The 288,358-nt window shown below is 40.6% G+C and overlaps 3 protein-coding genes across 8 annotated transcripts in view; all 3 read right to left on the reverse strand.

The window, feature by feature from the left end:
- Positions 1-4,224: 4,224 nt before the first annotated feature.
- tmem260 (transmembrane protein 260) lies at positions 4,225-135,261 on the reverse strand. Of its 3 annotated transcripts, none has more exons than XM_057858894.1 (16): positions 134,908-135,261; positions 115,252-115,283; positions 105,817-105,968; positions 67,467-67,644; positions 67,283-67,396; positions 67,038-67,217; positions 66,923-66,963; positions 58,749-58,835; positions 53,748-53,856; positions 53,478-53,650; positions 45,109-45,280; positions 44,554-44,693; positions 43,921-44,097; positions 39,810-39,863; positions 35,054-35,138; positions 4,225-4,919 (listed from the first exon to the last, which is right to left on the reverse strand). In XM_057858894.1, the coding sequence occupies exons 1-16, from the start codon at positions 135,014-135,016 to the stop codon at positions 4,875-4,877; spliced, it is 1,848 nt and encodes a 615-aa protein (XP_057714877.1). In that variant the 5' UTR covers positions 135,017-135,261; the 3' UTR covers positions 4,225-4,874. The 3 variants fall into 3 exon arrangements, with proteins under 3 accessions (XP_057714877.1, XP_057714875.1, XP_057714876.1); XM_057858892.1 differs by lacking the exon at positions 4,225-4,919 and adding an exon at positions 26,422-34,899; XM_057858893.1 differs by lacking the exons at positions 4,225-4,919; positions 58,749-58,835 and adding an exon at positions 26,422-34,899.
- Positions 135,262-189,746: 54,485 nt separating this feature from the next.
- On the reverse strand, positions 189,747-237,449 carry peli2 (pellino E3 ubiquitin protein ligase family member 2). 2 transcript variants are annotated; one of them, XM_057859093.1, is made up of 6 exons: positions 237,144-237,445; positions 216,142-216,271; positions 208,435-208,536; positions 204,981-205,178; positions 204,668-204,856; positions 189,747-198,714 (listed from the first exon to the last, which is right to left on the reverse strand). In XM_057859093.1, the coding sequence occupies exons 1-6, from the start codon at positions 237,218-237,220 to the stop codon at positions 198,136-198,138; spliced, it is 1,275 nt and encodes a 424-aa protein (XP_057715076.1). In that variant the 5' UTR covers positions 237,221-237,445; the 3' UTR covers positions 189,747-198,135. The 2 variants fall into 2 exon arrangements, with proteins under 2 accessions (XP_057715076.1, XP_057715077.1); XM_057859094.1 differs by lacking the exon at positions 208,435-208,536 and having other exon boundaries at positions 237,144-237,449.
- Positions 237,450-246,901: 9,452 nt separating this feature from the next.
- Positions 246,902-288,358, reverse strand: part of ktn1 (kinectin 1) — a 57,661-nt gene continuing 16,204 nt past the window's right edge. Inside the window, exons 10-36 of one of the 3 annotated variants that reach the window (XM_057858927.1) lie at positions 287,440-287,536; positions 287,175-287,359; positions 285,507-285,596; positions 283,658-283,695; positions 283,470-283,560; positions 282,882-282,950; positions 282,765-282,802; positions 280,944-281,034; positions 280,792-280,860; positions 279,128-279,165; positions 278,879-278,969; positions 275,499-275,608; positions 275,336-275,408; positions 269,906-269,946; positions 269,725-269,815; positions 265,828-265,914; positions 258,874-258,963; positions 258,715-258,801; positions 256,941-257,030; positions 256,775-256,867; positions 255,240-255,308; positions 255,090-255,173; positions 254,727-254,810; positions 252,258-252,341; positions 252,093-252,188; positions 250,573-250,677; positions 246,902-247,566 (exon numbers count right to left, since the gene is read on the reverse strand). In XM_057858927.1, coding sequence (XP_057714910.1) covers positions 247,537-247,566; positions 250,573-250,677; positions 252,093-252,188; positions 252,258-252,341; positions 254,727-254,810; positions 255,090-255,173; positions 255,240-255,308; positions 256,775-256,867; positions 256,941-257,030; positions 258,715-258,801; positions 258,874-258,963; positions 265,828-265,914; positions 269,725-269,815; positions 269,906-269,946; positions 275,336-275,408; positions 275,499-275,608; positions 278,879-278,969; positions 279,128-279,165; positions 280,792-280,860; positions 280,944-281,034; positions 282,765-282,802; positions 282,882-282,950; positions 283,470-283,560; positions 283,658-283,695; positions 285,507-285,596; positions 287,175-287,359; positions 287,440-287,536 — 2,211 coding nt within the window. In that variant the 3' untranslated portion in view covers positions 246,902-247,536. The remainder of the gene's footprint in view (positions 247,567-250,572; positions 250,678-252,092; positions 252,189-252,257; positions 252,342-254,726; positions 254,811-255,089; positions 255,174-255,239; positions 255,309-256,774; positions 256,868-256,940; positions 257,031-258,714; positions 258,802-258,873; positions 258,964-265,827; positions 265,915-269,724; positions 269,816-269,905; positions 269,947-275,335; positions 275,409-275,498; positions 275,609-278,878; positions 278,970-279,127; positions 279,166-280,791; positions 280,861-280,943; positions 281,035-282,764; positions 282,803-282,881; positions 282,951-283,469; positions 283,561-283,657; positions 283,696-285,506; positions 285,597-287,174; positions 287,360-287,439; positions 287,537-288,358) is intronic. The other 2 variants (XM_057858929.1, XM_057858928.1) reach the window with 2 other exon arrangements.

Here is a 288,358-nt window from a genome sequence, read left to right on the forward strand (position 1 = left end):
GTTACTTTTATCAGCAATTTTTAAGGGACTATACAGGATTTTTAGAGTTAATCTATATCTATACTTATATATAAATGGGACTTTGTCTCTCTGTGTGGTATCTGTGCATGTTGGTTCCCTATGCACTCCAAAACAGCTGACCGGATTTTGAGAACATTTTACACAGTTGAACTTAATGTTTCTGGGAGTGTTCTTAGATGGGTTTGATCTATGTGGGCGTCCATTTAGTGCGGAAAATGAATTCGAAAATCCAAAAATGAGCATTGAAAATCCCAGATTGTGGAGGCGACAGCGCCATTTTTTGGCCAAAGGACGCGTCTCTTGTGATTGCGATTTTTCGTTTGGCTTTCAAACGATATCATGTACAAATTTAAATGTGCTGTGATGATGCGTTGTGGCTTTGAGTGCTCCTCAATGAGACGCTGGATTTAAAAAAAAAAAAAAAAGACTCCGGAATATTACTAAGGGATTCATTTCAGCTAGGTATTTCAGTAGCGGTTGTTATTTATTATGTGTTACCCCCGCATTGGTTCATGGGTAGTTGTGGTGACCATAGCTGAGAGTGGTGGTTGCCGTTGTGGGGTCGTGAGGTGTATGGGGCACAAAAGCAGCAAGTGTGAAACATAAAAACGGTTTCTCTTTCTTCTCCAGGTCGCTCACTGCAATACTGTATGCAGTGATGGAAAAGCAATTGCGCATGAACCCCTTTATGGTGTCCTTTTACTGTTACTACATTATATCTGCATCTCTAAAGTATGTTTTATCCGCCATTCGGAGGCATTGCATCTGAGCAGCGCCACGCCATACTGCTAGTTTAATTTAAAATAGTTTTCTACTCCATGCATGCATCACTAATGCTCTGATACACAGAGCTGTAACATATTAACTGAGACTGCCCACTTGGAATGAATTAGGTGATTTGTTATTGTGCTTGGTTATACAAAAAATATCAGCCACTCTAGAACAAATTCATTTTGTATCTTGAGGTATTTATTTATATGTATTATGAATGAGAACTGGGATGGTGGGATTTAATAAATAAAGTTTGTCCCACTCACTTTCAGGCATTTAGTTTTTGTTTTGATATTTGTAATGTAAACCAACTGAACACTGAATGCAATTGCCTGAAATTATTATCTTTTTTTTTTTTTATTAAAGTAGCGGTTTCACCGAGCCTCAGCCCAGTCTCCGCTTGGCAAAAACACTTTTCTAATCCACTTAAGACTTGTTACTAATCGATTTTGCATTTCTAGTGCTGATTCGATGAGTCATAAGCTTGTTTCATGTTTGTGCTCATACAAGCATGCGCGCCATGCACGAGCTGCAGTTGCGCTTTGCGGTAGTCGTGAGTAAAAAAGTGACTAACTCCATATAGTCCCTTTAAGGTATTCTTGTATCAACAAGGGACACAAATAATTTGTCAAATAAATCAATGTAGTGTTGTTGCAGTAGCCGAAAATCACACAGCATAACCACTAAATTGCATTTAAAGTGCCTATGACAGCAAAAAGCATATTTATTTCATATTTCACACGGTATTTTGTGCTCCCGAATGAAATGGATCGCTTGGATGTGTGTGGAAGCGATCGTTTTATTTATTCAATTTTTTTAATCCCGCGCCATGAAAATGAATAACTTCCAGTTTTGAGGAGGAATGCGAATGTGACGTCACCTGGGTCAGCATCTCACAATACGGAATTGCTTTATAGCATGCAGATGGACTGCGGATTTAGCTGATTTTGCGGATTAATTCGTTTATTTTTCGTACCATGCCAGCCAAATGTGCTGAGGGATTTGTTGCTGCACCTGCGAGAGGGGTGTGAGCCTTTTTGGGTTTCAAAAAGTTCCAGTTTGCCCTCTGAGAATGGCTGAAACAAGTCCGACAACTGTGGCACCATTGGACTTACAAGGAAATGAGTAAACATCGTATTTTGTATTATGTCAAATAATGGGATCATGGCACACGTTTTAATACGGAGGTGGCTTGAATTTTGTCGCTGACAATGATCCTTGTCCACCGAGAATGCCACTCGGCCGACGACTGGCAGCTTGTCGCACACCCCCCTCGGTCCTTCGCGTGCCTGCCGGGAGAGCGCGCGCCGGGAGAGCGCTATACTCGGCTGTGCCCAGAGTTCTGTCAAATTTTCCACCCCATCAGAAATTGCAACCTTGTGTTAAAAATGGCCACCAATACAGCGATTAGAATGTAAACACTACAAACTTTCTTTCAATAAAGGACAATTTACTTACGTTTGATCATGGATGGACACGTACAAAAGTTCTCCTCAGAACCATCCTGCCATGTTAGCTGCACAACAACTGCACGCCGCTCTCTCACTGTTTACGTCTTCGCCGTGTAGTTAAGCATTAATTGACGCCATTTTCGTGTTGACCATATGGCAGCTATGCGCACCTCCGACATCGGCCGGTTTGTCCGGCGGTCATTCTCCAGCTGCTTCCCGGGCAAACAAGCTCTCCTGCCCGCAGCAGGGGAACGCCGCCGCCGACATATCCGGGGTAGTTTTGTGCGATTTTTGGCTTTGAACACTTTGAAACATCATTCGGTTCGGGTTAGCATGTCGGCTAGCTGTCACGCCTCCTGGTTTGTTTACGCTCTCCGAAGCCAGGGCAGGGAAATGACAAAAGCCAGACTAACTCTGGTGGCATAAACTATCGTTCGGGAAAGTGCAAGAAGTAGACAGTTTTGACCATTATGGAGTAATTTTGCCATGTCGTACTGAATAAATGCATTTTTAATATTTCATATTCCATTTAGCACAAGCACTTTTATTTGTCATGAGCATACCATTTATTTAGCAATTGGGGAAAAATACTGAAATAAAAAGAATATCCTGTAAAAATATTGGAGTCGAGAGATTGAATCAATGACATTTTGCGGCTCCCTTCGTAGTATTTTCCTCGTTCTGAATAATTCCCCCTCAATGGGCTGAATTCTAAATCAGATGAAACCATGACCCTGCCGACATAATCCTCCTGTTGGGGACGCTAGAGCGCTATAATGACAGGCAGGGGCTAAACGGCAGATTAGAAGACTAATTTCTCGTCATCTGTAGTTTGCCAAATTGTTGTATATAGTCGAATTGTCTCAAAATATGATTCTAATTCACATGATAATGCTATTTAAGACTTTTTTTATCCTGCCATAGGCACTTTAAATTGGACTGCAGTAAATTGTGCATAATGGAAATTCATTATCCTGTGTATGAATACTATCAAATGTAATAATGCCAAATAGCATAGTTGGGGGGGCTTCAACAAAAAAGTAGCCCGGTTGCCTCTTTTTAACCTTTACAGCAGGGTTCACTAAATCTGGACCTCGATGCCATCAATCTTATCGTGTTTTCTACGTCTCTGTCCCCTAACACACCTGAATCAAATGATTGTCATCAGCAACCTCTCCAGAAGCCTGATAATGATCCTGATTATTTGATTCAGGTGTGTTGGAGGAGGGAGGCATGGAAAACAAGACAGGAAAAGTGGCTCCACGGTCCGGATTTAGTGAACCCTGCTTTACAGATTACCCCATTGCAGGGCCGGCACCGTGCATAGGCGAGCTAGGCGGTTGCCTAGAGCGCCATATGAGAGCACCAAATTGCTTTTAGGAAAAAAAAAAAGTGCTACACTCCCCGAACGCTTTCTAACATATCAAATACATTTCAATGTACCACATATAAAAATGATGTATTTATTTATTTATTTATTAATTATTCGGATTAGCGGCTTGCTATTTTGTGGCACTCGTAAGGCAGGGAGGAACAATTTTTCACAAACAATGACAAAAATTGGCATGTGATTAAATCAAAGGTCATTCAAACTCAGTTTCAGAATGAATCTAAAATCACTTAACAAACTAAATAGTATGACTAGGAATTAATTAAACAACTGGCACAGTAACTGAAGCAATAATTACCACAGAACAAAAACAACATTATTTACAGTGCCGCTTTGCATGCTAGGAGGCATGAGTGGGACGACAACAGTGTTGAGCAGCTGGCAGCAGAAGTTGTCGCTCTCTCCCCAGGGAAGTGAGAGATTACACTGAGCAGCGATGGCCAAGAGAAGCTTCTTGAAGCAATGAAGCTTTGCAGCCAATTGATTCAAATTTTTATGGTGTTTCATTTAATTTTATTATCATTAAGGGGCTCCCAGCTACACTCTCGCCTAGGGCATTTAGATTCCAACCAGGCTGGCCCTGCCCCATTGACTGAGAATCTACAGGGGTTGGACAAAATAATGGAAACACCTAACATTTTGGCATCATAATCATTGAACAGTATTGTTAAAGCATGGCATGAAGAACATTCTTGAGCATCTCGTATGGCCGGCACAATATCTAGACTTCAACATTATTGAGCATTTATGGTCAGTTTTAGAGATTCAAAGAAAACGTCAATCTCCACCGCCATCGAGTTAGAGGGAATTCTATCTGACGAATAGTTTGAAATTCCTTTGGAAACAATTCACAAGTTTTACGAATCAATACATCGGAGAATTGAGGCTGTAATTGCCGCAAAAGGCTGACCTAAACCATATTGAATGAGTTTTATTGATTTTTAAGGTGTTTCCATTATTTTGTCCAACCCCTGTACGCTGAGGTTTTAAAAGCTAATTTTTCAAGTACAGCAGCTTTTTTTTATTCATATCGTGAAAGGTAATTATGTTATTAGGCAAACAATATGGTAAATTTGTTCTTCAAAGAGAAGACCTCATGTGATAACTGATGTGTCCCCTCAGAATGGAGTAAAACATGAATGAATACACACAAACACATGAATAATTTCAGTGTTGCTCGTGTGCATTACAAAACAGCCATACATTTACTTTACAATGAGCTCCAATATGCTCACTGACGCTTAGAGGTCCACAGTCTCTCCAGCCAACTTCCTTCCCATGTGGCCCTGTCAAGATATAACATTAGAAACATACTGTACATTTTAATCAAATGACTTTACTAGTTTGACTTCACATAGGATTTTAGTGCCACTGAGTGACCTCCACATCAGTTCAGGAATTGGGATTACAGTCACCTCATTTCCTAGGAGGGCATTGGGGGCAGCGGGCAAGCGCAGTCGGTCCAAAGGATGCTGGCGCTGATGTGCGATGTTGGGGATGTGCTGTGCCCATCTGGCGGGTGAGGGCTTATCACTAAGCTCAGAGGCCCCCAGCAGGGGTCCCACAGACTGTTGATCAGTAGACCCCCTGCTGGCCCCTCCAATTACTTGACCTCCTCAGCACATAAACACACAAACGCCAGCCAAAAGAAACTATGTTCGCATATGAACCTCTGACTTGTACCCTGACACTCACAATCAGTAGTTTTTGTTGTTGTACAGAACTATGGTTTAGGTAAAACAGCTCTGGAAAACAAAGTGACAACTACAAAACCACAAACCAGTTGTTCTATGTTCCTAATAAACCGAGAATAAAAATTCTGAAACTTTGCCCAGTATTATTTCCAAAACCTGAATAAAAAAAATAAAATAATAAAACTTCTTTCACATTGTGTGAGGATGTTCTGATAAATTATTCACTGAGAAATTAATTGAAAATAACAGAGGAATGGGCCTTCAAACGATACCTCTATACACATTTCCAAATCCAGAACAGTTAGCAGCAAGTCTTAAATGGGTTAAAAAAGTGTTTTTGCCATGCGGAGACTAGGTGGAGGCTCAGTGAAACAGCAGTGCTGCCGCCGGGACGTGCACAGTCGCTGTTCGACGCGTCGTCTCTTTACTGAAGGTAATAAAAAGGGACGGTTTCAGTTCAAATGGTCTCCGAGCTACCTCTCCACAATTTATTAGCAATGTGACAATACTGTATATTGAAAGTGCAATATGTCGCTATACTTTGTAGCCCAATGGGTTAGCAATATGGTCTCGCCAAGAAACGATATATCATTATAAAGTTTAAAAAAGGAACCACCAGGTTGCTACCAAAATCTTCCATTAGAATACTGTCTACGTTAGCTCACTGGCTGATGGCGCTAAACTTCAGTGTTGTTTTTGGTAGCCCTTCTAATTTCCGTCTTAGTCTTTTAGACGATAATACTTATTAGTCTTAAATCATATTTCAGTCATTTTAAAATGTGTTTCTCTTTGTCTAGTTTTAGTCGACGTTTACTTAAAATGTTTTAATCTGTAAAATTAAAAAGCTTTACTCCAAAAATAAAGATTTCCGACTATTTCGAATGAACTTTGACAGACAAGCACATATTGTAGTGTCTACAAGGACAACACCTGATAATACACACTCATCAGGAAAACTGTACATTATTTTTAATTAATTATACCCACCTGGATACCACGAACTATGTAAAAAAAAAAACGCGAGTTCAAGAGCCGCTAGCATTAGCCTAATGCTAACGTGAATGCTATGCTAATGCTACGAGTTACATTTAGTGTGTGATGATCACTCAGCACAGACCTTAAAGGCTAAAGCAACATTGCATATTCTCTCTTGCCAAGATGAGGAAACAAATCTTAAATTGCGTTTTGAAACAAGCAAGTCTGGAGACTTAAAAGGACACTTGGGGGGGGGTGCAGCATGTCACACGAGTGACACAACCAGACACTGCTACGATGCAGGCTAACTAAACATAATATGTCACACATTGTGAACATGAAAGAAATTATGACACATTTTCGTCTCGTTCTCGTCTTGTCAGACGAAAACGGGCATTCGTCTCAATATATTCTAGTCTCCCAAAACATTTTTTAGCTAGTTATGATAAAATTGTTCATTGACGAAAAATTTTCAAAATAGTCATCGTTGACTAAAACAACACTGCTAGAAATCAAATTCATTTGGACTGGATTGGACATCTAGCGCCGTCAATGGAACTGAAACCAGAGCATTCACAGTTTTGTGGGCATTTACATGTCACTTCCCCTTTATTTATTGAGGGACGTTTTTGAGTCACTTCCTTTTCAGTAACCCAAAATCAACAGAAAGTGACCTGAAAATGCCCCCAAATTGTTATTAAGTGACCCGTAAATGCCCGAAAAGGAAGGAACCAAAAATAAACAGGAAATGACGTGAAATGACCTAAAATGAACTCGTTGTCTGGCATTGGCTGCCACTATTGGCTGTATAGACATCCAATCCGTTGGAAGCGGAGCCCTCCCAGTTCCATCGAATTGGGCGTCTACTCATGATAAACTCATTCCAATTCACATCAGAAGGATTAAAACAGCTTGTTTTACTGTTTATTAGTTGTCTCGTAAAATATCTTGGAAAAATTTCCTGACCCGTGTCTCGGTAATTGTTGTATCGCCATAGATCATCATTATCTTGAGCCTTGTATCGCAATTCGTATCGTATCGTGAACTACCCAGAGGTTCCCACCCCTACTATGAATGGCAGAAATCAGATAGTTTTTGTTTAATCCTGCTCACAAACAACAGCAATAAAACATAACATTCCAAGTGGAGGTTAAAAGTAAACACATAGGAACAAAAGTGCAACACAATCACGCAGCATTCACAAGGAATAACACATTACCAAGCACACGTGCGAGCAAATAAATATACAGACGCATAATTACAAAAATATAGATGGCTAGGCAAACACACAGAAGCCGCCATACATGCCACACACACCTAACCGCTGGTAATCCCCCAGACACACACTCACGCGGGGCATCGTATTGTTTATCACCGTGAACCAGCCCGGTGACACCCATCACTCTAATTCCATTTGTCTGTTTAGATTCGTTTTGCTTTAATCCTCGCTTGTTTGTGCACATCTGCAAGCAACACCACGCCGCATCCGTCGCGAGGCCGGCAGAATGAGAGGTAGGAAAATACAGAAAGAGTGAAAGAGTAGAAATAGACTGGATGAAAGTGACAGTGGGAGAGAAAAGTGGGAGAGACAGACAGACATAAATAAAAGGCACCTTTTCATTTTAATTTTTGACTCAAAGAGGGTGATAGCAAGCGGGGTTGCCATATGGGAAGGCGGCCAATCACAGCATAAAACCCGCCCAGTTCAGTTAAAAAAAACAGCCCAAATGACAACCTCCCATTCAAAATAAGATGTATACAGGGGTGAAAGTGGCTAAAATGTCTTGACTCCTTGATATAAAGGTCACAACGGAGCCTAAATATTTTTTTCAAATATAAAAAATGAAAACACATGAACAAAAATAAGTACAAAGGACTTACATATGTGAATATATTTTCAAAGATAACACAAACAGTGACTTTTTATATTATAAGGAGATAAATAAGTAGCCTACCATAGGTAAATGAACAAAAATAAGTCCAAAGTGCCATATAGCCAAATGCATCACATTTGAGACAAGCATTTCTGAACTTCATTGCAAAAAAAAGTTTAAAACCTTATTGTGTTCAATCTCACTTAAGTTATATTTGTTTTACCATGAGAACTGCATGTAATGCTTTGTGTGTCATTTATGATGCAAATTAGAGAACATACACTAGAAAAAAAAAACTAAATTGTTTAAATGTTATATTATGTTTAAGTAGCACAGAAAGCTTTCAAATATATATATATATATATATTTTTTTTTTATCTGAATTTTCTGTCCTGTAGAGCTGCTTAAGACACTGAGAATAGCAATCTTGAGTGTCCTTATTGTCTGAACAGTTTTAACGTGCGAGTTCGACATACCCCCATTGTGGTTGTTCATTATGTTTCATTTATTAACTATTTATTAAATTACTCATGGCCATGGCACAACTGGACCTTACACAGGCCAAAGCAGGACTCTTCCTATGATTAAAGCAGGACTCTCACATATAACATAATACACAACTTATGAACAATGAGATTTTTGTCTTTCTAATTTTAAGTGGGCCAAATCAATTACATTAAAAGTAAACAAATGAAAATTGATTCTTTCAATAAGCCATGTAACTTGCTGATCAAAGGTTTTGAACAGACGTGACACTGCTGTATCACATTTGATGTTGCTTACAGTGATCCTCAGTGTGCTCAGGGAGCTTGTGTGTCTGCTTAGACACATGAAAAATTAGAGAGAACATTGATCCAAAGTAACCGAAACAAAGGATTTTGTGTGTTATCATTTTAGCTTAAACAGAATGGGTCGGGGTTGCTTGGGTTTGTGTAACGTGAACGCCATACAGTACAACCAAGTGAACCCACCCAATCTGGCAACAGTTAGATGAAAGAGAGACAGACAAGAGGCATCAAGACAAAGAGGCAAAAAAAGGGTAAACACAAAGGGGCCGGAGATGACAAACCAAAAATAATAGACCAAGACGTCGATAGAAAATCAAGTCCCCTAGCGTGCAACTGTTCCTTGGAGCTCCAGCAGTAGGGTCTCTATCTCCTCGCCCAGGGAGGAGCGCCCCATGCAGCCACAGTGCTGCCGTGGGCCCCCGTAATCACAGCAAACAGTCAAACATGCAGCCACATGGGCTCTTACACCAACACAACGTTAAAGGCTTTTACACAGTATTACAGCACATCTTATTATCCCATTCAAGTCCCTCTATTAGCTCAATTGGATGGTGGGATTTTCATTTGTAAATTGGGGGATTTTAGATTAGCTTGTCTGTCAGCAATGAAATGCCCCCTGAGACTGTGAATTATGCGACCAATCACATAGGAATCGCTGCCGCTGCATGCTGGAGAGCATGAATGGATGGTACAGTTAGGAGATTTAACCTACTTTATGTCGCAAAATCTATACGGCATCCAAGATTTTATCAGTGTGAGCAAAACAATTGTAGTACTATGGATGTAGTCCATTGACAGAGATATATGTCCAATCGTGTGGCATTAAAACTAGTGCATTAAAAGTACATCAAGTACATTAAAACTATTTAAATAATCACTAAGGCTACGTTCATACTACAGGTCTTAATGCACGAATCCGATTTTTTGTCATATCCGTTTTTTTGGCGTGCCCGTTCAGACTGCCTTTATCCATTGAGACCGTTCAAGTATTACGCATGCGCACTAATTCGCAGTCCGACACCCGCTAAGCAAGAAGACCCGCATGCGCAGAACCATCAAAACAAATAACAGACGTCATCCGTCATTCCAGGGATATCATATTTTGCTTTTCAAAAGGTGGACACAAATAACAGACATAAATAATCCCCGTTTAGGCAAATATTCAAAGTTTATATGGATCGATAGCATGCACGCACTGTCCGTGCACGTCACACACACATACGGGCAGTTTGTCCCGACTCTCGGCCGTGGAGGCAATGTTGAAATATTGCTCACTTGGAACAGAGAGAAAACTGAGCATCCTCAGGCTTATCCTCAACCCATTTTTATATTTTATGACTGTTGTCAAGCTCAGCTCTTCCTCAAAAGCCGTGTTCACTGCAAGCTAGGCGCTAATAACGCACAGGTGCATCGCTACGGTAACGACTCTCTCGCTATTTGATGACGTAATTGCTGCATTAAATCCGATTTGCGGGACTGGACAGTACAGACCGCCGCGACAGTCTGGAAAAATGTGGCCCAGATCGGATTTAGACCACATACGAAAGTGACCCAGATCGGATTTGAAATGGTCCCGTTCTATGCGACTTGTCACGTTCAGACCGTCAAGTTAATGCCTCACTCGAGTCGGAAAAACACGAAAAAATCGGATTCGTGCATTAAGAACTGTAGTATGAACGTAGCCTAATAGTCATCAAAATCCATTTGAAGTGAGAGGGTTGGCCACCTCTCCCAACTTCAACTGCTGTCAATGGCATCCAATGTGTTCACAAGGAAAATGCAAAATCATACTCCACTCCAGGGCTCCAGACTTACTTTTTTTTTTCTAGGAACACAGTGGCCCATAATTTAAATTTTACGGGCGCAAGCAGAAAATTCAGGGGCGCACAATGCCAATCGGAATGCAAAGTTTTCTCTAATTTTCACTGTTCAACCGATAAATACTTTCATAATAAATGCAGAAAACTACAAACGTATGAATCTATATTTTATTCTCTATCAGTTTTGACATCAACCAGTATAGGAAAGTTTGAGGTACTTGCACATTTCTGTTGGTGACTTCTATTTTACACATTCTCTAACCAAAACAACAATGGAGCTGGAGTGGCATTACTAATCAAAATTAGGAAGACAATTTGGAAATACTGCATGCATTTGCCATCATCGTGACACCGGAAGACGACATGAAGAAATGGCTAAGACTCGCCACAACCAAAATATTTTTGTATTGTATTGTATTATTGATTTAATGGCAGTGGATGGAAACGCAATCAGGGCATCCAGTGCCTACACATCAACAAAGTTGAATGTGTCCTAATACATGAATATGGGAATTTTGTGCTCATAAGGACAGACCAAGACAACCAAGACAGTGCCATCCCAAAGCAATAACAGGTACAATTATGTACAATTTAACTACAATTCTGTGTGTTGCATGACAGCTGAGACGTCATTAGCTTTGCTGAATATAGCTACACATGATAAAGAATTGAAAAACAAACACTCCTCTACTACAAGTCATACACGGGCTTTTTACCCTAAATGTACAAACAAGTTTCCTGAGCGAAATATGGGCGGCGCCTTCTTTGATATTTTCTGCTAAGTACTTCCGGTTTAGACAGAACAATATGAAGTGCGGTTGAAGTAAGCAGTGTGTAGACAAAGTTAAAACTGCAAAATCAAACAGAGGAACCCATGGAATCTCCAAAAATATTGATGGTCCACGGGCCCTGCTTGCGGATCTCAACGGCCTTCCTTATCCAGCGCTGATGTTTGTTTTCTTCGATGCGGATGACTCTGGCCTTTTCCCAGTCCATAAACGTGGTTTTCCCTTTTGCAGTGATCGGTGATGGCTGACTAGTGATGTTGCTGTTGTGCTTGTTCTTTTAATGCCCTTATATGTCTTATTGTTGTCTCTTTCACACTTCTTCTTGTTTTCTTTTATTTTCTTGTAATGAAGCTCCTCCCTGTCTTACCGACAGGGGCGGACTGGTAATCTGTGGGTTCTGGAGGATCACAGAACGGCCAGTGCCCCGGACGGCCGGCGGCCGCCATTTATTATACATCACGGTTTTTATCCATCCTATCCTCTGATTATCTACAGTTCGCATCCAATGCGACAGGTGGCAGCAATGCGCCTGGCTTTTCACCGCCAATCTGATAGAAGAACGAAGAAAGCACAGAGTAGCCTACATTGGTACCTTGTGGAAGCAAAATAGCGACGAGCGTGAATGCACGATATGGATGGTGGTGTCAAAAAAAATAAAAGAGAAGGGTAGCGCGGAGAAGGTTAGGGAGAAAAAATTAAAGAAACTGGAGAGCGAAGCATTAAAATGTCATAAGTTGACAAATATTTTCGCAAGCAGCAGTCTGGCTGCAACGGCCACGTCGGGTAAGAACAGCCCAGCTCCCGGTGATGGTGAGAGTGGGAGTGGAAGCTGCTCTGACGTGCAGCCGGTGCAGGGAGAGAGAAAAGAAGAGGGAGGAGGTAATGATAAGCTGGTGGAAGTTCCCCAGATAAGTGCAGGGCAAGTAAAAAGGGATGAAGAGGGTCACTTGCTCTGTATACTGGCAATTGTTATCCACCAGGTAGCTACATTTTAAATGAAATAAATGACAATTAAAGGGTTAGTGCCAGCTAGTCGATATACCCGTTTGCAATCGTGTCAAGTTACAGTATGCTAGTCCTACTATCACTCCTAAGAAAAAACATTTTAGCTGTAAAACAACGTATGCACACGCAGCAGCAATATTAATTCAGAAGAAATATAACATAATATTGATAAAATGAATGCCATCCATCCATCCATTATCTTCCGCTTGTTCCGGGGTCGGGTCGCGGGGGCAGCAGCTTTAACAGGGAAGCCCAGACTTCCCTCTCTCCAGCCACTTCAACCAGCTCCTCCGGCGGGATCCCAAGGCGTTCCCAGGCCAGCCGAGAGACATAGTCTCTCCAGCGTGTCCTGGGTCGTCCCCGGGGCCTACCGCCGGTGGGACATGCCCGGAACACCTCTCCAGGGAGGCGTCCGGGAGGCATCCGAACCAGATGCCCGAGCCACCTCAGCTGGCTCCTCTCTACGCGGAGGAGTAGTGGCTCGACGCCGAGTCCCTCCCGGATGACCGAGCTTCTCACCCTATCTCTAAGGGAGAGCCCAGACACCCTGCGGAGGAAACTCATTTCGGCCGCTTGTATCCGGGATCTTGTTCTTTCGGTCACGACCCAAAGCTCGTGACCATAGGTGAGGGTAGGAACGTAGATCGACTGGTAAATCGAGAGCTTTGCCTTTTGGCTCAGCTCCTTCTTCACCACTACGGACCGGTGCAGAGTCCGCATTACTGCAAACGCCGCACCGATTCGCCTGTCGATCTCCCGCTCCCTCCTACCGTCACTCGTGAACAAGACCCCAAGATACTTGAACTCCTCCACTTGGGGCAGGATCTCATCCCCGACCCGGAGAGGGCACTCCACCCTTTTCCGACTGAGGACCATGGTCTCGGATTTGGAGGTGCTGATTTTCATCCCAACCGCTTCACACTCAGCTGCGAACTGCTCCAGTGAGAGTTGGAGGTCACGGCTTGATGAAGCCAACAGCACTAAATCATCTGCAAAAAGCAGAGATTCAATGCTGAGGTCACCAAACCGGACCCCCTCAACGCTTCGGCTGCGCCTAGAAATTCTGTCCATAAAAATTATGAACAAAATCGGTGACAAAGGGCAGCCTTGGCGGAGTCCAACCCTCACTGGGAACGAATTCGACTTACTGCCGGCAATGCGGACCAAACTCTGACACCGGTCGTACAGGGACCGAACAGCCCTTACCAAGGGGCTCGGTACCCCGTACTCCCGGAGCACCCCCCGCAGGACTCCCCGCCGAGGCACACGGTCGAACGCCTTCTCCAGATCCACAAAACACATGTAGACTGATCGGGCGAACTTTCATGCACCCTCGAGGACCCTGCCGAGGGTGTAGAGCTGGTCCACTGTTCCACGGCCGGGACGAAAACCACACTGCTCCTCCTGAATCCGAGATTCGACTTCTCGGCGGACTCTCCTCTCCAGCACCCCTGAATAGACTTTACCAGGGAGGCTGAGGAGTGTGATCCCTTTATAATTGGAACACACCCTCCGGTCCCCCTTCTTAAAAAGGGGGACCACCACCCCGGTCTGCCAATCCAGAGGCACTGTCCCCGATGTCCACGCGATGTTGTAGAGACGTGTCAGCCACGACACCCCTACAACATCCAGAGCCTTCAGGAACTCCGGGCGGATCTCATCTACCCCCGGGGCCTTGCCACCGAGGAGCTTTCCAACCGCCTCAGTGACTTCAACACCAGAGATCGAAGAGCCCACCACGGAGTCCCCAGACTCTGCTTCCTCAAAGGAAGGCGTGTCGGTGGAATTGAGGAGGGCCTCGAAGTATTCTCCCCACCGGCTCACGACGTCCCGAGTCGAGGTCAGCAGTACACCATCTTCACTATACACAGTGTTAATGGTGCACTGCTTTCCCCTCCTCAGGCGCCAGATGGTGGACCAGAATTTCCTCGAAGCCGTCCGGAAGTCGTTTTCCATGGCCTCGCCGAACTCCTCCCATGTCCGGGTTTTTGCCTCTGCGACCGCCGAAGCCGCAGTCTGCTTGGCCAGCCGGTACCTGTCAGCTGCCTCCGGAGTCCCACAGGCCAAAAAGGCCCGATAGGCTTCCTTCTTCAGCTTGACGGCATCCCTTACCGCTGGTGTCCACCAGCGGGTTCGGGGATTGCCGCCACGACAGGCACCAACCACCTTACGGCCACAGCTCCGATCGGCCGCCTCAACAATGGAGGTGCGGAACATAGCCCACTCGGACTCAATGTCCCCCACCTCCCCCGGGACAAGGGAGAAGTTCTGCCGGAGGTGGATGTTGAAACTCTTTCTGACAGGGGATTCTGCCAGACGTTCCCAGCAGACCCTCACAATACGTCTGGGCCTGCCAGGTCTGGCCAGCATCTTCCCCCGCCATCGGAGCCAACACACCACCAGGTGGTGATCAGTTGACAGCTCCGCCCCTCTCTTCACCCGAGTGTCCAAAACATGCGGCCGCAAGTCCGATGACACGATTACGAAGTCGATCATCGAACTGCGGCCTAGGGTGTCCTGGTGCCAAGTGCACATATGGACACCCCTATGTTTGAACATGGTGTTCGTTATAGACAAACCGTGACGAGCACAGAAGTCCAATAACAGAACACCACTCGGGTTCTGATCGGGGGGGCCGTTCCTCCCAATCACGCCCCTCCAGGTCTCACTGTCATTGCCCACGTGAGCGCTGAAGTCCCCCAGTAGAACGAGGGAGTCCCCAGAGGTGGCGCTCTCTAGCACACCCTCCAAGGACTCCAAAAAGGGTGGGTATTCTGAACTGCTGTTCGGTGCATAAGCGCAAACAACAGTTAGAACCCGTCCCCCCACCCGAAGGCGGAGGGAGGCTACCCTCTCGTCCACCGGGGTAAACCCCAACGTACAGGCGCCAAGCCGGGGGGCAATAAGTATGCCCACACCTGCCCGGCGCCTCTCACCATGGGCAACTCCAGAGTGGAAGAGAGTCCAACCCCTCTCGAGAGGATTGGTACCAGAACCCAAGCTGTGTGTGGAGGAGAGTCCGACTATATCTAGTCGGAACTTCTCCGCCTCACACACCAGCTCAGGCTCCTTCCCTGCCAGAGAGGTGACATTCCATGTTCCAAGAGTTAGCTTCAGCAGCTGGGGGTCGGACCGCCAAGGCCCCCGCCTTTGGCTGCCGCCCAACTCCCTACGCACCCGACCCCTTTGGCCCCTCCCACAGGTGGTGAGCCCATGGGAAGGATAAAATGAATAGTTTTACTTTAAAGCTTAGGTAGTTAAATTGATATGATATATATTTTTAATCATGATTAAAAATATATCGTTTTGTTTTCTGGTTAATACTTTCCAATGAAGGTTATGCATACAAGATTTGTCTTGAAATGTTTATTGTATTTTCATTGAAATTTCTTATTTGTATGGCAAGATTAATTATGGCAGGGGTCTCCAAACCGGTCCTCAAGGGCCGCCGTAGGACCTGGTTTTCGTTTCAACCGATCGAGTACCGACAGTTTAACCAATGAAGTTTCTGCTAAAACAAGCAGCACCTGACTGCAATCAACTGATTACACTTGTAGGACACCAGATTGGTGAATAGGTGTTGTCTTGTTTTGTTGGAATGAAATCCTGCGCCCGCTGCGGCCCTATGTGGAATAGTTTGGAGACCACTGAATTATGGCATAAACAATGAAGTCATTTTATAGACATAGATATATAGAGATATATTATAATCAATTGGATACATAAAACTTGCTTTGAAAAATATTCATTTTTTTATTCAGGTTGATCATAGAGCTAGTACAGAAAATGAATCCAACTCCAGTTCAGCATTGCAGTACTTTGAGCGCCCCAAGTCAGACAGTCACAGTCTAGATACATTTTCTTCATTTTTCTCTCAAAGTGCACGAAATTGATGCATTTTAGAATAAAATGTAGGGAAAAAAAAAAAAAAAATCTCCCCAGGGGGGCATGCCCCCGGACCCCCCTCGGGGGTCTATGTTTCCCTTCGTATACAATTCTTGTGGGCTGGGGTAAGTCAAAGTCCAGGGCTGCTTTTTAGTCCCAGTCCGCCCCCTGCTCACCGATGTAGGATTTCTTGCATGATTTGTATGGAATTTCATATATGGAGTTACATTTGTTTTCTGGGTGGATTTTGTCCTTCGGATGGACCAATATCTGGCAGGGTGTTGTGTGTGGTTTGACCAGTACGTTTATGTTGTATTTATACATGACTCTTTGGATACCTTCCGAGACTCCTCTCACGTACGGCAACGTCATTATATCACTCTGTTGTTGTTTTGTTTGCTTTTTCTTTCCCCCCTGTGTTGTGTTGTACTTGTTTTTAACCTGTCCTGCACCTTTTGCTATTGCCCACTGTGGATACTGACACCTTTTTAGTGCATGTTGTATATGTTTTTCCTCCTGTGTTCTGTCATCCGCATCCGTGATCATTGTCATACCTTCATGTAATGTTCTGACTACTGACAGTTTGTGGATAGTGGGGTGTTCAGATGTCCATAGGAGGTATTCGTCAGTGTGTGTGGATTGCCTGTGTACTTTTATTTTGACGTCGCTGTTGTCTGTTTGATATATTTTTATGTCCTGGAAGGCTATGAAATGATCTGTTTCCACTTCATAAGTGAATTTGACGCTGCCAGTGGTGTCTCTGGTGTTGAGGTGGTCCGTGAGTTGTTGTCTATGTCCTGTTTTTACTTTTTCCAGAAAGCATAAAACAGTCTGAAGACGAATAAATATTTCTGTCCAAAAGACTAAGATGAAAATAAAAAGGGCTGCCAAAAAAAAAAACTTTGACAACCTTAGGATGCAGAACAAATAAGTGCATAGAGTGGGATAACGTACATGCCAAATACAAAGAAAACCACGTATTCATAGTAAAATAGACCAATGTTACAGTGTATCACAAAAGTGAGTACACCCCTCTCATTTCTGCAGATATTTATCTTTTCATGGGACAACACTGACAAAATGACACTTTGACACAATGCTAAGTAGTCTGTGTGCAGCTTATATAATAGAGTTCATTTATTTTCCCCTCAAAATAACTCAAAATACAGCCATTAAAATCTAAACCCCTGGCAACAAAAGTGAGCACACCCCTTAGAAACTACGTACAACCCTAAATGTCCAAATTGAGTGCTACTTGTCATTTTACCTCCAAAATGTCATGTGACTCGTTCCAGGAGTGCTGTCAGCATTGCTGCAGAGATTGTAGAGGTGGGGGGGTCAGACTGTTAGAGCTCAGACCATACGCCGCACTCTACATCAAATTTGTGTGCATGGCTGTCACCCCAGGAGGAAGCTTCTTCTGAAGACGGTACACAAGAAAGCCCGCCCGTTCCATCAGACCATTGGACATGGTTCCAATAGTCCATGCGCTTTGTTGACATGTCTTCAGCAAACTGTTTGCGGGCTTTAAAAAAATTAACTTTATTATATAAGCTGCACACAGACTACTTTTCATTGTGTGAAAGTGTCATTTCGTCAGTGTTGTCCCATGAAAAGATATACTTAAATATCTGCACAAATGCGAGGGGTGTACTCACTTTTGTGATAAACTGTAGCTTTGATACAGAATAGAATATTCAGGCCTAATAGAGCACCATTAAAGAGATAAATATTTGCTACTCTACACACCTAAGAGCAAAATTATGCAGAAGAGTTGGTTGAAAGGAGGGGAATCATTTACCCTTTTCTCCTCAGGCCTTCCATTCAGACATAGAGTGAGAGCGTAAGAGGGGGTTGAAGGGGGAAGAAGAAGGCACCCCGAGCTAGTGGAGAGACCCGGCAAATTATGAAAATGCTTCTCTATGTCCTAAATGGAGGCCGAGCTCTTTAATGTGGCACAAAATTAGAACCTGGGGGAGGAAGTGTGGCCCACTTGATTGGCGAAACACCTCCTGGCCCACTACCGTCCTCTTCCTCATGCGCACAAACACACACATGCAGACGCCTCTCGAAGCGTACAGATATTATCCTGTGCCTAGTGGCTGTGTCTTGAATTGGTGAGAAGTAAAGGACCCCAGAGAGAGCCCGGGGGCATCTATAAAGGTGCCTAATTTGTCAGTTTACTCCTCAATTATTTAAATAGATCCAAGACGGCGGCAGAGAACAGGGCTATTTTTCCGCTTCTGTGCAAGTCAAGCATAAAGAGACCTTTCGCCACGGTAACCGTTTTCAATTATGCTCTGTACCGCCGTCTTTGATATACGCATGCGGTGCGGTGAAGAGGCGCCACATCAAATAAACAAATGTGTGTACACAAGATAAAAAACTGCAACTTGGGGATAATATTCTCACAAGAACTGAAAAGTTACCCCGTGCGGACAGATTAGAACTCGATGAAAATGTGCGCAAAGTAGATGGACAAACATTGCATGTGAAGTGCTATCACGCGCGCAAATAAAAACATTCACGGTATATTGCTGAGGATTACAGACAGGTTTGGATATGGAAAACAAGCATATAAGTCCTCTGTTGACATACAACAACAGTACAGTCAAATATTCCATTGAAGATATAGTATGTCTGACGATCCTGAAAATTGGAGATGACCTCTGACCTCAAATCCACCTGAAATGACTACAGATGTGTCCCTGATGCTTTCACGTGATCGGAAATTGTACTCGATCACGTCCTTTTAAACCTCAGAATTTTGGACATTAGGTTTAATCTTCGAGTTGTGGGTTTAATTAGTCGGTGGAGTTGATTTCAACAAATTTAGTGCAAGTGGTAAGTTATTTGTTAGTTTCAGGGCTCTGGAGTGGCTAAGCTAGCATGAGTCAATGGTCTTATCTTAGCATGCAACTAAAAAAAGATCTGCACGCATGAGAATCACCGATGACCCATGCAATCAATAGAGTTGGTTTTCAGGATAAAGTTATTTAAACTTATCATTGCACGTCAAATAATTGTAATAAGAACAGCGAGATTTGTAATTTTGCAGCTCTGCAGGGTGATATTTTTTCAACCGGTGTGTTTATGTCATAGACAGCAGCAATTTACCACAGTTTAGATTGTTCCTTCTTCCTTGTTCGTCATAATTTGTGGAAACTTTCATTTCTTCTGTGTTTCCACAGCCTCTAAATTCACATTTCACCATGTTGCCTTTCTTCAGTCAAGACTCAGTAGACTGATTTTCCTCCACTATTTGATCGCTTACGAGAAGGCAGGTTTGCTGGAGGTCAAAATATCTTTTGATGGCCTTAAAAAAAAAAAAATTGTCGCGATCAGCCATCTTGCTGTTTACATTCGCTCGGAACGCTTTGAGGTCGCAACTGGTACCATCCAAGTGGGATAGGTCAGACTTCCCACCTTCCTCAAAAGGCAGCATGAGCGGCCGAAGCACTCCTTTCTATTGTGGTCGCATTACGCATCTTAAGAAAAAAACAAAAACAAAACAAAAAAAGCAGTCTTGCAGAATAAAATTAATTATGGATGGCAGTTTTGGCCGCATGGATACAGGGAACAGTGATCTGCATTTTGAATTAATTTGAATATGTTAGATCTATTAATATAGTTTTTTTTTTTTTTTTTTTACTGACATGTTAAAATGGGACCATTGTCTCACGTTATCTTAGCCACTCCGGAGCCCTGAAACTCACAAATAACCGACAAACTGCACGGAATTTGTTGAAATCAACTCCACCGACTAATTAAAACTCCACTAACTCGAAGATTAATGTAAAAAAAAAAAAAAAATCTGAAATTCGGCTTTAAGAATATCGGAATAGTGTGAAAAAGATCTGGTTTTAAAATGTATTTTCATTTTGAAGTATTAACTTACTGGCTGATCAAACGATCGCTGCCAGCCTTTCCCAGTTCAAATAAATTTAACATCTGTCGCAGTCAATGACATTGAATGATTTAAAAACAACCAAATAATCCAGAGGTATAAGGATTAGGGACGACCCCGATTTGATCACGTGATTGGAAATCGGGCCCAAGCACGTCATTTTTAGATCAGAATCGAGTGAAAAAGATCGTTGTTTCAAGATTTTTTTTAACGCCTGCAAAGCAACAAACTCAAGATGGGCAAGGATACAGTGCTACCTCTACATAAGAAGTTAATTTGTTCCATGACCTTGTTTGTAAGTCGAAATGGTCGTATGTCGAACAGGATTTTCCCATAAGAATACATTATAATTCCATTTATTCGTTCCACAGCCCAAAAACCTACAATAAATCCTTAATAAATACGGCTGTTACTATTGCAAATAGCAATTACAAAGAGCAAAACAAAATAAATTATGAATAAAAATCTGAATAATTTGTTTATAATAATAGCAATAATAATACCTGTAATAATATAATGAATCGGGTTCTAATGTGGCGGACTTTTTTGCTACCTGAACGCACCGCGGGGCTGAAGTGACGGTGAGCAGGTTTTACTTTCCGTTTTGATGCTGGCATCAAAAGCAGCGGACACTATGCCTGTTGTGTTGCACAAGTTGATGGAATAAATTATGAGAAACCTGACGAAGCTGGCATTACCACAAAAAGAATCGTCACCTTAATTTATAAAGACTGGCGGACGGAGGGGGACCGCCGGCCGAGATCAGATGGATGCACACACCATGCTTGTATTTTGATATCATTTACATTTTCATTTCAATGGTAGGCATCAACTTTTCTTTTTTTTCTCCACCCGCACTAACCTTCTGGCAAGAAAATCAGCCTTGCGTCCGTCTTCCGGCAAAACAAAGAAACTGCGGCGCTGTCAAAAATGGTCGTATTTCGAGCATGTCGTCGGATGTAGAAAAGTAAAATTTTACGTCAGATGTTGGAGTCAAAGCGATCGTATGTCGAGGTACCACTGTATTATCAAAGGACACACACAAAAGAAGTATTTTGTTTTTCACCAAGGATGAGAGGTTAGTAAGTTGAGAGCTCTTTAGTGCAACACCTCACCAGCACTAAGAGGCATGCAGTTTAGGTGGGTCCTTGATAAAATAGCAAAAACACTTAACAGAATGGGTGCCACCCAAACACAAACAAAATAGAGGGCTCTACTAACACCTGAACAAACAAGCCCATTAGGCTGGCAAACATACTGTACCTGTCCTGTGGACAGACAGTAACTACCACACACTGAGAAGCGCACACATTAAGGCTGATAGTAAACAAACTCCTGATAATCGACAATGGCATGTCAACACAGACCTTAATGGGGATAATTCCACCCAATACACATGGATAGAGCGATATAGGAAACCGTTAAAGCAGGGATCTCTAAACCAGTCATCAAGGGCTGCTGTAGGTCCTGGTTTTTGTTCCAACCGAGCACAGACAGTTTAACCAAGTGGTCTCCAAAACCAAGGTAGGGACTAGGGATGGGAATCGAAATCGAGAGGAAACACACAACAACAACACAAAAGATGATACATACAGGCGTTGCCTCTGTAGATATTTTAAAAACATTAACAAAGAACGTAGGCTTGTAGCAGTGTTTCCCTCTCTCGCTCACTCGCTTGGATGCTTCGTAGCTGCACTTCTTCGCGTGCAAGCACACTGTTCTTCATGAAAGGAAGCGCAAGGGTGCCTCCACTTGAGCGTGAAAGCACACTAAAAACTAAAAGGCAGAACAACGACCTATATGCCAATATATACCTTTTTTTTATTATTTCTATTAGAAAAAAGGTTCAGTAAAATGTTACACATTCTTGTGTATTTTCCACTTAGGCTAGGTTCATACTACAGGTCTAATGCACGAATTTTAGTTTTTTTGTGTTTTTCCGACTTGAGTCACGCATTAACTTGACAGTCTGAACAGGACAAGTCGCATAGAAGTGGACCATTTCAAATCTGATCTAGGTCGCTTTGGTATGTGATTCAAATCCGATCTGGGCCACATTTTTCAGAACGTGACCGGCAGTCTGAACTGTCAAGACTCCCAAATCGGATTTCATGCTGCAATTATGCCCGCAAAGAGCAAGAGGCACGGAGGACGGCAGCCATGTAGGCATTAGCGCCTAGCTTGAACTCTGCTTTTAAGCACGAAGTCGACTTGACCACAGTCATAAAAAACATAAAATGAAGAAAAGAATAAACCTTACAATTTTCGATTTTCATAATGTGCGCCGAATGAGCAATATTTCATTATTGCACGCATGGCCGAGTCGAGGCAAACTGACGCACCCACGTCATTTCACGCACACACGTCAAGGCTCATGTGTGTGCGTGTATGCGTTCTATCAGTCCATATAAACTTTGAATATGAGACTAAACGGGGATTATTAATGTCTGTTATTTGTGTCCTCTTTTTGGAAATCAAAATATGATCACTCTGGAATGACATACCGCTAGCATGTGTAATTTGTTTTGATGCTTCTGCGCATGCGGGTCTCTTTACTGAGCACATCACCGACTGTGAATTAGTGCGCATGCGTGATACTTGAACGGTCTCAATGGACAAAGGCAGTCTGAACGGGCACGCCAAAAAAAAAAAAAAAACAGATATGGCAAAAAATTGGATTTGTGCATTAAGACCTATAGTATGAACCTAGCCTTATTTCCACAGTTAACATTGAGACTTTGGGCCTCTTTTGACCTTGTTGTGAGTTTGTAAGGTTGTGACTTCTGATCAAACAAACTCGATGCCAATCAAAACGTTTGTTCTTCTTTTTCCCCAAATTAGAATCGATAAGAGAATCGATAGGGAATCGTTAAGAAATATCGATAATGGAATCGGAATCGTAAAAATCGTATGAATTCCCATCCCTAGTAAGGACAGTATAACAGTATAACCTGCATGTACACTTTTTTGCTGGGGACGGGACATTAATATGACCAAAACAGATTGGGTGAACGGGGGCCAGGGCTACATTTCTCGAATATGAACCTAATAAATTGACTAATTAATGATTGTTTGAGACAGGCTTGTCATGGTTAGATGACTTTGTTGCAGCAGAAATTGAGAGCTAACCTCAGAGCCAATAAACATCCAACATTTGTAAAGTTTTCCCAGAGGAGCGGAGGCTGTCTAAGTTTAGACTGCTTTCCATTTCGTAGGTGTCACCTTACTTAAGTTGCAGTCTTTCCATATAGTTTGTTTCAAACCCCTGGATATCAACAAAGAATGCACGCGGAAGTTTGGAGGCAGCAGTTGGCAACGTGCATAGTTGGGTGGTGCCTGGTAAGCACCCTTGAAACAGGTTTCTTCTGCTTAAAAATGGGATCTGCACGGAAAGTTTTTCCAGAGTGCAAGATTCTGCGAAAACTGCGGCCAGCTCTGTATATCGTGGCTCTCACACCCTCTATTCTCTTCCCAAACACAAGCAGACACATCCCGAGCCGCCGCCACCTCCCTTCGCTCTGGTTTCCGTGCAGCCAGAGAGGAGAGGAGATAGGCCCAGTTGCTAAAGCTGTCTTTTCAGCCCCTGCTCCCCGCGCCGTCTATCTGAGATACACAGCAAGCGGAGGTGTCGCTTTTCTGCTGGCATTTCGGACAGTATCTACTTATAGACGGGAGGAAAAGAGAAAAGAAAAACAGAGAGGGTATTATCAGGGAGGGATGAGAGCAGCAAAGACATTTTGTCTTTTTATTCCCCTCCTAAGCCATGGGCTTTGCTCCCAATCCGATTGGTCGATACGGCCAGGGATGTAAATGAAATGCAAAGAGGAATAAGGCTGGCTTCCCATCTCCGGAGTGTGCCCCCCCCCCCCAAAGTCTCCCTCCCTTCTCTCCAACTGTTTATGCTGTTGTCTTTCTGTCTCTCCATTCATAGACCTGCTGCTCTCCCTGTTCCCGTCTCACCCTCACTGCCTCACAACCCCCCCCCCCCCCCATCCCCATCCTTGCCCCATCACTCGACGCTCCCTGGCTGGGCTCGCGCAACTCTTATCGCCTCAGACGCCCCACATTCCAGCGTTGTGGTGGCTCCCTGCCTACATCCTCGGTCACGGCGATTCCACGGGTTCCCGCAATCCTCGGCAGCTTGCTGATTTAGGGTGGGCAACCGACTCTCAGAGAAAAAGGCGGAGAGGGAAGCAGAAAGGGTCGCGGAGGATGGGATGAGGGCAGAAAGAGGAGTAAAAAACCTAAAATGGGCCTTAAACACCAGACTTTGCAAATAACAATGACAGGAAGTTTTTCTGTTCCCTATTTATTTATTCAACCAATAAAACAACATCGGACACAGAAAGGTTAAAAAAAAAAAAAAAAACATCAGACAAACAGAGCTTTCAACGTACAATGAACCTGAGAATATAGGTCTACGTTAGCTCACTGGATACCATCGATGGCGTTTGATATCCAATTCATTTTGACTGAATCGGACGACTAGCGCCATCAATGGCAATGAAACAAGTGCCAGTCTTTTGTGGGCATTTACAGGTCACTTCCTGTTCATTTCAGGACATTTACAGTTTTTTTCCTGTTGATTTTTGGGTCAAATCAACAGAAAGTGACCTGTACAGTGGTATGAAAAAGTATCTGAACCTTTTGGAATTTCTCACATTTCTGCATAAAATCCCCATCAAATGTGATCTTTGTCAAAATCATACAGATGTAAAAGCAGTGTCTGGTTAACTTAAACCACCCAAACATTTCTAGGTTTTCATATTTTAATGAGGATAATATGCAAACAATGACAGAAGGGGGTAAAATAAGTAAGTGAACCCTCTGCCTGAGGAGACGTAAAGAGCAATTCAAACACATTTTTACCAAACAATTTAAGTCAGGTGTGTGCCCAATCACTGATGAGTGGTTTAAAGCTGCCCTACCCACTATAAAACACACACCTGGTGAGAATTGTCTTGATGAGAAGCATTGTCTGATAATCATGGCCCGGTCAAAAGAGCTCTCTGAAGACCTGCGATCAAGGATTGTTGATTTGTATAAAGCTGGGAAAGGATACAAAACCATCTCTAAATGTTCATCAATCGACAGTCAGAGAAGTTGTATAGAAATGGAGAGTTTAGTACTGTTGCTTCTCTCCCAAGGAGTGGCCATCCACCAAAGATAACACCAAGAGTTCAGTGCATAATACTCAGAGAGGTAAAAACGAATCCTAGAATGTCTGCTAAAAACTTAGAGAAATCACTGCCACAGTCCAATATCTCTGTGCACATATCAACTATATGTAAAACAATGGCCAAGAATGGTGTTTATGGGAGGACACCATGGAGGAAGCCACTACTGTCTAAAAAAACATTGTTGCTCGTTTAATGTTCGCATAAAGACAATTGGACACTCAAAAGAAGTTTTGGCCAAATATTTTGTGGACTGATGAAACTAAAGTTGAATTGTTTGGGAGTAACACACAACGTCAAGTGTGGAGGAAAAATGGAACAGCTCACCAACATCAACACCTCATCCCCACCGTGAAGCATGGTGGAGGGAGCATCATGATTTGGAAGCGTTTTGCTTCCTCACGGCCTGGACAACTTGCAATCATTAATGGAAGAATGAATTCAAAAGTTTATCAAGATGTTTTGCAGGAAAACCTTAGGCCATCTGTCAGATAATGTTGATAATTGTTGTATCGCCATATCATGATATCATCGTTATCTAGAGCCTTGTATCGTAAATCGTATTGTGAGGTACCCAGCGGTTCCCACCCCTACTTACTACTAACGTTGTTTTAATTTCTGGTGCTGATTTTCATTCTCCGCTTGGCAAAAACACTTTTCTAAGACACTTAAGTCTTGCTACTAAATGTAAACAATCAATTTACTGTTTTTACATTTTTGGTGGTGATTTAAAGGGCCAAACGCTCATTGCTTTATTTTTTTGCTCGTACATCATTAAGTGACACTCAAAAACTGTAGTTTTACGCTTTAGGCCAGGGGTGTGAAACTCAAATTTACAGTGGGCCAAAATTTCAAATTGAACAAAGCCGCGGGCCAAGATTGAACAAATGAACCTTTTAATATGGAACCAAACAAGTTTTGATTTAACAATGAATATTGAACAAGCAAAGCTTATATAACTTTGAAGTACAGGCGTGCAAAATTGAGTTACTAATAATACTACTACTAATAACAATAGTAGTAATAATAATAATAAAAACATATCAATGGCAATAAATACAATTTGAATGCCTCCTTTCTGTTTGTAGCCTTCTGAAACAAATGTCAAAATTAGCTTCTTACACAGGCTAGGGCTGGGCGATATGGCCTTAAGTACGTATCACGATAAATTGAGCAGATTTACCTCGATAACGATAAATGACGATAAATTCGCCAAGCAAACTGTTATATAATTTGAAAATTTGAATCAATGCATGGAATACAAATTAACAGTTTCTCGTTAAATTTATTTACCAGCTTTCAATTTAACAATTGCACATGCAGTCTAAACATTAAGTATTAAAAAAATCTTGTAAACAATAAGAATTCTTGTGTGAACATTTATAACAGCTTGTATGACTTGAAAAATATCTCTTGAATTTCATTAAATTCATTCCGCATTGTTATACACTAGATAGTGGCATACGTTTAGATATTTAGAATAGATACAAATACGACACATCCACCCGCCCCCCAGAAATTATACTTAATTAAAAAATAAAATGTTTCACAAACCTTTCCTTTCTTTTATTCAGCTCAATTATTTACATCTTATGATTTTGGAAATCCTTACAGTATGCAATAAATAATATTCCTGTTCCCAAGCACTGTGCTTACTGTACTGTAATTTTTACAAAAAATAAACAATACATAGTTACTCCCTGTCATCTAGGACGAGCCACTTACAAGACTAGCACTGTCGTGTATTACAAATACTGCTTTGAACACATCTTCACAGACAAAAGCAATGACACAGGCTTAAAGAGGTCAACTTTAATTGTGTAAATCACACTTAATGACGACACGATCTCCTGGTTGAAATAGACGACATCCACTTACCGGTAATTCTATTGAAGATATGTAATGCTGAGGCAATTTGTCAACTTTACTTTTAAAAAGAAACGTGCACTGTTTATCCAGTAGATGTGGCTCTTGCAGTGTGTCAAACAGTGATTCAATTTAGGGCAATTGTATTAAAAGTGGTTCATTGTTTCAGAAAGCCTCGGTTTTCCATCCCTATCTGGAACCTGTCAAGAGTTTACTTAATGTCGGGTGAAAGTTTGGCGAAGCTAACTTAAGCCCGACTTCATCCCGTTTACTTGTAGCGTTAGCAGCTAGCGTTAGCAGCTAGCGTTAGCCTACCGGGCTTCTGTTTGATTGGCTTCCTGAAAACCATGTGACTCCCAATGTAAGCACACTGTCTGGTTTCTTAAAGGGGAATGAACATAGCCGAACAACACAGAGTCAAAGTGGGATGAAAAGACTATATGTATTTTCTTCTTTTATTAAATTACCGAATTTACCGACATGGTCAAAATTACGTCGGTCATCGTGAAGAATTTCGGTAACGGTAAATTTTCGGTTTACCGCCCTGCTCTAACACAGGCTAATGAATTTGAAAATAAAAAAACATAACTATGAATAAATCAACCATTCAGGCCTTGAAGTAGCAAGAAAAAGTCCATAGAAAATGTCTTTAGAGCTCATTTTGCGACACACTGATCTACTCTGATGTGCCCAAGCCAGACACCTGGGATCTTTTCTTGGATTTATCAATGTCAGGGGCTCAGGGTTTGAGCTGAGGAAACCTTCATTATCGATCAAAAGCGTTCGCCAGTCAGACGTCTACTGTCAGACATTTTTGTCATCTTCATTGAGGAAAAAAGTTGCTCTTTTCATTTCCTTTACTCTCTGGCTCCTTTCAGTCATGTCCATGTCCTTATATTTGTCCTGGTGTTTTGTTTCATAGTGTCGTCTAACATTGTACTCCTTTGTTACTGACACGTTGGCTCCACAAACTTGACAAAAAGGTCTTTTCCATATGTAAACTGATATTTCGTCTCTCACCTGTCCAAAAAAAGTTTTATTTTCTGCCTTTCTTTTCACCATTTCTTGGTAAGGTAACACAGTGACAGCTGTAGTTTTAAAGCTGTAGTTTGAGGTCGCAGTGTGGTCCAGCAGAGAGGAACGGGGATACGGAGTCCGCCGGGGGTTTTAACTGTAGGAATGTGCACGAAGACGGATCACTACCTTCTTAATACATCCATAACCGCTACCATAGACGCTACTGACACAGAGGGGGGGCGTGTTTGCCTCTATCGCGTTGTTTTGACGTGCCAAAACAACAGCAGAGCATCATAGGGTTTGTAGTATAAGTGGTGAATGTGTCATTACAGCGCCGCCGTCGTATAATACCGGCGGGCCAGCTCCAATATTAATTTGAAATTCCCACGCGGGCCAAATATAGTTACACTGTGGGCCAAATTTGGGCCGCTGGCCTGAGTTTGACACCTATGCTTTAGGCCCTTAAGTGCCAGTCGTGAGTAAAAAAAAAGTGACAAACAAATCCATTTACTCTTTTTAGTCTAGCCTTGTTGAAACGTTCACATTAGGGGCACATCGCAGAATGTGTTTGTGGTTAAAATCTATGCATATTCAAACACATGCCCATTTAAAAACGTGTGCGCACGCACACTTTAAAAGGGTCTCTGGCATTGTGACATTTTACATTTCATTTAAATCCACAAGGGATTACAGGCCTCCCGTTAGGACGGAAGAGTGAGGGAGGGGAAAAAAAACTAATCGAATCCATTAGTTTCCAACATTTAAAAGACCATCTAAGATAGACTGATGGATGGACGGTAACTGCCGGGAACGGGTGGAGTAGTGCAAGTCTGTCCTAGATTAGACAGTTGCTCTAATCCCCCATGGCTGCCCCCAAATTGGGTTTCCCTCAATCTCGTCGTCCTAATGTGGAGAAAAGAGAAGCGGCGCATCGGCCGAGGCAAAAATAATCAGTACATTAAAAGCTGCGCAAGTAGAACAGATGATGGAATGATAAAGCAATCAAGTGAAAGGTCTACGGGGGCACACTTGATTGGGGTCATTCGAGGCTTCCTCGAGTTCAGCTCGGTATGTAAGTGAACCGAACTGAAAATGCAAAACCGAAACGGTTCAGTACAGCCAGGGGAGAAAGTGGGCGGAACGGCGCGGAACGCCATTCTGGTATAAAATTCGGGGGCAGAACGGTGCTTTGATGCTTTCAGACCTCCATGTTTCCAAAAAAAAAAAAAAAAAAAAAAAAACTGCCAGGCTGCCACACATGCATCTCCCAAGAAGAAAACAATCTACTGACATCAGATTTACATACACAAGTGTTAACAACAAGCCTAATAAAGTGCTTGTGTAGCGTAAACTGTTTCCACCGATATTTATTATCTATTTATTCTGTCAGCGTGCGTATCGGAGTCCGACGAGACAGTCGACTCGCGTTGATGTGCGCATGCGCGCAGCAACGCTCTGCCTGGACTGCAGTTGTCTGTTCAATTGACTGACGTACTGACATGTGATCAGCATGGGTAGTTAGCTCTGATCAGTTCAAATGCACATGTTTCTGGGACAAAAACAAAACAACATGTTTGTTGAAATAATGTGATTAAAAAAGGGCAATGCAACATAAAATTGATCAGATCTTGAAGAGAAAGGAAAGAGTTGAAGAGGCTTATTTTGTTTTATATGCTCTGATGGGGAGGTTCAATACATCTTCCAAGTTAACCAATAATGCCTGACCCCAGAAATAATGAACAGAAAATTGTTTTTTTTTTTTTTTTTCAACTTGACAGCTTTATGTGGTCCTTAAATATAATTTTAAAACATGTTATTTTTAAAAATTTATATATATGCTCTCTATTTTTTTATCGTAAATGATACATTAAGCATTACATGCAGTTTTCGTGGTAAAACGAAAATTAGTGAAATTGAGCACAATAACATTTTAAACAAATTTTTTTTACTGCAGAAATGCTTGTCTCAAATGTGATACATTTGGCAATATAGTTAATGTGCACTTTGGACTGATTTTTGTTCATTTACAGATGTATGGCTACTTATTTATTTCCTCATAATATAAAAAAGTCAATGTTTGCGTTAACTATTCAAAATATATTCCATTTCACTTTGCATAATGTTATTTGCCCTTATTTTTATTTATGTATGTTACTTTTTTATTTTGTTTTTAATAATAAATGTTTACATTATCTTCAATTTTATTGTACTGAACATCATATGTTCTTAAGTAGTTAAAATTGAGGTTTTGCATTTTGATGTGAGGACATGAGGGAAAATAAAAATTAGAAGATGGAGGTTGGGGTTATTGCAGTTTTTGTTGTTTTGTTTTGTTTACTGATATTTTGCACATCATTGAAAAAACATAATTTTGAATGAAAATCAGTTTCCCTTGTATACCTTGTCACAGTAAGTGTAATGCAGCAGCCTAATGCATGTGTAAAACCTGTTGTGTTTTATTGTGTGTTATAGATACAACTGCCAAAAGCAGTTTTCTTTGCATTTCTGTGGTTTTATGAGATTTGACACTCCCACCCCCAGAAAAACAAAAACCCAAAACAATTTTGGCTCCGTGGCTACCTTTATGCCAGGGAGTTCCAGCAAGATATTCTAGCCACTTTCACCCCTGAGTACATCCATGTGAAACGTTACACCCTTAGTGATCAGTGTATGTACTGGTATACCCTCACCGGCCACTTTATTAGGTACACCTGTCCAACTGCTCGTTAACACTTAATTTCTAATGAGCCAATCACATGGCGGCAACTCAGTGCATTTAGGCATGTAGACATGGTTTAAGACAATCTCCTGCAGTTCAAACTGAGCATCAGTATGGGGAAGAAAGGTGATTTGAGTGGCTTTGAACGTGGCATGGTTGTTGGTGACAGAAGGGCTGGTCTGAGTATTTCAGAAACTGCTGATCAACTGGGATTTTCACGCACAACCATCTCTAGGGTTTACAGAGAATGGTCCGAAAAAGAAAAAATATCCAGTGAGCGGAAGTTCTGTGGGCGGAAATGCCTTGTTGATGCCAGAGGTCAGAGGAGAATGGCCAGACTGGTTCGAGCTGACAGAAAGGCAACTGTGACTCAAATAACCACCCATTACAAACAAGGTAGGCAGAAGAGCACAGTAAGTCAAACTTTGAGGCAGATGGGCTACAGCAGCAGAAGACCACGCCGGGTGCCACTCCTTTCAGCTAAGAACAGGAAAATGAGGCTACAATTTGCACAAGCTCATCGAAATTGGACAATAGAAGATTGGAAAAACGTTGCCTGGTCTGATGAGTCTCAATTTCTGCTGCGACATTCGGATGGTAAGGTCAGAATTTGGCGTCAACAACATGAAACCATGGATCCATCCTGCCTTGTATCAACGGTTCAGACTGGTGGTGGTGGTGTAATGGTGAGGGGAATATTTTCTTGGCACTCTTTGGGCCCCTTGGTACCAATTGAGAATCATTGGAACGCCACAGCCTACCCGAGTATTGTTGCTGACCATGTCCATCCCTTTATGACCACAATGTACCCAACTTCTGATGGCTACAGGCAGCAGGATAATGCGTCGTGTCATAAAGCTGGAATCATCTCAGACTGGTTTCTTGAACATGACAATGAGTTCACTGTACTCAAATGGCCTCCACAGTCACCAGATCTCAATCCAATAGAGCATCTTTGGGATGTGGTGGAACGGGAGATTGGCATCATGGATGTGCAGCCGAAAAATCTGCACCAACTGTGTGATGCCATCAAGTCAATATGGACCAGACTCTCTGAGGAATGCTTCCAGCACCTTGTTGAATCTATGCCACGAAGAATTCTGAGGTAAAAGGGGGTCCAACCCGTTACTAGCACGGTGTAGCTCATAAAGTGGCCGGTGAGTGTATGATATAATATAATATAATACAACTGCCTCCCGCCACCAATGTCACACCGGCCAGTAAACAATGTTTGACCACGCTGATGAATTGGCCGATTGTCTTTGGAACTTGGCAATGTGGCAGCTTTTCTTCAATTAGTGTGAAAAATATTTAACAGAGGGTGACATGTTATTTCTACATACGCTATATAGTCATCAAATAACCAAAAGTCAGACAATTGCACGAGTCACTATGATAAGAGTCACAAATAAGTCTCGGGTCCAACCTGTTATGGGCAATTCAAGTTGAGTCGAGTCACGAGGTTATGTCGAGTCCAGTCGAGTTTTGAGGTCATGTCGAGTCGAGCTGAGTCACAACGTTATAAAGACGAATCGTGTCGAGTCAAAGGTTATAAAGACAAGTCGTGTCAAGTCAAAAGGTTGTCGAGACGAGTCAAGTTGAGTCACAGCTTGATCTGTGAGGACGTGGTGAGAGCGGCCAAGGTTTTTTTTTCGTCAACGATGACTATTACGAAAATATTTCGTCATCGAACTTTTTTTTTTCATGATGATGATGAGCTAAAAACAGGTTTTGGGAGAACAAAGCATAACGAGACGAACGCCAGTTTTCGTCTGACGAGACAAAAATGCGCAATAGTTTCTGTCACATGTTCACTATGTGGGACACTTTATGTGTAATCTGCATCGTAGCAGTGTCGGGTTGTGTCTTTTTCTACTTGCAACTGTCCTTAGAATGGAATACTGGTTGTGTTTTATTTCCTGACAGTCACTCATGTGAAATGCTGCTGCTCTCCAGTCTCGCACAAACACACAAACACACACGATAATATTTGTTTTCTTATGTTGGCCAGCGAGAATAGGCAATGTTGCTTTAGTTTTTAATAGTCTGTGCTAAGTGATCATCACACACTAAATGTAACTCGTAGCATTAGCATAGCACTGGCGTTAGCATTAGGGTAATGCTAAAGGCAAACGTCCTCTTAAACTCTCGGACAACTTTTTTTTTTTTTTTAGATACAGTTCGTGGCGTCCAGGTGGGTATCATTATTTTTTTATTTTTTTTTAAATGTACTGTTTTCCTGCTAAGTGTATTATCACCAAGTTGCCGTTGTCCTTGTAGACGCAACAATATGTGCTCGTCTGTCAATGTTCATTCGAAATAGTTGGAAACCTTTATTTGATTAGTTTTGGGGTACATTTTTCAAATTTTACAGACGAAAACAGTTTCAGTAAACGTTGACTAAAACTAGATTAAATTAGTCATGAGCTCTTCGAGTCTCAGACCCTTCCAGCTCAAGCGACTCACGTCCGAGTCTGCGTTGTTTTTCTTTCAAGTCCAAGTCCAGTTGCGAGTCATCAAATTTGCGACTCGAGTCAACTCGAGTCAGAGTCCCGGTGACTAGTATGTCTGCAGAAATTGTGATTTTCAGAAGGCAAAGTATTTCCCCTTTAAAAAGATGTGTCAGCAAATTAGTTATCAAAATAAAAACAGCAACAAACATTGGTTTCTGGTCAGTATGAGATCCAGTATGTCCCACCGCCATGTGTAATAAGGCAGTCTGGTTTACTGAATTTTCCACTGGGATAAAAAAATGTTTTTATTTCAAGTTCTGGTGCATCGGACATTGAGTCCAGTATTAGCTTAGCCTCAGAGCAACTGACAGGTAAAGAACAGTTGATGTCAGAACTGTTGATGTCAACAGAGAAGGAAATATTGATAGAGCTTGACATGGCTTTATTGATAAGGTGCAGGGATTTGGATCTGTAAGTGGCTCCTAGAAGGGGTTAGGTCACATATTTACAGCACTTTATTTTGGCTATTTTAAGTGTCATGATGAAAAATGAAGTTTTGTGTAAAGATGTTTCAATCTTATTTAAGTTAGTGTGATCTTTAGCTTTATTTGATCATCAGTATGTTTGAAAAATGAAAATTGGAATGGTGACCTATATTTGCCATTGTGGGGTGAAGACAATTTATGTTTTGCTTCAAAATATTTGGTGGGTCACCACCTCCACAGCTGAGTGCTGGTTTGACAATGTCCATATAACATTTGGTTGTATATTGTAGTGACTATTATGCTTGTATTGAAGTGCAAAATTGTTTTTAATGAGCTAATAATATATAATGTGTTTGTGAATATGTATGTGTATGTGTGCTGCACGCGCAAGTATGCATGCGTGTGGGCAATGCAGGGGTGGCTTGGTTAAATGTCTGATCTCTGGCCTGAAAAAAATCTCCCTCGTCAATCCCTTTGTAAAACATTATTGTGCTTCCGTCTGGAGGGCTTACAGCTCAGTTTCACACCTTCTGGTTGTCAGGTAAAAACCTGTCAGGTAGTTTGCCCGAGTTCCTGATGGTGCCGGTGTCTTTCTTTCAGCAGGTGGGCGACAGCTGAACGTATGGCAGACGCTTGCGAGTCTGCCGGTTCTCTGTCCAAATAAAGGGTAAAGTGCTGGATGCTGCAGGTCAGCAGGCCGTCCGGACTGTGTCCTGGGTGACCTGAGCGGAGCAGGCGCTCGCAGGCCAGTGCCAGGTTCTTGTCCCAGTTTGTGGGGTAATTAGAGTGGGACTCCACAAGCGCTTTATACAGCTGCAGGCAAACACAGTAGGACTATTATGGGAGCAGACGCTTTTTAAAATGCAAAAGATTTTGAACTATTTCCAGGAATCTGCACTTAAAACGGTCCGCTTTTACAATTAAAATAAAAGTATTATCGATGTAGCTTTGTTGACGTCATACTCACAGTGTAAGACAGCTCAAAGAGGTCAGATTTGCCCTCGCCCTGCATCCGCTCTGCCAGGTCAAACAGAAAGAAAGCTGTCTTCATCCTGAAACAAAGCGCGAGAGCTCAGGGCTAAGTGCTGGATGGCTGGATGACAAACCACTTCAAGAGAGTGATTTATGGAGATGCCGTTACAGAAGAGCATGCATACACAGTACATAGGCCTGTGTTGAAAACAAATTTTATGGGCGATATATTGTCTCATAAATTATTGCCCATATGCGATATTATTGCCATTTTTTTCAACCAATTCAACCACAAATGTAGTGACAATTCATTCTAATAAATCACCCATTCAACAGCAATAAATTGTTATTTCTTTATTAAAACACATCTATAATAAAATAATATTTCGATTAAAAAAAAAAAAGCTACGTAAGTGCAGAATATAAAAAAATAGGTGAGAAACACAACAACATTTTTGTTTTCTGCCAATTAGAACCCATCAAAAGTGTTGATTTGATCTAAAATTACTGTCATCTTGTCCTGTAAAAAGTGCGTATGTTAGCAAATTTGAAGCCAAATTATTTATTGCGAATGAGATTTTTCATAATGGGTGTCATTTTAAAGCTATTCTTAGTGTAGAATGTGAAGTATGTGAGATTAACTACAGAAATCATTATTCACATGTTGAACATGAGATGCTTTTCTTTTGAAATGTTCCTCGGAAGTATGTTCGCTAACTGTATGCTTTACTTACTCAGTAAATATAATAGTGCACTTGTTTCTAGTTTCGTCATGCATGTGCTGTCAGTAATATATTACTTGTATTTTACGCATCGTTTGCAAATGCTGTAAACCGTCGAGTTTTCATGTTTCACAACTTTGGTGATGATGCTGGAACATTTGTTTGGTGCTGTTCCAGTGAGATTTACAAAGATGACTGCCTGAAGAAAACATATAAGTTCCCTCAGTCCTTGATGATATGGGGCTGCGTGTCAGGCAAAGGCACTGGAGAGATGGCTGTGGTTAAATCGTCAATAAATGTACATGTTTACATTGAAATTTTAGACAGCTTTCTTATCCCTTCAATTGAAAATATCTTTATCATTTTCCAAGATGACAATGCATCATGCCACAGAGCTAAAACTGTGAAAGCATTCCTTGGAGAAAGACTCATCCAGTCAATGTCATGGCCTGCAAATAGCCCAGATCTCAACTCTATTGATAACCTGTGGTGGAAATTGAAAAAAATGGTCCACAGCAAGGCTCCGACCTGCAAGGATGATCTGGCAACTGCAACCAAAGAGAGTTGGCACCAAATTGATGAAAAATACTCATCAAGTCCATGCCTCAGAGACTGCAAGCTGTCATAAAAACCAGAGGTGGTGCTACTAAATACTAGAGATGTGTTTTGATTGTTATTTCTTTGTTTGTTTCTTATGATTCCATATTTTTTTCCTCAAAATGGAGTGATTCCTTATACAGTATATTTCCCTGCACTTGCTCTATAAATTTACCATTTACTGACCACCACAATGTTTTTTATTCATTTCTCTTTTAGTGTTTCTGAATGCTAAATAGTTGCACTTTTGAACTAATTCATTATTCATAATTCATTTTCAAGCTTTTTATCCAAGCTTGTTCTACATGATAAAAATTTCTGAGTGAGTGTTCGTCCCAGACTGGTGATTCCATACTTTTTGCTAGGGGTTGTATAAGGACACTCATGTCAAGAAGACAGAGTTGTATTCCCCGCGGATGGCAATACGTCAGTACCTGTGAATTATCATAAATATTAGTTCTGTATCAAATTTTATCTGGGCAATTCATTATTTATTTTTTTATCCGTCTTCACCTTATAATTTGTAGACAGATTTGTTGTTTAAATACATTTAATGTACTTTAAGTTTAGCTGATATTAGTTTTAGTTTCAGTTCCTCCCAACGCCATTTTATTGACAGACCATACCCTTCGTTAAAACCAAAATAGAAAAGGTAAACAAAATAGATAAGTCAATGACAAAAATTGTCATTGTTATTTCCTTTTGTTATTTTCAGTGACAAAAGTGAAAGCCAATAACAAAATATACTTATATATTTTTCATTTTTTCATGTATTTTGGCACTCCTGTGATTCCATACATTCTGCTATAACTGTCACAGACAGCCTAATTTTCTTTTTTTTAACAACAGTGATGAATTTTACAATTCGAAAGGCATTTTGGTATGACCACAGAGCCCACAAAGGGTCGATCTCACCAAGTTCACTTCAGCTCTTTAGAGAAACGGAACAGCCCATAAAATGGCGGCATGGATTCCCCCCAGGGAAAGTGAGCGAGGGCGAATAAAACTGTGATTGAAACGAAGCCCTTATGTTGGTCTTAAGAGGGAGCAGCTCAGTTAAGCCATGTTAAATGAGTGATTTCATATTAACCGTTGCCACTAGAGGGCAGGGTATCCACCCAAATCAATAAAACTAAAAGCAAAACTTTCAAAACAAACCATTACAATGCCTCTCTAATCAAACAAATCCTCAAAGCAGCAATATTTCGTTCGAAGCTTTTATTAAATCGAATAATTCGAGTTAATCGATTAATAGTTTCCTCACTAGTTCAATCCAAATTCATTCTGTGATTGGTGAGAATGTGTTTACATCATTAGAATTAGAAATGCCAGTAAGGGGGTACTTATACATCTTTGAATAACCAAGGTTGTATTTTGCTAGGTTTTCAAAGCTGTCATTGCTGAAATGTTTGTACCATAGAACAGATCTCGCAGCCGGTGTGAAGTTCTTCCACTTGACTCTCACGATGTCCAAAAGATTATTTTGGGGCCACTGATAAAGTCTTGATCCTTCATGTGCGCAATTCATCGCTAGACACTGACATGAAATAAGGTGAGGATAGTGTGATGCTGTCCTTCGGTAAATGGAGTGCTGGCACGACATTCTGTAAATGACGTCATCAGGCAGAGGCTAGCAGTGAGGAGTGTCCCTGTTGCTAAGGTGTTGCTATAGCAGTAACTCAATAACTACTTGGTCAATTCCATTTCTTTTGTTATGAGTTTTCAGACAGCAAATGATGCATTCAATGAAATTTCATCCAGTAATATGTTCTAGAGTTGAACTCTTCATTAGCCCTTTAAAGTTCAGTTCAGTTTAGGTTTATTGTCCCCTAAGAAGGCGGGAAACTTGTCTTACAGCAGGTAGGCATCCAGATAACAACAATAACTCATACACATACAATAAATAACACAGACTACTATCTAAAAATGCTATAAACAGCTTTGCATTAAAGTGCAAGAATTGTGCAAATTTAGCAACCTAATCGCACTTGGTAAGGAGTTCTTTGTCCTGTTGGACTTAAAACAAGGGACTCTGAATCTTCTGCCTGAATGGAGGACCTCAAACGAACAATGAAGGGGATGATTTACACAATCCAGTATGTCATTTGCCTGCCTCATAACCTGCCTCTCATAAATATCTGTTAAGGAGACCTGTGGAAAGGGTAAAGGGTACCACGAATAGAAATACATGTAGTTCTTAAAAGAAAAATGTTAGTAGAAGTTATAATAATTTGATATTAAAACCCCTCTTAATGTTTTCGTTTTGATAAAATTTGTAAAATTTTAAATCAAAAAATAAACTAGTAACTCGCCATTGTTGTTGACATCGCAAGGCGGTGACATCAATGGCCGCGCTGCCGTACTTCACAGTGTCACTCTTTACAATGTAAGGTAGTGATTTAGATACACCAGAAGGTGTCAATTGCGAGTTTTGAATTAAAAAGAGATAGCCAAAGAGTGTGTTTTGTCCCTCGACTGACGCCGTAGTTTCCTGTTTAGTGCAGGTCCATTGTGATTTACCTTTATTTGAGTGTTGTCTTCACAACAAAGACTCCTTATAATGGCTCGCAGCCTCAAAGTTTGTATGTTGTGACTAAATATTGCCATCCAGTGTATTTGTTGAGCTAACCGAGTTGTTAAAATGTTTAGAGTTTGACCAAAGTCTGAGTAAGTTGTATGTGTATTTTGCATTTTTATTTTGATTGTGAATTTGTGAATGCCAGTTCTCTTTGCATTGTTGTTTAACTGTGTGAGAATAGGGCCTCATTAATACAGATTGAAGCACTTTTCTTTTTGTGATTATTATTTTTTTTAGAGATATTATTTTTGTGTTATTTTCACTATATGATACTAATGTTTGTTGTGAAGGAGTTGCCGAAGCTTAGCCAATAAACGGCGCTATCCGAGCTTCGAATCTGAACACCTGTGTCCACTCTCCTTTCTCTCTGCTTTACACCTCACTGTGGATTAAAGGAAAGCTACGGTGTCGGTCAAGAGACAAAACACACTCATTGGCTTGATCCCTAATTAATTTAAAACTCGCCATTGACACCTTGTGGTGTATTTAAATCACTACCTTACATAATTAAAGAGTGACACGTGGAATTCCGGCAGCGTGGCCATGTGACGTCACCGCCCTGCGACATCAACAACAATGGCGACCTACTAGTTCTATATTTAATAATTTAAAAAATTTTATTGAAAGGAAAACATTAAGTGGAGTTTTAATATCAAATTAGTATAACTCGTACTAAGATTTATCTTTTAAGAACTACATGTCCTTCCATCCGTTGTTCCCTTTAAGCATTTTTCAAACCTTGAAAACACAACAGTAAAATCCAAGCATTTCAAGGACCCGTACGAACCCTGTAGTTGTTACACAGAGTTTCTTCAAAGTGTAACAGAATCTAAAATAAGACAGTTTGATCGTACCTGGCTTGCCACATCTCTTCGTTTGCCACACGCTCCCAGGATGCAGAGTGAAAACTGTTCATAAATGAAGGAGGGGGGGAAAAAAACATTAATCTAAAAAGCTTTAGGCAGTAACTCTAAATGAATACAAATGTGAGCATATTGTTCCAGTAGACTTGTGCATGTTGTAGAGATCTAAACATAAATGTTTACTGCATAAACTTTAAATGACTGTGCAACAATGCCAGCTTGCACATTAGACATGGAGTAGAACCATATTTTTTCCCCCTTACTTGAATATGGTAACCACTTGACCTCTTCTTCAAAAGAATATTTTAGCAAGGCCCCGGTGCTAATATTTGGCTGGTGGGCATCAGCGGACACGCTTGTCGTGAGAGTGCGGGAAATAATGTCACAGTATTCAGCTGTGGATATCGGAGTGAATGAGGGGCTGCTGGCAACCGCCACAGAATATGTAGCTCTGACTAATTCCACTTTTGACACAGTTATTGACAAAACGGAATATGAAACTCATTATTTCCCATCTTCGCTCTCATTTCAAATGGCTGAGAGCCTAATGTCTATGCTCTGCTTGAATTCACAAAGAAAGCGGATCATAGCTCGGAGAACAGAGCGCAGCCAAGCTCCGTGAGGACGACTGAGACAAGAAGCAAACAGATCTGCATCCTCTGATTAAATGCATCATGTTTACTGGAGTCTCTAAATGAAAAACAGAATGATAAATATCAGAATAATATGGAAATTACTCCCATTCCTCCAAGTCTTTCCCGTCACAATGAATACGTTTTCGTCCGATCATATATATGAACATTTACGGAAAAAGCTGTTATTATGACTTCCCCCAGAGGATAAATAAAGTTTATTAATCACTACAGCTATCTAAATAAGATTAGACCGTAATGTAGTGGCAGAATTGCTGATATGGAATATTTTGGGATGTTTGTGCAGATGTAATATCAGAGCCAGTTGAAAGAATGCAAGGTTTAAAATAGGCGTGTGACAAAATATTGAAATGGTAATATATCATGATATTTTGTATACAGTTAGGTTATCGATATGCTCCTGCCGAGAATCAATAATTCGTTTCAAAAAGGTGTCACAGTTTCTTCCGCTGGGAGGGGCGAATTAACGTTCGTTCATTTAAAACAAAGCATTGGCTGCCACATGGATTAAAGTAAAAAAAAAACTGACTGAACCTTTGTTATTTTATTTATTTTTTTTTTTTTTAAACATTCCCAAGGACAGTATTGTCTAGGTGGTGTTCGAGGTACTTTATTCAGTTCAGGTAAATCAAACTATTGTTGTTAATTGCACATTTTATAATGAAGTTTTCAGTGTTAATGTATTTCAATAACTAATGAAAAAAAAAACTGCTGCAGATCAATTGTATCTCTCGAAAGCTCTCCTTTAGCCTCAAAATTGAAAGTTATCATCACGTTTTCTCTGTTACCCGACTTCTTGAGGTGGACCGGCATTTTCCTTCATGACTCTCAACCCACGTTTTCTTAAAAAAGGGCTATTACAACCAATGTTCCCTCTAAGCTGCGAGCATACGCAATCGGGCACTGCTTGCACATACTCGGCGCACAAGACAATCTATGCAGCGCACAAAATAAAATTCAACAGATATGAATGTATTGTAGGGACTAGAGCTGGGAATCTTTGGGCACCTAACGATTCGATTACGATTACGATTCAGATGGTCCGATTCAATTCTAAAACGATTATTGATGCACCCCCCCCCCTTTTTTTTTTTTTTTTTTTTTTAAATATTTTGTACATTTGTTCCAAAATTGTTCAAAAATACTCTCAGGCTAAACCAAACTACTATTTCAGTATCAAGTTAACATATAGCAGTAAACAAATATACAAAAATAACAGTAAATAAAAAACTCCAGTCCCCATTCTGTATCAGCAGCTTTAAACTACATTCAATTAATTTAATGTTGTGAATCAACCGTTAAAGTTGTTAAAATTGCTCCCGTTAATCCATAATTTCCCTTTAGTCAACTTTCGACATGTGAAAGTTTTAAAACTATTTTAAAGATAGATTCAAGTCAATATTTTACCGATTTAGGAGTATTTTAGATAAAAAGTTAATTAGGTTTGCTTGGAAGGTTCGCTACAACAGCCTTGCAGAGAAGTGTACTGCTTTAAGATGGCGGCCGTTTACTACGTCTGCATCTAGCTCTTGTAGATGTGCTGCAAACGCTACCGCTACCGTAGTGCATCTAGTCTTATATAAATGATATCTACCGTAACATTATGTGGATGACGTACTTTTGTAGCAGCTTCAGGTATGTTGTTGTGTTTTTTTATCTCGTGGCATGAGTTGAGCTAGAGCCGTGAGTTGAGCATTGGCATTACCCGAGGGGCAGGGTAATGAGAAGCATGATGTTTAGCTACTCTCGCTCCGTTGCTCATTGACCGCGCGGCGCGCTGAGTGTGCTGTACTTCCGCTTTACTTGGCATATTTCAATAATCGGAATTTGGATGTTTGTGAATCGTTCTCGAATCTTCCATGGCCGAATCGCGAATAATCTAAGAATCGGAAATTTTGCACACCTCTAGTAGGGACACTGTCAGCACCGCAGTGATGTGTCAGCGCAACACTTTTATTGGTGCGTTCGATACGGCAACGCGACACTCCTATTGGTGCGTTCAATATGGCATCTGACTATTACAACTGTCGTCGGCACTCTTATGTGTTAGCGCGACACTCCTATTGTTGAGTTCAATACGACAATGCGATACTCCTATCGTTGTGTTCAATACGCCAACGCGACGTTCCCATTGGTGTTGAAAAGTGAGCTTGACTCCTGTGCTGATTTACTGAAGCAACATTCCGTTGCCAATCTTCTCAAGCGCTATGGTATTAATATCCAATTTTAGAACTGATATAATCCAGTTAATTAGACCAACAAAATTGTTTTTTGCACCATTATACAATGTAACTCAATGAACAACTGGTGTCTAGCCAATAATACGAGACAGTTCACTTCACTGACGCTGTGCACCCAGTCATAGCATTGAAGTGAAGTGGAGTGAAAGTTAGCTAGCTAACAACAGTGCAGCTGAGTTAATACACGCAAATGCTAACCCCTTATCATGGTGAAAAGAACGGGCAGTGATATTACACTAATCAAGCCAAAGTAAAAAAAGAAATGTGGTTCTTTTAAGATGGAATGGCTGTCGGAGTATGTGCAAATAGAAGAACACACGGTGAAACTAAGTGAGACTCCCCCCCCCCCCCTTTTATTTTATTTTTTCAATATTAATATTTGTTGTTTATTAAGTCCATACATCTAAACATTGGTGATTTTTCGCCTACATCAAGATAAATCTGTTTTCAAATAATGTTTTGAGCAATATCTATTCTTGAATTAAGAACCTTTCTGACAAACAAGCTTTTTTTTGCTTATAAATATACTAGCAAAAGAAATAATAATGACTGAATTTTTTTTTTAATTGAAAAAAATCTGTGCTGGACTGAGGGCGCAAAATTTGAAGCGCGATGTAGCGAGGGATCACTGTAGTTTGTTACCATGAAACTTTGTTCTGACATTAAAAATTGATTAACGCAGCATCTGGTTTTGTCAACTTTCACTCAGGGTAAAAATCCGACTTCAAATTTCGGGGGGAAAAAAAGAAAACGTGATCGTTATCGATATCGACTGATAAGAAAATTTGTATTTAACTTTAATTTTTGTCATATCGCCCAGGCCAAATAGGAAGTGTCTGAAAAGTAATAGGAAACGACTAAAAACCAACAGCAAATGCCCTTAAATTAAACTCATTGGTTGCCATTGATAGCCATAGCGAAGCGAATGAACATTGTTTATCCGCTGCCATCCCTCCCACTTCTAACGGATTGGACATCTACTCGTCAATTCAATTGACAGCAGAAGGATAAAAAGAGCTTGCTCTTTTGTTATTACTTGTATTGTAAAATATTGTAGAATGATTTCCTGACCCATGCATCAACAACTGTTATATCGCCATCTTGTGATATCATCATAATCGTGAGCCTTGTGTCATATTGTATCGGGAGGTTCCCACCACTAGTTTATGATGGAATGAACCAAAGGGACACACTCTTTTGGTTGCTTACCGGTTGTGTGGTTCACTCCAGTTATAAAGGCTGTGTGTGCGATTCGCCCACTCTTTAGGGCGAAATTGCCTCCGAGCGGGTACCAAAAAGTCACAGACACCAAAAGGCCAGCGAGAAAAGCTGCGTCCCCAGCTTGGGTCACCGTCATTCAGCCCAATACAGGCAAACACGTCCCTCCTGCAGAAAAATAAGTGTCAAAAACTCAAAACCGGTTTCTTCCTAATCAGGCAATACATGTAGGCTAATTAATTCATATACATGTTCTTCTTGCCGAGCATACAATGTGCCTCTCACAAATTTTTTTTAAAAAAAATCAAGCCCTAAGGGTTAAAATCCCAGTTGAGTGTTACCCCATTGAGTGATTAGCATTTTTTTTGCCTAGCAAACACTGCCACCTAGTGGCATTGGTATTATCAGGTCAGTTCCAGTAAAGAGGCAAGAGACTATTTAACAAAATCAAGCAGATTAGTGACTAGTGATTCATCAAAGCCCTTTTTAAGGCCTCAACATACGTAAGTGCTTATCTTCACCCTGTGCTTAGCGCTGGGTCAACCATTCTATTGCCTAATGAGATCACCCACTGTTCTGTAGGACCATTTCAGTGGATAATTATAGCATCGGTTTGGAACTCACTGGGAGTTGTGGATCAGAAACTGCTCCAGATTGAAGGTGTTGTTCTCCTTTAAGTGGACTGGGTCCCATTGGTGGCCGGGAAAGTTCACACCAGGGAGGTGAGCCCCCAGCTTTTCCACATACCAACTGTATGTCATCATCTGCACAATTAAAACGACGGGAAAAAAAAGGTTTAGTTTTTGCTCCGACAGTCAATCCTGCTTTTTATCTTACATACAGTAGATACCATTACAAACTACAATTCTTAACAATTTGGTTTGCCAAACTATTTAAAAATGTTTATTTTTCTGGTTATAATTATTCTTGTTATGGAAGTAGGGAAAACAATCAATGGTGTTGACTTAAATGTACTACACGGAATTTTTAGTCTTAATGTAAAATACTTTTCTACTCTATGCAGGCTCCCTCTACCAATCCCTTGATGGGTGCCCTGGGTGCCTTGAGTTCTATAGTTTTATTATTTTTATAAATATGTATGCCCATTTAGTTGGTTAACTGAAAATCATATAAGATTCAAGACCTAAACGTCATCAGACTGAGTGAGGAAGCTCTGACCTCCTGGTCGACTAGGCGCACATCAGGTCGTACATCGAGACAGTAGTGCAGGTAGCGTAGGGAGTTTCCCGGCAGGTCTCCTCTGGTCAGAATGATGGAATCTTTTGGAAAGGAAGCTAAAAGCTCCCTGCCAAATCGCTCCACCACACTGTTGCTGCTCTGGTCACATTCCCTAAAACCACCCACCAATATGAAAACAGTAGGTTTATTTACTTGCATTGAAGGAGGGTGAAGGGTACATCATTACTAGGGGTGGGAACCTCTGGCTAGCTCACGATACTATACGCGATACACGGCTCAAGATAACAATGATCTCACGATATGGCGATATAACAATTATCGATATGTGGGTCAGGAAATCAGTCTAGGATGTTGTGCAAAACAACTAATAAACAGAAAAACAAGCTACCTTCATTTTTTAACTATAAGGTGCACCTGACTATAAGCCACCACCCACCAAATTTGACATGAAAACGGAATTTATTCATCATCATAAGCCGCACTGGACTATAAGCCACAGCTGTCCTAACTGTATTATGGGCTATTTACACCAAAAGATATTAACTAGTAACACTTTGACAGCGACATCTTAAGACTGTCATAAGACCAAATGAATGACCATGAATTCATTGCTTGAAGACGCTTCATTTGGCCATCACTGCACCCTTTGCTAAGACAGTCAATCTCTGCTGCCACCTGCTGTCAACACTGTTGAAGTCCAGCATGCCTCCTAACATGCATTGCAGCTCTACAGATGTAAATAACAATCAAAATTATTGTTATGTGCTAATTATTTCTTCAGTTACTGTTCCAGTTGTTTCATGATTTGATAGTTATGGTATGTGGTAACATTTTGTGTCATCCGGCAAATTATCTCACTACTGAATGGATGTAAAGATCCGAGCTTAACATAAATGGAGTTAATGACATTATTCAAAATGTCAGCAATGCCCATGATAGTGTCATGTCATAATTATGATGGTTTTATGGACGCTACTGTCAAAGAAAGTGTTACCAAATTAACCCGAACTAATCAACAAATAAGCCGCACTGGACTAGGAACCACAGGATTCAAAATGAGTGGAAAAAAAGTAGTTGCTTATAGTCTGAAAATTATGGTATTTTCATCCTTCTGTGAATTGCAATGAATTTATCACTAGTAGACATCCAATCCATTTGAACTGGGTGGGCAGCCAATGGCCATCACTTCCACTTCAAATAGATTGGACTAGTGCTGCAACAATTAATTGATTTACTTGAGTAATTCAAATTGAATAAAAGTTCAAATCAAATTCTGCTGTTTCCAAGATTTGTTTAATTAAGAGTTGTAATGGTTTGTTTTGAAATTGTTTGCATTTAGTTTTCTTGGTTTAGATGGATACACTGCCCTCTAGTGGCAACAGTGAACATGACATCACTCATCTAACATGGCTGGATCCAGCTGCTTCCTGTTAAGACCAACAGAAGGTAAGTTTTTGTTTGAGCTAATATGAATGCTTATGCATTCATAATTTAGTTCAGAGGTATATTTAGCCATTTTGGGGGGAAATGTGCGTTTGAATGATTTCTTAAGAGCGTTGTAAAAAAAAAATGTTAGCATTTTATAGCATCTAAGCTAGCGGACTTTTGCCATGCAAGTTAGCCAATTGTTCTTTTGTTGTACTTCGATCTCTATTTCATATTTTTGACAGCTTTTGATGTAGGGATGTTCCGATCTGATCACGTGATCAGAAATCGTGTCGATCACACAATTTCTTAAGGATCGGAATGGGTTGAAAAGGATCAGGTTTTGAATTTCAAAAAATATATCTGTTTTTCTGCTTCATGCTCGTACAGCCTCTCACGCTCCCTCCTGCTGCTTTTCTTAGTCAGCAGTGCACTGGAGTTAGCGAGTTGAAGTTAATGATGATTGACAGGTTTGTAGCTTTGATCTAGCCAGAGAAGCTTGGCAGCTCTAGAATCAAAGGTGCATATCTGTCAGTCATCGTTTTGCTTGGTACACACAAGCGGTAGTGTGCTGTGGCAACTCATTGTGTAGGTGAGAGGCTGTTCTCAGCAGCGTTAGCGGATTTGAGTGGACTCACTCAATCAGGCATTTGATAAAGACAAGCATTTTAATAATAATAATAGTAATAGTTTAATAATAATAATATTATAATTATTTATAACGCACTTTACATTTGAAAAACAAATCTCGAAGTGCACATTTTACTACGTTATTCTTGTTTAAAAATAGTTCACATTATGATGGTGGCACGGTGGGACAGTAACATATTTAAAACTTTAAACGTGAAGAAAAAAAAAATTTCGGTATCGGATCGGGACTGTATTGGCACATTCTCAAAATCAGGTGACGTGGACTCAGGTGCAAAACTATGTGATCGGGACATCCCTAGTTTGAGGCTAAGCGCTGGTATTTTCATTTATTTTTTAAAATGCATTTACTGTTCTAAATGAGAGTGCAATTCTGCATAGTTCAAAAAACATTTGGGTGTTTTATTTTGTATTCGCATTTTAAAGTCTTTTGAAAGTGCAATCTTAGCAAGCCTTTTTTTTTTTACATCTCCTAAAATGTATTTTGCAACATATGACATGTTCCTAATCCGATTATTCGATTGTTCAAACTAACTAATTGATAGAGTAATCAATTAGTTAAATAATTGATAGCTGAAACCCTAGATTGGACGTTTATGGCCGTCAGTGGCAGGCCAAAAGCAGGCAATGAGTTAATTTTGGGGCATTACGTGCCATTTCCTGTTGGTTTTTGGTCACTTTCCTTTTGGGGCATTTACGGGTAACTTCCCGTTGCGTTTGGGGTATTTACAGGTTATTTCCTGTTGATTTTGGGGCATTTACAGGTCATTTCCTATAGATGTTGGGTTACGGAAAAGGAGTTGATTCAAGAATGTCCCCAAATTAGGGCTGCAGCTATCGAATATTTTAGTAACCGAGCAATCGACTGAAAATTCTATCGATTAATCGAGTAATCGGATAAAACATTTTTTTTAGGTAAAGAGCAATTATAAATATAGATGAGAAAACAAGACATTTCATCTAATATTGAACCATTTTCAGTCAATCAATGTCTTATTTTCGATGTACATTGTTGAAAACAGCTAACAATTGCATCTCAAATGTGACAAAAAAAAAAGGACTAACTCACTGCTTTCACTCAAAAAACTTTTAGAGCTTATAAAAAAATGTATATATTTCTTACCTAAAAACGTCATTATGCTTGATAACACACATCACTTAAAAGTTAGGTGTTTTTCCCCACGTGTTTCAATTGAATTTCCATTTGTGTCAAGCTATAAGTTCAAGTTAAGTTTTAAGTTAGTCTAAACTGTAAGTCCTGTTAGGATTTTGAGTTTTTGCAGTGTTCAAAATAAATGCTGTGCTGTATTGGAGCACATTAGGTACCAGTGCTTCTTGGTGTTTTATCCAGCAATGACTAGTGAGCTAAAATTGACAGTTAGCATTATTAAGTTTTTATTTTACACCCTAATCACTCTACAGTGCTGTTTTCACAGATTAAATAAAGCCGGTATTTAAGAGCTAGCCACGCACCGACAGTGGTCATAATGAATAGAAACCTAGCCCTCTACAGGGATAACGTTACGTGAGCGAGTGACAGTAACGTTAATCTTATTTATGAGCGCTGAGAAGTGTACTGCTTTAAAATGGTGGCTGTTTTATTAACGCCGCTGAGTCGGTCATTTCGCATCTAGTTCCACGTGCATGTGATATCTATGACACGCATAAGACGCTACCTGCTACCACAGTAGCAACATGCGGGAGTAGTTTTTAGCAACGTTGGCGCAGTTTGTAACGGCTGTCGGCTGCAGTAAGGTATTTTTTTTATTGCTACTTCTACGTACGAGAAGTCAGTGCGTTGTCCCACATTAAATGAAGTCCGGGCAAAACGTGATGCTTAAAGCTGGCAAAATTAAACGATTCTCGAGGTGAATAAAATTACTCGGATCAGTTTTTAAACTCGAGTTACTCGAGTATTCGTTTCAGCTCTATCCCAAATACATAGGAAGTGACTCAAAATCAAAAGGAAGTTGTTATAAATGCACAAAAGTGAACAGGAAGTGACCTGTGAGTGCCAACAAAAGACTGGCTCTGAATGCTCTGTTTACAGCGCCATTCACGGCTTTAGATGTCTAATCCAGTCATAATGAATTGGATGTCTAGCGCCGCCAATAGCAGCCAGTGAGCTAACGTAGACAGTTACATTTTCAGTTTATCTGTAGATTGTTTGTCTGATTTTTTTTTTACCTTTGTGTATCCAATGTTGTTTTTACTGGTTGAATGGGGAACAAAAAGACTTCCTGTCATTGTTATTCGCGAACTTAATACCGTCAATGGCAGCCAGTGAGCTAACATACACACTATTGTATAGGAAGATTTTGGTAGCAACCTGATGTTTTTTTAAAAACCGTGACCTTTTTAAAGCGATATACCGATTCTTGGATGGAGCATATTGATAACCTTTAGGGATACAAAGTATCATGATATATCACCCTTTTAATATATTGTCACACCCCTAATCTTCACCTTTGTTTTCAGTGTGATACTGTATAACAGAGTCGGCGTGTTTGCTTGCGAGCGCACTTACAAGGTGCTCTGAGGGTATGTTGTCAGTGCCCCCGCCCCTTAGTATGCCTATCTAATCGTGAGCAGACAGGTGTGATGGGTATGACAGCGCAGGCCATGCTCTCGTCTTGATCAAAGCCGCTCAGTAATGGCTGTCTGGCACTCCTCTGCACCTTGCTTGTGTAATCTGCCTCCTCGGACAGCTAACATCTCAGGCTGAGCTCAGCGAGTGGAATCTATGTGCTAACCGTGCCTCACTTAGCCCTTACCACGGGGTGAGCGGAGCGAAACCTGACATGTTCATACTGCACAGAGTAGAAATAAATCAGGTTGACTCAGGAAAAACTTATGCACAGGGATTTTAAAAAGGTACAGTATTGCGAGAGGACTTTTTCTTTTCCCTTTTCTTTTCGTCTTGAACTTTTTCTCTGCTCAAGTAACTTGGAACGCTGGAAAAGTGGGAGTTCAAACAATTCGAAGTTACTTAATCCCTCGAGAGCGTTTAGAAGCGCTATGAGAGAGTGCTGCCTTTTTATGCCAATTAAAACTAAAAACAAAAGGAATATTTGGACAAAAGAAGGATTCGCCTATTGCTGTGGAACTGCAAAAATCAGGAGAACACAAAACAAATGTTGGCCAACGTATTTTCAGACATAATGCCGTGCCTTTTCCTCACAGATATATAGGGCTGTGACAATTAGGAGTGGGAACCTCTTGGGACCTCACGATACGAGCCAATTTGCGATACAAAGCTCATGATAACGATGATCTGACGATATGGCGATACAACGATTATCGATACATTGGTCAGGAAACCATTCTAGGATATTCTACAAACAACTAATAAACAGAAAAACAAGCTTCTGCTGTGAATTGGAATACGTTTATCACTCGTAAACGTCCAATCCATTTGAACTTCAAACGGATTGAACGTCTATGGCCGTCTTTGGCAGCCAATGCCAGGCAATGAGGTAATTTTGGGCCATCATTTACCTGTTGCTGTTCAGTTACTTACTGTTGATTTTGGGGTATTTTATGGGTCACTTCCTGTTTATTTTGCGTTACAGAACAGGAAGTGACCTGGGAATCACCCAAATGAATAGACAGTGACTCAAACCCAACAGGAAATGACCTGCAAATGCCCTAAAATGAACCGCGAGTGACCTGTAAATGCCCAGAAAATCGGACAGAATGACTGTGAATGCTCTGGTTTACTGGACATCACTTTTTCATGAATGGGAATGGTGGTCGTATAAACTGCATTTTTTTTTTTTATCCAGGGCTTTGGTTCTCGGGTCATTTAGGTAAAAAAAAAAAAAAAAAACGTGTAAAAAAAAAAAAAAAAAAAACGTGTCTCGTCTCGGCGGCAGCTACGTTCGTACCGGATAATCCGCCCGCCCCAGCCGGTTCGCCGCGGCGTATTCAGGTCCTGGCTCTGTTCGCACGCCGTGGGGGAACGCTCAAGAAACCGGGGTGTTCGCCGGAGGTCCCGAAGCCGGGGAACCGGGCTCGGCCCGCCCCGCCTATGGCGAGCCGGCGGCGGCCTGCCGGACCGGCCAGAGCGGCGGGCTCCGTCGGAAGACGGCTACTTGCCGACTATCGGTCTCCAGTCGTGCCGGTGTTTAGCCTTAGATGCGAATTTACCACCCGCCTTGGGCTGCATTCCCAAACAGCCCGACTCTGTATCGTCACAAGCCCTGTAATTTAACTTAGTGTTTACAGTAGCTTTAGCATTCCCGCTAGCAGCAGCCTCGTATTCGTTCCAAAAAGCTTTGTGATGCAGTTTTAAATGGCTGCTGGGTTAGTGGTTTTGAATGAGGACGCTTTCTTTCTGCCTCGTGGAACTTCTACGGTACATGTTTCGCAGATGGCGAGAGCGTCGTTTTTTTAGTAACAGCCGCCATAATATTCAACTACTTCTGGTTGTGTAACTCCGCCTCCTCAACCCCTCCTCCCTCAGGGGCTTCAGAGAGGGGAGGGGTTGAGGAGGTGGCGTGCTGAATTCTTCGGTTGCGCACATTTGGAGGCTAAATCAAGTATATACGGTAATTATCGGATTGCATTATCGGTTGAATTTTTTTATTATCTGGATTATCTGTGTGACGTCATAATTGCCATTATCGGCCGATAATTATCGGTGACCGATATTATCGTGTATCTTTACTTACAGCAGTAAAAAAGTAATCACGGGACTGGTATAAAGTGGACCAACCAACTGAGGAGCAGTGGATGTGCACAGTGGAAGAGCTATGTGAAAGGGAGAGAATTACGTTTAGATTAAGACTACAGGAAAGACTATTCGAAGATAAAAGAAAGAAATGGAGAGAGTTCAGATGAAAAAAACACCAATTTCAAATGATAAACAAGAACTTTGACATGTGGACCAGATGATTGAGGGGAAATTGAAGGCCTGCCTTGATACTGTAAATTTCTGTTATTTTTTTTCTTTCTCTTTTTTCCTTTTTTTCCCCTTTTTTTCCTTTTTTTGATTTGTTGGTGTCCCCTGCCTTGGTTTGTTGTTTGTCATTTCAAGACACTGGGTGCAAGTGTGTTTGGTTTTGAAAAACGGAATAAAAAACAAGTGGAAAAAAGCAAAAGGTTATCGACAGAGGTGGGTAAAGTTAGCCTGAAACGCCAGATTCTCCACTGTTCAAGCTATAGAGTCTGGCGACTGTTACACAGATCAAATTCTCAGTGTGGAGCAAGCCACGGCAAACACACAGATGAGTGGACCAATCAGCAACGGGCAGACGTGACGTTGGTAAAGCGACAAGAACCTCTAGCGCGAGGACGTAAACATACGAGGAGAGTGGAGAACGGAGAAGTTTATTCAACAAGGCTAGCGCGAGACAGACTTTTGGTTTTAGCGACTCAATGTGTTTTTGGTAATTTAAAACTGACTTTACCGCGCATAGAAACATATTCTCGGCTTTCCCGTTCGACAACTTCCGACGTGCAAGAGTGACGTTGCTCGTTAAGAACACGTCACGCAAATGAACAACTCTGATTGCATGGCAGATTTCGTTCGGGCTCGAGAGGCCGATCAGGAGCTGGTTCCTAGACTCTATAGCTGGAACAGCGGTTAGTCTGGAGTTCCAGGCTAGGGTAAAGTAGTCAAAAGTTTTACTCAAGTAAGAGTAGCGCTATTTCTAAATAATATTACTGAAGTAAAAATAGTCATCCTAAAATTTAAAGTAAAAAATTATTCGTTAAAAATAATACTTAAGTAATGAGTAACACTGTGAGTAACTGCTTACAATGTCTGATTTTTTAAATACTTTTTTTTTCTTAGCACAACTTCATCTATATGAACTATAATTATTATACTCTACTATAACCAATTACATGACCATACTAGGCAAAAAAGATGACACAGAAATCATCAATATCTATACTAGGCACAAAAAATGACACAGAAATCATCAAATTCAGACCAGAACATTAACTGCTACTGACGCCGCTAGATGTCCAATCCATTTTGACTGGGAGGGTCAAAGATAGATTTGACGTCTAGCGCTGTCAATGGTAATGGCAATTACAGGTCACTTCTTGTTCAATTTAGGGCTTTTGCAGGTTACTTACTGTTGATTTTGAGGCACTTTCAATTTGGGGACACTCCCCGTCAATCACCCAAAATCAACAGGAAGTGATCTATTGTTGTGTCACCATATCGAGAGGTAATCGTTATCGTGAGCTACCCAGATGTGCCCACCTCTACATATATACAGTAAAATTTTAAACCAAGCATTCTGATTAAATGCCGCACTCACCTGTGGTTAATGTGCACCATGTGTGCTAGTAGAACCGTGGTAAGGATCCAGGCTGCGGTCTTCCAAAACCCCCCATGGCCTAGCATCCGCTCCAGCACATTGAAGGCCAGGCCGAAGCCGAGGCCAGCCAGCAAACACACTATAGCGTCACTCTGGATCCAAAAACGCTCCACCTGCGGCAAAGTGATTACTTCATTTAGACTTATACAAATTTAGTTATTCGGCAATACTGCAGAAATGTTTCATTAATAAGAAAAATATCTGTCTTACCACTCCAAGCAGTAAAGGTCTACTGATGTCCAAGTTTGCCCTCCAGGCAAAAAACATTGAGTATATGAGCAACATAGAAGTCAACAGCCAGGACATGGAGCGACATGTTCTGAAACAAGAAACGTTCAATCATTGGATGAGAAAAACTGATTTTTCATTTAAATATGAAATATGAGTCCACAAAAAGACAAACCTTTCTAAACCTGCCGTAGGTATTCTGATTTCGTGCCAAACTCAGAATAGGATATTGTTTTCAGTTTTGCTGTGAAATGTACGACAAAAAAAACTATCGAGAAAAGATGTAACCCAATTTTAAATGGTCACATTTAACAAAAAACTGTTTATGAACAATACAGTATTCTAAATTACATTTAATACTAGCAAATGCCATTTTTTCGTCAACGTTGACTATAATGAAAATATTTTGTCAACGAACAATTTTTCAATACACTATAATATTGACAATAACGAAAATGCGACATACTTTCCGTCATATGTACACAATGTGTGACATTTTATGTGTAGTTAGCCTGCATCGTTGCAGCGTTTGGGTCACGTCACTCATGTGCGATGTGCTGCGCCTCTCCCTCCTCACCGGAATTTAGCATGTATCTCAAGCTAGGCTGCATTCCATCTTGCTTGTTTGGAAACCCGGTAAAATTTGTTTTCTAATCTTGGCAAGAGAGACTGTGCAATGTTGCTTTAGCTTTTAAAGGTCTGTGCTGAGTGATCATCAGATGCTAAATGTAACTCCTAGGGTTAGCGTAGCATCTGCATTAGCTTCAGAATGGTGAGCGTCCTCTTAAAACACTGGCCAGTCTAAAGCAGAGCCACTTAGCTTTTTTGGTCAGTCAGTCCAGAGGATGTGAAATGCTCAGTCTTTTTTTTATTTTTTTTTTTTACATACAGTTCGTGGCTTCTAAGTAGTTTTAATTGAAAATAATGTCCTGCTTTTTGTGTGTGCGATCACCACAAAGTTGACGTTGTCCTTGTGAACGCTACTACAATGCCTTGCAAAAGTATTCGGCCCCCTTGAATCTTGCAACCTTTCGCCACATTTCAGGCTTCAAACATAAAGATATGAAATTTAATTTTTTTGTCAAGAATCAACAACAAGTGGGACACAATCGTGAAGTGGAACAACATTTATTGGATAATTTAAACTTTTTTAACAAATAAAAAAATTGAAAAGTGGGGCGTGCAATATTATTCGGCCCCTTTACTTTCAGTGCAGCAAACTCACTCCAGAAGTTCAGTGAGGATCTCTGAATGATCCAATGTTGTCCTAAATGACCGATGATGATAAATAGAATCCACCTGTGTGTAATCAAGTCTCCGTATAAATGCACCTGCTCTGTGATAGTCTCAGGGTTCTGTTTAAAGTGCAGAGAGCATTATGAAAACCAAGGAACACACCAGGCAGGTCCGAGATACTGTTGTGGAGAGGTTTAAAGCCGGATTTGGATACAAAAAGATTTCCCAAGCTTTAAACATCTCAAGGAGCACTGTGCAAGCCATCATATTGAAATGGAAGGAGCATCAGACCACTGCAAATCTACCATGACCCGGCCGTCCTTCCAAACTTTCTTCTCAAACAAGGAGAAAACTGATCAGAGATGCAGCCAAGAGGCCCATGATCACTCTGGATGAACTGCAGAGATCTACAGCTGAGGTGGGAGAGTCTGTCCATAGGACAACAATCAGTCATACACTGCACAAATCTGGCCTTTATGGAAGAGTGGCAAGAAGAAAGCCATTTCTCAAAGATATCCATAAAAAGTCTCGTTTAAAGTTTGCCACAAGCCACCTGGGAGACACACCAAACATGTGGAAGAAGGTGCTCTGGTCAGATGAAACCAAAATTGAACTTTTTGGCCACAATGCAAAACGATATGTTTGGTGTAAAAGCAACACAGCTCATCACCCTGAACACACCATCCCCACTGTCAAACATGGTGGTGGCAGCATCATGGTTTGGGCCTGCTTTTCTTCAGCAGGGACAGGGAAGATGGTTAAAATTGACGGGAAGATGCATGCAGCCAAATACAGGAACATTCTGGAAGAAAACCTGTTGGTATCTGAACAAGACCTGAGACTGGGACGGAGATTTATCTTCCAACAGGACAATGATCCAAAACATAAAGCCAAATCTACAATGGAATGGTTAAAAAATAAATGTATCCAGGTTTTAGAATGGCCAAGTCAAAGTCCAGACCTGAATCCAATCGAGAATCTGTGGAAAGAGCTGAAGACTGCTGTTCACAAACACTCTCCATCCAACCTCACTGAGCTCGAGCTGTTTTGCAAGGAAGAATGGGCAAGAATGTCAGTCTCTCGAGGTGCAAAACTGATAGAAACATACCCCAAGCGACTTGCAGCTGTAATTGGAGCAAAAGGTGGCGCTACAAAGTATTAACGCAAGGGGGCCGAATAATACTGCACGCTCCACTTTTCAGTTTTTTATTTGTTAAAAAAGTTTAAATTATCCAAGAAATTTTGTTCCACTTGTTGTTGATTCTTGACAAAAAATTAAATTTCATATCTTTATGTTTGAAGCCTGAAATGTGGCGAAAGGTTGCAAGGTTCAAGGGGGCCGAATACTTTTGCAAGGCACTGTATATGTGCTTATACGTCTATATTCATTGAAAATTGTTGGAAACCTTTTTAAATTTTACAAACTAATACATTTTGGGTAACTGTCGACTAAAACTAGACGAAATTTGTATGAGATTTCGTCGACTAAAATTAGACGAAGATGAAAACATTTTGAAATGACTAAAATATGACTAACACTAATAAGTATTTTCGTCCAAAACACTAAGACTAAGGCAAAAATTAAAACGGCTGCCAAAAACAACACTGCTCGTAACGTTAGCGTAGCATTCGGCGTAGCACTAGCTTTAGGCAAATACTAACGGCGAGCGTCCTCTTAAACACTCGGACATTTTTTTTTTTTTTTTAAACATACAGTTCGTGGCGTCCAGATGGGTATAATTAATTAAAAATAATTTACTGTTTTCCTGCTTAGTGTGTATTAACATGCGTTGTCCTTGTAGACACTACAATATGTGCTCATCTGTCAGATGTTCATTCGAAATCGAAACCTTTATTTTTGGTGTATAACGAAAGCATTTTAGATGTTAGAACTGGATGAAATTACTCTGAAAACTAGATGAAGACAAACACATTTTGAAATGACTAAAATATTACGACTTCCAAGTATTATGGTCAAAAAGACTAAGATGAAAATTAAAAGGGCTGCCAGCATAAGTGGATTTTATGGAGGGGCCAGGGGGGCCAGGTCGCTTCCTGGTGGCAGAAAAGTGTCATTACATGTAGTTGACTTTCCTATACATGATTTTAGAATTAAGAATTTTCCGGTAAAATATACTCTATAAAAGTTTTAAAGCAATAAAACAAACAACAAGAATGAAATGAACAAAAATTATAATGGGTCAAAATTATTTTTCGAACAGATCATGTGACTATTGTAATGACATGAGCAAATCATAGCTGCATGTTTGATTAGTAATGTTTGCTCGTCACAGCACACGGAAGTCAGAGATACACAGCGAGCTCGAGACAGCTGCCCGCAAGTGAACAGTTAATGTTGATGATGCCTCTCTTCTGTTCTGTAACTAAAGATCTGTCAGTCAACCCTTTCAGTAAGTTGTCTTATTCAAGATACCGACAAAGTAACACAACTAGAACCTTAGACGGTTATTCGCTTTGTTCAGCCAAAACGACCAGAGGAATGAAGAGGCAAGATGGACATATGTAATTTTGTCAAACCTAAGCTTTAAAAAGCGACAACTACTGGGCAAGAACCAAGGATTGAAAATGTGGACCATGAAAAGCCAGAGAGCACCGCCAAAATGGTGAGTGGAGTTTCAATTTGCCCCACGAAAGATGCTAATTGTACAACCATTTTTTCACTCTTATAATATTTTGCTCCCAAAGCTGTTGTGGCGGTGAATAAGCACTCTTTTACATTCTATTGGATTCTCGATGTTATCCACAGGTGCTAAATAAACAAGTAACATCGTAAACATACATGTTCCACATGAATATGGCGTAAATTAATGCTTAACACGGCGAAGACATAAACAGGGATAGAGCGGCGTGCAGCTGTTGTGTGCAGCTAACATGGCAGAATGTGTCTGAGGAGAACTTTTCTACATATCCGTCCATGATCAAACATAAGTAAATATTCCTTTATTTAAAGAAAGTTTGTAGTGTTGACTTTGTAACCGCTGTATTCGCGGCCGTTTTTCAAACAAAGTTCCAATTTTCTGATTTGACAGAACACCTGTCAACAGCGGTGGGCGTACCATACACAATGGATGGCGATCTTGGTAAAAAAGTATAGCTGTCCTAAGCAGCCAGTTATAGAATTCCCATCAAAAATGACGGGAAACAAAAAAATGCTTATTTAAAACTTACTATTATAATTATTCTTGGAAGTTAATTTTATTGCTTAAACAGCACTTCGGGTTCATCAACAAGTTGTGCCTCCCCTGCCCCAAAAGTCAACACTGTGAGAAATTGTGATCGTAGCTTTGCTGTGATGGTTGGCATAACGGTCACTTCCTGTTGATTTTGAGGCAAAAAAAAAGTCAACTTCTGGGTCACGACACATCGGAAATGTTACAAACCAAAAACAAAGACGGCAAAAACAACTACGATAATTTCATTTCAAAACAAAATCAAAAAAGCAGGCCGTTTTTTGTTTACGATTTATTTGAAAACGAGAAATGAAATACGTCGTTATCCTTTTTTCAAATTTTGCATTCCAGAACAGATATAGAATGAACGAATGATAAACTGACACTACAGCAAAACATTTCGTTCATATTGCAAAGTATTACATTATTTTCCCAGCTCTGTCATGTTCTGCCCAAACGTTCGGTGTGTGTGCTAGGTTTCAACTGCTTTGTTTCTTGAACTGAGAGCTGTTCAATTTTCCCTTCAAGTAGTTGAAGACTTGCTTCTTCATCCTACCTATCCGTTGAAGAAAGAAGGAGGCCTAATCCTGCCAGAGATACAACAGGAAGAGAGAGATCTGCCAGGCAGTGGTCCAACTGGGCCCTACAAATACACAAGCAAACACAAACTAAAGACACAAAAACTCAGATGCTCGTCCCGAGACAGAATTCAAGGACGGTAATTATGAAATCCTCGCCGTCCCCTATCAAAACAAACTCCTTGGACTGTGCGCTCTTCCTTTCAAACGGATTGACAGATTCAAATGACAGTGTCGCGCACCCCCCCGCTGCCCCGTCCTCTCTTCTCAGAGCTTGTCAGTCACAGAGTGCTTTTTCACAGCAGACTGATAGTTTCCTGCCTCTTGCTTAATACCCATCTCTATTTGACAGCTTATTGAGTCTCTATATCTCTCGATGTACGCTACGAGTGTGTGCTTGCGAGTGGTTGTGTCAGCTTCTCCAGTGGGTTTACGTCTCAGAGCGACATGGCTGTCATGTTCGCCTCTCTTCCCCATTTTGAAGGTGCGCTTGTCCATCAAGCGGCGGGGGTGATGAGTGGTGGTGGGTGCCTGGCAAAAGGATGTGGGGGGGTTGCAGCGACAGTAGGGGGCCTGACGATGCAGAGGCACCCCCATTCCATCAGCTGGAGAAAGATACCAAGAGTGAAATGACTGCAGCAATGGTAGTGAAGAGCAGGCGGATGAAATCAGGTGGAAATGTGTGTATGTGTGTGCGTGGGGGGGGGGGGGGGGGCTGTGGGGGTACAGTGAAGTTTTTTTTTTTCCCCTAGCACTGTTGCAGCGTCTGTCATCACAGCTCGTCACGCTTTATACACCAGCGCTGAGTGATGATTTCAAACTGCTGGTGAAACAAAACAGCGATTTGGCCCTCTAAGAAGGTTCAGATGTGCTTTGATGGGAGAGAGTAGAAGAACAAGAAATTTTAAAAGACAGGGAGCGAGACAGATGGGTTTTGGTAAATGGAGAGCTCTGTGGAAAAATAAATTGGTGTGGTTAAAACATTTGTGCGTGAGAAAACAGACCAATAGGTAGCAGGGTTCCACACTTCCCTGACCGTACCGCTGTTCAAACTTTTGCTACACTGCAATGTTTTCAGCAACGATGACGATAACAACAGTATTTCGTTGATGAACAATTTTTGGGGGGTTTTCATCTGATGAGACAAGACGAAAATGTGCCATAGTTTCTGTCATTTGTTCACAACATCCGACATTTTCTTATTGTATGTGTAGTTAGCCTGCGTCATAGCAATGTTTGGTTGTGATGTAATTCATATGTGGACGTAATGTGCACCCACGCACACTAAAACACATGAACACACTACTCTTGTTTGTTTTGAAACACATAGTTTTCTCATCACAGAAAGAGAGAATATGCCATGCTGCGTTGGCCTTTAAAGGTCTGTAATGAGTGATCATCACAAACTAAATGTAACCCGTAGCATCAGCGTAGCATTTGCGTTAGCATTAGCATTTAGCGTGGCAAGGGTCATCTTGAACTCTTAGGCAACTTTTTTTACTTACAGTTCGCAGCGTCCAAGTGGGTATAATTAATCGAAAATGATGTACTGTTTTCCTGCTGGGTGTGAATCATCATCATGAAGTTGGTGTCCTTGTAGATGCTATAATATGTGCTCGTCTTTTATTGTTTATTCGAAATAGTTGGAAACCTTGATTTATTTCTGGACATAAACTTTGAGTTTTCATCAATGAAAATTAGACGAATACGAACCCATTTTGACCAATATATGACTAAGACTAATTAGTATTTTCGTCCAAAAGACAGACGGAATTTCAACAACACTGATACACTGAAAAGCAAACCATACCGTGAGGAAAATAAGTATTTGAACACTCCTGCGATTTTGCAATTTCTACCACTTAGAACTGATGAGCGGGTTTGAAATTTTAATGGTAGGTGCTTGTCCAACAAATAGTTTTAAAAAATCATACACTGTGATTTTGTGATTTTAGTTTTTTTTTTTATAGATTGTCTCTCACAGTGGACAAACACCTACCATGCATTTCAAACCTTACCATCATTTCTAAGTGGGAGAACTTGCAAAATCACAGGAGTGTTCAAATACTTATTTTCTTCATTGTATATGCGTAATAAAAAAAAAGAATTCTAAACACAGGTAGCGCCCAATGTAGAAATGGGTTCTGTTCCTATGCTGGCGATGGAACCCGAATTTACGTGTAAGAGGAGACCAGTGAAGACCAGTGTTATTTTTGGCAGCCCTTTTAATTTTTGTTTTAGTCTTAGTCTTTTGGATGAAAATACTTATTAGTCATAGTTATAATTTAGTCATTTCAAAATGTGCTCGTTTTTGTCTAGTTTTAGTCTGCGAAATCTCATGCGAATTTCGTCTAGTTTTAGTCGTCAGTTACTCAAAATGTTTTCGTCTGTAAAAATAAGTTTTACTCCAAAAATAAAGGTTTTCAACAATTTTGAATGAACATAGACACACACTTATTGTAGCGTCTACAAGGACAACGCCAACTTGGTGATGATAATACACACGCAGCAGGAAAACAGTCATCATTCAATTAAACCCACCTGGAAGCCACGAACTGTATGTAAAAAAAAATGTCCGAGCATTTAACACTGGGAAGTCTGGGATTTTTTTTGTTGTTGTTGCTATTCTTAGAATCTAACCAGAAGATGCAAGCAATCAGTATTTCCCCGTAATTGCTCATTTACCAAAACCGGTGAAGTGCGCCAATAGACGGTAATGGTGTTAAACTTGTACAGCGCTTTTCCACCTTTCAAGGTGCTCAATAAATGCCATTTCGCCAACTAGCTCTCCTCTAGGCTTACTGACCAGAAAAGCCAAGTAGCTCTGCATTAGACCGGCGTGTTTTAAGAGGACGTTCGCCATTCTGAAGATAATGCTAACACGAAGGCAAATGCTACGCTAATGCTAGGAGTTACATATAGCATCTGATGATCACTCAGCACAGACCTTTAAAAGCTAAAGCAGCATTGCATATTCTCTCTTCCAAAGATAAATAAATCTTACCGTTATTCGAAAAAAGCAAGATGGAGCGCAGCCTAGCTTTAGACACATCCTAAATTCTGTTGAGAAGAGCCAGGGAGAGGCGCAGCATATCACATATCAGTGACACGATCCAAACACTGCTACAATGCATGCTTATGTACTCCACGTACAATATGGAAATGTCACACATTGCGAACATATGACAGAAACTATGTTGCATTTTCCTCTCGTCAAACGAAAACTGGCATTTGTTTTGTTAAGGTCTAGTCTCCCATGCCACGTTTTTAGCTTGTCATCATGACATCGTCATGAAAAAATTGTTCGTCGACGAAATATTTTAGTTATCATCATTGTTGACGAAAACAACACTGCTGGAGACAAAATGGCGGACAAAACCCCGGCGTCGTAAAGTCGAAATCACGTAAGTCGGACGAAACTGAGGTTATTGTTATAAAAAGAAGACAACAAACTTATTCAAGTAAGCAGTCATATCAGACGGTGTGACAAAATCCACACCTTCAAAATGACTTAAATATAAGATCTTTAGCTGGCAAATCTTTCTTAATTAATGATTTTATCAGCAAACATAACCTTGACATGATGTTCCTAACAGAAACTTGGTTAGATAAAGATAAGAGCTCGACAGTTCTGATTGAGGCAACCCCCACAAACTTCAATTTTTTTAATGCGCCAAGAACCCATAAGAAAGGAGGTGGGGTTGCCAGTCTGATCAGGGACAGTTTCCAATGCACAAATATTTCATGTGGTCAGTTTGATTCCTTTGAATATATTGTCATTCAGCTAAAAAGCCCTTGCAGAGCTGCCTTGGTAACACTTTACAGACCACCAAAGTATAACACAATGTTTTTTGATGAGTTTACCAAAATTCTGTCTTCTGTCTGCATGGACTTTGATTGTGTTGTTCTAGTGGGTGACTTTAACATTCATGTTGATAATCCTGAAGAAGGATGTGCTATAGAGCTTTTAAATATTTTGGATACATTTGGTTTATCTCAGCATGTCACAGTTCCAACACATAACAGAGGGCACATACTGGATTTAATAATATCCAAAGGTCTTAACATCTCTGAGGTCACAGTGAATGATGTTGCTCTGTCTGATCATTACTGCATTATGTTTAAAATGACCACCCCTGTCCATCCTCTGAAAAGGGAAACAGAGGTTATTAGGAAGCGTTACATAAGTGATAACACTTGTGCGTTATTCACACAGGCCTATGCCTCACCATTAACCCCTACAATAGCTCCAGTGGAAGAACTTGTAAATAGTTTCAGTTCCAGTGTGATGACTGTAATTGACACTATTGCCCCAATTAAGACAAAATCTTTGTCAAGAAAGAAGAGGTCACCCTGGAGAAATGCCATACTAGCTATAAAACAAAAGCAAGTTTGTAGACGAGCAGAACGCAGATGGCGAAAAAACAAACTCCTAGTTTTTTATGATATCTACAAAGACAGTCTTCGCAAATACAACCAGGAACTGAAAAATGCTAGACAGTCATATTTTTCAGAGATCATTAGTAGAAACACTAACAATACCCGCACACTATTTTCTGTTGTTGACAAACTGACAAACCCACAAGCATCAATACCTCAGGAATTGGCATCTGAGGTGTCCTGTAATAATTTCGCAGCATTTTTTACACACAAAGTACTAAAGATTAGACAGACTGTGTGCAACTCCAGATTAACAAATGTTACACTAAATGCCTCCCAAAATGTCCCCCACGTCAATCTTAGACAGTTTAGCCTCTTGGACTATGCCACTTTAACAGAAATTGTGTCGAAATTAAAGCCCACAACATGCTGCCTTGACATCCTTCCTTCAAACTTTTTCAAAACTGTTTTTCATTGCATAGCCCCAGACATACTTCAGATTATAAATACTTCTCTCCAAACAGGAGAGTTTCCTCAGACTTTAAAAACTGCAGTAATAAAACCTCTCCTAAAAAAACCTAATCTGGATGCCTCAACCATTAGTAATTACAGGCCAATATCAAATCTGACATTCCTGGGGGAAATTATCGAAAGGGTTGTGTTCGAACAGATCCAGAATTATATGATGCAAAACAATCTTTTTAACTCATTTCAGTCTGGATTTCGACCACAACACAGCACCGAGACTGTGCTTATCAAAGTCCTAAATGATATTCGTCGGAATACCGATGCAGGCAAATCATCTGTTCTGCTACTATTGGATCTCAGCGCCGCATTTGACACGGTTGATCACAACATACTACTCAGCAGATTGGAACAGTGGGTAGGGCTTACTGACACTATTCTTCAGTGGTTCACATCCTATCTACATGATAGGGATTTCTTTGTGTCAATCGGAAACCATCAGTCAGAACGAACCAAATTCACGTGTGGAGTCCCTCAAGGGTCAATTCTTGGACCACTCTTATTTAACATCTATATGCTTCCGTTAGCTCAGATAATGGAACAGTATGACATCTCCTATCACGCCTATGCAGATGACACACAACTGTACATTTCTGTGTCCCCACATGATTATAGTCCCTTAGTCACCCTGAGCAAATGCATTCATCAAATCAATGAATGGATGTGCCAGAATTTTCTCCAGTTAAATGTGCAGAAGACAGAGGTGATCATTTTTGGGCCAAAAAAGGAAAGGTCAAAGATAAGCAGCCAACTTAGCACAATGTCACTTACAGCTACAAATCAAGTCAGAAACCTTGGCGTAATTATTGACTCAGACCTAAAATTTGATAGCCATTTAAAGTCCGTCACTAAATCCGCTTATTACCACCTAAAAAATATAACCAGAATTAAGGGGCTTCTGACTCAACAAGACATGGAAAAACTTATGCATGCATTCATTTTCAGCAGATTGGACTATTGCAACGGTATATTTACAGGTCTTGATAAAAAATCAGTCAGGAAGTTGCAGCTGGTACAGAATGCTGCAGCCAGAGTCCTCACAAATACAAGGAAGCTGGACCACATTACACCAGTTTTGAAATCGCTACACTGGCTTCCAGTAAGTCAAAGGATAGACTATAAAATACTACTGCTCGTCTACAAAACACTTAATGGCCTTGGACCAAAATACATGCTTGACTTGTTAGAGTCCTATGAGACATCTAGACCCCTAAGGTCGTCTGGAACCGGTCTTCTGCATGTTCCAAGAACAAGAACCAAGCAGGGTGAGGCAGCATTTAGTTATTGTGCTCCTCACCTCTGGAACAAGTTACCCGAACGTCTGAAGTATGCTCAAACTGTTAGCTCTTTTAAATCAGGGCTAAAAACGCTTTTGTTTAGCACTGCATATCTATAACTGTCTATATATTTCAATCTACCTGCTTTCTATTCCTCTTGTTTTTATCTCCATTGCTGATTTCAATTATTATTATTTGTAGTAGTTTTTGTTTTATTTTTATTTTATTTGTTTTTATTCTGTGATTAAATGCGATCTTTTGTCTTCGTTTCTACGTTGTGTTGATTTAAATGTGATTTTTATGATCTTCATGTGATGTAAAGCACTTTGAATTGCCTTGTGTTGAATTGTGCTATATAAATAAATTTGCCTTGCCTTAAATGGTGGGTGAAAACAAGCTAGACCTTCAATAAGACCTTCTCCCATTATTGATCTTAATGTAGGTGTACAGTGTAAACATAGTTATACTTTCTTTTGTACATCTCTATGTATTCAGTGTTGCTGATGTATGGCTATAATGTCTGTATGTTGTGTTATATTGTTTATTTTCTGGTTTAAGAATACCTGCCTTAAGGACAACAGATGAAATTTTGCTACTATGCCAACTCCAGCATGTTTATATCATACCCAGAGATTGAGGGGCGGCAATGGGCAGTGCCTCCCCCTGGTGGCCAAAAAATGTCACTGAGTGTAATTAATTTTCCGATACAGTATATTAATTTAAAGGTGCACTATGTAGGATTTATGGCCAAAAATGGTACAGGAAACAGATCAAAATATTGACAACCACAAAATGCCCTGCGATTTGTATTAGCAGAATACCACTTCACATTGGAGACCTTCAGGAAAAGAACGTTAAGTAGCAAGCGACAAGTCCTCTGCAGAAGGTATATCTTATTTTTTAATTTTAATGTAATATGTTTTCAATGTAATATAGTCAACATTTAGTAATGACGATTAAAGGAGCCGTGATACGAGGTCCAAGTTAGTTTATGTCACCGTGACCAAAGTGATGGAGCGGTAATGCATTAACAGCATCCACAAAGACCATTTAATTGCTCCATCCGTTTTAATTTCAACTACTGATTGACTTTATCTTTGCCCCGGTAAATGGATCCACATGCTTAATAGCGTAGCATCGGTCATTTGATCCACATGCTAAATAACGTAGCACAACCATACCAAAAGAATGTATATTCTTGTTTTGCTTCTCGTTGTCTTGAATCCTTTGAGAGTCGTAACGACGTTTTCTTGCTTGAGAGGAAAGACATAATTTAGACCGTCTGTCAAAGTTGGCGCAGCGTCAGTTTACGGGGCATACAGAGCTGTGGCAACCCGGGCGAAGACTGAAATTAGTCTCATGATTGGCTGATGATGAACACTGATGATGATGAAATCTTTGCTTAATTATTGAGATCCGTTTTAAAAGTATTTTCAAAAAACGTATTTCTTTAACGTCTATTGAAATATTATTGCCATTTCATGAATAATTGAAGTGGAAATCTTACATTGTGCACCTTTAAAATAAAGACATAGCCGGTAAAATGTTGTCTATAAAAGTCGTAAAGCAATAAAGCAAACAACAAAAACGAATTAAATGAACAAGAATCCTACGAACTATTTCATAATGGATCAAAATTATTTTTTGAACAGATCATCACAGATCGCCTTAGAGATGCTTCTTTGCTTTGCTTAGCCAAAACTACACCTGAGGAGGCTAGATAGATATTTGGAATTTCTTTAAACCTAAGCTACCAAAAGCTTCAATTACAACTGAGTGTGAACATGAACAGTGTCAAGATATCTTGCATGTTAATTTTATTGCTGAGATTGCATTTCAGGGTCACCAACATGTTTTGCCCCCCTCCCCAAAAGTCAAATTAAGCCTTTGGTTTATGTTGATGTTTTATTACTGATGCATTGATTAATGTGTATTGTCCTAACCAAATAAATGAATGAAAAAGAACTCACTTGAGTAATAAGGTCATGTTAACAGAGCTCTCTGTCTTTGCCTAGAAACATAATTGGAAGATAATTTAGTTTCTAAAAGTACAAAAAATGGTCAAATAGGACTAGCGGCTCTTACCAGACTGAAAGTCCCATATTCAATCCTGAGCAGGTGGGTTAGCAAACCTGACACGGTGGTCTGGTCCCCCCAGCTCCAACGGGCTGAGTTTGCATAGGAGGATAAAGGAAGGAAGATGTAAGGCATTAAGCCTAGTAGGAAACACAGTCCCATTGACATGAGGCTACGCAGAGACAGCTCCTGTCGAGACGGAAAACAGATTTACAATCACAGATGATTTTGCAAGGGAAGAACCTCAGGCTTACCCTGTTTGAGTGGAGTCTATGGAAGACCCATGGGATGACTACAATTACATACAGCGCCAGGGTATGCTGGTTGCATAGCCCCAGCCCACAGCAGAGCGCCCCCCTCTGTGAACGCTAACAATGACAAGTGTTCAAGTACAGCATTGTAATAAAATCTTACTAAGAACTGAAGAAATCTAAATACCTTTCGCCTCTCTGATGCATTCTTAGCCAAGTGAAAGCTAGCAGCAGACAGGAAGAGCAACCCAGTAAAAAGGTTGTTGAGGGTGAAAACCTCTGCGACCATTGACCACTGCCAATTCAGCCTAGAAACGGCAAATACTCCTCCAGCCAGTACTGCTCCAGGACCAGGACCTATCAACCTGAGAGAAACGACAAAAGCAGCTGCTTAGCATAAATGAATCTTATTTATTTGCCAAGCAAAATGTTTGCAATTTTGGTGATGACTCATCTGTGTCTTTTGATCTAAAAACATGCTTTGCTTTGCCATTGGCGTGTACCCATGTCACTGTAATTTAGTTGGGGGGACCGACACACCAAAAACGGTGTCCGGTAAGAGGCTACCATTTCCGCCACCAATACTCAAAACATGTTTGGATAGACTGGCTAAGTCATCCGTATGCCTTACTCTCACCTCATAAAACATGTTCTTTATTCACAGCTTGTTAAAGGGAAACGGGTCATCGGGGCCGAAAGAAAAGGAACAAGGACAACCTCAAAATCAACCGTAAGAAGTGCCACATAGACCTAAAGACCTGGGAACAGACGGCAAAAGACTGAGTCGCCTGGATAAACCCTGTCCATGAGGATGCTGTACAACCTAATACTGACCTCCGCCATGCTGCAAAAGATAGGCGCAGACTCAGAGAGGAGGATGGCACCGTTATCTTGACTTCAAAAACATGCAAACATGTATTTTACTTACTATATTGTATATTCATTCCCACGCTCATATACTGTATGTGTGTACGGTGCAAGGGTACATGCATAGAGTACATACTGTAGATGTAAATAAAGTGTACTGTCCATGTTTTAAAACTCTTTAATCTTTTCATTCTTCTCACAAGATTGAAAAATCTGCCATACACTGAGGGCGCGAATGTTGGGCAGCTAACAGAGGCGGGGCTAGTGGATACGCAAGCTAGGTAGTTGCTTGGGGACTCGGCCACTAAAGGGGCCCCCGACAGCTGCCAAAATGTACTCCACACAGAAAGGGCAAGAATTAGCAATTTGAAAGGACACCCCAGTAGCAAACCTGGCCCGGGTGCAATGAGCATAAATGGGACCCCCTGAATGGACCATCTGACAGGGGGTGGGGGGGTATCTAGAGGACAATTATTCACTAGCCCCTCAAGACAATCGACCGATATGTGAGTGTGCCGGTGCTCGTGGAAATCTTTTTGCTGGCAGATACATTTTAAAACTTAAACACTATATTTGAGCTCCATGCATCATCTTACCTTTCTGTTTGACACTCCCCTCGCTCAAGCACGCCCACTTTACGTCCGAAAAACCCAAACCCTTAGATACACTGGTCCAGGTGCGGTCAAACCCCCAACACCCCCTAAATTCTGCCCCTGACTTGACGCTGTCATTGGACCCAACGTATTTCGTGAATAGTGGGACTTGAAATTACAAGTCTAAATAAATAACGGCAACAAAAATTAATTATGAAATGTTTTTCTATTAAATTTTGAATCTATCTATAATATATATATATATATTAGGGCTGTCAAATGATTAAAATTTTTAATCGAGTTAATTACAGCTTAAAAATTAATTAATCGTAATTAATCGCAATTAATCGCAATTCAAACCATCTATAAAATATGCCATATTTTTCTGTAAATTATTGTTGGAATGGAAAGATAAGACAAGATGGATATATACATTCAACATACGGTACATAAGGACTGTATTTGTTTATTATAACAATAAATCAACAAGATGGCATTAACATTATTAACATTCTGTTAAAGTGATCCATGGATAGAAAGACTTGTAGTTCTTAAAAGATTAATATTAGTACAAGTTATAGAAATGTTATATTAAAACGCCTCTTAATTAGAGCTGTCCCGACTAGTCGACATAGTCGACGTAATCGATGACGTAAATCCGTCGACGAGCACAACATCCCGTCGACGGTTAATGAAGGGTTAAAAAAATATATGCGTGGAAAGTTAGAATGTCGGATGCTCTGTTTGCAAGCGGGGAAAGCGGCACAAAGCCAAAAAAAGCGCACCAGAGTGTCCAAAACATTGCCTTATTTCAAAGAAACAAAGGAGAGTACACTCTTCTGTCCTGTCTCTTCAGTGCCAAGCTTGGCTGCACGTCGGCCGTGAATAAACACCTCAAGCGCCTTCACGCAGTTTGTAATTTTTTAAATTTTAAAATTTTTTGTACACCAGAGGGTGCTGTCGCCTTACTAAATAATAATGTTACATTGACAATGGGCCTATAAGTGCTATTAGTATTGTTCTTAATGCTAATTGAAAGCTTTATTTCATGTTATGGTTTATTTTATGGTATAGAAAATTATATAAGGTTAAAAGGTCATAAATATATACAGTATATACAGTGATTGCACTCAAGGGAGAGATTGTCAATGATAAGGTAAAGGCAATTCATAGAGGCAATTCATTGATATATAAATAAGGTTTAAAAGTAAAAAGGTGAAAAGTTTTTGTTAATTTCTAATTGTGTTGCTTTATTTGTGTGCACCGTAGCCTTTACGGTGTGTTTACATCAAGGATGGAATAAAAGCCATCAGTTTAAGAGACCATCTTTTCAATCGGGATGCTACACTAGTTAATTCTATCAGCATTTGAACTCATTGTTTATTTGTGATTTATTATTGTTATTTACGTGTTTATTTGTACTTTAATAAATGATTTGAGTGTTCCAATATGTTTTTTGTGAATTGATAAGCGTCAACAAAAATTTCATTGCTAAATTAGTAAAAAAAAAAAAAAAAAATTAATTATTAGATTAGTCGACTAATCGTAAAAATAGTCGGCTGACTAATCGGGAGAAAATTAGTCGTTTGGGACAGCCCTACTCTTAATGTTTTCGTTTTAATAAAATTTGTAAAATTTTCAATCAAAAAATAAACTAGTAGCCCTATTCTGTCCTCAATGTGTGTGAGTACACAAATTGACAGATAGCGAACATAAGTTCCAAAAAGAAATCAGACGGTGTGGCAAAGTTGCATGGGCTTTACTGAAGTAATCTCTTTTTGACAGGAGCACGTTTCTTGTATTTTTGTAAAACTGAAAATAACAAGGCAATGTGTCAATAACTTGCATAAATCACAAAACAACATAAAATGTACACACGTGTCCATTCGAGCAGTAGCACTAGCCAATTAGCTCACAAGCATCTAACAATGTAACTGCATTTCACCATATATGTGAACAAATTCAAATACACATCATCAATAACGATCTAATGCTCATGAATATAAACAAAGGAGGAATATAGCTCCCAAGCGATGCACGTATTAGACACAAACAGTGCGATGGGGCTATGAGAACTGCCACTGAATACTGGATGCGGACGTTAGCTGGTCTGAATAGCACTGTCTATTAGTGTGAGTTCGCGTCGACATATAATCACGTCAGAAAAGCGCGCCGAAACCCAAATAATCAGCTGCACTGAATCGCCAGCAGAGGGCGACATTACGCCACATAAAATATGAAAGTCACACCCAAGCGCCAGCAGAGGGCGGAAAAACTCCATAAAACACAATTAACAAGTTGGCCTTTAACTGTACTGACATTTAAATCTGAGCGGGCCTAGTGCGTTAATTGCGTCAAATATTTTAACGTGATTAATTTAAAAAATTAATTAACGCCCGTTAACGCGATAATTTTGACAGCCCTAATATATATGTGTATATATATATATATATATATATATATATATATATATATATATACACAGGGTGACCCAAAAAAAAGTTTACACTCAGTTGACTGCTTGTTTAAAAGCCATTGAAACATATCTAAATAGGTTGTCATGCTTAAGTGATTCATTAAGGTCACTCAATGCAGCTGGTAATCTCTCGTCTCTACAAGTCCTGTGCTTCTGCTGAAAATGAAGAAAACTTTAGCTGTACCTGAATTGCTGCGTGCCGGTCTGACACCTACTGAGATTGCAGCAAATCTGAGAATATCCAGATGTGCAGTCTACAAAGTTAAAAAGAAGCTGAAAGATACTGGAACAGCCCCACGAAAACCTGGGTCTGGAAGTGCCGATCTGTGCGGACCAAAAAGTTGATTGACAAGGTGATATGTGGCCACCCCAGACTCCAGATCTCAATCCCCTGGATTATAGCATATGGGCAACTGTGGAGGACAGTGCCTGTAAGAAGCCACAAACTTCTGTGGCAGCCTTGGAGAGGTCCATTGTTAGATCTTGGGCAAAGATGACAGCATCCTACATAAAGAAGACCTGTCAAGCGTTCCGCAGGCGCCTGGAGGCTGTTGTGACACTTAAGGGAGGACACATTGAAAAATAGAGTGTACTGTACATGTTCTTTACAATAATGTATAATTTGTGATTCAATTCTAATTCTAAGATGAATAAACATGGCATTTAAGTTGTATTATGGCAGTGTAAACTTTTTTGGGTCACCCTGTGCATATATATATATATATATATATATATATACAGTGGTACCTCTACATACGATCGCTTCGACACACGAACTTTTCGACATCCGACGTAAAATTTGACTCGCCATTTGTTTCTACATCCGACGACATGCTCGAAATACGACGACAATGGCAGCACCGCAGACGAATGCACGGCGGATTTTCTTGTGTGACAAATCAACACAGGTTTCAGAAAAGGTTGGTACAGGTGGTGAAACAAGGAAAAAGTTGACGCTTACCTTCTAAATGAAGATGCAAATGACAGAAAAATATGAGCGTAGGGTGGGCATCCGTGAAATGGCTCAACAATACATCTCCACGGTCCTCCTCCGACCATCGTTCGCCAGTCTTTATAAGTTAAGCTGACAATTCTTATTGTGGTAACATCTCCAGAGAAATCGCCAGCTTCGCCACGTTTTCATCATTTCTTTCACAACTTATTCAACACAAAACGCCTGCTGTCTGCCGCAATTGACGATGTTCTCAAGAAAGCATTGAAAGCGAAAGTAAACTTTCACCCGCTCCCCTCCCTCTTTGTCACGTCAGCGCCGCGGTGCCTTCAGGTACAGAAAAAAACGTCCGCCTTATTAGAACCCGTTTCGTTACACTATTACAGGAATTATTATTATTATTACATTATTAATCCGATTTTTATTTATTATTTATTTGTTTTGCTATATGTAATTGCCATTTGTAATAGTACCAGCAGTATTTTTTAAGGATTTAGTGCAGGTTTTTGGGCTGTGGAACGAATTAATGGAATTATAATGTATTCCTATGGGAAAATCCTGCTCGACATACGACCATTTCGACTTACAAACAAGCTCCTGGAACGGATTAACTTCGTATGTAGAGGTACCACTGTATATGGATAGATATAGATATATCAATATCAGAGGTTGCGCTAGACCAGTGCTTCTCAATTATTTTCTGCTACGCCCCCCCAAGCAAGACGTAAATGTTTCGCGCCCCCCCAAACTCTCTGCCGCCACTGTAAATAGTATTATTTGTCTATAAAATTACTATTATAAATACGCATCTGCCTAATATTGTGTCCTTTTTTTCTAATAAAGAAAAAAAGTAACATAGATCAACTTATAATAAAGTATAACTTTATTAACATTGTTTTGTTTGTAACAGAGAAGACTTGACGTGCATCAATTTGCCTGAATTAAAAAAAAAAAAAAAAAAGTCACATTCAAACTGTAAAAATACACTCAAGGTACATTTTTGACCATTTGATACAGAAAAATAAAATGTAATAAAATCAGTAAATAATAACAAATTCAAATTGATTAGAAACATTCACTCATGAGGACAATATGCCAAAAAATTTGACCGAAAAAACAAAAATGAATAAAGGAAAAAAAGAGTGTCCTTGGACAGAAGGACAGTTTTTATTTTTGCTGCTCACACTCAGTATTACCTCCTTTGCAATGGTGTGGAGTCATTTTGCAATGAACATGCTAACAATGCTCACTGGTTTACTGATATAACACTGACAAAGCAGGACAATTGTTGGCAATATTCGGCACGTTTTCGCTGAAAAACAATCAAGCGGCTTATCAATGAGATTGGGGTCGAATGTCTTTAAGTGGCGTCTTAATTGATTTGGCTTCTGGCGGTCCGCTATAATTATTTTTAGACACAGTAAACAGTCTTTCCTCATCACCCACAGTATTAAAAGTCAAAGCTAAAAGGCAAACGGCACGAACAAAGCGCATTCTCGGCGGCCGAGGTAGAACCGTAGGTGAGGGCGGTCGTCGTGACGATCCCAAGCCGAAAATGGCACTTATCGGGCGGCGGCGTGAGAACCGGACAAGACAGTGGGTCGCTGCGTGAGTGAGTCCGGTCGGAAAACGGGTTTCGAAAATGGCGGCGGCGCACTGCTCTTCATATTTGTTTTCTGTGTGATGAGTGCTCTTCCTTAGTTCAAAAATACTGCACGCACTCTGAAAATAAGAGCGCCACTGCCACCCACTGAGTGGATGCGCAAGTACACTTTATTCCAGTACGGCAGAAAAAAAAAAAAAAAGCATGTTCCCCGAGGTCACACGCGCCCCCCCTGGCATCGCTCTGCGCCCCCCCAGGGGGGCGCGCCCCACTATTTGAGAAGTACTGCGCTAGACATTTTCGTTGTCTGTCATTTTGACTGACAGGGTCATAAAAATCCGGTCATAATCTATTTTTACCCATCACTTAAATTTTTAAAATGATAATGATGACATATTCAATAGTATTTAGTTTTCATTCATTTTTAATTAATATTGTAACGCTTGCTTGGCGGCAAAAAATTAGACACGGAAGTCGTGGTATTTTTCTCCCTCTTTTTACTCTGCTTACCGCCAACACCACCAACAAAACAACAACTCCGCCCCCAAAGAAAAAGAGGCAACTATATAGACCCCAATCACCAACGTCACACAATGATCTTAACTGTGGTTGTCAGCCCAAAATCTTCTAAATATATATTAAATGCATCTTACCAGATATAAAATGACTACTACATAGTCTGTGGTGATCGTTTGGTGCCCAGATTTCTTGTCGAATTACAGCAGTCCATCTCGCTCTCCTCTTCGGGTCTCTCAGAATACGGTAGAACTTCAAGTCTCTCCATCTATCTTCTCTGTTACTGCAACCAACCGCCACACACGCCTTCACCATTTTGATTATTAATGTTAACGAGCAGAAAAACACGCCGTAATAGGAGGCATGTACGTAGCGGTAATGTGTAAACACGACAAGCTGACACACAATATAGCGGCTCCAGTCAGGGGGGCGGAGTTGTGACGTCATGTGATTGGAGTCTATACACAGGCGGCAAGCTAGTCCACCAATTGGATGACGCGCTGGCACACCAGGTGCACCAATAAGAACCTCGCGTTGATGTGTCAATCACGGTGCCGCCGCCAGACCCTGGTGACGCTACAATATTCTGACAGAATAGCCAACGACGTAATGCATTAAGAGAGACAATAGCAAATTAATATACTCACTCGCCACCCTGAGGTCTGGGGTGTGAATTGCAACCTGTCAAAATGACGGACGGACTTCAGTTTTTTCCATCACCGTTTTAAAAAACCGGTCAACGACGGAAAATATTCGGTTAACGCGACCCCTGATATATATATATATACACTTATATATATATACACAGTATATACACTAGAATATATGGCCACTCCGGCTGAACGGCGGCAAATGGTGGTGGAGGGAGGAAGTGCGCAACCAGGAGGAAGCAGCCAGGTGTGCCACAGCAGTTTTCCAAGCTCACCAAGGCTGCTGGATGAAGTGGGAGGGCGTGGAGAGAGGGAAAATTACTTGGAGGGATCTGTGGAACATGGAGTCTAATAGACTAAGCTTCTTCATTAGAGCCACATATGATGTCCTGCCCTCTCCAACCAACCTACATGTCTGGTATGGAGAAGACCCAGCCTGTCTCCAGTGTGCAGCCCTGGCAATCCTCAAACACAAATTCGGGTGGAAGATACACCTGGCGCCACAACCAAGTGTTGAAGTGCCTGGCTGCCAAACTCGAGAGCAGGAGGGTAACCACTAATGCCATGCCTCTAAATCCCCAACCTACCTTCCCACAAAAAACATCTTCCATCCAGGAAGGGGAGAAAAGAGGGACCAAGTCATCTGCTCTTGATCCAGGCGCACTGAACGTAGCCCGGGATTGGGAAATGCGGGTGGACCTCAGCCAGAGGTTTACCCTCCCAACTGAAATTGCAGCAACCAACCGGCACCCGGACCGAGTCCTCTGGTCCAAATCTTGCCGGCTAGTCTTCATCGTTGAACTGACCGTCGCAAGGGAAGATCCCATCCATGAGCCATTTGAACAGAAGAGATTGCGATATGCCGATCTAGCAGATGAAGCAGAAAGGAGGGGCTGGAATGTGAAGGTGTGTCCATTGGAGGTCGGTTGTATAGGCTTTGTAGCCAGGTCCACCACAAGGCTTCTGAAGGAAGTAGAGATCAGAGGGCAGACCCAACGGAAGGCAATTAAAAAACTTGCCACTACAGCCGAACTGGTTGTGCCTGAAACATAAAGATGCAACATGGGCTGCCAAATGACGGCGTGGTGCCACCGCACACCACACACCCGGGGGTCTGATCATCCTGTGGTGGGTCATCCTAGGCAGAAGGTATCTTGTTGCAAGTGGCTGAAACAACCAATGATGTCTGAGGCAAGCAACTGATGATGTGGTGCGCTGGTGGCACCACATGATCATTGCCAAATTCCACCCCACCCAAGAGGACATCTCCAATGTTCGATTAATGTGCTGAATATAAGGGATGTTTAACAGCTAGTCCTATTAAAAAGTATTGTCTGCCAACTTTATACAGCAGTGCCTCTACTTATGACATTAATTGGTTCATTTGAATCATTCCATATACCTAACCTAACCTAACCGTTAATGCCTGCAATGAAGTAGATAATAGAACAAAATGCAAAGAAAAATAAAATATATCATACCTTGCGGGTGAGGCAATGTCTTCTTTCACAAGATCGATGGTGCCTATTGCCTATCTCACTCTTCATGACACAAAAACGCGGAGACCTAGCTACTAAGGTAATGAACCATCTGTGGGCTTAAAAAAACGTTGCGAGAAAAAAAACACGAGGAGCCTTGTGCTCTTTGGGCTCAGACGTCTGCCCGCTGCGGCTATATCAACAACACTGTCTCGCTTGTGTACGTTATCATGCTGCGACACCCAAATTGAAACGTCATCAACAAAAGGAGAGCGGAATTCCATTACTAAGCATGATGCAAAATATTATAACCAAAGGGCAGCAGGTTCTTATGGCGCGACATTTAAAAGCAAAAAGCCTGAAGTACATATGTATGTTTTACAGTATTGTATGGCATTTTGCCTCTCGTAACCTGAAATTTCTCAACAATAGTCAATATTTTCTCATTTAAATGTGTCAACCTAAAATTAACGTTTGTAGAGACGTTCATATGTTGAGGTACCACTGTATTTCTTTTTATGTGGCCTTATACATTGTTTAAGTATTTATTCTGCATTTTTAGGGGCAACAAACAATTTTTTGTGGTGTGCACGGGTGGGGTAGGGGCCCCAGGTATGTTTTGCTTGGAGCCACAAGAGATCCCAGCAACGCCACTGGCTGAGAAGTTGCAAGGGATCACTGTAGCTATCTGCAGTTTTCACTTTAAAATTATGCAGTCAATAACCTTACCATTTCCCAAAACACTTTGCATCATACTTTTCCATCACAGACAAGACGGGGAAAACCAACAAAACATTTTGTGAACTGGCCCAAATGAAGAATTATAATATTCCACGGCGCCTCCTTGGAGAAGCGAGCCGCTCTTGAAAAAACCTACATTGTAAAAGAAAAAAAATGTAGCCGTATTATCCTCAGCTTCTTAAATAAAATGTGTGCACAAAAAGTTTTCCCCTTCCTCCTCTCCTGTAATGTCTCCATCCCCTTTGCTGTAATTGAAGCAAACTTGGCCTAATCTGTCATATGCTAAGACCCACCACTTACTAAAAATGAGAGACAGAGGGAAGAGAGAGAGGTGACAAATGACGGGAGGGAGGAGGGGACGCAAAATAGTGCAGTCAAATGTATGTTAAAGGGTTGAGACAGTGTGCCGAATGAAGGAGGAACTAAAGCAGGAAAAAAAGTTCAAACAGAAAGAGAGGGGGCAAAAGAGAAATGCGGGGGGTGAGGGGGCAACCCGGTCCCCTGCACGCCGGCTCGGAAATACGAGCAGGCTCGACAATTAGGGAAGTCAGGCAGTATGGCCCTTTCCGCCATTGTGTGGAGTGGCTTAGAGTCCTCATCAGCCTATCAGCTAACTGACAGGCAGAGAGCTGCTCTATTCAGTGCGGCAGATACAAGCTGCAGGCCAAACGGCTGCCAGGTCCCTTATGACCCCACAATCCCTTGCCGGTGACAGCTTCAAGCTCCATAGCAAATTAGGCGCTCTCACATTACAATCGCAGAAGACAGATTCCATTAACGGTATCTGAAATTGAGTAGAGAGCAGGCCCGTTATCAGACCTGACTCATAAGCACCGCCATTAATCAGAAGGCATGATACCATTTATACATTTCCAGCTCTCTGCCTGCCGCTGTGATAGTCAGCCACAAAAGGCCTGATGAGACTTAGGCGAGGGGAACAATGGAGCTTTCTGAGGAAAGCGCGCTAAATCAGGGGGGGGAATAAGAGCGGGTAAGGGAGGAAAAACTCTTGCTTGCTGACTACTTCCCCTTTTTTCTTGGGCTTTCTTCTCCTTCACTATTTTTGTTCACTGTAAGGCAAGCTCGTGAGCATGTGCGCAAAAGAGCGTGTTGATGGGGTGTCTAGGCGCAAGTCTTAAGGAAAGATAGCGGTGTCTTCACTCACTGCCCCGCTCCAGGAATTAGTTGTAACTTGGAGCTGGGAGGAAGGCGAGGAAGGCAGCGGGGGCGAACGGGGAGCACTGCACACACAAGTTTACTGCGCTGCTTGACAATTAACCCAAAGCTCACACACCTAGCAGGGGGGCGATTTTTTTTGTGGGTGCAGAACAGTCAGGGGGGTCCCTGGACACAGTTATTACAACAAGTCGGTTCTGGCTTCTTAAGCCCCACCTGATAGATATGCAGCACTTGTCACATATTCAGACAAGCACCTTTTTCATCTTCTACTACTTTATTCTCACTGGGTGGCTGACAAATCTCTCTGTTAGAACTTGACAGTCTATTGGAGCCCACTGATGTGTGTACAGTACAGCTGTAAATGATCTATCTGTCTGCACGGGACCACCTGGATCCACGTCAGGCTCTCTACAGCTTATTTTCCAGCCCAGATGCTCCCAGGGCATACAGATGAAACAGGGCACACTCTTGACACCAGAGTGGACGCATTATCGCAGCTCTCTGTAGTGCAGGATGCTGCTGTGTAGAAATGCTATGTTCAGGGACAAAGGCCTGGCTGGAATGGTGGTAGAAGAACAATCCAGCACACAATAAGACTCTTCTACCCTGAAGCCAAAACATTCATGGCATCAAATGGCAGATGAACCTCTTTGAAAATACATAAGACTACAATGCGGCACTTATGGTCAAACAAAAAATTATACCAGTTACTCGAGGTTGGGTATGATCCGACATTGGTGGAAGTAGTACTTTTTTTTTTTAATTTATTTTTTTTAACTTAAGTACTGCTACAGGGGCAAAACAATACTTAAGGCAACACTAGGTAACTTTTCAATCTTTATCAAATATTTTCATAACATTTGTGATAAAATGTCGACTGACAACTGGTTTAATGACGCCTCTTTTATATCTTGAGGGGGTCTGTATCACTTTCATCAGCACTAATTAACTTGGAGGAGGGTGGCAGGAACCCTGCCACACAAAAAAAACTACTAATGTGCTGACTGCTTTAAGGCATATGTCACTTCCCCGTTTCCCCATTCATTATAAGGACTGAATACGATGCGAATGAATGTTGCAAAGATGGCTGAGCAACAACAGACAAAAAGGTTTGTCTGAGGAGGAAAAAAATAGGCTACCAGGATATACAGAACAAACATTAGCCTGGTGGTCACTTGCTGGCGTGACCCCCCCCCCCCCCAACCTAACTTGTCAGGGGGTTAAGCCACACGGTCGCTAACCGTCATATGCTATTGTTTAGCAACAACTGGATTCATTACCACCTTTCTACTATTCGTCCTTCACACAGCCGCTGGAAACAGAAATGTTGTTTAATCCATCTGCAGGCGACCGGGAGACTGATTTTTTATGCATTGATGATTTTACGACATTCGGGTGTGCGCTGGTCCTCATGGGAAACGCAGCACCGGTCTTCATGGGAAAGGCAAAACACTATCGGTTTTGTCCGCCGGCGTCGCTAAAATCGACCAAACTGACTTAGAATTCACTTTACAAGTAAAAAGTAAAAGTATTTTCTCCTAATGCGAAATATATACAGTATATATGTATACAGTGGTACCTCTACTTACGACACGGTTCTGGAATGTGGTGACCGAGAGGTGTCAGTAGAAATGCAAAGTCCAAACACTTTGCAAATAGAAAAAAAAAAAGCACGAACCCCAATTGCAAACGCTTTGCAAAAGAAAAAAGACACGAATGCAAACTGCCACAACACGGTCCCAATTCCTAAAGCGCGATTGCAGATTGGCAAAAGCACGACCCCCAATTGCCACAACACGAATGCAAATGGCTCGCAACACAACTGCAAGTGGTTCGCAAGAAGAATGCAAAAAGCCACAGCACGACGGCAAGAGAACAACCCTGAACTAACCTCTCATAACCTGAAATTTCTTTCTTATCAAGAGGAACATTCTTCTGTTTAAACATGTCGTAACCTGAAAATAACATTTGTAGAGACATTGTAAGTAGATGTCCGACGAGAGAGAGAGAGAGCGAGGGAGAGAGACAGAGAGACAGAGACGGAGAGAGACACAGAAAATACCCAGAAAAAGGGACTGCTCAATTTTATTTAAAACTGTGCAGAATGGGGAAAAAACAAGCAATACAATTCACTGCACTGTAAACACAAGGTTAACAAGATCCATAAAAAACTCCATAACTTAGCTTAATGGCAGATTGCAAGCAACTATCAGGTGCATACACCAACCTACTGGACAGCAGTGCAGCAACGATCTGAGGGTTTACTGCTCTCTGTTGGTTTCTGTTGGGCAATATCTTTTTCACCTGCCCAATCTTGCTTGTACTTGTGTTGCTACCTGTTGTGCTCAGTTACGGTATAGTTGGACAGAGCTTATTAATTGCACCAGAGGCATGAAAACGAAACAATCAATTCACAATGAGAGAAACAACTAAATCTGATCATATTGAGTCACTTCCAGTTGATTTTGATTTTAGGGTCACTTTCTGTTGATTTTGAGGTATTCCAGGGTCACTTCCTGTAGACATCAGGTCACTTCCTGTGGATTTTGGGGCATTTTAGGTTCACTTCCTGTTGATTTCCGGGCATTTCGGGGTTGATATCGGGTCACTTGGGTGAAGTGAATGAAGTTTCTGTGCTATTGAAATGAATGGCAAAGAGGGCCATTGGATATTAATAGGAAATTCTGTTAAAGATGAAAGTATAAGTAAATAAGAAATGACAATAGTGCAAGAGTGTGCAGTGTCCCCTTCAAGGACTCACAAAAGCCAGTAAAACCACTTTGAAAACAGGAGCTGCCTTATTTACCACCGAGCTCTCTCTACACAGTGTCGACTCGAGATATGCCAGCAACAGCAGTCTTTGTTAAATAACTGCACACAAAAGCATACACCAGTCCTGTGTATGGAACGGCACTTCACAATGGAGCTTGTAAGGGCAGCCAGCAACACACAGCACCTCGGGGACCAGACAATAAAATACCACAAGTGCGCCGTCGCAGATCAGCAACCACAATATTCTCCACCAAGTGGTTTTGGGGGGAGTGCTGGAAAGGAATCACACATTCCTGAAGAGGGAAGGGAACCCGTAGAGAAGGCTGCGACGGATGCTTCCAGCTGGCCCTCGACGGCGCCCTCGGGCTCTCCTCTGGCCAGCACTCTAGGCTGGGTATTTAGTAGGTATTATATTAGAGCGTATTGCATTGCTTTGAACTTTAAAGCCGAACTGCAATTGATATGTTCATGTATGAATTTAACTGTGATGGTAAACCTGTTTCTTTGAAAAATCGAGGCCTTTGATAGATGTATAGCATGTGCCTGCACTATTCTATTCAATAAAATTATGGTATTTAACAAAATTTGAAAACACTTTAAGCATGATACCCCAAACTTTTGAAGGGCATGATTACATTACATTGCATTGCAATTCATATACACTGGACAGTGCTAAATTGAACTACTAGACTGACTGCCACTGAGGCTGCGTTTCGACTGCAGGCATATCTGATTACAATCGGATTCTTCCTCAAATTTGTTTTTCAGAGCTGACTGTTCATTATTATTCACTATTTTTAGCAAGTGTCCAAATCAGATCTGGGTCGATTCGGACTGGGTCGCATGATTGACACATCTGACAGGTTCCTGTGGCAACAAAGATATCATCCAGTGTAGAGGGTTGTCACGGACAATTAGATCCCATCTGAGCTGTTCAGACTAGGCATGTGCCAATATGAGATTTTGACGGTAAGATAACCTTGGGGAAAAATACCGCGGTTTCACGGTATCACAGTATTGCAATTATAGCTCCAAAATGTGTTATTTTGAGATGTATGGGTTAAAAAAAAAACAAAAAAAACTTTTTTTCCGGGTTTTTTTTTTTTTTCTTTCTTAGAACATACGTATTTGCAAATTGGAACATGAATATAATATTAAAATAAATAAACAGAAAAATATAAATTATCTAAAATAAAATTAAAATCAATAGAACTTCTAGACTACCCCACAGTAGGAGTGGGAACCTCTTGGTACCTCATGATACGATACGGTTTGCGATACAAAGCTCACGATAACAATGATCTGACGATACGGCTATACAACAATTATCGATACATTGGTCAAGAAATCATTGTAGGATATTCTACAAACAACTAATAATAAACAGGAAAAACAAGCTTCTGCTGTGAATTGGAATGAGTTTATAACTAGTAGACGTCCAATCAGTTTGAACGGGAGGGTGGCATTGAACATTCGTTCATTCGCTGCAATCCCTCCCACTTCAAACGGATTGAACGTCTATGGCCGTCAGTAGCAGCCAATGCCAGGCAATGAGGTAATTTAGGGCCTTTTAAGGTCATTTACCTGTTGATTTTCAGTTACTTCCTGTTGATTTTGGGGTATTTTATGGGTCACTTCCTATTCATTTTGTGTTACATAACAGGAAGTGACCTGGGAATCACCCAAATGAATAGGCAGTGACTCAAATTCAATAGGAAATGACCCAAAAATGCCCTAAAATGAACAGCAAGTGACCTATAAATGCCCTGAAAAACTGAAAGAACGACCGTGAATGCTCTTGTTTCAAATAAACGAAAGTTCCCAGTCTAAATGGATTGGGTGTCGAGCACCGTCAAGGCAGCCTCAGAGTTAACTGAGACACTATTATGGTGGAAGATTTTTGTAGCAATTTGTTGGTTCCTTTTTTTTAGACACTGACACCTTTTTAAAATTATATCTCGATTCTTGCAGGAGCATATCGATAACCTTTTGGGATACATAGTATCACAATATATCACCATTTCGATGTTTTGTCACACCCCTAACCCACAGCCACAGCTCAGGTTGCTCAAGATTAGAGCAAGGACAAAAATAATTGCTATAAAAAAGTAAAAACACTTCTAAATAAAATTAAATTATATCTAATGTACTTTTTTATGAGGTGGCAAAAAGCTCAAGTGAAGTTTTGCCATTTTCAGCCACTGTGTCAACTCTAATCTACATGTCATGCCTTTGTGTTAAAAAGACAAAGAATTCATAAGTTATTAAGTTCAAAATGTATAAGTTAGTTAAAATGTAAATATTGTTGTATAAAGGTTTCATCTAAAAAAAAAAAAAACATTGGGAGTGACACCTCTCCTTGTTCAGCGACGTGCATTTGTGCTTAGAGCAACATCATCTGTCGCAATTTGATGTTACCCCTTTTCCTTAATTCAAGCTTGTTTCTCGGTGGCCGTGAGATTTATAACCTCGACGAAGTTGCTCTAGTAGCTAAGACTAGGCTAACATTCGTCTTTTTATGTTTTTAGTTAGTTTGTATTTTGAATTTGAAAGGAAAATGTGTGTTTTGTTTTTGGCGAATTTTTCATGGTGTTCATGGATATGACTTCCTCACATTCTGCTGTGTTTGTGCTAATGAAGCTACGCACTTGTGCAAAAATACTATTGTACAACGTTTTAAATGTATTCGCTTTGTTTATTTAAGTTACCATGATTTGAGACGCCCATAAATTCAAGAAAAGTACGCCTTGTGTTTGGAGTGTTTTTTTTGGGGGGGGGTTCGCTGGCTGTATAGCGGAATAGCGTCACTGAGGGACGAGTGAGCGCTGCCGCTCCAGACACTTCTAGCTGCATTTTTGGGAAATGTATAATAGCGAATACCGTACTACGGTATGACGGAAAATTTTAGTGGTTTTGAAACCGTGACATTTTCATACCACGGTAAACCTTGAAACCGGTAACCGGCACATGCCTAGTTCAGACTACGGCCTTGTTCAGACTGGGAAGCAAAATCTGATTTTTAGCCTATCCAGATTCACACTTGATGGTTCTTTTGTAGTCAAAACAGTCACAAAGCACAGAAATCTGATCGCGTGGGATTGATTGAAACCACATTCTGGGTGTAGTTTCACATCAGATTTGGACATGATACTTCTCAGTCTGAACAGCTCAAATACGATTTGACTGTCCGTGACATCACTATATGCTGGATGCCACAACAACCAGTCAGGTTTGTCAATAATGTGGCCCAGTCCGAACAGGCCCAGATCTGATTTGGACACTTGCTAAAACTAGTGTGAACAGTCAGCCCTAAAAATCAGATTTTAGGGGAAATCCAATTGGAATCAGATATGCCTGCAGTCTGAACGCAGCCTAAGAAGCACCTTGTCTATATCTGATATGAAAGTACCACCCGAATGTAGTTTCAATCAGTCTCCCAAAAATCTGTTTTCGGTGAATTGTAACTGTTCAGACTACAAAAGCCATCCAGTTTCAATCTGAATGGGCTAAAAAAAAAAGATTTTGGCTGCCAGTTTGAACAAGGCCTGAGAGATCCAGCATCCACCATGATACATTGCTTCAAAAAGTGGACTGCATGATTGGTTCCTGGTGCGAGATTGACACATGACAAAACCAATGAGCATCATCATCTATTATGATCGACAGGACGTGACCGCCAGTTAGAGTGGCATTATTCCGTGAGCTGATTGACTGCACACCACCAGGGCCTTCCCTATGGTGACTGACAAACGTGACTGCTAATAAGAATGGCATTCCGTGAGCTGATTGGCTGCGCATATCGCAGCCTTGCCCAGCCTCTTACCTTGCTTTATTTTGTCTTACACATAACATGAGGATTTCAACAATAAGACTTCGGGGCTCATTTTTAGCAGGACTTTTCGGCATTTTTATATGCTTTGAGCACCCTCAACCTACGACAAAACCTCCGGAGAAATTTTAACCTTTTTTAACCCAAACATGTGGCACCATCTTGCCAAATACCTCAAGGACCTCCAAAGGACTGTTTTTACCCGCTTTTATAGCACTGCCAAACACCTCCACAACATCCGAGGGGATACTCGCCGATACTTTTCACTAATTCTACCAACATTAACAACACGCAAAGGCAACTACAAATCACGATCATTCTTGGGGTAATTTTTTTTTTACCCGCAAATGAGGCGCCACATTCCTTCTACATTCTCGTGATTGGACTTTCACGACATTCATCCTCCATGCATCATATACAGGGTGACCCAAAAAAAAGTTTACACTGCCATAATACAACTTAAATGCCATGTTTATTCAGCTTAGAATTAGAATTTAATCACAAATTATACATTATTGTAAAGAACATGTACAGTACACTCTATTTTTCAATGTGTCCTCCCTTAAGTGTCACAACAGCCTCCAGGCGCCTGCGGAACGCTTGACAGGTCTTCTTTATGTAGGATGCTGTCATCTTTTCCCAAGATCTAACAATGGACCTCTCCAAGGCTGCCACAGAAGTTTGTGGCTTCTTACAGGCACTGTCCTCCACAGTTGCCCATATGCTATAATCCAGGGGATTGAGATCTGGACTCTGGGGTGGCCACATATCACCTTGTCAATCAACTTTTTGGTCCGCACAGATCGGCACTTCCAGACCCAGGTTTTCGTGAGGCTGTTCCAGTATCTTTCAGCTTATTTTTAATTTTGTAGACTGCACATCTGGATATTCTCAGATTTGCTGCAATCTCAGTAGGTGTCAGACCGGCACGCAGCAATTCAGGTACAGCTAAAGTTTTCTTCATTTGCAGCAGAAGCACAGGAATTGTAGAGACGAGAGATTACCAGCTGCATTGAGTGACCTTAATGAATCACTTAAGCATGACAACCTATTTAGATATGTTTCAATGGCTTTTAAACAAGCAGTCAACTGAATGTAAACTTTTTTTTGGGTCACCCTGTAGTGACTGTATAAAGAAAGTAATTACTGTAGATTTAAATACCATACTTTACACTACATGTGAAGTATACAATATTTAAACAATGTAAATAACTGTTTAATGTTTTTTTTTTGAGGGGCAAATCCTTCACGGTTTTTCCACTTTTCGCAGGGGCTTCTGGTCCCCATTAACCGTAAAAAACAAGCGATTACAGTAAACACATCAAGCTCCTAAGCCCGATTTTTAGTTTTTTGTCTCATGTCTGATGCATTGCAGACTTATTTCCTGTAGGTTCAGAGTTTACCAGAAAAGGGCATGCCTGCTCTTAGGATATGCAAATCATGTCCCTGGGCTGATAGCCGACTTTTAGGGAGTCATACTGTACTGTACTCTAATTAAAGGCATTTGGAAATTCACGGTTAATTCACGTCATTTATACCCAATTTGTGGTTATTTTTCTATTCACTGTGGCCTTGTATCCTATACCACCATCAGCATGACCAATGGTTCCCTGGGGATTCATTCTCTAATACAGTTAAACAGATGTCTAATGAAGATGTTATTTCCTCATTACTGGCTATGGGATGGGGATAGAGAGGAGGAGGGCGAATAGACAGCAGAATGCAGTAGCAGTTTAATATTCCTTTTCGCCTTTGGGCCTGAGATTGTGTCTGTCTCGGACGTCAATATTACATTCCTCAACCACAGGCAGTCTTAATATGGCACCCAGCATGGAGACGGATCAGACTCGGCAATTACAGTTCAGCCAGAATGACTTAATGGAATCTACACAGCAACATTTATGTATCACTTTTGTGTGCTTAATGACTTTAGTAGAAACACATCTAGAAAAATGCTTGTGAATTGTTACATGTTACACGCTTCCCCCCCTTCCTTCTGTAATTTTGTGTGTTGGGCTGAGATTATGACGGCATTGCGGGAGAAATTGTCATGTCAGTGGCAGTATTGTTTGGGAAGAATTGTGGTGATTAATTTTATACGCACTAGGAGCACTGAAGCGCTTCCTGGAGGAGAGGTTGCTGAGTGGTGGAGACGGGGTCCCTCATTTATCTTCCTCGCTTGTGGAGCAGACTGCATCCTTGTTAAACACGAAAGATGCGGGATGGGTAGTATGTTTCAGTAATTGCTCTTAAATTGGGTTGTGGAGTCCACATTTAACTGCACTTGACTTTTTTTAAAAACCATCAGTTGAAAAACAGGCAATAATGAGAAGACACGATTGTTCATTCATCGATTAATTGATGGAAGCTTTGCATGTAATGCAAAAGCCAACTGTTGGACTTGTGATTAAAGGTTATATAAATAAATGACTTCACAAGATTTTCAGACAATGGACCTATTGCATAGCCCCACTCTCTTGACTCGCGACTCGACCTCAAGACTCGATCATAATGACTCGTGCAATTGTCTGGCAATTTTAATTAGTATCCACACGAAAAAAAAGAACAAAGTGAATGAGATCTTGAGCCTTCTCTCCGAGCGGTCTAAAAAGGTAGTGTGGATGGCTGTGAAAAAAATGTGGCCCGTAATACATCTTTTGGAAAACAACATGCCTGAGACAGCAAGGCTAGGTGCTACATGTGGTATGAACTGGGCCAATTCGTAGCACGTGAGTGAGCCTCTTATCCAAGGAGTAGAGATGGATAGACACAATGTATCACAAAAGTGAGTACACCCCTCACATTTCTGCAGATATTTAAGTATCTCTTTTCATGGGACAACACTGACAAAATGACACTTTGACGCAATGAACAGTAGTCTGTGTGTAGCTTATATAATGGAGTGAATTTATATCCCCCTCAAAATAACTCAAAATATAGCCATTAATACCTGAACCCCTGGCAACAAAAGTGAGTACACCCCATAGAAACTACGTACATCCCAAAATCTCCAAATTGAGTGTTGCTTGTCATTTTCCCTCCAAAATGTCATGTGACTCATTACAGGAGTGCTGTCAGCTTTGCTGCAGAGATTGAGGAGGTGGGGGGGTCAGCCTGTTAGTGCTCAGACCATACGCCGCACTCTATATCAAATTGGTGTGCATGGCTGTCACCCCAGGAGGAAGCCTCTTCTGAAGACAGTACACAAGAAAGCCTGCCCGTCTCATCAGACCATAGGACATGGTTCCAGTAATCCATGTGTTTTGTTGACATGTCTTCAGCAAACTGTTTGCGGGCTTTCAAAGTGTCATTTTGTCAGTGTTGTCCCATGAAAAGATATACTTAAACATCTGCAAAAATGCGAGGGGTGTGCTGACTTTTGTGATACACTGTATTTGTTGCTCTTATTATGTAATCGTGATCGAACTAAAAATGCTGATGTCAGAGCGTTCCAGAGTTGTTTTTCCCACTCAGAAGGCTGTCAGCATGCTAACGTCTCTGCTCCTGGTTCCTCAGGATAAGCTGGGAAATGGTGAGATATCCCTCTAAGGTAGCAGAGATACGGAGAGGCTTCAGCAGATAAACTGTGAAACGAGAGTGAGCGTAGAATACAGAGCTGTCTGGATTATCCTGTTATGAAGGGTGCATTCCTCTGGAGTCTCACGAATGAGACCTGTAACATTCTAAGGACCAAGTGTTTTTTTGTCAGCAAACCTATGAACGCAGTGTATAGTAATTATCATTATGTAAACTATCCTCAAAGGCTTGTCAGGCCGAGGTGTGAAAACATACCAAGACGTGCAGTTTTGCCATCAAAATGCATGATCAAGGCAAAAGAGGGAAGTGGAATTGACAAATCAAAGGGAAGTGTTACATTTCTACATTTGCCCAAGCAATGTGCTTTCCAAACCTATGAACGCACATTAAACGCCACAATTCAGCCGGCTAATTTAATTTGATACTTCAAAGGTTTGGATACATTTCAGATCAATTTGCCAGTCTAACCATTTACTCATTGAAACAAAATACCGTCATATTATTAATGTATAGACAATTTTTATGTGAAGGCACAAAACGAGCGCCGGTATTGGTTTGTGTGGGTTTGCAGGAATAAATTGAGCAGCACAGATGGTTTCAACTTTAAATCTATAATCCACATTGGTATACAGGTCAGAAAAGAATTCTTGGATATTCTACAAAACAACCACTAAACAGAAAAAAAGCTTTTTTTCATCCTTCTGCTGTGAAGTGGAATGAGTTTATCAGTTGTAGACGTCCAATCCATTTGAAGGAGGGCCCTCCCACTTCAAACGTATTTAACGTCTATGGCCGACACTGGAAGCCATTGCCAGGTAATGAGTTAATTTAGGGGCATTTCATGTCATTTGTCATGTCATGTCATGTCATGTCGTGTGTCATGTCATGTCTTGTGTCATGTCATGTCGTGTGTCATGTCGTGTGTCATGTCATGTCATGTGTCATGTCATGTCATGTGTCATGCCTCCTCCTACCTCCAGCCTCCTCTCTACAAGTCGAGTTCAAGCTAGGCACTAACACTAATGCACAGCTCCATTTCTGACGTTTTCATCGCCTCTCTCGCTATTTGCTGACATAATTGCTGCATGAATTCCATTTTGGAAGACTTGACAGTTCAGACCGCAGCCACATTCTGGAAAAATGTGGCCCAGATCGGAAAACACAAAAAAATCGGATTTGTGCATTAAGATATACACTGTGAACCTAGCCAAAATGAACAGGAAGTAGCCTGTAAATGCCCTAAAATAAACAGGAAGTGATGTGTAAATGCCCACAAAAGACAGGCTATGAGTAATCTGGTTTCAATGTCATTGACAGCGCTAGACGGCCAATCCAGTCAAAATTACATGGGTGTCTTTTGCAGTCAGCGGCAGCCAATGCCAGGCAATAAGTTAATTTTGAGGCAATTATGTCATTTCCTGTTGATTTTTCGTCACTTCCTTTTCGGGCATTTACAGGTCACATCCTGTAGACTTTGGCTTACTGAAAAGGAACTGACTGAAGAATGTCCCCATATTTATTGGAAGTGACTCAAAATCACCAGCAAGTAGCCTATAAATGCACACAAATGAATGCTCTGGTTCTTAGTGCAGTTGACGGAGCAAGACGTCCAATCCAGTCCAAATTAACTGGAGTTCTTGTGCCAATAGCAGCCAGTGGGCTAACGTGGACACCATTCTATGGAAGATTTTGGTAGCAACCTGTTGGTTGCTTTTTTTTTTTTCCTAAACCTTGACACCTTTTTAAAATGATATCGATTCTTGGCAGGAGCATATCGATAACCTATTGAGCTACAAAATATTACCATATATCACCTTTACGATATATTGTCACACCCCTAATTCAATATTAGGCCCCACGTCACTATGCTTTAAGATCTAAAAACTGACTAGGGCCTGAAAAGCTAACAAAAACCTTTCATTTTTTTTTCTTTTTTATAAACCATAGATTACATTATGTTCACACTTAACAGCTTATGTGATTCGACTGTTTGCTTTGGCTGAAGCCCTTGCTACCCATCAAGCACTAGTTGAGGGAGAGTGGTGTGGGATGTTTTTATAATGACTTTTTACTTTGACATAATCCTAAATTGAATCTAAATCCCCAGAGATTACAAACAGGGCTATAGTTAACATGCACGCTGTGAGCCAAAATGCTCCCAGACAGCATGGGTATTTCTGGCCTGGAAGTACCGCCTCTCAGTGTCTGGCCAAGAGCTACTTCCAGTCCTCCAACTGAATAGTAACTCATCAATGGCATTAAGGCTATGGGGTCAATGGAAAAACACAGGCCTAAGCAGCTCATCTGGAGAACCGAGTCTGCTCTAAAAGCCTGCATCCTCATCGGCTTCTGTACTTGTATAGAGACCTTGACTCTTTAGTTTAGTCAGACAAAATAACTAAAAATAAATGCTGCTTATGAGGACAAGGCACCAACGCAAGTATGGGGGGGAGGGAGCACAAATCATTTTATGTTGCTTTTAGGGATGCAACGATACAGTTAAGTCACGGTTCGGTACGATTATGATACGGGAGACACGATTTTCGATTCGATTAAATACATTTAATGGTCTGGGAGGAAAAAAAATAACACTTGTATATTTTTGTTTCGATGTTTTTTTTAATTTTTCTAACACGCAAAAATAACATTGCCATCATATAAACATGCATTTGAGTGCATAATATTTATGTGCTTACTTCTTACTGATCTAAAGAAATTTTGTATAAAAGTGCTGAGAACAATCTTTACTGTTTGTAATGTGAGGCGGGGCACACTGTTGATTGCTACAGCTCTCTTAGCAGCTAGGTTTATTACATGCGCAAAACATCGTATTTGTGGTCCGAGTCCATCTATGTCACGTACTGAATTAACAATATTTGTAGCATTATCTATAGTCACTGGTATGGATTGATTTGGCCTGCTAAACTTCCATTCAGTCATGGCGATTTATAATTCATCGATGTAGTATATGGACTACGTGTCCCATGATCACTCTAGGCTCACGTATGGGATCTAACGTAGCACATCTAGTTTGCTATTTGATGATATCTAGATATCTATCTATGATATCTAGTGTGTGCGCGCAAGTGTTGTCAGAGCGAGCATTAAAAAGTTAACAAACGCCACAGAAGTCACGTCTGCTCATTACTGCACAACACCAGCATATGACAATCGACTCCATAAACAGGACGAGTTTGAAGTACAGCGCTCTTAATTTGCCACTCATTGTTCATCATGTCCACCGAGCTGTCTGTTGTCAAAGCGAGGTTGTTCGTAACAGCCAAGTCGGTAACAATGTTTTGGCGGACTTCGTTGTAAATATCCGGGAAGACAGTCTTTGTGAAATATGTACGAGAGGGGATAGCGTTTCAGCAAACCCGAAATGCTGCCACACAGCGGATCTGTACGACGCTGAAGCCGCCTCCTCAAACTTCTGTCTTTCCTCACTAGCCATGATTGTCGTGTCCGTTACCTCAGCCATAAGCAAATACAGCGTGCTTCACTCCGCCCTCCACGCAGTTTGGGGGAGGAGAGAAGGACGGCTGCTCACGGGGAGTTTTTCAAGGCATAGCCCTCAGTTTTCGATGCACCCCGGGCATATTAGCGAGCGCACGCAAGAAAAAACTGGGAAAATAAATTTTGGGAACTTTTCATTTGCTTCGAATACTTTTTCCGTATTGAATCGAAGAAGGCGTAGCAAATGGTTCAATATAAAACCGAGTATTGTTGCATCCTTAGTTGCTTTTGAAACTTTTAGCAAAAATAAAGAGAAGGATCAATCAACTCTCAAATATCCAGTAACAACAGAGACTAAAATTAAATCTTACCTGCCTGCCATCATATGAGAAATTCTGCACTTTAGACATCAACCTATCGATCTAAACAAAATATTTCTTCTGTTTGAGAGAAAAATATCTCTAGATGCTGTCATAGCAGTTTCATCGTGCAACATAACCCCGGACTATTTTTAATTTATCTGTTTTACCTCTGAGACCCACATTTACGGACACATCGCAACTGCTTTTGTTTCAACCCAGCCATAAAAACAAGGTAAATAATTACATTTATTAATTTAATTTTCTATCATTTTTATCTTAGAATCATAAATTGATGTCTATTATTTAGTTTAAAAAAGGAATTTGACTTTATAAAGTTATTCACTCACTTGTTTTTAAAGGGCAGCTGAAGAGCTTTTCGGATTTTGGTGGAATTTTATTAATATAAACTTTGGACGAGTTCGTCAAAACAACCATGTCATTGTTAACGCGTAATTGCAAGGATAATTTGCGTTTTTAGTTTTTTTGCACTCAGTTAATGGTCCCTTCCCAAACCCAGAAGTGTGACGTAAATTCCTCGACTTAACAGAAGACTATCCACAGCGTGCATAGCAGCAACAACGATATCAGTGATATTTCCACCAAAGGTAACCATTCAGGATCGCTCTTCCGTGACGCTATCGATTGCAAAGACTCCCAGGAAAGATTATCTACAATTAATCCCTACATGTTTGAACCTGAGGCGTCAGATGACGACGATTTACTTGACACAGCAGACGTCGTGATGACGCCAATTGACAGCTCGACACTTCATGAACGGGAGAGTGGTAAGCCTATGTCCAGCATCGTGATTTTTCTAATAGAGAGAATGCTATTACACGGTTGTAATCATTTTCCATGCTGTCCCCATTGCTCAAACTGGATATTAGGTTATGGGACAGCTCCTACCCATCTAAATATGGTAAAGCTAGCCCAAATGTGGCTAAATAAATATTTATGATATTGATTTTATTTTTCAAAATAAATGACAAAACAATTTTATTTTCCAGGTATAGCTGTAAACTTTCAAGTAATTACCCTTGCAAGAGAATGCCTGTGTCGTCAGGAGATCCCAGACGTGTGAGCCAAACTTGAGGAGGCTGACAGGGGCATGAATTACATTAAAAAAATTAAACCATAAATTGTGAACAACATTGACATATTTTGTTGACTGTTTAATGTATTCTATTGGTATATTACATTCTGAAACAATATTCAATAGGCCACAACAATAACAGATTTATCTTGAATCAGAGTCAGCTTTCACTGTCAGATTGTGACAAAACATAGAAAGCTAATCTATACCAATGGCACACATCAAAGAACATAAATTTAGTAAGCAGCAAAAAGTTAGGATAGCAACGGACTAGCGCAACATTGAAAAATGATAATGGCAAAAGACTGAAGCGGTTTAGAGTGGAAAAAATGTATTTACTCTTTTCTGTAGCACCAAGTGTATTCTCAGTACAAATCATTATAATTATTAAAATATGAAGGTAGTTAACTAGATTTTTCTTTTAAAAATGTGTACTGTACATATGACTATGATTTGACCAAAGCACACGGTCCCAGGCTTCAACTGGGACCGTGTACTTTGGTCAGATGAGACCAAGATTGAGCTTTTTGGAACCAAACACTAAGTGGGTCTGGCGTGCCACGAAAGATGTGCACGCTGAAAAGCACCTCATACCCACTGTGAAGTATGGGGGTGGGTCAGTGATGCTGTGGAGCTGTTTCGCTTCCAAAGGCCCTGGGAACCTTGTTAGAGTGCATGGCATCATGAATGCTTTGAAATACCAGGACATTTTAAATCAAAATCTGTTGCCCTCTGCCCGAAAGCTGAAGATGGGTCGTCACTGGGTCTTTCAGCAAGACAATGACCCTAAACATATGGCCAAATCTACACAGAAATGGTTCACCAGACACAAAATCAAGCTCCTCCCATGGCCATCTCAGTCCCCAGACCTTGTTTTGTTGGCAAAAGGGGGTTGTACAAAGGATTAACACCAGGGGTGGTAAAAATTGTGACACACATTAAATGATGTCAAATAATTATTTCTTTATGTGGGATTTTTCCCCACTGAATAAATGCACTTGGATTGAAGGTTGGATTTTTCTCTTTTTTTCCATTAAGGTCCCATATTATTTGAATAAAAAAATATTAGAAGCTAGAAAACACATCTTAACCAGGGGTGCCAGTAATTATGGAGGGCACTGTATGTTTTTACACTCGGTGATACATGATACACAGAGTTTTTGGATCGAAACAAGTACACGATAATATTTAGTTAGAATCAGTTTGTCTTTAATTCTGCTCGTGCTTAATCGCGCAACACATTACAGGAAATATAGCGCCAGCCAGATAAAAGACCTACGTTGCAGTGCGGACATAGCAGGCTAACTGACTAACGTCTTATCCATTTTCTTTTTGACCTGTGTTGCCATTTGTATTGCTTATTATGGGATGATATTGATATACTGTGGTACCTCTACTTACGAACGTCTCTACAAACGATGTTTTCAGGTTACGACACACCTAAATGGGGAATAAAATACCTCGTTACGAATAGAGCTGGGAATCTTTGGGCACCTAACGATTCGATTACGATTACGATTCAGAGGCTCCGATTCAATTATAAAACGATTATTGATGTACCCCCCCTCCTTTTTTTTTTTTTTTAATTAAATGTTTTGTACATTAGTTCCAAAATTGTTCAAAAATCCTCTCAGGCTAAACCCAACTACTATTTCAGTATCAAGTTAACATATAGCAGTAAAAAAATATACAAAAATAACGGTAAATAAAAAACTCCAGTCCCCATTCTGTAACAGCAGCTTTAAACTACATTCAATTAATTTAATGTTGTGAATCAACTGTTAAAGTTGTTAAAATTGCTCCCGTTATTCCATAATTTCCCTTTTGTCTACTTTTGACATGTGAAAGTTTTTAAACTATTTTAAAGATAGATTCAAGTCAATATTTTACTGATTTAGGAGTATTTTAGATAAAAAGTTAATTAGGTTTGCTTGGAAGGTTCGTTACAACAGCCTTGCAGGGAAGTGTACTGCTTTAAGATGGCGGCCGTTTACTAACGGTCGCATCTAGCTTTTTGTAGATGTGCTGCTCACGCTACCGAATCAATGGTGCATCTAGTCCTATATAAATGATATCTACCATTACATTATGTGGATGACGTACTTTGTAGCAGCTTTTCGGCAGCAGTCAGGTATGTTGTTGTGTTTTTTTTATCTCGTGGCATGAGTTGAGCTAGAGCCGTGAGTTGAGCATTGGCATTACCCGAGGGGCCGGGTAATGAGAAGCATGATGTTTAGCTACTCTCGCTGCGTTCTTCCTCGTTGCGCCCCGAAGACCGCGCGGCGCGCTGAGTGTGTTGTAGTTCCGCTTTACTTGGCATATTTCAATAATCGGAATTTGGATGTTTGTGAATCGTTCTCGAATCTTCCACGGCCGAATCGCGAATAATCTAAGAATCGGAAATTTTGCACACCTCTAGTTACGCAAGGCAAAAATACAGCACAGTATGTGGAGCTGTGTGTATGGGCAGCTACTCTCAGCTCCTAGAGTTTATTGAACGTAACATACTCATAGCTAGTCTGCCATTAACTATTCTCGAGGATCTTCCTGGCATCCAATTGGCTAACACTGTACAATACAGTATGTGTGTATGTGGTGTCCTCTTCATTAGCACTTCCGGATGTAAGGTGTCTCTGCGGATCTCGTGAGCGTACGTTTTAACTTTTATTCACTACGGCCCCCAAGAAAGTGATGGTGAATAGGGGAACAGGAAAAAAGAAAAGAGTAATTTTGTCAATACAAACAAAGCAAGAAATAATAGAAAACTATGAAAAAGGGGTGCGTTTGGTTGATCTGGCGAAAGAATATGACCATAACACATCAACAATGGTGCCAAACGTCAGCGCAAGAACAACACGGGGAGTTTAAGGCATCTAATGGATGGTTCATCAAGTTCAAAAAGACAACCGGAATTCACACTGTTGTTCGGCATGGTGAGGTAAGTAGCGCCGACCACAAAACGGCCGATGAATTTGTGCAAATATTCAAACAATTGGTGATTGATGAGGACAAAAAGAAATGAGGACTGCAGTTAAAAAGGTAAATGACCATCATTTTTCTTTTTTTTTTGTTTTTTAACATAATGCACAACTCAACACATGTATTTATTACATGTTTTGATGCATTTTTATGCATTACACAAGATTTGTGTCTGAATTTTGAGGGGCTTGGAATGGATTAGGGCATTTATATGGAAAACGTGTTTCTACTTACCGAATTTCCAGGTAAAGAAACTACTTGCAGAACCAGTTAATTTCGTACGAAGTTACCACTGTATTAGATACATTGGATGCTTACATTATAAAGCCTAGGTCCCAGGCCTCGAGGATAAACACAATAGATAGATCAATCTTTTTATTGGGAATTCTCCATTCACGTTCACATTATTGCCTGCATTACTTTTCAGAAGTCATCATACCACATAAATCTACACAGTGAAGTAGAGAAATGAGGCACAATGATCCGGATAAATATGAGATGTTGAGGGATGGTATTATAGATGTGAAAACATGTTTAGATAAAAAAACATGCAAAATACCTTTTAGGTAAGAAATGGTGGCCACAGAACAGAGATAACCATCTTTCAACTAAAAATGTATTTAGAAAAATGTAAAGTATTTCAGGTAGGCCTGTCAAACGATTAAAATTTTTAGTCGAGTTAATCACAGCTTAAAAACTAATTAATCGTAATTAATCGCAATTCAGACCATCTCTAAAATATTCCATATTTTTCTGTAAATTATTGTTGGAATGGAAAGACAAGACGGATATATACTGTACATTCAACATACTGTACATAAGTACTGTATTTGTTTATTATAACAATAAATCTACAAGATGGCATTAACATTATTAACATTCTTTCTGTGAAAGGGATCCACGGATAGAAAGACTTAAGAATTCTTAAAAGATAAATGTGAGTTTGTATATTGTGACTAAATATTGCCATCTAGTGTATTTGTTGAGCTACACGAAATGTTTGAATAGAGTTTGACCAAAGTCTGAGTATTATTTTGCATAGCTATTTTGATTGGGAATGCCAGTTCTCTTTGCATTGAGCACTTTTCTTTTTGTGAACATTATTTTTTTGGAGGGGAATAATATTTTTGTTGTGCTTTCAGTAAATGATACTGTAGCGACTTATTTGTTCTGCCCAAATGCATGATGGGAAGTTGGGCAACCATGACTGTCAGTGGTGGCTGCAAATGGTATATCTTCTCTGCGTTGTGTTCAATACAGGGTGTCAAGAAAAAGATAATTTCCTGTCATTCTACCCCACGTCGCTCACCACAACCGAAGAAATGCCAAAGCTTTTGCCAATAAATAGCGCGGCCCCAATGAATGCCTGTGTCCACTCCACTCGCTTGTCTCTGCCTCTTAACTCTCAATATACAGTACATAAAACGGCGTCATTGTAATCTGTTTGAGGCAGTGCGTGACTGGGTCGTTCTGCGCATGTGTTAAATGCATTAAATATTTTAAAGTGATTAATGTAAAAAAATAATTACTGCCCATTAACGTGATAAATTTGACTGCCCTAATTTCAGGTATTCATGTCTATATCCCTAAAATCTTCAAAGTTTAGGTTAGCATCATGAGAATCCCCCAACTGTTTTTCAACTGTAAAAGTCAATACAACTACTTGGGCAGTGATAGTACTTCCACCTATCACTGGTGGAACTCGTACCACACTTTGAGAATCCCTGCCTAACATGATTAGGTCAACTTATGAGACCAAAAACTGTCATCATTTGCAGGAGAGGCTGCTTGTGAGAGAGGGGAGGACAGCGTTTGTGATCATGTTCCTTTTTAGACCCAGGAGGCAAGAAACGGCAGATTAGAAATCGTGCCATGTCAGGATTGGGCACATGCTGGGCAACACGGGGGGCGCAGGAATACGGAGATGTGGTAGTGTGCGGGTTGGAGGGCGTGATAATTGTGATATACATACACACACATACGCACACTAACTCACAACGGGTGGCTGATGGGTAAACAGGCTGGGCAGGGGGAGGGCAGCGTGAGCTGTGCTCCTGAATGATGAACAGAGGATTAGGGACACCACCACCAAGCTGTCAGGACCCCAAAACGCTAGTCCTCACACGACATCCAGATATAAAATGTCACTGGAAGAATGTTGATTCTTGTCCCCCCTCAAAAAGGTTTTCTTTTAGACATTTTCTGTTTGAGTATTTATTCAAAAATGAGCTTTTTTGACTGAGAGTAGTTTGGTCAAAAAAGTAAATCACTACACAGTTGGAGGGTGAGAACCTCCAGGTACCTAACGATACGATACAAGGCTCACGATAACGATTATCTCACAATATGAATGAACAGAAAAACAAGGTCTTTTCATCTGCTGTGAATTGAGTTTATTACTAGTAGACATCCAATTCATTTGAAGTGGGAGGGTGGCAGCGAATGGAAAGTCGTTCATTCGCTGCCATCCCTCTCACTTCAAACCGATTGGACGTCTATGGTGGTCAATGGCAAACAATGGCTTTAATTTCAACAACACTAGGGATGTCACGATCACATATTTAATTTTGCACCCGAGTCCAAGTCACCTGATTTGGGAGTTTCGGGATTTCGGGAGTTGTTGTGGAATATAAAACATATATAATGAAAAAATCTGATCATATATACAACTGAGAAGTTATATGTACTAGTATGTTATAATTTCAAGAATTTAGACAAGTTCAAGATGAAAAAGGGCCTAAACGATTAATTGTTTATCAAAATAGTTGTCATTTAATTTGCTAATTGAATAGTTGTTGATTAATCGAAAAATTTCTGCACCTCTATTAGTGTGTGACAAACTGAACAATGATCAACACATTTGCACCTTTGATCGTAAAGCTACCAAGCCTTCCCTTGCTAGATCAAAGCTACAAACCTGTTAATCAGCGTTAACTTTTAGTACCAAATACCAGCTGGTGACCAAGAAAAAAAACATTTGGCTGCTACTGCTTAGTTAGCAGCAGGGAAGTGAGAGGCTGTATGAGTATGAGTATAAGGCAGAAAAATATACCGGTATATAATTAATATGTACTATACTATACTTATAAATTTATAAATAAATAAGGGCTGTCAAAATTATCGCGTTAATGGGCGTTAATTTTTTTAATTAATCACGTTAAAATATTTGACGCAATTAACGCATGCACTAAATGACCCGCTCGCACATTGCCTCAAACAGATTACAATGAGGTCGTTTATGGACATTAAGAGTGAAGAGAATGCCACCGGCCGCTTAGGGGCAGCGCCTTTCCATACTCATGTTATTTCTTCTAAACGTGGGAGAATTAGTAGTTGTGAGACGTTCATGCTGTATTCACAATGCAATGCAAATTGCTATTTGTGCTCCACACATATTTCTGCAAGTTTTCTTTCTTTTCGTGGCAATTATGTGTCTCTTGTTGTATTTTGGGTAAGATATGTACAGATATACTGTATGTTATACACTAAAGGGGAGTGGACACAGGCGTTCTTTGGACCGCGCCGTTTATTGGCATTAGCGTCGGCAACTCCTTCACAACAAACATAAGTATCGTTTAGTGAAAGCACAACAAAAATAATATTCCTATCTCTCCCAAAAAAAAAATAATGTTCACAAAAAGAAAAGCACTTCAGTCTACAGTAATGAGGCCCTATTCTGACAGACAGTTAAACAACAATGCAAAATGAACTGGCATTCCATATTAAAATAGCTATGCAAAATACACGTAAAACTTAGACTTTGGTCACTCTATTTTTATTATTGTTATTTTTATTCTTCTTATTATTATTATATTAACTCTACTTTTGATTGAAAATTTTACAAATTTTATTACAACAAAAACATGAAGATGGGTTTTAATATAAAATTACTATAACTTCCAACTATAACAATTATCTTTTAAGAACTACAAGTCTTTCTATCCATGGATCACTTTAACAGAAAGAATGTTAATAATGCCATTTGTGGATTTATTGTTATAATAAACAAATACAGTACTTATGTACAGTATGTTGTATGTATATATCTGTCGTGTGACTTATCTTTCCATTCCAACAATAATTTACAGAAAAATATGGCATATTTTAGAGATATTTCTGATCACGTGATCGGATCGGGGCATCCCAAATCAACACTATCTCCTTTACAATTTTCTACAGTCTTTGTGGGGGTTTTTTTCTCTTTTTAATAATTTGATTGTAATTTATGACTTCAATTTATTATGCATTGCACTGGAAGGGAGTTGCTAATTTTACTCTCATGATTGTACTACGTGTAATGACAAAGTCCATTCTATTCTAATTTTGGGGCATCTCATGCAGTGTTGTTAATAACGGCGTTAGAATATAACGGGATTACTAACGGCGTTATTTTTTTCCAGTAGTGAGCTATCTAATTAATTACTTTTCTCATCTTGGCAACGCCGTTACCGTTACTGAGGATGGAAAGGCGTGCGTTACTATGCGTTACATACGTGAATGACGCGAGAAAAGTCTGAGGGAGACTGACTCACCGAGACGACAGAGCAGGAGTGGGGAGGAGGCAAAAAAGTTGTGACGCCGAGCAAACGCGATGCTAGGTGGCTCCAATAATACCTGACTGTAGCCGATAGCCTACAAACTACGCCCACATGATATGGTAGATATGGTAGACATGGTAGATTCGGCCGTGGAAGATTCGAGAACGATTCACAAACATCCAAATTCCGATTATTGAAATATGCCAAGTAAAGCGGAACTACAACACACTCAGCGCGCCGCGCGGTCTTCGGGAGCAATGAGGAAGAACGGAGCGAGAGTAGCTAAACATCATGCTTCTCATTACCCGGCCCGTCGGGTAATGCCAATGCTCAACTCACGGCTGTAGCTCAACTCATGCCACGTTATAAAAAAAAACACAACAACATGCCTGACTGCTGCCGAAAAGCTGCTACAAAGTACATCCAGTGGCAACCACATGTTACGGTAGATATCATTTATATAGGACTAGATGCAGTATAGATTCGGTGGCGTTAGCAGCACAGCAACAAAAAGCTAGATGCGGGCGTAGTAAACGGCCGCCATCTTAAAGCAGTACACTTCCCTGCAAGGCTGTTGTAGCGAACCTTCCAGACAAACCTAATTAACTTTTTATCTAAAATACTCCTAAATCGGTAAAATATTGACTTGAATCTATCTTTAAAATAGTTTTAAAACTTTCACATGTCGAAAGTAAACAAAAGGGAAATTATGGAATGACGGGAGCAATTTTAACAACTTTAACGGTTGATTCACAACATTAAAATAATTGAATGTAGTTTAAAGCTGCTGATATAGAATGGGGACTAGAGTTTTTTATTTACTGTTATTTTTGTATATTTTTTTACAGCTATATGTTAACTTGATACTGAAATAGTAGTTTGGTTTAGCCTGAGAGTATTTTTGAACAATTTTGGAACTAATGTACAAAACATTAAAAAAAAAAAAAAAAAAAGGAGCGGGGTGCATCAATAATCGTTTTATAATCGAATCGGAGCCTCTGAATCGTAATCGTAATCGAATCGTTAGGTGCCCAAAGATTCCCAGCTCTAATACACATATACACATATACATATAAACTCGATGGGAAATGACATGGCAGCGTTAGCAACATGTACAGTACAGGAAGTAGATGCGTTGGAAACAGCCGCCATCTTAAAGCAGTAGACTTCTTAGGAAGGCTCAGTTGTAGAGAACCTTCCTAGCAAACCTAAATAACTTTTTATCGAAGATACTCCTAAATCGGCAAAATCTTGAATCTATCTTTAAATGATGAAACAGTTTTAAAACTTCCACATGTCAAAAGTAGACAGAAGGTAACTAATGCAATAATGGGAGCAATTTTTTTTTAACTTTTAATGGTTGATTCAGGGTAAAGGGTAAATTAGGGTAGAGAATTGGGCTAAGGCCAATTGTCCCAAAAACCTTTTAAACTTTTTTTTTTTTTTTTGAGGGAAAAAAACAAAACATGAAAGTTATCACCATTTACTTTGCCAAGTAACTAATTACTCTTACATTCAGGTAACTGAGTTACTAACACAATTACTTTTTGGGAGAAGTAATTTGTAACTATAATCAATTACTTTTTAAAAGTAGGATTAACAACACTGATCTCAGGTCATTTGCTGTTGATTTTTCGTTCATTTTGGGGCATTAATGGATCACTTCCTGTTGATTTTGGGTTACAAAACAGGAAGTGACCAATGAATCTCCACAGATATATAGGCAGTAGGCATGTGCTGGTATGAGATTTTGACGGTATGATGAGTTCTTTGGAGATGTATAGGTTAAAAATAAAATTAAAAAAACTTTTTTCCATTGAACGGGATTTTTTTTGTGCGGGCGAAACCCGTAATAAAGGAAGTTCAGATTGGTTCCGTCGGCAGCGGCGGTACCAATCGGAACTTCCTATACTGTATTGCGGGTTGTCCAGCACAATCCGGAACTGTTGGCAAGTACACTAGTGCGGAAAACTTTAGAAAAGTTGCCTAATGGTAGAGAGGAACCCGGTTAGCTGTATTTGTTTTACCATCGCTAGACACACCAAACACACTGGAGAGAATCCTCTTAGCTGGAGGGAAACATAAATGACAGCGTTTACTTACCTTCAATTTTGTATAAAGTGACAGATGATAGGTACGTAAATATGAAATCAAGTTTGAGGTGTTGCCCCACTTTGCAGCCACACTCCGCAAGAAAGTTTTGCATGTGGGATGTCCTTCCTCCTCTAATCTACGGCCGTCTGCTTCTTTTCGTTAGCCAAAATACTCCCGTACAAGCGATTTTGTTTTTTTTATGAAGGAAAAAGCTTACCACCTTTAGCCATTGTTTCAACTCCAGTCTATAGCGCAGAGTAGCATCACTGATGGACACAGCAACAACCGGAGGGGGACGGGTGACCACTCCCTGCCATTTCTCGCTGTATTTTTGGGACATGAAAAATAGCTAATACCGTACTATATGGTGTGACAGAAAATTTGAATGGTTTTGAAACCGTGACGTTTTAATACCACGGTACCTTGAAACCAGTAACCGGCACATGCCTAATAGGAAGTGACTCCAAATAGACTGGATGTGACCTGTAAAGTCACCAAAAATGAACAGAAAGTGAGCTGTAAATGCCCCGCTGCGAATGCTCTGGTTGCGAACTAACGAATGTTCATTCGCCCCTCCCAGTCTAAATGGATTGGGCGTCTCGCGCTGTCAGTGGCAGCCAATGAATTAAAAGAGACACTATTCTAGAGGAAGATTTTTATTTATCTATTTTTTGAAACAGTGACACCACCATAAACGATATCTCGAAACCTTGGCGGGAGGATTTCGATAACCTTTTGGGATTAAAACGTATGATATATCACCATTTCGATATTTTGTCACACCCCTACTTCACAGAGTGAAATATTTCATTTTTAATATTCATGATGCTGATAACACTTCAATAAACATAAAGAAATGGAATTTAAATATTAATTATTTGTAGTGATGCACGATAATGCATTTTTCAACCGATACCGATAACCGATAATTTCCTCCTCATTCCAACCGATAACCGATAATGTCAAGCCGATAATTCTATTAAAAGATTTATGTAAAATTTTAAAGTATACACAAAAGAAAATATTACTGTGCAAAAATATAATTTATCGCTCTTTTTTTCAACACAATGTATGAACAAGTCGTCAATTTAAACATCTAAATAATGACAGATTGTCTGACATTGTGTAATGGTAAACCTTTGGCAACAATTACTTACAGAGTAAATACCTAAGTTGCACAAAAATGCGTTTAAAAGTAAGCCATTCCTAACATATATAACATTAATCCGCTGCAAAACACACCTCCTTAAAACTAGTCAGTTTTAAGTGTAAATCTATTGGCAATAAGTGAAATTATCTGCCATCGCTTCAAGTGTATTTCTCTCAGATTTCTTGGAAGAAAAATAGCTAGCTGAAAATAATCTTAACAGCCTTGTTTTAAGCAATACATTATTATACTTAATCCTAAAAAAAAAAAAAAAAAACTTGAAGAAGGAAAGCTTTTGAATAATATTTGTGGCTACAGAATATTGATTTAAGAATTTGATTATCTACTGTGACTGTAATTGAGCAAAGAAATAAGATAAATAATTTGAAAAGTGATTGCTAATGTCATATGCTTTGTTGCACACTGTGAAAATGATTACCTCAAAAGAGCGAGATGTCATGTACCCATTCTGCAGCGCTTTGTTTACATTTGCGGCTTTCACGACATTTGCGTTACAGCAGCTAAACTGCTACACGGCAGTACTATTTGGACGGAGTTTGCGCTCGCATCCGTGTGCGTGTTGTTTTGTGCCTGAGTTTTATTAAGCCGAAAATAAAGGCAGCGTTACAAAGTCATCTGACCGCTCGTCATTTCACATTCTGAATGCATTATTGACTGGCTGACTTCGTTTTCTCCATGTTTAAATTATCTTATAACCACTGTGCCGTCATGATAAGCTTGCTTACCGGACATCACTTTTTCATGAAGAATGGTGGTCGTATAAACTGCATTATTTCTTTTATCCAGGGCTTTGGTTCTCGTGTCGTTAAGGTAAAAAAAAAAAAACTGTGTCTCGTCTCGGCGGCAGCTACATTCGTACCGGATAATCCGCCCGCCCGCCCCGGCCGGTTCGCCGCGGCGTATTCGGGTCCTGGCTCTGCTCGCACGCCGTGGGGGAACGCTCGAGAAACCGGGGTGTTCGCCGGAGGTCCAGAGGCCGGGGAACCGGGCTCGGCCCCGCCTCGCCATAGCGGCCTGCCGGACTGGCCAAAGCGGCGGGCTCCGTCGGAATTTACCACCCGCCTTGGGCTGCATTCCCAAACAGCCCGACTCTGTATCGTCACAAGCCCTGTAGTTTAGCTTAGTGTTTACAATAGCTTTAGCATTCCTGCTAGCAGCAGCCTCGTATATGTTCCAAAATTCTTTGTGATGCAGTTTTAAATGGCTGCTGGGTTAGTGGTTTTGAATGAGGGCGCGTTCTTTCTGCCTCGTGGAACTTGTACGGTACATGTTTCGCAGATGGCGAGAGCGTCGTTTTTTTAGTAACAGCCGCCATAATATTCAACTACTTCTTGTCTTGTAACTCCGCCTCCTCAACCCCTCCTCCCTCAGGGGCTTCAGAGAGGGGAGGGGTTGAGGAGGCGGCGTGCTGAATTCTTCGGTTGAGCACATTTGGAGGCAAAATCAAGTATATAATTATCGGATTGCATTATCGGTTGAATTTTTTTATTATCTGGATTATCTGTGTGACGTCATAATTGCCATTATCGGCCGATAATTATCGGTGACCGATATTATCGTGTATCTTTAATTATTTGTAAATATTAATTACGTTTAATGAATCTTAATTTAATTAAAATAAATGGATTTTTTATATGCATATACAAGGGCCTACCTGCATACAGTCATGCAGAGGATGCCACATGCCACTGCCCCCAGCAAGCTGGTCATTAGGTTGATACTGTGAGCTGGTGAGAGTGTGGGCAAAAGACACATAGCCAGGCGCGATAACAGAGTGAAAAGCGGATATCCGGGAGGGTGAGCCACCTAGACACACAAACAGAAGCGTCAGAAATGACATTAAATGATGTGAGGACATAAAATACGTATTTGCTGACAAAACATTTAGTTTAGAGAGCAGAAGATTACGGAAAGGGTGGCAATATTTTGACTGGTAAAACATTTTCACTTACTATTTCTGTACATTTTTGTGCATTATCAAAAGCTGCATCGCTCTTAGGTCATGAAAAGTCATCTGCAGTGCAGAAACTAACGCCCATACATTCGTTTCGTTACATAAGGAAACTACTTTTTGCTGTAACTTTGAATGTAATGCTTTAAATTTTCTCATTGTCTAAAGGCCTTATGGTACCTCCATGAAGTCACACGGAAATTTATATAAAAATGATGTCAATCGTTTGTGATGTAAAAAGTTCTGTTTGTGCTCCTATCGATTTTGAGATGTTTAGATTTCTTTTATAGGTCCATCTGAGACGGAACGGCGGAACGGAGCCGCAATGGTGCCATTCATTTGTGCTGTAAAACATTTCCTTTGTACTGCTATCGTTTTATAGATCGTGAAATACTAATTTCGAGTGATGAAGTGAGTCGCAGCTCTTCCGTATCCTAGCTCCCGCAGCTGACGGACCGTACCAACTCTCCCAAGGAGTTTCCTAACAACTAGCGCAAACGTAGCACAAACGAACTGCACCACTTCGGGTCTGTTTTGCAGTAAAAGGCGGGCATGAGATATTAATTTCGAGTGATTATGTCACTTGCAGCACCCCATTTACTACAAAATGGGCATGGGCAATGTTCATCCCGAAGTGGTGCCATTTGTTTGTGCTATGTTTGCCCTGGTTGTTGGGACTTTTCGAAAGTAATTTAACAACACTGTACCAGTACTAGGTGTTTGTTTGTTTTTTTTGTTATAGCACCATGATTGATCATTAAATCAATTATGGTCACTATAGTGTAATACCAGAAATGGAATAGGAAGAAAACCAAACTGTGTTTTCTGGGGGATGGCGTGACTCAGTGGTAGAGTGGTTGTCCCCCAACCCAGAGGTTGTGGGTTCGATTATCTGCCCTGATGAACTCGTCTAAGTATCCTTGAGCAAGATACTGAACCCCACATTGCTCCTGGTGCTGCATCACCAGTAGGTAGATTGCAATGTAGTGTAAAGCGCTTTGAGCGCCTTGAAAGGTGGAAAAGCGCTATACAAGTATAACACCATTTACCATTTCTTAAACAAAATTAGGGCTGCAGCTATCAAATATTTTAGTAATCGAGTAATCGACTGAAAATTCTATCGATTAATCAAGTAACCGGATAAAACAAATATATTTTTAGGTGAAGAGCAATTATAAATATACATGAGAAAACAAGACATTTCATCTAATCATGAACCATTTTCAGTCAATCAATGTCTTTATTTTCGATGCATATTGTTGAAAACAGCCAACAATTGCATCTCAGATGCAACTAGAATTAAAAAAAAAAAAAAAAAGACTAATTCACTGCTTTCACTCAAAAAACCTTTAGATCTTAAAAAAAAAAAAAAAAAATATATATATATATATATATTAGGGCTGTCAAACGATTAAAATTTTTAATCGAGTTAATTACAGCTTAAAAATTAATTAATCGTAATTAATCGCAATTAATCGCAATTCAAACCATCTATAAAATATGCCATATTTTTCCGTAAATTATATATATATTCTGTAAAATAAATTGTTGGAATGGAAAGATAAGACACAAGATGGATATATATATTCAACATACAGTACATAAGGACTGTAGTGGGCATTTCACTCTACTGTCATTTAAATCTGTCTATGCTGTCCTCACTCCGAAGCGTCTACTTTTTCCAAAGCTAGTGAACGACGCCTTAATAATCAGACTTCTTCCTTTTTCATCTGATTTATTAATAAAATGGCCTCAAACCATTGTCCTCTTTAGACGGTAGTAAAACTCCCAAAAAAGTACACAAGCATTGCATTAGCAACAACGTTAGCTTAGCACGCAATACAGGTTCACTAAACATAAACAAAAAGCGTCTCATACAAAAAATATAACATTTCGCTTACTAACATAATATGTACATTCTTTACAACAACCATACTTAAGGACAAATCATGTCCAAGGATCATATAAGCACAACATTACCACGTAGGCATCAGCCCGAGATGTCGTGCAGCCATATTGAACTGGCAAGAAAGCAATAAACCATGTCGCAAAGCGACCACAAGAGTTTGCTGTTAGACAGCACAAAAAACTAGGGCTGCAGCTATCGAATATTTTAGTAATCGAGTAATCGACTGAAAATTCTATCGATTAATCGAGTAATCGGATAAAACAAATATATTTTTAGGTGAAGAGCAATTATAGATATACATGAGAAAACAAGACATTTTATCATTTTCAGTCAATCAATGTCTTTATTTTTGATGTATATTGTTGAAAACAGCCAACAATTGCATCTCAGATGTAACTAGAATTTTAAAAAATGACTAATTCACTGCTTTCACTCAAAAAACCTTTAGATCTTATTTTTAAAAAGTATATATGTATATATATATTTTATATATATATATAAACACACCTAAAAATGCCTTTACGCTTGATAACACACATCACTTAAAAGTTAGGATTTTTCCCCACGTTTTTCAATTAAATTTCTATTTGTGTCAAGCCATTTTTAAGTTCTAGTTAAGTTTTAAGTTAGTCTAAACTGTAAGTCCTGATAGGATTTTGAGTTTTTGCACTGTTCAAAATAAATGTATGATACAGGCTGTATTGGAGCACATTAGGGACTAGTGCTACTTGGTGTTTTATCCAGCAATGACTACTGAGCTAAAATTGATAGTTAGCATTATTGAGTTTTTATTTGACACCCTCATCACTCCACAACGCTATGTTATGTTAAAGCCTGTATGTAAGACACGTTAGCCACGCATCGAAAGCGGTCTTAATTAATTGAAACCTAGCCCTCCGCAGTGCTAAAGTAAGGTGAGCTAGTAGTGACAGTAACGTTAATCTTATATATTAGCGCTTAGCGCTCTTTATTAGCGCTTAGCGCTCTACTGCTTTAAGATGGCGGCTGTTTGCTAACGCTGCCCAGACGCGGCCTAGTGTGTCACTGTGCATCTATTTCAACATACATGTGATCTCTATAAGACTCATTGGACGCTACCTGCAACTAACATAGCATGAGCGGGCTAGTATTTAGCAACGTCTGTGTCGTTTGTAGCGGTTGTCGGCTGCAGTAAGTTTTTTTTTTTTTGCTTCTTCCTCTACGCACGTGACATCAGCGCGTTGTCCCGCATTAAAAGTAGTCCGAGCAAAACGTGATGCTTAGAGCTGTCAAAATAAACGATTACTCGAGGTGAATAAAATTACTCGGATCAGTTTTTAAACTCGAGTTACTCGAGTATTCGTTTCAGCTCTACAAAAAACCTTGCTTTAAAACTTACCAAAAGGCAGAATACTGTCTGAGTTGGACATGTGCGTTAATTGCGTCAAATATTTTAACGTGATTAATTTTAAAAAATAATTACCGCGCGTTAACGCGATAATTTTGACAGCCCTAATATATATACATACTGTATATACCTAAAAATGCCGTTACGCTTGATAACACACATCACTTAAAAGTAAGGATTTTTTCCCACGTGTTTCAATTGAATTTCTATTTGTGCCAAGCCATTTTTAAGTTCTAGTTAAGTTTTAAGTCTAAACTGTAAGTCCTGATTGGATTTTGAGTTTTTGCACTGTTCAAAATAAATGTATGATACAGGCTGTATTGGACCACATTAGGGACCAGTGCTACTTGGTGTTTTATCCAGCAATGACTACTGAGCTAAAATTGATAGTTAGCATTATTGAGTTTTTATTTTACACCCTCATCACTCCACAACGCTATGTTATGTTAAAGCCTGTATGTAAGACACGTTAGCCACGCATCGACAGTGGTCATAATTAATAGGAACCTTGCCTCCGCAGGGCTAACGTTACGTGAGCTAGTGACAGTAACGTTAATCTTATTTATTAGCGCTTAGCTCTTTATTAGCGCGTAGCGCTCTACTGCTTTAAGATGGCGGCTGTTTACTAACGCTGCCCAGATGCGGCCAAGTCTGTCATTTCACATCTCGTTCGACATACATGTGATCTCTATGAGAATCAACAGACGCTACCTGCTATCAACATAGCATCGTGCAAGCTAGTATTTAGCAACGTCGGCGTCGTTTGTAGCGGCTGTCGGCTGATGCAAGTTCCTCTTCCTCTACGCACGTGACATCAGCGCGTTGTCCCGCATTAAAAGTAATCCAAGCAAAACGTGATGCTTAGAGCTGTCAAAATAAATGATTACTCGAGGTGAATAAAATTACTCGGATCAGTTTTTAAACTCGAGTTACTCAAGTTGCTCGAGTATTCGTTTCAGCTCTAAACAAAATACAAAATTATTTCATTTGTTACCTTTGTATTGTTAAAGAACTTGCTATTCCTCCTTCTGACGAAAGCACAATCAAGATCCGTGGAAGGATGATAAGCAATTCAATCAATTAACCATTAATCAGAATTTGACTGATCTCTGTATTGTGAATTCACCTTCTCATTAGGAAAGTGAGGCCATTTCAATCAGTCACTAATACAGAGACCTGAAGTGAAATAAAAGCCAAAACCTTGCTAAAGTAATATCAGATACGATGCTGAAAGTATCGGTTGACCTTTATGTACGAGTGGTTGGTGTGAGATCAATTCCTGAAAATGAATGACACCAACAGCATTTTCTCCTCCTGCGCTTTTTACTTGTCCTCCTTTGACCTCTTCCCAAGGACAGCGCAGCTCCCGAGAGCACGCAACACGACACGTGATCTTGGCCCACCCCCGCCCCCAAAAGTCGCAGTCGCTCACGTCTGGGGGAATCTCAGCAATCACAGCAATTAGCCGCTAAGTCTCCTTCGCCCAGATAAAGACTCAGTCATTAAAGACAGATTCATTTCCTGGCACAGATAACACGAGTCACACAGGCGGAAAGAAGGGGCGACGCTTCAAATGAAGACATTGCAGAAAGGTGAGTTTGACTACTTTGCTGGTCAATCTATGGAACCATACCACAACCCTTGGGTGAGCTTTGGAAACAAAATGTCACAGTCAGAAAACATACCTAGAGAATGTAATAACTAGAGGTGTGCAAAATTTCCGATTCTTATTCGCGATTCGGCCATGGAAGATTCGAGAACGATTCACAAACATCCAAATTCCGATTATTGAAATATGCCAAGTAAAGCAACACACTCAGCGCGCCGCGCGGTCTTTGGGGCGCAACGAGGAAGAACGCAGCGAGAGTAGCTAAACATCATGCTTCTCATTACCCGGCCCCTCGGGTAATGCCAATGCTCAACTCACGACTCTAGCTCAACTCATGCCAAGAGATAAAAAAAAACCGACAACATACCTGACTGCTGCCGAAAAGCTGCTATAAAGTACGTCATCCACATAATGTAATGGTAGATATCATTTATATAGGACTACATGCACCATTGATTCGGTAGCGTGAGCAGCACATCTACAAAAAGCTAGATGCGGCCGTTAGTAAACGGCCGCCATCTTAAAGCAGTACACTTCCCTGCAAGGCTATTGTAGCGAACCTTCCAAGCAAGCCTAAATAACTTTTTATCTAAAATACTCCTAAATCGGTAAAATATTGACTTGAATCTATCTTTTAAAATAGTTTTAAAACTTTCACATGTCGAAAGTAGACAAAAGGGAAATTATGGAATAACGGGAGCAATTTTAACAACTTTAACAGTTGATTCACAACATTAAATTAATTGAATGTAGTTTAAAGCTGCTGTTACAGAATGGGGACTGGAGTTTTTTATCTACTGTTATTTTGTATATTTGTTTACTGCTATATGTTAACTTGATACTGAAATAGTAGTTTGGTTTAGCCTGAGAGGATTTTTGAACAATTTTGGAACTAATGTACAAAACATTTAATTTAAAAAAATAAAAATTAAAAAATTAAAAAAGGAGGGGGGGGTGCATCAATAATCGTTTTATAATCGAATCGGAGCCTCTGAATCGTAATCGTAATCGAATCGTTAGGTGCCCAAAGATTCCCAGCTCTAGTAATAACCATAATAATTAGGGTCAGGAACTTCTGAATACAAGTTTGGACGGGTGGAGCGGCCACAGGTGCGGGCAATAACCATCAGCCATCCTTAAAAGCCAGCGGACGCTGCCATCTCGTCGCCCGATCAACTCGTCTGTCTACTACGTCAGTTGTATCTCGCAATCCTTCACGATAGCTCTGATAACCGGCTCACAATTATTTGCCCTCGCTTCAGGTCTTGTTTTATGCGCGCTCCTTGTCAGACTTAGCGCCTGTCTCCTCCCGAGCTTCCATGTCTCACGCCGGCCCAACTATCGCGATCAGAACGATCAACACCCGCCATGTTCCCTCCTGTGCTCACTAATAAAAATAAATCGTCACAACCAGTTTGTCTGCTCTAGGATCCCCTCCTGCTCACGCACCCCTAACAACTTCCTGTTGATTTTGGGGCATTTATGGTTCACTACTTGTTCGGTAACCCAAAGGAAGAAACTAAAAATCAACTGTAAATGACTTGAAATGGCCCAAAATTACACTCATTGGTTTCCATTGATCGCCATAGACGTCCAATCCGTTTGAATTGGGAGGGATGGCAGCGAATGAGTAAGTTCATTCAATCCTAACCCTCAACCCTAACCCTCCCAGTTCAAACGAATCGGAAAGACTGAAAATTCGGAAAGACTGGCTGCGAATGCTCTGGTTTCAAACAAACGAACGTTCATTTGCCCCTCCCACTCTAAAACTTCAACTCTAAATAATCCACACAGGAATCAATCATACAAGGGGGGAACAGGTATCCACTGATGAGTTTTGTTATTTTATTAAGAGGACCACACCATACAATATAGCGGTGGGAACCTCTGGGTACCTCACGATACGATATGCGCTATAAGGCTCACGATAACCTCACTGTATGGTGATACAACAACTATCGATACAATACAATACAATATGGATATAATACAATATCCTAGAATCCAACAAATAAACAGAAAAACAAGCAATTTTCATCCTTCTGCTGTGAATTGAAATGAGTTTATAACTTGTAGCCGTCTAACCCATTTAAAGTGGGAGGGATGGCAGCGATTGAACGAATGCACCGCCATCCTCCTACTTCAAAAGAATTGGACGTTTATTGCTGTCAGTAGCAGCCAATGAGTTAAATTTCGGTCACTTCCTTTTCCTTTTGGGGCATTTATGGTCAACTTCTTGTGGATTTTGGGGCATTTATAGGTCACTTCCTGTTGATTTTGGGTTCCTAAAAAGGAAGTGACTCAAGAATGTCCCCAAATGAATAGGAAAGGACTCAAAATCAATAACAAAAAAAAACCCACAAAAAATCAGCTGAACAGAAAACAACAAAATGGAGACTGTCGAAGACACAGCGGCAATTCTTGCATGTTTGAACGGAGTAGTCTCCATCAGCGAGTTAAACCAGCGTCGAACGACAAGACTGGAAAAGCACACCGATTTAGTACAGTGTTGTTTTTTTTAAATATGGCGGCTCCTCAAGAAGCGCAAGTATGTAAGGGGTGTAGTTACTGATTCCAGCGAATCATCAAACACCAACGTCATCGAGTTCCTCTAGCCCCACTGAGAGGCCCTACCTCAGAGTTGAGTTCCTGCTCCCTAGTTCCTACATGTGCAAACACGCAAAATAACGTAATTTTACCCCAAAAAGATTCTTAGGAATGGCAGATAGTTCCAACAGTGTGAGAGTGGCTAATGGCAGCCATTGAGTTAACAGAGATACTATTCTAATGGAAGATTTTGGAAGCAACTTGTTGGCTCCTTTTTTTTTTTTTTTTCCAAAGAGTGACACCTTTTTAAAATGATATATCGATTCTTGGCAGGAGCATATCGATAACAATTTGGGATACAAGAATTTTCATGATATATCAACATTTTGATATACAGTTATCCCTCGTTTTTTGCGGTTAATGGGGACCAGAACCCGCCATGATAAATTAAAAACCACAAAGTAGCGCCCCCACCCCAAAAAATTGTGCTCAATGTATTTATTCAGATTTAGCATTGGAAAGAGATACATATCAGACATGTTTTTTCACTTTTTGTATAATTGGGGAGAAAAATATATATCTATATACTGTACATATACATATTTTAATAAATGTTTTTTAAGCACTTCCAATATAATAATTTTGATAAGTTTTAAACATGCTACTGTCCCTCTGAATTATTTTTAAACAAGAATAAAGTAGTAGAAAAATGCTTGGCTTTATTAAATGCTTCACTGAGTGAGTCTACTCAAATCACTCGAGCTGCTCACTTACAATGAGTTGCCACAGCAACTGTTTAACAAGTTAAACAATGATTGACGCGTGCGGCGCTTCTGAAGTTCGCGTAATGGAAAGCTCAAACCCAAACATCTGTCAATCATCATTAACTTTAATAAGCAACTCCAGTGCACTGCCTGACGAACAAAGAGCAGGGAGAGGGAAGGAGCGAGAGTAAGATCGGCTCGGGACAGCTCATCTGTATTTAATTTTTGAGATTGAAAAAAAAAATCCGCGATGAACTTAGGGCATGATGTTTGAAGTGCGAAGTAGCGAGGGATCACTGTGGTTGTAATAGTGAACTTGAGTACGAAAGAACGACATGAGAGGACAGATTAAAGTGCGGGATAGCTGAGGCGCAAGAAATGAGTGAGAGAAAAGGGGAGAAGAACTCTTGGGATAAAAAATGGGCCATGCGGGACACAGGGGTGGCCTGCGAGGCCTTTGGGAGGCCCGCGAGTCAGCCGGGCAGGCCACACGGACTGCAGCCCTAACGGCGGGATTACTGGCATAGTGACACCGACACAGCCTCCCTAAAAGGATCACAGCGGCGTAATAAACTTTATTAAATAATAAAACTTATTATAACTGTTAACCCGATTTAGTTCATTCTTTACGGCTTACGCACACACAAAAAAGAGGGGTGGATATAATAAGCCTTATACCGTACATAAGGCAAAGCCTACAAAAGCCATCGCCTTACTATTGACTTTAATTGGATTTGAAAAACGGGTTGCAAATTATAGCATTCTCTACTTGCAACTTAGTAAAATAAGTGTAAAGAAAAGAAGGGGGAAACCTGTGGACTGAAACTGAATTAATCTGCTTTCTGCCCATGCTTAATTAAACTTGCTTAATGCTTCTAAGAGTTAATGAGTGAATTGATTAAACAATAGAGCTAATACTTACCCCCAGCTCACAGGCAGTGGTGATCAGCTCTCCTGTGGAAGAGAATGGGGGGAGGAAATTAATGTAAACCCAATAATTATTATTAAGAGACAAGTCTGCTCCCAAAGTTTTCCCAAATCAAATACTTGCACTGGGGTTTTGCATTAATTTGCTAGGATCAAAACCTGCAAATCTTCCCAGTGTGACATTTCCTAAGCGGCACGCTCATTCTCTTCAACGCTCGCCTCTCCCCTGATGCCGCCCCTCCCTCTCCTTCCCTTTCCTTTCCTTTCCCGGCACATAGACACGAGCCATTAGACACCCTCTCCAATGCACTGTCACACTAAGACACACATATGCTGATCTGAGAAGAATGCTTCCAGTCCCATCCTCCCCGTGCATCACGGTCTTTCTTCTGCCACTCTCTGCCAGTGTCTCAGTGTCGCCTTCAGTCCGCTGGGCACAAACAGGAAAAAAAAGGCGATGCCGGTGACAGTCACAGAATGAGGTAAGCTGCAAAAAATAAGAGCCGGCTCCACAATTTCATGACAAGCTCTGTGTGAGGCACAACGTGCAATGAAAGGAGACACCCTCCTACTTCTAAAAAGCTATTTGAGCGAGCTTTAATGTAGCTGGGCGCAAACCCATTTGTGCCAGAATACACCCAGAGCGTTTCAAATTATGCTGATTTTTCACCCAATGTTTACATCTCCCACACATGAAAATTGAAATTTGGTTCAGATGAACTGACGCTGATAAATGTTTGGGTTCAAGACGGTGCCCTCTACCGGCACCGGAGAGAAAAACCATTTGACCGCCGTCAAATAAAAGCCATGCCCTCGTATACTACAATAAATTAAGCAGTGAAACAAAAGACGTGCGTGTGCATGTCCTAAAAAATAGTCACATTTCCAGAGCCAAATTACTGTAAATCCACTCCATGATGGCTAACTTTGTAAATAAATAAAAAAATGGAAGAAAAACATTGTAAATTGGTACGGACCCCCTAAAGGGACATCGACAGAAATAAAATAAATTTAAACCATCTGCTGCGCACCAGAAAGTATGTGGTGCGCACCAGAAACCTGTTTGTTTCTGGTGCGCACTAGATATAAAATCTGGTAACATTATAGAGCATTTAAGCTAGCAGACTTTTGCTATGCAAGTTAGCCAATTTTCTTTTGTTGTACTTAGATGCTCATTTATTTATATTTTATATCATTTAAGGCTAAGCTCAGGCACTAGGTGAATCTAAGACTGAAGTAAAACTCAATCCTGTATTATCATTTTTAGCACGCCGAAACTGCTGGTGTCCAATGTGCGCCTGAGATTAGCCTCAAATGATATCAAAATATTAATTAAAAAATGTATATATTATACACATATTTTTTTTTAATGTGGATCATACAAAACAACAATTGGCTAACTTGCATGGCAAAAGTCCGCTAGCTCAAATGCTATATAATGCTAATGTTTACAAGATTGCTTCTGGTGCGCACTAGAAACAATCTGATGCGCTCCAGATGGTTTAAATTTATTTTTGTTGATGTCCCTTTAGTGACTTTGTAAATTGGCGTACGTAAATATGAAGAGAAGCTAACCACAGGAAAAACAACACAATTGTAAAAATGTAAAAACGACTCACCCGCTGCGAATGAATTACTTAATATTGTTGTGAACCAATGTTTTTTTGCATCTTCAGTCATTTCAAAATGTGTTAGTTTTCAACCAGTTTCATCAACAAATACTGTTTACGTCTGGGAAAAATTCAAGGTTTTAGTCCAAAAATGAATAAATGAAAGCTTTTCAACAATTTGGAATGAGCATTGAAAGACAAGCACATTTGTAGTGCCTACAAGGACAACGCCAACTTTGTGATCCTTTCTTAAAGGTTTTATTTGTAACCGGCAAGACAATTACACGTCTGAGCGGGTTCACGTATGACTGGATGCAATAAGAGGCACTCAGGTAGAGTGATTTTCGGTGCCAGGATTAGTGATCAGGTAGCATGGAATAGGATATCTTACAGGTGATTTACATAATACTGGTTCCCCACCTCACATTGCAGAATGGTATACGCTCCACCCCACCTGATCACATCTTTTGATTCACCTTGCATCTCAGTTATCAGCCCCCCTACAGGTAAATATACTGTAATTAGCTAACAATAGAACCACTATGTTCATAGTTAATAATATATTACATGTAGTTTTTTGTTGTTCTCTTATGTCTGCTTCCTTCCTTTCTGTCCTCCCATAACCCCTTTGCCGCTTTCGTTATTAGTTTCGTTATTGTCATCGTGGACTATAAACAGGGGTGCATATTTTTTTTGCCCAGGTTCTCAGAGGAGGACCTGGAGATGTGACTTGGTCCTCATTGAGCTTGAGAGCCGACCCGCCTGATGCGATAAAATTATGACAAGCTTTAGTTAGCGCCAAATACCTTTGATTAATTATATTAACAATTAATGCCTGATTAACATCAACTGGCACAACAAAATTGCCATTACTTTGAAGTGAAATGTAAAGAAAAAAACATAAAAGCAGTACTAATTCAAAATAAAGGGCATTATGCGGCTCCCACATTAACTCCAAGCCTTTGTAAAAGTGGGATGTCCTCCTCCTCATAAGAGCTCATGCTCAAACGTGCATGTTTAGCTTTGTGAAATGCGAGCAAAAACACGTTTGTCAGTGCATGGCGCTGCTCTTCATTAACTTTATTCCGCCACTTGTCCATAGGGCGAGTGGGGTGCTGCCTGACATCGATAGTTTGCTTAATTGCCACATGCTCTGTTTTTTTCGTGCATTTCAAAGTTTGGATGGCTGAAATTCTTGGACCCTACATAAAATGCGCTGCTCTTATCAGCGATTCTCACGGCAAATTTTGTACCACATATCCGTGCGAGCATCCTTTGCTTCTAGCTATGGTACCTCCTGCAGCCACTTTTCAGCAAAAGTCCTTTTTTCGGTAGCTCCGGTGACGTCTCTGTCGTCTGTCTGTCCTTTGACGGGGGTGGGGGAACACGGAAATAATTACTCAGTGGGGCCCGCCTCCGACATTTTGAGAAGTGATTATCTCGTGTCCGCCGCAAATACAGTGGTCAGCCATCGGTACACAAAAGCGTATGGAAGCCGTTGAGGCCCAGCGCGTTTGTATACGTCCAGTACGCATGCGCGCATGCGGACCACTTATGTGCACCCCTGACTATAAAAAAAAAAACAATGTTGCAAACTTATTGCTTTTACACTTCCATCCATGGTTTTATGGTTATCACCACACACACATTCATTTTGCTGCCACCGGTTTCCTAGCATCGCATAAACTACTAAAAGGCAATGAAAAAGGAAAATGCCTGATTTAATCAGTACATGAGTCAGTGACCTCATGTTTTTTTCCAGAAAATGTTGGTCAAGCTCAAATTGTGTTAATCTGGGGGACTATTTTTCTGGGGGAAAAAAAGACTAATTTGAACATACAAATATCACACATAAAATTAGGGTAAAAGGCACAGTAAACAGCACTCATACCTTGGCAAGCTTACTGTTACATTTAATGCCTACATTTGGTGGCACACGAGGATCCCTAACTCTTATCAGTCTAATGGAGCGTGAAGTCAGAACTCCTCCACCTGCGCAGCTTAAACACTTTCACAGCTCCATTTCACCGGGAAGGAGCAGCCAACACTTGCCGCCGCTTCCACAATTTCTCGTCCTTCGTCAGCTTCCGATTTTCCCTCAGCGGTGGCACACTTTTCCACTATTCGACATAAATCAAGCTAAGTGAGAAAAAGCATCTCACAGTGAGGCAGTTCTGCAGCCCGCCGCCAAACAAGGGACGATACAGACTCGACGGGGGAGCGTTGAGGTTGCCAAGAGTCTTTGTGATAGCGGAGCACGGGCACCCACACCGGTCTTCCCGTAATCCGCAGCATTTCCACACTCCGCATTCCTAGACAACAGTGTGCCCGCGGGGCTGTGCTCAAACTTCTCCAGGGCACATCACACCTAAAGAGATTAGGACATGGAGACGGAGACCTGGGGAATTCAGCTGGCACTATCGGAACGGGCATCCTGCACCGTCCCTAAACACTGTGGCGAAGAGGCTGGCCATTTTTTTTCTTTCGAAGCCCCCCCCCCCCCGTTTTACCATCCTCATTCATGAGAGCGGGCAGGCTATTCGGTGCTAACTGGTTCAGCGTTTCATACGGTTGCAATGTGCAAATGTGTGTTTTTTTCCGCAACTTGTATGCCAGCGTGCTGCTCAGCTAACAAGCAGCAGACCCTTCATTTGGCCAATTTAAAAGTCTGTAACTTCACTATCTCAACGGAACATTCTCTGCAAATATGTAAGGTATTCTTCCACTGCATCACAGGCGCGTCGGCCTACAAGGAGAGTGAACGAGTGAATGAGATGCAGTCCACATTAGGGGTGGGAACCTCATGATACGATACAAGGTTCACGATAACGATCTCACAATAAGGCTATGAAGCAATTATCGATACATGGGTCAGAAAATCGTTCTAGGATAACAACAACTATATAACTATATCAACAATACAACTAATGAACAGAAAAATAAGCTCTTTTAAACCTTCAGCTGTGAATAGGAATGAGTTCATCACTAGTAGAAGTCCAATCCGTTTGAAATGGGAGGGATGGCAGCGAGTGAACGAATGAATGAGGTCAGTGGCAGCCATTGCCAGGAAATGAGTTCATTTTGGGGCATTTCACGTCATTTCTTGTAGATTTTCTGTCACTTCCTTCTCCTTTTGGGGAATTTACTGGTCACTTCCTGTTGATTTTGGGACATTTACAGGTTATTCCTGTTGATGTTGGGTAACTGAAAAGGAAGTGACTCAAGAAATGAATAGGAAGTGACTCTAAGGAAAGATAATGACATTCAGGAAGTAACCTCTAAATGCCCCAAAATGAACAGGAACTGATCTGGGAAAAAAAATTTTTTTTTTAATTAATAAATCACAAGAAAGACTGGGGCTGCATTTCAATAACGGTTTTATGCGCCCTCGCTCACTTGCCCTAGGCAATTGCTCTTGGGGGAATCCCCCGCTGCCATCCTAAGGGCTATTCCATTTCTCTAAGCTTAAGTGAACTAGGTGAGATCGACCCCTTGAGGGCTTAGTGATCAAGTCAACAACGATGGTCACTTCAGAGCTCCCTATATCCCATAATGCATTGCAGTGGTGCACGGAAAATACAGTGCTGGCCAAAAGTATTGGCACCCCTGCAATTCTGTCAGATAAAGCTCAATTTCTCCCAAAAAATGATTGCGATTACAAATTTTTGGGGAATAATGTCTTCATTTATTTTACTTGCAATGAAAAAACACAAAAGATAATGAAAAAAAAGTTAAATCATTATCATTTTACACAAAACACCAGAAATGGGTCGGACAAAAGTATTGGCACACTCAGCCTAATATTTGTTAGCACAACCACAAAATAACTGCGAACAACCACTTCCGGTATCCATCAATGAAATTCTTATAATGCTCTGCTGAAATTTTAGACCATTCTTCTTTGGCCAACTTCTCCAGGTCTCTGAGATTTGAAGGGTGCCTTCTCCAAACTGCCATTTTCAGATCTTTCCACAGGTGTTCTATGGGTTTCAGGTCTGGTCTGGTCAAGTCTCCAGTGCTTTCTGTCAAACCATTTTCTAGTGTTTCTTGAAGTGTGTTTTGGGTCATTGTCCTGCTGAAAGACCATGACCTCTGAAGGAGACCCAGCTTCCTCACACTGGGCCCTACATTATGCTGCAAAATTTGTTGGTAGTCTTCTGACTTCATAATGGCATGCACACGGTCTAGCAGTCCCGTGCCAGAGGCAGCAAAGCAACCCCAAAACATCACGAAACCTCCACCATGTCTGACTGTGGGGACTGTGTTCTTTTCTTTGAAGGCCTAGTTTTTTTTCCTGCAAAATTTATGTTGATGCCTTTTCCCAAAAAGCTCTATTTTTGTCTCATCTGACCAGAGAACATTCTTCCAAAACGTTTTTGGCTTTCTCAGGTAAGTTTTGGCAAACTCCAACCTGTCTTTTGTCTCTGGGTCAGAAGTAGGGTCTTCCTGGGTATCCTACCATAGTGTCCCTTTTCAATCAGACGCCGACGGATAGTACTGGTTGACACTGTTGTACCCTCGGACTGCAGGACAGCTTGAACTTGTTTGGATGTTACTCGAGGATCTTTATCCACCATCCGCACAATCTTTCGTTGAAATCTCTCGTCAATTTTTCTTTTTCATCCCCATTTAGGGCGGTTACCCACAGTGCCATGGGCTTTACACTTATTGATGACACTGCGCACTGTAGACACAGGAACATTCAGGTCTTAGGAGATGGACTTGCAGCCTTGAGATTGTCCATGTTTCCTTACAACATTGCTTCCCAAGTCCTCAGACAGTTCTTTGGTCTTCTTTCTTTTCTCCATGCTCAATGTGGCACACACAAGGACACAGGGCAGAGGTTGAGTCAACTTTAATTCATTTTAACTGGCTGCAAGTGTGATTTAGTTATTTCCACCACCTGTTATGTTCCACAGGTAAGTAAAAGGTGCTGTTAATTACACAAATTAGAAAAACATTACATGATTTTTCAAAGAGTGCCAATACTATTGTCCGGCCCATTATTGGAGTGTTGTGTAAAATGATAATGATTTTTTTTTTCTATCCTCTTTTGTGTTTTTTCATTGCAAGCAAAATAAATGAAGATATTACTACCAAAGCATTTGTATTTGCAATCATTTTCTGGGAGAAAGTGAGCATTATCTGACAGTGTCAATACTTTTGGCCAGCACTGTATGTCCATGCAGTGGTGATAATGAACCCCAGACAACGTTGGCACCTGTCTATTTACCACCAAAGAAGAAGAAAATGAATTAAGAAGCCAGCACGGTGTTTGAATGTTATACCAAACTGCCCTTCAATTGTAAAATTCCTCATTGCTGTTAAAAAAATACATAGACTGTTTGTGACAGTCATGGCAGAACGTATGGAATCACAGGCGTGCCCAAAAATAAATATAAAGAGAAATGAATGAATAATTAAATAAAAATATAAAAGTATATTTTGTCATTAAAAATCACAAAAGTAAAAAACTGACAATTTTTGTCATTGACTTTTCTATTTCGCTAGCCTTTTCTATTTTTGCTTTTAACAAAAGGAAGGGTCTGTCAATCAAATGACGTTGGGAGGGACTGAAACTAAAACTGATTTAAACTAAAGTAGGTTACCGTGTCCTTCGGACTATAAGTCGTACCTGAGTATAAGTAGCACCAGCGCAAAAATGCGCAATGAAGAGGAAAAGAAAACATTTAAGTCGCACCGGAGTACAAGTCACATTTTTGGGGGAAATTTACTTGATAAAATCCAGCACAAAGAATAGATATGTCATCTTGAAAGGAAATTTAAAATAAAGATACAATTAATGTTGCACCGATACCATTTTTTGGCCCCAATACCGATACCTGGCTGTGCAGTATCGGCCGATACCGATACCATACCGATACCACCCCGTTTATATATATATATATATATATATATATATATATATATATATATATATATATATTTTTTTTTTTTTTTCCCTTAATTTTTTTTTTTTCTTCTCCAAAGAGCTACATAATTGGATGTGAAATCATTGCTATCAAGGCTTTGTCAGGCTGTTGCTTACCTTTGCAAAATAGGAAAAAGTACACTAAACCCTAGTAGACAATAGTTGAATAAACCTTTGAATAAACCCAAAATAGTGCTAAATTTGTGAAATTAATAAAACATGTATAATACTTGCCCAACAGTAAGAAAGTACAAATAAATTCATAATAATAAACTCTGAATGAACTGAATAAACTTTTTTAAACCTCTCAAAGTCCAAACAGTGCAACTTTCATGAAATTATTGTCACATTCTGCTGCTGGTTAGATTGTGTTTTCTTGCTGGGCTGGTAGTGGGGGCGTTCCTGACATCACACTTGAATCCAATGCAGGCTCATCAACGCAGCATTTAAGCACGGGTGACCTCAGAGAAGGCTGCCGAGATATTTGCCTTGCTGATCGCTATTTGACATCTGGCACAATAATCTCACTACATTTGCTTGTTACGCCCCTGCATTGGGTTTTTCTGTTAGTGTGCTGCTCTCGTTTGTAACCGCTGCCTATCGTCTTTGGTAACCTACGAGTTTGTCCGTCGACCTGCTGTCACGGACTCCTTTTGTTATTTCTACTATCCCGCGATTGCGTGTTATTTTTTGTTTGCAATCATTAAACCCTTTTATGTATCCCCCGCTTGTTGTCTGCTTCGAGGTTCAACCTTGTTTCCGCTTTTGCGGACGCTAACAATTATAAGTAATAATAATTGACCACAGCATCCCGTCTCTCTTTTTTTCGGGAGGTGGGAGTCCCTTATTTCTATTTCTGAAAGGTGGCAACCCTACTTTGGAAACACTTCCCAAATTACTGCGGCATTTCTTTCAGTAAAAGACAATAAAAGTAAAGTAGACGAAGTGAACTGACCAGAGATTGTTGCTCCGGTCCAGCGGCCTTCTTCCTCTGGATAGCAGTCCTGCTCTTGCAGGCTCAAACTCGTTGTGTTCGTTCACGTTTCGTCTTCAAATGTTTTATCAAGTTCGAGGTATTGAAACTGGCCGATTTAACTCCACATCTCCAAACTTTAAGGCCGCAAATCTTGCATGCAGCCATTGAGTTTAATCGAGGGGATTTCTATTTGGAAATATTTCCCGACCGCCGCCATATTTCCTAGTTTGTTTTTCGTCCATATGAAAAAGCCCCCTTTTGATTGGTCAGGAGTGGCTATTGGCTTGCACTCACTGGTCTGGAGCAGGCCAATAGCGATAGCTGCTTGGTGTTCACGTGTCATCACACAACACAGAGACAGAGTGTAGTGAGCGCCAGGAGGAGAAAAAGGCTGTGGTCAAATGTTATAATAATGGACCGGTAAATGGTATCGGAGCCGTCTTTGTTGGTACTCGCCGATACCGATACCACCATTTCGGGCCGGATCGGCGCCCCCTGCCGATACTAGTATCGGTATCGGTGCATCTTTAGATACAATAGAGAACAACATGCTGAATAAGTGTACAGTATGATAATGTTACATGATGCATGAAGAACGAAATGCGAACGTGGCCGCTATGTTAATGTAACACAGCTGTTAAGAGTTATTCAGACAACTATGGCATTAAGAACATGCTAACAAGTTTACCAAACCATCAGTGTCACTCCAAAACACCAAAATAAACATGTGAAATTATATAATGTGTTAATAATTTCACACATAAGTCGCTCAAGAGTATAAGTCCCACCCCCAGCCAAACTATGAAAAAAAACTGACTTATAGTCCGAAAAATACGGTAAATGTATTTAAACAACAAATCTGTCTACAAATTATAAGGTAAAGACAAATAAATAAATAATGAATTGCCCAAATAAAATTTCATACAAAACTAACAATTATGATAATTCCCAGGTACCCACATATTGCCATCAAGAGTGGAATACGTCTACGTCTTAATGACATGAGTCTCCGTATATTTTGTGTGATTTGGAATAGGCAGTATAGCGCCACTTCAACAACATGTGGTTGATCCATGATTGTCTGGTCTGTGAGTGAACGAGAGCAAGTGTGTTGCATTTATGTCTTTCAATCCCCTCCGCCCACTTTCCCTCCGCCCTCCAAGTGGCCTCCGTGTGACGTCATAAGTGCCTAGGGCAGGGGTTGGAAACCTATGACTCGCGAGCCAGATCTGGCTCTTTTGACAGCTGCATCTGGCTCGCAGAAAAATCTTTAATTATTAAAAAATAAAAAATAAAAAGTTTCGTGATACTCCGTTGCGCATTGCGTGAAACCGCGACGGTCATCGGTCATGTGCTGGTGTTGTGCAGTAATGAGCAGACGTGACTTTTGTAGCATATGTTAACTTTTTTAATGCTCCAACAACACTCACACTAGATATCATTATATAGCAAACTAGATGTGCTACGTTAGGACCCCCCCCCCCCCCCAAGTCCCATGTCATAGGCTGCGTGAGCCCAGGGTGATCATGGGACACGTAGTCCATATACTACAACCGGCGACTAGAAAGCCGGTTCGCAGTGATTCATGTGGAAAAGTGGCAAACATACATGTCGTTGTGTCTATCTTTCTGTTCATGTATCAATCGCATTGGGAATGCAGATGAAGCAGAGACACTGTTTAATTTTTAGACCGTGACGTTGCATCGTAAAGGAGAAGTGGGACGTTATATACCCGCCCCCGCATAGAAACCATTATATTTGTGCTACTTTTCTCCGGTAATCTTTCAAAAACAAACATTGCTGTTATGGAACTTGTAGAAACAACTGTAGATATAACGACATGTGAAGGATGTTTTCTTCATCCGTTTCCCGAAACCAAAAACTTAACGCCAGCTAGATGAAGCCATTCACATTTCATATGCAGTAAACATTTTGTTGGGTTGGCATGGTCCTTCAGAGGACAAAGAGGTAAGCCATTTTGATATTTTTTACTTATTTTTTAGCATGGCGTTTTGCCGTGCTGCTTGTCTGACAATGAATGACCTGAAAAGAATTAAAATGGTATCTGACTGCCACTGTTACCTTTTCTGTTGTAAAAAAAAAAAAAAAACTTTAATAAGGGGGAAGTGTAAATAAATCATAGAATTAAGATTTGTTATTAATGAAAAACTGTTCGTTGGCTGTCAACGAGTCGAATTTGCGATCGCGACACAAAAATAGTTATGTAAATTGCTATTTTTAATATAATATACAAGATTGACGGTGCATATGGTGGTAAAAGAGATTGTAGAAACAGGAGTATGTCATTGTCAGTAGCGTAAGAAAAAGGTGTCGATAAAAAAGCTAAGGCTGTGCTTAGGTCGGCTCGTTTTTTTCTGTCTTTTTCAGCCCTTGACACTCAAGCCATCTCTTTAACTGAACATTTGTATGTTCTTCCACATCTTTATCAGTGAATTTGGCACCAGTGACATTATTTTCAGACAGAATTGGTAGGTTTAGCTCTGTAAACATCTCCTTCGTACACTATTTCCATTCCTTTACTATTGGGGACAAACGGAAGCGTGTCCCCCCCTTAGCAACATTAGCTAACGTCATGAATATTAATCAGCGGAGGTGACGTGTAGCGTGCGGTACGCCATTGAGGTCGCCGTATTTTGCTGTCAAAAATTGCGGCCGATATGCGCATGTGCGTGAAGCAGACTTCCCTCATTTTTAGTTTCGTTTTCCACGTTTGTCAGCTAATTTTAGAAACCCTTTTGAGAAGATGGCAAAAAGAAAAAAGACGAGGAGTGTCATACTTTTAAGCAGAAATGGACAGAGGAATTTCCCTTTGTGGAGAGTATTTGACGACTTTTCGGATAAAGAAAAGATAATTAAACAGATAAAAGACGTTCACGATCGTATCATCATGATGTCTAATCAAGGTGAGGCAACGTAAGTGAAGGACATATATGCAGCACCGTTTTTTTTTCTCTCGCTTTGGATGAGTCAAAAGACGTAAGCAGTCTATCTCAGTTCAGCGTGATTGCAAGGTTTTGACTATGAAAAGGACAACAAGAGGGGAGGGTTTATCCAAGTCCTTCACTGAGTTCGCTAAACAAAAAAAATCTACCGATGTATAAACATGTTTCAGTGTGCGGATTCGTGGCGCTTCGTGAAGATGAAAAGAGACGCATCCTAAATTTCTCAAAGCCTGCATGAAGCTTAAAGTGCTTGTGACACGAAAAAGCATGTTTATTTCATAATACACGCAGTATTTTATGATCCTGAATGATATGGACCACTTGGATGTGTGTGGAAGCGATCGCTATATTTATTTAGTTTTTTGAATCCCGCGCCATGAAAACGAGTGACTTCCGGCTTCGGTCTTGCATTGAGGAGGAGGGCGCTGTGACGTGTACGGGAGGAGGAGTCCTCTTCACTTTATAGCCGTACTGTTGTCTGAGAAGGACTGGGGATTCAGTTGATTTTGCGGATTAATTTGTTTATTTTCCGCATCACGCCAGCCAAACGGCTGCAGAAGGCGTGTGCGCCTTTTTGGAGTTTCAAAAGGTTCCCATTCACCGTGGATATTGGCTAAAAACAAGCCGTACGACTGTGGGACCATGGGACTTAACGAGGAAGTGAGTAAACATCTTGTTTCGTATTATGTCAAATACTGGGATCATTTTAATACGGAGGTGGCTTGCATTTTGTGGCTGACATGCTCATTGTCCCCTTGGCCGAAAGCCGGCGGCTTGTCGCACATTCTCCCGCCGGGCGAGCACTATACTCGGCTTTTTCCCCTCTTCATGTGCCTGGCGTTCTGTCAAATTTTCCACCCGATCAGAAATTGCAACTTTGTGTTAAAAATAGCCGCGAATACAGCGATTACAAAGTAAACACAACAAACTTTAAATAAAGGACTACTGACGTTTGATCATTGATAGGCATGTAAAAAGCTGTTCTCATGCACATTAGCTGTACGTTAGCTGCACAACTGCAGCCGCCCTTCTCCGGGGAACGAGCTTTAAATTGCTCTTCCCCGGGCGGTTTGCCGATGGGCGAAGACAATCGACAACCCAGTCGTCACGTCAAATGACCCGGGCTAGTTATGTGTGATTTTCCGCTTCGAAGACTTTTGAAACATCACTCGGTTCGGGTTAGCATGTCGGCTAGCTGTCACGCCTCTTGGTTTGTTTACATTCTCCAAAGCTGGGGAAGGGAAATGACTCCCTGGATTTTTTATGTGTGACGGAGACATGGCTGAGCACCGGTGAGTACTCTTCTCTCGCCGAGCTGTTACCACCGGAATGCTGCTATTTTAACTCGCCGCGAGCTGAGGGTCGAAAAGGAGGTGGAGTAGCAGTTGTTTTTAAAACTTCTTTTATAAGCCGGCCGATCAGCCTGCAAGCACCCTGCGTGACTTTTGAGCACTGCCTGTTCGAAATTGGTCGCTGGCACGCTGTACTGTGCGCTGTCATTTACCGACCACCCAAGTACAACAAGGATTTTTTAAGTGACTTTGCTGAATTCTTGGCTGAAATTTTACCAAAATATGATCGTGTCCTCATTCTTGGGGATTTTAACATTCATGTCTGTTGCCCTGATGAGCCAATCTCCGGCAGCTTCTTAAATGTTATTGACTCTTTTAATCTTGTCCAATCGGTGGTCGGACCTACCCATCAACTCGGCCACACGCTTGATTTGGTGCTATCGCATGGGTTGTGTGTGTCCAATCTGAACATTCATGATGTAGTATTTTCAGACCACATGCCCATTGTATTTGACGTTCCTATTCGGCGGGAAGCTAAACTTTGCGCACCCCCAAAACGCTGTCGCACATTTCACTCCTCCTCTCCAGCTCTTTTCTCATCGACTTTTTTGGATATAAGCAACGATCTCCCTCATTCACCCGAGAGTTTAAATACTGACGAACTGGTTGCTTCTTTTAATACTGTTTGCTTACGAACATTAGACACGATCGCTCCCCTAAAAAATCGGCACGTCAAACCAGCACCGGAGCCCTGGCTTAATGACGTCACTCGCGCCGCCAGACGAGAGTGCAGGAGAGCGGAGCGCTCTTGGAAAAAGGACAAGCTGCACGTTTCCTGGGAGATCCTAAAAGACTGCTTGGTGAAATATCAGAAGACTGTGAAAGCTGAGAAGCACAAGTACCTATCGGAAATTATTGCTAGTAGTAATAATCCCCGTGCTCTCTTCAAAACTATCAATTCTGTCCTCGATGCTCCAATTTCCCTAGATCCTGATGCATCAAATGAAAAATGTGACCGCTTTCTTCAATGCTTTATTGACAGAGTTGCTACAACTAGAGCCTCTATTTCACCATTTTGCAATGATCCCTCCGTTCCCATGCGCTGTTCATCTGTTTTCGCCCAGTTTGAGCAAGTTTCTTCTTCTTTGGTCGAAAACATTGTTAGTAATATAAAGCCCTCCGGTTCCCCCTCGGATGTAATTCCCCTTCGCTTATTTAAAGAGGTTTTTGACATCATTGCTCCACACGTCTTAAAAATTATTAACTGTAGTCTCCTTACTGGCACATTGCCATGTGACTTTAAGCATGCAGTAGTAGAACCTTTATTGAAGAAAAGAGGCCTAGACTCCACCCTCTGTTCAAATTTTAGGCCCATTTCTCATCTTCCATACATCTCTAAAATACTAGAAAAGGTTATCTATAGTCAGCTGCTACCATTCCTTGAAGAAAACCAGATTTCGGAACCATTCCAGTCTGGTTTTAAATCCCTCCACAGCACTGAGTCGGCACTTTTAAGAGTATCAAATGATATACTTCTGGCAACAGACTCTGGCAAGTTTGTTGTTTTAGTTCTTTTAGATTTATCTGCAGCATTTGATACCGTAGACCATCAGATTTTAATTTCTCGTCTTGAACACAGTGTGGGTATTCAAGGTGTCGCTCTTGAATGGTTTAAGTCTTACCTAAATGAACGGAGTTTTTGTGTGAAAATGGGCAATTTCATGTCCAAAAAGGCATCGCTTCCACATGGGGTTCCCCAGGGATCTGTTCTCGGCCCTCTTTTATTTTCACTTTATTTATTGCCTCTTGGTTCTGTTTTTAGAAAACATGGTGTTTCATTTCATTTGTATGCTGATGACTGTCAGATCTATTTTCCATTGGCGCAGAGTGGCACTTTCTGTCAACTTATTGAATGCCTCAACGATATAAAGTCGTGGCTCTCATGTAATTTTTTAAGTTTGAATGACAGTAAGTCTGAAGTCATGGTGTTCAAACCGAGTAGCCAGGCCTCCCTGAATGTTGACCTCGGTTCATTGTCTCCGTTTCTTAAGAAACAAAAATCTAGGGGTCCAATTTGATGCTGATTTTAAATTTGAGAAGCAGATTTCTTGTGTTGTTCGGGACTGTTTTTATCAGCTTTGCCAGATTGCTAAGGTGAAATCTATTGTTTCACGCTCTGATATGGAAAAATTGATTCATGCTTTTGTCACAACTCGGCTGGATTACGGTAATTCTTTGTATGCAGGTGTCGGTCAGGCGGCACTGGCCCGTCTGCAACTTGTACAAAACTCTGCTGCTCGACTCCTAACTAGAACCCGCAGGCGTGAACATATCACCCCAATTTTAGCATCTCTTCACTGGCTCCCGGTACATTACCGAATACATTTTAAGATATTATTATTTGTTTTTAAATGTTTGAATAATCTTGCGCCGCCATATTTGTCAGAACTGCTTCAGCCTTACAGTCCAACCAGAACCCTCAGATCAGCTGACCACCTGCTTCTAGTAGTCCCAAGATCAAGGCTGAAGCTTAGGGGTGACCGTGCATTTGCGGTGATGGCGCCCAGGCTGTGGAACCAATTACCACTTACTATTAGACAGGCCCCCTCACTTACGGATTTTAAATCACGTCTTAAAACATTTTATTTTTCTTCAGCTTTTAATGTGCAATGACAGTTTATGACCTCGTCTTTTATTTATTTTATTTTATGTGTTTGTTTTATCTTTCAAAGTTGACTTATTTTGCTGTGTTTTGCTATGTAAAGCACTTTGGTCTCCTTGGCGGATTTTTAAATGTGCTATACAAATAAAGTTGATTGATTGATTGATTGATTGATTGATTGATTGACAGAAGCCCGATTTAGGTGTCATAAAATATCGTTCGGGAGGTGCGACAGTGAAGGTGAAGTCGACAGTTTTGACCATTATGGAGTAATTTTGCCATGTCGTCCTGAAAAAGTGCATTTTTATTATTTCATATTCCATTTAGCACAAGACCATGTTATTTGTCACGACCATGCCATCTATTTAGCAATTGGGGAAAAATACTTGGATAAAAAGAATATCCTGTAAATATATTGAAATAGAGAGACTGAAACAATGACATTTTGCGGCTCTCTTCGTCGCGCTTTCCTCGTTGTGAATAATTCCCCCTCGACGGCCTGACTAGTCCTTCTCAAGCCATTTATTTAGCTATTGGGGAAAAATACTTGGATAAAAAGAATATCCTGTAAAAATATTGAAGTAGAGAGACTGAAACAATGACATTTTGCGGCTCTCTTCGTCACGTTTTCCTCGTTCTGAATAATTCCCCCTCAATGGGCTGAATAGTAAAACCGATGAGCCCATTCTCCCGCTGACGTCATCCACCTGTTGGGGACGCTAGAGCCCTATAATGGTAGGCGTGGTTAACCGGCAGATTAAAAGACTAATTTCTCGTCATCTGCGCGTTGCTAAATTGTTGTATATAGTCGAATCGTCTCAAAATATGATTCTAATTCACATAATAATGCTATTTAAGACTTTTTTTTCTCCCGTCGTATGCTCTTTAACCCCACCAAGTATCAACCAGACTACAAAGCCATCAGCAAAACCATGCAGCAATTAACGCACATGCCCCGCTCAAACAAATTAAAATGACAGCACAGTGACATGTCCACTTGTTACTTGTGTTTTTTGTTTCCCTCTGCTTGCGCTTTGGTGCGACTGAATTTATGGGTTTCAGCACAATGAGCATTGTGTAATTATTGACATCAACAATAGCGAGCTACTAGTATATTTTTTGATTGAAATTTTTACAAATTTTATTAAAACGAAAACATTAAGAGGGGTTAATATATAAAATTTCTATAACTTTTACTAACATTTATCCTTTATGAACTACAAGTCTTTCTATCCATGGATCGCTTTAACAGAATGTTAATGCCATCTTGTTGATTTATTGTTATAAACACAATAAACAAAATACAGTACTTATGTACAGTATGTTGAATGTATATATCCGTCTTGTGCCTTATCTTTCCATTCCAACAATAATTTACAGAAAAATATGGCATATTTTATAGATGGTTTGAATTTCGATTAATTACGATTAATTTTTAAGCTGTGATTAACTCGATTAACAATTTTAATCGTTTGACAGCCCTAGTATGTACATATAGTAGTAGACTACAAAATTAATACTATAAATTTAATTTTTGTTACTATGTGTATGTGTGCCTTTCATTCAAAATAATAGTGTTAATATTTCAGTGTGCCCCCTGCTTTATCTATTTTCAGGTTAAAACAAACAAAAGTTGAAGAGTTTTTCCCCTCCCCAAACAATGCGGAATGCACACCAAAAAGAGCATCTGAACTCACAAAAAGTATTCTGAAAATGATTGTCCCGGACATGAGGCCCATTGCAATTCATTTTAACATTTAGAACAATATAGACATACCACAAAAAGAGTAAGAAGTGTTTTGACTCCTGTTAAAAAGGTGAAGTCACAGTGTTTCCATTTAGATTTTTTTTTGCACTAGTTAATGCCAGCAGTATTTGATCTCACTGTTTGTGATTTATTATTGATATTTATATTATTTATTTATACTAGGGATGTCCCGATCCAGGTTTTTGCACTTCCGATCCGATACCGATATTGTTTTGCACTGTCGATCCGATACCGATACTGGCCGATACCGGCCTATCTGAGCATGTGTTAAAGTTTAAAGTTATTTAGCCTCCTTACTTAGTTGTCAGACTCATGTTGAAAAGGGTTTTAGTACTCTTGATAACAACTAGCCAGCTGAATTAGGTGAGTTTGAATAACACACAACAGTTGGTAACAAAAAACTGACCTGTTTATTCAGTGACAAACACAAAACATTATAAATAACAACCATAAATGGCATAGTCAGTCAGTAAAATGTGCAAATAATATTGTAAACGGTCTTAAAAAAGCAAAACACACCAACAACCTCAGTGGAAAATCCCACAAACCCTCTAAGCTATTAGATGCTTTTTATGTTTCGTGCATTAGTTACAATAATTGTATAAAAAGCCTCTTGGGTTTAAATAAACGACTATTTCAGTATCAAGTTAACATTTTAAAACAGTAAATAAAATACTCAAGTCCCCATTCTGTATCAGCAGCTTTAAACAACATTCAATTCATTTAATTTTGTGGATCAACTGTTAAAGTTGTTAAAATTGCTCCCGTTATGCCATAATTTCCCTTCAGTCTACTTTCGACATGTGAAAGTTTTAAAACTGTTTTGAAGATAGATTCAAGTCAAGATTTTGCCGATTTAGGAGTATTTTAAAGATAAAAAGTTAATTAGGTTCGCTTGGAAGGTTCACAACAGCCTACTAGGGAAGTCTCCTGCTTTAAGATGGCGACTGTTTACTAACGCACCTAGTTTTCCATACTTCAATGTTGCTAACGCCGTCGAGTCTGTCATTTTGCATCTAGTTCTATATACATATGATATCCATTATCTACAGTAAAACGATGTTGACGTAGTTTGTAGCGGCTGTCAACAGCAGTCAGGTATTCTTGTGTTTTTTTATCCAGCGGCATGAGTTGAATTAAAGCCGTGAGTCGAGCATGGGCATTACCCGGGTCTATGACAACTTAGCATGATGTTTACTCTCGGGACGCAATGCGGTCCGTTTCTCATTGCGTCCCGAAGACCGCGCTGTGTATTAGTTCTGCTTTACTTGACATATTTCAATAATCGGAATTTGGATGTTTGTGAATCGTTCTCGAACCTTCCACGGCTGAATCGCTCATGGGTGTAATGACGGCTGGACATGCTGTACCATGGTTCTAAGTGTTGGATGGTGCGTCTTTACTCACGAGAGATAATGGCTCGTCATCCAGAATGAATTCTTCGGCAATGACTCTTGTTATTCCCTGGGGTTTGGGACTGTCGAGTGCCAGTTTGTCACGCATAGCAAAAGTTTCTGTCATTGTTAGTTGCGTAGGACCTTTCTTTTTGTCTTCAATTTCTTAACATACTCCTCATATTGTTTGTGGTGGTATTTCGCTAAATGCTTGATTAGGTTGGTTGTATTAAAACTTCTTACAGCTTTACCACCACGCTTGACTTTATTGTGGCATATGTTGCATTCTGCCTCTTCGTCTTTGTCGTCCTTTAAGGTGAAATGATCCCACACAGCTGACATTTTTACCGATAAAGTCTCGGTAAATTGGGAGACGGTAATGTAGTGTGTTGAAGGTGTGCCGTAAAATGCGGACCGAATTTTAGGGAAACCGAAGCAAAAACTGGAATGGATTATGTAATTCGGTGCACCGGAGTTAAAAAAAAAAACTGGATCGGAAGTCTGGATCTGAATTTTTCCGTGTCGGTTGATCCGATTCGCATTTTTTTGCCCATATCGGCGTCCGATCCGATCCAAATATCGGATCGGGACATCTCTAATTTATAGATTAATACAGAATTTAGGTTCCAAAATTTTTTTGTGAATTAATAAGCTTCAACAAAAATGTCATTATTAAATTAGTTAAAAAAAAAAAAAAAATTATTAGATTAGTCGACTAATCGTAAAAATAGTCGGCCGACTAATCGAGAGGATTAGTCAGTTTGTACTGATGTCACATCAGTACAAACAGGCTGTCTGCCGAAACAAACCTCTCCAGTAGATGTCAGAAGGATGAGTGTGCACACTAGTAAGCATTCCATAGTTCATGTAAAAGCAACATGGTAGGGTTTAAAACACGGGTGATAATAAGTCTAGAATATTAAATTTTGCTTCCTTTATCACGTGTATTCTAACTACAGCTGGAGTGGCTGCCCGATATCAAAACAAACCCACGTGACCCCTTGAAGCAAGAAAGACGAATTAGTTTACAGACTACGGGTAATTTAACACCAACCTGAATCACCACCGGGGACTGTCTTCTGCACGCGCGGCACATAGAGAGCGAGAACACAGACGACGGTGGCGCCGGTCAACATCCAGCTTGTCTTCTCTTCTCTCGCCATTGTTTACGATAGGCCAAGTTGACAGTTTTACCTCAGAAGATAGTATGAGACAGCTAAGGACCCATGCTGTATTTCCGCTGCAGAATAAAGCAGTACGGCTGGATTCACTTGAAATTAGTAGCCCCTAACCCATGGAATATAATGCAACCAACGCAAAATATAGACACAACATTTAAAGAACTAAGGACGCAACACGCAGTCGTCGTTAAATTGAATCACTTCTTTTCCTGGTACGTATCCGCGCCAGTAAGTAAATCTCGCGAGACTATCGTCGATATATATATTTGTTTTTTGGTTTTTTTGGTTGACGTATCTTTATTTAAAAAAATTTTTTTTTTTTTTGGTTGATATATCTTTATTTGGAAACTATACAGGGCAAGAAAACGTAAGTGAAAGTAAAATAAGATATATACGCTATCATATTTGTAAAATGTTGACGTTTCAGCACTTATAATATGCAGAGGTGTGTAGAGTAGCCAAATAATTTTCTCAAGTAAGAGTAGTGTTACTTCCAAATAATATTACTCAAGTAGAAGCAAACGTAGTCATCCAAAAAATTACTCAAGTACAACTGAAAAAATATTCGTTGAAAGTAATACTCAATGAGTAACCTTGTGAGTAACTACTTACAATGTCTGTTTCTTTTTAAATAATCGTGTTTTTTTTTTTATTATTATTATTTCTCAGGACAACGTCACCTATATGAACTGTTATTTTTATACTGTACTATAACCTATTACATGACCATATTAGGCCAAATAGATGACACAAAAAACGTCGAATTTAGACTAGAACAGCACTTGAAACATCACCCGTCCTAGAATGCCCAGCAGAGGCCAATTTGGGTTTTTCCGAGGCAAATTCTAATGCTCCAGCATTCTCTGGGACTTCTACTGTTTAATCCTAAAACATTAGTCACCATTTTATCTTGTGCCTTATTGAGATAACAATGTCAACCATTAGTTTTTTGGGACCACATTACCATGCTGATAGAGTATTTTGAACCACTTTTGGAATTGTTTTGATTCCCTTTTTTCCCCCTTTATTCACTGTCGAGTGATCAGATTTTGACTGAAATAAAATTTTCTTTTGGAAAAAAAGAAACAACAACAACATGAAAAAAACATCACCCGTCCTAAGAGCGTGATCGCCCGCTAGTGAAGAAAAAACATTGTTACCTTTGATTGTTATAATTGAGCATGTTGTTATTGTTGCTACGTCTCATTGGTGAAAATGAGACAAAAAATAAAGTCAATATGGACAATAAAGAGGAAAAATGTAATGACACTAGTGTAACTTAAAGTTGCGGAGTAAGATTAGCGTTTCTTCTTCACAAATCTTCTTAAGTAAAAAGTTTTACGTTGTCAAACTCAGTAAATCTAAGAAGTACATTTTTCTCACAAAGGTACTCAAGTAAATGTTACCGAGTAAATGTAACGCGTTATTACCCACCTCTGCTAATTTGTTGTGGGTGAGAGTGACCAATGTTAAAATGATACTTCGAGTAAGAAGTGAAACTAACGAATAAAAGTTTTCAAATCTTTTTTATATTTTTAGTAAATTGAATACATATATCAATTCCTGGATTGAAGCCAAATTCATTTTGAACTGGGAGGGGTGACGGCAAATGATTGCCAGCTCCTCGCAGTCAAAATGGATTGGACATCTTATCACCATCAGCGGCACCAGAACATGTTCATTCATGACTAGCCCTCCAAGTTCAAACGAATTGGGCTTCTATCATCATCAAACGTCATTCAGTGAGTTCAAGGTATTGACCAGGCAGGCAGACACTGACACAAGCAGGCTAAAAGGAGCAAATATCAGAGTTTGGACGGTTAAATGCAGCAGATCACCATGACCCATTCACCTTTTTGGTTTTGCACAAGATGCCTCAAAAACAACAGGAAGTGACCCGATATACCAACCATCGCAGCAAAGCTGCCATTGCAATTTCTTCAGAATTTGCATTTTTTAGTTATTTTTGATTGGTCTCGACTTGGATTAAATTGTCAAGCTTTTGGAAAGTCGTTGTTAGAGTTGTTCTTCAAATAAAAATAATCAAAGTTAGTGTTATTGGAATCTGACAGTAGGTACAACAGCTTAGCTATGAGGTCAAATGCCAACAAAGGCCATTGCATCTCACCTAAGAACAGCTGGTTGCGCTAGAACCAGACCAGAGGCGATTGCGCTTAGACTGCAGGGGCAGCTCAGCTTCCCCCAAAATGTCCAAAAATAAGTGATCAAATGTATGTAAATTGTTGTGTGTATATGTCATTGACTAAATATGCGCTACAACACGGTCAACTTTTGTTCAGAATTAGCTTTTTATCACTGGTTATGACTCGGCCTGCTTTTCATTCATCAGCTTAACAGTCCTTTAAACAGTATGGACGCTGTGTTCTTTCCAGAGTTGAGTGCATTGTTTCACTGCAACGAAAAAAGACGAGTCATTGTTCTAAAGGCTGGGTTAATCCCGCCCATTGGACACCGTGCGTCTCTGGGGGTCTTTGAGCAGTGGGTGGCCCCGGACGCTCTGGTTCTCTTTATGATGATTTGGTGATCTGTCTAAGGCTGAATCCCTTTTTGATTGACAGCGAAATGAGCGAATCAGTGATCTTGTCATATTAACATCCACGGTAGGCCTTTTTCAATCTTCAGTCCGTTGTTCTGAGTTGAAGCGGAGACTTTCTTAATCATCTTAGCAACACTTGCTTTGTTAAAAACGACTGACGAAAAATGAAGCTTCTATTACTGGTGTGTTTTTCTGTTGTTGCTGCTTCTGTTTGGAGACTTCACTTCTAGCCAAGGGCATAGGTTTGCATAGGGACAGTTGGGACATAACACTACCAACTTTTCAGGATGCTCACATTGTCCCCACTAACATTTAAGCAACTTTATTTGCATTATATAATGACTTCAGTTATATAGGTAATTTGGAGTGTCTTCCCAAATGTTGCCAGGAAAGAACTGATTAATTATTAAGCGCGTTATTGTCAATGTCAGATTGACATTGACCCCTTTTTACTTGCTGAATGTGCCAGTCCATTTTTTTTCCTCAAGCACACGTCTGATTGGCTGATGACTTGACCCCCCCCCCCCACACACACACACACACACATGCACTCACAGCCCTGACAAAAATACAACATGTTGACAACATGCCACCTCCTCCGTCCCCTTCGGAGATGAGAGATATTTGAAGTTTTCTTCGGCCAACAGTTGCAGCATCATCTTTACGTAATGTAAAAAGACAACAATGTTGTGGAGTTGGGGAACACACCACAAATTTTGCTACTGAAAGTCCGACCTGCATCAGAGTTAGCATAACATTAAATTGTGTGAATTTGCTAACCTGCCAAACCCGAGTGGGAAGCAGCTTAGAGAGAAGTGTCCTCCTGTATGTGTTTTCTTCTGTTAATGTTAACTAAAATGTGATAAATGTAGTGAATTTTTATTTACTTTTGTTATTCCCTGACTAAAAAGTTTTTTCAGTCATATTTAATTTTTTTTTTTTTTTTTTTTTTTTTTTTTTTTCCAGACGGACAATGTTGGTCTTAAGACAAAAGTTTTTTTTTTTTTCATGCCTGGATAGTTAAAAGATTATAAACAAGTTTGTATTTTTTTGTTTATGTTAATATCACTTATGTTCAAATATTGCAATTTTAGTTTGCCAATAACATCCAGACATTTATTTAGGAAGTTTTCAAAATGTCTTTAGTAGTTTTTGAAAAGAAAAAAAAAAACGGTGTATCATCTGAACCAGTATACATAAAAGTTAGTATAAGGCCATACAGATTTTTTTGAATTGATCATTTAGCATATCAATTAATCAGGTTCATATTCATGAGACCACACCCTTGCTTTTAGCACTCTAGTTTCTTTCCCTATCGAGCAGCGGGTGCTGCTGAGCCCCTACGCCATCACAAAGCACTAACAGGCGGACACACATTGAGCTTCCCTTCATTGAAAGACCAGCATCCGCCACTCAACAGGACCAATCAGTGAGGAATGTTGTGAAAAAAGTGTCAAGAGCGAACTAGTAGCTACACAAGGTCAAGGTGCTTTTACAGGGTCAGCAAGGTAAGTGGACCACATGGTAGCAGCCTACAAGCAGATTAATCACATGTGTCGACTCGTGGAAGATGGCAAGTTTTGAAAGGGGGACCGTTACCCCCTGTTGGGTAAGTCTCCGTCGAAGTGTGAGGCCAGCCACTGATATTGGCTCAGCTTCCTTAAATTTCCCAGGTTGAAGGGTGTCTGCAATAAAGAAATGGTCCTATTGAACTGATAATAATCCCCGCCCACCATAAATGAGTCTGATCCGTCAGTAAATTGAGCCCTCGGTGGGGGTGGAGTGGTGTCAGCACCTATAGCCGACTCTCCAATGGCTGCCTAATCCTCGCTTCTCGCTCGCTGCCACCCTCACCGTCTAATCAGCCTCCGACACACACATCTGACACACACCCGAGTGCTCGGCCTTCCTCGCACTCAGCCATCTCTTCAGTGTGATGTCACAGCTAATCCATGCGTGGTTATCCGCTGGGCTGCAGTGCTGGCTGGCTGGCAGAAGGATGCGGAGAGGAATTTGGGAGCGACGGGGATGAGGGGGGTGTAATCAGGCACGTCATAAAGTCTATACTCCGAGCACACTTCCAGTATATCGCGCAGGCAGAAAATGACATTTTAGCATAAAACAGAAATGCTCACTTGAGTGTTGATATGTACACATTATTTAAGCTCCGAACGGAAGCTAAAGCTATGAATGCGTGGTATCGTCACATTATTAGAGTGCCTAGTGCAGGGATGCCAAACTCATTTTAGTTCACTGGCCAAATTCATGGCAATTATATCTCATGTGAGCTGGGTCATTTTATTTTTCACCAAATAAGTTAACTCACTAGCTGCCATTGACGGTGCTAGACGTCCAATCCATTGAAATTGGGTGAGACGAAGGAACGAATGGCACTCTACGTACCAGAACCGAACTAGAATGTTCACCCCCCCAGTCCAAATGGATTACATATCTAGGGCTGTCAATGGCACTGAAATATGAGAATTCACAGCCATCCTCCCAGTTTAAGTCAATAGTGTACCGCACATAAAACTTCACCTTTGAGCATTAATATTCACGACGTTAGCAACTGTTGCTGGGGGGGTCAAACTCGCGTTTGTCCCTCATGCTAGATGCATGTAAATAATGTACGAACAAGATGTTACTCATTACTTGAGTATTCTTTTCACCAAATACTTTTTTACTTGTACTTGACTACATTTTTTGGATGACTACTTTAACTTGAGTAATATTATTTTGAAGTAACGCTACTCTTACTTCAGGAAAATTTTGGGCTATTACACACCACTTCTGGTGATTTGTATGACCAGTATGAATGAGCCGGCCAGATCGGACGCACTGGCAGGCTACTTTAGGCGTGCCGGCTGTATATTTGACACCCCTGGCCAAGTGGATTAAAGCGACTCTCCTCCTAATGTGTCCTTTTTATTGGCAGCTTTTCCAAAAAGAGGAATTACCCAAAGTGCCTCACTCCATATTGCACATATTGCATAAGTTATTAACACACAGATGACTCAAATAGCTACGGAATTCATGATAGTTTGAGATTAACTTTGATTATATGAGAGACGATAAACATATGTTCAATATGGAGTGCAGCTTTAACGCATTCTGATGCTGGTAGACAGTGGTGGATGAAGTATTCAGTGTTAATGGAGCTCTCTGCTCCATTAACACTGTGTATAGTGGAGATGGAGTACTGCTGACCTCGAACCAGGACGTCGTGAGTCGGTGGGGAGAATACTTCGAAGACCTCCTCAATTCCACCGACACACCTTCCTTTGAAGAAGCAGAGTCTGGGGATCCCGAGGTGGGGTCTTCTATCTCTGGGGTCGAAGTCACTGAGGTGGTTAAAAAGCTCCTCGGTGGCAAGATCCAGGTGTTGATGAGATCCGCCCGGAGTTCCTAAAGTCTCTGGATGTTGTGGGCTGTCGTGGCTGATACGCCTCAACAACATCACGTGGAGATCGGGGACAGTGCCTCTGGATTTGTAGACCGGAGACTAGGGATGGGAATTGATAGGATTTTTACGATTCCGATTCCATTATCGATATTGCTAAACGATTCGATTCTTTATCGATTCTCTTATCGATTCTAATTTGGGGAAAAAGAAGAACAAATGTTTTGATTGGCATCGAGTTTGTTTAGTCAGAAGTCACAACGTTACAAACTCACAACGAGATCAAAAGAGGCCCAAAGCCTCAATGTTAACTGTGGCAATAAGTGGCAAATACACAAGAATGTGTAACATTTTACTGAAACATTTATCTAATAGAAATAAAAAATATTGGTGTATATATTGGCAGATAGATTGTTGTTCTGCCTTTGGCAATATGTGTTAAAGCAGTGGTCCCAAACTTTTTCCTGTGAGGGCCACATAACTTTTCCCTTCTCTGATGAGGGGCCGGGGTCAGTTTGGAACAGAAAAAGTGTGACGATTGCAGAAGTGCATAAATGTAAAAAATTATTGTTTTTCAGAAAGCCACAATCAAATAACCCTTTCTGGATTCTTCACGGAATGAAAGTAAATAAAATAAAAATAATAATATAATAATAATAATAATTAATAATAAAAACACTATTAATTAAATAGATAATAACCAAATAACCCTCTCTGAATTCTTCAAGGAAAAGGCCAGGAAATAAATAATACGATTGAGAAAAAAAAAATTTCAAAATTGCCGGACCAAATGTGGAGGCGGGCTGTATTTGGGCCGCGGGCCGCAGTTTGGAGACTGCTGGGTCAACGTGTATTATTTACCATTACATTGAAATGCATGCCTTTTAGTTTTTGTGGCGCTTACACGCTCAAGTGGGAGCGCCCTTGCGCTTCCTCACGCGAAGAAGAACGCGCTCACGAGAAGAAGAGCGCGCTTACACCCGAAGAAGAAATGCCACATCCAAGTGAGTGAGCGAGTTAGAGAGAGAGGGAAACACTTCTAGGAGCCTACGTTCTTTGTTAATGTTAATATCTACAGAGGCAACAACTGTATGTATCATCTTTTGTGTTGTTGTTGTTGTGTTTCCACTCGCGATCGGACACTTAAATCCAGTTGTGTAGTGGTTTGAACGATGTGCTAATGCTAGCGAACGAATGCTAACCATTTGTTATTACTGTTATTAGCAGCTAATCATCGCTGATTTACGTTGATGCAAACCTGTTTGTTATTGGGGACGAAATTGATTTGTTTCATTTCTATTCTTAGTTTCACTCTTCAAGTGATGGTTGAATAAAGTCAGCAAATTATACCAACGTCTTCTGCATCGTCATTTGGGAATTGAGCTAGCTGTATAGCCAGGACTGAGCCTTAGCCTCTCTGTGAGGACAGCGCAGTCGTATTCCCTCCCGATGCAGTTATGTCCACCTTGCAATGACTGCAAGTCGCTTTGTTGTAATTTTTCCTCGTGAAGTGAAGAGACATTTTCGAGCGTTTGAACCTACGTGCTGTCATTGTTATGTTTATGGCTGCAATGCTCGTGCTTCGTTCTTGGCGCCATGCTAGTTTGATGCCTCTGAACAACAACACACGTCACGACACAATACGCGTCTTTAGGAATCGTTAAAGGGATCGTTAAGGCTTTTTCATTGTGATGTCAAGGCCTCGAAACACTCGGAACCGGTTCCGAATTGGAATCGGATTTCGATTCCCATCCCTACCAGGGACGGTGGTCCCCTTTTTTTAAGATAGGGGACCGGAGGGTGTGTTCCAATTATAAAGGGATCACACTCCTCAGCCTCCCCGGTAACGTCTATTCAGGGGTGCTGGAGAGGAGTGTCCGTCGGGAAGTTGAATCCCGGATTCAGGAGGACCAGTGTGGTTTTCGTCCCGGCCGTGGAACAGTGGACCAGCTCTACACCTTTGGCAGGGTCCTTGAGGGTGCATGGGAGTTCGCCCAACCATTGTACATGTGTTTTGTGGATCTGGAGAACGCAGTCGACCGTGTGCCTCGGGGAGTCCTGTGGGGGGTGCTCGGGGAGTACGGGATACCGAGCCCCTTGGTAAGGGCTGTTCGGTCCCCGTACGACTGGTGCCAGAGTTTGGTCCGCATTGTCGGCAGTAGGTCAAATTCGTTCCCAGTGTGGGTTGGACTCTGCCAAGGCTGCCCTTTGTCACCAATTCGGTTCATAATTTTTATGGACAGAATTTCTAGGCGCAGCCAAAGCTTTGAGGAGGTCCGATTTGGTGGCCTCAGCATTGCATCTCTGCTGTTTGCAGATGATGTGGTGCTTTTGGCTTCATCAAGCGGTGACCTCCATATCTCACTGGACTGGTTCGCAGAAGCGGTCGGGATGAAGATCAGCACCTCCAAATCTGAGACCGTGGTCCTCAGTCGGAAAAGGGTGGCGTGCCCTCTCTGGGTCGGGGAGGAGATCCTGCCCCAAGTAGAGGAGTTCAAGTATCTTGGGGTCTTGTTCGCGAGTGAGGGTAGGAGGGACTGGGAGATCGACAGGTTGATCGGTGCAGCGTCTGCAGTAATGCGGACTCTGCACCGGTCTGTCGTGGTGAAGAAGGAGCTGAGCCGAAAGACGAAGTTGTCGATTTACCACTCGATCTACGTTCCTACACTCACCTATGGTCACAAGGTCACAAGACAATTTAAAACCTTGATTATCCAATTTAAAATTGAAGACATTTTAAGACTTTTTTTAAACCTCAAGAACCCTGTTTGCCAATGTACACTTACAAATGCCTTACAAAGAACACAAATATGTACGAGTAAATTGCTTACAGGGTGAAAATTCAATGTATCAGATTTAGCATTTTCCTCAGTTACCTCATCTCTGTTTTTAATCTTACCATAAGCATCCTTGAAATGAGGTGTAATCCACTTAAGCCCTTTTTTGAATGTGCTTCACAGCCACATTGCACCCATTCATAACCCTACAAGCATTCAGAACTCTGCAAGACACAAGAATTCACACTGGGAATGAGATAAAGTAGCACGTGTGGTAAGGTGGACACTTAAGTTATGTATAGGGGACAAGTTATGTAAGAGACCCACAAGTTTATGGCATACAGAGGAGAAAATAAGTATTTGAACACTATGCTATTTTATAACTTCTCCCACTTAAAAATCTTGGAGGAGTCTGAAATTTTCGTCTACCTGTTTGAGGTCAATAGCAGCATAAAGACACCTGTTCAACCCATACATTCAGTAAGACTCAAACTTCTAACATGGTCAAGACCAAAGAGTTGTCTAAAGACAGGAGAGAAAAAATTGTTCACCTCCACAAGGGTGGAAAGGGCTACGTAGTAATTGCCAAGCATCTTGGTGAAAACAGGTTCGCTGTTGGAGCAATCATTAGAAAATGGAAGAAGCAAAACATGATGATCAGTCTCAGTCAGAGTGGAGCCCCATGTAAGATATCACCTAGTGGGGTCTCAATGAGCCTAAGAAAGGTGAGGAATCAGCCCAGAACTACACGACAGTAGTTGGTCAACGACCTGAAAAGCGCTGGGACCACCGTTTCGAAGTTTATTGTTGGTAATACACTAAGACGTCATGGTTTAAAATCATGCATGGCACAAAAGGTTCCTCTGCTTAAACCAGTATATGTCAAGGCCCATCTTAAGTTTGCCTATGACCATTTGGATGATGCAGAAGAGTCATGGGAGCAAGTTTTGTGGTCAGATGAGGGTAAAATAGAACTTTTGGGTCATAATTCCACTAACCATGTTTGAAGGAAAAAGAATGGTGAGTACTATATCAAGAACACCATACCTACTATGAAGCATGGGGGTGGTAGCATCATGCTTTGGGGGTGTTTTGCTGCGCATGGGAATGGATGAGTGCACCGTATAAAGAGAGGATGACTGGGGCCCTGTATTTTGAGATTTGGGGGAACAACCTCCTTCCTTCAGTCAGAGCATTGAAGATCGGTCGTGCCTGGGTCTTTCAACATGACAATGACCCGAAACACAAAGCCAGGAAAACCAAGGAGTGTCTCCATAAGAAGCATAAGAAGGTTCTAGCATGGCCTAGCCGGTCTCCAGACCTAAACCCAATGAAAAACCTTTGGAGGGATCTCAAACTCTGTGTTTCTCAGCGACAGCCCAGAAACCTGGCTGATGGGTGGGTCAAGATCCCTCCTGCAGTGTTTGCAAGCCTGTATAGAAACTACAGGAAACGTTTGACCTCTGTAATTGCAAACAAACGGTATTGTACCAAAGATTCACATTCGTTTTCTCAGGTGGTGAAATACTTATTTGCAGCTGTATTGCACAAATAAATTGTTAAAAAATCGTACATTTTGATTTCTGGATTTTTCTTTTTAGATTATCTCTCTCACAGTAGCTATGCACCTACCATAAAAAATTCAAACCCCTCCATGATTTCTAAGTGGGAAGTTGTGAAATAGCAGGGTGTTCAAATACTTATTACTTATTACCTGTACAGTAAAACAACACATAGGGTAGGCCAGGAATGCCAAACGTACGGCCTGCCAGAGGGTCCAATCTGACCCGCAGGATGTTCTGCCTGCCTGACAGAAATGTTGCAGCTTATTCATATTATACATACAAAATAACATGGTTTAATTTTGACATTGGCACCGTCAAACCGTAGATTTGTGTGTGTGAACTATTGTGCTTGGTTTACTTTCGTGTCCACAGTTAGTCGTTCATTCGCCCGGTCCAGTCAAAATAGATTGGACGTCTAGTGTTGTCAATGGAATCCAATTAGTTAACAAGGAAGTGACCCAAAACTGATAGGAAGTGACACCAAATGAATAGGAAGCACCTCGGAAATGCCCCAAAAAATTCAACAGGAAATGTTCCAGAATTTACAGAAAGTGACTCTTAAGTATCTTAAAGTGCAAGGAAATGACGCAAAATGAATTCACTGCCTGCCATTGAAAACGATAGATGCCCAATTTACTTATACGAGAGAATGACTGGCTGTGAAAGCTCCTCTTACAATGCGCTTGACGTCCAATCCATTTTAACTGGGAGGGACGAATGAAAGTTCATTTGGATTGGATGGATTGGATGTGTAGCCCTGTTAATGGCAGCCAATCACGTAACAAGGAAGTGACCCAAAAATGCCCCAAATCCGACAAGAAATTGACACCAAATTAACAGGAAGTAACCTGGAAATGCCCGAAAAATCAAGAGGAAATGATTTTTTTTTTTAATTGACAGGAAGTGACCCGTAAGTATCTTTAAATGACATGGAAGTGATGCAAATTGAACTCATTGCCTGCCATTGACAACGACAGACACCCAGTTCACTTAAACTGGAAGAACTAGAGCTATGAATGCTCGTTTTCTTGCCGTTGACAACGCTCGACGTCAAAAGCAGCCAGTGAGTTAACTTATTTGGCCAAAAATACACATGAGATCTAAAAGCTTCACTAAACAAATCCATTTTGATCAAACTTAACATGTGAATCACATTTTCCCGCATGTTCTACAAAGTGTCACAAGGTCTTGAATGGGTCCACATGTCTTCAGAGAGATTAGCCAGCTCCTGTGATCTGCTTCTCATTACAACAAGCGGGGGGACTCAAATACATCTAATAACAGGGCAGACTGCTGTTCCTTTGTAACATGCCGCTACCTAAATGATACAGCGCTCCATAGATGACGAGGATAAAGCCGGCCGTAATCGACGTCTTGCACAATGAAACATAATAGTCCAAAGAAGGACAACATAACGCTCTCGTGGCCCCGGGCGGCACACCTACTAGAGAGCAATTAAAATGAGAGGATTCAATTTTGTCAAGCAACAGGAAGCTGAGATAAATCATCTATCTGGTTTCCCAGCAGAGGACACTCCCACACACCGAACATGGTGTTTGTTATATTACTTGGAAGAACAAGCTGGCTACAGACACGGGGTGTTAAAAATAAAAAATAAAATACCTAATTATTATCATCACAATAGTTTCAGTGGGAGACCAACAGGAGGAAGGAAAACATTCACCATGCGGGAGCAATACATTTACTTTTGAACCGATCAAGATTTAATTTGCACCAACTGTGTAATTAACGTATTGTTTTTGGATGAGTTGTTTTGCAATATATCCAACATGTTTTTCCTAATCATTATTGATAGAGTTATCCGATAACAACTGTAACATATTTATGTCACACTGCTGTTGCCATAGTTGTGCGCTCCCTGTAGGTGTGTTATTACAGTAAAAAGAGCCCTAAGTGATGAGACGTGTGCATATGTGATAAGAAGCACACTAAATAAAGAAGTGTTGTTCCACTCAAGTCTCAGCCTTAAATGTATTTCGATTTAGGAAGTACATAACAACGACCAATAAATGCATTTAAAACTAGAAAAACGCGAAGTTGGGAAGGTAGTTGGTGACATTGGGGTTAATATCAGGTCACTTTCTGTTGATTTGGGGGCATTTCGGAGTCACTTCCTGTTGATATCAGATCACTTCCTGTAGATATCAGGTCACTTCCTGTTGATTTTGGGTGTTTCAGAATCACTTCCTGTTGATTTAGGGGCGTTTCAGGGTCACTTCCTGTAGATACCAGGTCACTTTCTGTTGATTCAGGCACACACTTCATAATTTATTGACCTGACACATTTGCCATTCACTGCGTCACGCCTTCCCGTGGGGGCCGTCCCAAACTCTTCATTTATTAGCAGCTTCATTTATTAGCAGTCGGTCACATGCAGTGATGTAACGCCAGATTTATGTTGAAAAAGTGCGAAAGCTGTACTGCATACAAACAGGAAGGATTGTCTCGGGAGTGATTTGTTCGAGTATTTAAGGTAATTATATTTTTCGTAGCATGCATGCATTTTGAAACTTTGTGAAAAAAAATTAAGGGGAGGAATTAGGGTCTGCAGCATTGGCATTATACTTTGCAATATTTACATAAAATAACTGCTAACTGCCTGTTTTTGTCGGGACTAGACTCAAGGCAGGACTCAGGGGCCGTTTACGTGGTGACTCTCCGAGAATACGAAAAATGTCAAATTTGCATTTGCGTCTCCATTTGAACAATGTCGCGATTCCGCATGAAAACGATGTAGTATTCATGCCAGGCCCTAAGGGGCAGTGCAGATTTACTGGGCGAGAGAATGATGCACTTTGACCCCACCAAGCTCCCTCAGCCTGGGAAAAAAAATATGCCCGCCCACTCGAAGCAATGCCATTTTTCTTTTGTTCAAAAAGGCACAAAAATTGAAACGTTCAACATGTTCAATTAAAAAATATTATTAAAACAATAAATTAAAGCCGACATTGCGCCATATTTGTTGTTTTTAATGTTTAGTAGCACCGCTGCGCACGCCCAATGTGACGTGTACGAGTGCTGACGTTAACGACGCGGTCTCGCACAGCAGGAGCCTTTGATATGCATGCCGAGGAAGCCTCCCTCAACCCCCCGCAATCGGATTCTTCCACTTTGGAGGTAGGATTCCGAATTTTTCGTCTTCGCCGACACCATATGCACGCGAGGCGAGTCCACAACTCAATCATTGCGTCTTTGTGTCGCAGAGTCGCCATATAAACTGCCCCTCAGATGCAGTTTTCTTGTTTAACAAAAATGTATTTATTTTACAATATGGCACAACAAAAAATCACTCCACTCTGGGAGGCAAAAATCTTATCATAAACACAAAGTAACAAACTAACTCAGAAATGCTTACAAAATATTCACTATCAGAAAGCTGGTTCTTCAACAAAAATTCACTTCACAAGGAAGGCAAAAATACCATCAAAAAACAAAGTAGCAAACAAACTCAAAAGCCTTACTAAATTCTTCAGGACTAGATTCACGTGGTGACTTTGGCTGTGGACGATAGCAGGCTGGGGTGACACGACAAAGGGGAGACTGACTATATATATACACACAGAAGGTAATGGGGAACAGGTGGAACCAATTGGTGATTAGGGAGCACATGAGGAAGGGCAAGTGCTCTGAAACAAGGAGGGAAAGACTTTCAAAATAAAGCAGGAAATAACCATGAAGCGACGAACCTCACCACGGTGTGACAGAACCCCCCTGTCTAGGACCGGCTACCAGATGGTCCAGGCAAGTTGGGATGTGTTCGGTGGAAGTCGGTGATAAGGCTGGGGTCCAAGATGAACCGAGACGGGACCCACTGCCTCTCTTCTGGACCATACCCCACCCAGTCCACAAGATACTGCCGGCCCCGACCCCTGGAGCGCACCGCCAGCAGCTTCTTGACTTTGTAGGTGGGACCCCCGTCGATGACCACTGGAGGCGGACGAGGAGGAACAGCCGGAACTATGGGACTCTCCACAACAGGCTTGACTCGGCTGACATGAAACGTGGGATGGACCCGGAGGGAGCAAGGCAGACAAAGACGGACAGCCGCAGGACCAACAAGCTTTGAGATTGGAAAAGGGCCCACAAAACACGGCGCAAGTTTCTTGGACGGAACCTTGAGGGGCAGATCCTTAGCACTGAGACCTTTTTTTTTTTTTTTTTGCTTTTAACCAAGAATCGAGACTGTTTTACATCCATATCTACAAAAATTCAGGGATTTAACCATTTATTCACATTAATTTTTAATGCAAAAATCTCTTTGTTGTACGAAGGGGGCCGCACAGTGACTTAACTAGCAGCACATTCTACATATTTACGGAAAATAACTGATAACTGCCCGTTATTTTTTGCTTTTAACCAAGAATCGAAACTGTTTTACGTCCATATCTATAAATAATTTAGGGATTTAAGCGTTTATTCACAAGAATTTTCAATGCAAAAAGCTCTTTGTTTGTGTTTCCACTCGGTCAGCTTTGACGGCCACGCCAACAATGCTGGCTACTACACCAGCCTTGAGCTCCCCGAGGGCATGTGGTCCTACACCAGCCCCTTCGCCAACGGCAACAAGCTGATCTTCGTCCACTTTAACACCATGCACCTTTGGAAGAACATCTACAGCAGCTTCCACAACAACGGCCGTATTGTTCTGCCCAGGTGTCATGGGGGTGAAGTAAGTGGCCAGCATTATTCACTTTATAGAAAAGATGAACTAAAACACCTATTTTTCTAAAACAAACATGTGTTTAAGGAGCCTGAGAGAATGAAGATGACCCGATTCTCGAGCCTGAAGGTGATGGCCAGGTGGGAGAACTACAAGTCTTTCAAGGCTACAAGTTGGCCCAGAAGGTGCTGGCACGCTCTTCGATCGAAAAGCAGAGCTTCGGGCTCATCATGGTGGTCTTCGACCCCAACACGGGTGCCGGGCTGAGGCTCCTCGCCAAGAACACGGGCAAGGAGGAACACAGGGACAAGGCCGACATCCTGAAGATGTTCCAGAGAACAAGGGAGAGCTGGAGACGGGCCGGGCGGTCCTCAAGCGGCCATCTCTCCCGACGAGCCACATTGCGTCCTTCGGAATGTCGCTGTGGGACTCCCTGATGTGCAGGAGGCACAAAAGCACCTGCTGGAGTTCCTGGCGGTCCCTCTTCAACTGTTTTGGTGGGAAATTCTCCAAGGATGTGACTTCAGAAGCGAGGAAGAACAAGGCCTTGGAGTGGCAGACCGGCAAGAAGAGGAGCAGAGTCGAGAAGGGCAGAAAGGAGACGGTAAGGAACAGGGACTTGTACAAGTCGAGGAGGCTGACCAGAAAACTTAAGGCATAGAAAGAGGCTATGTGATTATTGTAAGACGAGGCTCACATCCTGGTGACAGCACATCGATTATTTGCACTGCCTGAATTATAGAACTATCTCATACGCATTTTATCTAAATGTTTATTTGAAATTCCATATTTTATACTTGCAAGTCACTTTTGAGATTTTAACTTATTGTTTTGTATTGTTTTTAACTAATTGTGCAAGTTCTCCCACTTGAAAATATTAGAGAGGCCTGTAATTGTCAACATGGGTAAACCTCAACCATGAGAGACAGAATGTGGAAAAAAAACAGAAAATCACATTGTTTGATTTGTAAATAATTTATTTGCAAATCATGGTGGAAAATAAGTATTTGGTCAATACCGAAAGTTCATCTCAATACTTTGTTATGTACTATTTGTTGGCAATAACGGAGGCTTTACGTTTTCTGTAACTCTTCACAAGCTTTTCACAAACTGTTGCTGGTATTTTGGCTCATTCCTCCATGCAGATCTCCTCTAGAGCAGTGATGTTTTGGGGCTGTCGTTGGGCAACACAGACTTTCAACTCCCTCCACAGATTTTCGATGGGGTTGAGATCTGGAGACTGGCTAGGCCACTCTAGTACCTTGAAATGCTTCTTACGAAGCAAGTCCTTTGTTGCCCAGGCTGTGTGTTTGGGATCATTGTCATGCTGAAAGACCCAGCCACGTCTCATCTTCAATGCCCTTGCTGATGGAAGGAGATTTTCATTCAAAATATCCCGATACATGGCCCCATTCATTCTTTCCTTTACACAGATCAGCCGTCCTGGTCCCTTTGCAGAAAAACAGCCCCGTAGCATGATGTTTCCACCCCCATGCTTCACAGTGGGTATGGTGTTCTTCGGATGCAATTCCGTATTCTTTGTCCTCCAAACACGAGAACCTGTGTTTCTACCAAAAAGTTCTATTTTGGTTTCATCTGATCATAACACATTCTCCCAGTCCTCTTCTGGATCATCCAAATGCGCTCTAGCAAACCGCAGACGGGCCTGGACGTGTTCTTTCTTCAGCAGGGGGACACGTCTGGCAGTGCAGGATTTGAGTTCCTGGCAGCGCATTGTGTTACTGTGGTCCCAGCTCTCTGTAGGTCATTCACTAGGTCCCCCCGTGTGATTCTGGGATTTCTGCTCACCGTTCTTGTTATCATTTTGACGCCATGTGGTGAGACCTTGCATGGAGCCCCAGATCGAGGGAGATTATCAGTGGTCTTGTATGTCTTCCATTTTCTAATAATTGCTCCGACAGTTGATTTCTTTACACCAAGCGTTTGACCTATTGCACATTCAGTCTTCCCAGTCTGGTGCAGGTCTACAATTTTGTCTCTGGTGTCCTTCGACAGCTCTTTGGTCTTGGCCATAGTGGAGTTTGGAGTGTGACTGACTGAAGTTGTCGACAGGTGTCTTTTATACTGATAATGAGTTAAAACAGGTGCGTTAGAAGAAGTTAGACCTCTTTGACAGCCAGAAATATTGCTTGTTTGTAGGTGTAGGTGACCAAATACTTATTTTCCACTCTAATTTGGAAATAAATTCTTTAAAAAGTCAAACAATGTGATTTTCTGTTTTTTTTTTTCACATTCTGTCTCTCATGGTTGAGGTTTACCCATGTTGACAATTACAGGCCTCTCTAATCTTTTCAAGTAGAAGAACATGCACAATTGGTGGTTGACTAAATACTTATTTGCCCTACTGTAGGTTTGGTACTTGCACTTGGTAAAATGGACACAATATTTGGCAGTCCATTTCTCATTGAAACGGCGATTTTCCTTGTCAACTTTTCTTCTCTTGGACAACTTTGACCATGACATTTTGTTAGATTCGGTCTTCCACTGGTGGCATGTAAACAAACTGATCGCAAAGTGCGGGTGCGACTCGTGTTTCACACTGCTGCGGTCCGTCCACTCTAGCTAGCAGCATGCAGGCTCTCTCAGCCAATCAGCGCATCCATGCAGGCTCTCTCAGCCAATCAGCGCATCGTTGTCGTAGAGATTACAATAGAGTGGGAACATGGAAGATATTTGACTAAAAATTAAACAGAATTTAGCGATAGAACAGTAGCGCATAGCGATAGATCGGCAATTCATACAAATAATATATGTTTACAAATCATTTTGGGGATTTTTTTTTTTTTTTTTAAAGTGTCATGTATTGGGTCCGCAGAGAGGTGTGCCGTGGTCCGGTCGTGGGCCACGGTCCGTTAATTGAGGACCTCGGTTATAGACAAAAATATTTTGAGAATTGTCGACTAAAACTAGACAAAATTTGTCTGAGTTTCCGTTGACTAAAGCTAAACAAAGACGAACACATTTTGAAATGACTACCAAAATTAAAATAGCTACCAAAAATAACACTACTCCATAGGAAATGAATAGGAATTTTTTGGTCATGAAAATTATAACTGAATCCACTCAAATGTCAAGAGTGTCTTCCAAGGAGGAGAAAGAACAAGAAAATGGTCATTTTGATAAGTGGCAATAATGCAGCGGGGGCTTAAACGTGTTTCACGGGGCCCAACCGGGAGCCTCATACGAGAATAAGGCCGAATTTAACAATACAGCAAGATGTGTCATCAGTCCATTTTGCCTGCAGATAACGGCCAAGTTTACTCTTATTAAAAGCGTAGATAAATGCTGGACACCACGTCTCATGTGCTCGCCTCATGCAGGGGGCAAAGAGCGCTATCTCTTATTTTCAGATCTGCATACAATTAGCTACAGCAGCATGCTGGGTAATTGAGGTAAATATCGCAGCCATCAAAAGGCGTTCTGTTGTCAGCTCTGCAGCCACCTGTAGCACTTGACGTGGCAGACACAATCAAGCAGTTCAAGGCAATTATGTCGTGCAAATGTTGAACTTTATTTTATACTTTGTTAAAGTTATTTTTCTTAATCTAAGCCTGGGGTGTCCAAACTTTTTTCTCCTAAATTTATTTATATCGGTTGCAATCAAAGATTATTTTAATAACCGATGAATCTGATGATTAATGAAATGATTAATCGATTCATCAGATAAATGTCACTTTTTTCAGTTACCTTCACAATTTAACTTGAAGTTGTTTTAGGCATGTTGTTTGTAATAATGACAAAAGTCAAAGAAAAGACAAAATAGATGGCTAAATCTTTCAAATTACAGCTTCCTGCCTTAACTGTGGTCTACAACTGTACTGCTTTAAGTCAATAAAACTTAAGAAGTTTTTAATAAAGTTTCTCAGTATAAAACATAAAAATAATTTTTCAGTACTCAAATCGAAAAAAATTCCTGTTCATTCAAATAAAAAAAGTGCTGCTGATATGCAAGCTCCAGGCCTGGATACCTAGTTGATACCTGGCTTCCCCGGAAACTAATCCACCAGTGGACATGGTACAGCCCAGACGGCAGAACAAGGAAAGTGCTGGACCACATCCTAATCTCTCGACGCTGGAAGTCGTTTGTCACCAACTGTCCGGTGTACAGTGGAGCTGAGCTGGGCAACGCATACAACAGTCTCCTGGTGGCTCACCTTAAGCTAAAGCTTCGAGCCAACCAGTACAACAAGACTCAGCCCTGCCACGACTCCTCTGTCCTCAGGTATCCCAACATTGCCACAGACTTCAGCAATTCCATCCACCACACCTTCAATGCCCTGGCTCGGGACAAAATGAGCGACTTGGAGACCTTTAGAGAAGGTGTCCTTCAGTCAGCCCAGAAGGTTCTCAGGAGATCACATAACCCAAAAAGCCATGGATATTGGAGAAGACGCTCAACATCATTGAACAGCGATGCGGGGCACGACTCCGAGCAAACCTGATGGAGTATTGCCGACTGAACCGTGCACGAAACGAGGCGATTGCGGAGGACAGGGAGCCGAGGCTGAACAACAACAATAGCCGCAGTCAACAAAAACAACATGACCCGCGTTTACGATCTACTCCGCCAAGCTCGGAATGGCCCCCACATCAAGTCAGCCCTGGTTGACGACTATGACGGAAACCTCATAACAATAGAGACAGACAGCCTTCAACGCTGGAAAGAGCACTTCCGCCTCTTACTACAGCACAACACCACCCTGGTTCCCCCCATCTCTTACTACAGCACAACACCACCCTGGTTCCCCCCATCATCCCAGATGTTGCAGCTACAACCCCCAACCATGCCTGCAACACGGACCTCATAACAACAGAGGAGGTCAGAGCTGCTCTACAAAAACTGAACAACAGTAAAGCCCCTGCCTGGCATTTGCTCCATAACTGCTGAGATGATAAAGTCAGGCGGGGATAGCGTTGTCTAGTGTCTGAGGCAAATCTTTAACAAGGTGTGGGAAAAAGAGCAGCTCCCCAGTGACTGGACCACAGGAGTCATCCTGCCCTTCTGGAAGCTCCAAGGCGAGAGGCTTGTCTGCGGGAACCACAGAGGCATCACTATGCTCTCCATTCCTGGAAAGCTCTTCACAAAGCTGACCTGTGCTTTCCCAGCGATTAGAAGTAGCCGCCACCCCCAGCAGGCTGGCCTCATGCCAAACCGCTCCACATCAGATCATTATCTTCGCCATCCATCTGCTTATTGAGAAAGTCTGTGAATTCCGGAAAGCCCAGCATCCTTAAATTGGATTCCAAGACCTCAAGGTCGCATTTGATACAGTCCACCAATCATCACTGTGGAGTATCCTACAATCCCTTGGCGCACCTCCGAAATTCACCACCCTCTTCAGGCTGCTCTACAGCAACGCACAGAGTTGTGTCAGCGTCAACGGCCGTGACTCTGACTGGTTTTCCATCTCCAGTGTTGTCCACCAAGGCTGCGTAGCTGCTCCAGACCTGTTTAATTGTTTCATCGACCTCCTGGTGTGGAGGGTCTGTGAGCAAGTACCTGGAGTGTCCATTGGCAACTACCAACTGACCAACCTGGAGTACGCTGACGACTTCATCTTGCTCAGCACCTCTTACAACCAGCTGAGGGACGCTCTGAGTATATACAGCGAAGAGGCAGAAAACCTTGGTCACCACGTGAGCTGGACCAAGACCAAAACATGCATGTCGGTGAGGGACCTGATCCACCCTCCATCCTGCTTGGCGATGACACAGTAGAGCCTGTGAAGAGCTTCGTTTATCTGGGGTCCACGGTGACCGATAACGGGGATCTTAAATCAGAGATTCTCCGCCGGAGAGCCCTGGCAGGCCCCTGCCCTCCAGTATCTCTGGAAACCACTCTGGCGGCACCAAGCCATCTCACGGAAGACGAAGCTCCGAATTTTTAACACTACCGTACTCTCTATTCTCCTCTATGGCTCGGAAACATGGCCCTTAAACAAGACACTGGCCACAAGAATAGATGGCTTTGACAGCAGGGCTCTCAGAACCATTGAGAACATCAGGTGGCCCCAGAAAATCTCCAACGAAACCCTGCGAGCCCGGACAAATCAGCCCAGAGCCTCCCGCCTGGCTGCACCACGCCGCACCGCGAGCTTGGTCATGTTCTTCGTCTTCCTCCTGACCATCCGACAAGAGCCATCCTGAAGTTTGACCCAAAGGTTCCAGGCTGGAGACGACCACGAGGAAAGCCTCGCACTAGATGGCTTGACACCATCGCGGACGACCTCCAAAAACACGGAGTTACCTTGAAGGATGCAAATCTGCTGGCACAAGACTGGAGGGGCCGAGCTCACCTGGTCAGCTCTACAGAATGGGAAACCAGCCCCAACGCAAGAGTCACGATGATGATGATGTGCAAGCAAAATAAATGAGATATTACTACCAAAGCATTTGTACTTGCAATCATTTTCTGGGAGAAAACCATGGTTATCACACCATAGGACATGGTTCCAGTAATCCATGTGCTTTGTTGACATGTCTTCAGCAAACTGTTTGCGGGCTTTCTTGTGTACCATCTTCAGAAGAGGCTTCCTCCTGGGGTGACAGCCATGCACACCAATTTGATGTAGAGTACGGCGTATGGTCTGAGCACTAACAGGCCACCCACCTCTTCAATCTCTGCAGCAATGCTGACAGCACTCCTATAATGAGTCACATGACATTTTGGAGGGAAAATGACAAGCAGTGCTCAATTTGGACATTTAGGGATGTGCGTAGTTTCTAAGGGGTTTACTTACTTTTGTTGCCAGGGGTTTAAATTTTAATGGATATATTTTGAGTTATTTTAAGGGGAAAATAAACTAACTCTATTATATAAGCTGCACACAGACTATTCTTCAATGTGTCAAGTGTCATTTTGTCAGTGTTGTCCCATGAAAAGATATATCCCCATTTCTGTCCAGACAAAGTCCAGAGCAGCAGAGTATTGGAAGAGGTTAAGGAGAGTTGGAGGTTGATGAGCATGAGCTGAGGTGAATTGACTATCAACAAGGCATGTCCCAATTTTGATTTTCAATACTTATGGCTTAACAACAAAAAACGTCACATTTTTACAGAAACTTGTATTGAGTCAATTATATACTGCCGGGGTCCTAAATTAGCGGACCGCGGTCCACGACCGGACCATGGCACACCTCTCTGAGGACCCAGAGCATGGCACTTTTCAAGCACTTAAAAAATAAATAAATAAACTTTTTAAAATATATATATACAGTGCCTTGCAAAAGTATTCGGCCCCCTTGAACCTTGCAACCTTTCGCCACATTTCAGGCTTCAAACATAAAGATATAAAATTTTAATTTTTTGTCAAGAATCAACAACAAGTGGGACACAATCGTGAAGTGGAACAAAATTTATTGGCTAATTTAAACTTTTTTAACAAATAAAAAACTGAAAAGTGGGGCGTGCAATATTATTCGGCCCCCTTGCGTTAATACTTTGTAGCGCCACCTTTTGCTCCAATTACAGCTGCAAGTCGCTTGGGGTATGTTTCTATCAGTTTTGCACATCGAGAGACTGACATTCTTGCCCATTCTTCCTTGCAAAACAGCTCGAGCTCAGTGAGGTTGGATGGAGAGTGTTTGTGAACAGCAGTCCTCAGCTCTTTCCGCAGATTCTCGATTGGATTCAGGTCTGGACTTTGACTTGGCCATTCTAACACCTGGATACGTTTATTTTTTAACCATTCCATTGTAGATTTGGCTTTATGTTTTGGATCATTGTCCTGTTGGAAGATAAATCTCCGTCCCAGTCTCAGGTCTTGTGCAGATACCAACAGGTTTTCTTCCAGAATGTTCCTGTATTTGGCTGCATCCATCTTCCCGTCAATTTTAACCATCTTCCCTGTCCCTGCTGAAGAAAAGCAGGCCCAAACCATGATGCTGCCACCACCATGTTTGACAGTGGGGATGGTGTGTTCAGGGTGATGAGCTGTGTTGCTTTTACGCCAAACATATCGTTTTGCATTGTGGCCAAAAAGTTCAATTTTGGTTTCATCTGACCAGAGCACCTTCTTCCACATGTTTGGTGTGTCTCCCAGGTGGCTTGTGGCAAACTTTAAACGAGACTTTCTATGGATATCTTTGAGAAATGGCTTTCTTCTTGCCACTCTTCCATAAAGGCCAGATTTGTGCAGTGTACGACTGATTGTTGTCCTATGGACAGACTCTCCCACCTCAGCTGTAGATCTCTGCAGTTCATCCAGAGTGATCATGGGCCTCTTGGCTGCATCTCTGATCAGTTTTCTCCTTGTTTGAGAAGAAAGTTTGGAAGGACGGCCGGGTCTTGGTAGATTTTCAGTGGTCTGATGCTCCTTCCATTTCAATATGATGGCTTGCACAGTGCTCCTTGAGATGTTTAAAGCTTGGGAAATCTTTTTGTATCCAAATCCGGCTTTAAACTTCTCCACAACAGTATCTCGGACCTGCCTGGTGCGTTCCTTGGTTTTCATAATGCTCTCTGCACTTTAAACAGAACCCTGAGACTATCACAGATCAGGTGCATTTATACGGACACTTGATTACACAGAGGTGGATTCTATTTATCATCATCGGTCATTTAGGACAACATTGGATCATTCAGAGATCCTCACTGAACTTCTGGAGTGAGTTTGCTGCACTGAAAGTAAAGGGGCCGAATAATATTGCACGCCCCACTTTTCAGTTTTTTATTTGTTAAAAAAAGTTTAAATTATCCAATAAATGTTGTTCCACTTCACGATTGTGTCCCACTTGTTGTTGATTCTTGACAAAAAAATTAAATTTCATATCTATATGTTTGAAGCCTGAAATGTGGCGAAAGGTTGCAAGATTCAAGGGGGCCGAATACTTTTGCAAGGCACTGTATATATATATGTATATTAGGGCTGTCAAACGATTAAAAATTTTAATCGAGTTAATTACAGCTTAAAAATGAATTAATCGTAATTAATCGCAATTAATCGCAATTCAACCCATCTCTAAAATATGCCATATTTTTATGTAAATTATTGTTGGAATGGAAAGGCAAGACACACGACGGATATATACATACAACATACTGTACTGTCTTTGTTTATTGTAACAATAAATCCACAAATGGCATTATTAACATTCTTTCTGTTAAAGTGATCCACGGATAGAAAGACTTGTAGTTCTTAAACGATAAATGTTATAGCTACAAGTTATAGTAATTTTGTATTAAAACCCCTCTTCATGTTTTCGTTGTAATAAAATTTGTAAAATTTTCAATCAAAAGTAGAGTTAATATAATAATAATAAGAATAAAAATAACAATAATAAATATAGAGTGAAAAGTTCCACGTGTATTTTGCATAACTAAATTGATATGAATGCCAGTTTATTTAGCATTGTTGTTTAACTGTGTGTCAGAATAGGGCCTCATTACTATCGACTGAAGTGCTTTTCTTTCTGAGAACATTTTTTTTTTTTTTGAGAGATAGGAATATTATTTTTGTTGTGCTTTCACTAAACGACTCTTATGTTTGTTGTGAAGGAGAAGCTTATGCCAATAAACGGTGCGCCTGTGTCCACTCGCCTTTACTGTATAACATATACAGTGGGGAGAACAAGTATTTGATACACTGCCAAAACCCATTGGCAGTGTATCAAATACTTGTTCTCCCCACTGTACTTGTACATATCTTACCCAAAATAAAACAAGAGACACATAATTGCCACTAAAACAAAGAAAACTTACCGAAATATGTGTGGAGCACAAATAGCAATTTGCATTGCATTGTGAATACAGCATAAACGTCTCACAACTACTAATTCTCCCACGTTTAGAAGACATAACATGAGTATGGAACGGCGCTGCCCCCAAGCGGCCGGTGGCATTCTCTTCACTCTTAATGTCCATAAACGGCCTCATTGTAATGTTTGAGGCAATATGCCAGTGGGTGCGTTAATTGCGTTAAATATTTTAACGTGATTAATTTTAAAAAATTAATTAACGCCCGTTAACGCGATAATTTTGACAGCCCTAATATATATATATATATATATATATATATATATAATTTGTATGAATCGCCGATCTATCACTATGCGCTACTGTTCTATCGCTAAATTATGTTTAATTTTTAGTAAAATATCTTCCATGCTCCCACTCTGTTGTCATCTCTATAACAACGATGCGCTGATTGGCTGAGACAGCCTGCATGGATGTGCTGATTGGCTGAGAGAGCCTGCGTGCTGCTAGCTAGAGTGGACGGATCGCAGCAGTGTGAAATACGAGTCGCACCCGGCACTTTGCGATCTGTTTGTTTACATGCCACTAGTTGATGACCGAATCTAATAAAATGTCTCGCTCAAAGTTGACCAAGAGAAGAAAAGTGGACAATGAAAATCGCCGTTTCAATGAGGAATGGACTGACAAATATGTGTCCATTTTACCAACTGCAAGTACCAAACCTTAAATACAATTACGCTGTTAAAAGTGAAAATGTGAAACGCCATTATGTTAAAGAGCACAGCTCATTTGAAGAGAAATTTCCTCCAAAATCAGAATTGAGAAGGTAAGAAATTAACAGGTTGAAGCAGTCATGTCAAGAGTCAAGCAAGTTATTGTTAAATCTATGACACAACAACAAATTGCAACTGAGTGCTCACTCAGAGTGTCGTGGGTGTTGGCCAAACATAAGAAGCCGTTCTCTGATGGAGAAATAATAAAAGAGCGCATGAGTGAAGTGATGGCAGCAACATTCGAAGGAAAAGAAAAGAAGGAAATTACAACAAAAATCAAACAAATCTCACTCCCAGATTCATCAACCACAAGATGCACTAAAGTACTGGCTGATGAGGTGAGTAAACAGCTTTGTGACCCCCAAATGCCATTTCTCTCATTGAGCAGTGTTTTACAGTTAAAGTTACAGTCAATAACTATTTTGTTTGCTCCTTAATGACAGCTTGTCATTTATGTTCTGTACATGTACTGTACTACTTGCACATGTTTTCTTTTTTTGTCCAGCAGTTACAAAATGTACTGTCAATAGTTATTGGTTGCACCTTAATGACAGATCTAGTCAATTATTTTGTGTACATGTGTAAACATTGAACTTGCATGTTTTTTTTGTATTTTTATTTTAAGTCAAGAAAATGTTTTGTCAATGTATTTTTTTAATCAGAATGTGCTTTGCATTTTTGTTTGGTCAAAAAAAAAAAAAAAAAAAAAAAAAAAAAAAAAAACACCTTTACCACCGTCGACCTGCCTTGTACTTGACCGACATTAAAAAATGGACCCATGCTTGTATGAAAAAAACAATTGTGGACCTTCAAGATTTGTATTTGAGGAGCTTTGATATGCTGTATAGTTTAAAGCAATATTTTTTCAATATATAGGCAGGGGTGAAAGTAAGAAAGCAAGAACGGTCAGGAATGCAGTTCCGGTATAAGATTCAGGGCCGGAACGCAGTTCCTGTATAAGATTAAAGGCCGGAATGCTGTTCCGGTACACGGTGCTTTGATTCCAAAAATATGACAGCAACTGTCAAAACGCTATGTAAAAAAAAAAATGCTAAACTGCCACAGATTTCATCTCCAAGAATTAAACAATCTACCAACATCAGATTTACATACACAAGTGTTAACAACAAGCATGATAAAGTGCTTGTGTAGCGTAATCCGTTTCCACCGATATTTATTATTTATTTTATTCCACGGACGGCATGGAGGTTTCCCCAGCTGCTGCAGTTATCTGAGTCTGACGATGATGAGTCACATCAGTGCGAATGCACGCAGCAAAGCAAAACGCCTGGGCTCATTTATCCGTTCAATTGGCTTACATACTGACATGTGATTAGCACAGGTAGTTAGCTCTGTTTGGTTCAAATGTGCATGTTTTCTGGAACAGCAAACAAACAAACAAAAAGTTTTTTGAATGGATGCGACAAAAAAAGGGCAATGCAACAGAAAATGGGTGAAATCTTTAAGAACAAGGAAAGAGTTATCATATTTAGTTTTATTTGCTCTGATGGGGAGGTTCAGAACATCCTAGCTGTTAAATGAACAAATATAAGTCCAAAGTGCACATTATGTTAGGCTACTTATTCATTTCCTTATCATTTAAAAAGTCAATGTTTGCGCGAGCTTCAAAATATATTCCATTTCACTGCATATTATGTCATTTGTACTTATTTTTCTGAATGTATGTTACTTATATCTTTATTATTTTTAAAAAAATGCTAAAGTAAATGTTTACATTAACTTCAATTTTAATATACACCCTATGTTCTTAAGTAGTTAAAATTGAGATTTGGCATTTAGTATGTGAGGAAATTAGGGGAAAATAAAAATTAGGAGATGGAGGTTGGTTGGGGTTATTGCTGTTTTTGTTAACTTTTATTTTGCAAATCATTGAAAAAAATACAATTTTGAATGAAAATCAGTTTTTGTATATGGTATAGAAATAACTGTGCTAAAACAGTTTTCTTTGCATTTCACTAGTTTTAGGAGGTTTGATACCCCCCACCCCCTCCCAAAATGAAAATAAATAACTAAACAAACTTTCTGGCTCAGTGGCGACCTTCATGTCGTGGAGTTACGGTAAGAAATTGTAGCCACTTTTTATAGGTGCTATAAAAATGTTTGCTCGCTCGCCAGTGCCCCTGTATTGTATTAGGTCTAGTGACTCCCCTGCTCATCATATCAGAACATCTGCGAAGACTCTTTTAACTAACAAGACAATTCCTTCTTAACGTCTAGTTCGCGTCCCCCGCTCATCCTTCAATACCGCAGGATTGGGTTCAAAAGGTCGCCGGCCAGAAACCTGAGCACTTTTTTTTTGTGAGTTAACCTGACAGAAGTGATGCAAATTAAGAGAAGTATCAAGTAAAGCAACCCGAGAAAGGTTAATTGGGATTGTAAAGGTGACGCGGCTCGCGCTATCATCCGAAGCAGCGTCACCAAAGCACATGAACCTTGCTTCTGTCATCGAGAAGGAAATGTTGCATCAATTCCGTTTATATTTGCATAACAGTGACCTGCTTAAAGCGGGGAAGCCACCGACAGAGAGATGGAAATTAGCATGCTGTCACCTTCTGTCTGTCATTCAAGAAAAAGAAAAAAAAAGAAAGAAAACCAAGCGCGGGGGGTCGTGAGGACTTATGAACTGCTCTTACGACAGGAGCGTTAATTAGGAAACCAGGCATCCTACTGCTCCATTTCTCATCAGAACTGACATGGTGTGCATTTAAATCCCTCCTCGTGTTTCTTTACGATGGAGGGTAGATGTAGTCACATGATCCATGAAGGAATGTTATCATTATATCACATGCATCCATTCCTTAAGGCCTATTCACACTAGCGTCAGCCCAGTGTGAAGAGCGGTCCAAAGCAAGCGCAAAACGGGAGTAGTCCATGTAACCTGACATACACGCCAAGGGCGTAGGTTTGCATAGGGACGATAGGGACAAAACACTACCAACTTTTCAGAATGCTCAAATTGTCCCCAACAACTTTTAAGCAACGTCATTTGCATTATATAATGACTTCAGTTTTATAGGTCATTTAGATCGTCTTCCCATATGTTGTAAGGATAAAATTGACCCTACCATTAAGTGAATTACTTTCATTATCTTCAGACATTGACCCCAGCCACTGTAATGTAAAAAGACGTCAATGTTGTGGAGGTGTGAAACACACCACGAATTTTGCTACTGAAAGTCCGACCTGCATCAGAGTTAGCATAACATTAATATGTGTGAAATTCGAGTGGGACGCTGCTTTCAGAGAAATATCCTCTTGCATAGACTTCATAACCTATTGACATGACACGGGAAACGGGGCCGATTAGTCGGGGGCCTATTTTCAAAAACTTCAAATTCAAATATTTTCAAAACCAAAGCTGCTACCGACCTAAAACCAAAACAGGCACCTACCTTAGCCACATATGACTCTCCATGAGCAGCAGCATAAAAAAATTCAAAGTCGTTCCCTTATAAAATCCAGATTAATTATTTGTTTATATAAGTATAACACAACTCAAAATGGCTGTAAAAGTCTCAGATTTTACACTAGATGCACTAAAATCACCAAACGCAGAGATAATCACCTATATTTTCAGGAGCAATAGCTATATTTAACATATCATGTAAGTTTTGACCAAAACGGCAACTTTTTTTTTTTTTTATTTACTGCAAGTTTTCAACAGCTAATACACCGCTCAGTTTAACATCAGAAACTTACTACTTGAGGAAAATATGCAGAATCAATTATAAATAATATGTAAATAGATTATTAATAAATTCTATATACAATCACAACTTACTATAGAATAGAATAGCCCTTTATTATCATTATACACTATATACTGTTAGCGAATGAGGCTAGCGGCCGCCTGACGTAAACAGAGCTTTTCTGGTGAAAACTCTTGTGAATAAATGCTTATATCCCCGAATTCTTCATAGATATGGACGTAATACAGTCTCGATTCTTGGTTAAAAGCTAAGAAACCGTGCAGTTAGCGTTTATTTTACGTATATATGTCGAAGTACAATGGTACTCTGTTAGCAAAAAACATACATTTATTGCAAGGAAAAATCAAAATGTGCAAAATAAGTAATAACTAGTTATGGCCAGAGGTGCGCCGAGTCTTCGAAGTGTGTGTCGAGTAATGAAAGGACTTTTCCGCGAAGCGCGTACCGAGGCTCGCTTCATTTAGGGGAGGTTCCGAAAATGATGACGTCCGAAGCCTCGCTGCCAAGCTGTACCACGTGATCGCTTCATGGAGTGCTTTAGATTTGCTGCGCGGTTTGACAGCTCGCTTCCGTCTATCAACACCTCTGCCTGCATTCAAAACGTGGGTGTTAGCAGGAGAGTTGTGATCAGGTGAGAGTTTGGATAATTTGGAGGTGGCTTGGAGAGTGAAAAGTTTAAGTGAGTTGAAAGAAGGGTACAGCAGTTGATACTAGGATGAAGCCAGCAAGAAAGAGGACTTTCTCTCTGTGGAAAAAAAAAAACAATGAAAATCCCCACCATCCTGTCGCTACATCAATGTCCAAATTGCACAAGCATCATCAGTAACCTTTTCGGGTTCACTCAAGTCCGTTGTGTCGAAACCTCTCTTTCCTCATGTGGGTGCGCTGGCAGGCAAAGTGGGTAGCCCCAGAGGCGTAGCAAGGGTCCCCGGGGGCCCCAGGCAGCAAGTAACATGGGGCCCTTCGAGCGTGTGCAAGTAAGGGGGACAGTTGGACTTGGGGCAATAGAAGAAAGAGTAGCAACACAAAAATACCACTATCGGATGCGGAGGTATATACCTTTGTGTGAAATCAGTAGTCAGATTGGCCCTACGACCTACCAAATTCAAATTATTCCGTAAAAACCACTAATAAAATGAGGAATAAATTTGCTAATGAAATTGTTTAGGATTATTCTAGATGCATATATGTTATATTTTTCTTATATAGAGTGTTCGACGAGGAATACGATAGAACCATTAATAGACTTTTTTTTTTTTTAAATCACCATTTGTTTAAGTAGCAGGGGTCGCGTTAACCGAATATTTTCCGTCGTTGACCGTTTTTTAAAACGGTGATGGAAAAAACTGAAGCCCGTCTGTCATTTTGACCGGTTGCAATTCACACCCCAGACCACAGGGTGGCGAGTGAGCATATTAATTAGCTATTGTCTCTTTTGATGCATCTCGCTATCCGGGTGCTGAGTGCTGACAGCGCATTGAAGAGTTAAGGACAGGAGGCTGTGGAGCGCGTCTGGGTCACAGACCGGTGCAGCTGAACCACTGGTTCAGAAGGAGCGCATGCTGCTGGATTTCCTTCCGCTGAAGCGGGTGCCTGCGGGTTCAGGAAACCCCTCGTTCAGAGAGTCTTGTCGACTTTTGATCAGGTCACTTGGAGAAATGTTCCCTGATTTCAAAACTTTGGCTGAAGTGGCGCTTGTAATCCCAGTCTCCAGTGTGGCCGCAGAGCGCGGATTCAGCCTCCAGAACAACATCAAAATGGCCATGAGAAGCCGTCTGTCCGAGGCAAAAGTCCAAAACCTCATGACAATAGCCTCTGCAGCAATCCCACTTGAGACATTTCAATATGCACAAGCGGGCACGCAATGGCGTACCGCACGCATGCTATTTTTAGACCGTGACGTCGCATCGTAAAGTGGAAGTAAAGTCGAAGTGGGACATTATAGACCCGCCTTCGCATAGGAAGAATGTAATTTGTGCCACTTTTCTGGGGGTAATCTTTCAAAAACGAACATGCCGATCACGCATTGCTTTTTTGGAACTTGTAGAAACGACTCTAGACATTACGACACATGAAGGATGTTTTCTTCATATGTTTCCGGAAACCAAAAACTCCAAAAAATGTGAAGACCGAATCAACTTGCGCGGACTTTAACACCAGCTCGGTGAATCCATTCACATTTCATATGCAGTAAACATTTTGTTGGGTTGTCATGGTCTTTCAGAGGACAAAGAGGTAAGTCATTTTTCTTTTTTTTTTTTTTTTGCGTAACGTTGTGCCGTACTGCTTCTGTCTGACAATGAATGACCTGAAAAGAATTACAATGGTATCTGACTGCCACTGTTACCGTTTCTGTATATATATAAAAAACAACTTTAGTAAGGGTGAAGTGCAAATAAATTATAGAATTAAGATTTGTTATCAATGAAAAAATGATAAGTGTTCGTTGGCTGTCACTGAGTGGCATTTGCGATCGCTACACAAAGCTAACTAAATTACCCCAAAGAACGGTAAGAGACGTAGGACAACCAGAGGATGTATAAGAGAAACTAAATTCTATTGAATATGTCGTTATTATCATTTTAAAAATTTAAGTGACTGGTAAAAATAGATTATGACCGGATTTTTATGACCCTGTCAGTCAAAATGACAGACAATGAAAAAGTCTAGCGCAACCTCTGTTAAGTAGTCACATGAATATTGATTTGGCCTGTGAAAATCATCATAAAACAACTCGGCAAGGACTTTCAAGAGATAACTTAGTGAGTCACTCTTTAAACAATTATGTGGTATTAATAGCTGATTGGACTTTCTTAAACATGTATAAAATACGTGACATGGTTAATGCTGATTGGGATTGATAACAGAATCGTTAGATAATCTGCCAAATGATTCCATGGTTTTGAAACACTCCCTACACTTGTCGCTGTGACAGTGGAGTAAAGCTGCGTGTGCTAAATCTGTTGGCCCTCTAGGGGCCCCTACTGGTTGGGGGCCCTAGGCAATTGCCTGGTTTGCCTAATGGGATGCGACGCCTCTGGGTAGCCCTGGCTTCTGGCTTAGGTGGTCAGAGCATCCGCCTACCGTGCTGGACGCGTTGTGCGAGTGAGTTCGAGTTCTGTCCTGGGAACGGATTGCGTCGCGCGGCCCGGATCCATTCAACACAGGCGGCATACGCACATGTGATTATCAGAAAAAATAACATTGCACAACCTACCACGTTATGATAATGCCATTAATGAAATTATTTTCACACATACACAGTTGAAGAAAAAATATATACATAATACTTATGTGATAATCTATGTATATCGAGGCTTTGGTCAAACAATATTTTGCTAAATAATACCTTCCCAACAGACAAACACACAAAAATTAACGAATCCCTCATGTGGTTGGGAGTCAAATGATTGTTATTATACAATTAGCCAGTAGGTGGTTCCGTGGACACATGAAGCTCCAAGAAATGAACCCTTTCTCAAACCTATTGGCTCAAGTGGTGCAATGCCTCATGAGGCTTCATCTCACCATGGCTAGTAATAACAAAAAAAGGCAACATAACTGAACTAATGTGGTTGGTTGGCAAGACCCACTGGTCGTCCTCAGGCTGGCCGGCCAGTCTTTTATACCAGGCTGATGATGATTAGCCTCAGCTGGGCGATCTGGGTGGAGAAAATTAGGGAAAATGACAACACAGAAAAACCTACGGCTTTGTGTCATAGCACGAAGCATAACGCCTATTTTCTCCCGTTCATTTTTTTTTCACAGTTTCAAAATGCATGCGTGGTACCAGGGGCGGAAGCAGCCCTGGACTTTGACTCAGCCCAGCCCATAAGAATCGGTGTACGAAGGGAAACACAAACCCTCTAGGAGGATTCGGGGGCATGCCCCCCTGAGAGAATTTTTTTTTTTTTTTTTTTTACATTTTATTGTAAAATGCATCAATTTCCTGCTCTTTGAGAGAAAAATGAAGCGGCTATGAAGAACTACACATGGCATTATTATACATTTTAACTTGAATACTCACTTCTTCTGAAAGTGGTAAGTAAATAATTTGTCTAGACTGTGAGTACTGCAAGGCTGATCTGGAGTTGGATTCATCTTCTGCCCTAGCTCTATGATCAACCTGAATAAACAAATGTAATAATTTATTTTTCAAAGCAAGTTTTATGTATCCAATTGATTATAATAGCACCTATCCCGTGTCTATAAAATGACTTAATCGTTTATGCCATAATTAATCTGGCCAAACAAATAATAAATTTCAATGAAAATACAATAAACATTTCAAATCCTGTATACATAACCTTCATTGGAAAGTTTTATCCAGAAAACAAAATGATATATAAATGATTAAAAATATATATCAAATCAATTTAACTACCTAAACTTTAAAGTAAAACCATTCATTTTATTAATATATTTTGTTATATTTCTTCTGAATTAATAGTGCTGCTGCTACGTGTGCATGCTTTGTTTTACACCTAAAATATTTTTTCTTTGGATAGGGATAGTAGGACCAGCATACTAGAACTTGACACGATTGCAAACGGGGACATGGACTAGCTGGCACTAACCCTTTAATTGCCATTTATTTCATTTAAAATGTAGCTAGATGGTGGATAACAATTGCCAATATACCTGGCAAGTAACCTTCTTCATCCCTACTTACTTGCCCTGCGCTTGTCTGGGGAACTTCCACCAGCTCATCATTACCCGCTCGCTCGTCTGTTGTCTCTCCCTGCACCGGTTGTACGTGAGAGTGGCTACCGCTCCCACTCTCACCATCGCCGGGTGCTGGGCTGTTGCTAGCCGGCGTGGGCTTTGCAGCCAGACTGCTGCTTATGAACATGTGTGTCAACTTGTGACATTTCAATGCTTCGCTCTCGAGTTTCTTCAGTTTTTTTCTCTCGAACCTTCTCCGCGCCACCCTTATCTTTTCTTTTTTTGCCACCACCATCCATATTGTTTTATCCACGCTCATCGCTTTTTTGCTTCCACAAGGAGTAAGGCCTTACCAAAGTAGGCTACTCTGTCCTTTCTTCGTTCTTCTCCCATCAGATTGGCGGTTAACAGGCAGGCGCATTGCTGCCACTGTTGGATTTTATGCGAACTGTAGATAATCATAGAGGATAGGGGGGATAAAAACAGTGATGTATGTATGGCAGCCGCCGGCCGTCCAGAGCACCGGCCGTTCTGTGATCCTCCAGAAGCTACAGATTACCAGTTCGCCCCTGCATGGTACGAAAAATATAAAAATTACCTTGAATCCTTGAACAAATCACTCCTGAGACAATCCTTCCTGTTTGTATGCAGTATAGCTTTCATACTTTTTCAACTTAAATCCGGCTTTAGATAGCTGCTTGAGACCGACTGCTACTAAATCAAGTGGATTGTTGGACGCCCCCCTTCGGGAATGCGTGACGCAGTGAATGGGGAATGTGTCATGCCAATACATTATAAAGTCTATGCCTGTTCATTTCGCTTTTGCTGCTCATTTTGTGAAATATTGACAGTGCTGTCATCCTCATGAATGTCCCTCTCGGGTTCAAATTGAAAGGGTTGAACAGATAACATGTTAATGTCACTAAAGTACTTACTTTGGAAGCACGGCAGCGTAACCATGTGATCACGCTGTGACATCAACAACAATGTCGACCTACTAATTGAACTAATTTTACAAATTGTATAAAAATGAAAACATCAAGAGGGGTTTCAATATCAAGTTAATTTAACTCATAATTACGTTTATCTTTTAAGAACATAGGCGGAGTTTGACTTTTGGGGCGGGGGAGGGGGGGGCGAAAATGTTGATGAACCCGAAACGCAGTGTCAGCAATAAAATGAACTTAGAAGATAGATGCTCTTATAGTAGCTTAGCCCATGCTCGCACATACAGGCATCCCAGCTGTGTGTGCGTGCATGCGTGAGCGTGCTCGTTTTTCTGTCTCGTGGAGAAGTAGACGTCACATCCGTTTTGACTGAATATTCCAGCCAGGAACATTTACAATAATATGTTGAAAATCCGCGTTTTTTTGTTGCAGTTGTTTCCCATCATTTTTGAGGGTTTAAAGTCTTGGAGAAAAACTGACACTCTGCTCACTATCTTGGCGGTGCTCTCTGGCGTTTCATGATCCACATCTTCAATCTTTGGTTCTCGCTCAGTAGTTGTGACTTTTGAAAGCTTAGGTTTGAAAAAATTACATATATCCATCTTGAGTCCTCTGTCCTCAGGTGTTGTTTTGGGGGGTAAAGCAAAGCAAATGACCGTCTCTAAGCTACAAGTCACATGATATGTTTGAAAAAAAACTTTTGGCCCATTATTGAATTTTTTTTTTTGTTCATTTCATTCATTTTTGTTGTGTGTTTTATTGCTTTACAACTTTTACAGACAACATTATACCGGCAAAGTCTTAGTATTGGAAAGTCAATTATATGCAATGATATTTTAGGCCACCAGGGGCGGGCTGTGCTGCGTATCTTTAAGAACTGCAAATCCATACCTGTCAACTAGGGGTGTGGATCTCCATTACTGTGGCGATTAGATATGCATCTCGATGCCCTGCCAGCGTTACGATATAATTTGCGATACACTGAATCCCTGCCCGATACGATACTTACGATTATTCCATGTTTTCGGTACGATGCGATATGATTCCTCTTCAGTCCCAATTTGATATGATACAATGCAACCTCTTCCCGATACGATGTGATGCCCTTCGGTGAAGTGCGATACACCTGTTTGTGATGCTTTTTGATAAATTAGTTCAATCAAATGCGATTCAGTGGGAAGCAAAAATCGTATTTTATCTACTAAGCAAGCAAACAAACAAAAAAACTATGGCAATTAAGTATGTTACAAAAGGCTTTGGTTTATTAATATAAGAATAAAACAAAACAAATAAAGATAGCTTAAAGATGATGTACGTGGAAACGTTACAGTAACATTAATCACTCTCAATGAGTGACTTAAAATAACACTTTGCAATGTCTACATACCTGTCTGCCAGACAAAACCTAATATGAAATACAACTGCTTGTGCAAAGAAAACCACAAACAACTTGGCAGTGGCATCTGCTCTAAACTGACCACTCTCACTGAGTGTCTTAAGTGCAATGTCCATCTATATCCCAAATAGTAATATGAAAAACAATAACAAATAATGACCTTTCACAATTAGGTCTATCTTTAACAAATCACAACTGCTTGTGAAAAAAAAGAAGAATACAAACAACTTGGCAGTGACATCTGCTGTAAACTGACCACTCTCAGAGTGTCTTAAGTGCAATGTCCATACATAAAAAAATAATAATAATAACCTTTCACAAAAGTAGTAGCTTTACTGTTCTTGCCATAATAATTCTCTTCCTTCTCACCAGTCTTGTTGTTAGCCCCCTGCTCTGTCATTTTCGCAACGTCGATACCATGCTGTCTCTTCAAGTGAGTTCCCATGTTTGTTGTGCTGCCGTTGTAAGGTTTAGAAGCGCGGCATTCTTTACAAATAAAGTGAGTCTTGTCAAGTCAGCCATGTTTCTTGTAAAATCCATAGTACTGCCAAACGACGGATTTGAACTTTGAGGGTGCATTGAAAATCTGATCCGCTTCAGTGCCACTGCTGCTACACGCCGCCATGTTAACTTGTAGCACTAACTGATGGTGTATTCATGATACCTCGAAAAAAAAGGACAGAATTCAGTCCAACGTGGAAAATTTTGATGTAACGTTGAAGATTACCGATAAAACACACAGCGAACAAATGCATCTTGATTTTACGCCGTCTTTGCACCGATGTACACTGAATGAATCGATACACTCGCATCGCGCACCTTTGTATCTCGACCACAAATCTCAATTATTTTCCACACCTCTACTGTCAACCCAATGCCGTTGGGAATCTTACAAATAGTGACGTATGCCCTTCTAAATTGGTGACTAATCTTACAACGTTGTATATAGCGTGCAATATGTAACAAAAATAAAACTCAATTTTTAAAATGATATTAATTTATTGGTAATATTGTAACCTGGTGCAATCAAAGAACAATCAATATCTTCAGCTACATCATGATAACTAAAATTTAAGTGACTTTTGTTATAACTGTATGTAGCACTTTTGGCAATTTCTATCATGTCTTGATGGCAGCACTTCAGCCCGCAATTCAGTTTGAGTTGAAGGTAGTTTGTTAGTGTATCCAATTATAAATTAAAAAGGTCAATTGATAAAACTAACTTACCGATGCAATCTTTGAGTCAGAGAACATTTCTTTTGCTAATTCTGAGAAGTGATCAGCAATAGTTGCAGGCAAATTGTGTTCGGCAACAAATTGGAAGAATAAAATCTCCGCTTTTGTCACTTTTCATTCTGCAGACTTCATCTTTATGACCAGTGTTGTTTATCTTACTTTTTTTAATTAATTAATTAATTACAGTTATACGGTGCCTTGCAAAAGTATTCGGCCCCCTTGAACCTTGCAACCTTTCGCCACATTTCAGGCTTCAAACATAAAGATATAAAATTTTAATTTTTTGTCAAGAATCAACAACAAGTGGGACACAATCGTGAAGTGGAACAAAATTTATTGGATAATTTAAACTTTTTTAACAAATAAAAAACTGAAAAGTGGGGCGTGCAATATTATTCGGCCCCCTTGCGTTAATACTTTGTAGCGCCACCTTTTGCTCCAATTACAGCTGCAAGTCGCTTGGGGTATGTTTCTATCAGTTTTGCACATCGAGAGACTGACATTCTTGCCCATTCTTCCTTGCAAAACAGCTCGAGCTCAGTGAGGTTGGATGGAGAGTGTTTGTGAACAGCAGTCTTCAGCTCTTTCCACAGATTCTCGATTGGATTCAGGTCTGGACTTTGACTTGGCCATTCTAACACCTGGATACGTTTATTTTGGAACCATTCCATTGTAGATTTGGCTTTATGTTTTGGATCATTGTCCTGTTGGAAGATAAATCTTCGTCCCAGTCTCAGGTCTTGTGCAGATACCAACAGGTTTTCTTCCAGAATGTTCCTGTATTTGGCTGCATCCATCTTCCCGTCAATTTTAACCATCTTCCCTGTCCCTGCTGAAGAAAAGCAGGCCCAAACCATGATGCTGCCACCACCATGTTTGACAGTGGGGATGGTGTGTTCAGGGTGATGAGCTGTGTTGCTTTTACGCCAAACATATCGTTTTGCATTGTGGCCAAAAAGTCCAATTTTGGTTTCATCTGACCAGAGCACCTTCTTCAACATGTTTGGTGTGTCTCCCAGGTGGCTTGCGGCAAACTTTAAACGAGACTTTTTATGGATATCTTTGAGAAATGGCTTTCTTCTTGCCACTCTTCCATAAAGGCCAGATTTGTGCAGTGTACGACTGATTGTTGTCCTATGGACAGACTCTCCCACCTCAGTTGTAGATCTCTGCAGTTCATCCAGAGTGATCATGGGCCTCTTGGCTGCATCTCTGATCAGTTTTCTCCTTGTTTGAGAAGAAAGTTTGGAAGGACGGCCGGGTCTTGGTAGATTTGCAGTGGTCTGATGCTCCTTCCATTTCAATATGATGGCTTGCACAGTGCTCCTTGAGATGTTTAAAGCTTGGGAAATCTTTTTGTATCCAAATCCGGCTTTAAACCTCTCCACAACAGTATCTCGGACCTGCCTGGTGTGTTCCTTGGTTTTCATAATGCTCTCTGCACTTTAAACAGAACCCTGAGACTATCACAGATCAGGTGCATTTATACGGAGACTTGATTACACACAGGTGGATTCTATTTATCATCATCGGTCATTTAGGACAACATTGGATCATTCAGAGATCCTCACTGAACTTCTGGAGTGAGTTTGCTGCACTGAAAGTAAAAGGGCCGAATAATATTGCACGCCCCACTTTTCAATTTTTTTATTTGTTAAAAAAGTTTAAATTATCCAATAAATGTGGTTCCACTTCACGATTGTGTCCCACTTGCTGTTGATTCTTGACAAAAAAATTAAATTTCATATCTTTACGTTTGAAGCCTGAAATGTGGCGAAAGGTTGCAAGATTCAAGGGGGCCGAATACTTTTGCAAGGCACTGTAAATGACTTCTCCCAAAAAGTAACTGAGTTAGTAACTCAGTTATCTGAATGTAAGAGAAATTAGTTACTTGGCAAAGTAACTGGTGTTACCTTTCATGTTTTTCACCCCCCCAAAAATATAGTAACCTTTGCTATGTTTGGAAGTCATTTAATGTTGTGAATCAACTGTTAAAGTTGTTAAAATTGCTCCCGTTTTTGCATTAGTTCCCTTCTGTCTACTTTCGACATGTGAAAGTTTTAAAACAGTTTCATCATTTAAAGATAGATTCAAGTCAAGATTTTGCCGATTTAGGAGTATTTTAGATTAAAAGTTACTTAGGTTCGCTTGGAAGGTTCACTCAACAGAGCCTTTCTGAGAGGTCTACTGCTTTAAGATGGCGGCTGTTTACTAACACTGCCGAGTCTGTCATTTTGTATGTAGTTCTATATGCATGTGATATCTAGGTGTAGATTGTAGGCTGTCGGCTACAGTCAGGAAATATTGGAGCCATCTAGCCTAGCATCGCGTTTGCTACAGCGTCACAACAAACACTCTTCTCTCTCCGTGTCTCTGACATTTTTCACGTCATTCAAACAATGTAGTAACGCTTAGTAACGCAAATTGTCTTGTTGCCAAAATGGTGACAAAATCCGAATGGAGAAAAAAAAAAACGTAATGCACAAAAAACATACAGATTTTGAACGTACGTCGTACACATTTAAAAATCAGTGCTCACTTGTACAAATTACGCTAAAACCATACAACTTGACAGGTATGCAAGTCTTTCTATCCGTGGATCCCTTTAAGGCAACACCCCCCCCCCCACACACACACACACACACACACCGAAAAGGGCTTAAGGGTTAAATCATCCGAGTTTAAATTTAGTAGGACAGATATTAATTGTATTCTAGTATTTTCTTATTAAAATACAGTGTTTTTCCATTTGCTTATACCACTCAAATATGTAGCTAATTAACTAAGGTTTGAGTAAAATTATTATAAAATACTGATGAGGGGGGGGAAAAATCACTTTTCACATACAAAAAATAATTCAAGGTGACTGTTATTGGGACCGGCCAACTATACCAATTAAGGTGTCCTTTTTTTGCTTAAGGGCAGGGGTGCCCAAGTCCGGTCCTCGAGAGCCCCTATTCAGCTTGTTTTCCATGTCTCCCTCCTTTAACACACCTGAATCAAAAGATCAGCTCATCAGCAAGCTTTGCAGGAGCCTGACAACGATCCTTATTATTTGATTCAGGTGTGTTGGAGGAGGAAGACATGGAAAACAAGCTGGATAGGGGCTCTCGAGGACCAGACTTGGGCACCCCTGCTTTAGGGAGTTAGCAACTCAACTTTTGGAACAAGTGACCTAAAACTCTCAAGTGTGCTCAAACTGTCAGCTCCTTTGAAATCAGAGCTAAAAATGCTACTGTTTAACACAAAATATTCCAAACTGCCTTTTTACTTCAAATTTCAAGTTAAATGACTTTTTTTTTTTTAAATTCTATTTCATGTTTTGATTATTTTCGTTGTAAGTGTTTTGATGATTTAATTCGATTTTTATGTATCATTTGTGATTTTGGATTGTATGTGATGTAAATCACTTGTGTTGAATTGTGCCATACAAATAAAGTTACCTTGCCATAATAGTCCTAGTATATTATTTTGTCCTAAAATGATTTACTACAGTCCTTTTTTGTTCATTAATTTTTTCTATTACGCCTTTTTGCCAAATTATATCTCTTAATATCTCTCAGTCGAGTATTAATTGCTGCAGGCACTTACCGCACGTAGCTGTAGTTTCCGTGTCCTCCATTGTTGGGGAAACAGTGTCCCCTTGTGGCTCAAACCGGAGACGCCTAAGAATGCAGCTCATCCGATCGTTTTGTGTGGTGAATTATGAGATCCGCTTGATAGGAGATGAAAAGAGCAGATATCAAATGGAATGTGACTAAAACAGACTTCAAGAAAATGCTGCCTCTTATCGCTAAAATTCATTTTGGCAATGAAGTCATACATGAGGAAGATGATGAAACAAGTATGCAACTGTACCAAAGCACTTCCTTTCTATAAAATTCTTTAAAATTCCTTTCAAGCTAAAAATTTGAGTAACCAGGGATTAAAAACGACCTTACTGCAGTTATACTTTCAAAATATATTTTATTTTTCTTTGCATCAGGAGAAGTATCAGTGCGTCCTATGGCTTGTGTATACATACACTTTCTGCGGGAGATAAAAGTTGTGAACATGCCCTTTGTTGTATCAAGGGCTCCCCCTATGTCAGCGGCCAGCAACCTGTGGCTCCGGAGCCACATGCGGATCTATGAACCCTCTGATGCCGTTCAGTTGTATATTAAATAAATGAATATTTGATGTGATGATCTTCCCTTTAGTTGGTAGGTAGATCAAGTCAGGCTCAGTTTTGTGTGTTTGTTAACAGAACACTCACGTAGGTAATTCCATTGGCAGGCGAAAAGACTTGTAGGTACGTCTTCCGAGTTGCAACCGTGACTTAACGTAGTTGGTGAATTCATGACCTGCGAGGGTGTTCTGTGAATAAAAGTGTGAGTACTTATTCTGCTTACTAAAAGGACGCAAAACGTCTTTGTTAAGTGAAATATGGACCACAGAGTGTATATACCAAGGGCGTAGGTTTGCATAGGGACGGTAGGGACATAACACTACCAACTTTTCAGGATGCTCATATTATCCCCACCAACTTTTAAGCAACCTTATTTGCATTATATAATGACTTCAGTTATATAGGTCATTTCTTCTTATCTATCCTTCCTAGCTTCCTATACGTTGAAGGATATAATTGATCCTACCATTATTAAGTGAATTACAGTACTGTTATTATGTTCAGACTTACACTGACCCCTTTTCACTCGTTGAATGTGCCAGTCCATTTTTCCCCTAAAACGCACGTTTGATTGGCTGATGAATTGAGCCCCCCCCCCCCACCACCGCCACCACACACACACCCATTCACAGCCCGACAGAAACACAACATGCCGCCTCCCACGCCCCCTTCAAAGACGAGGAATATTAGAAGTTTTTTTCTTCCAGCAGCAGCCACTGGAAGTAATGTAAAAAGACGTCAATGTTGTGGAGGGGGTGAGCACTCCACTAATTTCACTACTGCTACAGCGCTTCAAGTCAATTTTACTCACTGAAATTTCTTTAAATAAGAAAAACAGCTAGCTGAAAATAAGCTTAACAGATTTATTTTAAGCAAAACGTTTGTATATTAAATCTTAAAAGAAAAACTTGTTTGTCAGAAATGTTCTTAATTCAAGAATATTGTTCAAAACATTATTTGAAAGAATTTTTCTTGATTTGGGTGAAAATGAACAACTTTTAGATGTATGGGCTCATTACGAACAAATAGTAATATTTACTCAAAGTAAGTGGAAGAATCTGATGCATTAATCTGTTAATTAGCCATTAACACTCAAAAAAAGATGGAGAAAATTATCTGATTAAGATGTTATAATTTTGCAGTGTGAAAGTTAGTATAGGTCAATACACATTTATTTTGCATTAACCATTTAGCCTATTAATTAATTAGGTTCATATTGGTGAGAAATGTAGCCCTGATCCCCATTCACCAAATATGTTTGGTCTTGTCCCGTCCCCAGCAAAAGTCTACATGCAGGTTATGCTGTAATATCGTCCCTACCAATATTAACACCAAACCTACGCCCTTGGTATATACGTATACCTACTGTATAAAGATATATTTCAGTCAAGCTGACGCAATCATTTCAAGTGTGTATATGTGTGTGCGGCTGTAAGTGTTGTCTTTTCTGTGGAAATATGGTCAAAATGGCTCTTTGAGTGTTAAAGGTTGCTGACCCCTGAGCCCTGACCTACGTTTACCAAGGAGGAATGTTTGAGGCGGCTGTTGGAGAACATGTTCTTCCTTAAGCAACGCGCAGTGAGGAATGCTTCTGCTAGCAGAGGTGGCATGGAGCTCAAGTTAGACACCGCACTGCCTTTTGTGTCAAAAGATGAGGTGGGTGGTAACGCATTACATTTACTCCGTGACATTCAGAGGTTGGTACAGTAGCCAAAAATATTACTCAAGTGAAAGTAGCGATCCAAAATTTTACTCAAGTACGAGTAAAAAAGTATTCTTTGAAAAGAACACTCAAGTAATTAGTAACACTGTGAGTAATTGCTTACAATGTCAGAATTTTAATATTTTGTTTTCGAAGCACAACTTCATCTATATGAACTGTTATTATTATACTGTATTATTATTATTATTATAATGTACTATAACCTATTACATGGCCATAATAGTCCAAAAAGATGACACAAAAATCATCGAATTCAGACCAGACCAACACATTCAAAAAGCATGAGCACCCCCTAGTGGGGAAAAAACATTGTTATCTCTGATTGGTATAATTGAGTCATGTGGTTATTGTTGCGACATCTCAATGGTGAAACTGAGACGGCCACTGTCGGCATTTTTGGCAGAAATGAAGCCAATGTGTAGAATAAGAGGCAAAAATGTAACAACTAGTGTATCCCAAAGTAGCGGAGTAGTGTTTCTTCTTCACTAATCTACTCAAGTGTAAAAGTAAAAAGTAATTCTTGGTAAAACTACTCTAAAAAGTACATTTTTCTCAAAAAGTTACTCAAGTAACGCATTACTACCCACCTCTGGTTACATTTCATTAAGTAACTTTTAGAAAAATTTACTTCTAAGACAGTGGAGGTTTTAGGGGTGGGGCCACAGGGGAACTGGTCCCGACTCTAACTAATTTGAAAGGCCCGTGAAGTGCCCTGTTCCCATTTTAGCACAAAGCATGTTAAAGGTGCACAATGTAGACTTGACCAAAAATGTGACCACAACTAGATCAAAATATTGACTAGCACAAAATGCCCTCCCCCTTCTCTTCTGGAAGTTACGTCACACTTCCGGGTTTGGGAAGGGACTATTAATGGAGTACAAAAAAAAGAAAAAAAACCCCCCCGCAAATTATCTTTGCAGTTACGCGTTAAAAATGACGTTTTTTTTTTTTTTAAGAACTCGTCCAAAGTTTATATTTGTAAAATTACACCAAAATTCAAAAAGCTCTTCAGCTGCCCTTTAAGTGGCAAGCGACGAGTCCTCTACAGAAGGTATACAATGATCCCTCGTTTTTTGCGATTTATGGGGATCCCCCACCCCGTAAAAATAAAAAATCCATGAAGTAGCGGCGGAGCTTATTTACATTAAAACTATATATATATATATATATATATATATATATATATATATATATATATATGTTAGGGCTGTCAAAATTATCGCGTTAACGCGCAGTAATTAATTTTTTTAATTAATCACGTTAAAATATTTGACGCAATTAACGCACATGTCCCGCTCAGAAAGTATTCTGCCTTTTGGTAGGTTTTACAGCAAGGCTTTTTGTGCTGTCCAACAGCGAACTCTTGTGGTCGCTTTGCGACATGGTTTATTGTTTTCAGTCCAGTTCAATATGGCTGCACGACATCTCGGGCTGATAATGTTGTGCTTATATGATCCTTGGACAAGATTTGTCCGTAAGTATGGTTGTTGTAAAGAATGTACATATTATGTTAGTAAGCGAAATGTTTTAGTTTTTGTATGAGACGCTTTTTGTTTATGTTTAGTGAACCTGTATAGCGTGCTAAGCTAACGTTGTTGCTAATGCAATGCTTGTGTACTTTTTTTTTTGTAGTTTCACTACGGTTTAAAGAGGACAGTGGTTTGAGGCCATGTTATTAATAAATCAGATGAAAAAGGAAGAAGTCTGATTATTAAGGCGTCGTTCACTAGCTGTCTAGCTTTGGAAAAAGTAGACGCTTCGGAGTGAGGACAGCATAGACAGATTTAAATGACAGTAGAGTGAAATGCCCACTACAGTCCTTATGTACCGTATGTTGAATGTATATATCCATCTTGTGTCTTATCTTTCCATTCCAACAAATTATTTTACAGAATATATATATATATATAATTTACAGAAAAATATGGCATATTTTATAGATGGTTTGAATTGCGATTAATTGCGATTAATTAAGATTAATTAATTTTTAAGCTGTAATTAACTCGATTAAAAATGTTAATCGTTTGACAGCCCTAATATATATATATATATATATATATATATATATATATATATATATATATGAATATATATATATATATGTTTTGTTCTTTTTGGTGTGTTTAATGTATTTATTCAAATTTAACATAATTGGAAAGAGATACATATAAGAAATGTTTCCCCCATTTCCCCCCCAATGTATAATTTAACACAAAAACAAAAAAAAACATGTATATGGCAGAAAACACAGACAAGGCTCTTGCAACCCTCTTTAAAATAAACTGCTGTATTTTAAGCCAAAAGAACTGTTTGATCGAACAATATATTCATATGCTGCCATAGCAGTTTCATGGCGCATTAAGCCCTTAAACTATTTTTAATGTGTCCGTTTTACCCTGGAAACCCCCGTTTACAGACACCGCGCAACTGCTTTTGTCTCAACCGAGCCATTAAACGAAGTATTTATATTTATTATTCAAAATGTCTATCATTTTCAGCTTAGAATCATTAATTGATGTCTAATATTTTGTTTAAAAAAAAAAAGAAAAAAAAAAAAAGAAAAAAATTATATATTATATACACGCATATTTTGAAATTTTAAACAAATTACATCACAATGAAAAAAATAGTGTCTGTAAATAGGTCACGTATATCTACCTTAAAACTATCGCTTAATTGTATTTTTTTGTTGTTACTGTTGCAATAAGATGATTCATAATCGAAAACTATCGCTTAATTGTATTTTTTTGTTGTTACTGTCTCATTTACCCCATTATTTTAGATGATTCATAATCGATCCAAACAAAGAAAAAAAAAAAAAGTTTAAAAGGGTAAGTATTTGAAAAAGAAAATCTCGACCACTCTTTGATGTCTGCGATTTCTGCATCGCGACCCTTGTTATATTACCGTGTTTTACCCATAAAATCCCCAAAAATGCTTCATGGAGTTTTTGAACTGAAATAAGGTAAGTACGTGATAATATCTCGTTAAAATCATGGTGTTTTTAATTATGCTCTCACCACGAGTTAGGGTTTGGGGTTTAAATTTTTTTTTTTTTTTTATAAATGCCAACATTTTTCTTTCCCCAGAAAATTGAGTTTTTAAGCTTTCCAATGATGTATCACATGCATATAGAACAATCTTGAAATTTGGCCAAATTGGGGGTCTCAGTGTTTTCCGACATATGTATATTTAATGTTTTTTTTTAAGCACTGCAAATGTAAAAATTATGATATAAATGATATATACAGCACAGGCCAAAAGTTTGGACACACCTAATTCAATGCAATGCAAATGAAGGTCCCAGTCCCAGTGATAAAAGCAAGAAATTCAACTAATTAACCCTGATAAGGCATACCTGTGAATTAAAAACCATTTCAGGTGACTACCTCTTTGAAGCTCAACGAGAGAATCTCAAGAGTGTGCAAAAAATGTAATCGGAGTAAACGGTGGCTACTTTAAAGTTACTACAATATAAAATATGTTTTTAGTTAGTTCACCTTTTTTGGGCCAAGTACAAATTTCCACATGCGTTCATTCCTAGTTTTATGACCTTCAGAGTCATGAAAATAAAAAAACGCACGAATGAGAAGGTGTGTCCAAACCTTTGGCCTGTACTGTATATAATCAAAAACAATGATTTCTAAATCTTTACATGCATATATCCTAACATTTTTAAATAAAATCTTTTTTTTTTCTATTGAAAAAAATCCGCGATGGACTGAGAGCGCAAAGTTTGAAGCGCAAAGTTGCGAGGGATCACTGTATCTTATTTTTAATTTCATAAAAGATGTTTTCAATGTAATAACACCAACATTTAGTCATGACATTTATAAGACCCGTGATATGAGGTCCAAGTTAGTTTATGTTACCATGACCGAAGCTACTTTTCTCATTGTATAAGCGCACTATCACTTGGTACTGCATGGACAGCATCTACAAAGACTACTTAATTGCTCCATCCATTTTAAATTCCATTACTGACTAAATATATACAAACTTAAAGACTTTATCTCTGCCCCAGTCAAATGATCCACATGCTAAATAACGTAGCACAACCACGTCAAATGAATGCATATCCTTGTTTTGCCTGAGTGGTAGACATAATCCGGACAGTTTGTCAAACAGACTCAAAGACTGGAAATTGGTCTCGTGATTGGTTGATGATGAACATGGAAGCAAGACCGGAACAAATTTGCGACGCGTGAATTGTCTTTTAAAATGGGAAAATCTCCGTTTAACCATTGAGATCCGTTTTAGAAATATTTCCATAAAATATGTTTAATGTCTATTGAAATATTATGACCATTTTATGAAGAATTGAAGTGCAAATCTTACATTGTCCACCTTCTCAAAAAAAGTGATTAAAATGATTGTTCCATGTATTGTATCCTTACCTGCACACAGTATGATTAAATACGAATTATTATAAAATTCACTGGTTTATCTTTGCTTGAAAGTGTCAAACAAAAATGTTTTTAGGGTTAAGGTCGCTACATTCTTGATAATCTGCGTATTGCCTTGTTAGCCAAAACAAACACTGAATAAACCGCCACTGTTCTAAGAGTAGTTTTACTATGCCATACATTTTACTCGAGTAGATTGGTCAAGAAGAAAAATGACTCCTAATCTGCTACTTTGGGCGACACAAGCGGTTCCATTTTTCCCTCTCCTACATTAGTTTTGACTTTATTTTTGCCAGCGCAGTGTCTCTACTAGTTTCACGAATGAGACGTCGCAGGAATAATTACATGACTCCATGATACCAATCCGACATAGCAATACAGTCAGTTGGATATGATGCACACGCTTGCTGTCGGAAGTCCTATGTTGACGCCGGCCTGTTCGATTACATGGCGTCTTTAAAGCGCCATAAAATTGAACTATTTGACATAGAGTCAGTATTACCGGAAAGGGCAGATTACAAGTTTTTTTCCCAGTTTTTATTGGGCACCAATTGACCGGAGAAATGATCGTTTTCATTTCATGGTAGGAATTTTTTTTAATCCACTAGAAGGCACTCATGCACTTACGTTTCTATTTTCCTCGTCGTAAATCTATGATTTTTTGTGTATTATTTTTGGCCTAATATGGTCAGTAAAATGTTATAGAACAGTATAATAACAACTGTTCATGGAGATCAGGGAATCCCAACCCCCGAGCCGAGGACCGGTACTGGTTCGTGGCGCATTTGCTCCCGGGTCGCTCAGAAATAATGATTTATTAACAACCGCATTCAGGCTTATGCCTCTTGACACACCAATCTGCCTGTCTTCTCCATGGATATAATAAATTGGATAGGATATCATCATAGTAATCCATTGAAGCTATCATCTAGGATCTATTTTGTTTTATATTTACAGTATGTGCGCTTGTCATAGGGCATAGGTTTGCATAGGGATGGTAGGGACATAACACTACCAAGCTTTCAGGATGCTCCCCACCAATTGTCCCCACCAACTTTTAGGCGACCCAATTTGCACTATATAATGACTTCAGTTATACAGTATATGTAATTTAGATATTCTTTTCATATGTTGTAAGTATAGAATTGACCCTACCATTAATAAGTGAGTTATTATCATTGTATTCAGGCTTACATTTTCCCCTTTTGACTGAATGTAGCGGTCCCTTTTTTCCCCTCAAATGCACATTTGATTGGCTGATGACTTGACCCCTCAACCTTCCCACACACACACCCCCACAAAGCTCCGACAGAATTACATGTCGACAACATGCTGCCTCCGCCGCTCCTTCGAAGAGGAGGGATATTAGAAGTTTATTTTCGGCCAGCAGCAGCAGCAGCAGCAGCCACTGTAAGTAATGTAAAAAGACATCAATGTTGTGGAGGTGGGGATCACACCACTAATTTTGCTACTGAAAATCCAACCTGCAAGTTTTTTCAGTTATATTTAACTTATTTATTTAGACAATGTTGAGTGGTCCTAAGATGAATTTTGTTTTTTTGCATTCCTAGATAGTTAAGAGATTATTAACAAGTTCATAATTATTGTGCATATTGTTAATATAAGTTACGTTCAAATATTGCAATTTAAATTTGCTAATTAAATCCACATTTTTTTCTGGAAGTTTTCAAAATGTTTTAGTAGTTTTTGAAAACAACAGTTTTAATCAAACGGTGTATCACCTGAACCAATACACATGAAAGTATAAGTCAATAAAGATTTATTTTGCATTGATTATTTAGCCTATCAATTAAGTTTATATTCGTGAGAAATGTAGTCCTGACCCCCATTTACCCTATCTGTTTGGTCTTATTAATGTCCCGTCCCCAGCAAAAACTTTACATACAGGTAATGCTGTTATATCGTCTCTACCAATGTTGAGACCAAACCTACGCCTTTGGCGCATGTCCTCGATAATGACGTATGATGAGACCCAGGGGCAGGGGTGCCCAAGTTCGGTCCTGGAGAGCCCCTATCCAGCTTGTTTTCCATGTCTCCTTCCTCCAACACAACCGAACTGAATCCACTGAATCAAATAATGAGGATCGTTGTCAGGCTCCTGCAAAGCTTGCTGATGAGCTGATCTTTTGATTCAGGTATGTTAAAGGAGGGAGACATGGAAAACAAGCTGGATAGGGGCCCTCGAGGACTGGACTTGGGCACCCCTGCCCAGGGGTGTCCAAACCGGTCTTCAAGAGCCGCTGTGGGTCCTGGTTTTTTGTTCCTAGCAATCGAGCACAGAAAGTTTAACCAATGAAGTTTCTGCTAAAACAAGCAGCACCTGACAGTAATCAACTGATTACACCTGTAAGACACCAGATTAGTAAAGAGGTGTAGTCTTGTTTTGTTGGAATGAAATCCAGCACCCCTTGCTGCCCTATGTGGAATAGTTTGGACACCCCTGATGTAAGCACATCAACGGCGCAGGTGGTGCAGCGGGTCGTCCACTGATTGAAGGATTGGGGGTTTGATTCCAGCTCCCACATGTGCCCAGTCGTTACATCCTTGGGCAAGATACTTTACCCTGTGTGAGAACAAGTGGTCGGATGGTCCGAAAGGCCGATGGCACATATTGGCTGCATCGCTTCTGTCAGACTGCCCCAGGGCAGTTGTGGCACAGTAGTGGCCTACCACTATCGAGTACGGAGTGAAGGAATGATGTAATGTGTAGTGTCTTTTGAGTCTCCCTAAAAACCAAATCCAAATCTTATCATTATTAGGGATATCCCGATCGTATATTTTTGCACCCGAGTCGAGTCACCTGATTTTGATAATCTGCCAATCCGATACCCGAAAAAATGTTTTTTTTTTCCTTGAACAAAAGTTCCAAACATGTTACTGTCCCACCGCGCTTCCTTCATAATGTGAATTATTTTTATTACATATTTATTTATTATTATTAATTTTTAAACAACAATAACGTAGCAAAATGCTTGTTTATATTAAATGCTTCATTGAGTCCTCTCACGCTTTCACGCTCACGTTGCATAGAACAGCCTTTCACTTACACAATGAGTTGCCACAGCACACTTATGCAAGTTGAATGATGACTGACAGATTTGTGCCTTTGATCGTAGAACTACCAAGCTTCTCTGGCAAGATCAAAGCTACAAACCTGCCAATTATCATGAACTTGAAGTACCAAACGCAAGCTAGACAGTTTGGCCGCACTACTTAGCAGGAAGGAGGGTGAGCGGCTGTTGCACTGTATGAGCCTGAAGCAGAAAAACAGAAGTGTAGATTTTGAATTACAAATCTGATCCTTTTTACCCAATTACAATCTTCTGAAAAATGTCGCGATTCGCCTATTTCCGATCACATGATGAGATTGGTACATCCGGAATTATTATCAAATTTGTTCCCGGGAATTATAAGCCCACACGCTAGCGAAGATGACTGAAAAACAGTTGTTTTTGGACTACACATGTGCCGATTACCAGTTTCAAGGTATACCGTGGTATGAAAACGTCTAGGTTTCAAAATTGCAAAAATTTTCCGTCATACCGTCCTTAAAATATTAGCTATTTTTTATGTCCCAAAATGCATGGAGAAATCTCTCGCTTGCAGCTGCAAGGCTCAACCCTCCCCCGCCTGTTGTTGCCCAGTGTCAGTGAGTCAGCTGTGCTACACAATGGCTAGAGGATGTGAAACTCCTGAACTTTTTTGCCCCCATCGTACAAAACAAAATCGCTGGTATGGGAATATTTTGGCAACAGAAAAGTTACAGACGCCTGTGGCTTAGAGGAGGGCCAACCAACATGTAAAACATGTTTGCTGAGGATGGCTGCCGAGGAGGCAATACCTCCAATATGATTTCGCATTTACACAAAATTAAAGGTTAGTAAACACTGTCATGAATGTTTCCCACCAGCTATGAGACTCCAGCATGTTTAGTGTGTATAGCGGTGTTAAAACGTGTTTTTATATCTGGCAACTGTCTGTGTTAAGTAAGTGTGTATAATGTAAACATGAGACGAGTCATACACACTTGCTTTTCATGGAAAATAATTCAATTGCTTTTGTACTGATGGTAATAATGTTGAGCTGTGGTTGTGGGTTAAGGCTCACCGAAAGGACTGCATTTATTTTTATTTTATTTAGAATATTATTTTTATTTATTTTAACATTATACTTATGTTCCATTTTGCAAATGTTTTGAAAAATAAAAATTCTGTTCAATGGATTTTTTAAAACCCAGATAACTCAAAGTAATGCACTTTAGAGCTGTAATTGCAATACTGTGATAACCTTAAGGCTAAATTTCACGGTATCATACTGTCAGAATATAATACCAGCACATGCCTACTTTGGACAGACCAAGAATCCTACCTAAAATATAGGTTTGTCGCAACAAGTGACTCTCAGGCGCCAATGTTATACATTACTTGAGTATTCTTTACACTGCATTTTTTTTCTTGTATCTGAATCTTTTTTTTTTTTTTTTGATTGGCTACTTTTACTTAAGTAATATTATTTTGAAGTAACGCTACTCTTACTCAAGTCAAACTTTGGCAACTCTAACCACCTCTGGTCAAACGCTGCAACACGCAGAGGCGTCACGTCCGATTAGGCAAACCAGGCAATTGCCTAGGGTCCCCAGAGGGCCAACAGATTTAGCACACGAAGCTTTACTGCACTGTTGCGGCAACAACTGCGACAGTGCCAGTGAAAGCCTTGTGTCAGAGCTCCCTGAAGGGGCCCCTTTACTCGCTCTACACTCACCCCACACCCTCACGTGACCCAGAGTGAGTGAGCGGCGATTTGGCTTTTTTGTAATTGGCGTATATCCAAAATGAAGAGAAGTTATCCTTCTGAAAGCGACAAAAGAAAGAAAAAAGGCAGAAGAGGAGAAAAGGAAGCAAGACAGCGGTGTGTGTAGTATGTTACTGTAGTTTTATGTCGTAATGTAGAAGCCGGGCACTTTGAGTGTCCTAAAAAGCTCTCTAGGAGACCGAGGCTTTATTATGCTTTTATCAAATATGCTATTGCTCCAAGTCTAACTGTCCCCCTTACTTGCACACGCTCGAAAGGCCCCATGTTGACCCTTGCTAAGCCTCTGACAACACGGTGTCACCTGTTTGAGCTGAGCCGCTTCAACTTTTGAAGTAAGTTGAAGTTGGGAGAGGAGAACATCTTGGATGAATTCAAGGTGTCTTCGCCCCGTAGCCATCCATAATTCTGGAAGACGACTTGAACGCGGCTAACTGGAAGCAACTTCTCCGTATTGTTTGGGAAGAAGGCAGAATCAACACGGTTGCCAACATTCTCCACATATGGACTGTCTGTTAAGCTAACGAAAACAAAAGAACACACAGAATTGTCCCCATTTTTTTTTTTAGGAGTTTCACTTTATCCGCTAGTTTGTTTTTGAGTCATCCGTGCACACAAAAGAACAAATTTGGCATCATGTGAGATAATATCATTATTCTCATGGAGCTGGTGCACGCCACCGGAATCCAAAGCTGTCAACATAGCGCTGCAGCAGCGGTCTGGGTTTAGGGATTGTTTACAGAAACACTTTTTTTTGCTACTTGTGCGCAGAGAGAAAAATAGCTCCTCCTTATATTTGGTATAATCTCTTCACACAGCCGAGGCGATACCCAGGTTTCTTGGCGCTCCGGTTGCTGAATGGAAGCCAGTGCAGGATGAAGCCAAGAACAGTGCAGACGGTGTACAGTACACGTGTGTGACTTATTATTGATGCGTACGCTCGCTTTACAGTCTCGGGCGTTATCTGTCTATTCTATCGAGAGGCTGTAATCCGGTACAATCATTGTTGAGCCCTGCAAGGTTCTCGTCGAGCGTTTGGCTGGTGGGCTGAGAGATCCAAAGGGATTTTTTTTTTAATTATCAAAATAAAGCCTGAGGGCACCCACCGCGTCCGGCACGCACACACACACACTCGAAACATTCTCGCAGATATTATTTATGCAGGAAAATATATTAACATTTGCATTAGAAAACAGTGCGAGGGCCTCAGTGTAGTAAAATAGCTCTTTGTCTTGGATGGATGTAGGTGTCGCAACTCACTGTGAGTACTGACAGGATGTGAGTGGCGCGTGCGTTAGGAGTGGGATACGATAACGATGATTTGACGATATAGCGATACAGCGATTATCGATACATTGCTCAGGAAATCATTCTAGGATATTTTACAAACAACTAATAAACAGAAAAACAAGCTTCTGCTGCAAATTGCAATGAGTTTATCACTAGTAGACGTCATTGGCAGCCAATGAGGTCATTTTGGGCCATTTAAGGTCATTTACCTAATGATTTTGAGTTACTTACTGTTGATTTTGGGGTATTTTATGGGTCACTCCCTGTTTATTTTGAGTTACAGAACAGGAAGTGACCTGGGAATCACCCAAATGATTAGGCAGTGACTCAACAGCAGGCATGAAAATGAGTCAGGGGTTAAAAAGGTGAGGAAGGTGTGGCGGAAATATGTTCCGGTAGGGTGGGGGGCCAAGCCCCCCTGGTGGCCCTGATGGCCCCCCCTTAAAATCCGCTTATACCTTTAGGGTGATGTTACTTCACCATATCAATAATTTGTCACACCCCTAGAGAGTGATTAAAAGTATGGAGTTAAAGGTGATGCAATGAAAAATGTGGTGCACCTTAAGAAAATAGGTGCACAAGCGCAACCAATGCGAAAAGGTAGCATGGAGCCTTGGGACAATATATCGCAATGTTAATTTTTTCCAATATCGTTCAGGCTCATCTCGAACATAGCTATTCGGGTTATGTTGTGAAAATTCTTCTAGTTTTAATATCGCAATATATCGCAAACCTCCGAATTATAGCAATAATGTTGTTTTAATATTATTCCGGGCTATCACAGAGAGATTCTCTCCTATGTATAGTAATCGTTAAAGAATTCAAAAAGCGATAAAAGGGCTGAATGTTTAAAAAAAAAAAAAAAAAGTAACTTCCGTAATTTTCGGACTATAAGGGCACACCTGACTATAAGCCGCACCCCACAAATTTGACACAGAAACGGCATTTGTTCATAGATAAGCCACACCGGACTGTAAGCCACACCTACCAAATTTGACAAGAAAACTATTTGTTCAAGTTTAAGCCGCACTTTATGATAAGCCAGAGGGATTGTCACACCTAAAGACTACTGTTGTGATACTTTTTCAACTTGTTATCTCTACTCAAAAAAAAAAAAAGGACTCGGTAGTTATTGTTTCGTTGTTTGTTCGTTCTCTTTTAGTGCCATAAGACGATGACAGACATCCCGTCTTGCAGCTTATGAAAAATTAAAACTCTTTGAAAAAGAGTTCATGACCAGTAGACATCCAATCCCTTTGAACTGAGAGTGTGGCAGTGAATGATTGTTCATTTACATGCATTTATTTACATGCAACCCTCTCACTTCAAATGGATTGGACGTCAAGCGCAGTAAACGGCAGCCAACGAGTTAAGAAGGAAAATGCAAAAATACCCTCCATTACTACAAAGAGTCGTGCAGAATGAAATTCAACCCATGACAACAAAATTCTCTTAACCTGCGGTGGCCCAAAAACCAATAGATAACAGAGTAATCAAATGGCGCATCTCAATAGAACATTTCGATATCAATACAATTAAATACTTTTAACAACCATACGAAAGACACACACCTTATAGGCCTACAAAATCCACATATAAGACGCACGAGACTATAAGCCGCAGGGGTCAAAGTGGAGGGAAAAAGTAGCGGCTTACAGTCCGAAAATTACGGTAATAACTTTTGAATTACTATGATAATTGTTTCCCTTTTGTCAAGACAGTGGTATGAAAAAGTATCTGAATAATTTGGAATTTCTTACATTTCTGCATAAAATTACCATGAAATGTGACCTTATCTTTGTCAAAATCACACAATGTAAAAACTGTCTGCTTTAACTAAAACCATCCAAACATTTATAGGTTTTCATATTTAATGAGGATAGCATCCAAACAATGACAGAAGGGGGAAAAATAAGTAAGTGAACCCTCTGCCTAAGGAGACTTAAAGAGCAATTGAAACCAATTTTTACCAAACAATTTAAGTCAGGTGTGTGCCCAATCACTGATGAGTGGTTTAAAGTTGCCCTGCCCACCATAAAACACACACCTGGTAAGAATTGTCTTGATGAGAAGCACTGTCTCATGTGCATCATGGCTCGGTCAAAAGAGCTGTCTGAAGACCTGCGATCAAGATCATTGATTTGTATAAAGCTGGGAAAGGATACAAAACCATCTCTAAAAGTCTGAATGTTCATCAATTGACAGTCAGAGAAGTTGTTTACAAATTGAGAGAGTTTAGCACCGTTGCCTTTCTCCCAAGGCGTGGCCGTCCACCAAATATGACTCCAAGAGTTCAGCGCAGAATACTCAGAGAGGTAAAAAAAAAACAAATCTAGAGCGTCTGCTAAAGACTTACAGAAATCCCTGGCACAGTCCAATATCTCTGTGCACAATTCAACTATATGTAAAACTACGGCCAAGAATAGTGTTCATGGGAGGACTTCACGGAGGAAGCCACTGCTGTCTCAAACAAACATAGTTGCTCGTTCATTGTTCGCAAAAAGGCACTTGGGCACCCCACAGAAGTTGTGGCAAAATATTTTGAGGACTAATGAAACCTAAGTTGAATTGTTTGGGAGTAACGCACAACGTCATGTGTGGAGGAAAAATGGAACAGCTCACCAACATCAACACCTCATCCCCACCGAGAAGCATGGTGGAGGGATTTGGGGCTGTTTTACTGCCTCAGGGCCTGAACAACTTGCAGTCATGAATGGACGAATGAATTCAAAGGTTTATCAGGATGTTTTGGAGGAAAACCTGAGGCCGTATGTTAGACAGTTGAAGCTAAAAAGAGGATGGATGCTGCAACAAGAAAAGATCCAAAACACAGAAGCAAATCAACTTCAGAATTGTTTTAGAAGAACAATATACACGTTCTGGAGTGGCCAAGTCAAAGTCCAGACTTGAACCCCATTGAGATGCTGTGGCATGACCTAAAGACAGCGATTCATGCCAGACATCCCAGGAATCTTACTGAACTACAGCAGTTTTGTTGAGAAGAATGGGCCAAGATTAGTCCTGATTGATGTGCCAGACTGATCTGCAGCTACAGGAAGCGTCTGGTTGAAGTTATTGCTGCCAAAGGAGGGGCACAAAATATTAAATGCGATGGTTCACTTACCTACTCTTCCCCATTCTGTCATTGTTTGCATATTATCCTCATTAAAATATGAAAAACTATAAATGTTTGGGTGGTGTTAGTTAAAGAGCATATGACACGAGAAAAAAAGTCTTAAATGGCATTATTATGTGAATTAGAATCATATTTTGAGACGATTCGACTATATACAACAATTTATCAAAGCACAGATGACGAGAAATTAGTCTTTTAATCTGCCGGTTAGCCACGCCTACCATTATAGGGCTTTAGCGTCCCCAACAGGTGGATGACGTCAGCGGTAGACTGGGCTCATCGGTTTTACTATTCAGCCCATTGAGGGGGAATTATTCAGAACGAGGAAAACGCGACGAAGAGAGCCACAAAATGTCATTCTTTCAGTCTCTATACTCCAATATTTTTACAGGATATTCTTTTTATCCAAGTATTTTTCCCCAATAGCTATATAAATGGCTTGAGAAGGACCAGTCAGCCCGTCGAGGGGGAACTATTCACAACGAGGACAACGCGACGAAGAGAGCGCCAAAATGTCATTGTTTCTGTCTCTTTACTTCAATATTTATACAGGATATTCTTTTTATCCAAGTATTTTCCCCAATAGCTATATAAATGGCTTGAGAAGGACCAGTCAGCCCGTCGAGGGGGAACTATTCACAACGAGGAAAACGCGACGAAGAGAACGGCAAAATGTCATTGTTTCTGTCTCTTTACTTCAATATTTTTACAGGACATTCTTTTTATCCAAGTATTTTCCCCAATAGCTATATAAATGGCTTGAGAAGGACCAGTCAGCCCGTCGAGGGGGAACTATTCACAACGAGGAAAATGCGACGAAGAGAGCGGCAAAATGTCATTGTTTCTGTCTCTTTACTTCAATATTTTTACAGGATATTCTTTTTATCCAAGTATTTTCCCGAATTGCTAAATAAATGGCATGGTCATGACAAATAAGTCTTGTGCTGAATGGAATATGAAATAATAAAAATGCATTTATTCAGGACGACATGGCAAAATTACTCCATAATGGTCAAAACTGTCAACTTCACGTTTACTGTCGCACCTCCCGAACGATATTTTATGACACTTAAATCGGACATATGTCATTTCCCTTCCCCGGCTTCGGAGAATGTAAACAAACCAGAAGGCGTGACAGCTAGCCGACATGCTAACCCGAACCGAGTGATGTTTCAAAGTCTTCGAAGCGGAAAATCACACATAACTATCCTGGATTATTTGACATGACGACCCGGTTGTCGATTGTCATCGCGGACCGGCAAACTGCCAGGCGGAGAGCAATTTACAGTTCGTTCCCCGGAGAAGGGTGGCTGGAGTTGTTGTGCAGCTAACGTGCTGCTGCTAATGAGCATTAGGAGAGCTTTTTACATGCCTATCAATGATCAAACGTAAGTAGTCCTTCATTTAAAGAAAGTTTGTAGTGTTTACTTTGTAATCGCTGTATTCGTATTTGACATAATACAAAACAAGATGTTTACTCACTTCCTCGTAAGTCCAATGGTCCCACAGTAAATATCCACGGTGAATGGGAACCTTTTGAAACTCCAAAAAGGCGCATACGCCGCTCCCTCATACAGAATGATTTTTCTGCAGCCGTTTGGCTGGCGTGATGCGAAAAATAAACGTATTAATCCGCAAAATCAGCTGAATCCTTCTTCCTCATACACAACAGTACACTGTAGCGTGAAGAGGACGTTTTCTACCGTACACGTCACAGCGCCCTCCTCCTCAATGCAAGACCGAAGCCGGAAGTCACTCATTTTCATGGCGCGGGATTAAAAAAACTAAATAAAAATAGCGATCGCTTCCACACACATCCAAGCGGCCCATATCATTCAGGGGCATAAAATACCGCGTGTATTATGAAATACACATGCTTTTTCGTGTCACAGGCACTTTAAAGCAGACAGTTTTTTCATCTGTGTGATTTTTGACAAAGATCAGATCACATTTAATGATGATTTTATGCAGAAATGTGAGAAATTCCAAAAGGTTCAGATACTTTTTCATACCACTGTGTGTTTTAGCATTGTTTGACTTTTCGGTCTCCATGTAAATGTATCTTTCCATTTTAAAAAAAAAAAAAACATTTATTTATGCTTCCGGTTAAAGACTTTGTTCATGTAAATATGTGCAACTCGGATCGGTCGCCTGCAGTAAACTGTGCGCATGCTAGTTTGACTTGTGTATGTACTACGCATGCGCCACTCACATCCTGTCGGTACTCACATTGGGTTGCGACTGTGAGCTGTCGTTTACTCAGACCGGTATACAAAGCTAATCTCTCTTCTTGCCTTCAGTTAAATACCGGTCTCCTTTACCTCTGTGAAGTTGGACCCCATCAGAAGAAAATTTACTGTATATCAAAATGATGTCAATCGTTTGTGCTACGTTTGTGCTGTAAAAAGTTTAATTTGTGCAGCTATCATTTTTTAGATAATGACTATCCTTTTATCGGTCAATCTGAGGTCAACCAGCCCAAAATGGCTAAAAATGGTGTCGATCCTTTGTGCAGTAAACATTTTTTGTTTCTGCTGCAACGGTTTTGTGAATGTTCTGCTATTCATTTGTAGTGATGATGTCACGCAGCCCCCCCCCCCCCACACACACACATTTAGTGCGCTTGTTTGTGGTGGTGACACAATCAGTAAAAACTAAAATGTGTAATATCTATACAAATGTAGCAGCACAACCCAAATGTTATGAATTTTTTAACAGGACAAGCCAAAGGTAACATTTCTGGGTTGAGTAGGAATGAGAGGGGTGGTGTGGGGTGGGTCGGTTGAACTCTTGATGGGCATAAAAAGAATTGGTAATAGCTACATGTGGGAACCTCTAGGTGCTTCACGATACAAAGCTCACGTTAACAATCATTTATCAATTATCGATACATGAGTCAAGAAATCATTCTACAATAATTGACTATACATGTAATAAACAGAAAAACAAGCTTTTTGTTATTCTTATGGTGTAAATTGGAATGAGTTTATTACGAGTAGGCAAAGAATGATTCATTCGCTGCCATCCCTCCCACTTCAAATGGATTGGACGTCTATGGCGGTCAATTTCATTTTGGGTCATTTGCTGTTGATTTTTCAGTCACTTGATTTTGGGACATATCTAGGTCACTTCCTGTTGGTTTTGGGTTACAGAACAGGAAATGACCATGGGAATCTCCCCAAATGAATAGGCAGTGACTCACACTCAACAGGACGTGACCTGTAAATGCCCTAAAATGAACAAATTGACCTGTGAATATACCCCAAAAAAATCAGCGCGACTGGCTGTGAATACCCCTCTCAGTCTAAATCAGGGTGTCAATCAACAAGCAGCACCCGACTTGTATCAAAGGCTACAAAGTCAAATGATTATTTGTTTGAGATGTTCACAATTGTTCGTTCTGTGCCTTCATCTACTAATTTCTATGTTTGGCCGACGTAAATATGTACAAAGATGGATTGCACATGCACCGTACCAGAATGCGCAAGTCAATTGTAAGAGAGGCACAGGTGGACGGATGACGCGAGCATGTGCCTACTGGTAATTGTGCGTTTTTGCAGTACGTAAGTGTCTTAAGCAGAGGTGGGTAGAATAGCCAAAAATTTTACTCAAGTAAGAGTTGCGTGATTCAAAATGATATTACTCAAGTAAAAGTCATCCAAAAAATGCACTCAAATACAAGTAAAAAAAAGCATCCCGTGAAAAGAATACTCAAGTAATGAGTAACTGCTTATTTTTCTTTGATTATTTAAACAATGGTATTTTTTTCCCTCTCAGCACAAACTTATCTATATGAACTGTTGTTATAATGATATTGTACAATAACACATTCCATGACCACATTACGCCAAAGAAATGATAATATATAGATATATCTTTAAAGAGAAAAAAAAAAACAGTAATGAAGCATTATTCGTCCAAAGAGCATGAGTGCCCTGCAGTCTAGTGGAGAAAATAGTTCCTAGCTTGAATAGTGAATACTGTAGTTCCTTCAGTTGCTATTATAAAATTAAAAGGATCATATCTCTGGTTTGCCGTGGTCCATCTGTGCCAAATAAAAACTGGGGGAGAGTTTTAAATCCGCGCTTTCGATTCATGTTGAGGTCAGCGCTCAATGTCAAATACTTTATTTGTTACAGTGCGTTAAGACTCGTGATTGAACAGGCGAGCGTGATCATAGAACGGCAAGCTTACGTCCGATTGGTATAATGGAGTCATGTGATTATTGTTGCGACGTCTCATTGGCAAAATTAGTAGCGCTACTCTTGGCAATAGCATCGCTAGCAAGAATTTAAAAAATTAATCTAATATGTAGACTAAAGAGGGAAAAATGTAACAACTCGTGTAGCCCAATGTAGCGAAGTAAGAGTAGGGTTTTTTCTCCACAAATCTACTCAAGTAAAAGTAAAAGTCTGGCTTAATAAAAATACTCTGAAAAGTACATTTGTCTCAAAAAGTTAAGTAAATGTAACGGAGTAAATGTAACGCGTTACTACCCACCTCTGGTCATAGGCATCATTCATATTTACAGAAACAAATTGTTAAGATAAAATATAATAGTTCGTCCGAAACCAGCATCAAGTTGCTACATAGCGCAGCGGGAGTGAATCTGCCCTCACTTTAAGTGCATGAAACCGGAAGTGCTCCGTTGACGCCTAAGAAATGTCGCAAGCTTTACAGCGAATGTTACATCTACGTCTAAGTTTAAATGCAATGGTTGAATTTAAGCTATGTACATTCGTTTACTGTTTTTTGCGTCTTTTGTCTAGATAAACCACACACACTCACCCACTCACACATACACAAGCACAGTTGGGATGAAAGGACTGTATAAAGTTGCTTCAAGATGAATTGTACGAAAGAAAAACAGAAATCCACCAATCTGTCCCAGTTCTATTATTGCCTCTGCTTTGAGAAGGCCGTAAGTTGTGTTTGGCTAACACACTGACATGAACATAACTAAATCAACCTGAATCAGCGACTTACACTTGTAAGACACCATTGGTGCAAAGGTGTCGTCCTGTTTTGTTGGAAAGATATCCGGCACCCGCTGTGGCCCGATGTGAAACAGTTTGGGGGGCCCTGGTCTAAATGGATTGGTTGTCCAGCGCTGCCAATGGCAGCCATTAAGTTAACGGAGACTATTCCAGGGGAAGATTATGGGAGCAACTTGTTGGTTCATTTTTTTTTTTTTTTAACAGTCATACCTTTGTAAAACTATACAGTATATTGATTCTTGGCAGGAGCATATCGATAATCTTTTGGGATACAAAGTATCACAATATATCAGTATTTCAATATTTTGTCACACCACTAGTTATAACTGCAAAACTGTGGCAGTACGCTAAACCTTTTACAGCACAGACTAGCACAAACCAATGGTACCACTTCAGATACATTTTGCAGTAAATGGGAGGGCTGCGTGTGAAGTCATCCCTTGAAATGAATATCTCAATATCTCAAAAACGATAGCAGCACAAACACTTGACATCATTTTGACATAAATTTGCGTCTGACGGGGGGCCAACTTAACAGAGGTTTCTCTTTTCTGTGAAACACGACGTTCCCGCCGCTTCATGGGATTAGAGGCACTGAATTCTGACTGTGGGTATGACAGGTATTATGAAAGCCACCTCCGATGCCGATAAAGGCTTCAGGTCCAAATCGGAAGCACGTGAGGTGCAATAGGTTCTCCTCGCCAACAGTCCAGCTGTCTGGCTTTTTTTTTCCTGAAACCTACCCGATCCAGCAGGAGCGACGTCCGACCTGCTTCAGGCTTGCCTGTTATCAAGTTTCAAAAGAGTATAAACGATAAATTCTCTCTACCTAAAGCATAACATTTACCAGCTACTGTAAAATCACTTGTAGCCTAACAGTGCTGGAGCATTTCTTCAAAGCGGCTGCTCGGCAGGACAGGTGAGAAAAAAGAAAAAAAAAAGGAGTATTTGGTTCTGGAAGGGAAAGTCTTCACAGAGCATCCGGAAAGTCTTTAGAATCCAAACTATTACCACCTGAGCTTTCCACAGAGGGTCTAACGTGAGGGAATCGACAAACTAATCTCATAAGTTTCACAGCATGTTGTCACAGAGCAAAATCGACACTTTGTTCAGTCCACAGGGCCCTGGAAAATGAGCTTGGAGCAGCCCTGAGCGAGGCTAAGCTGGGTGGCGCAGAAGGGGCAAGCGGCGTGGAAGGCGTGGGTGCCGTGGGGCAGGGGGATTTCCGACCAGTACTTAACGGACTTCTCCGAGCACACGTGTCCGCACGGCACAAAGGCATGAGTGGGGGCGCCCGTGTCCACGTAGAAGGCGGGCTCGCAGCCCAGCCAGAGCGGAACGTAAGGGCCCACCATCCGGCACATGGGGCACTCTCGCTGGGTGTTGGGTTCCTGCTCCGAGCGATGACCCCAGTTGTGGTAACCGTGCACGTGGCCGCACGCCAAGTACACCCAAGGCTGCTTGTCCTCCAGACAGGACAGAGCTCGGCTGCGTTGCATGCTGGGAAAGGCCAGGGTGTTTAGACCTACGGGACACTGGGGCCGCGCCGCGTTGATCTCCTGCCGTAGGGCCTCCAGATGCTTTTGGGTGGGAGTGTGAAAGAGACCCTCGGCAGTGCGCCACAGCAAGGTGGCGCCGCATAAGTCCACCAGGGAGCCATCCAGGAGTACGTTACTTTCGTTCTCCACCTGAAGACAAAAAAGCCTATTAGAAATTATCTATTTTATATAATCATTAAAGATTTTTTGGCAGCCTTTTTAATTTCATTTTAATCTTTTGCACGAAAATACTTATTTGTTATATTTTAGTCATTTCAAAATGGGTTAGTCTTCGTCTAGTTTTCGTCAACGAAACCGTAATTTTCAGACTATAAGGCGCACCTGACTATAACCCGGGTATTTCCCGGGACATTTCCTTATGTCAGAAAGCAATGACGCGGGTAAATCCCGTGTCACCTTACACGGGAATTTACCAGGATATAAGTCTGAAAGGGCGGCACGGTGGCAGAGTGGTTAGCATGTCCGCCTAACATTTTTGGGATCAAGGGTTCAATCCTGGGCTCCGGCCTTCCTGGGTTTTCTCCGGGTACTCTGGTTTCCCACCACATCACAAAAACATGCATGGTAGGCTGACCGAACACTCTAAATTGTCCCCAAGTATGAGTGTGTTGTTCATCTCCTTGTCCCCTGCGATTGGCTGGCAACCAATACAGAGTGTGCCCCGCCTACAGCCCATAGTTAGCTGGGACTGGCTGTAGCACCCTTATGACCCTTGTGAGGATAAGCGGCTCGGAAAATAAATAATTAAGTCTTGAAAGGGGCTTTACTGACATCCTTTATAAGCATTCATTAATGCCCATGACAGTGTCATGTCATAATTATGACGGTCTTATTAGTCTAATGCAGTGCTTCTCAATTATTTTCTGTTACGCCCCCCCAAGGAAGACGTAAATGTTTCGCGCCCCCCCAAACTCTCTGCCACCACTGTAAATAGTATCATTTGTCTATAAAATTACTATTATAAATACGCATCTGCCTAACATTGTGTCCTTTTTTTTCCTAATAACGAAAAAAAGTAACAGATCAACTTATAATAAAGTAGAACTTTATTAACATTGTTTTGTTTGTAACAGAAGACGCATCAATTTGCCTGAATTAAAAAAAAAAAAAAAAGTCCCATCCAAACTAAAAAATACACTCAAGTTACATTTTTGACCATTTGATAAAGAAAAATAAAATGTAATAAAATCAGCAAATAATAACAAATTAAAATTGATTAGAAACATTCACTCATGAGGACAATATGCCAAAAAATTTGATCGGAAAAACAAAACTGAATAAAAGAAAAAGAAAAAAAAAAGTGTCCTTGGACAGAAGGACAGTTTTTATTTTTGTACCTCCTTTGCAATGGTGTGGAGTTATCTTGCAATGAGCATGCTAACAATGCTAATTGGTTTACTGATATTACACTGACAAAACAGGACGATTGTTGGAAATATTCGGGCGTTTTCGCTGAAAAACAATCAAGCTTATCAATGAGATTGGGGTCTAATGTCTTTAAGTGGCGTCTTAATTGTTTTGGCGTCTGGCTGTCCGCTATAATTATTTTTAGACACAGTAAACAGTGGTCTTTCCTCATTACCCACTGTATTAAAAGTCAAAGCTAAAAGTCAAACGGCACGAAAAAAGGGCATTCCCGGCGGCCGAGGTAGAACCGTAGGTGAGGGCGGTCGTCGTGACGATCCCAAGCCAAAAATGGCACTTCTCGGGCGGCGACGTGAGAACCGGCCGGACAAGACAGTGGGTCGCTGCGTGAGTCCGGTCGGAAAACGGCTTTCGAGAACGGCGGCGGCGCACTGCTCTTAGTCTTCATATCTGTTTTCTGTGCGTTCTGAGTGCTCCTCCTTAGTTCAAAAATACTGCGCGCACTCTGAAAATGAGAGCGCCACTGCCACCCACTGAGTGGATGTGCAAGTACACTTTATTCCAGTACCAGTAGTAAAAAAAAAAACAAAAAAAAAAAAAAAAACATGTTCCCCGAGGTGACATGCGCCCCCCAGGGGGGCGCGCCCCACTATTTGAGAAGTACTGGTCTAATGACACTGCTGTCAAGGAAATTACCGATTAACCCAAATAAATCAACAAATAAGATGCAGGATTCAAAATAAGGGGAAAAAAGTAGCGGCTTACAGTCCAAAAATTACTGTACTCCAGCAGTTTTTGTCTGCAAAAATTCAAAGGTTTTAGTCTTTAAAAAAAAAAAAAAAAAAAAAATCCAACAATTTCGATAGCACGCGTTTTGTAAAATATATGCAAACTATCAAAATCAGGTTGATACCACCAGAAATCAGGAGTAGGTCTGTCTAAACCCAGACCCGATCATGTGATCGGAATTTGGGCCGATCGACATTTTTTAGAGGATCGGAATTGGGTAAAAAGGATTGGGTTTTTAATTTTTTTTCCTTTTTTTTCTTCTTCATTTTATACTCTGCGACACTCCCGGAAAAAGTGGAAGAGGAAGTACTGTAAATAGTACAATACTGTAATGTGTTTGGAACTTTAAAAAATCGGTATCAGATCGGGATTCGATAATGGCAAATTCTCAAAATCAAGTGACTCTGACTCGGGGGCAAAAATATGCGATCGAGACATCCCTAGTTTAAACTCTTTGCTTGGCAAATGAAGGGGATTGCTCAAGTCGACTGCCGGCACTCTTGTGGCTGACAAGGCCAATGCGAGATAGGCAGGTGCAGCCACAGTCAAAGGTCACAACAGGTACTACTTCTGAGGTTGCCCGATTTTTCCTCCTGCGGTGTTTCTCCCTCAGGTTGGTTCTGTGGGAATCCTTGTAGGAGGAGACAGCCTGGTGGATGATGTGGTGCCAGGTGACGCGGTCAGCAGCCAAAGTAGAGCACTGGCGATGGTCAATGTGGCAGGCACCGAGGGACTTCTTCAGACTCCTTGTAAGGCTTCTTTGGTGCCCCTTTGTCACAGTGGCCAGTGGATAGTTCGCCATAGCGGGGCTATCTTGGGGAGGCAATGATTGTCCATTCTGTGACTTCAGCAGGATGGCCTCAATGCTGGTGATCTCCGCCTGTTCAAGGACCTCAACATTTGTGACGTAGTCGCTTCAGTGAATGTTGAAGATAATGCGGAGACAGCGCTAATGGAAACGCTCCAGGAGTCGCAGGTGGTGATGGTACGTTCCCCACAACTCAGAGCTGTACAGTAGGGTGGTGAGTACGACGGCTCTGTACACGCTGATCTTGGTGCCCTTCAGATGCTTGTATTTCCATACTCTGTTGTACAGTCTGCCGAAAGCGCTGTTTGGCTTGTCTAGTCTGTTGTCTACTTCCCTGTCGATGGTGGCTTCTGATATGATTGTACATCCCAGGTAGGTGAACTGGTGAACGGTCTTCAACATAGTCTTGCCAATGGTGATGTGAGGAAAGCGGTACTCTTCCCGGGGTGCAGGCCGGTGGAGTACTTTTTCAGGCTGATCTCCAGTCCAAAGAGCTGGGCAGCTTCTGTGAAGCAGGATATCAGGTGCTGCAAGGCTCTTTTGGTATGGGAAACGAGGGCAGCGTCGTCGGCAAAGAGAAGGTCTGGGAACAGCTGCTCATTAGTCTTTGTGTGGGCCTGCAGTCTCTGAAGTTCGAATAAACTCCCGTCGAGGCGATAGCGGATGTAGACAGCATCATAATCATCAAGGCTTCCATGGCCTGCTTGAGCATCACACTGAAGAAGATGCCGAACAAAGTCGGTGCCAGGACGCAACCCTGTTTCACGCTGTTGACGATGGGTTTGAAGAGGTCACTGTTTAACCTAACTTGGCCGTGCTACTATTATTAAAAACAAGATGTAAATTGCTACGAAGTTATGTCCAAACCACCGAACGCAATATTTTGTCCTATGATAATAGAATAGAATGCCTTTATTGTCATTAAACAAAGTGTTATGAGATTCAAAGCTGCCCCATAGAGTGCACACACACTTACGCATAGAATGAACTGATAAATATATGCAATCGGACCGCAAACTTTAAGAGGACCCTCGCCATGCTGAAGCTAATACTAACTACCGTAATTTCCGGACTACAAGCCGCTACTTTTTTCCTCTCATTTTGGGTCCTGCGGCGTGTGCAATGATGCGGCCAATTTGTGTATTTTTCTGACGGCCGCCAGGGGCGCTCGAGCATGGAATGTGGGAGTGAGACACGTGGAATATATGTGTGGAGGAAGAAGCTAGTTTGCACTATTACCGGTAGTTTAACTTTGTGCGTTGTGCATCCGCCTTTGTGCATGAGTAGAATTGGCATACCTGCATCATGGAAAATGCTCGAAGAAATTAAATTGGCCATCTGAGTTGTATGGGAAGCTTTGATGACGAGCGGCGAGAGATCGTTTGCCAAGACTCGCCGCATGCAAAGAGCAGCTTTTGCACAGGTTTGCCGGGGGAGCCTGGCAGCGTGAAGCGCTGTGAAAGAGTCCGCCATCACCAACAGGTTTCGAAGGGGCCATTCTGCTGCGTGACCAGGACAGCATGGGCTAGGAGTGAATTTGCCTCATTATGGGATACATTGAAGGCGACAGTGAAGGAGAGACGCGAGGAGTAGGTGCGTGGCGAAGTGCATCTGAGCATCTTCATATCCGACACTGAGGGTGAAGACTTCCATGGTTTGAATGCACAGGAGGAAGATGAAGATTGCTAACAAATACTTTTATGTTTTTATTAAACAGCACAATTAGTGCTGCACCACCATGCTGATGCTATGTAACCTCCGTGCCGCTGCTATATAACTGCCGTGTTTGCCGGCGCTGTTTGGAACGAAAAGTTAAGGTGTGTTATTAAAATTTTGAAAACTGTATATTTCTTTGTCAATGTCTCTTGTTACTAAGTGGGCACACGCGGCTTATAGGCAGGAGAGGCTTATGTATGTACAAAATGGTTTTTCCTTTAAAAATCTACTGGGTGAGGCTTGTAATCAGGGCCGCCCAATAGTCCAGAAATTACGGTATACTAACTAATGCTAACTACCGCTGCAACGATTAATCTATTAAATCGAGTAAAAGCTTCCAATCAAATTGTGCTGCTTCAAGGATTCGTTTAATTAGAGTGACGTAGTAATGGTTTTGAAAGTGTTTGCATTTACTTTTATTGATTTGCGTGGAAACACTGCCCTCAAGTGGCAACAGTGAATATGACATACCTTATCCAACATGTTTGGATCCAGCTGCTCCATGTTCAAACCAACATAAGGTTATAAGTTTTTGTTTGGGTAGATATATCTGTCAATGTATTAGTAAATTAGTTTAGAAGTATATTTATATATTTTTTGTGGGAATATGTGAGCAATTTGTTAAGAGCATTCTTTAAAAAAAAAAAAGTTTCCATTTTACAGCATTTAAACTAGCGGAATTTTGCACTGCAAATAGCCAATCAATTCTTTTGTTGTACTTTGATCCTCATTATTTATTTATTTTTTATACCGTTTGAGGCTAAGCTCGGGTATTTTAATTCATTTTTAAATGCATTCATTTCTCTTGTGAAATGAAACTGTAATTTTGCATTGTTCGAAAAAACAATCTTTATTTTGTATTCGCATTAAATGCTCTTTTGAAAGTGCAATATTAGCAAGCCTTTGTTTTGCATCTCCTAAAAGTTATTCTACAACACATGAAATGTTCCTAATCCGATTACTTGATTATTCAAACTAATCGATTAATTATTTAAATAATCGATAGCTGCAGGCCTAATGCTAACGCATGAGTTAAATTTAGTGTCTGATGATCACTCGGCACAGACCTTTTGAAGACTAAAGCAACATTGCATATTCTTTCTTTCCAAGATAAGAACAAATCTCACCAAGTTTTTCAAAACCTTTGTGTGTGTGTGTGTGGGGGGGGGGGGGGGGGGGGGGCATGTCACATGAGTTGACACAACCATTTCCTGATAAATGTTGTATCGTCGTATGGTGAGATAGTTATCGTGAGCCTTGTATCACGTATCGTATGGTGAGGTACCCGATAGCAATATTATGGCCTCTCAAGTTGCCTGAGTTAGGACCATTTAGTCGCAAATACTGTACATCTCTTCTATTGAGAGAATTGACAATCTGTGCGTATATTTAGTAAGCACTGACCAGTTTGCCCGGCGTCTGCGCGGAGCGCGTTTCTCTCAGGGTGTAAACATCCCCACACACAGAAATCTCCCGCCACACGCCAGGTTTGGACTCTTCTGTGAAACCTCCTTTGGGGTGCATCACAAGCACGCCGTTGGTTGTCAGCCCATCCATGTGACCGTCAGGGTTCTTCCACTTTGCAGCTTTTTCCTAGGAAAGACAGAAGCACTCACTGTGATGAGAACTTACTTATTGACCTTGATTGGTAAGCATATACTAAAAGAACAGATGTATTCCTCTGAAAGAAATACTGTATGCAGTAACTCGCAATTACCCCGAGGAAGATATTCTTGGACGAGTCGAATCCAGCTGCGTAGATACGGGCCGTGTAGGGAGGGTTGCGCTCACATATGACCCGGCAGGCGAAACGTGAGATGGTGCTCTGTGTGATGGGTGTCTCCTCGCCCTCCTGGCCTCCCGCAATAGTGTCTGTCACCACAAAGTCAATTGGACTCTCAGTGGAACGGCCGATCTAATTGCAGATGGGGGTGGAAGGGGGAAACAATGTTCAGAAATTGAACAAATCATTGATCTAAAATAATATTTTCATACGATTTCCTTCAGTGGGAACAGATGTGCAGGAATCTTGAACTTTTCAACCCGTAAATATCGAAATATGACATGGAAGTGACACAGAATGAACTCCTTGCCTGCCATTGACAATGATGGATGTCCAATGCACTTATATTGGAAGGACTGGCTGGGAGTGCTCATCTTCCAGTGTCAATGACGTTCATTTTCCCCTTCCAGTCAAAATGGGTTGGACATCGAGCACCATCAATGGCAGCTAATGAGTTCACAAGGAAGTGACCCAAAAATGCTCCAAAACCAACAGGATGTGACACCAAATCAACAATAAGTAACCTGGAAATTAGGGTGGCCCTTATTTTCGAAAGTTTGAAAATTCAGTCTCCAAACCCGGATTCTTGTTCCACTCCATGAGAAAACCACGCGAGTAATTTTTTTTTTTAAATCGAATAATATTTACCCGGTGCTCAACGACCTTAAAGTTTTACTATATAAGATCATTTTCACATTCAACGATACAGGGGCTTTGACGGTGACAAATGCCGCGGCTCTGTTCTCAGATGCTCTCGTTGGTGGACTATGGACCAAGGACTGTGTGTGGCAACTCTCGTCTAGTGCTCCTTTTCCTCTGTCTAGGAATTGTCTAGTGCTTGGCAGTACTTTTTCAACGTGTTTGCATGTTTCTGGAGTGCGTTCTGATTGGAGGCGTCGACGTCCGCGGCAAGAGTCCAGTTGGAGGATTCGTCCTCAACCTCCTCTAGCACCAGCGCCGAAGGAAGCCCCACACGTGGTATCTCCCCAGTCCCACCCAAACGGCCTCGAGCGAACCTCAACATCGTCACCCCGGACGTGGCGGCCTCTTTGGATCGCGTCAAGGTGAGCGACCGTGGCGCAGTGTTCGTCCTCACCGAGACAGCCCGTGCCCTGGGGCACGACACAGTTGACTACAACATCAACAGGACATCGATCCAAAGCCAGCGCCGTCGTCACCGCGAGCAACTGGCCTCCGCCCTCAAGGAGAAGCTGCGAGTAGAAGGCCCCTTGGTAGTCCACTGGGACGGGAAGCTGATGCCGGATCTCACCAGCAACGCCCACGTCGACCGCCTGCCCATCTTCGTGTCTGGGGGAGGGGAGGTTCAGCTGCTGCAGGTGGCGAAGCTTCCCAGTGGAAGAGGGGCGAATGCAGCGAAGGCCGTCGTGGAGGCGTTGGAGAAGTGGAGCGTCGCTGACCGGGTCGTGGGGATGTCCTTTGACACCACCGCCGCCAACACGGGTCGCCACACCGGGGCGTGTACCCTGATTGAGCGGCAGCTGAAGAGCGACCTCCTCTACCTCGCCTGCCGGCATCACATTCTCGAGCTCGTGATCGAGGCGGTCTTCACGTCGGTGATGGGGCCAACTACAGGGCCTGCTGTCCTGCTGTTCAAGCGTTTCCAGGAGAGGTGGCCCTTCATCAACCAAGGCGAGTTCCAGCCGATCGAGGATGGAGCAGGAGAGGTCGACATCGAGTGGTTCCTTCAGGCCCTGAAAGAGCGGACAGACCTTCGGGACGACTACCGGGAACTTCTGGAACTAACCGTCATCTTTCTCGGCGGCGTACCTCCCCGCGGAATCCGCTTCCGTGCCCCTGGCCCCATGCACCACGCTCGGTGGATGAGCAAAGTGCTGTACTCGCTCAAGGTGTGGCTGTTCAGGGGACAGTTCAAACTGACGCCGAAGGAGGAGCGCGGACTGTTGAGGGTGGCCATGTTCTCCGCCCGCCTCTACAGCAAAGCCTGGACGCAAGCCCCACTTGCTGTCGCGGCTCCGCTCAACGATCTTCAGCTGCTTCGGGCACTGGATGGGTACGAGGACGCGGAGGTCTCCAAGGCCGCGACAAACAAGCTCCTCGGCCACCTCTGGTACCTCTCGGAAGAGCTGGTAGCACTGGCATTCTTCGACGACCGGGTTTCATCAGAAACAAAGAAGAAGATGGTAGCGGCGATTGAGGAGAAGGATGGCAACGACACAGCCCAGAAGCGAGTGACCATTCCCGCTTCAGCGATCAGCGGCTGCAGCCTTGAGGACTTCGTGACCTCCAATACGTCCTCGTTCTTCGACAAGATGTCCATCGACAAGGGATTCCTGGCGTTGGAACCGGCAGACTGGAAGAAGGATGAGGCGTACGGCAAGGCGTGCAAAGCGCTGGGGAAGCTGTCGGTCACCAATGACCACGCGGAACGAGGCGTCGCCCTGATTCAGGAATATAACCGGCTCCTGACGAAGGACGAAGAACAACTGCAGTTCCTCGTCCAGGTCGTCGCGGACCATCGGCGCCAGTTCCCGGACACCAGGAAGGGAACGCTTGCACGGACCGGGCGACAATGAGTGGCTAGCAGCCACATAACCCCCGCCAGGAGAGGAAAGCGGCTAATACTCCCACGAGAGCAACGTGGGAGGGGGGACCCGGAGTGCTTGTGACTAGCGTTCGCTGAGTAAAATTTCAGAGTCGTTGAGCACCGGTTAAATATATTCCAATTTCAATTAAACTTTGCACAGCACGTTTCTGGGTCAAAAGGAACAAGAATCCGGGTTTGGAGCATAGACATTATTCGTTTGAAATTTCACCCCCCTACAGAGGGCCACCCTACTGGAAATGCTGTAAAGTCCAAAAGAAGCCCAGAAGTGCCAAAAAAAAAAAAAAACAATAGGAAATGATGCAACATCTACAGGAAGTGACCCCAAAATATCTTAAAACTCAAAATTAACTGAAGTGATACATGTAAAAGAATTGTAAATATTTCAAAAACCATAGCAGCACAAACTAAACTTTTTACAGCATAAACAAGCACAAACATAGCACAAACAACTGACATCATTTTTACATAAATTTGCATATGATGGGGGGCCAACTTCACAGAGGTCAACGATAGCCACACTTATACTGGGAGGAATGGCTGTGATGGCTCATCTTCCAGTGCCAGTGAGTAATCTTCGTTGGCCAAAAATAAACTATTCCGGCCCACATGAGATCTAATTGCTGTAAATATGGCCCACGAACCAAAATTAGTTGACACCTCTGGTATAGATGAACTTGATAATTTTTCATGTACTTGTACAACTTTGTAGTAAGCATAGCCATTTAGTCACTGCACTCTGTAGATGCGAGATCTGAAAAAGATGCTTACACTAAACAAACGTTCCAAACAAAGGTATTCTACCTGAAACATGTCAATGTCTTTATCGTAGCTGTACTCCACCACGACTGTCTGGTTGCGGGACAGTGTGTATGAGATGCTGTGTCGGCCTTTGCAGTTGACAGCCTGAAAAATAAAGTCAGTAAGTCAATGACCGTGCATGCTTGTATGCCAAAATATGAGACATCGCAAAGAAAAACTCTTAAGCAACATCCTCTGGCAACCATTGCATTATCTCAAATGTGAAATTACAAACTCAACAGAACAGGGTTAGGATCCCTAACCCTCGTAATACACGGAAGAGGAAATGGGAAACGTGTGCAAGTTGACACTCCCACGGCAATGAACATAAACCGTCAACTGGCCTCAGTTAGCACCAGCTTGTCAACCCACCGGACTGGGTCAACGCAAGTTAGATCCGCTCAGCTCCCTCAGACACTTTACCACATGCCTCTCTAATCTGCAAATTCCACCCCCCCAAAACAATCCTGCCCACACCACTCACCTCTTCCCTTTGTCACGTGCGAGAGAAAAAGAAAGTGGGTCAGCGCCAACAGTGGTGCAGTTGCTTTCAGGTTAGGGACGACACACAACAAATGTGGGATTCCCTGGTAAACTAATGGTGCTCTGTCTCCTTAATGAGGAAAAATATGAGAAACTAGAGCTGAACGATATTGGAAAAAACTGACATTGCCACTTTTTGGGATGTATTGCAATATACAGTACATTATATTGCAATATTAAAACTAAAATAATTTTCATAAAATGATTTGAAAAGCTCTGTACGAGAAGACTGGTTGACTCACCATGACCACAATGTATGCATCTAATTAATTTTAAACTCATATCCCGATATTGTCCAACTCCAAAAATCCAATACAGATATATACAGGTATATGTTTTCCGTATCAACAGTCTGTGAAAAATAACAACTCAAGTGATGGAAAAAGTGCCTATATTGCCACAATATATTTATTGTTGATATCAAAATAGTGCTAACATCAGTTTTTTGTTGTTGTTTTTTTTTTTTTATCAAGTGCAAGTGCCAATACTGCACTTCTTCTGTCCTCAATGTGTTTGTTGGGACAGACAGATAGTGAACAAATCAGGCTCTTAAGAAAAGCCAGATGCTGAAGAAAAATTGAATTGGCTTTACTGTGGTCATCTTACTCTTGATAAGAGCACTGATACTTTTTTTTGTAAAACTAAAAACAACAAAACATTGTATCAATAATATGAAATAAAGTCACAAATAAAGCAAAGTGTACAACACGTGTCAATTTGAATCCGAGAATCTGAACTGGTAGTACAGCTTGCAAGCAATGAGTGACCACATTTCACCAAAAATGCAAACAAAACAAAATATACACATCTCCAACATACTACACAACGCTCTTGAATATTAAAAAAATGAAGATTATAACTTACAAGCAATGTTTGGGCACAAGCAACGTGGTGAGATGGCAAGAACTGCTATGGTACACTGGCTGCAGACGTTAGCTTGCCCATTTAGCTCTCTATTCGCAATGACCTCGCATCGCCATATAATTACGTCAGCAGAAAGAGCTAGAATAAATTAGACCATGTGCTAGCAGGGGGCGTCATAACACCAGAAAGTAACGCAATAGGTGGACACGACAGCACTGCCATATGAATATTGGCCCAAGTCACATAATGAAAAACCGATATTATCCGGTATCTTTATATTATGGTTTTATCGGCCGATACTCTACATATAATACCGTTTAATCCAGGCTAAATTGGTGAGTACTGAAGATTGCTCTATATCAGTTTTTCTCAAATAGTGGGGTAGGGGGAGACGCATGTGACCTCAGGGAACATACTTTTTTGCTGTACTAGAACAGGGGTCCCCATCTGCCGGGCCGCGGACCGGTACCGGTCCGTGGCACATTTGTTACCGGGCCGCACAGAAATAATAATTTAATACCGATCGCATTCTTGCTGAATTAACCCTGTGCCCCTGCTTAACCCACCAATATCCCTGTCTACTCTAGATATAATACTACGGGATAGATTAGAATGTCGTCATAGAAGTCCATCGATTGGACCGCTAGCAGTACATCTTGTTTGTGTATATAATATATCTATGTGCGCTTGTCCTCGATAATAACGTATTGCTAGGCCGCGGTCGCAGCACATTTGTTCCCGGAAATAATTAGCCCCCACACGAGCGAAGATGACTGAAAAACAGACATCTTTGGAGATATTTTTATGGCGAAAAGGGCACCTGACGAGCCTACAACCTCGAAGACCCACGAACTGCGAAGGAGTGGATTCGTGAGCCGTTTGTGAATAAACCTAGTGATTCGAGCATGTCTGTTCAACAGGAAGATCAACTTGTAGAGATCGCAAATGACGGCGACCTTATTAAACGTACATTTGAGACAACAACTCTACCGAGGTTCTGGATTAAAGTCATTCTGGAATATCCTGACATCGCTACAAGAGCCTTGAAAACCTTACTACAATTTCCAACATCGTATCTTTGTGAAGCGGGCTTCTGTTTAACGACAAGGCGAAGTCGTTAATGGTGAGAGCGGTGTGCAGTTGTGTGCAGCTTACATGGCAGGATGTATCTGAGGAGAACTTTTCTACAAGTCCTTCCATGATCAAATGTAAGTTAATATTCCTTTCTTTCAAGAAAGTTTGTAGTGTTTACTTTGGAATCGCTGCATTTGCGCATTTTGTGGCTATGTTTAACGTTACGCGCATGCGCAGAACCGAATCGTTGCAATTTTTGATGGGTTGCAAAATTTGTCAGAACACCGGTCCGTGATAAAAAGACCCAAATAACACCGGGTCCTTGGTGCAAAAAAGGTTGGGGACCCCTGTAGAATAAAGTGTAATTGGGTGGCAGTGACGCTCTCATTTTCAGCTGGTGTGCAGTATTTTTGAACCAAACAAGAGCACACAGCAAAGAGCAGGACAAATGGAGTGCAAGTTAACCAATGGTTGCATGCTATTTGACAGGTGTGTCGAAAATGTTTCCCGAAAGCTAAGGCGGGGAAATATGACTAAGTACGTGTAGCGTTTGGCTTCACCTTTAATACAGTGGGAGACAAGGAATGACCAGTATGTTTATTGTGTCTAAAAATGTTGGCAGTGAACAGCATGAAACCAAATTAATTAAGACGTCACTTCAAGATATTAGACACCAATCACATTGATAAGCCGCTTGATTTTTTTTTTTTTTTGGCAAAAACATAACGTTTATTGCATACAATTGTCACACTTTGTGTTACGTCAGTAAACTAGTGAGCACTCTTAGCATCATAAAAGGTGGCATATCAAGTTGTTCACTGGAAAAAGAAAACGCACACCATAGGTAAGGCACTGATATTGCCTGCAGCAAAAATAAAAACTGTCCCTGTTTCCAATGACACTGTCGTTTTTGTGTTTTCGGTCAAATTGTTTGGCATATTATACTCAGAGTTAAAAAATATACTACCAGTGTATGTTTACAGTTCGGATGTGACTTTTTTATTTTTTAATTCAGGCAACTGATGTCCTTTAAGTCGTTTCTGTTACAAACAAAACAGTGTTAGTAAAGTTATACTTTATTGCAAGTTCATCTTTATTGTTTTCTTTAATGTTAACAAGGACACAATGTTATGCAGAGGTATAATTAACATTGTATAGACAAACGATACTATTTACAGTGGCAGCAGAGAGTTGGGTGGGCGCAAAATGTTTAAGTCTTCCTGAGGGGGGGCATAACAAAAAATAATTGAGACACACTGTTGTATGTAAAAGGGATCCAGGTAGCCATGTCTCTGCACACGTGCTGCTTTTATGAAGTAAACAATATTACAGGGGGATACCACGCTAGGTGAGATATGACAATAAGAACAGGACTGCGGGTTGGATTAAAAGATAAATAAGGCTGACTTTTTCCACCTTTGTTTATACTCTTCCCAAGGATGGCTTCCCTCAAATTTATTTTAACACATTGTTCTTTTTTCTTGGGGCTATTTTTGACCTAAGAGTGCACGGCATGGAGTCGAGAGTCAGTCAGCTGTGACAACTTCTTCCTCAGTTTGTCCTCATGATCCTGAGCTTGGCAGTTAACAGCGTGTGTGGCATGGACGCAAAAAGGGGGAGGAGTAGATCAAGAATGTAACAGACATTGTTCCTTCAGTTGTAAAAGCAACATGTGAAGTGCAGCGCCGCCATCAAAGTTTGAACATCCCACATATATTATGCAGTACACGCAAGATGAAAACAGATTTCAGCTCACTAGCCATTCAAAACCGATGAACTGCACAAATGCTTTGTCTTCATTTATTTTTTCTATTATTTATTATTAACCTGTACTCTTCAGATGCTTGGACAAGGAGAATAGGAATCTGAGTGTCCTTATGGTCGAAACCGTTTTGATTACTGCTGCATTGATTAATCGATTAACTCAAGTAATTCGATTAGAAAAAAAATCTTCTAATTTTCCTGCTTCGAGTACTCGTTTAATTAGAGTGACGTTGCAATGGTTTATTTTGAAAGTGTTTCCTTTTAGGTTTTTTTTATTTTTTTATTTAAGAGGATACACTGCCCTCTAGTGGCAACAGTGAATATGCCATAACTCGTCTCAATCCCGCTGCTCCCTGTTAAACCAACACAAGTTTTTCTTTGAGCTAAAATGTTTGTTTATGTATACGTTATAAAGCTAAGAAGTATATTGAACAGTTTCGGGGGAATACGTTTTTAAAGCATCTAAGCTAGCAGACATTTGCTATGCAAGTTAGCCAATTGTTTTTTTGTTGTACTTAGATCCTCATATATATTTTTTATACTGTTTGAGGCGAAGCTAAGGTATTTTAACTATTGCTTTTGTGAAATAAAAGTGCAATTCTGCATCGTTTGAAGAAACACTCAGGAATTTTATTTTGTATTGCTTTTGAAAGTGCAATCTGAGGACGGCAAAAAAAAAACATTATTCCAGGTATAAACACTTGTTTCTTTGTTTTACATCTAAAGTTTATTCTGCAACGCATTAAATGTTCGTTATCCGATTACGCGATTATTCAAACTTACTAATCGATAGATCAATCGATTACCTAAATAATCGATAGCTGCAGCTCTAGTTTTGGTGTATCACATGGGAGTTTGATAAAATCCCACTGTAGTTGTTCATTATGTTTTATTAATTAGAAGATAGCAGTAAGGTTGTCAAAAGTATCGATACTGAAAAGTTGTATCCGGATTCGATATTCGATTGCAAAAGTATCAATACTCAATTAATTCCTCTCATAGGCAAAATTTTAAATTTTGTACTACTCTTGATAGTAATTGAGGATATTTTTGCATTTTCCTCGTTAACTCATTGGTTGACATTGATAGCAATAGATGATTATAGATAGATAGACGATAGATCCATTATGACCAGTCAAAACGTCTAACGTCGCCAATGGAACTGACAGATGAGCATTCACAACCAGGATGTGACACAAAATCAATAGGAAGTGACCTGCGGATTTTTTAATTTAGTTACTATTGTTATTGGCTGTGATTGACAGTTCATTAAAAAAAATAACATTTCAGTATTTTATTGATGTATTATCGAAAATGTTATCGCGTATAGAGTATATTTTTGAGTATCAATATTGAGTTGAAAATGTTAGTATCATGAGGACTAGGGCTGCAGCAATCGAATATTTTAGTAATCGAGTAATCGACTGAAAATTCTATCGAGTAATCGGATAAAACATTTTTGGTAAAGAGCAATTATAAATATACATATCTAATATTGAACCATTTTCATTCAATCAATGTCTTTTTTTAGATGTACTGTACATTGTTGAAAACGGCCAACAATTGCATCTCAGATGTAATTAGAATTAAAAAAAAAAAAAAAAAAAAGACTAATTCACTGCTTTCACTCAAAAAACTTTTAGATCTTATTCAAATATATATATATCTAAAAATGCCATTATGCTTGATAACACACATCATTTAAAAGTTAGGTGTTTTTCCCACGTGTTTCAATTGAATTTCTATTTGTGCCAAGCCATTTTTAAGTTGTAGTTAAGTTTTAAGTAAGTCTAAACTGTAAGTCCTGATAGGATTTTGAGTTTTGGCAGTGTTCAAAATAAATATATGATACCTGCTATATTGGAGCACATTAGGGACCAGTGCTACTTGGTGTTTTATCCAGCAATGACTACTGAGCTAAAATTGACAGTTAGCATTATTTTACACCCTCATCACTCTACAGCGCTATGTTTTCACAGATTAAATGAAGCCTGTATGTAAGACACGTTAGCCACGCATCGACAGTGGTCAGAATTAATAGAAACCTAGCCCTCTGCAGGGCTAACGTTACGTGAACGAGTGACCGTAACTTTAATCTTATTTATTAGCACTAAGAAGTCTACTGCTTTAAGATGGCGGCTGTTTACTAATGCCGCTGACTCTGTCATTTCGCATCTAGTTATTAGCACTAAGAAGTCTACTGCTTTAAGATGGCGGCTGTTTACTAATACCGCTGACTGTGTCATTTCGCATCTAGTTCAACATACATGTGATCTCTGAGACGCATCAGATGCTACTTGCTACCACCGTAGCATCATGCGGGCTAGTTTTTAGCAACGTCGGCGTAGTTTGTAGCAGCTGTAGTAAGGTTTTTTATTTTTATTGCTTCTTCCTTTACGCACGTGACGTCAGCGCGTTGTCCCGCATTAAAAGTAGTCCGGGCAAAACGTAATGCATAGAGCTGTCAAAATTAAACGATTCTTCGAGGTGAATAAAATTACTCGGATCGGAGGTACTCGAGTATTTGTTTCAGCTCTAATGAGGACACTAGAAAGCATCAAACAAGAAGGGGTTATGGAGGTACAGTATACAGAAAGGGAAGGAAGCAGACAGAAGAGGAGAAGAACAAACAACAACGAGAAATACATGATGACACGCCTATGCTACTGATGAACATCGTGGTGCTATCGTTAGCTAATTATATCTACCCATGGACACCATGAGGGGGCCTGATAACCGAGGAGAAACAGGAAGGAACGTGAGTCAAAAGGAGACGTGATTAGGCGGAGTGGAGCATGCATAATTCAGCAACGTGAGGTGGGGAAACCAGTTTTATTTAAATCACCTGTAAGTGTGGATATGTTGACATCCCATTCTATGCTACCTGATTGCTAATCCTGGCACCGACAATCTCTCAACCTCAGTGTGTCTAATTGTGGGCTTCAATTCTGAAGGTCAACTAAAACTAGCAGAACATATACATGCGTCAATATTTGACAGACCCCTGGGATCCTTTGCATTGGAAGACTTGCAGTTGAAACATCTACATGCATCGAAAGTCGAGTTCCACCTGGTGTGAGTAACACGAGCCGTGGGCCGGAGCTGCCGACAAACGTAATGGCTCTCAGGGGGTGCCGAGGTAAGCGACTCCTCTGGCGTGTTTAGCTGTACCGCTCAGGAGACCAAAGAAAGGAATGTGGGAGGGCCAACATGTTCTACTGGACCAGGCGGTTTCTGGCAGCCTCTTACGTGCAAAGATAAGTCAACTGTTAGGCCTTACAAAGAACGAGTGTTAGTTTACTAGAAATGTCAATAAGGTGCACAAAGTGCAAACAATAAGGGTAGATGCAAACTTAACATTGAGGTCAATGAGAAAACAAAAGTGCTTACATTTAGGACTACTTAGGGAGACGTGTTTGCCTAATGTAGCAGGTCATTTTTGCTGTTCTACTGTCAATTGAGTACCTTGCTGTCTTGCGGTGTGTTGAGGATGTGCACAGCACTCGGCTTAACGCCGTTGGCTTTGGTCCTCTTGTATAGCGCAAATCTGCTTTTCCGTCGACCGCGATCTCCATTGGGCAGGGAGCCATTGTACCTGTCAGAGAGGATAGGACAGGAATATGTGGTCACAAAAAATGGAATTAAAAAACAGATTATTGGATGTGGCAATTGGGAATTGAAAGCATCATTTTCGTTTGGAATGAGGGGGCTGCGAGTGACGTCATAATTCGAAATTAATACCTCAAGCAGCCCATTTACTGCAAAATGCACCCAAAGTGGTGCCATTCGTTTGTGTTAGTTGTTGGGACACCCCTCTGTTTTGGAAAGCTTTAGGAAGTTAGGATACAGAAGGGCTGTGAGTGATGTCATCACTTGGAATTAATATCGCAATATTTCGAAAACGACAGCAGCACAAACTAAATTTTTTTACGGCACAAACGTAGCACAAACAAATAGCACCACTTCGGGTCCATTTTGCAGTAAATGGGGGCTGTGTGACGTCATCACAACAAATTAAAAGCGTAATATCTACAAAACCGTTGCAGCACCGACAAAAATGCTTACAGCACAAATGATTGACACCATTTTTAGTTATTTTTTATCAAAATGGGGGGGGGGTGGGGGGGCTGGTTGACCTCAAATAGACCTATCGAAGAATTGTAAATATCTCGATGGAGGTAAACATTCCTTCTCCCACATTTCCAAATTGTCTGTGCAAGGGATGTCCAGATTCGTGGTCGGAAATCGGGCCGATCAGGCCATTTTCCAGAGGATCGGAATCGGGTGAGAAGGATCGGATTTTTAATTTATGCTATACATAATTTTTTTAAAACTTACTGTGCTGGCTAGAGTCGCCAGTGTTTGCCAGTTGACATTTTACAGTACGTTACTGCCACCTTGTGGTCATAATAATTAACTGCATCCATCATGTGAGTTTGTGACGCAGTTTGGAACACATTCTCATTCATTTTTCACAGTACACAACCTGTCGATTGCATTGACGCTGTTGAGTGCTTTCTGTTACGTTTTTGCCTTGGAAACTATATGTCTGTAAGTATTATACCAACCTGTTAATATGTGATATATGTGTGTTTATGGGGAAAAGCTATATGTTGTTAATAAGTCCTGCCGTATGGAAGCTAACCTATACTTATAGCTTGTAGCTCAAGTGAAATGTGGTGTCTACATGGTATTCGTATACCCAGCGTGTATTGTGCAGTTGTGTTGAATGCATGCATACTTCGTAGTTCCTTCCAGTTTCGCAAACTTAAATTATTTCATATAAAAACAAGAAAAGACAAAGCCTTGTGTTTTATCGGAGTACATAGAATGTTCGCTGGCTGTCAGGCAGTGGACATTGTGTGGCAGTGGAAATGCACGATTTTGGGCAGTACACCTACCGTATTTTTCGGACTATAAGTCGCAGTTTTTTTCATAGTTTGGCTGGGGGTGCGAGTTATACTCTGGAGCGACCTATGTGTGAAGTTCTTAACATATTATTATATCATTTCACATGTTATTTATGTGTTTTGGAGTGACACTGATGGTTTTGTAAACTTAGTTAGTATGTTCTTTATGCTATAGTTATCTGAATAACTCTTAATAGCTATGTTTACATACAAGCCACGTTCGCATTTCGTTGTTCATGCATCATGTAGCATTATCATGTTGTACACTTATTCAGCATGTTGTTCTCTATTGTATTTTTGTTTTAAATTGCCTTTCAAGATGACATGTCTGTTGTATGTGTTGGATTTTATCAAGTAGATTTCCCCCAAAAGTGCGACTTATACTCCAGTGCGACTTATGTATGTTTTTTTTTCCTCTTCGTTGGGCATTTTATGGCTGGTGCGACTTATACTCAGGTGCGACTTATAGTCCGAAAATTACGGTATACATTTTCTTATTTTTTAAGGGCTAAAAAGTAACAAAATAATCCAGAAATGCAATGGTGTTGCCAAAAGAAACTATAATATCTACATTTTTATCCTCCGCAACATTACCGGAAAAAAGAGGAAGTAGTGTAAACAGTACAGTAATGCAACATGTTCGGAACTTTTGTCCAAAAAAATAAAAAATAAAAAACTATCGGCTCGGGACTCTGTATCGGCAAATCAGGTGACTCGGACTCTGGCGCAAAAACATGCGATCAGGACATCCCTAGTCTGTGCTCATCACCAACCTTTTTGAGATCCTTCTGAGATCATTGGGACTGGCTGACAGCACCATATTTTTCGGACGATAGGCCACGACCTCTTTTCTCTCCCTTTGAACCCTGAGCCCAATATAACGAAGGCTTCCATTCATGGATTTTATGGGCTAACTAGATTTATGCTTCTTTGTTGAAAGGCAAACGTTTTATACCATCCCCCCAGTACCCAATGTGTTGTTAGAGAAGTTCTTTTAGTAAATCTTTTGTATTGTTGAGTCAATTTTTAAAAAATATTTTTCCTTTTGTTATTATTAACCTTCTTTGGTTGTTATTGAAGATGATGATCTCAAAAACTAGTAATGTTGAGCTTAAAAATGTCTCCAGAGTTTCTTTATCAACCCTGAAGAGCAGTTTTAAGCCGCATTTTTCTCACTGTTTCCACCCTGCGGCTTTAATAAAGAACAAACGGGCTTCATATTTTCTTGTTAAAAATAAAAATATTGAATAATTAGACATATTATAAAAGAATGGCTTTCCAAATTTTGCCATGACATAGCTCTCAGCAGCTACACTTCCACCAATAAAGCTTGCCAGAAGCTCGTCAGACTTGCTCAAAAACCCAGAATTTTATAGAAGAATACGGCTCCGTCTGATACTATATGCAGCTGCAAAAGAACTATTTTAAATGGATGGCCATCCACTATTTGCGACGACAAGATAACATTATGCTAGATTTGATTAGCCGTTTTTGAACTGGCATTCGGAGTATGCTACAACAAAGCTGTTATCGAGTATCTCATCAAGTTTAGAAGGCAGGTTAAAGTGGATTATGTATCTTTGCAAATGTAGTGACCTGTTTTTTTTAAAGTTAGTTTGTTTTTAAACATTCAGACAACACGAGTTGTTGATGTTGATGCGTGTTTATCTGGTTAATAAATATATTTTTGATCAATCAAGATATAGACACCTAAGGCTTATAGTCAAGTACGGCATATACTGTATGTGGATTTATTTCTAAAATTTTGTGAAATTTGGCCGTTGCGGCTTATAATCAGGTGCGCTTTATAGTCCAGAAATTATGGTATGTAGTTTGTTACTTATTTACTCATGACTGCCACCTCTGGCCTAAAGCGTAAATGCTGCTCGTGCATAGCACGCATGCTTGTACAAGCGCGAACATAAAGCAACATGTGTTTGACCTATCAAATCACCACCAGAATCGGGGAAAAAAAACGTAAAAAGTAGTATCAAGTCTTAAATTAGTTAGAAAACTGTTTTGGTCAAGCAGAGATTAGAAGCGAGCCTCAGTGAAACAACACTGCTACAGTGGGACCCGAAGTCTCTCTATTGAAGGTAAGAAAAATGGCTTTTTCAGATCTTACAGTTCATACTTTACGTTTTTTTTTTTTTTTTTTTTTAAACATGCTAAATGAAAGAAAAACTGAAAATACCCAGGGCGACTACTATATTCAAAAACCCAAGATCTACACCAATGTAAAATGTAGCCACTAGGCCGCAAGTTTGAGACCAGTTAGTTAGTACATGCATACATCTATTACATAAACGTAGTGCTCAGGGCAAAATTGGTAAAACAAGGAACATCATCTGACACAAGCTGCCAAGGCCTCAAGAATCCATTGGACTTAAATGACGTTGTTTAAAAGATTCTCTATCAAGCACAACCAGAAGTGGGTAGAGTAGCCCAAAAAAATTACTCAAGTAAAACGAGTGTTACTTAAAAATATTATTACCTTCTTAAGTACGGTGAAAAGAATACTCAAGTCATGAGTAACAACAATTTTGACAAATTAAAACAAATGAAAGAAAAACTGAAAATGCCCAGGGCGACTACTCTATTCAAAAACCCAAGATCTACACCAGTGTAAAATGTAGCCACTAGGCCGCACGTTTGAGACCAGTTAGTTAGTACATGCATAAATCTATTACATAAACGTAGTGCTCAGGGCAAAATTGGTAAAACAAGGAACATCATCTGACACAAGCTGCCAAGGCCTCAAGAAGCCATCGGCCTTAAATGACGTTGTTTAAAAGATTATCTATCAAGCACAAACAGAAGTGGGTAGAGTAGCCCAAAAAAATTACTCAAGTAAAACGAGTGTTACTTAAAAATATTATTACCTTCTTAAGTACCGTGAAAAGAATACTCAAGTCATGTGTAACAACAATTTTGACAAATTAAAACAAATGAAAGAAAAACTGAAAATGCCCAGGGCGACTAATCTATTCAAAAACCCAAGATCAACACCAATGTAAAATGTAGCCACTAGGTTGCAAGTTTGAGACCAGTTAGTTAGTACATGCATAAATCTATTACATAAACATGGTGCTCAGGGCAAAATTAGTAAAACAAGGAACATCATCTGACACAAGCTGCCAAGGCCTCAAGAATCCATCGGACTCAAATGAGGTTGTTTAATAGATTCTCTATTAAGCACAACCAGAAGTGGGTAGAGTAGCCCAAAAAAATACTCAAATAAGACTAGTGTTACTTCAAAATATTATTACCCTCTTAAGTACGGTGAAAAGAATACTCAAGTCATGAGTAACAACAATTAACTGCTTTTAATGTTGGATATAGTGCTGCAACGATTAATCGATTACCTCGAGTAATTCGATTAGAAAAAAAGATTTGAAGACTCGTTTCATTAGTGGCGTGGTAATGGTGTTTTGAAAGTGTTTGCATTTAGTTTTATAGATTTGGGTGGATACATTGTCCTCCAGTGCCAACAGTGAATATGACATAACTCACCTTACATGACTGAATCCAGCTGCTCCCTGTTAAAACCAACATAAGGTTGTAAGTTTTTTGTTTGAGCTACCATCATTGTTTATGCATTCATTATTTAGTTTAGAGGTATATTTAGCATTTCTTTGTGGGAATTTGTATCATGAAGTCATGTGCGGAGGTGGGTAGAGTGGCCAAAATTTTTACTCAAGTAAGCGTAGTCTTACTTGAAACCAATATTACTCAAGTAAAAGTAGTCATCCAAAAAATGTGCAAAAGTACAAGTAAAAAAAAAATTGTGAAAAGAATCCTAGTAAGTAATGTGTAACCTTGTCAGTAACTGCTTAAGAGGTTTGACTTTTTTTTAATGATGGAAGTAATGTAAACAGTACAGTACTACAACATGTTTGTAACTTTTGTTAAAAAAGAAAAAAATAGTGATGCAAGATAATACATTTTTCAACCGATACCGATAATTTCCTCCTCGTTCCAACCGATAACCGCTAATGTCAAGCCATCCATCCATCCATTATCTTCCGCTTGTTCCGGGGTCGGGTCGCGGGGGCAGCAGCTTTAACAGGGAAGCCCAGACTTCCCTCTCCCCAGCCACTTCAACCAGCTCCTCCGGCGGGATCCCAAGGCGTTCCCAGGCCAGCCGAGTGACATAGTCTCTCCAGCGTGTCCTGGGTCGTCCCCGGGGCCTCCCGCCGGTGGGACATGCTCGGAACACCTCTCCAGGGAGGCGTCCGGGAGGCATCCGAACCAGATGCCCGAGCCACCTCAGCTGGCTCCTCTCTACGCGGAGGAGTAGTGGCTCGACGCCGAGTCCCTCCCGGATGACCGAGCTTCTCACCCTATATCTAAGGGAGAGCCCGGACACCCTGCGGAGGAAACTCATTTCGGCCGCTTGTATCCAGGATCTTGTTCTTTCGGTCACGACCCAAAGCTCGTGACCATAGGTGAGGGTAGGAACGTAGATCGACTGGTAAATCGAGAGCTTTGCCTTTCGGCTCAGCTCCTTCTTCACCACTACGGACCGGTGCAGAGTCCGCATTACTGCAGACGCCGCACCGATTCGCCTGTCGATCTCCCGCTCCCTCCTACCGTCACTCGTGAACAAGACCCCAAGATACTTGAACTCCTCCACTTGGGGCAGGATCTCGTCCCCGACCCGGAGAGGGCACTCCACCCTTTTCCGACTGAGGACCATGGTCTCGGATTTGGAGGTGCTGATCTTCATCCCAACCGCTTCACACTCAGCTGCAAACCGCTCCAGTGAGAGTTGGAGGTCACTGCTTGATGAAGCCAACAGCACTAAATCATCTGCAAAAATCAGAGATTCAATGCTGAGGTCACCAAACCGGACCCCCTTCAACGCTTCAGCTGCGCCTAGAAATTCTGTCCATAAAAATTATGAACAAAATCGGTGACAAAGGGCAGCCTTGGCGGAGTCCAACCCTCACTGGGAACGAATTCGACTTACTGCCGGCAATGCGGACCAAATTCTGACACCGGTCGTACAGGGACCGAACAGCCCTTACCAAGGGGCTCGGTACCCCGTACTCCCGGAGCACCCCCCACAGGACTCCCCGAGGCACACGGTCGAACGCCTTCTCCAGATCCACAAAACACATGTAGACTGATCGGGCGAACTCCCATGCACCCTCGAGGACCCTGCCGAGGGTGTAGAGCTGGTCCACTGTTCCACGGCCGGGACGAAAACCACACTGCTCCTCCTGAATCCGAGATTCGACTTCTCGGCGGACTGTCCTCTCCAGCACCCCTGAATAGACCTTACCAGGGAGGCTGAGGAGTGTGATCCCTCTATAATTGGAACACACCCTCCGGTCCCCCTTCTTAAAAAGGGGGACCACCACCCCGGTCTGCCAATCCAGAGGCACTGTCCCCGATGTCCACGCGATGTTGTAGAGACGTGTCAGCCACGACACCCCTACAACATCCAGAGCCTTCAGGAACTCCGGGCGGATCTCATCTACCCCCGGAGCCTTGCCACCGAGGAGCTTTCCAACCGCCTCAGTGACTTCAACCCCAGAGATCGAAGAGCCCACCACGGAGTCCCCAGACTCTGCTTCCTCAAGGGAAGGCGTGTCGGTGGAATTGAGGAGGGCCTCGAAGTATTCTCCCCACCGGCTCACGACGTCCCGAGTCGAGGTCAGCAGTACACCATCTTCACTATACACAGTGTTAATGGTACACTGCTTTCCCCTCCTCAGGCGCCGGATGGTGGACCAGAATTTCCTCGGAGCTGTCCGGAAGTCGTTTTCCATGGCCTCGCCGAACTCCTCCCATGTCCGGGTTTTTGCCTCGGCGACCGCCGAAGCCGCAGTCCGCTTGGCCAGCCGGTACCTGTCAGCTGCCTCCGGAGTCCCACAGGCCAAAAAGGCCCGATAGGCCTCCTTCTTCAGCTTGACGGCATCCCTTACCGCTGGTGTCCACCAGCGGGTTCGGGGATTGCCGCCACGACAGGCACCAACCACCTTACGGCCACAGCTCTGATCGGCCGCCTCAACAATGGCCCACTCGGACTCAATGTCCCCCACCTCCCCCGGGACAAGGGAGAAGTTCTGCCGGAGGTGGGTGTTGAAACTCTTTCTGACAGGGGATTCTGCCAGACATTCCCAGCAGACCCTCACAATACGTTTGGGCCTGTCAAGCCGATAATTCTATTAAAAATTTTTTAAAGTATACACAAGAGAAAATATTACTGTGCAAAAATATAATTTACTGCTCCTTTTTTTTTCAACATCAAATGCGAACAAGTAGTAAATTCCACCATCTAAATAATGATGGATTGTCTGACATTGTGTAATGGTAACTTTTGGCCACAATTACCTACAGAGTAAATACCTAAGGTGCACAAAAATGCCTTTAAAAGTAAGCCATTCCTAACGTATGACATTACTTCACTGTAAAAACACACCTCCTTAAAACTAGTCAGTTTTAAGTGTAAATCTATTGGAAATAAGTGAAATTATCTGCCAGCGCTTCAAGTGTATTTCACTCAGATTTCTTGAAGAAAAATAGCTAGTTGAAAATAAGCTTACCAGCCTTGTCTTAAGTAATAAGTATACTTAATCCTAAAAAAAAAAAAAAAAAAAAAAAAAAAAAAAAAAAAAGTTGTTGTTGTGTTCTTTATTCCAGAATAGATAAGAATATGCTTCAAAACATTATTTGAAAGCAATTTTTTCTTTATTTAGGTGATTTTTTTTTTTTTTAAAGATGTATGAGCTTAAGAAGATCAAATGGCAATATTTACGTACTTCAAGTAAGTGGAATAATCTGGCGCATTCATCTGTTAAGAGGTCCTTAACACTCAAAACAAGATGGGGAAAATTATTTGACTAGATATCAGAAGACCGATCCTATTAAGACGTCATAATTTTACAGCGTACTGTGTCATGGCAGCACTTTGTTTACATTTGCGGCATTCACGACACTTGCTTTACGACAGCTAAGCGGATACACGGCAGTACTATTAGGCCGTAGTTGGACCTTGCGTACACGTGCTCGTTGTATTGTGCCTGAGTTTTGTTAAGCTGAAAATAAAGGCAGCGTTACAAAGTCATCTGGCCGCTCGTTATTTTAAACATTGAATGCATTACTGACTTCTTTTGAGTTTGGTTTTGTGCATGTTCAATGTCTTGGTAAGCGTGCTTATTTGACATCACTTGTCCAAATGCCCATGGTGAAACTGTGATCGAAATGTTTTTCACGAAGAATGGTGGTCGTATAAACTGCATTATTTTTTTATCCGGGGCTTTGGCTCTCGGGTCATTTCGTTAAAAAAAACATCTCGTCCGGAATCTCCTCCCGCCTGTGCCCTTCAGTCCGTCCGGCCGCCATATTAGCACCCGCACCAGGCCTCTGTCTGGCCATGCTGCTCGATGAATTAAACCGGAGTGAGAGCGGCAGCTACATTCGTACCGGATATAAGCCTGCCGGGGCATATTCGGGGCCTGGTTCAGCTCCCCGCAGCGTGTCTCAGTCGACACAAGCCCCGTAGTTTAGCTTCGTTTATGTGTGTTTACATTAGCAATAGCATTCGCGCTAGCAGCAGCCTCATGTTCGTTCCAAAAATCTTTGTGATGCAGGTTTAAATGGCTGATCGCGTTTATGTTGAATGAGGACGCTTTTTTCCGCCTCGTGGAACTTATGCAGTGCATGTTTTGCAGATGGCGAGAGCGTCGTTTTTTTCACATGAAGGAAGTCGGTGTGATGTCACGATGATGTCACCTCGCTTAGCAACGTGTCGCCATTTTGTGAAGGGGGACCTCACAGCTAAACATTCGATAGACAAACGTTTGAGATTAATATATTTCAGGTGTGTTTTGCGTCTTTTTTCTAAAAACATCTTAAACGTGGCTTACTATTATCACGAGTCACTGCCGACAGACGCGAGGAGGCGATGCAATTTAAAATTAGCGCTTATTGGCTTTCAAAGCTGCCGATACAAAGTCGCAGCTGATAGCTGGATAAACAAAGGAATGGCCTGCAGTGGAGTTCGGAAACATCTACAACTACCTCATAAAGTCACCCAGTAAGTTGACCTTTACCATTTACGTCGAATATGTACTGTGTGGAACTGAGAAAATTGGTAGTATATACGAAGTGATTATTTCTGCCGTAACCGGTAATTTGCCTCCAAGCGTTATTTAGCCGTGAGCACGTCACGGCAAAATAACCAATTCCCACCAGGCCAATAATATACCGATTGACTAATCAGAGCAGTTCACGGCAAAAGAAAAATAGCACTTTGCGAGTTGCGGGTTACGGTAATAATAACCACTGCAGAGTCTATTGAATCCCAGCAGCTAATTGGGGCAAAAATTACAGTTTACTCACCAGTAATAAAATGTCGGCTGCAAACGTCAATATGCTTGGATTTAGGTTCCCACAGGCGAAAATAGTCCACGGAACAGTCTTCTTTTACTGTTCCTCGATTAATTGCTCTCAGCCATTTGTTTTTCCTTTTCTTCTCACGTGGAAGAATGAATAACTTCAAATGTGAACTCTTTGTGTGACAACCCGCAACACAGCAACTTTTAGTCATTCCGACGGAAAAAAGACCGCAAATAAAATGAAAGTTAAACGCGTTTGTATTACAATGCACGACAGAGCAACTGCTTGTGACTCGTCTTTTGCCTCATTGTCAATATGGCGACGCTTTGTTGTGGCTGGTGACATCATTAAATGCCCGGATGTCCGACTTCCTCTATACGGAAAAGTGACCCAGGATCTCCACTCCAACTGCCTCTGTTGTGTAACTCCGCCTCCTCAACCCCTCCTCCCTCAGGCGCTTCAGAGAGGGGAGGGGTTGAGGAGGCGGCAGTGCTGAGGTGGTTGCGCACATTTGGACGCTAAATCAAGTATATAATTATCGGATTGCATTATCGGTTGAATTTTGTAATATCTGGATTAACTGTGTGACGTCATAATCGCCATTATCGGCCGATAATTATCGGTAACCGATATTATCATGTATCTTTAGAAAAATACTTATTTTGGTAACAGATCTGGACTCTATCGGCAGACTCTCAAAATTAGGTGATTGGGACATCTGGGCATCCCTAGATGCAACCTCTCATTGATGAAACTGGTAAGAGTCACCATGTGCATGTTCTGGCAAAAATGAAGTCAAATCTAATACGGGGAATAAAGAGGAAAAATGTAACGACTCCGTAGTGGAGTAAGAGTAGCGTTTCTTCTTCACAACTCTACTCAAGTAAACGCGTAGCACAGTAAAACTATTCTTGGATGTACATTTTTTTCAAAAAGTTACTCAAGTAAATGTAACGCAATAAATGTAACTCATTACTACCAACGTCTGAGGACAACTAGACTCGCAACATTGTCACGGCATCAATTAATAGAACGGACATAATTTGAAAAAAGACACCCCAACAATTGGTGCTGGCATGTGCCAGAGATGTCTCCAGTTATTTGGACATTTCCTTGACGGAGTAGCGCTTAAGGGGAGAAACATACAAAGCTCAATCAATAGGCCCAGTCACTACGCCACAATGGACAGAGGAAGCCGAGTAGAAGCAAAAGCTAACCCTGATCAATCCATCCTTTCATTTCCCGGACGCCCCCACCCACACCCTGTCGCCGACCAACACTGGTCGAATCCTTGCAGTTGGGAGGTGAGGCAAAGCCATCCTAGTCGTGGCACTCATGGTGACAAAACAGCGAGGGAATCGCTGCTCTTTGTTCAATGTTGTCAAGTTGCTTGTCTGCCCCCAGTTTTGTTATCAATGAGACGGAAAGAGGTGTCACATGATGCGATTATACACCCATCAAATGTTTGTCTTTGTGTCGCGGCGGAGATGAAATCGTATCAACTTCGTAAGATGCCACGTGTTCCTCCAGGGACAGTACTTTTTGTTTTCTTACAAGAAGCAGTCTGACAAGGTTGTGTAGGAGGAGGAGGTTGTGGGACAATATCACGCTGTCATAACTTCATATCAGTCCATTCAGAAACAAATGTTATACAAGCCCTAAGCACATAAAATTAGACATGTTATTGGTCAAACAAATACTTGATGATACAACATTTTTTATCCTGTGTTGCCCTTGGCACTGTGCAAAAATAACTTGTTTATTGCATAAATGAATCAATAGACATTGCACAATACATGTTCTTAGGTAAATAAAATAGACACATAAGAAAACAGCACATTATTTGCAATTAAATAAACTCACCTGGACGCTACCAACTGTATGTAAAATGTTTTCCAAGAGTTTAAGAAGACACCGAGTCACACATGCTAAATGCTAATGCTAGCACGAACGCTATGCTCGCGCCACAACTTAGTTCAGTGTGTGATGATCACTCAGCACAGACCTTCAAAGGCTAAAGCAACATGGCATAGTCAAGATAAGAAAACAAAACTTACCAAGCAGCACCTGACACATGTTTGCGAAAACAACACTGCGTGGAAAGTTGAGAATGTCGGACGCTCAGTATGCAAGCGGGGAAAGCGGCACAAAGCCAAAAAAGTGGCCAAAACATTGACTTATTTCAACGAAACAAAGGAGGGTACACTGTTGTGTCGTGTCTCTTCAATGCCATGCTTGCATACCAAGCTGCACGTGAGCTGAGAATGAACACCTAAAGCGCCGTCACCCAGGTATAATTTTGGAAGACGACAGGAGACAACAGGCTGGCAGATCGTAAGTCCATCTAACTAACTAACGACATGTTTTATTGAAGTTGCGAAACCTGTTGCGATATGCAATGAATCCATTTATACACAGTAAATAAAAATGAGGGCGGTAATTTTCACGGCTGCGTTTTATCGTCGCGTGCGTGCGTGCATACTTTTATGCGTGCGCGTTGATGGCCTATGAAACTCCAGTTCCTTTCACAGATGTTTATTGGTCATCAACACTCCGTAGAATTAAAGACAGACATACATACATACATACATAAAGTTGAGACATACAAAATCTATATTAAACACTGTAAATGTTAGCATTGCTACATTGAGGCTAATGGGGAAGAAAAAGAAAACCTACTTTAGCCTGCTATAAAATGCAGTCTTCTCCAAAACACAAACCTTCGGTTAAAGGTGACACTTCAAACATGAAAAATCGCTGGTTAACAGCATTTGCAAACGAAAAAATGAAAAAAAAAAAAAAAAAAACATCTGACTGACACCACATGCAATGATGAAAAGTGTTTTTTTTGCGGAGTGTAAAGCTTACGATTAGCAGTTTAGCGAACGTACTTCCAGTGAACATTTCAAAATATAAGCTGGCCATGTTCATCATTTAAACAACGATTTCTGGAGTTAATCCAACATACTTCAAAATTCAGATTCTACACTAAGAATAGCTTTAAAATGGCACCCTTTACAAAAAATCTGTTTGGCAATGAATAATTATTATAATTTCTATAATACTATATATAGTAGTATACTATAATATTAATGCTAGATATTTTTTAAAGGGTATTAAAACACTAAGGGGCTGTGAGATATCAATAGAACCGTTATGTGGCAAGATAACAAATATTAATAAAGTTAACAAAAAAATAAATCACATTCATGAGCAATTATCGAAAACAGATCGAAAATTACGAACATTTCAGAAAGTATTCCGGAAACAGCCGAATGGGACGGAGACATCATAACAAGGAAACAATAGGTCGAGGCAGGTGCCATTGTTGTTTATCGATGAGAGAGTTGCGTTCGTGTTTCATCAAAAAAATCGCTAAAATGGTTCAAACCTGTCATGCTATGTGGTGTACAAATAGCCATCTGTCGCAATGTAGTACCCATGAGTTCCCGAACACGAGAAAAAGAGCTGGACTACGCAGACAATGAGTAAAGTTCGTCAGTGCTAAGAGGGCTAATTTTGCAGACCCAGCCTCCGGCACGGTTTTGTGAGGTGCGCATTTTACTCCTGAAAGCTATACGAACTATGGACATTTGAAATCAGGTTTTGCTAGGAAATTGCTGCTGAAAGCAGATGCGGTGCCCACCTACACGCCCAGCCACCTAAATGTCCCGAGACATCAAGAAAGAGGACGATGACTGGCTCTGATGAGACCACCCCACCACCCCAGGCAAAGCAAAGGAGGAAAATGGCCAGAGTGAGTACTCTTTGATAATAAAAAACATATCACGCATTGGATATAGGACTGGACACATGTATAAATTATCGCTCGTAAAATATATAGAACAAATCCTCTAATCCCATTCATATTTGTGTCGGTTGGCAGAGCGAAAACCGATGATAGCACAATAAATGATAATTATTCTATACATTACTTTATTTTGCGGTCACGGTGTATCAGCTTCACAAAAAGAAATGCAAAACACACCATTCGGTGTTTCCCACACAATCTGTTGTTGCCGGTGTTTCATCAGTGGGATTGCTCACCTCAATGACCCTTTCATTAGGCTGCATTGGCTTTCGTTTGGGCTCAAATTGATAACCCAAAACACCAAAGAAAGTTTCATAACTCTCCTCGTCACCATTAGAAGAACGTTCGTTACGTTGGATTCGTCGCTGCAACTAGAAACAAAATTGTCCGCTATCATCGCCGCCATTTAGTACTAAGCACTGAGCCGGTTGTTTCCTAGTAGTGACGTCACGCACACAATATGCTAGATTTCCGGTATCTCGGGGGCTGGTCCTTTTAGCTTGACAATCGATCCTAATTTCTATCATTTTCTTGGTGTTGCGATGTGTGTAATTACATGAAGTGGCATGATATGAATCCAAAAGGCATGCGTTTATGGATAAATGATGGAATATTAGCATTTCCCCAGGTGTTGTCATACCCTTCAAGAATTGTTTTGAATAATGTTGGAAAGGCAAAGTCAGTGTTCTGAATCTGTTTAAATTCCATTCTTTTGCACTAGTTAATGCTATCAGCATTTGACCTCATTGTTTATTTGGGATTTATTATTGTTATTTGCGTGTTTATTAGAGCTGGGAATCTTTGGGCACCTAACGATTCGATTACGATTCAGAGGCGCCGATTCGATTATAAAACGATTATTGATGCACCCCACTCCTTTTTTTTTGTTGTTTTTTTTTGTTTTTTAATTTGCTTTGTACATTAGTTCCAAAATTGTTCAAAAATCCTCTCAGGCTAAACCAAACTACTATTTCAGTATCAAGTTAACATATAGCAGTAAACAAATATACAAAAATAACAGTAAATAAAAAACTCCAGTCCCCATTCTATATCAGCAGCTTAAACTACTTTCAATTAATTTAATGTTGTGAATCAACCGTTAAAGTTGTTAAAATTGCTCCTGTTATTCCATAATTTCTCTTTTGTCTACTTTCAACATGTAAAAGTTTTAAAACTATTTTAAAGATAGATTCAAGTCAATATTTTACCAATTTAGGAGTATTTTAGATAAAAAGTTAATTAGGTTCGCTTGGAAGGTTCGCAACAACAGCCTTGCAGGGAAGTGTACTGCTTTAAGATGGCGGCCGTTACTAACGCCCGCATCTAGTTTTTTGTAGATGTGCTGGTAACGATACCGAAGGTATATAGCATCTAGTCCTATATAAATGATATCTACCGTAACATAATGTGGCTTGTAGCAGCTTTTCGGCAGCAGTCAGGTATGTTGTTGTTTTTTTTTTTAATCTCGTGGCATGAGTTGAGCTAGAGCCGTGAGTTGAGCATTGGCGTTACCCGAGGGGCCGGGTAATGAGAAGCATGATGTTTAGCTACTCTCGCTCCGTCCCTAATTGCGTACCGAAGACCGCGCGGCGCGCTGAGTGTGTCGTACTTCTGCTTTACTTGGCATATTTCAATAATCGGAATTTGGATGTTTGTGAATCGTTCTCGAATCTTCCACGGCCGAATCGCGAATAATCTAAGAATCGGAAATTTTGCACACCTCTAGTGTTTATTCTTACTTTAATAAAAAAATTAAGTGTTCCAAAATGTTTTTATGAATTAATAGGCGTCAACAAAAATGTCATTGCTAAATTAGTAAAAAATAAAATAAAATAGAAATAATAATACTAGATTAGTCGACTAATCGTAAAAATAGTCGGCTGACTAATCAGGAGAAAATAATTTGGGACAGCGCTATTCACGATATGGCAATACAACAATTATCGATACATTGGTCAGGAAATCATTCTAGCATATTCTACAAAACCACTAATAAACAGAAAAACAAGCTAACAAGCTATATTCATCCTTCTGTTCTTATCTCTAGTATAGACGTCCAATCCATTTGAACTTGGAGAGTGGCAGCAAATGTTCGGTTCGAACACTCGGGGAAAACACGCGTCCGTGCACGTCCACGCGGCAGCAGCGCTGTTTCACCGAGCCTCCGCTTGGCAAAAACACTTTTACTGTTTACTGTTTACTTGTTTAAGACAGGCTACTAACAGTAAACAAGGACTTTTCCCATTTTTACCTTTCTGGTGGTGATTTGATGGACGATCAGCATGCACACCGTGCACGAGTTTAACAAAATCTGCAGTTACGATTTGGTGGCAGTCGCGAGTAAAAAAGTGGTTAACTCCATAAAAAACCTTTAACGGCAAGGGGGAAAAAAACTACCAAAGGATATAAATTAAGTCAACTTTAACTTGATACGTGTCCAACTTCCCATGGTGTTACTCTGTGCTGATGACCCAAATGGGGCACAACAACACAAGCTAACAGTCTTACGGTTACATATTTAACCTCATTTGATGTTGCATAAAATACTTAAGCAACACGAGGGAACTTTCAGTTTGGTTGATTTTTAGCGGCGCAGGTGGACAAAAGCCGTAGTGTTTTGCCTTAAGGAAGACTGCATTTCCCATGAGGACCAGCGCACAATATCATAAAATCCTGATCTCCCGGTCGCCAGTAGTTGGATTGAATGACATTTCAGCCGTTTCCAGCGGCTATGTGACGGATGAATAGCGATGAGGTAATGAATCCAGTTGTGGCTAAACAATATCATATGACGATGATACGATGATGAAAATAAACGTTTGGTACTGTATTCCCCCACCAGGCCTGCGCCCCACCACCTCGCTTGAACTTTTCAGCGACTGATTCGTCTACGAGTTTGGGTGATGGTGGGGGTTTCAGAGGTGTCATTCAACTAGTTGCTCGTTGCCAACTCGCCATAGCATCACAAATGTTATGAAAATATTTTATAAAGGTTAAAAATTTCCCTAGTGTTGCTTTAAGACACTGGCAAAATAACAAAAAACAATAACTAAAACATCTAATATGACATGCTACACTTAAAAGTGGCAAGACTACTCAAAAAACATATACATCTGAATCATTTAACTGAAAGTTGTTACTAGGGGTGGGAACCTCTGGGTAGCTCACGATACGATATAATACAAGGCTTACGATAACAATTATCTCACGATATTGCGATATACGGGTCAAGAAAGCAGTCTACGATACTTTATAATTAATATAAAATAATAAAGAGCTGTGAATTGAAATGTGTTTATCACTACTAGTATACGTTCAATCAATTTGAATTCGGAGGGTGGCAATGGGTGAACCTTCATTCGCTGCCATCTAGAGCTGTCCCGACTAGTCGATGTTGTCGACGTCATCGATGACGTAAATACGTCGACGGGCAAAACATACTGTCGACGGGTAATGACGGGTTTTTAAAAAATGACATGCGGATAAAGTTTAGAATGGTGGAAGCTCGTGATTCAAGCGGTGAAAAAAAGGCGGACCAGAATGGCCAGAGGCTGGAATTATTTCAAGGAAAATATGGAGGGTGCCACTGTGTGTACTCTTGCTAAGCTGAGCTCGCATACCTGCATGTAGCACGCCTGCTATGAACGAACACTTGAAGCGCCGTCACCAAAGTGTAATTTCGGAACACAACAAGAAACAACAAGCTGGCGCAGTGTTTTTCAACACTTGTGTGCCATGGGAGATCGTCAGGTGTGCCGCGAGAAATCAGGCGGAGGTGCAGTAGAAGGGAAGGATTAGTAGGTAGAAAGTTCTCAGTTATGTGCAGATGAGCGAGGTAGTGCTCGTGCCGCGTTCAAGAAGTGCTCGGATTTCTAGCTATCAGCGACCTTGCTGTCCGCGACAATGTGGACCCCAGCACGTCTACTGCACATCATTTGGTTAGAGTCGTCGTGTGTCGATATACTCGAAAGTGTTTCTGAAAAACACTGGCGGATTGGAAGTCCATACAACTTTCTAATGATTTTTTTAATTGAAGTTGCCTTTAAGTGCGTCTTCTCAACTTGTATCAAGTTTTTTCCACACGTACTTCATGTTTTTAAGCTACTCTGCTGCTGCTCCCGAAAGCTGTAGATCTCGACATCTATGTGCACAGCATGCAGATTGTATTTTTTAGGATCATGGAAGCTCCCACTTGGGGGGGGGGGGGGTGTATATATATACATAATATAATAAAAATGTATATGGAAACACAGCACTGGCCTTCTTACTATAATCCATGACTGCACTAATGTTACTTTATATTATAAAGTATTATTGTGAATACACATATAGTAGTATACTATCAAATTAATACTATACATTTAATTTTTGTTACTATGACTGTGTGCCTTTCATTCAAAATAACTGTGGTAATATTTCAGTGTGCCTTCTGCTTTATCTATTTTCAGATTAAAACAAAAGTTGAACAGTTTTTCCCCTCCCCAAAAAATGCGGAATGCGCACCAGAATGAGCATCTGAACTCACACAAAGTATTCTGAAAATGATTGTCCGGGACATTGCAATTCATTTTAACATTTAGAACAATTGTAGATATACCACAAAAAGAGTAAGAATTGTTTTGACTCCTGTTAAAAAGGTGAGGTCACAGTGTTTCCGTTTAGATTTTTTTTGCACTAGTTAATGCCAGCAACATTTGACCTCATTGTTTGTGATTTATTATTGATATTTATGTTACTTATTTATACGTTAATAAAAGAATTTAGGGGTTCCAAAATGTATAAGCTTCAACAAAAAAATCATTATTAAATTAGTAAACGAAAAAGAAAAAAAAAATTATTAGATTAGTCGACTAATCGTAAAAACAGTCGGCTGACTAATCGGGAGGAAATTTGTCGTTTGGGATAGCCCTACTGCCATCCCTATCACTTCAAACGGGTCAGACGTCCATGGCCGTCAATAGCAGTCAATGTGTTAATTTTGAGTCATTTCCTGTTGGTTTACCATAATTTCCTGTGGATTTTGGGGCATTTATGGGTCGCTTCCAGTTGATTTTGGGTTGCTGAACAGGAAATGACCCGGGAATGTCTTCAAATGAATAGGAAATGGTTCAAAATGAACAGGAAGTGACCTGTAAATGCCCCCAAAACAAGGAAATGTTCATGTTTGAGTGCCATTGTCCAATCCATTTTGACTGTCAAAATGAACTAGACGTCTGGAGCCATCAATGGCAGCCAATGAGCTAACATAAACACATTTTTAGTGGAACATTTAGGTAACAATGTGTTGTTGTTTTTTTTCCTTTTCAACAGTGACACCTTTTTAAAATGAATAAAATGATATATCGATTTTTGGCGTGAGCATATCAATAACCTTTTGGAATACAAAGTATCGTGATATATGACCATTTCAATATATTGTCAAACCCCTAGTTGTTAATAGACATGTGCCGATTACCGGTTTCAAGGCATACCGTGGTATGAAAACGTCAAGGTTTCAAAACTGCAAAAATTTTTCGTCATACCGTCCCTAAAATATTGCTATTTTCTATGTCCCAAAAATGCAGGGAGAAATCCATCACTTGCAGCTGCAAGGCTCAACCCTCCCCCACCGGTTGTTGCTCAGTGTCAGTGAGTCAGCTGTGCTACACGATGGCTAGGAGTTTCACCTCGAAACTACTGAACTTTTTTTCCCCCTATTGAACAAAACAAAATCGCTGGTATGGGAATACTTTGCCTACAGAAAAGTTACAGACGGCCGCGGCTTAAAGGAATAGGGCCAACCGACATTAAAACATGCCAGACATGCAGCCCCATATCATCAAGGACTGAGGGAATTTTGATGTTTTCTTCAGGCAGTCATCTTTGTAAATCTCACTGGAACAGCATCAAACCACCATCACCTCGTCCAATGCAGATTCTTGACTCATGACACCTTGTCCAATGCAGGTAATGATGCTGGAACTTTGGTTTGATGCTGTTCCAGTGAGATTTACAAAGATGACTGCCTGGAGAAAACATCAGGATTCCCTCAGTCCTTCATGATGGGGCTGCAAGTCAGGCAAAGGCACTGGGGAAGATGGCTGTGGTTAAATGTTCAATAAAGTTTACATTGAAATTTTAGACAGCTTTCTTATCCCTACAATTGAAAATATGTTTGTCACTTTTCAAGATGACAATGCATCATGCCACAGAGCTAATACTGTTAAGGCAGTCCTTGGAGAAAGACGCATCCAGTCAATGTCATGGCCTGCGAATAGCCCAGATCTCAACCCTATTGAAAACCTGTGGTGAAAATTGGGGGGACAAAAATGGTCCACAGCAAGGGTCCGACCTGCAAGGATGATCTGGCAACTGCAATCAAATAGAGTTGGCACCAAATTGATAAAGAATACTCATCAAGTCCATGCCTCAGGGACTGCAAGCTGTCATAAAAGCCAGAGGTGGTGCTACTAAATACTAGAGATATTTGTTTCTCATGACTCCATATTTTTTTCCTCAGAATGGAGTGATTCCATATAAATTTCCTTGCACTTGCTCTGTAAAAGTCATATTTACTGACTACCACAATGTTTTTATTCATTTCTTTAAGTGTTTCTGAATGCTAAAGAGTTGCACTTTTGAACCTACTCATTATTTTTTCAAGCTTTTTATCTGAGTTTGTTGTACATGATAAAATTTCTGAGTGAGCGCTCGTCCAAAACTGGTGATTCCATACTTTTTGCGAGGGGTTGTATAAAAAGTAACAAATGAAAATCATGTAAAAATGTCTGGTGTTTCTGAACAACCGTCGATTTAAATGAATTTGCATCACGAATGCAAAACGTAACGGTGTCATCCAAAAGTCTTACTTGTTGTATGATTGAAAAGGTGCTATTAGTCCACCTCTAATTGTCAGTATGCCCTTTGAACACTAGTGTAGACTGTGGGTTTTAAAAAAAAAAAAAAAAAAACTGAGTAGTTTGGGGGAGGGGACATCGTCACTTCCGAATTCCTAAAACCCCATGAATCAACTTCAGAGGTGGGAATTGAGGCATTAACTCAAGTCGGCCTAGCCGAAAATATCATTCCCAACCTCCACGAATGTAAAATACCTGTTATTATATTGTATACGTCAAATTGGAGGACAACCTTAACGCGGCTAAAAATTTGAAATATACACGTACGCATATGGGATAGAAACGTGACTGTGTGTTAATTGGCGTCTTAAAAGTATTGTATTTAAAGCGTCTTATTCACAAAAAAATAGAGAAGGTAGTCGTGGAGCTTAGCTAAAGCAAGAGTACTCTTGTGAAACTTCCTCTTCAATCGGGGGTCGCTTAAGCGCTCACGTAGCTCTGTCCGTCGAGTGAAATTACAACAAAAGTGTTTTACTTTCTATTATTAAATACAAAACTTACCCCAAAACGACCAGCTCGCCGTATTTAACCGGGTCTTTGGAGGGGGCGCAGTGTTCCTCTTGGCTGGACGAAAACATGAGGCTTGCAGCTTCGCTGTGGCGTTCACTGTACACGAAAGAAACAGCAGCGCAAATGCAGCTCCCTTCGAAAAGCTCGAACACGCACTTAGTTCATATCTTATATCCACAGGCAGGTGTTGAAATGTCTGCGAAGATCCGCTTTTCGTCAAATAAACGCTGCCTAGAACTTCTCTAGCGTAACTTAGTTGGCGGTTGGACGCGCTCTGAAGCGAATACAAAAACAGCTAGGAACTGGGCCGGAATGTACCATTCGCTTGTTCTTCACTTTACACGGGGGAGGTGAAAAGATCATCGACTCTTTTTAAAATTATATGGCTTGTACAAGTGCGTGTAGGGAATTGCTTTTGGCGTTTTCAGATACGTGTCGTGTCAATAATTTACAATAAATAGAACAATAAATGGATTATAACGCCAATATAAATTACGCGCGTCCACACACCTTAACATGGTCGGTGGCTCTGTTTGTTATGTAAACAAAGAGTAGTCTGAGGATTCTTGAGGGGATCTAATTTATATAAGTTTAATTATCAGTTAATCATTTCTTTACGTAAGACAGAAAAGTCATCCTATGTAAAAACTGAGTATTGTGCATAAACTTTAAACTTTTGTTTTGCAGCGATGACCACTGAAAATAAACATTTTGAGAATCACTTCCCTATTTAGAAACCTGTAATTCATTTCAAGATCGCCCAGAGTGAAATCTCAAGTTCTTCTTAGTCTTCTTCTGAAGGGCAGGAACTACAATAGCTACTCCTCTGCTATTCCTGGACGGATCAGAACGAATTTGGGTAGTAGTGCTCCCTCACTTATCGCTGTTAATGGGGACCAGAACCGACCGTTTAAAGTGAAAAACCGCGAAGTGGTGCCCCGTAGCCCCATTTTAAACATTGATATTATATACGTGTATATATACATAAGAAATAAGTACATATAACACTATAAATGAATACACTATCATTAGAACATTAAATAATAGTTTGAAAAATGTAAATTAAATATTAGTACCACAATGAAATATTATAATACATACTGTACATTCATTCTCTCTCTATGATACTTTTGTGTATTGAAGTCCATGGATACATAGATGTAAATAAAGTGTACATAAAATCTGCTACAACATAAATGTTTTTCAAACCGTTTTATTTAGGGCTGTCAAATGATTAAAATTTTTAAGCGAGTTAATCCCATCTCAAAAATTAATTGATCGTAATTAATCACAATTGAAACCATCTATAAAATATGCCATATTTTTCTGTAAACTATTGTTGGAATGGAAAGATAACACACAAGACGGATATTTACATTCAACACATTGTACATAAGTACTGTATTTGTTTATCATAACAATAAATCAACAAGATGGCATTAACATTATTAACATTCTGTTAAAGCGATCCATGGATAGAAAGACTTGTAGTTCTTAAAAGATGAATGTTAGTACAAGTTATAGAAATTTTATATTAAAACCCCTCTAAATGTTTTCGTTTTAATAAAATTTGTAAAAAATTCAAACAAAAAATAAACTAGGAGCTCGCCATTGTTGATGTTAATACACAATGCTCATGGGTGCTGAAACCCATAAAATCAGTCGCACCCAAGCGCCAGCAGAGGGCAACAAAAAAACACAAGTAACAAGTGGTATGACACTGTGCTGTCATTTTAATCTGTTTGAGCGGGGCATGTGCGTTAAATGAGTCAAATATTTTAACGTGATTAATTTAAAAAATTAATTACCGCCCGTTAACGCGATAAATTTAACAGCCCTACTTTTATTCTTATAACAAGATTTAAGAAACTGTGATGTACTGAGGGCAAAAAGTTCACTGTATACGCATTGATAGTCGCTCAATTTTTAATTTTTAATTTTGTCTCAGCGCTGATAATTACGCTCATTAATTGATTTATTGTTCTGAGTTGGCCAAAAGAATGCATGTGCGTTCTTATATTGTGGTTTAAATGTCTCTGGGCTAATGAGACATTTAGTGAGCGCGGCAGGCGATCGTAGTTCATTTTGAACATGTACTGTAGTATGTGTTACATTGTATTGTTGCAATGGAAATATTATGAATGACGTAAAACCACACATTATAGGCCTACTGACCAGAGCTCTTTTGAAACGTGCAATAGATTTGATGATTAATTCAAGATAACCAGAGGTGGGTATCTACATGTTACATTTACTCCGCTACATTTGCTTGAGTACGTTTTTGAGAAAAATTTACTTCTTAGAGTAGTTTAACAATGTAATACCTTTTACTTTTACTTGAGTAAATTTGTGGGAAAAAAACCCACTACTTTCACTCAACTACTTTGGGCTAGAGTCGTTACATTTTTACTCTATATTCTGCATATTGACTTTAATTTTCCAAGAGATGCAGGCAGTGGCCGTCTCAGTTTCACCAATGAGACATTGCAACAATGGTGTACCGCAAGCAACACGTAACTTTTGCTCATTAATATTCATGATGTTAGCTATTGTTGCTAGGTGGGTCAACCTCCCGTTTGTCCCTAATAGTAAATGCGTGGTAATCGTGTACAAACGAGATGCTTACTGAGCTAAACCAACCAATTCTGTCCGAAAATGATGTCCCTGGTGCCAAATTCACTCGTAAAGATGTGGAAGAACATACAAATGTTCAGTTAAAGAGATGGCTTGAGTGTCAAGGGCTGAAAAAGACGGGAAAAAGAGCCGATCTGATCCAGAGTTAGCTTTTTTATCAACATCTTTTTCTTGTGTGCATTGCCTTACGCCACTGACAATGACATTCTCCTGTTCCAACAATCTATCCTTTACCACCATATGCCCAGTCTTTCTTAAATATTATATCCTCTGGTTGTCTTACGTCTCTGACCGTTCTCGGGGGCAATTTACATTGCTATTTTTGTGTAGCAATCGCAAATGCTACTCAGTGACAGGCAACGGACACTTTTTTGAGTTTTTCCATTCATAACAAGTCTTCATTATGTTATTTACACTTCCCCCATACTAAAGTTGTTGTTTTTTTACAGCAGAAAAGATAAGTTACAGTCAGTTACCATTTTAATTTTTTTCAGGTCACTCATTTTCAGACAGAAGCAGCACGGCAAAACACCACGCTAATAAAATAAGTAAAAATATCAAAATGGCTTACCTCTTTTTCCTCTGTAAGACCATGGCCCCCAAAAAATGTTTACTGCATATGAAATGAGAACGGCTTCACTTTGCTGGCTTTAAACTGGTCTTTTGGACGTCCGCGCAAGTTTATCCATGATCAACTTGATTCTTCGCATGTTTTCCTCTGAGTTTTATGTTTCGGGAAACGTATTAAGAAAACATCCTTCATGTGTCGTAATTTCAAGAGTTGTTTCTACATGTTCCATAGCAGCAGTGTTTGATCGGCATGTTCTTTTTTAAAGGATTACAGGAGAAACAAGCAGAAATAACATGGAATTTAAGCAAAGGCGTGTCAATAACGCCCACTTCCAAGTTACGATGGCGACGTCACGGTCTAAAAATAGAAATCGTGCGGTACGCTATTACCACGACTCCATTACACAAATCAGAGAGAACAATCTTTTTTCTCCTCAAGAGGGCGCTCATGCTCTTTGGACGGCTAATGTCTGAATTTGATGATTTCTGTGTCATCTTGTAGGCCTAATATGGTCATGTAATAGCTTACAGTACAGTATAATAATAACAATTGAGGAAGATGAAGTTGTGTTAAGAGAAAAAATATACCACTATTTAAAAAAAAAAAAAAAAATCAAGACATTAAAAGCAGTTACTCATTATTTGAGTATCCTTTTCAACGAATATTTTTTTTACTTTTACTTGAGTAATATTGTTTAGAAGTAACACTACTCTTACTTGATGAAATTTTTTGGCTACTCTACCCACGTCTGAAGATAATCACATCAGTTCTTAGCACCATGTGATCGTCTCCTCTCTCTTACGGCTAGTTGTCACACCTTCCTGATAAATTTACCATTTAAAACCTTTGGAAGTCTAAACGAGACTTCATGGCTGCACCTTGTTTTCACAAAACACTTCAACCCTTCTCTGAGTTATTGCCGCTCCTTTGAACTGGTGTTAAGTTTCAATGTGTGTTTCAAGGATTCCCCGATGTCGCCCCGCTTTGTGTTCAAACTTTAATCATTTGACATTGTGTTACCCCTCTATGTTAGATCTAGTTATTCAGTAAAGGTACCAAGAAGGTGGCTTAAGGATTTTGTATGATGAATGTTTTTTTTTTTACTGCAGGCCTAGAAGCTGACCACAAAGCTGTGGCTACAATTGCAGCTCTTTTGATTCTTTCATCCACTGGGCATTGTCTGTGAAAGAGCGCTAGTCTTTTTTTGTTTGCCCACTTGGCCTCCCACATACAGTCATCGCTTGTGTGTGTGTGCGTAGTGATCAAAGCTCTCGCACATACCACGCTGATGGAGAGCAGATGCAGGGAGGGGACTTACTTTGCTGAATCTGCACTGATGTAGTTCCACTGCAAACACTGAGCTCAGTCAGGAGGCAGGGCCAAATATTACCATGTAGCACGACCAGCTACACTGCGTAATTATGAGCAATGATAACAAGCTGTTTAGAAGGCCTCACGCGTCAAGATTTTCAGTACGTGTCACTTAAAGCCAGTTGAAATAAGTAACGCAAATGTGAAAAAATTTTCTCACTGCAATTATGTCATCTTAAAGGCTACTTTAGCAACTACATGTAAATGAAAACAACTGAAGAGGCGCCAGCTACTTCTCGAGTTTTCCCATCAAGGCAAAATAAAGATCTGCAATCAGCTGACTGCAGCATGACAGTGTTTGAGAATGTAAGGAATGTGCTGATCCAATGCTGAATGCACCCCTTGACGCCCACCCAGGCAAGTCAACAAAACAGTACTGTTGAAACATTTTTAAACGACTTGATTCTTTGGGAATGGAAGAGACAAAAGAGAAACAGAAACAGACTAAAAGGCGCAAAAGGTGGAACACCCACTGAAGAACAACAATGCTTTTATGCCTTGTGTCTGTTTATAAATAAGACCACACAATTTACAGCACATACTGTACAGTGACTCACTAGTTCAGTAAACCTTACCGAACTCCACCCGCAATAGCCTTTCACATTAGTCACTGATGTATGACTATAAAATGTCTTTGTTCTGATGCAGGGCGACCCAGTGATTAGAAAGTCACTAAAGATCATTTTAAAATGAATCCTATGCAAAATTGGTCTGAACTACAGTTGTCCGAAAATGACCTTTAACCGATATTGTCAGACTCCAAAAATCCGATATTGATATATGTGGTCGTGGACATATGCATGGTTTTTCACATATGCATTGTTTTTCAATCATTTATTGTTCATTTAATTTTTGCACAAGCAAATCGTCAGCTCAAATAACAAATACCAAGCATGTTAGTTTGAAAACATCTAATGGTCAATCAGCATAACTGCTGTGCCAAGCTGCGACCAGCCCTTGTACAATGGCAGAAGGAGGCTTCTACATTCACTTTGAAATTAGTTGTGGCTTTAATGTGTTATTGCTAATTGTATCATGATGCCGCACTGGATGCTTTAATAATGATTAATGTAACAACTTAAGGTTTTCCAAATGAAATGAAGAATGATGAGAGCCCTTGTACAATGGCAGAAGGAAGAAGGCTTATACATTCACTTTGAAATTAGTTCTGCCATTAATGTGTTATTGCTAATTGTATTATGATGCCGCACTGAATGTTTTAATAATGATTAATGTAAAAACTTCAAGGTTTTCGGTATGAAATGAAGAATGAAGAGAACAACTTCAACTGAAGTTATAGAGAATAAATGTGCCATATCGATAATATAAATTGAAATGAGCCAAAATGTCCAATAAATAAAAGGGATCATTCAGAATTTCGAGAGAACATCGAGCCACTAGGGGGTGAACAACGCATTACAAATACAGGCAAGCAATAATAGGACATGCTAATCCCAAAATGCATTTTGCTGGGCTTTTGCACAGAGTTTTGTATTTTATTACTTTTCTTAGTGACTATTTCTTTCTGGTAACGCAGCAGTTGTATGTTAAATGGTGGGGGGTAGGGGGGGGGGGGGGCGATGTGATATCACTCTACCCCCGCTTGCCTAGAAAGCCTGCAGAACTGCTGGATTACAAAAGTTGCTGTTCAGATGGCAACTACTGACATGCAATGGCAAATTTTAATAATTTTATCCTGAAAGCATAGCTAACACTATTGACTGCATGGGTCATCGGTGAAAGGAAGGAAGCAGTCAGAACAAAAACAAGCAAAACATTATTGAACACCTATGCTTCCTACAGTGGTATGAAAAAGTATCTGAACCTTTTGGAATTTCTCACATTTCTGCATAAAATCACCATTAAATTTGATCTGATCTTGGTCAAAATCATACAGATGTAAAAACTGTCTGCTTTAACGAAAACCACCCAAACATTTATAGGGTTTCATATTTTAATGAGGATAGCATGCAAATGACAGAAGGGGGAAAAATAAGTGAACCATCACATTTAATTTTTTGTGCCCCCCATTTGGCAGCAATAACTTCAACCAGATGCTTCCTGTAGCTGCAGAGCAGTCTGGCACATCGATCAGGACTAATTTTGGCCCATTCTTCTCTACAAAACTGCTGTAGTTCAGTCAGATTCCTGGGATATCTGGCATAAATCGCAGTCTATAGGTCAGGGGTTCCCAACCTATTCCACTAAGGCACACTGTGGGTGCAGGATTTCATTCTTACCAAACAAGATGACAACACTTTTTCCCCAATCTGGTGTTTTACAAGTGCAATCAGTTGATTGCAGTCAGGTGTGGCTTGTTTTAGCAGAAGCCTCATTGGTTCAACTGTCTCTGCTGGATCGGCTGGAACAAAAACCAGGACCCACAGTGTGCCTTGAGGACTGGGTTGAAAACCCCTGCTATAGGTCATGCCACTATATCTCAATGGGGCAACAAACAGCCCCAAGTCATAATGATCCCTTCCCTCCACCATGCTTCACGGTGGGGATGAGGTGCTGATGTTGGGAGCTGTCCCATTTTCCCTCTACACGACGTTGTGTGTTACTCCCAAACAACTTTGGTATCATCAGTCCACAAAATATTTTGCCAAAACATCTGTGGAGTATCCAAGTGCCTTTTTGCGAACATTAAACAAGCAACATTGTTTTTTTTAGACAGCAGTGGCTTCCTCTGTGGAGTCCTCCCATGAACACCCTTCCTGGACATAGTTCTGCAAATACTTGATGTGTGCACAGAGATATCGGACTGTGCCAGTGATTTCTGTCTTTAGCAGACACTCGGGTTCTTTTACCATTCTGTGTATTCTGCGCTCAACTCTTTGCGTCATCTTTGGTGGACGGCCACTCCTTGAGAGAGAAGCAACTGTGCCAAACTCTCTCCATTTGTAGACAACTTCTCTGTCGCTTAACATCCAGACTTTTGGAGATGGTTTTGTATCCTTTCCCTGCTTTATACAAATCAATAATCCTTGATTGCAGGTCTTCAGACAGATCATTTGACAGAGCCATGATTCACATCAGACAATGCTTCAAATCAAGAAAATTCTTATCACGTGTTTCATCGTGGGCAGGACAGCTTTAAACCACTCATTGGTGATTGTCCACACACAGACTTAAATTGTTTGGTAAAAATTGGGTTCAATTGCTCTCCAAGTCTCCTTAGGCAGAGGGTTCACTTACTTTGTTTCCCCCCTTCTGTCATTGTTTGGATGCCATCCTCATTAAAATATGAAGACCCATAAATGTTTGGTTTTAGTTAAAGCACTGTTTTTACATCTGTGCGATTTTGACAGGGATCAGATCACATTTGATGGTAATTTTATGCAGAAATGTGAGAAATTCCAAAAGGTTCAGATACTTTTTCATACCACTCTATGAACATAGTGGTGCTATTGTTAGCAAATACATGTGGGGGCCAGATAAAAGAGAACGTGGAAAGGTGAGTCAAAAGGAGACATGATTATGCGGGGTGGAGCATACACAGTTCAGCAATGTGAGGTTGGGAACCCAGTGTTATGCAAATCAACTGTAAGTGTGGGTATGTTGACATCCTATTCTATGCCACCTGATCGCTAATCCTGGCACAGACAACCTACCTGTGTCCAATTGCACCCAGTCATGCCCCAACCTTTGCGGATTACTGATTGAGAGATCCATATATAGTGTGAACTGTTGTCTATGCTTGTCAAATGATTGGCCTGTCCCCTTGAAAAACTCAAATCGTTCCGTATTCAAAAACAAAAGTCCCATATTGCGTTTTCAAGAGACGCGTTTCATCCCATATTACCAATATGGGATATAATAGTATATATTTTTGTAGAATGAACGAATACTGGTGTGGTACTTTCAAAGAATATTCAGGAAAACGCATTCCCCCACCTTTCCTGCCTTTTGACCAATGATCTGACAGAACAATGACAATTCAAAATCCCAGTCATCTCATTGGTCGAGGTTCTGTCGCTTGCCAGGATGATGTTGATCAATGGAATAGTGTGAGAGATATTTGAGTGAAGCGTGAGTAAAAAGCATGTTCAAAAGCAAAATTTTGTTCTTCTTGGTGTTTATTTTCACTTATGTTTTTGTGTTCTTTCAATTTCATTTATGTTATATTTGGAGTGATCATTTGCAAAAATGTTATTGCTGAGGGGACAAGGCACCTACATTTTTTTGTTTGTACTTTATATTAAAAAAAAACACACAAATAAAAAAACGGCAAAACACACACACACACACACACAAAAGGTTCAGGATCTTAAGGATTTAATTATAGTTTTAAATTTAGCAGGTCAGATGTTAAATTTATTCTAGTATTTATTTGCATGAAAAATAATTTTAAAATATTGGTTTTCCATGTGCTTAAATCACTCAAATACAGTGGGGAGAACAAGTATTTGATACACTGCCAATGGGTTTTCCCATTGGCAGTGTATCAAATACTTGTTCTCCCCACTGTATGTACCTAAGTAATTCAGGTTTGAGTAAAATGACTATAAAACTTTAAATCATTTTTATCACATAAAAATTATTCAAGGGTGACGATTATCGGGCTGGCCGGCTCTACCACCGAGGTGTCCCTTATTTTGTCTTTTTTTCAGGGAGTTGGCAAGTCCAATCATTAGCCAACAAGAAAACCCATTATAGACTCACTGCAAAAACACATCCCTAAAACTATTTAAATTCCCCGGTTTTCAGTGTAACACTACTAGAAATAAGTGAAATTATCTGCCAGTGTTTCAAGTAAATTTTACTCTGATTTCTTGACATAAGAAAAATAGCTAGCTGAAAATAATTTAAACAATAAATTAGTATATTTAATCTTAAAAAAGGCTTTGAATTGTCAGATTTTTTTTTAAATTCTAAAGAATATTGTTTACATTTTTTGTAATTTAGGTGAAAAATAACCAACTTTTAAATGTATGGTCTTAAGAATATTAATATTTTCTTAAAGTGGAATAATCTGACACATTAATCTTTTAGGTAGTTTTCACACTCAAAACAAGATGAAGGAAAATTATGTGACTAGATTTGAGAAAAGTGATCTGATTGATATAAATTTGCAGTGCAGTGAGGCCTAATTCTGTTTTGTTTTTTAAAGAAATGTGCTGACCCCTTGTGGCAGGCAAGACAACATGCAATGAGAAGCGCCACAACATAATATTTATCAAGCATCCCTTTTATTAACATAGCTTGTTACAAAAAGAACAAACGCTTCAGTGTTATTGAACTTAGAAACAATATAGCAAGTGTTGATTACTGATGATAAGGGACACTCTCCTAGAGTCCTTACAGTAGTTTAAAACTCACGCACAGTTGACCTGGTCTTCTCTTTCCACGCTTGAAAGTCCTCTGCATCGCTCACTCATGCAGTGACCAATATGAGCAATCAATCTGATTCCCATAGATGTGCATTTACATATTCGTGACGGAGAGGAGAACAGATCAATGTGACATAACGCAGTACATTAAAACAATACAGGTTTTTAATTTAAGAAAATAGAGAATGGAAAAATAATGTTGAGTCGGCCGTGTCTTTTTTTCAGTGCTCTGTTGATGGGACTAACGCAGTAAAGACTGAAGTGAAATCGTACAGATTGAGTAGATTATGCTGTATTTTTGATAAAAATCAAGATGCTGCTGAAGAGGAATGTGGTGGGAGTGGAGTCGTGATAGAGGAGTGCTTTGTATTAACAATGAACCTTAGCCCGTTCCCTTGTTTGACAGCGAATGTGACGTGGTTGTGATGTCTTTGTAGTGCGATCCACTTGAATGCAATGTTCTTTCTTCTGCGTGCTATACCTTCAACTCATCTCTATCAGCCTCCTGGGGGGGAAAAAAAATACAAATGTTAGTGATGGTGAGATGAAGCCTCATGAGGCATTGAACTGCTTGAGGCAATTAGTTCGAGAGAAAGGGTTCATTTTTTGAAGCTTCCTGAGTGCACGGTACCACCTACTGGGAACTGGCCCTTGCCCTATTAACCGAGCAAGTGCCCTTATCAAGGTATTTAAGTCATGATCATTAATATGTTAGTAATGCATGTGCCCCTCCAAGCGCCGCAGCCATAATCACTGTGAGAGCGCGCTCTGTCCTCTAAACGCGGGAGCTCACGCTTTCCTTTGCGCCCAAACATTTGTCAACGTGAACGCACAGCACAGACATGAAGGCAGCGCAGTATAATAGCTTCCATCCACGTCCTCTACACGCCCCTGCCTGCAGCCCCTCCGCCAGTACTTCTCAAATGGCGCAGAGCGATGGTGGGGTGGCGCATGTGACCTCGGGGAACATACTTTTTTGCCGTACTAGAATAAAGTCTAATTGCACATCCACTCAGTTGGTGGCAGTGGCGCTCTCATTTTCAGGGTGAGCGCAGTATTTTTGAACCAAACAAGACCACAAAGCAAAGAGCACTAGAGATATGAAGAGCTAAGATGAGGAGATATGACAGAGCGTATGTAGCGTTTGGCTTTTGGGCTTGACTTTTACTACAGTGGGAGACAAGGAAAGACCAGTCTGTTTACAGAGTCTAAAAATGTTTGCAGCGGACAGCAAGAAGCCAAATTAAGACGTCACTTAAAGATATTAGACCCAAATCACATTGATGAGCCGCTTCATTTTTTTCAGCCAAAAAAACATGTCGAATATTGCCAACAATCGTCCCGCTTTGTGATACATCAGAAAACCAGCGAGTACTGTTAGCATCATATACACTCACCGGCCACTTTATTATTTTATTTATTTTACTTTATTTATTATTTATTTATTATTTATATTATTTAGGTACACCATGCTAGTAACGGGTTGGACCCCCTTTTGCCTTCAGAACTGCCTCAATTCTTCGTGGCTAAGATTCAAGAAGGTGCTAGAAGCATTCCCCAGAGAGTTTGGTCCATATTGACATGATGGCATCACACACTTGGTGCAGATTTGTCGGCTGCACATCCGTTCCACCACATCCCAAAGATGCTCTATTGGATTGACTGTGGAGGCCATTTGAGTGCAGTGAACTCATTGTCATGTTCAAGAAACCAGTCTGAGATGATTTCAGCTTTATGACATGGCGCATTATCCTGCTGAAAGTAGCCATCAGAAGTTGAGTGCATTGTGGTCGTAAAGGGATGGACACGGTCAGCAACAATACTCAGGTAGGCTGTGGCGTTCCAACGATGCTCAATTGGTACCAAGGGGCCCAGAAAGTGCCAAAAAATATTCCCCACACCATTACACCACCACCACCACCAGCCTGAACCATTGATACAAAGCAAGATGGATCCATGCTTTCATGTTGTTGACGCCAAATTCTGACCCTACCATCCGAATGTCGCAGCAGATATCGAGACTCATCAGACCAGGCAAGTTTTTCCAATCTTCTATTGTCCTATGTTCGATGAGCTTGTGCAAATTGTAGCCTCAGTTTCCTGTTCTTAGCTGAAAAGAGTGGCACCCGGCATGGTCTTCTGCTGCTGTAGCCCATCTGCCTCAAAGTTCGACGTACTGTGCATTCAGAGATACTCTTCTGCACACCTTGGTTGTAACGGCAAGGCATTTCCGCCCACAGAACTGCCGCTCACTGGATATTTTTTCTTTTTCGGACCATTCTCTGTAAAGCCTAGAGATGGTTGTGCGTGAAAATCCCAGTAGATCAGCAGTTTCTAAAATACTCAGACCAGCCCTTCTGGCACCATCAACCATGCCACATTCAAAGTCACTCAAATCACCTTTCTTCCCCATACTGATGCTCGGTTTGAACTGCAGGAGATTGTCTTAAACCATGCCTAAATGCACTGAGTTGCCGCCATGTGATTGGCCGATTAGAAATTAAGTGTTAACGAGCAGTTGGACAGGTGTACCTAATAAAGTGGCCGTTGAGTGTATGGTGGAATACCAAGTTGCGTAGTGTAAAACAATCCAGCACCAAAGAAAAGGAGCTAATACTGCCTGCAGCAAAAATAAAAACTGTCCCTCCGTCCAATGGCACTGTAGTTTTTATTCTATTAATTTTTGTTTTTTCGGTCAAATTGTTTGGCAAATTGTCCCAGTGAGTTAATGTTTCTAATTTAATCTGAATATTATTATTATTTATTCATTTTGTTAAATTTTATTTTTCAGTTTTAAATGGTCAAAAAATGTACCTTGAGTGTATTTTTAGTTTGGATGTGACTTTTCTTCATTCAGGCAAATGGATGCGCTTTAAGTCTTTTCTGTTCCAAACAAAACAATGTTAACCCTTTATAAAAATGATGTACACATGCGTCGACTCCTCCTGCGTGCATATCATGTTTGAAGCCTCGTCACACTGTAATTACTTCACCCACGAGCTGCTGGTCCATGCTCGTTTTTACTAGGTCAATCGACCAAATAATACAGGATATAATGTCATGAAATATATACTTTTAATGCCCACATAAATGAACATCAAAACACTGCACCATGTGTTTGTGTCCATATTTCCATAATTTCTTGTCCTTTTTCAAAACAAAGCACAACGAAAAACTACATATCCCAGGAGCCATTGTGGGGTCACAAAGGAAGGACGACATCCGAAAATCTTAATATATTGCCGAGCAACGCGCCATCCAATACCCCTCCACCCCCCGAGGACCAGCCCCCCAAATTGTCTCTGCGCGCCATTGTGAGCAAGTGTATAATCACAGTCAGTTGTCTCTTAACCATATGTGTGATTCATTCATTTTTGTTGTGTTTGTTGGAATAATTTACAAAATATTGCCTGACCAAATCCTTGATGTACATAGATTATCACACACGGGCATGAACATAATCAGGCAGAGGTCAGTAAAAGTGCTGGTGTAACATGAAAAAGGGCATTACCGCCTCCTTGGAGAGTTGTCGACTAACACCTTGTAGCAGCTGCTGCAATTCCTGGACTGTTTGGTGAAGTCCTGCAGTCATCTTTTCATTTCTATCCAGCGCTTCCTGTTGGACCAAAAAACTTGAATGCACATTTCCGAAGACATGCCATGTGAAAACTTTCTAATTTGTAATTTGTAAAATTTGGAATTTGATAGAATTATAGTTGTCTCTCTCAAGTTCAAAACCTCCATTGTGTATGGCAGAAAAATGCACACGTTTTTTTAAGTTTTATGACTACAAACTTATTTTTACATTTTTAAGAAAGTCAAAAAGTAGACCAGTGAGGCACAAACATGACCTTAACCTGATGTAGTGGTCACAAAAATGTAACCCATTAACAGTAAAGGGATCCATGGATAGAAAGACTTTTAGTTCTTAAAAGATAAATAAACCCTTCTGATGTTTATACACTTTGTAAAATTCATTGAACTAGTACATCAAAATTGTTGACGTCGCAGGGCGGAGACGTCACATGGTTACGCTGCCGGGCTTCCAGAGTATGACTTTAGCGACATAAACATGTCATCTATTCAACCCTTTCAATTTGAACCCGAGAGGAATATTAATGAGCAAGACAGCACTGTCGGTATTTAACAAAATGAGCAGCAAAAGCAAAATGAACAGGAAAGACGGGATGAGACGTGACGAGAGCAGGAAAGTAAAAAAGGTGTTCTGCCAAAATGTGCTACATCGCATCGGCGAAAAGTGGACAAGAGGCGAATTTGACACCCAAAGTGCTACCGTGCACTTTCAGTTTGTTTTGTTTGGATGCATACAGACAGAACATACTAAAGATGCCTCAATACTAATACACAGTAGCATCCAATAAGGGTGCATTAAATATCCTATGTGACTAATGTGGTCACCAGATCAACAATCTGCTTTAAAGCTACCGCAAGAAAACACGACGCTTAAAAGTATGAGAGGGAAACACATGCAAAAAGTATTTTGAGGCAAGGAAAACGTAATAATCAGTAAAAAAGCAAATAGTAAGTAGGTTTTAACCGATGAGCGCATGTGTTGGACCTCTCGCCGCTTTGAAGGAATGGCAGTAACCCAGTAGTATTCATCGAGTGACAGTGACAATTTACGTCATCACCCCGAGCATCCATACAACATGGCGCTGACCGTAGGTCCAAACATGTACTAAATATTATGGATTTTTAAATCAATGGCAATATTCTATGTGTTTTTAATAACACAAGTAAGAGAACAATTGTGGCTTATTTGAGCCTACAAGTCTTTAAGTCCGAGGTTCCCATTAACTTAACACTTGAATGACTCAAGTACTGTATTCATATTTGTTAGTATAGTTAAGTTCATATGAATGTCACAGTTTGAATTAAAGTACAGAGTAATATTTATATTAGAAAAAAACATTCACGTTTCTATCAGGATTTACATTAAACCCACATAAAAAAATCTCTCTTTAAAAAGTACTATACGGAAATTTTTTTCCCAATATCCAACCAACTCACTCTCTGTGACGATAAATTGCTGTTCTCTATCAGGCCATCAGCATTGTCTGCCACTTTGGAAAGCTCCCCTTGGATCAGGTCAAGAGATTGTTGGGCCTGCATTACAAAAAATAACAATGAATAAGCAAACAGTTTAATATTTAACACGATGCGAATCAGTCTTACCTTATAAAGATCACCTGCAACCTGGTGCCGTTCGTTCTCTTCAGTCTCCAGCTTGGAAAGTGTATCCGTGAGTTGGGTTTTCAGCTGTAAGTCATAAACATAGTCAGCATACGCCCCCAATGTAATTGTTCCTATTACAAATCACAAGGGAGCACTTTTAATGCAACATTTTTTAGGGCCAAATTTAGTCCAAGTGACTGCCTGCACTGAAAAAATATTCCATTCAAGTCTGGAAATTAGGTGCAACATTTTTTAGGGCCAAATTTAGTTTCAAAGTGACTGCTGCACTGAAAAAAATATTCCATTCAAGTCTGAAAATTAGATTTTAAAAAGCTAACACTAGCCTTTTGAACTTAAAGATATAAAGTAAGAGTATTCACCAATAGGCAACTGTGACACCAACCACTGAAACTAAATTAGCTTATACAGTTTATGACTCCTGAGTTCTTTAAACCTTTAAACAATATCTTGCTTATCTTGTCTGACAGCTGCAAATAATGACACAATGGACAAAGTCAATGAAATGAGGATGGAATTAAAAATTAGGAAAGTAGCACAGGTGCCGTAATTTCTCCAGTATAATTCACCCATGCATATTATGCACACCTTAAACCACTCTTCAAATACATAATCTGCATTTTATTGGTGTTTTTTTCAGTTACAGTGGTACCTCGAGAAACCAAAGCTTCGGTATCCGAAAATTCATTTTACGAAAACTTTTCGAAGCATTTTTTTCGCTTCATACTACAAAACATTACTCACCGTACGCAAGATAATACTGTTATACATCATTTGCGCTCACAGCAATGCAATAATGCAACTACCGTAATTTTCGGACTATAAGGCACACCTGACTATAAGCCACCACCCGCCCAATTTGACACAATACAGCACTTGTTCATAGATAAGCCCCACTTGACTATAAGCCGCAGCTGTCCTCACTATGGGGTGTTTACACCAAAAGATATTAACTGGTAACACTTTATTTGACAGCAGCATCATAAGGCCAAATGAACCACCATGAAGCTTGGAACCAATTGGCTGCAAAGCTTCATTGCTTCAAGAGGCTTCATTTGGTCATCACTGCTCCCTTGAGGGAGACAGTCAACCTCTGCTGCCTCCTGCTGTCAACACTGTTGTCGTCCAACATGCCTCCTAGCATGCACTGAAGCGCTTAAGTTGTAAATTACATTCAAAGTTCATGTTCTGTGCTAATTATTTCTTCAGTTATCGTTCCAGTTGTTTCATTAAATGCTAGTTATGGTATTTGGTGAGACTTTATTTGATAGTGGGGCCATATGACTGTCATAAGACCATCATAATTATGACATGACACTGCCATGAGCATTAATCAATGCTTATGACAGAAATTATTTTGTGTCATCTGGCAAATAATCTCATTTTTGAATAGATGTGAAAGATCCGAGCTGGACATAAATGGAGTTAGTGACATAATTCGCTGGATAACACTTAATGACATCTGTCATATGCATTCTTTAACGCCCATGATAGTGTCATGTCATAATTATGATCTTATGACGCCGCTGTCAAATAAAGTGTTACCTATTAACACAATAAATCAACAAATAAGCCGCACTGGACAGGATTCAAAATGAGGGAAAAATGTAGCGGCTTATAGTCTGAAAATTACAGTATGTTTGACTAAAAATTTCAACGAAATATACGCACCTAAATGCTCATGTATATGAAACAAAAGAATTTTTTTCAGGGAACAAACAACGAGATAAAATAGCTAGCAATAAATGGCTGCTGAAGTTAGCTCCTCGTTTCCGTGTTTGCTATGAGCTCGAGTGGTCATGTGATAATGTCTGTGTAGAATGAGCCAAACAAACTAGTTACACTTAAGCAACACTCGGGGGCGGCAAAGCGTTAAAAATAAAGACAGGCAATCAGAGGACTTGACTGCAAATTTAATGTGGCGTTTTAACATAGCCCGGAAGGAATTAGGCGATTCACATGTAAAACGTATGTAAAAATCATGATACGAAAGCCACTCCGGAACGAATTCATTTCGTTTCTTGAGGTTCCGCTGTATTTTAGTTTTTGTACACATTGACACACAGTCCATAAAACGAGAAACGGTAACGCTAGCCTTTTCATGAACTAAATGCTCGTTAATGGATAGATTTAAACATATGAAAAAAAAAAAAAAAAAAACATGGGGGGGTCATACTTGAGAAATTACGGTGAACTATTTATTAGGCACCAGACCAAAAGAAGATGAGACACCTTTACTGCGTCTGCTTTGCAAGGTAGGAGTTAGTTTCGGAAGGGTGTAAAATTGTCAGTCGCCATTCATAGCCCATCCAAAACGGGATGCTGATCATATTAACAGCATCATGCAGAGTAAGGAAACGAGCGAGGTTATGAATGACCACCTACAGAACCCGTCCCGAGCGCGACAGGGCAAGGTTTAAAAGGATGGCTATCTAGGCAAATCACTCTTACCAAATTCAGCTCCTCATTCTGCCTGTTGGCTTCTGTATATGAGCCATCAAGTCTGGTCTGCAATTCAGTCAACAGATCTTTGAGCTGAAATTAAGTTTGAGAGGACGTGTTTACTGGGACCTAAAAACAGTCTGGACAGCATTTGTGTGATGTGGACTGCCTGAAAAGGATCTACATCTAGTGAGGACATAAGGGATCATATTCAGTGTCAAACTGTCAGACGGGTCTCTAAACTTAGTCCGGTTGGGTATTTTGTGGAAGGTTTCAAATAACAGCCACGGAAAAACGATGAACATGAAACCAAAGCACAACTCTTTCACAACAAAGTGATTGCGAAGGCCCACAAGCCGCTCTTTTACTCACCTCTCGGACCTCCGTCACATACGTGGCACTCTCGCGCTCCGCCCTCTCCAACTCTGACTCCAAGTGCTGCTTTTCTCTTCTCAACTACAGAGATTGACAAACAGCCGTGTCAAGAACACAAAGTCTTAATAGTACTCCAAAAGAACTCACATTTTCCAACTCAGCTCCATCACTTCGTCTCTCGATCTCCTGCTCCAGAGTTGTGACTCTCTGGCTCATCTAAGGTCAATAAAGAAATAGTTTGTAGCATGTCGGCAAAATTTTTCATAACCCTGTTCATTGATGTTTTCGTCAACAATGATAACGTAAATATTTCCTTGACAAATCAAATTGTCATTATGATGACGTGACAATAAAGACATAAAAACATGTCTCGGAGACTTGGCCAGTTTTAAAGAGATGAAAATGCACCGTAGTTTCTTGTTGAATGGTGTCCTCTCCAAGCTTCCTTATTTTGAAACACATGGTAAATATTTTTTTTTTCTTATCTTAGCAAGAGAGAATATGCAGTGTTGCTTTAGCCTTTAAAGGTTTGTGCTGAGTGATCATCACACTCTAAGGCTGTGTTCAGACTGCAGGCATATATGATTCCAATTGAATTCTTCCTCAAATCTGATTTTCTGGGCTGACTGTTCACACTATTTTTAGCAAGTGTTCAAATCAGATTTGGGCCTGTTCAAACTAGGCTACGTTATTGACACACCTGAATGGTTGCTGTGGCAACAAAGGCGTCAGGCAGCATAGAGTTACGTCGCGGACAGTCAAAACCCATCTGGGCTATTCAGACTGAGCAGGATCTTGTCCATATACCTGATATGAATCTCCCGTAAGTGGTTTTAATCTTGCAAAAAAGGACATTTCTGTGCTTTGTGACTGTTTTGAGCCATCCTTTTTCAATCTGGATGGGTTAAAAATCAGTTATTGGCTGTCAGTCTGAACAACACCTAAATGTAACTCATAGCATTAGCATAGCATTTGCTCTAGCTTTAGTGTGACAAGCGGCGTCATAAACTTGGGCAACTTTTTTTGACGTAGAGTTCGTGGCGTCCAGGTGGGTATAATTGATTGAAAATAACGTACTGTTTTCCTGCTGAGTGTGTATTATCATCATCATTGAATCTGAATCTAGTACTACTCTGTGCAAATAAAACAATTGGAAAACCCTCACGAAGTTGGCGTTGTCCTTGTAGACGTTACAATACGTGACCGTCTGTCAATGTTCATTTGAAATTGTTGGAAACCTTTTTAATTCCAAACGCAAAAACATTTTGTGTCATTGTTGACCAAAACTAGATGAAATTAGTCCAATTTTCATCCATGAAAACTAGATGAAGACGAACATATTTTGAAATTACTCAAACAGAAAAAAAAAAAGATTAAAGACGAAAATTAAAAGGGCTATGAAAAACAACACTGCTTCATTTTAGTGTTTAGTACACAGAAATTGTTTGGTTTATTCTAATTTGGCAAAGTTATTATTCAAGTTACTTATTTTCTTGTCACCGTTCAAAAGTGTCTGATTGGAAGTTCATTGTAAGTGGTACTATTATTTTGTACAGGTTTGTTGCATGGGTTGAAAAATGAATTGACAAAGTGGCTTTTAGTAACCAACAATATCGTCCACATGTATGCAATAACTGAACGACTGTTTGAAGCTGCATCTCACCAATCTAGTCAGCACACACCTCTCTTAGCTCCACCTGCGATTGCTCCACCTTCACCTTCCATCTAGACTCTTCCTGCTCCACACTGTTCTGGAGGCGCTGTAGAATGCCCTCCTGTCAACACAGCAGGGAGAACAGGTGAGCCCTGCAGCCTTGTTATGAATAAAATGCTGCAATGTTAATTTACCGTTTCTGCCAAAACTTTCTTGTACGTCTCACAGTCAACCTGTAGAATCCTCTGGGCTTCCTCGGCTTCTCTAAGCTTCTCAGACAGTTCCTGGCAGAAAAAAAACCATTGTGAGAGTTGCTTTCGTTATGAATAGCACATGCTGAACTAGGGATGTCCCGACCCGATCACGTGTCCAGAAATCGGGCCAATCGGGCCATTTTTCCAGAGTATCCGGTTTTTAATTAATTGAACAAAAAAAAAATGTTTTTCTGCTTCTTGCTGGTACAGCCTCTCACTCAGCTGACATTTGCTACTTAAAGTTAACGATGATTGACAGTTTTGTAGCTTTGATCTGACAAGTGACGGCTCAGTAGCTCTACGATCAAAGGCACAGTGTTAATCATCGCCAAGTCAATCTTCGTTGCCCAGCGTTAGCGTGAATTTGAGTGGACTCACTCGAATGATACAAATGTGATGAAGAGTGATTATTGACAATTAAAAATGTTGCGCCTACATAAAATGTACCTTAAGAAAAAAGTGCACCAGTGCAACCAATGCAAACAGTAAATGTGGAGCCTTGGCAATATACGGTATATCGCAATGTTAATTTTTTCCAATATCATTCAGGCCTAATTCATATATATATATTATATATTTACTTTTATATGCCTAAAAAGTAAAATAATCCAGAAATACAACGGCATTGCCAAAAGATACAAAAATAGATACATTTTGTACTCCGCAACAATCCCAGAAAAAAGAAGAGAAAGTACTGTAAATTAGTGGTCCCCAACCGTTTTTGCACCACGGACCAATGCTATATCGGACCCCCCCAGACCAGCAATGCGTGGCATAAAATTACAGTAAATATAAAATAACACGTCGGGACTAAAAACGCAGGGACTAACTGCAGGGAAAATGTAACACCATGTGCTGAATCAAACTTTTATAATAGTGCCCTCTCCTAAAACGGCAAATAACTTTAATCGCGGGCAAAATGAGTTGTTCTCCAAAAGTAAAAGGTTTCTTGGCTTTGGCAATACGGTTCACCACGAGCTATGATGTTCTAAATGCATTCGTTTTTGTTGCGTTGTTTGCTAGATTTAGCCACATATTATACAGAATGGACTTTGTTGTAGGCTCCTCTTCTGGCCCAGCAGGCAGCCTTTTACCCGTAAACTCTTATGAGTCTATCATTATCGAAGACAAGCGCACATAGATATAAAAAATATATGCTAGCGCCAATGGATTTCAATGACTGCTTCATATCCTGTTTTATTATTATACTGTAGCTATTGACTAATCCAAGCAAAACAACTAGAGGTACACCGTCCGCCACTGCTGAGGTGTGCCGCTCGCAGTACACAGCCAAGCTAACGTTACTGTTTACATTGTCTGACGCTGGGCTTCTGTAGGTGTGCAAACACCCCAGTAATGGCAACCAACAACTAGAGGGCAACAACTAGAGGGCAACGTAAACAAATTTTCACTCTGATTAGTAGACAGGTATATTGATGTGTCAAGAGGCACAGGCCAGATTGCGGTCGTTAACAATTTTTTATTTCTCTACGGCTTGTTAACAAATGCGCCACGGACCGGTACCGGTCCCGTGGTTGGAGATCAGTGCAGTAAAAAGTACAGTACTGTAACATATTTGGAACTTTTGTTCAAATAAAAACAAAAAAAACTTCCCGGTATCGGATCGGGACTGGCAGATTCTCAAAATCAGGTGACTCTGACTCAGGTGCAAAAATATGCGATCGGGACATCCCAATGCTGAACGTTCATTTACCTCGGGATCCCCTGATACAGGGGTGGATTGAGCAGCTGAAACCTCATTGACATTTTTCTCAAACCTGCAGAGCCACTCCTGATGATTCTAGAATGTCAAAGAACCACTATTGTCACACAATCAGGAGACAATCGGAGTGCTGTCATGACGTGTCTATACCTGTTCGTTGGGCAGAGGCACATGGGGCATAAGTCTGTGCAGGAAATTGCGACACTCAGACTCTGACAACGCCAATGTCGCCTGGTTGTCCTACAAGGTCGTCAAAGGGAGATATGTGGAAAAAGAAAGAAGCATTTTTAATATAAGCATTTTCATACGTTAAACAACACATTATATTGTCCTCAGTGGCAACTAGGGGTGTGACAATATATCAAAATGGTGATGTGTCGTGATACTTCATCAAGAACCAACAGGTTGCTACCAAAATCTTCCACGAGAACAGTGTCTGTGTTAGCTGATTGGCTGCCATTGACGGTGCTAGATATCAAATTCATTTTGACTGGATTGGACGTCTAGCTCCGTCAATACCACTCAAACCAGAGTATTCACAGCCAGTCTTGTGAGCGTTTACAGGTCACTTCCTGTTCATTTTAGTGCATTTACAGGTTACTTACAGTTCATTTTGAGTCACTTCCTATTCATTTGGGAACATTCTTGCGTCACCATTTCAGTACCCCAAAATCAACAGGAAGTGACCAGTATATGTCCAAAAATGAAAGGAAGTGACCAAAAAACAACAAAAAATGACGTAAAATGCTCCAGAAGGAACTCTCTGCCTGGCATCGGCTGCCACTGACGGCCATAGACGTCAAATCAGTTTGAAGAGGGATGCATGGCAGTGAATGAACCAATGTTCATAGGTTAAGAAATCATTCTAGGATATTCTACAAAACTAATAAACAGAAAAACAAGCTGTGAATTTGAATAGGGATCACTAGTAAATATCCAACCCATTTGAAGTGGGTGGCCATTCCTCCCACTTCAAACAGATTGGACGTCTATGGCCGTCAGTGGCAGCCGAGGCCAGACAATGAGTTCATTTTGGGGCATTTAAAGTCATTTACCGTTGATTTTCAGCCACTTCTCAAGTCACTTCCTGTTCAGTAAACCCAAAAAAACCAGAAGTGACCTATAATTGCCCGAAAATCAACAGGAAGTGACCCGTAAATGGCCCCAAAAGAAAAGGAAGTGACTGAAAATCAACAGAAAATGACGTGGAATGCACCAAGCAGAACTCATTGCTTGGCATTTTCTGTCACTGACTGCAATAGACGTCCAATCCGTTTGGAGAGGGAGGCATGGCAGCGAATGCACAAACGTTGATTCGCTGCCACCCTCCCAGTTCAAATGGGACTGGACCTCTACTAGTGCTAAACTCCCAGAAGAATGAAAAGAGCTCGTTTTTCTCTATTAGTTTTCTGGAATATTCAAGAATGATTTCCCGAAAATTGTTTTATCGCCATCTTGTGACATCAGTTATTTTGAGGTTCCCACCCCTATCGCCAACTGTATGCATGTACTAAGGTGGCAGAGGAGCACCTGCAGTGTTGGTGTTTCAGCACATGCCCTCCATTGTTGCAAAAAATATGCAAACATTACTTAAACTGTAATTACACTACAGAGAGAAGACAGTGAGCCAATAAGGCTAGGTTAATACCGCAGGACTTCTTGCACAAATCCGATTTTTTCGTGTTTTTCCGACTCGAGTGAGGCACTGACTTGACAGTCTGAAAGGGACAAGTTGCATAGAAGTGGACCATTTCAAATCCGATCTAGATGACTTTTGTATGTGATTTTAAATCCAATTGGGGAACATTTTGGAAAATGTGGCGGCGGCCTGAACACTCAAGTCTCCCAAATCGGAATTCGTGCAGCAATTACTTCAGCAAACAGAGGGCGTGGTAGGGATGACGGCAGCGATGGAGCAGTGCATTACCATTAGCCCCTAGCTTGAGCACGGCATTTAGGCAGGAGGCGGGCGTGACCAGAGACATAAAAAAAAAAAAAAAAACTGTTAAGCTCCAGAATGCTCGGTTTTATTTCTGTGCACCAAATGAGCGTGTTTCAATATTACTTACGCGTAAATAGGGACACGCAACCATTTACGCACACACTCACACCTACGGACAATTTGGAGTGTTCAATCAGAATACTATGCACGGTTCTTTGAGATGTGGCAGGAACCTGGAGAAAACCCATGCAGGCATGGGAAGAACATGCAAACTCCACACAGGAAGCCCACACCCGGGATTGGACGCACAATACCCAGAGGTGGACGTGCTAACCACTGTTCTACCGTGCCACCTTCACAATGTGAATTATTTTTGAACAAGTATAACGTAGAAAAATGCTTGTCTTTATTAAAGGGTTCATTGAGAGAGTCAAATTCGCTCACGTTGCCGAAAACAGCCTCTTACTTACACAATGAGTTGCCACAGCATACTTCTGCTAGTGTGTAACAAGCTAAGCGATGATAAACACATTTGTGCCTTTGAGCGTCGAGTTACCATGGGGCAGTTTACATGGCTACTCTGCGACACAAAGACGCAATGACTGAGTTGCGGACTCGCCTCGCTTGCATATGGTGCTGGCGAAGACGGAAGCCGAAAACGAAAAATTCTGAATCCTGCCTCCAAAGTGAAAGAATCCAATTGCGGGGGGCTTCCTCGGCATGCATATCAAAGGCTCCTGCCGCGCGAGACCGCGCTGTTAACGTCAGCACTCGTACACGTCACTTTGGGCGTGCGCAGCGCTGCTACTTAACATTAAAAACAGCAAATATGGTGGAATGTCAGCTTTAATTTACTGTTTTAATAATATTTTTGAATTAAATATGTTGAACGTTTCAATTTTTGTGCCTTTTTGAACAAAAGAAAAATGACCGCTTCGAATGGACGGGCATATTTTTTTCCGGGCTGAGGGAGCTTGGTGGGGTAAAAGTGCATCATTCTCTGTCGCCCATTAAATCTGCACTGCCCCCTAGGGCTTGGCATGAATACTACATCGTTTTCATGCAGAATTACGACATTGTTCAAATGGAGACGCAAATGCAAATGCAAATTTGAAATTGTTCGTATTCTCAGAGAGTCACCATGTAAACGGCCCCAAGCCTCTTCTGTCACATCAAAGGTATAAACCTGTCAATCATCATTAACTTTAAGTACCAAACACCAGCTGCATGTGGTGAGGGAGGTGTGAGAGACTGTGGCGCTGCACGAGCATGAAGCAGAAAAACGGGTTTGTTCAAAAACAAAATATATATATGTATTGCGCATTCGCACATCGCGATGGCGATGTTCAAATGAAATATCATTCATGCCTAATGTGTAGTTTGTTGTTTGATGCTTCTGCATATGCGGGTCAATTTCCTCAGCGCATGTTGGATGAGAGTTAATGTGCAGGCATAATATTTGAATGGCCTCCATGGAAAAAAGGCAGTCTGAACGGGCACACAAGAAAACATAAAAATCGGAATTGTGCATCAAGACCTGTGGTCTGAGCCTGGCCTAAGAGAATGACATTGTACTTTCTGGACACCTTAAATACACCATCTTTTGAGATCCATAATATCAGAGCTCAAGCCTAACTTATTATAACAGTGACACAATAGATCAGACAATAATTTTGAGGAGAGCAAGAACAACATTGAAAAGTGCATGCTGTCAATTTACCCGCACAGAAAATTTAAACATGTTATCAGAATGATTCACTTTAACGGAACTGCACGTCTGTTTCCTCACATTAAAATTCAGACTCATCAGTATGTTTATTTGGGAGAAAGTAAACCCCGATAGACCTCTTTACCATTGTTTCTGAAAGTTTCTTTACCCAAATTGATGGTTTTAACTATCAAATCATGAAAATTACATGAATATGTAAACAAGACAAATGGACAAAAACATGCTGGAAATGAGACATGACAACAGCAGCAAGCAAAAGGATGACATGCATCACATTCATGTCTGCACACTCATTAGCCTGAGCTTTGTGCCAAGAATTGGATTCCAAGTTTCGATGAGATTGAAAGGAGTCTGCTTACAGGCAAAATCTGATGTCGAGTTAGAAGTATGGATCATTAATTAGAGGAAAAGTACCCTAGCTTTGCAGCTAGCCTTAGAATCAATGGGCAATTATTGGGAAATTATGATGCAAGAGGACATAAGCAAGCTATACGAGTATGCAGCTTTGTTATGAGTGGTGGAAAACATCTCATTGAATCAACCGTGAGAGGGGGGGGGGGAAAGCTAATTTGAGGGATGCAGAAGGTTGGAGCTACAGAGCAGGGGTGTCAAACTCATTTTGGTTTACGGGTAAACATTTATGGTAGGGGTTGACAACCTTTAACACTCAAAGAGCCGTTTGGACCACAGAAAACAGGACACTGGGAGCCCCGCGCATATATTGATACTTGAAATGATTGCATCAGCTTGACTGTATTTATATACATATATACCTACCTACTTTTAGCCTGAAATGGCATGATCTACATGTTTCGTTAAACACAGAAAACAGTGAGCCTGACTTGATCTACGGACAAAAATGACTATTAAGTAATCATTAGGAGCCGCACGTTGCTGACCCATGATTTAAGGCAATTAGATCTTGTATGGGTCGGTCTAGTTTATTTTTGGTCTAATAAGTTAACTCACTGGCTGCCATTGACCAATCGTTTTGACTAGTCAGTCAAAATGTATTGGACGTTTAGCTTTGTCAACAGCACAGAAAGATGAGCATCCATAGCCACTTCCGGTATGAATTGGGACATTCATCGTTGTTAATGGCAGGCAACGAGTTCATTTTGCGTCACTTCCTTCTTTGTTATTTTAAGATACTTAAAGGTCACTTCCTTTAATTTTGGATCGTCTTCTGTTGATGTTGGTGCATTTTCAGGTTACTTCTGTTGATTTGGTGTCACTTCCTATTGGTTTTGGGGGACTTTTGGGTGTCTTTGTTAACTCATTGGCTCCCACTGCCGGTGCTAGATATCCAATCCATTTTGACTGAGATGTCAAATGAAACGTTCATTCGCTCACTCCCAGTCAAAATGGATTGGATGTCAAGCACACTCAATGGCACTGGAAGATGAGCATTCAGCACCAGTCCTTCAGACATCTATTGGATGTCTGAATGGCAGGAAATGAGTTCATTTTGCTTTCAGGGTCACTTTTCAATTTTTCAGCCCTTTCCAGTCTGCATCCTGTTGATATTAGGGCATTTCCAGGCCACTTCCTGTTCGTATTTGGGCATTTTTAGGTGACTTCCTTGTTAACTCATTGCCTGCCATTAACAACGCTAGACGTCCAATCCATTTTGATCGAATAAATGAACAACTGCGGACACAAAAGTGAGCTAAGTGCAGTAAATCAGTGTTTTTCAACCGGTGTGCCGCAGTACACTAGTGTGCCGTGAGAGATCGTCTGGTGTGATGTGAGAAATTATCCAGTATAGCATTTTTTTTTTTTTTTTTTTTTTAAACGTCGTCAGTCGGAGTTGCAGTAGGAAGGAAGGAGTAGGTACTATAAGGTTTCGGTCATGTGAAGATGAAAGAGGTATTGCTCATGTCGCGTTCAAGAACTGCTCGGATTTCTAGCAATCAGCCACCTTGCTGTCCGCGACAATGTGGACCCCAGCACGTCTACTTTACATCATTTGATTAGACTCGTCAAGTGTCAATATACACAAAACTGTCCTTTCCATTTTATCCATACGTCACAACCGTCTAGGGCTGTCCCAAACGACTAATTTCCTCCCAATTAGTCAGCCGACTATTTTTACGATTAGTCGACTAATCTTTTTTTTTTTTTTTTTAACTAATTTAATAATGAAATTTTTGTTGAAACTCATTAATTCACAAAACCATTTTGGAATACCTAAATTCTTTATTAATGTATGAATAACATAAATATCAATAATAAATTCCAAACAATGAGGTCAAATGCTGCTGGCACTAATGTAAACGGAAACATTGTGACTTCACCTTTTTAACAGGAGTCAAAACAATTCTAACTCTTTTTGTGGTATGTCTATATTGTTATAAATGTTAAAACGAATTGCAATGGGCCTCATGTCCCAGAAAATCATTTTCAGAATACTTTGTGTGAGTTGAGATGCTCTTTCTGGTGTGCATTCCGCATTTTTGGGGGAGGGGAAAAACAGCTTAACTTTTGTTTGTTTTAACCTGAAAATAGATAAAGCAGAGGGCACACTGAAATATTACCACAATTATTTTGAATGAAAGTCACACAGTCATAGTAACAAAAACTGAATATATAGTATTAATTTTATAGTATACATATATATATGTATATACACAATAATACTTTATAATATAAAGTAACTAACATTGGTGCAGTGCCAAGCAAGCTTAAAACGTCAGCTCCAAACGAAACACATCGCTTCGAAACTGTCGATGTACTATTTTGTTCGCCTTCGTGAAAACAGAGAAACAGGACACTTTTTTGAGAAAAGCTATGAAGGTAAATGAGAAAGCACTAAAAGCCAGTTACCTTGTTGCTGAACTTTTTGCTAAATCCAAAAAGTACCTCACTGTGGCAGAGACATTAATACTACCTGCCTGTAAAGCCATTGTCAGCGATATGCTCTGCCCTGATGCGGTTAAAGACATTGCTAAAGTCCCCATGTCTGATATTTTTGAGTGTTTCAAGCCTAACTACTTTAAAAAATAAAAACAGAGACAGAGCTGTTGAAGAAGAGCTTCATGTGTGTCTTTCTTCAATTCTTGCCAGGATATCGACTTTGTGTTCATATAAACAGGCTTAACTTTCACACTAAGTATAAATATTAATGAAATATTTTATAATTAAATATACTGTATAGATAGTAATTTTGGAACATTTTTGGTTCGTGGTGTGCCGCGAGATTTTTTCCAATGTAAAAACATGCCATGACTCAGAAAAGGTTGGAAAAACACTGCATTAAATCACAGATCTACGGTCCAAAGTCAAAATAAGAGCATGTGATTTTATATGTACAGTATTCATGAGCTACAATGTGCCTGACAGGCAGAACAACCCTGCGGAATGGATTGGACCCCCCTTGTACATTTGACACCCCTGCTATAAAGTTGAAGTAGACCGAGATCGGGAGTCGAACCTTGACAGCTTTGCTGAGTTTTCCTTGAAGCATGGACTCGGTGGCTGACAAAGCTTCCATTGCACTCCAATTTTTCTCCCGGAGCTCCTGTTTTGGTCAGTTCCAAAGAGATACTATATTCAGTCAGCCTCAGGGAAGTGACCCTCATACACCATGGATACAAGGGCATTGTGGAAGCATTTCTGATTTCAATAATGACTAGTATTTCAGATGAGCGCCACCCCTCAACCTCACACTGTGTGTGAGTGAAAAAAAAGTCATAATACCCATTGGAATGAAGAGTAGGGGTGTAACAGTATACTAAATGTACTTTTGGTTTGGTTTTTGAAGTGCTCGGTTCGGTTTATTTTCCATAAACAGGGTTTCTACAGGTATCGGCAATTCTCATTTAATACCACTTTTAATGCCACTTTAAACAAATTTTTGGCCCATGCCCAATTGCAGAATGTTTCACACACACAAATTGTAAGTAGAGTTGTCATATAATTGCTTTTTAACCATGGGTGAAAACGGGCCAAAAGGGTCTGGTACGCCCCTCCAGTATAAAATTCAGGAACGGAATGGTGCTTCAATCCCGAAAATATGACGGCAACTGTCAAACCTCTATGTAAAAAAAAAAAAAAAAAAAAACTGCCAGGCTGCCACACACGTATCTCAAAGAAGGAAACAATCTACTAATGTCATATTGACATACGCAAGTGTTGACAACAAGCCTAATGAAGTGCTTTTGTAGTGTCATCCGTTTCAACCAATATTTATTATTTATTTATTCCACGGAGTTCTCCCAGCCCAACGAGACAATTGCCTCGCGTCAATGTGCGGATGCACGAAGCAAACCACCCTGCCTGGACTCTAGTTGTCCGTTCAATTGGCTGACATACAGTGAGGAACAGAAGTAATTGCACCCCCTCGTGATTTTGCAGGTTCACCTACTTAGAAAATAGGTAGAGGCCTGAAATTTCAATCATAGGTGCATTTCAACTCATAGACATAATCTAAAAAAAAAAAAAAATCCGGAACTCACATTGTACGATTTTTCAATAATTTATTCCTAATTTACGGGGGTTTATAAGAATTTGTACCCCTGAAAAAAATCAGTGATAATATTTATTGAAACAATATATATGCCAATGTTTACATTATCTTCACTTGTATTTATTTATATATTTTTCTTTAATTGGGGGGGGGGGTCAAACCTCTTAAACTACTGAAATGCAAAGAAAACTGCTTTAGCAGTTATTTCTATAACACATACAAAACTGATTTTTGTATTTTGAAAATTGTATTTTTTTCAATGATTTGCAAAATAAAAGTTAACAAAAACAGCAACAGCCCTTTTTTTGTCGCATCAATTCAACTTTTTTTTTTTTTTCTGTTCCAGAAAACATGCACATTTGAATCAATCAGAGCTAACTATCTCTGATCACATGTCACTATGTCAGCCAATGGAAATGATGAATGAGTCCAGGCGTTTTGCTTTGCTGCCTGCATTCATACATTAACGTGACTCATCATCATCAGAATCAGATAACTGCAGCAGCTGGGGAAACCTCCATGCCATCCGTGGAATGAAATAAATAATATTGGTGGAAACGGATTACGCTCACAAGCACTTTATTATGCTTGCTGCTAACACTTGTGTATGTAAATCTGATGTTGGTAGATTGTTTTCTTCATGAAATGCATGTGTGGCATCTTAGCATTTTTTTTTTTTTTTTTACATAGCGTTTTGACAGTTGCCGTCATTTTTGGAATCAAACCACGGTGTACCGGAACAGCATTCCGGCCCTGAATCTTAAATCGTAGCAGCATTCCGGCCCTGAATCTTATACTGGAACTGCGTTCCTGACCGTTCTGGCCCACTTTCACCCCTGGGCCTAACGCATTTGTAAAAGCTGTTGTGGATAACTGCCAAAACCAGTTTTCTTTGCATTTCTGTGGTTTTAGATTTGAAGGCTTCTACATTACATTCACTTCGAAGGCAACATACATATTGGCCTAAAACTGATTTTACCTGATATCATTTTAGAATACTTTTATCGGCTGTTAATATCTGCTACCCGAAAATTTATTAGAATGGTTTGATATTATGAAAAAAAAAGTTTTTTTAACCATCAACATATGTAATTTCTAATACTTATAACATTTAGTTTGATGCTTTTTAAGCCTGTTTGACAAAATCCATCTATTGACTTTTAATTCTTTTTAATGACTTGCATAAACCCTGGTACATAAAACGCAGGGGAAAATTACTCGAGCCCTGACTGTCCGTTCGTGCGGACACTCCCACAGGACGTCGGTTCTACACACAGGCTTCGCTCACGCCAATATCATTTTCTGAGGGGAAAAAAATGCATAAAACTAGGGCTGTCAAAATTATCGTGTTAACGCACGGTAATTAATTTTTTAAATTAATCACGTTAAAATATTTGACGCAATTAACGCACGTCCCGCTCAGAAAGTATTCTGCCTTTTGGTAAGTTGTACAGCAAGGCTTTTTGTGCTGTCCAACAGCGAACTCTTGTGGTCGCTTTGCGACATGGTTTATTGTTTTCTTGCTAGTTCATTATGGCTGCACGACGTCTCGGGCTGATAATGTTGTGCTTATATGATCCTTGGACAAGATTTGTCCGTAAGTATGGTTGTTGTAAAGAATGTACATATTATGTTAGTAAGCGAAATGTTATATTTTTTGTATGAGACGCTTTTTATGTTTAGTGAACCTGTATAGCCTGCTAAGCTAACGTTGTTGCTAATGCAATGCTTGTGTACTTTTTTTTTTTTTTGTAGTTTTACGACGGTCTAAAGAGGACAATGGTTTGAGGCCATTTTATTAATACATCAGATGAAAAAGGAAGAAGTCTAATTATTAAGGCGTCGTTCACTAGCTGTCTAGCTTTGGAAAAAGTAGACGCTTTGGAGTGAGGACAGCATAGACAGATTTAAATGACAGTAGAGTGAAATGCCCACTACAGTCCTTATGTACCGTATGTTGAATGTATATATATCCATCTTGTGTCTTATCTTTCCATTCCAACAATTTATTTTACAGAATATAGATATATAATTTACAGAAAAATATGGCATATTTTATAGATGGTTTGAATTGCGATTAATTGCGATTAATTACGATTAATTAATTTTTAAGCTGTAATTAACTCGATTAAAAATTTTAATCGTTTGACAGCCCTACATAAAACAAAACCGAAACGGTACGCATGTGAACCGAACACGTAAAACTCAAACGGTCCAATACATCCATGTGAACCATTACACCCCGATTGTTCAGTGACTTAGGTAACATTTTTAGCCCATAAGAGATGCTATTTCAAGCCAAAGCAGCCAAATTTCAAATACTCTGAATCAGCTTACAGGAGAAGTCCTGGTCAATGGTGTGCATAACTAGAGTATGCTGGGAGCCCTGTTATGCAATCTCAACGGATGCGTGCAATCATTCTGGCAAAGACAAACAAGAACGACAACTCCGACAAGTAGTCACATAGCTACCGGCGACGCAATGATGTGAAAGCAAGACAGGCAAACCCGCGGTGCAGCAGTGTATCAGCATGCAAAAAAAAAAAAGGGGGAGCGGAACTCTTATCATCGGAATTTATGTCGGAATGTACATTGTCACAGGTGACTTTCTTTGGTATTGCTACCCGTACTCCGCATGCATGAAGGAACCATTCAGTGCTTTAGCGCCACCTCTGGTGGACAGCAGGCATGAAATAAAACAAAGGATCGTCATTTAGAAAAAAAAAACAACATCAAGTAGCAAAGCAAAAGGAGAGGGGGGGAGCGGTAGGTTTACGGTATGGAAACCCACAGTGGGAGTGAGTTTAGGGAACTACAAAATCTCAAAGTTATGGTTGTAGTTCTTTTAGCAGGAAAACTTACATTGTTCTTCTTTCTGTGATGCTCCAGAGATTCCTTCAGCTCACACAGCTCACTCTGAAGTTCTACAACTTGCTTCTCCTTCTCGGACAACCTGCGAGACAAATCGCATATCGTGTTATAATGAGCACTACAAAAAAAACTTGGGTTGCATTTGTATGATTGAGCATGAAGCCCAACTCACGCTGTTAGAAGCTCCGGGCTTGGTACTGCATTAACAGTTTGCTGAAAGGAAAGACCAAGTTGGTATTCATTAGGGCTGTCAAAATTATAGCGTTAACGGGCGCTAATTAATTTTTTTAATTAATCACGTTAAAATATTATTAATTAACGCACATGCCCCGCTCAAACAGATTAAGACGACGGTAAAGGGTCATGTGCACTTGTTACTTGTGTTTTTTTTGGAGTTTTGTCGCCCTCTGCTGGCGCTTGGGTGCGACTGATTTTATGAGAATTGTGTAATTATTGACATCAACAATGGCGACCTACTAGCTTATTTTTTGATTGAAAAGTTTACAAATTTTATTAAAACGAAAACATTAAGAGATATAAAATTTCTATAACTTGTACTAACATTTACCTTTTAAGAACTACAAGTCTTTCTATCCGTGGATCGCTTTAACAGAATGTTAATGTTAATGCCATCTTGATTTATTGTTATAATAAACAAATACAGTACTTATGTACAGTATGTTGAATGTAAATATCCGTGTTGTCTTATCTTTACATTCCAACAATAATTCACAGAAAAATATGGCATATTTTATAGATGTTTGCATTGCGATTAATTACAATTATTAAGCTGTGATTAACTCGATTAAAAATTTTAATCGTTTGACAGCCCTAGTATTCATATATTCAGCCAAAAGAAATTATTTCTCAACTCACTAAACCAGGGGTGTCAAATAGGCAAGGCAAGGCAAATTTATTTATATACAGGGGTGCACATAAGTGGTCCGCATAGACAAACGCGCTGGCCCTCAACGACTTCCATACGCGTTTGCGTACCGATGGCTGACCACTGTATTTACGGCGGACACGAGAAAATAACTTCTCAAAATGTCAAAGAGGCAGGCCACACTGAGTAATTACTTCCGTGTTCCCCCACCCCCGTCAAAAGACAGACAGACGACAGAGACGTCACCGGAGCTACCGAAAAAAGGACTTTTGCTGAAAAGTAGGAGGTACCATGGCTAGTAGCAAATGATGCTCGCACGGAAATGCGGTACAAAATGTGCTGTGAGAATCCCAATGTCGCCGATAAGAGCAGCGCATTTTATGTAGGGTCAAAGAATTTGAGCCATCCAACCTTTGAAAAGCACGAAAAAAACAGTATGTGGCAATTAAGCAAACTATCGATGTCAAACAGGACCCCGCTCGCCCTATGGACAAGTGGCGGAATAAAGGTAATGAACAGCGACATGCACTGACAAACGTGTTTTTGCTCGCATTTTACAAAGATAAACATGCACGTTCAATAAGGTCTTATGAGGAGGACATCCCACTTTTAAAAAGGGTTGGAGTTAATGTGGGAGCCGCATAATGCCCTTTATTTTGAATTGGTGCTTTTTATTTCTTTACATTTCACTTCAAAGTAATGGCAATTTTTTTGTGCCAGTTGATGTTAATCAAGCATTAATTGTTAATATAATTAATTAAAGTTAATTGGCTCTAAGTAAAGCTTGTCATAAATTTATCGCATCAGGCGGGTCGGCTCTCAAGCTCAATGAGGACCAAGTCACATCTCCAGGTCCTCCTCTGAGAACCTGGGCAAAAAAAATATGTGCACCCCTGTTTATATAGCAAAATTCAACACAAGGCAATTCAAAGAGCTTTACATCACATGAAGATCATAAAAATCACATTAAATCAACACAACGTAAAAACCAAGACAATCGAAACAGGAAATAAAAGTATACATAAAAATCGCATTTAATCACGAACAGAATAAAAAAACCAATATTTTTTTTTTTTTTTTTAAATGATTAAAAAAAAAAAAAAAAGGTTCTACTTGACAGACACGTTGAAGCTCATTCATACGTGTACATAAAAATTTGCATGCTTTTATTTTGATATTGGCGTCGTAAAATTGTAGATTTGTGTTTTGGGTGATCCATTGTTTTTGTCAGCGACGATAACGAAAATACTTTGTCGATTGACTTTTTTGTGAATAACGAGCTAAAAATGTATAAAGGGAGACTAAAATATATTGAGACGAATTTCGATTTTTGTCTGATTAGACGACGAGATGAAAATTATTTCAATTTTTTCCTGGTAAGACGAAAGTTCGACAACAGTTTCTGCCATATTGTGACGCTCACGAGAATTTACAGCGTGATATGGCTTTAGTTAGCACAGAAGTCAGGCTCATTTTTTTCCCTAAACCTTTGATAACGACCTGCTCATCATCAATGCAGTGTTGTTTTTGGCAGCTCTTTTCATTTTTGTCTTAGTTTTTTGCACAAAATTATTTATTAGTCTTAAGTCATATTTTAATCATTTCAAAATGAGTTCGTTTTCGTCTAGTTTTAGTTGACGGAATCTCATACAAATTTCATCCAGTTTTAGTCGACCGTTACTCAAAATTTTTGAGTCTTTAAAATTCAAAAGTTTTAGTCCCCCCAAAAAATAAAGGTTTCTAATAATTACAAATGAACAGGGAGACGAGCACATATTGTAGCGTCTACATGGACAACGCCAATTTGGTGATGACAATACACACTCAGCAGGAAAAACAGTCATAATTTTCAATTAAACCACCTGGAAGCAACGGATCTTTTCTAAAAAAAAAAAAAAAAGTCCAAGCGTGTAACACTGGGAAGTCTGGGATTGTTTTTCCTATTCTTTGACTAGTCAGAAGTGCAAGCGATAAGCATTTTCCAGTAATAGCTCATTAACCAACCAAAACAGCTGCAGTGAGCTACTAGCTAAATGCCATTTCACCAAATGGATCTCCTCTAGACTTATTGACCAGAAAAGCCAAGCAACTCTGAATTAGACGGCCAGTGTTTTAAAAGGACGCTCGGTATTCTGAAGCCAATTCTAACGCAAATGCTACACTAATGCTAGGAGTTACATTTAGCGTCTGATGGCTCAGCACAGAACTTTAAAAGCTGAAGCAGCATTACATATTCTCGTTTGCCAAGATAAGAAAACAAATCTTACATTGTTTCCAAACAAGCAGATGGAGCGCAGCCTCGCTTTAGACATGTCCTAAACTCAAGTGAGGAGGGAGAGGCGCAGCACATCTCAAATGAGTGAAACAACACTGCTACGATGCAAGCTGAGGTACTCCACGGACAATATGAAAATGTCACATATTGTGAAGGTATGACAGAAAATACGACGCATTCTCGTCTCGTTGTTGTCTTGTCAGACAAAAACTGCCATTTGCTTCAAAATGTTCTAGTCTAGTAGCTGGCCATCGTGATATCACAGTCATAAAAAAATTGCTCATCGACAAATATTTTTTTTATCGTGATTGTTGACAAAAACAACAGCGCACCCATGTCACGCATTCGACAACTATTGACAACAAGTGGTATGCCCAGCGACTTGTCCTGGATTGTTGGGGCCAAGGTTAGTTAAATTGACACATAAGAAACCAGGAAATCAGGCCTTCCCCATGATTCTTGCCCACCAATTTAGTGGTTCCATGCTTACTACACTGGACCGCAAGTTGTTTCATTTTGAAAAGTTTTTTAAAATGAGTCTCAATGTCGGATTGCAGGCCCAAATGAAGAGAATTCCAAGGCCTGAATACTGTTTAACACCATCAGGGGTAATGTAGTTTTTTCAAATCCAATTTATTAACCCCCCCCACACCCCCGACTTGGTTTGCAATGTGACCTACTTCTCCTTTTCACGCGTAGCTTGACCGCAGCGTGACCTGAGCACAGTGCTTCTTTATTTTCTGTTACACCCCCCCCCCCCAGGAAGACTTAAACATTTCGCGCACCCCCCCAACTCTACTGCCACTGTAATTCGATTCATTTGTCTATCATAAGTACACCTCTACATAACATTGTCCTTTTTAATATTAGAAAATATAGATTAACCTACAACAAGGTTTAACTTTATTTACAATGTTTTGTTTATTCCAGAAAAGACAAAGCGCATCAATTTGCCTGAATTAAAAAAAAAAAAAAAAAAAAGGTCACATCCAAAGGAACATTATTTGACCATTTGATACTGAAATGTAAAATTTTACAAAGATCAGTAAATAATAATGAATTCAAATTGATTAACAACATTAACTCATGAGGACAATATGCCAAACAATTTGACCAAAGAAACAAAAATAAACAAAAACAACAGTATCATTGGACAGTTTTTATTTTTGCTGCAGGCAGTATCAGCTCCTTTGCTGTGGTGTGGGTTTATTTTGCACTGAGCAATTTGATATGCCATCTTATTTATTGCCAACAGAGCCAGCTGGTTTACTGATTCAACACTGACAAAGCGGGGCGATTGTTGACAATATTCAGCATGTATTTGCTGGGGGGAAAAAAAATTCAAACGGCAATCAATGTGATCGGGGTCTAATGTCTTTTTAGACAATTTTAGACACTGTAAACAGACTGGTCTTTCCTAGTCTCCCACTGAATTAAAAGTCAAGCCCAAAAGCCAAACTTTACATACGCTTAATCATATTCCTCATCTTAGCTCTTCATAGCTCCAGTGCACTTTGCTGTGTGCTTTTGTTTGGTTCAAAAATACTGCGCACACTTTGAAAATGAGAGCACCACTGCCACCAACCGAGTGGATGTTGAATTGCACTTTATTCTAGTACGGCAAAAATGATGTTCCCATGGTCACATACTCCAGCCCCAGCATCACTCTGCACCCCTTGGAGGGAAGGGAGGGGACCTTATTTGAGAAGCACTGCTTAGCGTGACCTACATCCCAAAAACAACACTTTTGAAAGTAGTCCTATTTCTGTTTATCAATTGTCAATTTGTCGCTCTATTTGGGTGTGTTAAAATTTCCACGGTGACAGTCAATGACCCCAACAAATTTCCGTTAAAATCCGACATACGGTTTGGGAGCAATCAGATTATATTGGATTTGGGATTTTGTCGATTTTCTGCACCATTGAAATCTATGCAATTTCTGAAAAACACTATTGATGTCACCATCTGAGTGTGTCAAATTTGGTTAAAAGCGGGCCATTCTTCTTTTCGATACTTATCGGGGGTACTTCAATCCAAAACCTACCTAAGAACACCCCAAGACGCTTAATAGTACAAATGTGTAACATTTCAAGAGAATCGATTGAGCCATTTCGGAGTCCATAGAGAACGAACACACACACGCGCAAAGTTCCATTTAGAGGTTTATATGATGGTGCCAACTTGAAAAAGTGTAACCACGTCTTTGCGAACGCGCTTATAGGAGCGCCGTGTTCCTACACTATTGCTGCGCTGCACTAGTCCTTAGCAACGCGACAGACGAGGAGAATGAACATCCATTCATTCGCCACTCCCAGTCAAAATGGATTGGATGTCGAGCGCTAATGGCAGCCAGTGAGTTACTTATTTGGCCAAAAATACACGAGATCTAATTGCCATAAATGTGGCCCGCGAACCAAAATGAGTGACATTTCTGCACTAACCTGTTGGTGTGCCTTCTCAAAATTACTCAGCTCACTCTGAAGGTGCTGGATCTCATTGTCCTTTACAGTTAACCTGTGAATGAGATGGCAATCATGTTCAAACAGGACTGATTGAGAGGTGCTCCATGTATGTGATTACGACTATGTGGAAAGGTGCGCTTACTGAGTTTGTAGAATTTGGAGTTCAGTACCCAATCTAGTGAGCTCTTCCGATGGCTCCTTTTTCAACTGCTCCATTTCTACCTGCAGGGCAGTAAACTGCTGTTCGAGAGCCTGTGAAATTAAAATGGCTTCAAAAAAGTGCTTTACCCCGGAATATATATCAACTGGGACTTGAGTGACTTTGTAACTCTCTATAAAACTTACAGTGCGCCTATCTTAAGTATTCAGCCCCTTGAATGTACCTCCATGAAGTTGGCCCCCCATCAGATGCAAATGTATGTAAAAATGATGTCATTCGTTTGTGCTGCTATTGTTTTTTAGAGAAATCAATTTCGAGTGATGACTTCACGTACCCCCCCAATCTATGGCAGAACGGTTGCCTGGTACACCAGACTCACCGCTGTTCCAGCTATTGAGTCTGGCCACCATTCAGCGGATACAATTTCCAGGGCGGAGCAAGCCACAGCGGAGTGGACCAATCAGCGACGGGCAGACGTGACGTTAGTAAAACGACGAGGGCAGGACGAGGGACTTGCGCACGGAAGTAAACATACGAGGAGAGCGGAGTTTATTCAACATGGCTAGCGTGAGACAGACTTGTCAGTGACTCGTGTCGATGTGTTTTTGGTAATTTAAAACTGATTTTACCGTGGATTGGAACATATTCTCGGCTCTCCTGTTCACCATCTGTGTTGTTGTGGAGACGACTTCCGACGCGCAAGAGTGACGTTGCTCGTTAAGAACACGTCACGCAAATAAACGAATCTGATTTGTCGACTGATTTTGTACCTGCTCGAGAGGCCGTTAATGGGCTCGTTCCCAGACTTTTCTCTCAGTGTTTGAAAAATACAGGGAGAACAGTCTGGCCGTGCCAGGCAAGCAGAACGGAACCGCAACGCTTTGATTTGTTTATGCTGCTATCGATTTATAGATATTGACATATGAATTTTGAGTGATGACATTAATCGTAGCCCCTATGTCGCGGCTGACGGCGCGTACCAACTCTCAATAACAGAGGAATGTCCCAACAGCTAGCGCAAACGTAGCACAAACGAATCACACACCTTCGGATCCATTTTGCAGTAAACGGGGTGCTGAGAGTCACTTCATCATTCAAAGTTGATATCTCAAGCCCCTCATTTACTGCAAAATGGACCCCAAGGGGTGCCATTTGTTTGTGCTATGTTTGCTCGAGTTGTTGGGACACCCCTGTGTTATTGAGTTGGTACACTCCGTCAGCCGCGGGAGTTGAATACGGAAAAGCTGCAAGTGACGTAAACCCCCTAAACCAGGGGTGTCCAAACTTTTTGCAAAGGGGGCCAGATTTGGTGTGGTAAAAATGTAGGGGGGCCGACCTCGGCTGACGTCCTTTACGTAGAACAATATATTTAAGCAAATTATAACAAGCCAATCCATGTGTCACATTTGCTTTATTTATTTATTTTTTTTAATTAATAATTTAAACAATCCCGCAACTAGCCTTTGTGGCGTTTTCTTTCGACACTCGCGCTCTTGTGAAATACTGCTGCTTTAAAATTAAACTAGCTTCAATTTCTCGCTACGTGTCTTCCGGTAATCTTATCGTCCATGTCAGCGTGTCTTGTTTGGTAATATCGCCTCACATTGAACTCTTTAAAAACAGCTACTGTCTCTTTGCAAAGGAGGCAGACACAGTTGTTGTGTATTTTAATGAAGAAATAGTCCAATTTCCACCTATCCTTGACGCGTCGGCCGTCGCAGTCAATTTTCTTTTTTTTTGTTGATTGTCGCCATTTTAGAAAATTGGGAGTAAAGGGTCACACAGTGTAATGTTGCTTGCAGTGCTGATGCCTTTTAGTGGGTAAATGAGGAGCAGCATTTAGTGTGTAAGCTACTTCATATGCTGGTAGCAGCACTGCTGACCAATTTATTAAGTCTGTGTGCGGGCCAGATGTTATTGATTTTATGACAGAGGCTGGGGGCCGGATGAAATTTGACCAAGGGCCGATTTGGCCCCCAGGCCGGACTTTGGACACGTCTGCCCTCAACTAATATCTCATCTATAAAGTGACAGCAGCACAACCAATTTTTTTTACAGCAAATACAAAGCAGAAACGATTGAAACAATTTTTAATCAAAATGGGAGGCTGATTGACAAATAAAAGTATTGTAAATATCTCAAAAACGAGAGTAGCGCAAACAAATCTTTTTACAGCACAAATGTAGCACAAACGATTGACATTTTTATCTGATGGGCCAACTTTACGGAGGTCTCGGATGTTACATATAATGTCACTGTTGAAAGTCACTGCTGAGGAGAATTCATATTACATCTCGACAAAGAGTTTGCTAAAAACATGTGGAAGACTCCACAGTCAAGTGGAAGAAGATTCTTTTGGTCTCATGAAACCAAAATAGAGCATTTTGGCCATCAGACGTTATGTTTGGCAAAAACCAAACACTGCACATCACCAAAAACACACCATCCCTATGATGAAGCATGGTGCTGTGGGGATGTTTCTCCATAGCCGGACCTGGCTTGTAAAGATAGACTGCAGAGTAAATGCTGCAAAATACACCGAAATTATGGTGGACAATCTCTGCAAGAGAAGTACAGCTTGGGAGAAAATTTCTTTTCCAGCAAGACAATGACCCAAAGCACACTGCAAAAGCTACACAGGAATGGTGCGAGACAATGACCCAAAGCACACTGCAAAAGCTACACATGAATTGTTAAAAAGAAGCAAAAAAATGTTCCGGATTGGCGGAGTCAAAGCCCAGACCTCAATCCTATTGATAATTTGTGGCAGGACTTGGACATGCCCGATACCAGCGCAACGCGGCAACCTGACAGAGATTGAGCAGTTGAGCAATTATGCTAACAATCTTCATTTACATATTAATTCATTGACATTACTCGGTAATCGGTTTTTAAATTTTTTTTTTGTATCGCCAATAGATTTGTTTGTTAAAAATGCTACATTGTATTAACCATGATTTATTTATGAAGGCAATAAAAGGAGAAAACATCCAAGGTACTTATGAGAAACCAAGATACTTATGACAGGCCACTCATCTTCTGAACCGCTTATCCTTAGAAGAGTGCTGTTGCCTATCCGAGCAAACAACGGGCAGGAGGTATGGTACATCCTAAACTCGTTGCAGGCCAGTCACAGGGCACATGGAGACAAAAAACCATTCACGCATACACTCACACCTATGGGCAATTTGGAGTGATCAATTAGCCGACCGTGTATGTTTTTTGGATGTGGGAGGATGCTGGAGGACCCAGGGAGACATTGCATCCTCCACACAGGGAGGCCGGAGCCTGTATTTAACCCAGTCTCAGAACTGTGAAGTGGATGTGCTAACCACTTTAAGATAAAAAAAAAAAAATCACACCTCAAAACTCTTTGCTTTGGTTGAATAGCTGTCTTGTGTTACTTGTAGAGTGTTCTCCATTGACTTGAGCTTCAAATCAGTCTCTTGGATCCTATAAAGCACAATTAACCCTTCATTCACATTTGTTTCTACGGTAAACCATTATGGATCAACAGTGTTGGAACTAATGCCCTGTAATTTCTCACATTACTCAACAAAACTAGTTTTTGCTGTTGGGAAATTGGACCAAAGGGGGGAAAAAAGTCTTACTTGCTTTGCAGTTCTTGCACAAGTGATTCTGACGATATCTGCAATTAAAGGAGGTGAGCATTACCTGATCAATGCAAATAAAAACCAAAAAATATGGGTGCGACCCATACACCTGATATGCTGACCATTGCCCAATTTAGACAATCATAACATTGGAAAATCATACCACTTATCATTAGATACGCACGCTAACTATTCAGACAAGTTAGGCTCAAAATAATCGTCAAATGTCTCATACAAAAATAAAACAAGGAACAATATGCTTTGTACTTTATACACAGTACTTACGAATAAAATCTGCGCAAGAAAGAAATAAAATACCGACATCACCGCCGATGCTGCGACTGTGTACTACGACGCGTAGCCATCTTGGCTTTCACAACCAACAATGTTGCCAAGCATCCTCAAGAGGGTGCTCTAGGTGCACGCAAAAAAAAAAATTTGAGGGCTTCCATCGATGACGACGACGAAGAGTTAGATGCAAACCAGTTAAAACAATTAAGAATCGAAAACTAGAAACTTAATATATTTACCACATAAGCATTGTTTGTGTTGTGTAGCCAGTTGTTACCGGGAATGCATGTTGTTACTAAATAAAAATAAAGTCAATAAATAATCATATGTACCGTACTAAGTTTTGTTTTAGTCATATTGGTTTTGAAAACCGGTCCCAAAATCTCCCATAATGTGGCGCAACCTATACGAGGGTCAACCTAAAATATTGTTTTAACCACAAACTAAGGGTGTGACCTATCTACCGGAGACACCTATACGCCGGTATATACAGTACTTTGTGGCACTTGTTATATGCATGTTAAGTGGTACCTCAACATACCATCGCTTCGACACACAATGTTTTCAACATCCTCCGTAAATCTTGACTAGCCATTTGTTTCTACATCCGACGACATGTTCGAAATACGCCAATTTATAACAGCGCCGCAGTTTGTTTTGCCGAAGGACTTCCAAGGTTAGTTCAGGTGGTGAAAAAGGAAAAGGTGATGCTTACCATTAAAATGAAGATTGAAATGATTGAAACATATGAGCGTGGTGTGCGCATCAGTGAGCTGGCTCAACATAGCCATAGAATGTCTACGATCTCGACGGTCCTCCTCCAACCTCCATTCACCAGTCTTTATAAGTTGACAATTATTGTGGTAACATTGCCAAAGAAATCACCAACTTCGTCAGGTTTCCAATCATTTATTCCATCAACTTGTACCACATAACACGCCTACTGTCCGCTGTAGTCGACGCCAGCAACAAAACATTAAAAGACAAAGTAAAATCTCTACCGCACTCCGTATCTGTCACGTCAGCCACGCAGGTACAGTATGCAAAAAATGTCCACCACATTAGAACCCGATTCGTTACATTATTACAGGAAATATTATTATAGTATTATTCAGATTTTTATTTTTTAATTGTTTTGCTATTTGTAATACTACCAGCAGTATTTATTAAGGATTTAGTGTAGGTGTTCGGGCTGTGGAAATTAATGGAATTATAATGTATTCTTAAGGGAAAATCCTGCTCGACATACGACCATTTCGACTTACAAACAAGGCCCTGCAACGAATTTACTCCGTATGTAGAGGTACCACTGTATTAAAAAACTATGACTGGAATATTGTTTTTTTTTTTCCCTAAAAGTTTTGACTAACCTGATGTGCCAACTTTTTCTGAAGGTCCACCAATTCTTGCTTTAGTGCCCCATATTCCTCTCTCACTGTCTGAATTTGGGTAAGAAACAGAAAATTATCAATGATTTTTATCGTTCAGATGTTACATTGTGAGGGGAAAATATTAGTGGTACCTTTAGCTCCTCCTCCTTGTTCGCCACTTCGATTAAACCCTTCTCCAGTAGGTTCTCTACCGTTTTCATATTCTCCTCCTTTTCCAGGACACTGGAAACAAGATTTGTTGAAAATCGTATCATTTCATGTCTTTTTAAAAATATATATATATATTTTAGGTATAACTGGAAAAATATCCATTAGGACAAGGGTGTCAAACTCATTTTGGTTTGCGGGCCACATTTATGGCAATTAGATTTCATGTGTATTATTAGCCAAATAAGTTAACTCATTGGCTGCGATTGACGATGCTCGAGGTCCAATCCATTTTGAATGAACATTCGTTTATTCGCCGCTCCCAGTCAAAATGTATGGGCCCTTGAGCACCGGTCCTTCCAGTATAGGTGAATTGGACGTCTGTCGTTGTCAGTGGAAGGCGATGAGTTTTTAGTTTTCAGGCATTCCCAGGCTGCTTCCTGTTGATTTTAGGGCAATTCTAGGTTACTTCCTGTTGAATTTGTGTCACCACCTGTTAATTTTAGGGCATTTTCACTTATTTGTTAACTCATTGGCTGCCACTGACGTCTAGTGCCGTCAATTGTGCTGGAAAAGAGTCCTTCCAGTATAAGTAAAATGAACATCTCTTGTTGTCAATGGCATGCAACGAGTTTTGCATCACTTCCATGTCATTTTAAGATAGTTACAGGTTACTTTGGACAATTTCCTGTTGATTTTGGGGCATTTTCAGGTTACTTTGCTAATTTGGTGCCACTTCCTGTTGGTTTTGGGTCACTTCCTTGTTAACTCACTGGCTGCCATTGACGGCGCTAGACGTCCAATCCATTTTGACTGTGAGGGGGGGTAATGAACGAATGACACAAAAAAAGAGCCAAGTGCACTCTCTCGAGCCGGGCAGTTTACCGAAAATTTACCGTTACCGAAATGGTTCACGATGACTGACGTAATTTTGACCATGTCAGTAGATTCTGTTCTTTAATGAAACGGGAAAATTAAGTCTTTTCAGCCCGCTTTGACTGTGTTGTTTGGCTATGCTCATTCCTCTTTTAAAAAGCAGCCAGTGTGCTTACGTGTCAAGTCATGTGGATATCAGGAAATCAAACAAACAGAAGCCCGGTATGCTAACGCGACAAGTGAACATGATGGAATCAGGTAATAGCGAAACGTCTAAAGGTAGCCAGGCCACAGACATTTCAAGCATAGCATTAGTCGGCACTCATAGTGTGGTGTTGGTGCCAAGAAAGAACTCAACGTTGGATGTCTGGAAACATTTTGGATTCGAGAAGGACGAAGTCACCATCACCACCTGTGATAGCGACTCAAACCTTGTCGAAGGGGTTAAACTTAATGAGTGGATTGAGCACAGACTGCATCTAGCAATCAGTATGTAGTGTTATTTTGTATTTGTGTGTTTGTGATTTCTCCTTTAGCTTTTATGATGGTAAAGTATACAGAATAAAGTATGATCCAACAGTGTAGCCTATATAATGACCGTTTAATGGCCACAGCTTTTTTTCTGTATGTGCTTGCTTTGTTCTGTCATTCCTGCCATCATAAAATCTTAAATGTTTCATTGGCATAAGTGTTAGAGCAGTATAGCTTAGTGTGTGTTTGGGGTGGGTGGGGGGGGTTATACTCTGGAAAAGTAAAATAACTGAAACCTTGGAGTAAACAATTTTCAAAATAAAAGCTTTTCAATTTGTATGTACGGTATGAATGAGCTACACTGACATTTGACACCCCTGCAATAGGCTATTCAAGCATGCCACAACTTGTATTTCGAAAGATTGTTGTCCCGCAGGGGAGCTAATGATTGTACACACCTCCTTTGAATCTGGTCCAAAGCCAGCTGGGAAGCAGTCTGCATGGGTTGAACATCAAAAGAAAAGACAGGGCGTGTCAAACACAGGAACATTCCCAAAGACAATTTAAGTACACACCTGATCAGAAATCTGTGCCCGCAGATTCTGAATTTCTGCCTTCAGCGAGACGTTGTCGTTGTGCAAAGCCTGCGGAATAACATTAAAACAGTAAGACATTGGTTGACTAATGACAAACTGGGGATGTGAAGCTATTTCCTGATACTTTCTATCCCAAATAGAATGCTCCCACCAAAAATCAATATAGTTTTAAAAAGCTTAGTATGGGGATAATGTCAAACGAATTTAAAAAATTATATAATTTTGCACCACGCAACATAACGAGAACATTATGCTAGCTATTGCGGGAAGCTAACGATAAGATAGCATCATTCAAAAATCCAGCCATCATTCTTGAATGATGTTATCTTACCATCAGCTTCCTTTGAATCCAGAAATCATTCTTGAATTGTTATCTTACTGTTAGGTTCCCGCGATAGCTAGCATAACGTTCTCATTGTGATGTAGCGTTGTGCAAAAACCTAATATATTTGAGTCTTCTAACCTTTTTTTAAAACAATGTATTCATTCTTGACAGGACCATACAATATCCTATTTGGATATTGTTTGTCAGACAAATGTCGTGTATTTCAGCTGGTGGTGTTAGACCTGCATGTTAGTTTCTCTACTGGCGCCGCTGCTCCGTTCCGCATTCAAAGAATCCTCCAGGCTCTTTCTCTGCAACTCCTTGTCGGCCAGTCTGGATAAAATTAAGAGTTAGGTCAACATGAGCCTTTATTGAGTACAAACACTGAATTAAACCACGACAACTGAGAAAGACAGCGAAAAGCTCTCACAGCTTCTGTAGCTCTTCAATGTGGGAGACATGGTTGGCCTAAATTAGGACAAGACAAAAATCTCATTAGCCTAATTACTATGTCGGCTATAAGAGTGGCTATCTAATGAAAAGCTAAAGTCGACTCTTTAAAAGACCTCTGTGAAGTTGGCCCCCCATCACAAGCAAATTTATATGACAATGATGTTCATCGTTTGTGCTGCAACGGTTTTGTAGATATTCTGCTTTTAATTTGTAGTGATGACGTCATGGAGCTCCCATCTATGAGGGGACAAAACGGCAAAGGTGCCATTTGTTCATGCTGCCACGGTTTTGCAGTGATTACAATACAGTGGTACCTCTACATACCAAGTAAATTCGTTCCAAGACCTTGTTTATAAGTTGAAATGGTCGTATGACGAGCAGGATTTTCCAATAAGATTATAATTCCATTCATTCGTTCCACAGCCCAAAAACCTACGCTAAATCCTCAATTACTACTGCTCTTACTATTGCAAATAGCAATTACAAAGAGCAAATCAAATAAAATTATGAATAAAAATAATAATAATAATAATACTAATAATAATAATACCTGTAATAATGTAACGAATGGGGTTCTAATGTGGTGGACTTTTTTTGCTGTACCTGAACGCACCGCGGGGCTGATGGTAAATGGTGTTATGTGATGGTGAGCAAGAGTTTATTTTCTGTTTTGATGCTGGCGTCCGCTTCTGTTGTATAGGTTGATAGAATAAATGATTAGAAACTTGACGAAGCTAGCGATTTCTTTGGCGATGTTACCACAATAAGAATTGTCACCTTAACTTATAAAGACTGGCGAACAGAGGAGGACTGCCAGCCGAGATCGACATTTCACGTCCCCATTGTCCACCCAATTTATGGATGCACACACCATGCTTACATTTTGCTATCATTTACATCTTCCTTTCAATGGTAAGCGTAAACTTTTCTTTTTTTTCTCCACCTGCACTAAACTTTTTGGATCCAGTGTTGATTTCTCTCACAAGGAAATCAGCTGTGCGTCAGTCTTCCGGGAACAAACAAAGAAACTGTGGCGCTGTCAAAAATCGTCGTACTTGGAGCATGTTGTCAGATGTAGAAACAAATGGCGAGTCAAATTTTACGTCGGATGTCGAAAAGATCATGTGTCGAAGCGGTCAAATATCGAGGTACAACTGTATTTAAAAAAAAATTTTTTTTAGGTCATCCAGAGTTCAACCAGCACCCTATCTACTCCAAATCATCGGTCGTTGTAAAATAAAAAACATTATTTGTGATAACTCCAAAACAGTTTGCCTGGTACACCAGACTCAACGCTGTTCCAGCTATTGAGTCTGGCCACCATTCCTACGGATACAATTTCCAGGGCGGAGCAAGCCACAGCAAACAGACAGCGGAGTGGACCAATCAGCAATGGGCAGACGTGACGTTATTAACTGACGACGGAAGCACGAGGGACTTGCGCGCGGACGTAAACATACGAAGAGAGCGGAGTTTATTCAACATGGCTAGCGCGAGACAGACTATTGTCAATGACTCCTGTCGATGTGTTTTTGGTAACTTAAAACAGAATTTACCGCGGATTGGAACACGTCACGCAAATAAACGAATCTGATTTGTCGATTGATTTTGTACCTGCTCGAAAAGGCCGTTAATGGGATGGTTCCCAGACTATTTCTCTCAGTGTTTGAAAAATACAGGGAGAATAGTTTGGCAGAGCCAGGCAACAAAACAGTAGCAGCACAAATTAAAGTTTTTACAGCACAAACCATGATTGACATCATTTTATATACATTTGCATCGGGTGGGTGGGGGGATATTTTCATAGAGGTCTCATTGCCCTGTACCTGTGTTGAAATCTGCGCATGCAAGGTCTCATTTTGTGCTTGGAGAGTTTCCTTTTGGGCCTGAAGTCCTTTGTTTTCATTCATGAGTTCCTGTTAAAAACATTCATATGAAAATGCAAAAAGCGGTTATACTTTGCCCAGGGGAAATCAACATGGAACAATATAGGAGAATGCAACTTTAGTGGAACTCTGAGTGCACGACATGTTAGTCCAGTTTCATTTTAATGTTATAAACTCACATATTACAGTGATCCTCGCAACTCTGCGGTTCACGTTTAGCGGATTCAGATCATTCATGATCAACAGACAAAACCGCCTGTTTGAGTGACCTAATCCTATGAGCTAATTAGCAGCGTATCATCACAGCCTGCCATATGCTGATCGACTACCAATCAAAAGAGTGGATTTAGCTTGTGAACTGATTGGCTGTTCACATCTTAGCCTCGCCTAGCCTCTTGCCTTGTTCTATCTCGAGTCTCAAGGGGGGAATTTCAACAAGAGGATTTCCCGGGTAATTTGCAGCAGTACTTTTCACCATTTTCACCCGCTTTGAGAGAACCCAGAGCCTGCTACCAGTGTTGTTTAAGTCAACGATGACGATAAAAATATTTTATGAACAATTTTTTTCATGACGAGACGATAACAAGCTAAAAACGTGTTTTGGGAGACAAAACATACCGAGACTAATGTCAGTTTTTGTCAGACGAGACGAGACGAGAACGAGACGAAAATGTGCAATAGTTTCTGTCACATGCTCCTAATGTGTTACATTTTGTGTTGTTAGCCTGAATCGTAACAGTGTGTGGTTGTGTGACTTTGACTGTGTCATTCATGTGATGTGCTGCTACTCTCCTGGCTTGCACAAATGCACACAAGGTAAGATTTGTTTTCCTTATCTTGGCCGGAGAGAATATGCAATGTTACTTTGGCTTTTAAAGGTCTGTGCTAAGCGATTCGCGTTAGCATTAGGCTAAAGCTAACAGCGAGCGTCCACTGAACCACTCGGACAACTTTTAGTACATACAGCTCATGGCGTCCAGGTGGGTATAATTAATTGAAAATAATGTACGGTTTTTCTGCGGAGTGTGTATTATCACCAAGTTGTTGATGTCCTTGTAGACACTACTATATGTGCTCGTCTGTCAATGTTCATTAGTTCATTCGAACCTGTATTTTTATATTTTTCTTACAGAATTAATTTTTATCTTACAGACGAAAACATTTTTTGTAAACAACTAAAACTAGGCGAAATTAGTCTTGTTTTCTCTTCAATAAAAAGCAGATGAAGACACACATTTTTATATGACAAAAATATGACTAAGATGTATTATTGTCCAAAAGACTGAAATATTAAAAGGGCTGCAATAAACAACACTGGACTCTTGTGTAGCCCAAAGTAGCGGAGTAGCGTTTCATCTTCACAAATCTACGCAACAAAAAAGTATTGTGTGGTAAAACTACCCTTAAAAGTACATTTTTCTCAAAAACTTACTCAACGGTGTTAATGTAAAACATTAGTATCCACCTCTGGTTACTAACACTAAAATAAAACCAAACCAATATGTCATCTCACACAGATCCCTATTTGCACAATTTTCAATTCAACAAAACCCATTGAAAAGTACTTTCACTTGGCCGATTCCCATTGCTCAAAGCTTGAAAGCTCACCTGAGCACGAGCCTGCATGGAATCGTCAGGGATACTGTGCTGGGACACCTCCAGTAGCTCAATCACTTTTTGCTCCAATCTCTCCTTGGAGACCATGGCTTCCGTCAGGCTGCTGTGGAGGGTCTGGAGCTCTTTATTCTTATTCTTCATCTCACTCTCCACCGTAAGCAGCTGACTGTGGAGTTCTGCACACAACCACCCACACAGAAACAAACAATATTACTTATGTAATGCACCTCAACCATTTTAAGAGTTGACTTATCACCTTGCTTGGAAGCCTGAATTTTTTCTCGCTCAGCATTGACGCTATGGAGAAAGTTTTGCAGTTCCTCCCAACGTCGCTTAGCATCTTGTAATTGGGCCTTGGGATATAAAAAGGGATATAATTTGAAAACAAATGAAATACATTATAAAAGATGATATTCATTCATCATGCTTCATCTTAATGTCCCAATAACCTTTATACTGTCTGAGACAAACATTTAGTTGACGAAAGTATTTTTCGTGACTATGACGAGTTAAAAACGCATCTTGGGTGACTGCAACATGACGAGACGAAAATGAGACTAATGCGACAGTTTCAGTCATTTCTTCACAATACGTTACGTTTTGCTTATTGTACTTATTTGGTTGTGTCCACGCATGTGACGTGCTACTCCCACCCACTCACCAGTGTCCATCAAGCTCGGCTTCACTCCAGGCTTGCTTGTTTTGAAACACATGGTAAGATATGTTTTCTTATCTTGCAATGATGCTTTAGACTTTATAGGTCTTTGCTGATTGATCATCGCACACTCAGTGTAAATCGTACCTTTAGCATGGCATTCATGTTAGCATTAGCATTCAGCATGAGTGTCCAATTAAAATCTACACTTCTTTAAAGTTGGCTCCCCATTAGACGCACATTTGTATTAAAATTCATGTTAGCACTAGCATTCAGTATGAGCGTCCTAATAAAATCTACACCTTTGGGACTTTGGGCCCCATCAGAAGCAAACCTATATTAAAATTATGTCATACGTTTGTGCTACGTTTGTTGTGTAAATGGTTTCGTTTGTGCTGCTATTGTTTTGGAGATATTTACAATTCTTTTGTAGGTCAGTCTGAGGTCAACCAGCCACCAAAAAAAAAAAAAAGGTGTCAATCGTTTGGACTGTAAATTTGTTCGTGCTGTGACGGTTTTG

Source organism: Corythoichthys intestinalis, chromosome 15 (genome assembly GCF_030265065.1).
Source record: "Corythoichthys intestinalis isolate RoL2023-P3 chromosome 15, ASM3026506v1, whole genome shotgun sequence".
NCBI lineage: Eukaryota > Metazoa > Chordata > Actinopteri > Syngnathiformes > Syngnathidae > Corythoichthys > Corythoichthys intestinalis.

Bases quoted from the DNA above. Each gene is read 5' to 3' on its own strand.
- tmem260 (XM_057858892.1), bottom strand. From the start codon at position 135,016: ATGGCGAGAGAAGAGAAGACAAGCTGGATGTTGACCGGCGCCACCGTC. The intron at 67,218-67,282 runs GTAAGCCTGAGG...CCGTCTCGACAG, and splicing joins ATAGACTCCACTCAAACAGG to GAGCTGTCTCTGCGTAGCCT. The intron at 44,694-45,108 runs GTCAGAGCTTCC...TTAATTGTGCAG, and splicing joins TGCGCCTAGTCGACCAGGAG to ATGATGACATACAGTTGGTA.
- peli2 (XM_057859093.1), bottom strand. From the start codon at position 237,220: ATGTTTTCGTCCAGCCAAGAGGAACACTGCGCCCCCTCCAAAGACCCG. The intron at 216,272-237,143 runs GTAAGTTTTGTA...CCTCTCTGACAG, and splicing joins GGCGAGCTGGTCGTTTTGGG to GTACAATGGCTCCCTGCCCA. The intron at 208,537-216,141 runs GTACTCAATTGA...TTTATTTTTCAG, and splicing joins ACACACCGCAAGACAGCAAG to GCTGTCAACTGCAAAGGCCG.